The following is a 245,520-nucleotide window of genomic DNA, read 5'->3' on the forward strand; positions in this document are numbered from 1 at the left end:
TTAAATAGAAGTTAGTTAGTTATTAGCAATTCATTGATAAACTTTTAGAATACTTTGAGCACTGATACAGTCAGCATAGGCCTCTTACATTGTTTGCAAGTAGGCCTACATTGCATTCCGTTTTCGATGGCAAACGCGAAACAGCGCCAAAACAAAAAGAGTATTACACGTGTACTGTTAAGACTCGCTATAGAGAATGAATGGGGGAATTACGGAGGTTATAGTTTGACGATGTCATACTCCCATGCGGGGCAGATGCTATATACCACGGACATGTTTTGGGGGGCCACCCAAAATTAACTGAATGCTACCTCTGACTAAGAATGCATTACTTTGCACTTGTATAGTCTTTTATTTTGGAATCTTAAGAGCAATAAACATATATTCCAAATTGGTTTGTTTTCAATTGGAAAATGTTAAGGAATTCATGTTTTTTTCATTCAGATATGGAAATCAACATGTATAAGTTGCTATTAGCTAGATTAATCGCTAGATTAATCGTTTAAAAAATAATCGTTTATCCCAGCCCTAATCATGACTTAAAAAAAAAAACATGCGCACATGAGTGCACATGCATGCTGACACACACACACACACACACACACACACACACACACACACACACACACACACACAGACTCACACAAAGTTCAAAGAAAAGTCGCAACACCCTAATCAACCGAAGTCACCCGCCTGACAATAGCAGCATTCTGAAAAGTGCACCATGAATCACAACCAGACTCTGAACTGCAGCTGAGGCCTCACAATCCTTCCCTGTCCTTATCACTGCAACAGCAAATCACATCTTATCTACTTATGAAAATAGCCTACAACACAGGCCAATGGAATCTGCACTGGGAGTTTTGCATATTGAGAATAGAAAATGCAATCTGCAAACATGATTTTGGAGTGAAGGCAGGACATGTTTTGCTAACTTTACTTCAGGCCAAAGTGAAAGTGTCTGGGACGGGACTGGAATACCAGGCCACACAACAGCTCTGTATCAGCACGTTAGGCAACATACTAAAGCCTACGCACAGCCATTTCAGGGAGTTTTGAGCCACAGTTCTCTTATGTGGGAGACTTAGGAAATTCATTCAAGTGGGCAGAGAAGCAGAGGATGTTCTCATTCCAGGCAAATAAGACAGAAAATCTCAACATGGAATTAACGCTGCCGTTTAACATGAGACAAGATATCAGCATAACATGGAGGGAGGGAGGGAGAGGGAGAGAGAGAAGGAGAGAGAGAGAGAGAGAGAGAGAGATCAGCTAAATACAGTCAGAGATGAAGACAGGGTCATTTAGTGTACCCTATCCAATATCTCTTGCCACCTGGCAACACACCGAGCGCTTCAAGTGAGCCTACAGGCTGGCTGCGTCCTCAGGAGAAACAAACACTCCACAACTAGTGCTCTTTCATTAAGACTCTTTCATAACAGTCCTCTCTGCTATCTCCAGATGGCATTATTTAGTTATCCACAGCAGAAGGAAGACAAGACGACTCCATCAAGGGAAGATTTCACCACTCTCACACTAAGTAGAGCAAAGAGGAAACAGCGTGCTTTTTGGAAGGTTAAAAACACCGGAGCTCAAAGTTGCCCATTGAGCCATCCTTGATCCAAAGCTGGATGAAACTGAACTCATAACGGAACTTCATGGAGGGTAAATATTCCCAAGGCAGTCAATGTACTAAGCTAAATAAGTATGTTAAGGCGCTCCAACAGTCCCTAAACCTAGCCTACATAAATGCCATATTCTTGTTACACCCAAAGAATGTCAGAGGACAATCAAGACTGGACAAACCGGAAGAAACCTTATTAAACTTTTATTAAAACCCAGTTGTGAAACCAGACATGGCGGAAGAGTTGAAATGAAGACATTTCCTTGGGAAAACAGAAAATCATGATAGGCCACCAGAATGGACCATGTAAGGCAGATCCCCTCATAATAATAATAAGTACCTTGGGTGTGGTTAAGATGAAAGACTTCAATCGTCATGATTTTTAAGTTAAGCTGCCACATTTACAATGTGGTTAGGCTTTTTATATCACGACCACCCAACCAAGTCTTCCCATACATGGCAATTTCTAAATGCAGATTAGAAAACATAGTAAAGGATTTAAAGGTTAAGGAAGTGGTCTGTGTATTATTATCTGTAAATTATATAGGCTATCAATAAAAGCATGTTTGAAATTTGACTTCTGTATTCAGTGGGGAGCTATTCAGGGTAGACTATTCAATGTCTGGGATCTATGTTAACAGTAGTATACCAATTGAGGCAGAAAGAAATAGAAACTCTTACATACTTCAATATTTGTTTATTCATTTGTTGTTTATTTATTTATGGTCATATCCTCATTGCAATACTGAACAATGTCCCTGTACATTGCAGACTTCCCTTATAAAACAAACCTACTGCACAGTGTGCAAAGTTGTGTACATGCGCTGTGCATGTGTGTTTTCAGTCTCCCTGAACCCCTGCACACTAGACTGTATTTGCAAAACAAACTCCCTTTAGGCACTCATGCAAAGCAAAAACACTCACCTTGGTCCAACCCACCACTCAAAGAAAGTCACAAAGGCCACACTGCCATAGACATAGTCTTGAAATACCAAGGAACAAGGAAGAAAAGGCAGACACACACACACTAATAGGACACACACACACACACACACTTCATTTGGCTATCAGTGGCAGTCACATAAATGGTAAACAGACATGAACTGAAGTGCCATGATATGGTAGGATCAGCTTGTATACACAACTCTGTTCCAAAGACCAAGTAGGACTGTTCCAGAGTTAAAGTATAATTTGACTGCAAGGGGTTAAACTAGTGCTGGGCGGTATGACCATCACAGTATTTTTCTAAATTAAACGGTATTTTTTTCCATGCATAATCAGATGTTCACAGCATTTTCTACAGGTTGAGAGAGGAATTGCTGCAGTACATTGACTAAGGTTGGTCTATTTTACTGTTATGATGTAGAATAACTCTACACTAGTGGTAATGCAGTTTTGCATAGCCCCAGGAAATGATGCTGTTTAAAGAGCCACTCATGATTCTAATGAAGAATCTAATCAGAATGCAAAGACAATTGCAGTCAAAATACAGAACTTTTACTGTGCAAATTTTACATCTTGTAGCCTATAAAACCAATACAAAAAGTAGTGCAACTTTATACGTTTTTGAAAATTATACAATTTCAAATGAAACCTCTCTGCTAATATGCTTACTCTGTCAAATAGGCCTATCAGAAACATGCCTTATTGTTATTGTGTGGTTTACATGACGTTAGTGGTAGGCTAACGTTACTTCATGTGGATGTGGATGTTTTGGTGCACTGATGACAGTCAGGATCATTTCTAACTAGCCAGCTAGTATTGTCAGTGCATGCCTATAACATATTCTTAAGGTGAGATGAATGATAAGCTCATTAAACTTCACTGTGTTCGGTGGGTTGCTAACTAACAACATCACCTACTAGCCAGTTAGTTACAGCTGTTGAACAATCTCAATAGAATTTTCGTGACGGTAAATCCCTTTCAATGCAGTATCCCTTAACGTTTTTCCTTAACTAAAGAAACAATTTAAGCTATTCTGTGCAACACCCTTAAATAAACCCCTTATCTAAGGAGAAATTAAGCCTTAAAGCAACACCAAAGAACTTTTCCTCTGCACGCACGCTATTTGTTTATCCAGCACCGGCTTTGCAAATAACGATGTCCACAGACAAGGTAGGCTATATGTTGCATGATTTTATGAAAGTACGATGTATTGCGACATCGTGCAAGTCAAATTTGTAGTTTCTTATGTCTCATTCCATTGAACTACAGATCCGCTACCCGATCTGGCTAACTTACATAGTGCGGTTATAGCCGAAAGAGGGCCGCGAAGCGAATGCAGAAGTGCTGTTCACCCTATAACGAGTTGATGAACCACTGAAACAATTTTGGAAACATTATTTTAAGGTACAAAAAAACTCTTTGGTGTTGCTTTAAGGGTCATACTTCAGGAGAAAAACTTCTGGTGTTTTGTGTTTACCCTCACTATGCCTCGCAGTGGCACCATGCGTGCGTGTGATACCTGAGGCCATCCTTAAAAATATTCTTGTTTGCAGTAACAGGCAAAAAAAAAAAAAAAAATGGGTCGGTAGGTAGGTCAATATTTTTTTTTTTTCAAGACGTAAAGTAAATTTTTTTTTTACATTTTGGTCATGGTGATTACGTAGGTATAAATTTAAACAAATGTGCATATTGTGACGTAACTGACTGGGTCCTCAACCCGTGCCTTCAGGCGCATCATTGCAAACCTCAATCTGATGCAGGTTATGTAGAAAAGCCTTTCTCAAACTTCTTTGACCTGAGGCCCAGTCATGGCAGACTTTGGGGTCATAGGGCTCATCTACACATACCCAACCCCACTCCCCCCCCAATCAATTATCCCATATCATTATCACAATCATTATTATGCCTATATTGTTATACATGCACTTTCACTTAAATGTTTTGTGACATGCACATCAGAGGACTGCTTTACTAATGTAAGATATAATTTCATTGCTTTTGCATGGTTGCATGATGCTTGCATAAGATATGCTGAATAGACCACAACCAATTTCAATTCTTCAACACAGTCACCGTTAGACTAGAGGGGAGAAAGGATGGGAAAAGATCTGGGCACAGTTCTTCCAGAACTTCGTGCCAAGTAAAAGCGTTGTCGTTGTGTGAATGAAACGAAGCGTATAGGCCATAGTGTGACATGCGTAAACCAATGGTGTAGAGATGACGCCACAGGGTTTTATTTAAGAGAGCCTACGTTTGTATGTAGGCAATTTATATTCACAATACTTAGGCCTACTAAAATAAATAGTATTTTATTTGTGTTGGTTGTTTAGAGTATAAAAAAAAATAAAGGGGAAAAAAATAAATATTTGGGTCGGTTCTAAATTGACAGGGTCGGTCAGGTTACGGCAAACGAAAATATTTTTAAGGATGGCCTGAACAAGGGTAATTGCTATCTGGTCTTCTTGCTACTCTGCATCTAGGCAAATGGACCACTCTTGTCATTCACATCAAAACAACAATAGTCCACAACAATAAGCTGACCTAGGATACATAAGAACCTGTTATGGTTCATTCAAAGGCAGAATTATCTACATTTAACAATTAATATGAGAGAAATCTATCTATGACAGGGTAGCGGTGTGTAAGTGTGCTAAACCACACCGGAGGCTCCAGATAACTCGAGTTAGCTGATGGCTGTCGAATTCTGAGGCACAGGCTGATCAAACCCAGCACTGTTCCGTGAAAGCCTGGACTTAATGAGGCAGATGTCTTCCTGTTTACAGTGACATGGCAAGTACAGAAACACATCCACTCCGATAGTCCCATATACATTCCATGTGAGTTTAATGTGTCCGAAGTGCAAAGAAACATCATCGTCCATCATTAACAAAGAGCAATACGGTATAAAATATATCTTTTAGAGTAGCAGCTTGATCTCATAGCACCATTGCCAATTGATGGAAGTGGTGCCGTTTGTCCTGGTCATTCATCCTGCCGACTACTTGTGAGATTCTGGCCGGCCACATGACATGCTCTGTGGAGAAACTGAGCTCATCGGCTGAAAGGGGAGGGGAGGCTCGACATGAATAGAACTTAATTTTACAAACTATTTCCACCACGTCTCCATTCACTAGCACATTCTACACACAGCTGCAAAAGCCAACGCCACACATTCCACACACCTGCAAGGCCATTGCTGTACGCCAATTTTACAGGAATGAATCTTGGTTTACAGATCACCAACACATTCATCAATTCAAATGATTTTTTTAAAAAGAGCACTCCCAACACAACTAGAACTTACACCTGTAGGCTACATTGTATTTGGGAAAAGCAAAAGGTATCAGCATAATGTTATTTATTTATTTATTTATTTATTTATTTTTTATGTATTTTTAAACAAAAACATCTCTGTCAGTTCCATGCCATTTTCAACAGCTATCAAAAACAAAGGTCATTTTTGGATGGATGGATTTTTTGTGAATGTTTCTTCTTCTACATAAGATTTTAGTAATCTTTAGTTCATGTAATACTTTATTGTCAATGCACAAATTAAGTAACAGTAGTCTGCAAATTAAGTAACAGTAGTCTGAAACGTTATTGTTAATGCACAAATTAGGTAACAGTAGCCTAGTCTGAAACGAAATGCTGTTTTACATCTAACCAGTGGTGCAAATAACTGACATGTCCAAATGGGCCTTGATGAAATGCGTCGCTAGACTGTTCATACACATTTTAACGGGCCAAAGTTGAAGAGCTTTTGTCCGGTATTGTTAGTGCAAATATAGGCTGATTCATGTTCCCTTGCATTGTTTAACTGAGGTCCATGGCTAGTCTGGCTTTCATCAGACCAAGCTCAATCTTTTAAGAAATCAAAAAATAAATAGCGGGCAGATCAGGCTGGGTTCACCCAGCCTAGTCCATAGGCACCCGATATTGTTTAATTTTCCGATTGAGATATACACGCTCTGGCTATTCTAAATGCAAAATGCATCAGGGAGTTATGACAAACGGTAACTAACAAACTAGATCCTAATAGAAAGCTGTTAGCTTCCCTAAACTACAGGTAGGATTATAAGGTAGGCCTATTTACAACATAAATTGTCAATAGGCTATGCTGGCTACACACAAATAAAATCTCCTTGGGAAACCAATGGCTTCGCCTTACAGTATCAAGCTGACTTAAACTGTCATATCGCGGGAAAAAGTTGTAATAAAATTCACGCAGCTCCATGAGTCAAGGAAAGCGCCAATGAAGTAGCCACTTCTAAATGGGACCCACTACACAGTAACTTAAGGTGTTTTGCTAAAGCAGCCATAATGAAATGAAGGTGTCATTGTTTGGATACTTCACACACACGTGCTTTTTAATTTCACAGACTACAACTACCAAGCTGCAATCAAAGCACATCGATTCCCTCACACCCCTGCACGCACTTAAAAACAAAATAAACAGGCGCCTCAGTCTCACGCATGTATAGGCAAAACTGTATCAGACCGGTGTAACGTTGGTAAATCTTCCATTGCACAGAATGATTTTTTGTAGCACGCAATAAATGACAGTCGAAAGATACAAACAGTGCTGCTATACATTTGCTTGGTATAACCGCATTTATAGTTTTCTACAAATGCAATAAATCAAATGCCTCCATCACTCAACCAACGCTTAACGGTAACATTACCTAGGTCCTTATTGATATTACAAGATTAACGTATTCCTGCAGTAAAACCAAGCATGTCCGATAAACATCCTCAGATTTATTTCGCTTCAAGAAGAAATGGGAATTACACTTCATGTGAACATCGTCCTATCCTTATTAGATGTTCGGCTGCGGTAAATTACAGTCCTTGTATGAAGCGTCCCATTGTTTTTCCAACCCACTTTTAACTTCCAACAAAATTACGTCTCACTGCAACGATGCGCCATCTAGTGGACAAACGACTACTTCTCGCCAATACTGAAAATGCAGCCATGATGATGATGATGATGAATATTTATTTTGGCTTTCTTTTAATGCTACTGATTTTCATTTTTACCGGGGCAAATCACAAATGAGTGATTATGAGCCAGGTTGATGTGGGCCCTTGAGACCAACATACCATAAAAGATTCACAGAGAACTGTGTCTGCCCTACCCTCCTTTCGGGGTCCAGTCCAGCGGGGGCTGCAGATGAAAACGAAAAATGACGGTTCCATGCTATCCATGTGGGGTACATGCCCACCAAGTTTTGTGTACCCCGGTCTTTCAGTGTCCCGAAATCCTTGTTGGTGTATGCGCCACTAAATGTACACATAAATTATTTTATTGTAAGGCCCCCATGAACGAAAGTACACAAAACTTGGCATGCATTCAGAGGGTGTCATAATGATCCTACACTTTTAATTTCGTGCAGTTTTGACCTTGTCAGCCAGAGATATTGAGATGAAAACACCTAATTTTTTGCTTTTTAATTTTAACTAGGTGGCTATACATGAAATAAGTGGTAATGGGATGGGTTGACATGCCCCTTAAGACCAACATACAAAAAAGGTGGACCTCCTAGGCCCCACGGTTCTCGAGATATTCACAGAAAACTGTCTCCGCCACCTACAGGCCAGTTGGTGTATAGTAACATAAATTAATTTATTGTGTGGCCCCCATGAACGGAATTCCACAAAACTTGGCGTGCATACAGAGGGTGTCATAATGATCCTACACTTCCAATTTCGTGCAGTTTTGACTATGTTAGGTCACAGATACCTTCAATTACACCACCTCATTTTTACTTTTTGTGTTTAACTAGGTGGCTTATACATGAAATGAGTGGTTATGGAATGGGTTGACATGGCCCCTTGAGATCAACATACAAAAAAAAAAAATGGTCCTCCTAAACCCTACGGTTTTCGAGATATTCACAGAAAACTGTGTTCGCCCTACCCTCCTTTCGGGGTCCAATTCAGCTGGGGAGCTACAGATCAAAACGAAAACGATGGTTCCATGCTATCCATGTGGGGTTACATGTCCACCAAGTTTCGTGGTACCCCGGTCTTTCAGTGTCCCGGGAATCATTGACGGAAATTTGGGCATCTAAAAAGAAAAAGAAAAAAAAAAAAATCTGACTAAACCTATATGATCGCGCGCCAAGGGCGGTCATAATAATGTACCGTTGCTTTTACAGACAGGTATGCTTGAAATACAACAGTATTAATGATGGCATTGTCTATTCTCGTCCCCAAAACATCAGGAAATGTATACAGACACCCAAACAGCCAATTATTCTTTCTTCTCCAGAGGAAGTTTAGTCAGAAATTTTTGAGGAGAGCAGAGCCGATTACACGTTGCCTTTTGCTGTCTTATTGGAATCAAGTGCAGCACTGTGCTGTGCTGTGCTATGCTGTGCTGAAATGCCACTGCAACATAGTCAGTTGTATAAGCATTACTGTCGAAAACATGCACATTAACCGACGATGGAATCTGAAACCTACACACCTGGCCAGTGTCAAGGAAGCATGAGAGAAACCCGAGCTTGGATGACGGCAACACTGTTGGCTGAGGGAATAAAACTGCCCTTCACATTTGAGTTCTTCCACTGTTATGACAGACGAACCAGGGAGATGGCTTTATTGTCCTAAGAAAACTCTCTCAAACCCTAACAGTAAGACAGTATTAGTGGAAGGGTTGTAATTCAGTGAGCTTGACACAGGAGCACATGGCCGGCCCTTTAGTGAAGAGAAACAAAGAGCCCTCAGCACAGGCCATTCGAAAAACACTTCCAGAATGTTCTGGGAAGGAGAAACTAGAGGCTGGCTGGAGCCAATTGACCTTCTCTATTAAATTGAGGATCCATTTTCCCCTCTCTGTTCTGGCTGGGTTAATCACATGACTCCTGGACGGGTGGCTGGGCCGTGGGAAATCGCAGACACTGGGTCTTTAACAAGGGTCTGGCCAGCCTGCATAGGAGAGGAGTGCCGAAGAAATAGTGCTATAATTCAATCGCATTTCTCTCTGAGAGGGGTCAAGCTCAAGATCATATGCATTACCCAGAGCTTCATGACCAATGGACCTCAACGGTTTATATACAGATTTATAATAGTTGTGTGGCCACTGTCCAACTTGGTCAATGCTGGTGACACCATTTATATTGCTTATTACATGGATATTTTGACATAGCCCATGATATTGACAGGACGATGAATCTGAATCACATGTAAAATAGCAATTCTCATTTAATTTTCTCCCTGACCATTAAAATACATAATCTGGTCAGACGGGGTCGAGTTCCAATTTGGTCCTCATGTATTACCAATGACTGCACCTTGGTAAAAAGCAGTTGCAAAGTATCCTACTATTTGTCAACTTTTCTCGGTAGAGATCTAGTTGACTTGAATGCATTGCATGTTGTTTAGTTAGAGTTGATGTTAATTGAAAGGTGATACAGTTAATTGTAAAAAAAAACATTTTCCATTTCAAAATGTAGCACTATAAGGGAAAAATGGAGTTGAAATGGTTTTGTAAACGTCTAATCTATTGCATTTTTATTCATTTGTTGGTTCTGTAAATTGGGGGAACAATCTAGGCTATACTTGAAACTAATCTTGATCGATCTAAAACTAATTATTGGAAAATATGCATTTGTAAGAGCACCATTCTATAAAAATAACATTCTTGCCATGGGATCGTCTCTACATCAACCTCTAAACCTCTTCTGAATTTAAAACATTGGCATATCCATTTTAATTGTATAACTGAGATAATCCATGAAACAGTTAATCTCAAAATCCCTAGTTCTATACCAACATTGAAGGACAGAATATGTAGTTCTTTCGCAGTGTCCAAACAGTAAGCCACACTGGCTTAAGCACTACAGGTGAATAAAGCATTGGCTGGTTTAGAGGTGTGGTAGCGATCAAAGCTGTGGGAACAGGTCACAGGTGAGGCAGTGTAAACAAAAGCCTGAGGTTGATTTTTCAATAGTGCTCAAGATGGTGCATCAGCATGTTCTTGCACAAACAGGAATGCAGGCTTTCCATGTGTACTGAGAACATTACAGGACTTATATGTGGCATGAGATGGTGTATCTGACACCGCAACCCTTAGCAGCACCTAGAATTCAGTAGTTCTAGGGATGTACATCTTAGACCAAACATAAGTTTAAACATTATTCTACTTTATGGGTCACATTTGACCATATTTCAGCCGTGAAGGGGGCAGCCGTGGCCTACTGGTTAGCGCTTCGGACTTGTAACCAGAGGGTTGCCGGTTCGAACCCCGACCAGTAGGCACGGCTGAAGTGCCCTTGAGCAAGGCACCTAACCCCTCACTGCTCCCCGTGCACCGCTGTTGTTGCAGGCAGCTCACTGCGCCAGGATTAGTGTGTGCTTCACCTCACTGTGTGTTCACTGTGTGCCGAATGTGTTTCACTAATTCACGGATTGCGATAAATGCAGAGACCAAATTTCCCTCACGGGATCAAAAGTATACTTATTTCAATTGCAATATATTGATATTCAATTACTATTTTTGTTGTGTGTACTTTAGGTAAACAGTCAACATTCTCCCTCATGTCATGATGCGATTATGAGACAATGGCATATCAGAAGACAATGACAATATGAGAGCAAGACTCAAACAACATGCACAGTTATTAAAATGTATTAAAATATTTTTTTTTGTGGCTTAATTAATCATGTTAAATCAAGATTATTGCAAACCCAGGCCATCCTTAAAAATATTTTCGTTTGCCGTAACCCGACCGACCCTGTCAATTTAGAACCGACCCAAATATTTATTTTTTCCCCTTTTAGTCCGACCGACTTGCCGGTTGTAAACTTGCGTTAATACCGACCGATTGTTTTTTTTACTCTAAACAACCAATACAAATGCAATAAAAAAATATTTATTTTAGTAGGCCTAAGTATTGTGAATATAAATTGCCTACATGCAAACGTAGCTCACCTAAATCAAACCCTGTGGCGTCATCTCTACACCATTGGTTTTACGCATGTCACACTATGGCCCTACGTTTCGTTTCATTCACACAAACTGATAACGCTTTTACTTGGCACGAAGTTCTGGAAGAACTGTGCCCAGATCTTTTCCCATCCCTTCTCCCCGCTAGTCTAACGGTGACCGTGTCGAGGTATTGAAATTGGTTGTGGTCTATTTAGCATTTCTCAAAATATGGGTCCGCAACGTGGAGACTGCTGGTCCACGGAGTAGTGGAGTGAAATTAGGCCCGGTGCTTCATCTGATAATTTGCTGCGCAGTTGATCAAGAAACCGCTGGACCGAATTTAAAAAAAAAAACAAACGCTTCTGCTATCGATGTCATTAAACATGGAGCCCTACAATTAAGTGGTGGTATGAGCATTCATTCAATGCGCGTCTGCGCGAGAGAAACTGAAACTATTCGATAACGTTGGTATCAAAGCTCCGCTTCAACCTGTTGGAAGGTTATTTATTTATTTATTAATTTAACGAAACTTAATAGAACAACGTTGTTTTTTGGAACTTCCATAGAAACAGAGCAGAGACTGTATAATACACTGTATAGCATTGAGTATTGTATAGTCAAATTTCAATATAACGTGGCCAAAAGCTATTGTAGCCTTCTTTCTGGGTACATGTAGATGAGCCCTATGACCCCAAAGTCTGCCATGACCGGGCCTCAGGTCAAAGAAGTTTGAGAAAGGCTGGTCTATATAACCTGCATCAGAATGAGGTTTGCAGTGGTGCGCCTGAAAGCACGGGTTGACGTGCTTTCTACGTCACGATATGCACATTTGTGTAAATTCATTCCTACGTAATCACCATGACCATAATGTTACTTTTTTTTTTTTTTACTTTGAATCTTGAAAAAAAAAAAAATATTGACCTACCTACCGACCCATTTTTATTTTTATTTTTGGCTGTAACTGCAAAAAAGAATATTTTTAAGGATGGCCCCATGTTTAGGCTAAATCAACATACTGGTTAGGGGCTCAAGATACAGAGACCAACATGCCCGCATTTTGGATTAGATACTCCATCTGAATCCAAAATTATCCTGTATGCCCATCTGCATCAGGTTTCTGAAGAGATGAGATGTTCTGCGTTGAAATCCCAGTTGCTAATTTACTCATTTACAAAATTCTCTCTCCTTAGCCTACCAGTTCATTCACACTAAATCTAAATCGTAATGATTCAGTCTCTTGGTTTTTTGGATTTCTTTTTCTCTAATGGACAGCTTTCCATACCTGGTTTAAACCTAGACTAAGACAGACAACCGTTCAACAAACTAGTCATTAAAATGTAAATCAGTAACAGTCCTCAGGCAGCCTAGTATCTTACACCTTGTTTCAACTCTAGTGTGAAAACAAGCAGATTAACGTTTGAGAATGGCACACACACTACACTAATATCAGAAACTCACTATCACTAGCGACTATTTCATGTCTGTGGGTAGCCTTCCAACATAATCCACAAGTGGCTGTGATCACGTTGAACCCAAAACTGCCTTTTATTGGTGAGCTGATTTTGAGACACTAAACTTTGCCTCAGGCTATGTTGCAAACTGTTTCTTGGTTGCTGTTTAACTTATCTAAAGTTAATTGCTATACTAAGTGTGCTTTTGTTGGTTAGCATTGTATTAACAGCCTTTTGCACCGATGAAAGCTAGGTGGTTAGGCCAAATTGTGATGCATTTTAGCAATATATTTTTACACTTTGCTGTAAAACCCATTCTTACATTACTAGGTTTGCAACCAGGAACACAATAGCTTGGGAGGCAGTAGCAAACAACAGGTGCGTTCAGCTACCTACCACAGAAAACTATGATTCATGAAAACTAGGCTTAAGCTATAATAACTGGTAAAGATTGGTAAAAAGTCTTCAATATGTGGCTCAATTTGCTCTTTTTCGTTTAGTCTGTAAACTAAAACACAGAGCAGTGCCTGAATGACACATATACTTTTATTTTTCCTGTAAATTTTGCTGTAAAACACTTTTTGATGTTCTTTCTTGGGATTCTTGGACCACTGACCCAGCCTGAATCTGCTGGTTTAACCTTCTCAGGGTATACGGTAATAAGAATAACGTGATAAAGAGTCATGTGGAAAACAACACAGATATGACTGACATAACAGGAGAAAGCCTGTAGGCTAAACATGTGGCTCTCTGCCAGGACTGACATGTCCCCTTGAAAAACAATGAGCGAGGGGGAAAGAATTGACAGAGGGCCGCTTGCTTGAACATCACCTTGGCAGTGTAACAACTCGATTTAAAAGGGGGTGGGGAGAATCCACTGGGCCAACTCTAATTTAAAGCTGACTTGACATAACTTTGTCACCAGATCATGCACACTCGACAATAAGCACTGTGTTACGGCTTCCTGTTCCGCTCAGCTGCAGTCCAGGGTGAATGAGGTGCCAAACTAGAGCAGCAAAAACAAACCCAGGCCCAAGCCCAAAGCTCACATTAAAAAAACACTCACACACACACACAGAGACTACAGACATCACTAACAGAGAAACAACACCAACACCAATTTAATGACCTGAGACGATCCTTCAAAAAGACAAATTTACAGCTGTGAACCATAAAAAACACCCATAAGCTTACACAAGTCAGGGTTCTGGATGAAAAGCGATCCAGTCAGCAAGTGCGTAGGAAACAGCTTTTTGAAACAGATGCCAAGCAAGTCAGAATTGTCATCACTATCCTTAATCACACAAGAAAGTGAACCTTTAAAAATTGGTGTGGACAGACCTGATGGGTGGAGGCACACCCGAGGCTGCAGATCAGACCCCAGTCACTGTAGCCTGTGCACCTCAGGCCACCAGCAGCAGTCATGTCGAAGCCACGCTCCCCCAAACGTGCCACTTACACTGAATGGACAATCATCTCATTGGAGCAGCCACTGTAATCAGGCCCCTCTCTTCCAGACACAATTATATAATAATTTTCAAAAACAACTTTGATATGATATTATATGTCCATTAAGTAGAGCCTAGGCAATGCATTCACAGAGCGCCGGTGCAAAGACTTGGCTGATTCTCCGTTGGGTGACGGAGAGGGATGGGAACCAGTCTGCCCCGTGCCAGGGTGGACCAGGCGAAGGCCAAATCATTCAGCATACCAAACAAAAAGATGCTTCTTCGACCAAAGCAGCCAGCCGACAGTGAATGATCAGTTAGGACATCACCATACAGACCCAACCGGCCTATTGGGTTTTGACTGAAAAGAGAACAGCCCACTAAATACCATAACAGAGGGGTGTCCTGATTTGGGGAAAATTAGGTCTTCTGAATAAATCTCATTTTACAGTAGGCTCCTAAACCAAGATCCACTGAAATTAACAAGGTGTGGACTTGTGGTACATTCTATTTTCAGCATGACACTTGTTGTATCACTGTTGTATACAAAGTGAATGATATACACATAACCCTGTGACATCCTGTGTGAACATTATCCATTTCTTCATCAGAGATAAGATATTTATAACAGCAAAAGAGACAACTTGCAAGGATGCTTGTGAACTTAATTCTCATTTACTGACTTTCAAACTGAATGAGAACACATCAAACAAAACATGTTTCCTATTTCTAAAGGTAATGGTCTCCCTATTTTTTGAACACAAAACAACACACACAACAGGGGATGTAGTTTGGTTTTGGTTCAACGTAGATAGCTACAGTTCAAAGACAATAATTCAGTTCAGTTCTTTACCAGTTGAATTTCATGACAACAGATCAATATGATCGACAGCTTTTTTACAGATTGGTACTCTTGCACCCCACATTACAAGATAAAGTCTACACAGCCTTCATCCTTTGATGCCAGTTCTACACTACAGTGCTTTGGATTGTAAAACATAACTCATGCAATTCACAGGGGTCAAGTCCCAGTCATTCTTTCCATCCTTAGCCATTATGCCATCCGTTGCCAAGTCTGCCTCTCTTTTCCCAGGCTTTTTCTCTCAAAACCTCAAACATCTCTTTCCTTTGTGATGCATTAATTTACACTGTGCACCTGTTTATGACGATGGAGCAGAGAAGACATCCATCCCTCAGACGAGATTCAGCAGAGGAAGGAAAACAGGAGCCGAGAAATATATTAGATTAGAGGAGTGCAGCAGTGGTGGGGGAAGAGAAGAGAAATATGCAGACCCTATAAATAGGTGAACTTCCACCCATGGCCAATGTGGAGAGTGTAGATTTACACAAAGGTCTTCATTCAGACAGTGGACAGTCAGATGGGGGGGGGGGTGGCATAATAGACTGGGGCTATGCGTCTGTAACTGGCAAGAAGGGACAGACTTCAAGCAGTTTCACTAATATAAAAGTGAAATGTCGGGGATTGAACCTGCAACCCTTGGGTTACAAGCCTGAACCCCTAACCAGTAGGCCACGGATGTTAATTCACTGACAGTATCATTAACATGCGCACATTTTCAGTTCCGTAGGGAGAAAATGTTAATATCATGTCAGATCACTGCCAGAAATCTATAGTCATATATGGTAGGCATGCATTGATGATAGTTAACGGCAGCCTCATGTAACCAACACCAATTCATCAAAAATGACCTAGTAAAGACCTGAAAATGAACTATGGATGACAATCTCCTGCTTGCACACAGATTAAAAAATATGATTATGAACAGACAGGCTTTTGGTTTGAGCCAGTACATCACCATGCCTGAAACCATTTAGTTAGGCCTTCTTTGCTATGTGCTGCACTTTAATAGAATATCCTTCACCATCCAAGGACAATTTCATTTGGAAATACCTTTCGCTTTGTTTTGCTCCTGGTCATATTGAACGTTCTGAATACGCTGGATACATATTACCATGGGGTGAAACAAGGTATTGGCCACGCAAAACTCCTGTTCAGTTGATAATCATATCTATGAAAGATTCAGACACCATAGATATGCCAGTGTTTACATCAGCCAGTAGCCACGCATGACTTCCACTACTTCAGTCGACACATTGTTTACTGTCTCGACAGTCACCACCACTGCGTGGGAAACAAATGTGTCACTGGTCTACTTTTAGCTAAGTTATGTCTCGGTTGGTCTACGGATACGAGGGAGTACCACACAACACAAAAAAGGTTGACGTGGACTTTTTTGAGCAAGAACTTCCCGAATACTCTATTTTCTGTGGTTAGACTTCATTTACTGAGCGTAAAAGGGTTTTTACCATACAGTAAATGGTTTTACCCATTGTTGACACCATGCCAAACGAGGCAATTTGATAAAAGACTTACCTCCCCCATGGGCAGTCTGGCTGAGAGTCTTGCATCATCGTCCTCGTCGCTCGGACCCATCCAATGTGTCGCCATCATTTAACTTCGCAAAAAAGGCGATGGTTGTCTGCAGCCCACATTGAGGTGATATCCGACAGAAAACTGGAATAAATTCCAATCCCGACTCGATCAGTGGAAGACCAGTCTAATCCACTCCGTGTTCCTCCCTCATTTCTTTGTCGAACAAGCTCTGTATTGATAAACAGGTGAAAACAATCACAGAGGAGTTTACTTAGGCTATTCCCAAAGCATTGTATTGCTCCAGTGAATCAAACTAAAAAGTAACTTAACTAAGCGTGAAGCATTTTTAATCGTATGGACAGATCACGGAAGAGATAATACACTATCCAAGTCAACTTCCCAGCTTCATGTGAACGAGACTAGTTATGTTAGGTGTTTATTTGAACGTTATCTGTTTAGGCGATTAACACAATCAAGTAACTCACACTCGGCTCAACAACTTTTCTGGTCATTTTCATAATTTATCTAGTCAAACAAATATAATGTTTGGTTGCGAATATTAATTTGCTTCCACTGATTACAAAATAAAAAAACACTCGAGTTCTTTCCAAAAAAACAGAAAGTATTCCAAAGTGGCACATGCTTTCGTGTGAGATCCCCTGTTGTTCTCGGACTTAAATGAGTACCACAACCACGCACGGCGCATAACGTTAGCCAGCTAGCTGGTTAGCAAAAACAGCGACCGGTGAAAAACTTCAAAGCTACAACGTTTAATCTTGTGGTAGGCTGAAGTTCGCAAAAGTAGTTAAACAACTGCTATCGCACTCTTTGATGAGAAATGTCACACACCTGTGTGATATTACCTATGCAACTAAATGTTTTGTATATAACAGCATATTAGCTATCAATAGGTGGTGGGTGCGGGTTAAAACTCATGGACTAGTAAACCGTAGCCACAAGCTAGCCATAGTTCACTCGTTCACCGTGCTTATCGTTACTTGGATTACAGTTGATTGTTTCCCATGATGGGTATCTAATATATTGAATTACACACAAGATCAAAACAAAACTAAAGCGAGAACGATATCAACTTCAAAAACTCAAAACATGTATATTTTGAACCAATAAAACTTCGCGTAGCAGCGACCTAGCACAACAAAAATGCCTCGGTAGCTTTACAATGGTTGCTCCTACCTGTTGGGAATAAAGCACCGTGACAAAGTGGTAAACGCCCATTGAAAACTATCCAGAGTCCACTATTTTACAAAGGAGTTGGCTTAAAATGAAGTATCCCCTGGTGTTTGGTTCTGTTTAGATTTTCTAAGCAATTTTTACGACGCAAAAGTTTTTTCTAATTCCCAGATCCATCTCAAAATACACGCGCCGCGCACTGTTGGAATTGTGCAGCAGGAACACAAAATCCTTGAAAACACCACCCTCCTCTTGCCAGCGGTACGCTAAGCCAATCGGATTGTACCTAACTTTCCAAGTTTAAAATTTAGCCAATTAAATGTGTTGTTGCAAACAATAGTTTTTGTACTAAATGTATTAAGTATACTACCACATATGTTTGAATAAAAGTAACAGATTTATTATAAAATAATTTTAAAGTCTAATGGTGAATACTTGTTTTTACAGTAATAGCCTAGGCCTACTAATGATATAGGCCTATAGGTTAAAATGTTAAAATGCACGTTAAACAAAAGATTGTAGTAGGATAACAGATCCAGAAGTTTCATCAGCCTGTCAGTCAGGCATGGTGTAGCCTATGTCATCATCATAATGTGTTGTTTTTGTTATTGTTTACTAACATGTAGTCTCTCTCTCTCTCATATATATATATATATATATATATATATATATGTATGTATATATATAGTCAAAAACTCTATTGCCTCAGGGCAGGTATGTCATTATTTTCATACTGGCTAACCTCTAGTGCCTACTCTAAATCTCCACCATAGGCTACATTTCATTTTGTAGAAGTTTGATTGTTTTATAATAAGCACTTATTCCGCTTGAGAAAGGGATTCGTATAATAAATATCACGTAATGACATTATTGTTGCCATTAACTTTACCTCATTCTCTCTCACATCCAACAACTGTTTGGCTGCATTACTGCAGTCACATGCCACCTTAGTTCAAAGAGGGGTCGGGGAGAGTTTGGCATGTGGCTGGCAGTGCTGAGGAATGTCTATTTGCACAAGTTGCCCCCCGAGAGCAACCGCCCGTGGGCCGAACGCTATGCCTACAATCTCAAATAGCCAGCACAGTGCTTCCCCTGTCTGCTTTCAAGGCGTATGATGGCCTAATTAATGTTCAGTGATATTTTTTTCACTGGCTAAATGAGACATGGATAGTTTCCCTTGCAGGATCATTTGTTGTTTTGTCCTAGAATTACACTAGACAAGACCCTATTTGATCCGCTGCCTTTTCAGCTGTCCATGTGGATGACTGTCTGAGGTTCAATTTGGTAGACTTCCTAAAACCACTGAGGAACAACTGAACTGAAACATCTAATTTAGCCCCAAAACTGGGTTAAGCACAGTTGTTTTTGCCTTGTTCTATTCTGAGCACACATTTATACACACACAGATACAAAGCACACTACACACACATACACACAGATTTTTAAAAAAGTGTTCAGTTTCATCAGGGGGCCCTAACAAATGTTCCTTTCATTCGAGGGCAGAAGAGGCCACCTGTTGCTGGGATTGGGTGGCCTTTGTTCCAGGGTCATCCTGACCAGGGACTTTCACAATGCTGCCCTACCCAGGGAGTTCCTCTCTGCACCGACTCGCTGGGAATGCAACCAAGGGCACACCGGACACTCTCCTGGGAACTGCCAATGCGGAGAGCATGTCAGCTGTAGGCTTTGCTGGAAATAACAGACTTGCAAGCTCCCCATGAGTCTCAGATCCAGAGAATCCAACCTATTCTCAGTTACTGGGTTTCAGAGTTGACAAATTCCTGCCTTCATCCGAACGGTTAAAAAGAAATAATCGATTACCTAGTCCTGCTGCATGTGTAAGTTACATGTCGTAAATTCACAATATTCTCACAAACCCAAAATTTTCATTATTGAAACAGTAGTCAAATACACAATCATTTCTCATTACTCAGCTGAGTTCCCAAAAATGAGTTCCTTTTGACTCTGCATCATCTCAAACAGAGTGGCTCCTACTTTAAACATGAGCGGCAAATTTAAACAACTGATGGCGCAAACAGGCCACAGCTTGGTTTGTTTTTCTTTACACACTGAAAGCCTGTCCTGCTGTGCAAACGTTGGAGTCATGTGTCAGGTGCATGAAGATGCCCTGGTTGTTCACAACTCTTGTTTTAAATTGCAACTGGCTGCACCCCAAGGCTTAAGAAGTTATCTTGTGTCCTATCATCAAACAAAACCATACTGTTTTAATTCAAAGTGGTATGGTTTGGCCTTGCATAATATGGAATATTAAAATATAAATAATATATTATAACTCTGTGTCGCAACTCTGTTTGGATGATCTGAAATGAAATGAACAGAGGGAATTTAATTGTTAATTCATATTGATGACATAAGTCTCCAATGCATGCTATCCAATATCTCATAATATGGATGTATATCCAAGCTAAGATACAGTACATCATTAATAACCGCATTACAGTACAGGCTCTTCCTCCCTCACACAAACACCCACACAGCAGCAAATATAGATAAGGTATGCGTCAAGTCAGTATGAATGGAAGTGGAAACAGTCACATTTTTATTTTATGTATTTCTGCAATGAACATGACAACAAGTACATTTGATACAGTACATATGATAAATGTCTCCTTTAGAATAAAGAAACAAACGGCATGAGGAAATAATAGGATGAGGTGTGAGATAACACTCGCCTAAGCAAGCAAAGCTTCTGTACACAGTATGAGCTGTGGCACTGACTAACAGAGAGGCCTGTCTTGTACTCCAGGCAGAAGAGGTAGGCGTTATAGAGAATCAAATTAGTTTATATTATAGACTACAGTAGTTAATTCTTTTATTTCTTATGCCAGTGACTGACTACCTCATTTCATGTTACATGAAGGTTGTTTTTTTTTTAAGACTAAAGAACAGACTAATGTGGAAATAGAAAATGCCCACAAATGAAAAATGGCTACATAAACACATCATGTTATATGAAGTCACATGGATCAAAGTAACAGCTCAGTGGGGTAACAAAGTGGCGTTGCTAAAAATGTTCTAGCACAGTTGCGGGGTTTTACCCTGTCATGCAGCATGAATGCAACCAACCAAACTCTCAGAGAAAATAACAAGCGAGTTTGCCTTGATGGCAGCTCTCTGTGTGCGTCCTGTGGTCGGTGCATCCGACACTCTTCTGGATCTTGTTGCGTCTGGCTTTAGGGGTGGGGTCCTAGTTGGCTCAGGGAATGCTCTCAGACCTTATACTTCTGTTTCCCACTCTCACTGATCACACAAATGTGCTGCAGGCAGGGAGAGAAAAAAAGACCCATAATTCAGCTGGAATTAGAGTTGAGACACATCTGGTTCCAAGTATCAGCGGGAACTGCCCTCTTATCTGCCGAGTGACTGGACTGCAGTCTGCCACACTGCCGGTTGGTGGTGCCGGGTGGGAAAAGAGTTCCCCCCTCTCACTGGGTGACTTAATGACAGTATAATCACGAGAGAGAGAGAGACCCAGTTATGAGTGACGCAACACAAACAATAACAATAATAAAGCCAACTGCTGAGACCATGAAATTAAGCCTGAGAGAGAGAGGAGAAGGGCGGGAGTGAATGGAATGGATAAGCAGGGCCCACAGCACAGTGTATGAGGAGCCATGCATACTACACCCAAATGAACCCAAGCCCATCTGTTCAGGGCAGGCAGACCTACACAAACACAGCCAGCTCTCGACACCCTGCCGTGAAACCTGACCACAACTGGTGTCCCCGTGGTCCTGCTCCCAGAGCAAAACACCAGGAACTCAATTCGAAAACCTGACCTGATGTAATGTGTTATACTCTATAAACACCATGTTATAACCTATATATGCCTATGAACACCTCCTCCAACACTGGTGAAGTTCCCTAATTTAGAGAATCTCAACCATGTCAAAGGTGTTTGAGAGTGATAGGGATGCCAAGAGCACTAGATAATCTCATCTGGGGTCCAGAGGGGTTACAGTAGTTGTGCTAGAATATCGATTGTCTTCCTAACAGACACAGCACAGAAAAAAAGCTTTTGAGTGGTATGTCTTCACTTGAGATCTCTCTAGGTGCCTCTCTGCCCTTCTGTGCACTTAACTGCTTTAGCGTGTATGATTCACAAAACCTCTATATGAGAAATGACCACTTTCTGCCAAAATAGTCATTAAAATAAATGCCTCAAGAAAGTCAAGCACTGGTAATTGTTATGGAGCAATTTCTTGAAACATGCAAAATCAGATAGCAGGGGAGTGACTTATGCAAGACTAGAAACTTACATTGAGATCCCTGAAGTATTCATTGTAGTCCAAAGCGTATCCAACCACAAATCGATTAGGTATCTCAAAGCCAACATCTACAGAAAAACATGACAGAGAAAGAAAAAGATAGAGAATAAGATATTTTCTATAATGTTTTAAGAGGGCTATCGACACATTCACCTCAAAACAAACCACAAAACGTCTGCTTCATACATACAGTCTGGTTGACATCCAGATCCATTTGGCACTCTCTTTACCAGCAGCCTAAAACAGAGAGACACATTCATTAGAAAAGTAGACACACACACACACATACACATACACAGTCTAGACAAAATTGGCGAAGTGACTCAGTGACTTCTACATGTCGTACATCATGCAGCCTGTAATCTCTGAGTGTCGGGTGAGGACTCACCCGGCCACTTTGATCATTTTCGGCTTGAAGGCTTCAACATGGCTCAAGAGAGCCTTCATGGTTTTTCCAGTATCCACTATAGCCTACAGAGGAGGTAAAAGGCCTTAATGAATGAAAGCTATAGGACAACCAGACCAACTGGCTAAATAACACTGCTGACATTTGATACTTCACTCTCCCATATTGAGCTGGTACGTCAATGATAAAACATAAAGTATCAGTCCTAAAAGTCTCTATGGATAGATTGATGTTCAGTCTGTGTGTCTGTAGGTGTGGGTGCGCACACACGCACATGCACGTCCTTGGGTGTAAGCTATCCTGTGAATCAGCACCAGGCCAATCATCTCCACCACATGAAGGGCTGGAACTGAGTGACCTGGGTGTGACAGATCCTGGCCTGACCCCAGAGAGGTATGTGCTTCCCAGAGGTGTGGCACGCGGGGCCAGCTCACTCTTTTGTTGTCCGTGCTATCCTCTTTTGTCAGCTGCCCGGGAAAACTATTTAGTCTTAATGCCTTTACTATTCGGACAAAAAAAGAATAAATACCTAACCTTTCTGTGCCAATGTTTTCCACTGGGATTAAAATGTCGACCAGGTGACAAATATTATGTATATTCTGTATGTATGTGAGTTGAACAAATCTCTCAGAAACCTTATTGGAGTGTGTGGGCTCTATCTGATCAGATGATAGATAATATGGTGGCCTAGTTTCCTGTCTAATTGGGATGAACGGGCCCTATATGCCTTGAGGTTTTCAAACAAGGAATATAGGTTAGCTGACAGTAGGAGGGAGATGGGGTCTGGCAGCAGTCAGCTCTGTAAAAGAACTGCATGATGCAGAACTGCAGAGAGACAGAACACTAATGAGGATCAGAACGTACCTAACCAGAGAACATAAAAGAGGCCATTTCATTAGTGGGAGTTCGATTTCACAAAAGCCACAAATTTCTTCTATATACTATGCAAGTGCAGTAGCCATTTTGTTGACATATTCTTACTGACAGTACATTTCCCTTTGTGTCCATATTATCAACTTAAGCCAAAACTTCAACTGGATGCCCAAGTGCAATTACTGTGAGCACTGATATGTTATTTAGAAAAATGACTTTTGATTTTTGTTTTTTGAAATAACTAATGTGAAAATGCCTAGATGTGTGCCACTTTTCAAAACAGCACTATCATGGTGAAAGGTCTGTTTTATAGATTGCATGCCTTTCAAAGTTAAGACTTTTTCTTCTCCTCAGTTGAGGCCACTCCAACTTATGGAATGGAAAGTAATGACACATATTTTCTCAAACAAATAATTTCTTAAAAGAGGAAATCACTGACTCACCTCCACAACCAGGACATTCTTCATTGTGTGGACAAAACAGAGACGAGGGAGGGGGGAGAGAGAGAGAGTGAGAGTGAGATAGATCTGTATGCTCATACTCTAGTCTACACCAACATGCCCTCCAGTCTATCCTGCAGCTCAATCTCAACATTTCTAATAATGTCTAAAAATCTATTTAATTCACTTTGTCATCACACCATGTCTACACAATTTCAACCCAATCTCCGCCAACTGTAAGAGGACCATAGAGCATAACACATTCCATCCTGTAGCCTGGTGTGTGAGCTGTGAAATAAAGCCACCCAGACTAACTGGAATTATAACACCACTCAAACACTACCCATAATCCCTGGCAGCACAGTACTGCACACGGTGGAATGTGATCAAATGATTAGTCTTTCTGACAGGGCACTGAGTTCTTTATGATGGTGCTTATGAGCTCCCAAGTACTTCCTTCTCTATCTTTCTCTCTCCTACTCTCACTCAGCCATACACACACACACACACACACACACACACACACACACACACACACACACACACACACACACACACACACACACACACACACACACACAGTTCAACAAAACTCATATTTAGCCGTTCTACTCTTGGCTGTCTGTGTGGCTTGACTGCTGATAATGTCTCTCATCTCTAGCAGTTGTAATTCTGAAGCTATCATAATGGTGGGGCATAGAGTTGTTATTGTTACATAGGGTAATATAGAGTTATTATCGTTAAATGGAGTGATATAGAGTTATTATAGTTACATAGAATAATATAGAGCTATAATAGTTACATAGAGTAATATAGAGTTACTATTGTTACATAGAGTAATATAGTTATTATTGTTACATTGTGTAATATAGAGTTAATATTGTTACATAGAGTAATATACAGTTATTATCATTGAGAGCTTTTACATCTGTTTACTACATCTGCAGATTTACATCTGTTTACAAAGGCAGAAATAGCTAATCTCTAACATGAAGGTGATTATTGCAGAAGAAATGTGTTACAGAGTGTGAAGTACATCACAAGCCAAAAAAATCTTACTTGACTGTGAAATTCCACATGACCACTTCTGCTCTCCAACAACAACTCACTCAGAGGCAGTGGTGGGCAGAAGTTCTCAGTAGACACTAACTTAAGTCTCACTACAACTGACATAATGTACAGGAAAACAACAACCCTAACCAATGTGGTGGCATAACTGTAACTGAATCATGTTTACAGTTCACGTAGGCCTGGTGAGACCAGTTAATCTCCCTGGAACCCCAGCACAGACAGGTAAGCCTCATAAAGCCGTCAGCACAACCAATGGCGGAGCAAATGGGTTTGCATTGTTATCCTATTACTGAGGCATTACCCATAGATAAGCCCTTCCAGTGAGGGGAAACCTTTGATTTGGATGAGTACTTCTGGCTAATGTATAACTTCTCTCCAAGACCGCACACCTAATGTGCCACATCCAACCACAATGGTATTAAAGTCAATTATGAGTCTCAACACTGGCCAAACCTTTACAAAACCCTTGCACAGATGGACAATGCAGGCAGTGATGGTTAAAAAAAGTAGATGTACTTGTGTCCTAAACTGATTTGTTTAGCCAAACATCTGTCATGTAATCATTTCCTAACATTCTTATTGCAGAATGGAGTGACATTACTAATATAGAGTTGTAAAGAATCTAATCATGCGTTCCAAACATGAACACACGCACACACACAGACACATACACACACACAAAATTCAAATTTGAGCAGTATTTCACCCTTGACCTAACCTTTGCCTGAAGAAATGATAAGGAGGCGTTTAGCCTAGATAAGAAGCCTTTGAAATGTGTCATTACTCCTGTACAGAAAAGACAGGAGTCTCTTCCTCAATTCTCCCGCCCTCTTTCTTGCTCTCGTCTCTTCTCTCAACCATAACATAACAAACTCTTCCATTTTCTTTGTGTTTGAGTTGGACTTATGGTCGATACATGAGTTAAGCATTGTTCACAATAAATTTGATATTTAAAGCATTTTGTCCATGAGGATCCATAGTCCAACACCTTCGCAATTCCTGTCCACATAATCTGTTTGGCATTATGAGTTTTGCAAAGTACATGCAATCATATCATTTTTTTGGCAGAGCTTTTTTGCCAGCTTCTCCTTAAATGGCTCAGTTTTGCCTGAAGGGAGTGTGTAAAGAGACTTTAGAACACTCCCTCTTGTGATAGATTGATAGATCAATCAAACAGACAACACAACAGACGCTGTTGCTTATCACCAAGTTAAACTTCCTTTGAAACCTACATTGAAAGAATTCATGATCATAGAGCATACTTGTTTAGGTATGTAACATTACCATATTTAATTCACTAGTTCTCTGATTTCTTTTCTGTTCTGTGATGTCCTCTGTTTTTTTTGTTATGTAATCACAGCTTTTTCACTGAGGTATATTGGTCATTATGCTAATGGGAGTGGAATACAGCGATACAGCAGTCAAGTCTCTCCCTCCGCTCTTACCTTCCCACTAAGCACAGACAGATCTTCCCCTCCGACAATGTGGAGGTCTTGTGTGGACTTATCATTCTAGCAAACAGAAAAAAAGGCATTTACATGGTAACAATTAATGACTGAAGTAAGTTACTAGGGAGACATGAGACATACATCTTAGAATGTATTTGTATGGTGGCCATTTGAATTCTTAGCAATAGCAGTGTCTGAAACAGTAGTCTCCATGTATGTAAAGAACTCATAATTTGACTGGTCACATATAAGCCCATGGAAGATACAATACTGCCCCCTACTGGATATACCAAAACAGAGCGGTGAATACAGTGCCCTCTGACACCCTTGGTAAAGTTGACTAAAAACAGGTTTAAAAAAATATTTTGGTGATTTATCGTCATTCTGACAAAAAACAATATCTCATAAACACAAATATTTTTGACAAAAACATGTGCCACAATTATTGACACCCCTAGAAAATCTTATCAACAAAATATATGTTTTTTCTATTTACATTCAACTTTCCGTTAATCAGAGGATCTGTAAGTGTTCTGCAGTAATCCAAACAATAACTAAAAGGTTCCAATCAACTGGAAATGTGATAAACTTGCTAGGAGAGGCAAAAAAATCCTGTTGAAAAAGAATCGCTGTTGGAGTGTAACAGAAAAAAGTATCATCTTGGGGTCACTAAGTCTTCAAATAAATCTTCAAAAGTGACCTCCATCCTAATAGATTATGTAGGAGGCATGCAATGTAAAAGCCTTTCATTTCAGTTAATTACAAATGTAATTGGCAGGAGTTACTGAGTGCTGCGGTGACTTTGTCTAGGATTGTGCTCTATTGATAGATAGATAGATATATTTTATTGATCCCTAGGGGAAATTCAAGGTCACAGTAGCATACAGACAACACACACACACATTGTCAGATGAAATGCAAATTCTGCTCTTTGGTAAGAAACCCTCTAGGTGTATTTGGCATACATAGATGAATGGCCAAATTGAAAAGAACCCCATGCCTAAGGATAATTATAGTGGAGGGTATTTGATATTGTGGGGCTATTTTTATTCCAAAGGCCCTGGGAACCTCATTTGGGTGCATGGTATCATGAACTCCAAGAAAAAATCAACATATTCATCGAAAATCTTTCAATCTCTGCCAAGATACTAAAACACCTGTCCAAACCAATACAAAAATGGTTTAGGCTACTGAATATAAAATCAAGCTTCTGCCATTGCCATCTCAGTCCCCTGGTCTAAACTGCATGGAAAAAAGTGGGGTGAATCAAGGAAGAGAATGCACAAGGTAGGATTTATTTCATCATTGTTTTTCATTGTGAGATAGAGATAAATTGCCAAAAGATTTAAGACCTCTTTTTAGTCTAACTTTACTCTTATTACTTAAAGGTGCAGTCAGGGATTTTACACAATCTCAAGCCCATAATATTTTTTGTCACATTCAGCAATCCTCTCCTCACGACGCTACCCATTCCGTGAGTACAGTGTAAAAAAAAAAAAACGTTTCTGGAGGTAGCCCAGGCCCCGAAAACTGGAAAGAAATAAAAACGAAACCCTGTGTGGAATTTCTTTGGGAATACTGAAGGTTGGGGTGAGCTACCACTCTGTCGTGTTTCGTTTGGGAATACTGAATGTTGGGGTGAGCTACCACTCTGTCGTGTTTCGTTTGGTCTTTGGTTAAAATATAATGTAATTTTTTTTTGTTGTACAAAGGCGTCTGCTAATAATCATGAACACAAACAAACACGACTTCCTGCGCAATCCCTGACTACACCTTTAACTTTACCAGGTGTGCCAATAAATCAGTGTGTGTGTGTGTTTCGTAATTCACCAGGTAGCTCTTGAGGCGAATGAAGTCCACTCGCATGGGCAGGCTCTTGTTGGAGTTGCGGTTTAGGGCTTTGATGCACTCCACCAGGTCAGCACAGAACTGGTAGCCCCCCTTCAGCACACAAAGCACCACAATGTCGTGGTCACCCAGATCGTCCATGATGTTTCTCGCTAACCTTTCTGTCCTGTCAACATTCAACTACAGTGAGACTTGGACATAACAAATACACAGAACAACGGAATTCTGAGCCGCACACATAACACTGGGGAGGAATAGTCCTTAAAATAGAAATGAAAAACTGATCACCAAAATATCCACACCTTGGCCATCCAGTTCCATTAAGACAATATCTCACATTACAATGTCAGAAAACTGAACACATAGTGAATTCCTGGTAGTCCTGGTCCTGGCACCCTGGTAGTCTCACTCACGCCTCCAGCACCTCCACTGCCAAAACCCTCATCTGTGTACTAGAGCTGTGGAGGTATGGAACTCCAAATGTAACACTTCAGCATAACACTTAAGTGTAAGCGCAGCTTGTGGCAATAGACTCATACCAAATCAACATAGAAAACAATTCAGCTAAGCAGTCAACTTGTTATTTAACTGTTTTTAGTTATTTGTTTAGTTATTTTTTAATCTCTCTTGTCATATGGTGTGATAATATAAGCCTACAACAATTCATCACCATGTCAACGTTTTGTTTTGTGCACTGGTGCTGTTTTTCTTGCTGAGTTGGTATTGTTTTAATCTGGATTAAGTGTAGATATTAGGCGTCACATCCCATCGTGCACCATACTACTGAACAAACATGACAGACGTCAGACAGACAGATAGAGGGGGTAGTTACCGGTCCATGATAACCCCATGAGGAATGTAAACACACTCCAAGTCTCCAGAATAGTGCTCTGGGTAGGTAAATAGATCCAAACGGTAGCCTGGCCATCCATCTCTGATCTGTATAGGAGTATTGCACAACAATTGATAGCTTCAGTATGATACATAGGCTACGGAAAGAACCGTTCATCATGATGCTCGGCGGCAGATGATTTTGTTAGTCACGGTTCATCTGTTCTGAACACAAACAACAGTAGATTGTGTGTAGTTTATGTGGGTTATTCAAGCCTACACTTGGGCTTATTTCTCACAGTTAGTTTTGTCATTTGCCAGTTTAGGGAAAAGGAAAAGTTTCATGCCAGTGTAAATGTTCGTGCAACCTACATAAAGTCCATTGCTGCTAAAAGTTTGTTCAAATTCTTGCGTCCAGGCAACGCTAGGATAACGCTTTCCCGCACAGCCCAAAACGGTATTAGCCTACGAAAGCACGGTCGAGATAAGTTAATGAACACCATTCTCCTCTCATAGTTACCACGATGCCGCTGTTCTTCCCCAGTGATTTCATTTCGTCTGCCATGTTGGTTTTCTTGACATTCCTCTGCGGCGGCGAAGAATGGGGGTCCTCAAAAGAGGGTGCGAGATCATTTCAGACAGTTTCAGGGGAGGGGCGCCACAAAGGATGAATGCAAGGCTCTATTCGAACTCCAAAGCAGGCAGTTCCTGGTAGGCCTGATGCGAAAGCAAAACAAATTTTCGGAACAAATCCATTACATACTAAATGTATAAGTATAGGTTAATGTATGACACTGTCCCTACATGAACAGATGGACAGGCTTCTTATTTAACAAGACAAGGATTTAATTACACACTTAGGCCCTTCAGACCAGACCTATTTTTTAACATGGACAGTGGGCTATCAGTTTATTTTTTTAATGAGGCCTATATGAAAACGTTTGGTTTGTGAGTGTCATAGCCTATTCTTTAGATGTGGTAGGCTGTTGCAAAGTTGTCTATTCTTTTGAAATGAATGGGATATCTGTCCAGTGTAGGCTAATGCTGAAACAATGTTGTTCTGTTCACACCAAGCAGACACCACGTGCATCTGTCAGCATCAAGGCCTAGGCTACTCTCTATTTTGAGCTTTTAGATTAGGCCTAGGCTACAAACAGTTATTTTTCAGAGTAGACTACCAAGCTTAAAAAACAGTTTAAATATTACACATTTTAGACATCATTAAGCACTTAAACACAGATAGTCAAAGCACTAAAGACCTAAAGTCTGATATTTCTTTAATTTAGTCTTGTTTTATATTTATTTTTAAATGATCCAGCATTAGCCTGGTTGACACCAGACCCAGCAGAAATGTCCAAACAGTTGTCAGAACCATCTAACAGTGTGTGTGGGTGAAGAGCCCACTAGATGGCATGACAGGCTACACAGTTGTGTGTGTGTGTGGTGTGTGTGTATACAGTTTGGTGCTGCAGCTATAGACAAGCGTATTCCATTCTGCCTAACATGCATATTTACGAGACATACCGGTAAGTTAAATAAGTTAAGTTTCCTTTCAAAAACTTCACATGAGTGCACAGGCACAACATCAACAACTTTCTCAGGTTTTTCAGGGTTGTGAATCTTTATGAAGACCGATGTTATTTCTTTCCCTTTTCTTGTTGTCATGGGAACAGTTGCAGTGACAGTGGTAAGCTTGTAGTAGCCTAGTCTACTTCTTCATGTGGACATGATTTGAATTCATAAGAAGCATTAAGGAGTGATTAGCCTACAACAAATTCGATTGAAATTAGGGATGTACAATTGTATTATTTATTAATGGAATTGAGTTTTTGTTTCAATAACTTAATCTTCAACTCCAATATGCATTATTTATTAGATGTTTCTCATTGGTAACACTTACTTAAGGCCTAAGGGTCACCTGACGATCAGCTTATGTAAAGTAGGCTATTACCAACAGTCATTCCTCAAGTTTAACACAAACATATTCATTCATTCATTCAATTCACAAATTCACACACATTCACAAATACATTCATTCACCCAATCATTCATTTAGCAGTTATTTTGTTCCTCCTGGGTGTGGAGGTCATATAATAGTCCAACTTCCTCCTGGGTGTGGAGGTCATATAATAGTCCAATTCTGAATAGTGCACTGCTGATGGCAGTTTGAACTTAAACTCAGATCAACATGGTAGTTACTGAAAAAATAAATGGTTTGGGTATGGGCCCCTTGTGATGTGAGGTTGTGATGTTGTTTTCAGTGAAGTACTCCTGCTGGACTAAAAAGATCCTGAGGAGGCCAAATCACTGTTTTGGATTTTGGAACAGAATAAAAGCTTAAAAGGAGCTCTCTCTCCCTCTCTTCCTCTTTCTCTCTTACTTACACACACACACACATACACATACACATACACATACACACACACACACACACACACACACACACACACACACACACACAGAGAGAGAGAGAGAGAGATTCACACATACACACACACATACAGAGACACACACACACACACACAGTCAGTTATTTTTAGAACAGTACTATCCCACCATGCTGCAGTCCATTCATCAGAGGCTGTTTAAACTGTGTGACTGAGTGATGGCTTCCCTGCCATCCAACATTCATCCAATGAATGATGGAACAGATATTAAACATTCGCCTCGCTGACATTAAACCAGACTAATTAATGGATCCCAGAGAGACACACTCCTGCTCTCACACTTACTGAGCTGAGGTGGGAGACTATAAAATAGGAATATATGACAAATAAAGACATAGGACAGACAGAAAAACACAGAGATAAAAGGCCACAAATACAGGCCAGACTCATATTCTTTTGAAAACAAAGCTGGCTAGTGGTACAGTTTTGGGCATATTGTTCTGGTGTGATTACATTTTTTTTTTAAATATCCTGACTGTCAACTAAACAGATTACTGTAATCTCACTCATTACTGTTCACACATAATGTGCATGACACCTTGTTTGAAATACAAAATGGACCACTAGTGTAGTGTCATAAGCCAGGCATCGCGACTTATTCTACCTCAACCTCACGGCAATGCATTGGCAGAAAATAAACAAATTGTGCAATTTCTCCACAAAGCCCATTTCAATGATCTCATTTACTCCCAAGTCCTCTGTGGCATCTGATTTTGAACATGCCATTTTTCTTATAGGCTGCTGGCTTCATCCACATCCAGAGTAACACAGAGCTAAATTTGAAGTGAGCTATGTGTAACTGTGTGTGTGTGTGTGTGTGTGTGTGTGTGTGTGTGTGTGACAGAGAGAGAGAGAGAGCTTGTGCATGGTGTGTGTGTATGTGTGTGGAGAATGTGGATGTGAGTGTGTGGATGTGTCAACACTCTCAAGCCTTCAGGGAATAATTCTCCCATGCAGTTAATGCCTGTGAGTTCACACCCAGCCATCGCGACAGTCTCACAGCTGTCAGCTCCAGCAAGACTGATCCCCGCAAGCAGAAGTTCAGGGCCACCTGCTCTCCACATAGGTGCATATCCTACCACTGACACTCAAAGCCGTTGATTTCCTTTCATGAAACATTCACTAGAAAAAGGGTTTGAGGTCCAGCATGCTGTCTGCTGCTTCCTAGGCGCCCTGTGCATAAGAAGCATACTGTATGTTGATGCTCTGCCTGATTAAAAAAATGCATACAGCACTGCCATGGTAAGACTTCCATTTGTATTACATGAATGCCACTGATGGAGATGATGAGACCTGCGGAGCATTTTGTGGAGCACATACTGTACTTTTAAAATAATCCATTTATGTGCATGGTTTGGGATCATTTGGTAATCTTTTCTTGTTCAATTGGCCACATGTTTTATTACAGCTTTAAATATGGTCTTCTACTAAACATTTTAATATTAAGTATTGAAATAAACCCAAAGCAGAACAATTAGAAAAAATAGTAAATCCTCAAAAGTATAACAATATGAATTTGCGTACAGATTACACTAAACTGTAGCCTGACTTTAGTTTTGTAGGCTCTTGACTCTCTTGTCTTTTTGCACCATCTTTGGTCCAACTTTCACACCGTGACACTATAACAACACACGTTGTATTTTAACGGGATCTATGTGATCCGTGTGAGGGAAGTGGCACTTTACCTTTCTGGCAATGTGATTGAACACAGCAGGAAGCTGTCTTCTCTGGAAGAATTTCAAAGGAGGTGTAGAAAGACAGGAGGTGTTGCTTGGGTTAGTCAGGGCAGCACTCCGCATATGTGCATGGCGCAAGACGCTGAGGAAAGAGAGGCTGTACGAGGAGCACCAGAAGAAGTGTACACATGGAGGGGGTAATACACATGGTATTAACTAACAAGGAGTAACTGTTTAGTAACATAATGTAATACATCACATATAGTGTACCACTCAATACTGATCAAATCTTATTGCAGCTACCTAATGTCAAACGATTAAAAGCAGTTATCGAAACTTATAGCTTACTTGTGGTTGTATTTTAAAACATTGCATGGTTGGTTTTCCAACATTCACTATTTTGTGTGTGCAATTTTCTGTAATATGGTCCAGGATGATGAGCAAGCATCATTAGAAGAAGAATGAGCCAGCAGGATGGTTGGCATGAGACAGCAAGCCTGTAGTTGAGAGACAGCAGTGGGACGTCTCTGGGGTCGAGCTTTGGATCAAATTCTTCATCCAAGCTGTCTATGACGTTCTACCAAGCCCTTTCCTATTTCCTCTGCAGGGGGAAGGCGAAGACGTAATAATGCCTGCAGTTCCTGATCAGAGGGACCCTAGAGCACCATCCTCAGTAGCTGTTAGGGCGCCCTGGGCAAGGGGCGTTGGTGCTTGGCACTGGGGTCATGACTAAGTCCTGAAGGCCATAACAGACATCATCTGCAGTGGGATTAGCCACTGCAAGCATCTCCAACCTGTGAAAAACCATCACATTCGTCAAAGCTGGGAAGAAGCCAACAGCAGCCACTTAGACCATCTCCTCTGGCCTCCTTGCGATGGCACAAGACTGGGAGGCTGAAGTTGATCCGGGGAAGCAACTGAAGCTCCCATATGCTGCTGCTGCGTCAATGCTCAAACCAGATGTTTGAAGGCTCAAAGCATATCGTTTCTAGAACTCTTTGTTCTGTGAGAAGACTGCATCGGGGAGGCCAATAAGAGCAAGAGGGCAAACCGCACTGAGCTAAAGGAAAGCAGCAGAGCAATGGGGCAAGCAAGGGGTGAACCTGTTGTGTTGGGATGCAGAGTGTCCTCAAGCCAGCCCCTCTGTAGGGCCTTTAACACTGTGTGCATCACAGGGGCAAGCAGGTGAAGAGCCATTAAGTTGGTCACAGAGACAGCAGAAGTTACGTCAAGGTGGCTGACTGTCAATTAGTAAACCTTAACACAGTTTGTGTTTTCTGACATAGCATGAAAGTAGCCCTCACAGCTGTATGTTGGATGAAGATTAAACTGGGTAAGCACCCATCAGCTTGAAGGCAATATTAAAGCCTAATATACCTTTGACATGTGACTTACAATTCTATGCTACAGTACTTGTGTGTCTGCCTACGTGTATATGAGTGTATCTCTCTCTCTCTCGCTCTCTCTCTCTCTGTGTGTATCTTTCTCTCTCTCTCTGACTGTTCAAAGATTACATTTCCAACTCCAAATCAAACGTATTTGCATAAAAACCATATGAAAAAACATCCCAAACACAGTTCCTTTTTCATCGTATGCTTATGACTGAATAGATACAGTACAAATCTAAAATTGAAAATCCAAAATAACTCCTCCTGTATTAAATAAAGTGCTGCTTTGCAAGTCTAAGTAGGTGAGCACAAAATTGAAAAAAGAGACTTGTGGGATGCTGAAATTTTTAGTCAACCATGAAGTGCTTCAGTTATTGCCATGGTTGTAAAGAATGTTGATGAAGTTCCAAATATGAATATGTGGGAAATATTCATGAGGTCAGATGAGTCGTTGCTTCTTCAGAGTTTGCGCACACCGGAACAATCTGAAATGGAGGTAGCCTATAAATTATATCAATTTTCAATAACGACCATATGCTTTCTCGATTTCGACCGCGTAACTAATCTAACTGATATTTCTTCCTCGACCACCCTTGGCGCCGATTTCAGCACTGGACAGCTCCCCGTCCTCTCCCCACCTAACATCCACCCAGTTTCGTGATTGACAGAAATAATATCCATAGAGAAGTCTACGACTTGTGAGCTGTCCTGGCGTATACCATAAAGAAACTGGATACAAGAGCATTCTGTTCCAGCTTTCTTTGAGGTTCTGATAGGCTATATTTCATCACAATGTTTGCGAAGGTACAGTGTGAAGGCAGTGGTTTAGTCAATTGCAACGCATTTTCTTGATGGGAGCGTCTGATTGGTAACATCTGGTATCAAACGGCAGAAGAAGGAACGAGACCGCCAGTGGTAAATAATGCGACTAAACTCCAGTGGCGTTTAAAAGACGACAGCGGGCAGCATGTAAGCCACTTGATCCGTTCAACTACTGTTAATTGCATGCGAAACGCGTGGATGACTAATGTCCACCAACTGTTATCCAGAGATTAGTGAGTCAGTTGAAAAAGATCCGAAGTTCTGCTAATGTATATGGTGTACCCAACAGACTGGATGTAAACTAAACCTGAATTCCTATCCGTGAAGAAGGCGAACGGTATGGGTATTCTTCTGATATACCTGCTCCTACGAATAGGATTTGCTTTCGGCTCCAATTATGGATATGTGGAATGGTCTGATAATGACAAAGATTCGGAGACCAGGACAAGGTATCCAGTGTACAGCACACCGAACAATCGTGACCCGCAATACCACCCAACACTGTTTAACAAGCCGGTCACTGAACGCACGGTGGTCGCTCACAAAATTGAGGAGGACCTGCCCAGGGTGGTGACCGCTTTCCTTCACACGGGAGACTCTGCAACGCTGGAACATGTAAACTGCTCACGGCGGTATGAGCTGAGCAGTCTGCGTGGTGGCTCTCAGGTCGCCTCGCACTACTCTCTCCACAGTGTTTTGGATACTATGGCGCATGCCACCAACTTCCTAAACATGCTTCTACAATCAAACCGGTCGAGGGAGCAGTCGATAAGGCGCGATATTCAGTGGTACCATGCACTGGTCAGGAGCATGCTGGAGGGAGACCCCAAAATCCACCGGGCAGTGGTCACTTTTCACGCAGAGTCACCCACACCTGGCCCTCAAATCTTTCTCCAAGCGACCAGAAAAAATAAGGACATAGTGCTTCAGGACCTATCACCATCGGCCGCTCATCGCTTAAGAAACAGAGCGCCGGATTCAGAGTGGTACCATGATTTTAGGGACCGGAAAAAGCCACACGTTTCCCGTGTGGTTTCGAGCAGGGATGGCAGAACCGCTCAGGATGGCTATGTTCTTGACAAAGATCAGATCAAGTGGTCGGCTCCATACCTGGAGTGCGAGAACGGAAACTTTGTTCCTTTCTGGCTCCTTACCTTATCTGCTGGTTTCTACGGCTTGAGGGCCAACTCCGCGCCAGAGTTCAGGTATGACATGCTATGGCAGGTCTGAACACGTGTTGTTTTTATCTTTCTCTGTACATGCCATTCTTATAAATGTACCTTTCACATATTCAATTCATGTTTCATGTTCAATGAAACATAACCTAAATGTAACATAAGAGAATAATAGAAGCGGAAATGGGTGTAAAATGTACATTCCACTAGTGTTGTCGGCCCTGATCTTTTCCATATGGTGAAAGCAAGTGGTCTTGGCAGGATTGATTTATATGTCAGAAGCGGTCAGTGTTCTGAAGTTCTAAACATCCTAATTAATTAGCTTCACACATATAATTTACCCATTTGCTTTGCCAATGTGCAGGGCAGAATTAACTCAGTTATTCCAGTGTCACTGGATGGAAAGCCAAATGTGTGGCATGTAATTATCTCCGTAGAAACACCTAAACTGGTGCAGCAAAATGTTTCACCTTTGAATGTGAATATGAATAGGAACATGTAGAAACATCCTCACAGCAATTTGACTATTCAAGATAAGTATTCTTGCTGGGACAAATTCTAAAATGGCACTAGGTCTTTGAGGATCCACTGTATGTTTAATTGATGTTCCATGTACATATACGCCTCACTGAAACATCAAAGCTAAGTGTATGGCAAAGATATCAGTACCCAAGATGTGTCACTGGATGAAAACACTTTTACAACGTTAATTACTTGATGTCTTTGTTATCTTAAAATTCATTTTGTATTATCCTAGTTGCCTGCATCAGATCTTGTAATTCTTCACGATTATATCATATGGTTGCATTTTAAACATATCTACTTTTGAGTGTGTGTGTGTGGGCTTATCCGTAGATATTTCAATAATGTGTTCTGATATGGTAGGTATGTGTGTACAGTTCCTAAGTTGGTGGTGAATTCCAAGCATCTCACCTTACAGAACCCTCTCTGTGTGATTCCAAAATCAATTCGGCCATGAATAAATGATAAAAGATGTACACCACACCTGAAACCTGACACTCTCTGGAATTTACTTGAATGAGTCTGGTATGAATTTAACAGGCCAATATGACTACATACCAATGCATGAGCAGACACTTTCCATTAACATTTAGGTGTAGCCTAGATAATATAGGCATATCTGTTAATAGTAATGGCATGTTCATTTCCATCTGTCCAAATAGTCTAATATGGTACTTATAATAGCGAATCTCCTCAGATCATCAGCAGCAATTGATATTCAAATGTATATTAAATCACTTTTGGACTAAGTGAAAATTACTTCCTGAATATGACTGAAATTGTACATTAAAAGGGTACAATATGTCAAAGTGCCTTATCATCACACTGAGGTTAAAATGTGAAGTCAGGTTGCAGTTGTGTTCAATTTAAAAGTGAGAATTGCTGTGAGGCCTAGAGGAAAGCCATGCTCATGTCAAGGCCTTATAACTTCTCAGTGATATCCACTAAGACTAATCACCCCCTATATGACGTTATTAGTTTTACAGGCTGGGCACAGCCGCACAACTTGTGGGGGAGGAAAGAAAGAGAAGCCAATAGAGCCAGCAGTGACTTAATCTTCAGATGAGGCTCTGAAGAGTCTGATGAGGGATTTCCTCCCCCGAACCTTGCTGGTGACTTTTAAAGTTCACACACTTCACAGTCTGCCATTAAGGTAATGGCTCCATATTGGGGCTTTGACACTATCCGCAGACATGATGACCTTTGATTGGTTGACACTGGATGTTGACTCATGCCAGTAAAGTCAAAGTCAAAGTCAAAGTCAGCTTTATTGTCAATTTCTTCACATGTTCCAGACATACAAAGAGATCGAAATTACGTTTCTCACTATCCCACGGTGAAGACTAGACATATTTTACCAATTTAGGTCCACAGACAAACATAACATTCAAGTAAACAAAAAAGTAAGTAAATAAGTAAACAAGAGGGCACATATAATAATGAAAAAATAAGAGCAGCAAAATTTGGTTGAAATTGTGCATAGACAGTCAATAAAATACTAGTGCAAAGTCAGGCCAATAAAAGGCTTGGGTAGTTCTGTTTGACCTAAGTAAGAAAGAAAGTGGCATAGTGGTGCAAGTTATGTAAGAGCAGCAGAAGTGTTGTGTTTTCAGGACAACAACACCAAGTTGTAAAGTGTACAAGTGTGCAAGTGTGCAAGTGGAGTAGTGCAGGCGGCCATTTTGGGTCCAATGTCCAGGATGTTATGTAGCTGAGGGTGGAGGGGGGAGAGGAGGGAGAGAGTTCAGCATCCTTACAGCTTGGTGTATGAAGCTGTTGGTGAGTCTGGTAGTGTGGGAGCCGCAGGCTTCTGTACCTCTTCCCAGAGGGCAGAAGATCAAACAGATTGTGAGGGGTGACTTGAATCACTCACAATTTTGGTGGTGTTTGGCGGTGAGGTGGGTGGTGTAAATGTCCTTCAGGGAGGGAGTGAAGCACCAATAATCCTTCCAGCTGTGTTCACTATGCGCTGCAGGGCTTTCCTGTTGTATTCAGTGCAGCTTCCTCCCCCACACAGCGATACAGCTGGAGAGGATGCTCTCAATGGTGCCTCGGTAGAATGTGGTCATGATGGCTGGTGGAGCACTTGCTCGCCTGAGTTTCCACAGGAAGTACAGGCGGCGCTGAGCTCTCTTCGCCAGTGATGCAGTGTTGGTGGTCCAGGAGAGGTCTTCACTGATGTGCACCCCAGGAATTTGGTGCTGCTCGCTCTCTCCACCACAGCTCCGTCGATGGTCAGTGGCAGGTGTTGGGTGTGACCTCTCGGAAGTCAACAACAATCTCTTTGGTCTTGCTGGCGTTCAGCAGGAGGTTGTTGTCCCTGCACCACGTGGTCAGATGGTCGACCTCCAACCTGTATTGAGTCTCGTCGCCCTTAGTGATGAGATCCACCAGAGTTGTGTCGTCAGCAAATTTCACTATGTGATTGTTGCTGTAGGTTGCAGTGCAGTCATGCGTCAGCAGGGTGAAGAGCAGCGGACTGAGCACGCAGCCTTGGGGGCCCCTGTGCTCAGTGTGATGCGGCTTGAGGTATTGTTGCCAACACGCACTACTTGGGGCCTCTGACAGAGGGAAGTCCAGTAGCCAGTTGCAGAGGTAGGTACTGAGTCCCAGTTTGTCAAGTTTGCAGATGAGTTGTTGTGGTATTATGGTGTTGAATGCAGAACTGAAGTCTATAAACAGCAATCTCACATATGAGTCTCTTTTTTCCAGGTGGGTGAGGGCTGGGTGGAGGGCAGAGCAGATTGCATCCTCTGTAGACCGCTTGGCTCGGTATGCAAACTGGAAGGGGTCCAGGGTGGGGGGGAGAATGGCTTTGAAATGTGACATGACAAGCCGCTCAAAGCACTTCATGATGATGGGTGTCAGTGCCACAGGGCGGTAGTCATTGAAGCAGGATGGAGCAGTTTTCTTCGGCACAGGTATGATGGTGGCAGCTTTGAAACATGATGGGACGATGGCTTGCTTCAGGGAAGTGTTAAAGATGTCTGTGAGTGTCGCAGTCCTTCAGCGCACGACCTGGGATGTTGTCTGGACCTGTTGCCTTACGGGTGTTGATAGCAGCAAGTGTCCTCTTCACGCTGTCGGCAGAGAGGCACAGGGGCTGCTCATGTAGAGGGGGATGGGTCTTCTGTGGGCAGGTGCTGTTTTGTGCTTCAAAGCGAGCAAAGAAGCGGTTCAGGTTGTTGAGCAGAGGGATGTTGCTCTCACAGCTCTGTGGCGCGGGCTTGTAGTCCGTGAGGGCCTGAATGCCCTGCCATAGGCTTTGTGCGTTCCTGCTGTCTTTGAAGTGGGTGGTTATCTTGTGAGTGTGATGATGTCTTTTGTGTGGGTCACATCATCGATGTACTTGGTGATGTAAGAGGTTACAGTGTCTGTATACTCCTCTATGTCTGTCCGGTTGTTGTAGAGCTCAAAGTGAGAAAAAAGTTCCTATCTCATTCCATGGCTCCTCATGACTTGATTTAAAATGACACTCTCACATCTCTCAGACAAACGAGACATGGCCACCGGCTGTCATCTAGCATCCAGATAAAAGAACCCAAACCTGAGTGAAACTTGCAGCTGCATATTAGATTTACTCAGTATATGTTGAGGCTGGGAGCTGAGGAAAAATACTACAGCAGATAGAAAGGACTCCGCCGTCTGAAATGTTTCATAAATGCCACCGCTTTCCCATTGTGAATCGGCAGTTGTGTCTGATTTAGTAATCTACAGCAGATGGTCTGGTCCTTAAATGCTCATTGATGCTTATTAATTGAATTTTAGCATAACAAAGACCGCTGGGGATAGTGTTTAGACCATTATGTGGTTATAGGCCATTGCAAATCGTTTGCTGAATATTTTTAATCCGTTGCACAAGCTTCAAGCTCAGGTGTTGAGGAATCATTAACCATATGTGTAAATGGACAAACATTATACATTTGTGAATAATAAACTTGCATTTTAATGTATCACAAATCAGAAGTAATACTCATTTCCTAAAATTAGATGCATTTATAAAGCAGTCATTTATGGCATAATATACAGCATAGGGTATGCCATGGCCATGGCAGCCAGCGTTACAGTCAATGTCTTTTGATAGTATGCATTTGAATAGTGTCTTGTATTGAAGGCAACAGTGTGTAGGCATCTTGTGCTTTTTCGCCTTCAAGAACACATAGTTTGTTGTCCACAGAACAGAGCTACAGTATGTATGTGTAGAAGAATGTTGATTTCTCTCTCTTCACCTCTTTCCATCTGCCTCCTCTGTTCTTTGGCTCCCACTCCTTCTCTCTCAGGGACCTCGGCCAGTTTACCTGCCATTTAAGGTGTTTGCACCAGTTCTCTCCAGAGAGGGAGAAAGTTGACAGGCTTGCAGTCTCCCCAGACTATGCTGTTGGGTGTGCATAATAAGTATGTGTGTGTGTGTGTGTGTGTGTGCCTGGGATAAGTGTGGAGAGCGAATGGTAGGAGCGAAACAGAAGGCGTTGTGTGCTTGAGCCTGTGCTGCTGTCATATTTGGCTCCAAGTCTGTTCTTTTGGACAGCTCTGGCTTGCAACAGAGGGAGATGTCGATTTGGATGAAAATTAAAGAGATATAACCATGTTGCCAGCCTCTGAGGTTCCTTTGAGGGTCTAAACAGAGGCAGTCTCTGACTTTGTTATTGTAGGATCCAGTAAATGGAGGGTCTAAACAGAGGCAGTCACTGGACTTTTTTATTGTAGGATCCAGCAAATGGGTCCTACAATAACAATGACTCCAGCATATTCTCCAGTGCAGCCTCCATTCACCTTCATGACTGCTTTGCACACTGTAGGCATAATCATAATCAGCCGCTCATCTAGAATGCTTCTCGATTAAAGGAGAACACCAACTTTGGGAAATTAGCTTGTTTGCTGTCTACCCCAGAGCTAGATAAGAGGATACATACACACTAGTCAGCCTATAGCTAGCCCATAGCTATAGTTATAGTTAAAAGGGAGTAGGGACTACTGGTGTAACCCACTTCCTGTTAATTATGCTAAGCTATGTTAATGGTGTCAGGCAGAAGAAAGAAGTGCGTGCAATAAATATGTAATGGCCTGTCTAACTCAAATAAGTTAATTTCCCAAAAAGTTGGCATGTTCCTTTTACAGGAGTGAATGAAAAGCAGCCAGGAAGTGCTGAACATGTGTTACTCCCCTTACAAGTCTTCCTTGTCCTGATGCAACCTTGCAAGAACATTTGAACAGGAGCCCCACACAGCTGGCACATGGAAAACATGGCTGGAATACCAGCCAGCACCTTAGATTGTCATGTAGAATCCACCCAAGTGCCTGTCATTCTGCGCTAAGCCTCTTCATCCCTTTTGTTTGGATATGCCTGTTAGTCTGCTGCGCCACCGACCCTCCATGTGTCACATCAAAGAGAAAGGCGCTGCAGTCGGAAAGCTACGGGGTTGGATAGGACTTAATGCCGAGCATATGCTGTGTTCCCCCCCTAGCATACATTATGTGACACATTATCTCACACACTTAATATCACAAAACTTAGATGGAGCTGAGCTTCAAGCTATGGGGACTATATGGAAAGGATTGTCTCATTTTGAAATACAGTGAAACATACTATGAAATCCGGTGAGACACAAGCCATAGCACATTTTAGCAGTGGAGGGAAAAAGCTAAATAGAGTAACAACCCAAAGGATAAGAACACCATGGTGAGAGTGATACTGATGGGTGATGTGAATGCCATATATTTACACAAGCTAGTTGTAGTACAGTGCACATATTTACATCAGTAGAAAGCATTCACACAACACCAAGAGGAAGACCCAAATGTCATTGAGAATTAAAATATTTCAGGAAACTTCTGTTCTGCAACATTCCTTCAGAGCTGTAAGAAATTGAATAAAGCACTTGCTTCCTAACCAGTGGATGAAGAGGTTGTTTAACCTGACCACACACACACACACACACACACACACACAGAGTGAACACTGACTTTCAGGATTTCTGCTGGTAAGACATGCCTTTGAAAAGGCTGGTCTTTGGTCTCACTGCAGTTCAACCTGTCCTAATGAGCTGGTCCGTAAAGCCCACTGGTCTTTCTGACAATCGAATGGCACGCTAATGATGCCCTCATATTGCCCACTGTGTCTGGGGTCAAGTCAGTGGTGGGAAACAGGACACAAGTGACACACTAGTTACAGTAGCCCTCACTTCCCACTTCCCTTTCAGAGCCAGCCTGAGGTCAGATTTTCTTTTTATTTGATCGGGATTGTTGTGAAGAGACTGAGCAACAATTACTTCATAAGGAGACCTAGTGATGGCTTTGGCATATATTCCCGCTAATTGTAGACATGTCATTTAATAGCTGTCATTTTTCTGTAGGCCTAGTGTTCAGATATTTTAGTATGTCCTTTGACTGAATTACTTTTAAAGTTGAGTTTTGTGTTTTTTGACAAGTCTCATTAAACTAATCTCCATTAATGACTTCTGGCCTGATTATGCTTAAGCTTTCTTGCATTTATTGTACGTGTGAAAATTACAAGTTGAGTAGCCCCTTGTACAAGTATTCATTTTGAAAGCAGGGCTTCTGTTCAGGAGCCAATTTGAATCAAAAGCAATCTAAATCCTTTTCCATGCCACCCTCCTTATGCATTCTTTCTTTTACAAACAAGACCAGTCAAGCATCTCTCTCTCTCTCTCTCTCTCTCTCTCTGTTGTTCCTGCAGAGGAGTTGTGCGGGTGGATGTGAACCTGCAGGATGTGGACATTGATCAGTGCTCCAGCAGTGGTTGGTTTGCAGGCACCCATCGCTGTAACCTAACAAGCATGGAGGTGAGCGCACAAATGACTGTTTTGTAAATAATTTAACAAATGCATATTCCTGCTTATGCTCTGCTCCTTCGTTGCCACAAATCTAAACAAATATCAAGTAGTACACACACACAGCTTTGATCATGTATGAATGGTTATTATGTAGGCTATACATGTATATTATGTATACTTTGTAAGAGACATTTAAGAAAAGCATCAAAGCTTTGAGCAAATGGGTTGACATTTTTATCTCTTTGAGTAATGTTGTAATTGAATCGTAGTCCATTCTGGTGTCATAGTTTGAGTTCTTATGTTGTGCTGCATCCATCCATCCATCCATCCCTCTTAAGTGCAGCCTGTGGAGGTGTTGCCTCTCAGACTTCCAGTGCTAGTGTTTTTGGATGTGGAACTTGAGACGTCATCTTATTTAAGCTCCATCTGTCTCAAAGAGTGAGCGAGAGTATCGATTGAGTCAGACAGTGGTCTCAGGCCTCAGGCTGTGTGTGGGTATGCGTGTGTGTGGGTATGCGTGTGTGTGTGTGTGTGTGTGTGTGTGTGTGTGTGTGTGTGTGTGTGTGTGTGTGGGTGCGTGTGTGTGTGTGTGTGTGTGTGTGTGTGTGTGTGTGTGTGTGTGTGTGTGTGTGTGTGTGTGTGTGTGTGGGGTGCGTGTGGGTGTGTGTTTGTGTGTGTGTGTGTGTGTGTGTGTGTGTGTGTGTGTGTGTGTGTATGTGTGTGTGTGTGTGTGTGTATGTGTGTGTGTGTGTGTGGCTAGTGTGTTGAACTCATGATTAGAGAGGGTTCTTGTGAAGAGTAGTGCAGTAGACCTGCCTCCATGGCTTGATCTATAGTGAAAATGTAATGGATGGCACAGATGAATTATTGACCATGCTTTTTGTCTGTGTGCTGTGTCTCTTGGGATTGTGTGTAGGAGAGCCCTCGGACTTAACTTCATATTTCCTGTCTCCTCTAGATGGGGGAGAGTTTTTTTTATGCAAGTTGACTGTCAGTGTGTGTGTGTGTGTTTGTGTGTGTGTGTGTGTGTGGTGGGGGGGGGTTACAGCTTTTGTCTGCCCTGTCAAGGAAAATGTCTATTCTGTTCACATCATTGGCTTGACATGAATATTTTGGCATGGGATTTTTCAGGAGCATAACCCAGAAGCGACAGCTAAATGTTGTCCTCCCCTGACTTGGTTTCAAAAACAATTCAGCCAGATATGGCTGCACATCAGCTCCAGTTAAAGCCATGCATCCTGAATAGAAAGGCTTAAGGCTGTTCAAAACGGACTCCTACCTATATAAAATCAACTGCTACTCAATGTGGATGTTTTTCTATGGGAAAGGAAATTTGAAATGTATATAAGCACACATACATAAATCTACCCACCCACACACACAGACATGCACACACAGAGAGCAAGAGAGAGAGAGAGAGAGAGCAAGAGAGAGAGAGAGAAAGTTCTTTGTCAGGATAATAGTCGTTCATTTCATTCTGTGTTTAAAAATGTAAATTGCCCGGTGTTTTGTTGTGTTTTGACAAGGTTGTGTCTCATTTAGCAGAATCACGCTCGGCAGGGGCGGGCATCACTCTTCTCATTTCCTGATTTAATGAGTGGCTCTTTATCCAGTATTACCCAACATGCAAATGCTTTCGCTTTGTGTAGCCTGGCTAACCACTCATTTCAGTGCTTCTGCATGCATGCAAGCGTGTTTTGGAACAGGAGGATTCAGAGAGCCATGCGCTGGTTTAACAGAATATGTTTAGACTCATGGGTACTTCCCACCAGATCAGTGTACAGCCGCCACATTGGTAAACTATGTTTCATTAAATTTTCATAGGCAAATATGTTCTTATTTCACTTTATTCTTGCTTATTCTCTTAATGTATTGGTTGTCACATTACTAACCCCTATGCAATATGTCTAGTTTAATACCATGTCGCCACAAGAAAAAGTTTCAGATTCTAGTGTGGAGAAGTCCCTCTTTCATACAAATGAGTATCCTCCAATCAACCATTCTTCTTTGGGTCATTCCACTGTGCATGCAGAAAGTTACCCATTTTGTCATCTACATGTAGAATGATTAGTCAACCTCATTCTCTAAGAGACAGTCTCACACTATATTTTGCAATTTTCTATCTCCATCTCTAATGCCTAACATTGGTATCTCTGTCTCTAATGCCTAAAGTCTTTATTAATTAATAGATGTTTGCCTCTTTCCTGGCCTGCATGTCCACAGCCACCCCCCGGTTGGGTCCTAAACAGTAATTAAAACAGCTTAGTGAAGGGCCGGACACCTCCGCTGGTGACTCACCTCCCAGCTATGGCAGCCTGCCACCTTCCCTGACAAGGACAACAAGGGCATTGATTTTTGTTCTTTTTCTTCTTTTTGTTCGCCCCATGAGCTTGCTAGGCCAAGAGGATGAGTGTACCCAGAACATATGCAACCAGTGGAGCACAGAGCCCGCGGGATTAGGACTGAAGGATGACACTGATCCCGCGCCGCAAATGGCAAATATTATTCCAATCTCTATTTTCTCGCCAGGACAGCAAAAAGAAAAAGATGGTCTGACAGGAAAAAGGTGGGGGGATATCAAGTGATAGAGGGGTTTATTAGCCACAGGCGAGATGAGGAACAAAACGAGGCTAGCTCTTTTAAGGCGTTTAAGTGGGGTGGAAATGCCCAAAGCCCCCTCCCCTGCTTCTGCTTCCCCTTCCTGTCCAATGGCTGTGCATGTACATTGCTGTTTTCCACCATGAACTGAGCACAACCTCTCATGCATTTTGAATGCTCCCTGGGACGGATGTTACATAACCCTACATCTTATATAATTAAAGGGTAAGAACATATCTTAAGTATGTGCTTTAGACAGTGTTGCATGTGTTTTTTGACCGTATGTTTCTGGGGTTTTTTACGATAGGGTAATTTTATAAGAGTTGCTTATATATCTGTGCTATTTGGACACTGAAAATGTGAAATTGCCTCTGCACTAAAAATAGGGCTTTCATTCAACAAGGTACAAGATGTTGACCATGAACCCAGTGGTCCTTCTGCCCAGGTGATGAGTGTGCCATTGTAGCTGCACTGGAGTTCAGCTGATACATTACGTACATCCTAACAGACCCATACATCTTGGCTATAACCCATATGGTTTCATATGTACTGTATGGTGCATCGAGGTGGCAACTTGCCCCTGGGTCAAGTGTACTTGTGCACCGTTTGTAAATAGCTGCACAATGATGGAGCAGCAGCCTGGCGATGTGCACTGTATACCCTTCACCTATGAAAAATTAATGACAAAAATACATCGGGAGAGAGGTGCTGCTAGAGGAGGAAATGAGGGGCTGTGCCTGCCCCCCCTCCTGCCTGCCAGCCAGCTCAGCTCAGCTCAGCGCTGTGGCGATGACTGGCTGACTGAAGGCAGAATGTAAATATTTATGTTTCTACCTCACTGCCCCCCCCTGGCTTCTTTTATCGTTCGGCACATGGGATTAAAGGATCAGCGCAGAACTCCTGGATCCCGCGGGCTCTGAGACGGCTATTGACGAACCCTCCCAAATGATGTTGCCACCTCACACCCCCTCCCCCACCCCTACCCGCCGTACCCCAACAAACACACACATATAAACACACACACACAAACACACACTCCATAAGCCTGCAGTGCTTCGGTGCATCATTTTATACCAAGTAGCTTTTTTGACACGCTGTAAAGTTAGACACAACTGTGTCCCTGTCATCTTGCTGCTCTTCCTCCTCCTCTCACACCCTGCTGTGAGATTATCTCATGTCCTTTCCCTCCATTTCTTGAGGTGGCCTGCTGGAAAAGTCTAGTGTTGTGCTAATTTCACTTTGGGCTATCTAATATGGCACCAGCTTTTCTGGACTAAGCCCAAATGGTGAGTTTGGTGTGCATGAGGTGCTGTTTTTTCCCTCTATATTCACATCAGATCCTCCATGGACATAAGCAGGGGTTGCCATGCTTTTTAAGAAGAACCCGGTTTTCACCGGCCATTGGGTGAGGTCACATGGACGAGTGATGTGTCACATTTGTTTTTGTAACTGATAGATAATGATCTGCATGTTGGCTGCCGACTGTCACGGTGGGAAGATTGTAAATCCATTTGGGCGCAGCCCTTGGTTTGTGTTCCGGTAAAGCTGCTGGTTTATTTATGGGGAAGTGGAGTCGAGGCAGTGGGGCAGAAATGGAGCGGAGCAGTGGGATGTCCCTGGAGGTGTGCTGTCACTGCCATACAGCAGCAGACAAGACAAACACACGTAAACTCACACTCAGCCACACACACACACACACACACACACACACACACACACACAAAATCAATCACATACAGAGGACATTCATTTATACTTGTTCATATATTTGAATATACCCTTCTTGTCCACACAGAGACACATTCGTTAAGGCAAATGTGCCTATCTACAAACATTTGCCATCATCACCAAAAAAACACACACACACATCACACATATTACAATGCCAGGAAGACTTTGGTCAAAGTACTAAAGTCTCCTTGTGAGAGAGCATCTTAAACTCTCATTCACCTGCTCTCCTTGTACAGCTCCGTCTTTGGGGAATGCATGCAGAGCTCCAACTCCACCCTCTTTTGAAGTCCTGCAGCACTAACAAGCACATCTTCAAGCATGAGGACATCTCGACTTTCGAAATGAAGGATTTCCCACCACAGCTAGGCGACATAGCACCCACAGCGATAAAACATGCTGAAGGGAAACTCATCCATAGAAGGGCAAGCAGAGACAGTCAGAACATGTGTAACTGAAAGGATGTGAGTTTGAAATGGTTCTAGAACCCATTACAGTAAATGCATGTGACATTTCAAGTATCCTAATGTTGCTGCATGGGGTTCGATGGAGCCGTCTCAAATTGCAGGAAACTCGTACGTGCTGTACTCAATAATAATGTAGACTACACTTGACTAGACTGTTAAGGCTGTAGATTAGACTTGGCTGTGTAATCTAGCACTGAATACACTGCTTATGTCGTGGAATGGAATGACATTACTTAAAAGAAGTGGGAACCTTGAGGGGATATGACACATTCTTTAGCATGAGGGGAAATGCTTGGGCTAGAGTCTGTCTGATCTGTGAAGTACACCCCCTCTCTGAGCCAATAACAATGAATCCATAAATAATGCAGATGTAAAATAGAGCAGTGTGAACCAAGACCTGCCTATGTGTTCTCAAGGACAGGAAGATATTTGGATGGCGGGTGAGACCCATAATCTGAGTAATCAGCATTTTAGCCAGATGTTGCATAATTCTTCAGGATAATTACCCCATGAAAAAAATCACACTACCACTAGCAAAAAAGCAATTTGAGACCAAACATGTATGAGTATGATTAAAATTAGATCAGGATTACATGAAACTCTAAGGTATGAAGTTTGATAACCACATCCCTGAGTAAGCAAGCTCAAGACTGATTTATTGCCTGATAAATATCTAGGGCCCCATTTAACCTCCTGAGACCCTACGTCCTCGTATGAGGACATAACATTTAGGCTTTGCAGGACTTTCTACTTCAATATTCTGAATAAATTTCTGTTGCCCTCATTTCATGCCAGTTATTTGTACCAGTTAGTGGTAATAAAAGCACATTACACTAAATTGGGAAAAAACAAGTTGGCGTCAATATCAACCTACATGTTTTATCAGCGGGCACATGACAACTGTCGTCATGGTAGAGTGCCATTGTAATTTATGGGGTTAAAACTTGTTTATTCATGCTTATTAACAGTTCTAGTATGATATGGCATAGATTTTTCACATTTATTTTTTATTGTAACACATCAGGAAGCTTTTATCTTTTATGTCCTCATTTGAGGACATCGGGACTTAAAATGTGTGCTTCCAGATTGCTTCCACATAATAGACCTATGGTGCTAGTTCTAAAAGTTTAGCAGTTTTCAATACACACATGCACACACTCACACATTTTGCATTGTTTTTTGCATTTTGCACTGTTGTTTTCACACAGTTTTGTCAACTAAATTTAAAATTTATTATTTTTTAAATGATATGTTCCAATGAATATGCGCTCATTTTACTAAATCATGCGCTCGTTTTACTGAGTTGTGCACTCATTCTAGTGCATAGTGTGCTCATTTTACTAAATCATGCGCTCGTTTTACTGAGTTGTGCACTCATTCTAGTGCATAGTGTGCTCATTTTACTAAATCATGCGCTCGTTTTACTGAGTTGTGCACTCATTCTAGTGCATAGTGTGCTCATTTTACTGAGTTGTGCACTCATTCTAGTGCATAGTGTGCTCATTTTACTAAATCATGCGCTCATTTTACTGAGTTGTGCACTCTTTTTTTTTTAGTAAATAGTTTTATTAAACTGTGAGCCCATTTGACAAAAATAGCTAATTTTGCTAAATCATGCTCTCATTGTACTAGATTGTGCACTGAATTTAGCAAATGATGTGCTCAGTTTTGTAAATAGTGTGTTCATTTTACTAAATTGTGGGTTCGATTAGCTAAATTGTACTTCCATTTAGCTAAATTACACACATTTTAGTAAAATGAGTGCACATTATCTTGATATACACACAAAATATCTTGCAATGACACCTCCAGGGTGCCATACTATCACACACACACACATAAACACACAGTTTGCATTATTTTGCACATCCTTGAATTTAGTGTTTAATTTCATTGTTTATGTTTTTGTTACTTTTTAAAAAAACAAAAAAAAAATCTATTGAAATAAATAGGTGCACTCTCTCACATGTACCTGTGTATACACGCACGCACGCATGCGCGCGCGCACACACACACACACACACACACACACACACTTTGTACTTTTGTTTTACTCTGAACTCTGTTCTATTCTGATGAAATAAACAGAGTTACACTTTGTTACACAATGGCGATTTAGTTGTGTTTTCTGGTAAAATAGACCCAATACATCACTTTTCTCAAAAACTACCTGATGTACAGAGGTGAAATTTATTTTGTATACTCATGAAGCCCTAATAAACCAAAATAACTGAGAGAAATAAAAAATGCATTCAAATTTATACCCCGGGTCTCAGGAGGTTAAGCGATTAAGTTTCTTAATTTCTTAATTAATCATGGTTGTGTGTTACATCTGCCATTCCCTTAGGAGCAAGGAGCGCAAAATCAAACTGTGTTGTTATTTTGATGATGAGTTAGCGCATCTCTGCAGAAGGAATCTGCATCTTGCTTTTCTGAAACAAGTGTGTGTGTGACAAGCAGAGTATACACGCATCTCTGCACTCGCCTAGTAACAAAGTCTTACACTTAGTTATTATGACCGCCGCGCAGCGAAGCGGCGGTCATATAGGTTTAGTCAGAAATTTGGTGGGCATGTAACCCCATATGGATAGCATGGAACCATCGTTTTTCGTTTTGATCTGTACCCCAAAGGAGGGTAGGGCAGACACAGTTTTCTGTGAATATCTCGAGAACCGTAATGTTTAGGAGGACCATTTTTTGTATGTTGATCTCAAGGGGCCATGTCAACCCATTCCATAACCACTCATTTCATGTATAGCCACCTAGTTAAACACAAAAAGTAAAAATGAGGTGTTGTAATCGCAGGTATCTGTGACCTAACATAGTCAAAACTGCACCTAAATTGGAAGTGTAGGATCATTATGACACCCTCTGAATGCAGGCAAGTTTAAGATTGAATTCCGTTCATGGGGGGCCACACAATAAATTAATTTATGTTACTATACACCAACTGGCCTGTAGGTGGCGGAGACAGTTTTCTGTGAATATCTTGAGAACCGTTATAGGCCTAGGAGGTCCACCTTTTTTTTGTATGTTGGTCTTAAGGGGCATGTCAACCCATCCCATTACCACTTATTTCATGTATAGCACCACCTAGCTAAAAATTAAAAAAGCAAAAAAATTAGGTGTTTTCATCACAATATCTCTGGCTGACATGGTCAAAACTGCACGAAATTGAAAGTGTAGGATCATTATGACACCTTCCGAATGCATGCCAAGTTTTGTGAACTTTTCGTTCATGGGGGCCTTACAATAAAATGATTTATGTGTACATTTAGTGACCGTGCACCAACAAGGATTCCCCGACACTGAAAGACCGGGTACCGCGAAACTTGGTGGGCATGTAACCCCACATGGATTGCATGGAACCATCGTTTTTCGTTTTTGATCTGTAGCCCCCCAGCTGGACTGGACCCCCCCCCGAAGGAGGGTAGGGCAGACACAGTTTTCTGTGAATATCTTGAGAACCGTAGGGCCTAGGATGACCAATTTTTTCTGTATGTTTGCCTCCAGGGGTCATGTTAACCCATTCCATGTGCACACATGTGCATAAGCAGATATACACGCACACACATACATTCACAGTAATCATACGTATGACACATATTCAAGAATTTCTCAGAATTATGAACAGGCAAGATGGGGGTGGGGTTGTATAAAATAAATTTTACATGTGAAATCTATGAACTAATCATGTTTTGGTACTTGTTGTGTAGCAGATACCAGTGAGAATTGAGTGTGGATAATGCAATTTAGTGAGACAGTTAGAATCATATAGGCCTTTCAGCGTGATTTATTTTTGTGGAAAAAATGTGCTGGACTGGGCGGCGGTCATATTTTGTACCGCTCTGCGGTACATCTAGTTTACTTTCACTACAGACTGACAAGGGGTTACAATCGAAAACAGCCTGAAAAAAGTAACACTTAGCCCAATAATATTGAATAATGAAATAATACAAATCCTAAGGACATTCATCCAAGCACACCAGGGTTTGCAGGGACTGCGCAGTGCGCAAGGTTCATTTGACAACTTGTCAACTTGTGTGCCTGACAGAATAATGATCACGGCGTCTGGTGTAAACTAGAAACAAGACTTGCATCGCGTCTGGCACAACAGTGGGCTGGCTGTAAAATAGGGGCCCTAGCATTTAGCAATTTTGGATTATATTTAGTCAGTGTGTGACAAGGGTGAGCAGGATGTCCAGTGTCCTGACCAACCTCTTGTGGCAGCTTTGGGCCTGTGTGTGTCTCTCTCTCGTAAAAAATGTCCCTGCATTGTCATTTCTGTAAAAAATCACCAGATTCAGGGAAAGATAAAAAATATTAGATATTTTGTTTAAAGAACTGTGCAAAGCTGGATAGTAGTGATGTAATGATGCACAGTACAACCGGTTCAACCGGTTCAGATAAAAAAAAAACATTCGTGATGCAATTTTTAAACAGAATAGGGCATAATCTGCATTTGATTTCACTTGTTCGATGTCAGACATCAGTACATGTTCAGTTGTTGGTCGGTTGTTCAGAGTGATAAAACACAGACATCCCGATCATTGGCAACGATAGTAAAATTGGGAGTCAGATTGGTGAAAAGATTATTCCAAATGAAAAAAAAAACCTCATCGCTGGATAATACTGGGACACAACAAGTTCAGACTTTGTTTTCCTCTCTGCTTATATAAATAAAGGAATATTTTTCAGACATAATTTATCTGTAGTTTATTCTGTTAAAATAAAAAATAATGAGAAAATCTAACTTAAAATTGTGAATTGTACCAAATCATGAGTTGAGTGTATGGTTACATCCCTACTGAATAGTTAAGGTCTAGACCCTAAAGGCTATGTGTTATGCTCCGATATTACAGTTTTTCTCGATTGCTTTTACCTGCTTATGGAAACTGGGATCCACTTGGTCTTCATGGTCTTCACACTTTCTTTGTACAGCAGAAGTCATCTCTTGCGAATGTGTTCACACGATTTCATTGGGTTCACATAGTTCTCACATCCTTCTGCAAAACAGTTAACACAGATGTCATTTAAAGTCCCCAAACTCTATTGGTTTCCCCCGTGCTAAACAAAAGGAAAACATCTTTTCACAGATGGTACAGATTCCTTGCACAAGTCTGAAACTCTGATACGCCTGTGTGGAACTCCTTTGCACAATTCTTGAATCAGCAATCATTCATTATCTATAAGAGAGATGCCATGTCTGTTCTGTGTTGCTATTTGCAAGTGAATCTACAGTAATGCACATTTAGACAAAGTACTGTATTGCCTATTTGGCGAAGAAAACAGTACAAAAGGTGTTTACTGTAGGTGTATTTCGATAAAAAATGACAAGTTGTAGTTCAATGAAATTTGTCTTGCTTAGGTCTTTACTGTAGGTCTTACATGTCAATGACAGTTCCATCTTGGGAGGAATGAATAAATTATTTTTTATTCAGTAGCTTCTACATTCCCCCCTCCCCCCTCCACCCTCAGCTACATAACATCCTGGACTTTTAGACCCAAAATGGCTGCCTTGCACTACTCCACTTGCACTACTCCACTTGTACACTTGCACACTTGCAACTTGTTGTTGTTGTCCTGTTGTCCTGAACACTTCTGAACACACTTCTGCTGCTCTTACATAACTTGCACCACTATGCCACTTGCATACTTAGGTCAGACAAAACTACCTCAGCCATTTATTGGCCTGACTTTTGCACTATGATATTGACTGTCTACTGTATGCACAATTGCACAATTTCTACCAAATTTTGCTGCTCTTATTTCTTCATTGCATGTGCCTTCTTATTTTTACTTTTTATATTGTTTACTTGAATGTTATGTTTGTCTGTGGACCTAATTGGTAAACTATGTCTTGTCTCCACCGTGGGATAGTAGGAAACGCAATTTCGATCTCTTTGTATGTCTTGACATGTGAAGAAATTGACAATAAAGCAGACTTTGACTTTGACTTTGACTTTGATTTTGCCTTTTCACAGTTTTTTTCTGATACCAGAAAAATGAGAAAGAAATGGAACAGACATAGCAAAAATGCTCATTTTGAGAACTAGATTTTGCATTTAGTTGTCCAGTGTGTAATTATTGATTGAAATCACACAGTGATTTGACGACAGAATGTGTTGTTTGAAGGCAAGATTTGCTTTTGCTGCATGTTTTAAGTGTTTTGAGAGAGTAAAATGTGTCATTTTGGCCAGAGTGCTTTTGTTCAGACATGGGTGTTAACTGTTCTGAGAATGTGATGTCAGAGTTGACACAAGCATCAAAACGATCGTAATTGTGTGAGTATGAGATGTATGAATCTACTGTAACAGTCATATGTTCAGAAACCAATGGTCACACCACTGCAGGTCGTCTGGTTTTAACGAGAACAACACCTTGGCACTCTTGGCTCTCTGCGTAAGCCTGAGTAAACATCACTGTTCAGTGATGGTGAACTGGGGGCGGTTATCTGCTTTAATTTCTGAGAACAGCGATACAGTATATAGATCATATCCTTAAAAAAAAACATACATTTTATAAACTGACTAGGCAAATCATATGAATTGCTACCGCAAACCAATCAAAAACTCAAATTAGCGTCATCTGACTTGTAGTCTGCCAATGAAGAAGCAGACGAGAATCATTTACAAACCAACACCATCCTATGCTGTCTTTTCACACTTTTATGTTGGCATATTGTATGTAGCATTTACTGTGGTAGCCAATTATGTATGCCACATACAAAAGATTGTGGGAGATAAGATTAGGGCAATTTCCCCTAGTTGCCTTGGTTAGAAAATGAGGTTTCTCCCAGATGCTTGTATGCACTCTAGATTGAAACTTCAGACACAAATCTCTCAACTGACCTCTTTTTTACAGAGCTCTCGAGGGAGATCAATGCCCCTCTACTCCAGTGGATGGAGTGTGTACTATGGAGGTGTTTAGTGTCTACCTGAGAGCTACTATATTATTCTTAATAATCACCATGACTGAATTCAGGTCACTGTCATTAAAAATGAACCTCTTTGGCAGTTCCCATGGAAAGGTCTGCTTGAAAAAACAGCACGTTGAGCTGGATCCAACGCTATGGCCTTCCGTATTGATTTTCATTCAAGCTCACAAAGACCAGTGGAGTTATTCTCAGAGTATGCCAGTGAAAGTGTGACTGCATACAGTAGGGAACAGGGGTATAGCCTCAACAACATATTGTGGGATGTATCATATACAGCATCTACATAAATGCATACACACATACACATACACACACACACACACACATATATATACATACATATACATACATACGTGCATACATATATAATTTGAATTCCATTTGCGTCAATTCAGAATAAATATAAGGTGTACAGATGTAACAACTGCTCGGACATGATACAGTAATATGACTCTGTTGACAATAATGAAACAGATACACAACACCTCCATCTCCAAATGTGGTGACTTCCAATAATAGATGAGATTGAACAGTACAAACCCAGTTGCTTTGCTTCCACTTCCACAACTAAACTATCCTGACACACACAGAGACACACACACATACCTACACATAGACAAATACAAGATACTCTCTCTATTTCTCACACACGCACACACACATATATTCATGCATTCATACATACAGTACATACAGTAGAGATGCACGCCTTCCTTTTGCTTAATTGTTAAGCAAAAGGAAGCAAAGGTTTCATATGACATGTCTGGCTGTCAGCTGTGGCCATCTCCTTTCTTTAAAAGATGTGCTGAGTTATGTTTGCTCATAGAAAGAGCTTCAGCCATCTGTCCCATTCTGTGGCCCAAGAGATCTACCTGGAGAAATAGATCATAGAAATACTGCATGTCCTTGCCAAAGAGAGTCTGGCTCTCTCGTGAATCCATCAGGCAGGCTTCAGCCAGAAATTAATTATGTGTGGATGCACCATTCCAAATACGCCAGCAGCAACGGCAACCATTTTGATAGCTTTTAAACGGCCTCATCAGTCAGTGGAGCCTTTCCCTTCATATCACAGGGAATTCAGGGGGAGACAGTCTCCGTTCCACAGGGAGCACGCCTGATTGTACTGCTTTTAGGGTTTCTTGCTTTCAGCTTTATTTATAGATCTGTGTGTGGATCTCAGCCAGCTGGCTGGCTTTTTTCCTTGTGCATGTCCAAGCCAGGCACAGCTGAGGAACGAGAAACAGACGAGGAAAGGCCCAGTGCACAGAAGAGAGGCACCCAGCTCTCTGCCTGATTAGAATGTTCCTGAACAGTATGATACAAAGTGAATGTTGATACAGACAGTCAGCGATTATATTTCATACATAATGCTATGCTTTTTTTAGCCCAGTTAACAGAATCAATTTGAGACATGATTAGTAAGGGATAATGTATTGTCCCCCGGTAATTATCAGAAAATAAGTCCCGACAGGGTGAACAGAACCCCGACGCGCAGCGGATGTTGTTGGGTGTGTGATGGTTTTTGTGTGAAGAAGTGATTTGAGCGGAATTATATGTTTTGTCGTATCTTCAGAATGCCTGTAGAGTTTGTGATGAAACAGGTTCATGGCTGTTGTTGCTATGTGCATTCAAAGCCCCATTCAAAGGTTGTTGCATACCAGAGACTCTTCTGCGAAATGACCATACAGATCCAAACACACTGGGCATCCACAGGGGAGGCCAAGTAATGCACTTGCAGCCTTCACCCAACGGAAGTGTATTTTTAGTGTATTTGACAGTGTGGCGGGAATAGCTATCCCCAGCCCTGACCCACTCCCCCGTTTCATATGACCCCTTCTGACCGTGAGCGCATAGTGAGCAGCTTGAGGGGACCCTGGTGTGTACTTTCACTCAGTCTCCTCTCTGTGTGGTAGTCAACCTCATATCCCCACTCTCCCGTCCAGAGAGGAAAGGCCCCATGCCTTTGCAGCTGCTCTGGGTGTACTTATGCATAGATAAGGCAGCTGTAGGTAGCTGCAAGATGGTACCTTGCCGTAGGAAACAATTTTGTCTTGTTGGCTTTGAAATAAGGTATGTCGATGTGACGAGAGGATGTTCACTAGCTTTCCAAAGTAGACTGTAAGCTTCCCTGCATGTAATGGCCACAGAAATCACATAGTCATAGAGCATTGGCCAATTAGAAAAGTGCATGGTTTCTACATAGAAACTGCTCTCATGTTTCTTAGGGAATGTTCTAGAATAATTAAGAAGTGTATGGCATGACTCCTTTAACCAGTGGCACCATCATGATTTACACTTGCTTGCATCTTACAGTATTTCATTTCATTTGTTAAAGTCTTTAAACAGTTAAACGTATAGGTTTCCATATTATTACATTTGAACATGCACTGATTTGTCTGTAAACACTGATTTGAGTCCAGTCCTGCTGCTCCGTGCAGTAAATAGGTGTCATTACTTTCACAGCCGGTTTCCGCAGCACCTTTTCATTGCCTTTCCCAATCGCCTGCCAGCCAGTGCACCACTGTAAACAGATACTGAGATGTGTACACAATGCTGCGCAAGCGCAAGTGTTTGCGTCTCATCTCCCCATCTCCTCCTGACATTGTTATTGAGTTAAAACCCCTCTTAGAGCAGGACCGCTAGTGCCCTAGGAGTCCCTGAGATCTCATTAGTCCTTTCGTCTCGGATGTTTTTTCATCCTGAAATTAGGATCTGAACTCTTTAGCGAAATCAGCAAGGCACTGCTTAGACCTTCAGCCTAAGCAGAGGCAGGCCTGCCTTGATCTGGATCAATTGCTGCTCCCTCTGATCCCTGCTCTATTTATTTCAGATTGAGTGTTCCAGACTTGCAGGGCTGCTGGTGAAATGTGCAAGATGTTCTGGGCTTTCTTGCTCCTATCACAAAGGGAAGTGTTCTGCCTGTGCGAGGTTTAAATCATAGTGACTTCTGCTATACTGGCTCTGAAGACAGTGACATTTAAGTATGCATCAGCATTCCAGCATTTGCCAGTACATTGGTGTGCTAACAAACAACAGAAAGAAGAAACGATTTAATTTTGGGATATCATAATGGATTTTGGGCCCTATTTTGACGATCAGAAACGCAGCGCATAGTGTATTCTTATCACAACGCAAAGTTTATCTTATACTCAAATATTTTGCCATGCCCTTCTCTTTTATTAAACAATGCGCCCAGGGATGTGGCAATTACTGACATAAGGTGTGGTCTGGTGCATTATCTAAAAATCGCTATCTTACACCATCTAAAAAGCATTTCGACACTGACCAAGAAAAACCTAGTCTATAGTGAAGCACAGTTGAAGACGCACTGTCACTAGATGTAAGCAGCAACTCCTCTGCAGGATAAATGTCCTTCGATTTTTTATTCAGTCATTCGAACATTATTGGGGTAAGTGTTGCTTTTTTCAGGCTATGTTTTCGATGGTAACCCATTGTCAGTCAATAGTGAAAGTTTCACTTTGCCTATGAGTTCAAATAATAGACGAGTGCAGATGTGTGTAGGCTATAGGCCCTACTCTAGGTTTTAGTAAAGCAAGGTTAAGTGGATGTCAGGACCACTTGGCTCAAAGTACAGCTGTCATAGGGGAGACCACACTGAATGTACTGTTTAAAGGGACACCAGGCAACGTTTTTGTGTTAATTAATCATCTTCGTAAGTCGGTATATGGTTAAATGACTCATTACGTGGCGAATGATAGCTCTCTCGCCCGCCCCTACTGCTGTAGGAAGAATATCCCACTTGCAAGTTCGGTGTATCCTACCCGCCGACCGAAGCAGGATCAGTTTACAGCACAGAGGCAGGCTAACAAAACGCTAGAGATTGTTGCAAACGTGTGTATAATGGCAGAGCCGGCGAAGAAGCAGCGAAAACCCTTGACGGAAGACGCAAAAAAAAAGAAAAGAGCTTCAGACCAAGCGAGGGGGAGTTTCATAGAGAAAAAGCATCAGGCTTGCCTGGTGTCCCTTTAAAGAATATGCTGGTTTATTATCGAATGATTTGCAGATCTCAGTAAGTGGGAAGTCAACCAAAAGTGTTGTGCATATCAGTATGTGTAAGATTAAGGCCAAAAGGTAAACGGGCAAGGAGCGAGGACCGCAGCCAGCCTTTCGTCGTCATACCTGAGCAGCAGAAAGAGAGCGAGGAGACTGAAGGCGGTGATTTTAAACACCCTCTCATCATCCCACCAATTAGCCCTGCACGGCCCACCGCAACAGCTCCATAAAGGCGACACAGAGCAGCAGCAGCAGCAGACAATGCAGGCCAGATTACCCACGCAGGGCCAAGCCAGGGAGAGACACACCCAGCATGGCAGATTCCTTCAAATGCGCCGCTGACTATCAAAATACCGATGCGCTGTTTGAAGTGGCGCTGCTTGCTTGGTTTAAAGGACGCTACGCCCAAAACACACCCATGACTGATACATAAGATCTGCATTTTTGCACCAAGCGCCCGACATTTGATAACAACACCACCCAGAATGTGGACTAGACAAACCCAGATGTTTTAGATTGCCTTACTGCCAGAGACAGGTACTACCGCATCTGCTCCAACTATTCACTAAACCAGCTTACCGGTATTCTAATTAGCACTACTCATCAGCCAGAAAGATGAGCTAACTAGATGTACCGCATAGCGGTACAAAATATGACCGCCGCTCAGTCCTGTACATCCGTTCCGCGAAAATAAATCACACTTCAATTTGTCTCCATATTTTACTCCATCCCCCACTCTTGAAACTTTTGTGTATGCTTGTTTGGCATGCCTGAGTGTGTGTGTCTGGGCTGCACAGAAAAGTACCCTACTGGTGCTGAAAAGGTGAATAGATTGTAGAATAGCCAAAGAAGATGTAGAATTGTTCTAAAACCTTTAAAATCTCTAAACAATCACAAGTAGGGCAGTTCATCACAGTTCATCCATTGCAACTGGATTGATGAAAGGTCACTTACACCTGTAGGCTACATTGTATTTGGGAAAAGCAAAAGGTATCAGCATAATGTTATTTATTTATTTATTTTTTATGTATTTATAAACAAAAACATCTCTGTCAGTTCCATGCCGTTTTCAACAGCTATCAAAAACAAAGGTCATTTTTGGATGGATGGTTTTTTGTGAATGTTTCTTCTTCTACATAAGATTTTAGTCATCTTTAGTTCATGTAATACTTTTGTTGTCAATGCACAAATTAAGTAACAGTAGTCTGAAACGTTATTGTTAATGCACAAATTAAGTAACAGTAGCCTAGTCTGAAACGAAATGCTGTTTTACATCTAACCAGTGGTGCAAATAACTGACATGTCCAAATGGGCCTTGATGAAATGCGTCGCTAGACTGTTCATACACATTTTAACGGGCCAAAGTTGAAAAGCTTTTGTCCGTTATTGTTAGTGCAAATATAGGCTGATTCATGTTCCCTTGCATTGTTTAACTGAGGTCCATGGCTAGTCTGGCTTTCATCAGACCAAGCTCAATCTTTTAAGAAATCAAAAAAAAAAGCCGGGCAGATCAGGCTGGGTTCACCCAGCCTAGTCCATAGGCACCCGATATTGTTTAATTTTCCGATTGAGATATACACGCTCTGGCTATTCTAAATGCAAAAATGCATCAGGGAGTTATGACAAAACGGTAACTAACAAACTAGATCCTAATAGAAAGTTGTTAGCTTCCCTAAGCTACAGGTAGGATTATAAGGTAGGCCTATTGACAACATAAATTGTCAATAGGCTATGCTGGCGACACAAATAAAATCTCCTTTGGAAACCAATGGCTTACGCCTTACAGTATCAACATTCACGCAGCTCCATGAGTCAAGGAAAGCGCGAATGAAGTAGCCACTTCTAAATGGGACCCACTACACAGTAGCTTAAGGTGTTTTGCTAAAGCAGCCATAATGAAATGAAGGTGTCATTGTTTGGATACTTCACAGACTACAACTACCAAGCTGTAATCAAAGCACATCGATTCCCCTCTCACACCCTGCACGCAAAACAAAATAAACAGGCGTCTCAGTCTCACGCATGTATAGGCAAAACTGTATCAGACCGGTGTAACGTTGGTAAATCTTCCATTGCACAGAATGATTTTGTAGCACGTGCAATAAATGACAGTCGAAAGATACAAACAGTGCTGCTATCAATTTGTTTGGTATAACCGCATTTATAGTTTTCTACAAATGCAATCAATCAAATGCCTCCATCACTCAACCAACGCTTAACGGTAACATTACCTAGGTCCTTATTGATATTACAAGATTAACGTGCCTGCGGTAAAACCAAGCATGTCCGAGAAACATCCTTAGATTTATTTAGCTTCAAGAAGAAATGGGAATTACACTTCATGTGAACATCGTCCTATCCTTATTAGATGTTCGCTGGAATAAATTACAGTCCTTGTATGAAGCTCCCATTGTTTTTCCAACCCACTTTTAACTTCCAACAAAATTACGCCTCACTGCAACGATCGCCATCTAGTGGACAAATCGACTACTTCTCGCCAATACTGAAAATGCAGCCATGATGATGATGATGAATATTTATTTTGGCTTTTCTTTAATCCTACTGATTTTCATTTTTTTACCGGGGCAAATCACAAATGAGTGATTATGAGCCAGGTTGATGTGGGCCCTTGAGACCAACATACCATAAAAGATTCACAGAGAACTGTGTCTGCCCTACCCTCCTTTTCGGGGTCCAGTCCAGCGGGGGGCTGCAGATGAAAACGAAAAATGACGGTTCCATGCTATCCATGTGGGGGTACATGCTCACCAAGTTTTGTGTACCCCGGTCTTTTCAGTGTCCCGGAATCCTTGTTGGTGTATGCGCCACTAAATGTACACATAAATTATTTTATTGTAAGGCCCCCATGAACGAAAGTACACAAAACTTGGCATGCATTCAGAGGGTGTCATAATGATCCTACTATTTTAATTTCGTGCAGTTTTGACCTTGTCAGCCAGAGATATTGAGATGAAAACACCTCATTTTTGCTTTTTTTAATTTTTTTTTTTAACTAGGGTGGCGCTATACATGAAATAAGTGGTAATGGGATGGGTTGACATGCCCCCTTAAGACCAACATACAAAAAAAAGGTGGACCTCCTAGGCCCTACAGTTCTCGAGATATTCACAGAAAACTGTCTCCGGCCACCTACAGGCCAGTTGGTGTATAGTAACATAAATTAATTTATTGTGTGGCCCCCCCATGAACGGAATTCCACAAAACTTGGCGTGCATACATAGGGTGTCATAATGATCCTACACTTCCAATTTTGTGCAGTTTTGACTATGTTAGGTCACAGATACCTTCAATTACACCACCTCATTTTTACGTTTTTGTGTTTAACTAGGTGGCGCTATACATGAAATGAGTGGTTATGGAATGGGTTGACATGGCCCCTTGAGATCAACATACAAAAAAAAAATGGTCCTCCTAAACCCTACGGTTTTCGAGATATTCACAGAAAACTGTGTCTGCCCTACCCTCCTTTCGGGGTCCAATTCAGCGGAGGGGGCTACAGATCAAAACGAAAAACGATGGTTCCATGCTATCCATGTGGGGTTACATGTCCACCAAGTTTTCGTGTACCCCGGGTCTTTCAGTGTCCCGGGAATCATTGACGGAAATTTGGGCATCTGAAAAAAGAAAAAAAAAAAAAAATAAAAAAAAAAATCTGACTAAACCTATATGACCGCCGCCCACAAAGCGGGCGGTCATAATTAGTGAAAACACCTGTGTTAAGTGCACAAAATATGCATCTTATGTTAATCTACTGCAGAAAGCAGTTTTTAGGTAGTCTACCACATATTGTTCCAACCACTCATTAAATCAGCAGATAATTAGCACAACTCTTCGGCCAGGCAGATCAGCTAATTAGTCATATCATGGAATCGGATTAGACCATTAGCATCACCCCTGTTAGCACCACGTTTAAAAGTGACTAAGATTTCCGGTAATTTTCCTATTTAAAACTTCTCAAGTAGTAGTATATTTCAAAAAATAGTTTTCAAACCTATAGGTGTTTCCAAACAAATCAAAAGTTGGGTTTGTATCCAACTTTTTAATGGGGATTTGTACCATTTGAATAGGAAGTCCTGACTTAGAACTTGAAACGTTCTTCTCAGAAAATACTCAGAAATTTGATTTGCTTTGGGGATGTGGATTAACTCTAGAGTCGCATAGGCTATAACATGATTAAAGTTGATGGAATCAACTTATTCACATAAATTTGCATTTGTTTCATTTATACCTGCATATTTCCATAAACCTTGTTTTTTATCCAGAAGCTGATCAGAACTCTTCCCTAAGGAGAATTACCATATTTAACTTGCATAAATGTAGATGGAAACGCATAATGATGCGCAAATAATTGAGGCAAATTTTCATGAATGCACATAGAATGTGGAAACCCAGATGCTGATTTTGGTTTAAAGGGTCTTAAAGAACAAAAGGAAATCCACTAACATCACAGAGCAAGAAAAAACACAGAAAAAGACAGCCTGTCCTAAAAACACATGTAGGCATCTGTCGTATTTCTGCCTGTGTTGACATTTAGAGCATATTTCACCCTATTTGTGCTCTGACAGCCTCAACCCAGAGCCTGCCATTTTCAAAGCATCATCTGAGAAACTCAAATATTGGGCTAGGTTGGCTGGCTCATCGTTCATCTCCCATCTCTGTTTGTCTCATCCTGTCTTATTTACTCACACCTTTTTTTAAACACCTCTCTCTCGTTCTCGTTCTCTCTCTCTCTCTCTCTCTCTCTCTCTCTCTCTCTCTCTGCCCTGCTGTAGTGCAAGCCAATCATGGGCCATGGGTTTGTCCTGGACAAGTACAAGTGCCAGTGCAAGAGAGGGTTCTACCATCCCAGTCGAGTGGCCCTCAATGGCTTTTCAAGTAGGTGCCAATTAGATGCTCTTCTTATAATCTTATTGTTGCTCTTAGCTTCTTTCCATTTTAGATTTAGAGTGTTTTATGCAGTATGAAATATGTTACTGACAGATTGCGTGAGATTGCAATCCAGATGTGAAATAAATATATGATGTACAACTTCAAGAGAAATACACAGAGCATACAAGGTATAGTGGACATCATCTCTATGACATTGTCAGGGTTAGAGTGATGTTTTTGAATGATAGGTTGTGAAAGACGTCAATGATGTACATGTAAACTAAATAAAGCAAGTCCTTTTTGCCCTTCACAGCCATGCTCTAGTCTATACACATTCACCCAACCTCCCACACACACACCCGTACAGTCATACACACACACACACACACACACCTTCCACCACACACACCTTCCACCACCCCCAATCCCCCGCCCCACTCACAAACACATAGAATTTCCACTGCTCCTCAATCCTCACCCCACACACACACACACCACACACACACACACACACACACACACACACACACACACACACACACACGCACATGCACACCTTCCACTGCTCCCCAATCCTCACCCCACAGAAAACACACACACACACACACACACACACACACACCCTGTCAGTCCTGTGGTTCCATTGTAACAGTGGTGGTGCTGTGTTTTTCCCAGTTTGAGTCAGATTGCTCCTAGCTGTGTGTCAAAGTGTCCTTGATAAAGACACTAAATCTCCATTTCCATCCAGAGGGCAGGATTCAGGGATTTGTATGGCAGCCATTGCTGCCTTGGTATGTAATGTGAGGGATGTAGTCTGAATGCACTCAATTTAGCAGCAAAAGAATAGGCTAATGCTAACACAATGCATCTAACAGTAAGAACAAACCATAGTAAACAATAAATCAACATTTTACTGGACCATAGATACCAAGAGATCTGTTCAACCATTTAAGCCTGCTCAACCCTAAAGTGACACTGCAACACATTGCAATACATCACGCCTTCTGTGCAGTAAACCCCCCAATTGGAAATCCAATCCATTTGTGCCCATCTTTAAAATAACATTTGATTTGAGACTGCATCAGTACAGAGGATTCTAATTAGAGGGAAGTAAACTACAGTAACTTTAGGGACACTTCAAGCTCTCAGAAGGACAAGGATGGAGCAGAAGAGATTCGGGCAGCTCTACGCAGATCATTATCTTCATACAGAGTGCAATGCACATTTACTCACTAAGGCTATAGAGTAAATAAGTGCTAATGACGCCAATTGGATGCCTGTGCTTCAGCTTGATCCCCACAGGAGGCAGAAAAGTGACAGTTATGGCTGCTGATGAAATTGGAATAGTGTTAATTTTGTCACCTATTTAGTCTTAGTCTTAGTCTTGTGACGAAATGTCCTTTTTAGTCTTTGTCATATCTAGTCATTCAAATATCATTTTTGTTAGTCAAGTTTTAGTCAACTAAAAGTCTCGTCATTTTAGTCTAGTTTTAGCCATAAGAATGGTATCTTAGTCTTAGTCAGTTTTAGTCAACACATTTTAGTCTTTTTTTATAACAAATTATTTCTGATTACCATTTGAGTCAAATAGTGTTTCACACATCTCAATTTTCCAACAATATTGTGTGTCCACAGGGCTACTCGTCTGTTATAATTACTCATTCTGATTTTTTTGTCAGTCAGTATGTTTACATGCACAGGTAAGTCGAGCTACAGTTATAGCTCGGCTGGGATTTGACCATAGACAGTAAAAGATTTGACTGGATCACTGTCATATTCAGAGACCAGTGTTTCTCAAAGTGTGGTCCGGGAATCACTGGTGGTCCAAGTAGCTATCTCAAGTGGTCCGTGAGCAGACGTGGTAAAATATAATATAGATGAGTTGTTTGCAATATTGAACCAACTTGTATGTAAAAACAGTTCTGCAACACTGTCTATGTAAGATATGCCAGTTTAAATCATACAGTATGAATCCACACAATAAGCAAAGTGCAAAGACAATAAGCAAGGTGGTTCAGTGAGTAGGCCTATTGTGTAGACTAATTATAGGCTACTGTTGAAGTAGGTCTAATCTTTTTTTTTTTTTTTTTTAGCTAGGGTTAGTTAAGTGGTCCTGAAACTGAAAAAGTTTGAGAAACACTGTCGTAGACCAAAGTATTAATGTTTTACTCCGCCTCGCTAGATGGCGATATGCGCCCAAACACAACACATTCCCCAAACAGACTCTCCATCTTAGCCATAGCTAACTTGCTAGCTTAACTTTCCATATTAGCTTACTTGCTAGCAAACTTTGCATCATCAGTCTGACTAGTTAAATAGTTGACATTACATGATGAACATTTTCGTATGGACATTCTGGTGGATGTTAATTTGTATGAGAGAAGCTTCAACTTCTGGGTATGTAGCATTGTGGCATAAAGCTTAGGTAGTTAGTTGGTAACTCTGGCAGAAATCTCATCATCTTCCATGTAGTTTCGTGTTGCAGCCACAGGGTTGCAGCAACAGCACGTAGACTAGCCTACAGGAAAGCTGTTGCGTATGAACTCATTCGGAATATTTTGAAAACATAACAGCTAGATATTCTGTCTTCTCATTTTGTAGACGAAAATGAAGAGAGATTTTATCTTAGTTCTTATTTCATGCAAAACATTTTAGTCTCTTTTTTTTCGTCAACAATAATTCATCTTAAGATAGTCTTAGTCAGTGTTTCAGGACATTACTGCCGTCTCGTCATCGTCTCGTCTTAGTCATGAAAAAAAAGGTCGTTGACGAACATATTTCCTCTTGTCTCGTCTGACGAAATTAACACTAGATTGGAAGGGGAGTTATTGATCCGTTTTTAATGGTCCTTTATGGCTTAATTACAGCTTTAAAGGCTGACCGATCAGTCAACTTTATTTCTAATTCACAGTACGACACCTCACCTTTATTGTGGATTGCACTTTACTTCATCCACATTCTGCTCTGTTTCAAGTGGAACCGAGTACACCTGTAGGAAGCTGCTAACAATTAGATTAGCTCTTCTCACTGTGTAGCATTGAATGCGCTCTGTCCACACTGAATCCTTTAAATATGTCCTTCTATCGTGTCCTATTTCTCATTCAAAATAGCTTAGCAACACGAGAGACAGAAAAGAAAAAGAAAAGACAGTAGAGACTAGAGAGGTGTCTAGCAAAAGTTCTGCTCAGAAAAGCAGGATTGTTTTGCGTCGCTTACATTTAGGACACTCCAAACAGTGTCATTAAACTGATTTGATCGCTAACGATTGCTTGCATTTCATGTAGTTCATGGGATTTGGTGTCATTGTAAGGATCTTGTGTGAATGGAGAAGACGTTCTTACTGGATCCCTGCTTCACAGACTAGCCACCACCCCCCATTTACCCCACTATCAGTTCAACCCCCAAAAAAGCTGGAGCTGTGGCCTCTCCCTGGCAGACCGTCAGACTAATCCGGTCAGGGTTTGTCACCCCCTACAAGTGATATGTCCTGCAGAGGTCAGCGATGGATGCAGACGAGCAGCCGGAGGTGCCGTGTGACATGACTCATGGATTAGAGCGGCGGAGAGGCAAGGGGGTTCACACAGCGGACAGCAGGGAGTGCTGAGACACAGGGCACTCCCACTGGCCCAAGGCAAACCATGTGTGTGTGTGTGTGTGTGTGTGTGACAGCAGGGAGTGCTGAGACACAGGGCACTCCCACTGGCCCAAGGCAAACCATGTGTGTGTGTGTGTGTGTGTATGTGTGTGTGTGTGTGTGTATGTGTGTGTGTGTGTGTGTGTGTGTGTGTGTGTGTGTGTGTGTGTGTGTGTGTGAGAGAGAGAGTGAGAGAGAGGGGGGTGGGGTGGGGAGAGCTGCAGGGAGAGATATAAAAAAGCCAGAGGTAGAGAAACAGTATATGCACATGAGGAAACAGAGAATGTGAGAGGAATTTCTAAAAGCCCAGTCGTCTGTATATGTGTCTCAGCTCCTCCTCCTCCTCCTCCTCCTCTCTCATGGGGCACACAAAGCCACCGGCTCGTCCTCCTGCAGTCACTCATGTCCTCCTTCCTCTCTCTGACCACTCACTGAAGAACACGGCTCAAAACGCTCCTCTCCCCATGAAAACGATGTGACCCTCGACCAAAACGCACTTCAGACACTCAGCGCAGAGGTCTCGCTGGGTGAAAAATCGCCTCCTTGATCATTTATGGATGTTCTGGTGCTGAGCGACCAATCGTTATAATCAGAGCAAATTAACCAGGGGAGATCACAGAGATAAAAGAGTGCTCAGAATAAATGATTGAATGAAGACTGGAGTGAAGTCCGGCTCCCTCAGTGCTGAAGTGCTCGCTGTTGCCGCGGGTGTTACTCAGGCCCTGCCCACCTCGTGAGCGCACTCATAAACATGAAGAGAGCTAAAAATAGCTACTGAGTCACTCACCATTCAGACTCCGCTGCCTCTTAATGAAGAGATAGAGAAAGGGGCTTGATTTGCATGAGAGAGAGAGAGAAAGAGAGAGAGAGAGAGAGATGAGGGAAGGACTGAGGATGAGGCTTCATCTGGCAGCTTAGACTGAGCTGTCGGGAGTGCTTCCCAAATCATGCCCTCGCACTGCTGGAGTTCTTGGATGGACACTCGTGAAGTGCACAGCTGAGGAGCAGACATCAATTGTGCACGTCCCAGCGCCTCGTCAGCCAGAATGGGAGCTGCTCTGCTGTGCTGTGCCTTGCTGTGCTGTGCCGTGCCGCTGTGCCGCTGTGCTGTGCTGTGCTGTGCTGTGCCGTGCCGTGCCGTGCCGTGCCGTGCCGTGCCGTGCCGTGCCGTGCCGTGCTGTGCTGTGCCGTGCCGTGCCGTGCTGTGCGCAGAGAAATTGGAATGTGGTTACGACTGACTCTGTGGCTCCTGCTGCTGCCTTAAGAGCCCTGCATGAGGGCAGTGGCAATGCATCCTGCTGGTTTCACCCACGCCGGGTGGCACAGGGACAGAGGACAAAAATGGAGATTGACAGACACAGTAAAAAGACCATTTGGGGATTACGGGAGAATAATTGCCTCTGGCTGAGCACCCAACATGATTAAAAATGCTGTGGGGATGAAGAATACCACATATAATTATGAGCCAATTGCATCTTTGTTTTTGTTTTTCTGCGAGACCAATTACATGGTTAAGTGATTTAGTTAAATAAATCTGGTGAATCTCTGTAACATAAGGTCTAATTCTTACCCCCAAACACACACACACACACACACACAAACACACACATGATGATCACCACCCTTTTCTATGTCAGTACAATCATTTTCCAGAGTGATATGCAGAAAATACTGAACTGCATCCTGTGCATCCAGTAAAGGTACTGTATATGGTACACAGGTCACACTTAACAAAGGATTTGTTGACACTCTTAACTAAAATGTATGGTTAAGTTAAGTAAAGGTGCCATGTGTAATGTCTGCCAAAAATCATTGATCATCAATCAAAAATTCATACTCCACATTCCATAAAAGATGGGGGCAGTATACCTCCAGAAAGTGAGTTAGTCTACCCTAGAGTAACAACAGAAACGTGTATTGTAGTTTGGCTGGCGGTTATGTTGCCCGCATACCGCCTCCCATGGCCGAAACTGGTATTTGACACCTGTCGGGCTGTGGCTAGTAATTTAGCATGCTAATTCAGGTTGATATCTCTGCAGCACTATACCTTGTCATTTTTTAAATGACATCATCACCCTTATTTCTTCTCATTCTTTTGATGTGTGTAGCTCATTTTTTGGATATTCTTACCTCAATTCTTACACATGGCACCTTTAAGGCTAGGGGTTATGTTTGGTTAAGGTGATGTTTAGTAATTGTACTGAAATGTATGGTTAAGGTTAAGGCTAGGGGTTATATTGGGTTAAGCTGATGTTCAGTTATTGTTCAACAACAATTTAATTTTACATACTGAACTTGAATCTCAACAGATGGTCTCTGTAGGCAGCCAATCCAAGTAAAGTGATACTGAGTAACAGTGGAGGAAAACATGGTACCTTACTCTCTAGTGCTTTTGATCACATTGAATTTCCTCATTGTTTTTTGTATTTATGGTTTTGATTGTAATTCCACAATAAGCCATTCTACAGCGGGCCCTTCTCCAGTGGCGTCTTCCTTTTACATTATGGTCGTTATTCAACTCAGGTAAAGAGCGGGGCTCTCATCGGGATGAGTCAGAGGTGTCCGGGAAGTGTCTGCCCTGTCAGGAGGGCTGCCCTTTCTGCCGGGACGACAGCCCCTGCCTGGCCCAGGAGGACGGCTCCCTGCGGCTGGCCATCGCCTCCTTCCAGGGCCTCAGCATGCTGCTGGACTTCATCGGCATGGTGGTGGTCTACCACTTCCGCCGGAACAAGGTACAGGGCCCTCCATGGAAACAATCTAACACTGGGAAGAGAAGAAAGAACTTTCTACAGAAAAATATGTGTACTTTTGTTCATTGTTTACACTACAACTGATGTGCCTTTGTGGTAGCTTGTGATTCATACTTGCGCCATTTCTCTTTCCTCTCTCAGAGAATAAGAGCCTCTGGTTTGATTCTGCTGGAGGCCATTTTATGTGGAGCCTTGCTTCTGTACTTTCCAGTAAGTGTCAGATTTCACTCATGTCTTTTATCAATTAATCAATTATTCAGAGAATGTAACTTAAAAATACTGTGTGAGAACAGAAGACCCATGCAGGTGTATCCGCTAGCAAGTGAAGTTTTCACTTGTGTTAGTGCTGAGTCATATTGCAGTAAAAGTGCAATTGTTTTCCTTGTCATTGTATGAGGAGGCTGCTGCGAGGCTTCCTGGGGAGGCATGTATTCATATTCAGGCTTAGGCCACAGCAGGGTTTTTTATTTCCATAGCGGGTGGAGGTCTCTCAGAAACAAGGGGAGAAACTCAGATGAAGGTCCCAGACGGTCTGAAGGCTGCCGTCTATAGCTTGTAGGCTGTAACCTCCACAGGGAATCCCACTGATTTCCGTATCCTTTCCCTCCAAAAGCCTTCCTCGTCACCGCCACCCTAGCCCGGGCCAGTTTTTTCCTGAGCTCGACATGTCGCATCCGACTGGGCCTGATCCTCCCCCTGTGAGCGGCTCGGATAGCTGCAGGCCACTCGGTGACGGGGATGTGGCTCAGAGGAGCGGAGCGTGGTTGGGGGATTTAAAAGTCTGATCCGATGACTCGAAACGTCTCCGCGTCTCCCTGGCTCCGAGTTTTATCTGAGTCTGTCGGGGTGGGGTAAGATGGGGTAGACCTGCAGAGAATCTGCCACACCTCTGTCAGCTTTGCCCCTCACCAACTTCCCTGCCCTACCAGCCCTCCCCTCCGTCTACTTTTGCCCTCATCCTCCTCGTCATCGTCCCCACTTCTCTCCCTCTCTCTCTGGTGGAGCGCTACTAGAGGCCTGTCAGTGGGCTCTGATTTAGGGGCCGTTTATACTAGAACGATTGCGAAGGAAGACGACAAAATATTTTATCATAAGTGCCTTTCGTTTACACGGCGACCCCGCCATCGGGCTTGAAGACATAAAAATCTGAAGACGCCTTCCAGAGTGTAGAGTTTTGAAGATCTACCGGGTTGCGTCTCCGCCTAAACGGGCTAAACCAAAGATCCTGATTACCTCTCTGGCTAAACTGTCAAATTAGAATGTCTGCGCGTGACGTACCGGGTTCTATCACACCACCACCCAGCGGTCTGGAATGCATATCCAATCGAATATCACATACTCTTGCGTCTTCATATAAAATATATAAAGATTATATAAAGAGTATTATAAAAATATATTATAAAATATATAAAGAATATATAAAGATTTCCCCCTGAGAATGCTCGTCTAAACGCGAATAATCGTCACCGTATAAACGTAGCCTTAAATGCTTAGTCTGTGTGTCCCTGAGATACAGAATCCTTTTTACTCAGCAGCAAAGGCACCCCATGTCCTATGTCCCGTGTGTCTCCTGCTCTCACGTTCATAGGAACAAATGCCTCAGTGCTTGATACCCCCCTCTCTCTCTCCCTCTCTATTTCTTTGTCTGTCTCTCTCTCTCTCTTTGTCTATGTCTATCTTTCTCTCTTTCTCCTTCCCTGTTTCACTCTCTCCCTCCCTCTACCTTCGTCTGGTGTCTTTGGTGTCTGCAGCACTGTGTTCTGGCGTTTTTTTCCCCCTCCACCCAGCCCATCTGTGTCTGTCAACAGTTCTGCCTCTGAGAGACAGAAGCAGTGGGAAATTGTGTGTGTGTGTGTGTGTGTGTGTGTGTGTGTGTGTGTGGGGGGTTGCAGGAAGGGGGTCTTATAATGCAGAAGAAAATGCTGGAAAAATCTGCGCTATCCAAGGAAGCTGAAGTAATGACTCCCCTCTCAGTGCCATGAGTCACTTTGGATAAAAGCATTTGTTAAATCAATAGATGTGAGCACAGACGGCTTCACAGGTTACGCTCACGCTAGCACAGCTATGTGCTTGTGTAGTCTTTAATGGGGTGCCATTTTGAGTTCTTGGACGGCTTACAGGAATAACCACACAGAAGACTCTTCATGCTTTTTTCACGCAGATGCGTTTATGGCCAGTTCACCAGCTCTGAAGCACAAACTACAGTCAGGGAACTGGAAGACGAAAACGCTGAACACATGTGTGAAAGAGGTTCTAATCCTTTCCATACTCAGATTTAAACAAGGCAAACCCCACCCTGAAATGGAGGTTTCTGTCGTTTCATTTTTTTCCACCTTTTCTTTCGCAGGGCAGAAAGACAAAAATAGCAGCTCAGTCCTTACCTTGCTGCCCTATCAGAGAGCGCAGGGGGCAGGACTGCTCAGATATGTACATGCACTAAGCTGCCCTCACTGGACTGGGCTGTGCCTGAGCAGCGCTCTCCCTCCCTCTGCTCTGCTCCTGGCATGATGTGCAGCAGTCTCCGTGGTGGTGTTCTATTCATTTTTAACGAGTCCATCAAGTTCTAGTGCAACTTGTTTAAAAATAAATCCGCTGATTAATTAATGGAGGAGGGATGTGTGCATGTGCCTCTGTGAGTGAGTGTGTGTGTGTGTGTGTGTGTGTGTGTGTGTGTGTGTGTGTGTGTGTGTGTGTTTGTGTGTGTGTGTGCGTGCGCATGTGTTTGTGTGTCTATATTTGAGGATAGAGGAGGAGAAGGAGGTGATGGTAGGACAGAAGATGCTCCGATTCACTCGCTCGGTTTGAGTTCCTCACCTTGGCTGGGACCAATTGGTCACCCCATGCATCAATGCAGGGGAAACAGTGGCCTACATTCACCACAACTTATGTGAAAAGGTCTCCTTTTTTCCACCTTCTGATGTATATACAGGCAACACTCAGTGTAAATTGTCTGCCATCTCTATATTCTCATTGCTCCCTTGTGTCGTTGGGTAATGTTGCCAGCAATTTTGTTGCCTGCTGTCGTACAAAAATGTGACTAAATATGGCTTCCAATTCCAATTGCTTCGTGAAAGTGAGCGAGAACTGGCTCACACCGAATGTAAACACGGTTATGTAAGCACCGTCGTTAAATCCTTCTCTGCCGAGTTTTTTGACACCCCTTTGTTGTTTGTTTCCACTCATCCCTGTCAGCCGGATGTTCCCTTCTCTCACTCTCCATTGCACGCCGAGAGTTATATCCTGGCAACACACTTAAATGACTTTGGATAATGAGCCCTTATCTTCGTCCCCAAACGTAATGACTACTGAAAGCCTTTGCCAGTGCTTGTGCATGTGGGCCTATTAATCTGCCTGGCTACGGCTGCGAGCTAATTGAATCTTTCTGCTGGGTGTAGGAGCACGGCAGCTGGGTGTTGTGGTATAGCAGCAGCAGCAGCGGCGGCGGTGGTGGTGGCGGCGGCAGCAGTGTTTGATTACACTGACTGGGCGATTTCCCTGCTGGCACATTAAGACGCTCGCTGTGAAATCGGCAGATGTAGCAGTTGCTCTCCATTGGGGGAGAAAGAGGCACAGATGTAGCTGTCACTTCCTTCAATTATAGAGGAGTTCTCTCAGCCCGCAAATCATTTATGCATCTCTAGAAGTACAACAAAATTGGGAAGGGGACATAATGCTGGATTTATTTAGGGTTTTTGTGATGGGGAAGTGCTTACCTATGCAAGTGATCGCCAGAGTTTAATGCCCCTTGACGGAGCAGAGAATGAAGCTTTCGTTGAGTATTCGTTGGACTTTATTATGAAGACCTAGTACCGAGACAAGCAAATAATATTCTTTTTAATTGCACCCATGGTAGTTCTCTAATTGCCCTATAAATAGTGAAAGGCATAGTCGGCAGTTGTGGCACAGTGACTATTTTGAAAGTCGTTAGTCAACCATCAAGTCATACACTACTTCATATTAATGTTCCCGCTGGGTGCTTTTACTTATAGAATGCACATTGTGTGCTGTCTTGTCAGGATTCATAAACAACGTGGCATATCTTTGACCTGATTTGAACACATTTTTTAGGGACCACTTCATTTTTGCCTTAGTCAAAGGTGGTCACTGAAACCAGATTATATCCCAGTATTACAGCAGAAGTCTGTGAGGAGATTTTTCAGATACTATAGGTTGTCCTTAGAATGACTTGAATCCATCTTAAATGCAGTCACTTCAACAGTAGATGTCTCCATATCGTCTCTCCCTCAGGCGTTGATATAATTGCAATGTTAGCACTGGTAGCCTGAAGCTCTGTGGCCCAGCTATTGTAATGTTCAAATTGATTAGTTCAGTGCACTTTCTACATCTGAAATAATTGAATAGTTATTAATTACTCCTAATTTCTGCCACTTCATTAACCTCATTTATACAAGAGTCAATCAGTGGTAAGGGATATGTCCATGTGTCGCCACCACACCGTTGATGACATATGCTCTTACTGATTCAGTCACAGTTTTCAGTTTACGGTAGACCTATTGACACACACACACACGCACACACACACACACGCACACACACACACACGCACACACACACACACACACACGCACACACACACACACACACACGCACACACACACACACGCACACACACACACACGCACACACACACACACACGCACACACACACACACACGCACACACACACACACGCACACACACACACACACACACACACGCACACACACACACACACACGCACACACACACACACGCACACACACACACACACGCACACACACACACACACGCACACACACACACACGCACACACACACACACGCACACACACACACACGCACACACACACACACGCACACACACACACACGCACACACACACACACGCACACACACACACACACACACACACGCACACACACACACACGCACACACACACACACACACGCACACACACACACACGCACACACACACACACGCACACACACACACACACACGCACACACACACACACACACACGCACACACACACACACGCACACACACACACACACGCACACACACACACACGCACACACACACACACGCACACACACACACACACACACACACACGCACACACACACACACACACACACGCACACACACACACACACACACACACACACACACACACACACGCACACACACACACACGCACACACACACACACACACACGCACACACACACACACACACACACACGCACACACACACACACGCACACACACACACACGCACACACACACACACACACACACACACACACACGCACACACACACACACACACACGCACACACACACACACACACGCACACACACACACACGCACACACACACACACACACGCACACACACACACACACGCACACACACACACACACGCACACACACACACACGCACACACACACACACGCACACACACACACACGCACACACACACACACACACGCACACACACACACACACAACCGTGACTTTGAAGTTGTACAGGTAGGTCTAGGCATCTTCATCATCAACGCCCATTTGTGATTTCTGAACTGTGACGAACCCTTAGATTGTCCATTTGTACCGCTATCATTTCTATTGAAGTAAGCTAAGAGACACAGAAAGAATGAAGGAAAGAAAAAGAAAAAGTATTTTGCAGGCACACACTGTCAGCAGCTGAGCACACAATGATTTCCTCAGCCTCAGCTTGGAAGTCTCTCCAGTGTGCAGTGGTCTGCTGTAAGCTGCCTAAAACATGTCCCTAAGCCCCAGCATGGGATAACACAGCTCAGCTCTCCCCTCTCTCCACTCCCCACCCCTCCTCTCCCACCCCTCCCCTCTCCCCGCTGCAGGGTGCTCAAGGTGTTCCTGTCGCGCACAGCCCAGCGGATCCCCTACATGACCAGCTGCAGGGTGCTGCGGCTGCTGGGGGTCATCCTGCTGGTGGTCTGCTGGTTCCTGGTGGCCTGGACCTCCACGGTGACCCAGCACCCCGACTGGCACCGCGCCCTCGTCGACGTGGGCGCCACTCCCGAGGGCCTGCAGTTCAGCATGTGCCTGCTGGACCGCTGGGACTACATGATGGCTGTCGGTGAGTCTCATCTCTGTAGCACCACTGCATTTGGCATCCCAGTTTCTGATTTGGTCCTCGTTTTATTCCTGGGGCATTTGTTGTTGTTCAATATTTCTGTGGTCATGGAGGTCGATAGAGCATATGTTAGGCTGAATGATACTGTACCTGAATAGCTATGGCTGTGTTGGTTAGGCTAATAGAAGCTATAAGAGCAAATTGTAGTTGTTACACAGCCTTGATTGCTTAGTGTTTTTCCAATGCATTATTGTCAAAGAGAACACCACATTGTTTTTTTTCAGTTAGGATTATTAGCATCACCCTCCCCTACCCACCACTTCCCCACCCACCCCAACACACACACACGCACACACACACACACGCACACACACACACACACACACACACACACACACACACACACACACACACACACACCCCTCTCATAAAAGAAAATGCCGTGTGTGTGGGGGTGAGCAGTGAGTCCACTTAATGGGGAGTATGGCCCTGTGGAAGTAGAGGCTGTATAATTGGATCCGAGCTCACAGGAGGCGGAACACTGGGAGGCGCAGGCTGCACAGAGCCGGGCCAGATGCAGGCTGTGGTGCCAGCAGCAAGCTTACTGACAGGACAGGAGGGGTGGGTGTGTGTGTGTGTGGTTGTATATGTGCATGCAAGTGCATCTACAGTATGTGCACACTGTGTGTGTGTGTGTGTGGCATCTGTATGAGGTTGTTGTTGTTCTTCTGTGTGTGTGTGTGTGTGTGTGTGTGGCATCTGTGTGAGGTTGTTGTTGTTGTTCTGTGTGTGTGTGTGTGTGAGCGAGCGCGCAAGAGAGAAAAACAAGACCAACTCAGGTCAGTGCGAGAGCCGTGGGTGGTGCCAGGAGGAAGATGCATGGGCTCTCCAAGGGTGCGAGACGCTGCACCTGGAAATAGCCCCAGCGAGAGCAGGACGGGGGTGACAGCAGAGCAGAGCAGGTGTTCACCACAGACAGAGAGAGACAAAGACAGAGAGTGGAGAGAGAGCTGTAACACAAGCTCGCACTGTGGACGCTTTGAAAGAAATCAATGATCAGCCTGCACAAGCCATTCAGTATGTAAAATGAAAAATTGATTACATTACATTTAGATTGGCTACAATAGAAGTGGCTATTCCTCGACTGTGCAAGAGACGTTTTGTTGTTCAAGTGTATTTATTTCCACTCCCAAACAAGCCAATTTGTTTATCCCACTTCTCTGTCAATTACGCTAGAGTGCTTACCATGAGGCATTAAGCCATTCCACAAGATAAGACATCTGGTACAAGTGCAAGGTAGTCCTCAGCTGTCAGCCCCAGGATCCCAGACACAGGCTGCCTTATGACAACCCATTAGAGAGATAGAGAGATGCTGAGCAGACAGCGGCATTGTGTCCCTCCACTGGCTATGAATCTGGGCTCCCAAATGGACCAGTGGAAGGTGATAAGCTCTATCCCCTATTCTGCCCCTGGGCAGGGCACTTAACCTCAAGTTGCCCCAGGGGGACACTCCCTGTAATTAGTCCATCGTTAAGTGGCTCTGGATAAGATCAGCCTGCTAAATAACAAGTTAAATTCCAAAAAGTGCATCTTGATTCTGAATGATGGGTGGGTGGTGGGGTTCTTTTCTTTGCAAACACTGTGCTCTGCTGTTTGTTTTCTTGTGGTTGCGTGATCCAGGGAACTCACAGAAAATCACAGAATGGTCGCACTCCAAAAATCTTTCTTTCTTGCTTTTATTCCATTTAGCAGCAGGGGTCAACGAACAAACGTTTTGGCCTGATGGCCTTCGTCAGTGTGTTGGGTGGTGGGGTTCTAAAAGTGTTGCCTTTTGGCCTGATGGCCTTCGTCAGTGTGTTGGGTGGTGGGGTTCTAAAAGTGTTGCCTTTTGGCCTGATGGCCTTCGTCAGTGTGTTGGGTGGTGGGGTTCTAAAAGTGTTGCCTTTTGGCCTGATGGCCTTCGTTAGTGTGTTGGGTGGTGGGGTTCTAAAAGTGTTGTGCTCTGTTCTCTGTCTCCCCCGCAGCCGAGTTCCTGTTCCTGCTGTGGGGCGTGTGTCTGTGCTACACCGTGCGCACCGTCCCGTCGGCCTTCCACGAGCCGCGCTACATGGCCGTGGCCGTCTACAACGAGCTCCTCATCTCGGCAATATTCCACATCATTAGGTGAGCAATCGGCAGCGGCTGGAACCACTGGGAGAGATATCCATCAAAGTCAGCTAGTCTTATTGAGGATGTGGTGACCGCTTGTGTGTGTGTGTGTGTGTGTGTGTGTGTGCATGCGTGTATGCGTGTGTGTGTGCATGCGTGTATGCGTGTGTGTGTGCATGCGTTTATGTGTGTGTGTGTGTGCGTTAGTGTGTGTGTATGTGTGTGTGTGTGTGAGTGTGTGTGTGTGTGTCCGTATGTGTGTGTGCGCATATGCGTTTGTGTGTGTGTGTGTGTGTGTGTATGTGTGTGTGTGTGTGTGCATGCGTTTATGTGTGTGTGTGCGTTAGTGTGTGTGTATGTGTGTGTGTGTGAATGTGTGTGTGTGTGTGTGTGCGTGTGTGCGTGTGTGTGTGTGCGCATGTGCGTTTGTCGCGTGTGTGTGTGTGCATGTGTGTGTGTGTGTGTGTGTGTGTGTGTGTGCGTTAGTGTGTGTGTGTGCACATGTGCGTTTGTGCGTGCGTGTGTGCGCATGTGTGTGTGTGAATTGTATATGACGGTGGACTGGTGGGCTGAACATTTTGAAAATGTCACTTTCACACGCGCATGGAGCCTCTGCCCATACATGTTTATCTAAATTCTCCCAGACAGCCGAGGTGAGCGTCTGATGTGTCTCTCTAAAGCATGGGCTGCACTTTCATCTCCGCATTTCATCTCGGGATCCAGAAAACACCCACACAGCCACAAGCCAGAGGACTGGATGTGTCTGTGTTTTAATGTGTGGTATTTGTGGGGGCGAGGGTTTGGGTATTTTTGTGTGTTTTTGAAAGTTTGAGATAGCACAGTATCATGGACAATATCAAAACTGTGCTCCAGCCATTTGCAATATGGTCATATATACTGTACATTATCACAGCAATTAGTAATTAGCTCACAATTAGTGATGCACTAGGTTTTCTGTTTGGGAGTGTTTTGAATGCAAATTTTAAGTATAAGTATATATACTCTTTTGATCCCGTGAGGTAGTGTTAATTTAGGTCAGGCCAGAGGCGAGGGAAAAATGTTAGATCAACAACCTTTTTTCCATGACTAAGGCGAGGCGATGGCCGAGACTGCACTAATGTCCTGAAACACTGACTAAGACTATCTTAAGATGCATTATTGTTGTGAAAAAAAGACTAGACTAAAATGTTTTGCATGAAATAAAAACTAAGATAAAATTTCTCTTCCATTTTCGTCTACAAAATGAGAAGACAGAATAGCTGTTACCTTTTCAAAATATTCGAATGAGTTCATGGTTCATGCGCTTGGCAACTTTCCTGTAGGCTAGTCTACGTGCTGTTGCTGCAGCAGGAAACTACATGGAACAAGAACACCAGAGATTTCTGCCAGAGTTAGGCTTTATGCCACAATGCTACATACCCAGAAGTTGAAGCTTCTCTCATACATATACAAATTAACATCCCCAGAATGTCCATCTCGAAAATTTTCAGCAAGTAATGTCAACTACTTAACTAGTTACACTGATGATGCAAAGTTTGCTAGCAAATAAACTAATATGGAAAGTTAAGCTAGCAAGTTAGCTAAGATTGAGTTTGTGTTGCGTTTGAAGCATATAAGCCATCTAGTGTGGCGGAGTAAAACATTCATACTTGGATCCAAGACAGTGTTTCTCAAACTTTTTCAGATGAAGGACCATAACTAACCAATAAAAAAGAAACGCCGCGGACCACCTAGCTAAAAAAAAATAGACCTAGCAGTATATTAGCCTACACAATACTCACTGAACCACTTTGTTTAATTTTGTCAGAGGATTCATATGATTTAAACTGGCATATCTGACATAGACAGTGTTGTAGAACAGTTTGAATTTACATACAAGTTGGTTCAATATTGCAAATCATCTATATTATATTTTACCCGTCTGCTCGTGGACCACTTGGGATAACTTACTTGGACCACCAGTGGTCCCAGGACCACTTTGTGAAACACTGGTCTATGAAGATCATGACAGTGGTCCAGTCAAATCTTTTACTGTATATGGCCAAATACCAGCCGAGCTATAACTGTAGCTCGACTTACCTGTGCATGTACTGACTGACAAAAAAATCAGAATGAGTAATTATAACAGTCGAGTAGCCCTGTGGACACACAATATTGTTAGAAAATTGAGATGTGTGAAACACTATTTGACTGAAATGGTAATCAGAAATAATTTGTTATAAAAAAAGACTAAAATGTTTTGACTAAAACTGACTGAGACTAAGATAGCTTTAGTTTTCTTTTGACTAAAACTAGACTATAAATGACGAGACATTTAGTTGACTAAAACTTGATTAACAAAAATTATATTTGAATGACTAAATATGACAAAGACTAAAAAGGACTTTTCGTCACAAGACTAAGACTAAGACTAAATAAAAAATAGGTGACAAAATTAACACTACCGTGAGGAAATTTGGTCTCTGCATTTATCCCAATCCGTGAATTAGTGAAACACATAATGGGAACATGGGAAAGCCATAATCAGAGGCAAAATCATTTCATACTCTTCATATAACAAAAAACAGCAACAGCAATTGGAAAATACATTGGAACAAAACATCAAACATTTAACAAATGAAATATCCCACCACCCCAGTGAACCAAAACAAAAAGAATAAAAAAAAACTCAGAACACAACTTGACGATATCATACAGAAAAAAACACAATTCCAAATGCAACAACTGAAATATAATGGTTTTCAATACAGCAATAAAGTAAAGAGTAAATATTTGGCAAACTCACACAAAAAAGAGAAATCAGTCATCCCATCCATTTTGGACTCGGCAAGAAACATTAATCAAGACCCACAGGATATAAACAACATTTTTCGGAACCTTTACACCAACCTCTATTCCCCCACCCACCAACCAACACAACTGGAAATAGACACCTTTCTAGACAATGTGACTTTACCCAAATTAACTAAAGAACAAACCGACACTCTAGACGCACCTCTTAGCCTCAGTGAACTCACCGAAGCACTCAATAAAATTCCTAGCAACAAATCACCCGGGCCAGATGGACTCCCAGCCGAATTCTACAGACACTTTTGGGACATATTAGCACCACTATTCAACAGAGTAACTATGGAAATGAAATCCTCTTCCATCATACCCACACACATGAATACAGCAGCCATGAATACATCCATCTCATCCCTCTAGCTACCGATCTCTCTCACTATTGAACACTGACTTGAAAATGATCTAGAAACACTCACTCCTATACTCATTCATCCAGATCAGACAGGCTTCATAAAAAATAGACAGGCCACAGATAACCTCCGCATACTGTTCAACCGAATCAATATATCACAAGAAACACAACAGAAAACCATTATCATTTCACTTGATGCAGAAAAAGCTTTTGATAAGGTAAACTGGTCATTTTTATTCAACACTCTCCACAGGTTTGGCTTCGGAGAGTCATTCATCCACTGGATTAAAACATTATACACATCACCAAGGGCCACAATTACCACTAACGGAATCACTTCCCAGAGTTTCACACTGCACCAGGGCACCAGACAGGGATGCCCTCTCTCGCCTTCCCTCTTTGCCATCTTCATCTCTTGCAGCAGCAATACGACAAAACCGCATAATCAAAGGAATTCAGGCAGCAAACGTACAACACAAAATCAGTTCATATGCAGATGACCTCTTACTTTACATACAGAACCCACAGGTGTCACTTAAAGAAACTTTCAATATCATCTATAGATTTTCTCATGTTTCACATGACACTATCAACTGGAACAAATCAATCGTACTGCCCCTCTCCGATAATGCATGGGATTTTGGAGCTCAGGATACTTCCCCCCACTTTCAAACTGGCAACATCAAATACCTATGGATTCATATTTCCTCCAGGCTGTCAGAGCTTTTTAGCCTCAACTATACTCCTCTCCTCAGGAAAATTGAAGACGATTTCAAACGTTGGTCAAAACACCCACTCACACTCATCGGAAGAATAGCCGCTGTCAAAATGAAAACTCTCCCTCAGATTAACTACCTCTTCTCTATGATCCCCACTACTCCCACAGACAATTGGTTCAAAACTCTCAATTCATTAACAACACAGTTCACTACTTCCTGGCAAATCAGTTACAATACCTAGTTAAATGGATCAACATACAAAATCACAATTACCCATGGCTGGAACTAGAACAAAACCAATGTACAGATATCACAATAGCAGACCTCCCCTTCCACTCAGAATCAATAAAAAAAATCCAACTTCTGCCAACGCATTACCATCAATTCAACTCTGACAGCCTGGTGGAAAACAAACCAAATCACAAAATCATCACTAGCACTAAACAGGTACACCCCACTCTGGCACAAACCAGTGTTCACATTACAGAATATACCTTTCCACTTCTCCACATGGGCACAAAAAGGAATCTCACATCTTCACCACATGTTTGACAACCACCAATTCATGTCATTCAATACACTGACACAGAAATATGGGGTTGGGAGAGAACAATTCCTTCAATATTAACAGCTTAAACTTAAAATTAAAGATAAAACAAGCCTCACCAACAACACATTACAACCATCTGAACTTGTAGAAAAACTTATGAAAATTAATAACATCAAAAAATGTACCTCCCAGCTATACAAACCTTAAAACAACAATAACACTCCCAATAACCAAGTGAGAAAATGACTTGGCGTTCTCTCCCAACCCTGATTATTGGGAACAAATCTGCAATAACACATTTTCCATGACCAATAACACAAACCTACAGCTTATACAGTATAAAGTCATTCATAGATCTCACATCACTCAAAGTAAATGTTCCAAATGGGCTTAACCAACACAGATATTTGTTCACAATACACTTTAGGTAGCACAGATGACTATCTGCACGCCATGTGGCTCTGTCAACCAGTCTACTCTTTTTGGATCACAATCACTGAGGCACTCTCTACTATCCTGGACTCCAGAATCCCATCATCTCCAACACTCGGTCTTCTTAATGACATTTCTGAAATCCACATTACGCAACACTTTAAAACCCTCATCTCTCTAACTGTCGCTAAGAAAGTAGTCCTCCAAAACTGGAAATCAAAGAAATCATGCCATATCAATCACTGGAAAAACTTAATCACAGAATATATTACAATAGAAAAACATCATGCACATATAGAGAGAAGCAAATGTCAGCTTCACCTGTCACCTGGTCCCCTTTTCTATCATTTTTAAATTCAACAAAATCATAACCCAAGCCCCCCCTTCCTTGCCCCCTCTCTGTCTTTATTTATCTGTTTGTTTGTTTGATTGATTGATTGGTTGATTGTTAGATTAATTAATCAATTGATTAAACTTAATTTATTTATTTTATTTAACCTTATTTCCTCCTTTCCCCCCTACGTTCACCCCTCTACATATAGACACACACTAGCAACACCCAAACATAGCATGTTACCAAAGCCCTTTTCCATAACCCGATCATGACCACTCACAGACCTTTCTACTCAATTACAAAGAACTGAGTCCCGTCCTGTCAGTTCTGTCATCGTCCTGTCCCACTGTCTGTCTGCGTGTCTGTCTGTCTGTTTGTCTGTCTATCTGTCTGTCTCTCCGTCTCACTTGTCTATCTGTTACCTTATTGCGTTTCATGTGTTTGATGTTTCACTTCACGTGGTGCTATGTGATTCCAGGGTCACATAAATGGTTGAGGTAGGACAAATTGTATTTGCATTTGAAAAATATATTACTTAATTAAAAATAAAGTTGTCCTCCAAAGAGGGGGGGTGGTGGTGGGCCAAAAAAAAGAATAAAGAAAAAAAGAAACACATTCAGCACACAGTGAGGTGAAGCACACACTAATCCCGATGCCTGCTACAGCGGCGCTCGGGGAGCAGTGAGGTGTTGGGTGCCTTGCTCAAGGGCTCTTCAGCTGTTCCTACTGGCGGGGTTCGAACCGGCAACCCTCCAGTTACAAGTCCGAAGCCCTAACCAGTAGGCCACAGCTGCCCCTCAAATTCTTAAGATATCTGCATTGACAGACAGTTTATACAAGAAAATCCCAGTTATTGTTCATGTCTGTATACGGCTCTACAAGCTGCCATGCCTGTAGATGTAGTTAAAAACATGAAACGGGCTGGTGTTGCAAAATATGACATGATTTCCCTACTGCACCCCCAACTGACATCAGCTCTCAAATGAATAATTACATTCGCAAGCGATGCTTATTAAGACTGCCAGCCCCAGACTCACAGATGCTGGGCAGCAGGTGCAAATTTTTGCTCTGCGACTGCATGTCTATTTGTTTTGACTTGGTTCCCATTTCTGTCCATGTTGTGGAAAAAAAACACTAAATAAAAAAATAAAAATGATAGCGCACGAAATCACCAAACATCTCTGGGCACTCAGGGTATGGTTCTCATGGAAAAGTGTCGGCAAGACAGCACTGTGACAGCACTTCAAAAGAAGTGTCTGAAGTATCCAGCCTGTGCATAAATCTGCCACAGCTTCAAATAAACTCTGCTGGTCCGGGCTGCTCTGCTTGGCCCTAGTCCGGAGGTCCTTTACTCTCCTCACGGCTCGGAGGAAACATATCGTTCCAGTTCAAGTCTCTAAGGCCCATATGTTTGCAAGCTTAGATGTGTGTGTGTGTGTGTGTGTGTGTGTGCTTGTGTTGTAGGTAGTGGGTATGTATAATACATGCCTTTGGGAAAACTGTTATGAAACAAAAAAAAATTTGCCAAAACTATCCACAAATGGCTGTTCGTTTTTCTCACAACACTAAAAATAGACATTTCCTCCCATAACAAAGACCTCCTTTGCACTTAAAATGAAGACCTTATTGACGCACGTATTGATTTCTCCTCAGTCCTCGGGCAATTTTCCTCTTAGTATTGTCACTTTGTTCTCCAAAGCACTGGCGCCCCACACAAATAACTCACGGCTTGGCTCAGAATAATTACAGTACAATCCATTCCCCAGCTCTGCTGCGCCAGCCACTGAGGCTTCCTGCAGAATCCTTTCACCTATTCAGGCTGTGTTGTGTGCCCGGGAGGCTGCCGCACAGCAGGCTGCTGGAGCAGGGAGATAAGCAGCCCCGCGTGTCTGGGAGTGAGTCGTGATGCCGCTTCCCAGTGATGTGCCAAAAGTCCCGTCTTGAATGACTAATGTGATTAATGAAGTGGAATCTAATTATGCCAAGCCACCACGGAGGCGCTTCGGCGGCGACCTACGGACCACCTTGGACACCGGAATGGTCCTCGCTAGTTTGTTGGCCTGGTGGCCGGGCCTCCCTCTCTCACGTTTCGTCCGGCTCCTTTTGTTTGCGCCAGGCCATAGTTAGCCTTTCAGGGGACGTGGCAGTGGGCATTGTGTGATTGTGAGGGTGAGTGATTTGCATGCAGCTGGAGGTCTCTGGCTGGGCCGTGTAGAGAGAGATGTCAGTGTGAGCGGAAGGCACGATGTGCTGATCCACGCTGTTCTTTTTGTTTAATCGGCAGGGTTGGGGGCTTATGGGGGTTCCCTCGATTAACTCCCTTCGTTTTTGAGGGGTGTCCCAGACTTATGTACACTTTGAGTACACACACACACATGCACACACACACACACACACATGCACACACACACACACACATGCACACACACACACACACATGCACACACACACACACACACACACACACGCACACACACATGCACACACACACACACACACATGCACACACACACACACGCACACATGCACACACACACACATGCACACACACACACACACACACACACACACACACACACACACACACACACACACACACACACACACACACACACACATGGGAGGGCACACATATATGTATGTACATACACACACACACACACACACATGGGAGGGCACACATATATGTACGTGCGTACACACACACACACACACACACACATGCACACACACACACACACACACACACACACACACATGCACACACACACACACATGCACACACACACACACACACATGGGAGGGCACACATATATGTATGTGCGTACACAGACGCACACACACACATTTAACCATTTATTTATGTCCACATGAAGAAACACACAAACACACACACACACAGGAGGACACACACACACAATTTCCCTCAAATATATTTTTATCCATCCGTAGGTTCTCCCTGGCCTCCGATCTCCACCCTGACTGGATGCTGACGTTGTTCTTTGTCCACACACACCTGACCGTCACCGTGACACTGGGCCTGATGTTTATCCCAAAGGTAACCTCCATTAATACTGGCTCATGACCGACTTCAATCCAGCAACACTTTTATCTTAGTGGCCGCTCAGTATATTCATCCAGTATATTCATTGTAAGCCCTAGTACTATATGCATGAAAATGACTCAGCTACATTCGACAGTGTGTGTGAGACTTTCCAACGTTAACAGAGGACAGAGGAGTGTGAGTCACGTTGGTGCTGTTGTTTCTCCTGCAGTTCTTCTCCTCAGAGACACACACTAGAGATGACATTGCCACTGAGGCCTATGAGGATGAGCTGGACATGGGGCGCTCTGGCTCCTACTTAAACAGCAGCATCACCTCGGCGTGGAGTGAGCACAGTTTGGACCCAGAGGACATACGGGTGAGCTCCACTTACTATTCAGGAAACTTGGTATGACTCGAAGAGCAATAAAAACAATAGCATGAACATTTCCTTACATTTTACTGGATACTGCTGATTAATGTAATGAGCATGATCACTTAAAAAAAACTTACTGTAACATGCTATAACACTATTCAGGCTCTGAAATAGAAAATTGAAAAAGGGGAGAAGCACACACACACACACACACAGACTAGCTTTGCCTGTTTAGATATAGCTGTCTCCTGATCCTTCTTATTTAATGTGGCCTAATTAACTCCAAGTCCTTTTTCTTATCATTTTTCTTCTGTCCCAGGAGGAGTTGAAGAAACTCTACACCCAACTGGAGATCTACAAAAGTAAGAAGATGCTGGCCAACAACCCTCACCTGCAGAAGAAGCGCAGCTCCAAGAAGGGCCTTGGCCGCTCCCTAATGCGCCGCATTACCGAGATCCCGGAGACAATGAGCCGGCAGTGCAGCCGCGAGGACCGGGACGGCAGCGAGCACGGGAGTAACCGAAGCACGCTGCGGAGGAACCACCTGGACGCCCGGTCCAGGGAGGACTCCCTGAAGAACAAGATGTTCTCCGTGAAGAGGTCGCACAGTTACGACCACGTCTGTGACCAGAATGGAGACCCCAGTGCGAGCACCACACCTGAGAAGCTGGAGGGATCGACCACCGAAGGGTCCCTGCTGGACACGCTGATGGGCAGGAAGGCAAAGAAGGCATCCGAGCCACCAAAAGTTGAGCCGGCCGAATCGGCCGAGTCCGTGCCGCTAGTGTGCAAGTCAGTCAGCGCCCACAACCTAACGGCCGACAAGAAGCCCATTCACCTCAGAACGAGCATCATGCAGAAATCCTTGAGTGTCATTGCCAGCGCCAGGGAGCGGACCCTGGGTCTCACGGGGAAGACCCACAGCGTGGAGGACGCCAGTAAGAAGAGTCAGAAAGCCCGGGACGGCAGGCTGTCGGAGGTGGACGAGTCCCCCGAGTGCTACCCAAAGATGATCATCAGCCAGTCGGTGGAGTACAGCAAGACGCCCAGCAAGATGGGCATCATGAAACAGCAGGTGAGTGGCAGCCAACCGTCCATCTGCTCCGAGCACGGCAGGAGCAAGGAGCTGTACGACCTGTCCGAGGTCTGCCCCTGGGAGGTGGAGGAACTTCCCACCCCGTCTGAGGGGAAAGCCCAGAAGCACGTGTCCATCGCCTCGTGCGAGGCCACTGCTGTCCACGGGGGGGGCTCCAAGAGCAGCCGGTCCCAGCAGAGGCAGAAAGGCACAGGGCAGTCGCCCTCCAATCGGCGCCGCTCCAGAGATAAAGGAGGGGATCGAGATGAGATGCCCCGGAAACCTCGATCGCCTCTCAACCTCGCCCCGAATCACGAGGCCTGTCCGTGGGACGCGGACGAGCCGAGGGAGAGCGCCGGACTGTCTCCGGACAGGACCGGCCGGAAGAAGAGTGTGACGCCCACCGACGGCAAGCCCAAGGTCCTGCACTCGGACCACTCCAAGTCCACGGGCAGCCTGCTGCAGCCGCCCACCCTGATGGTGGAGATCTGCCCGTGGGATTACGACGCTCCGCCGTCTCCCAAGCAGGACAGAGCGGTGAGCCCCACCTACCACGCCAAGCCCAAGGACTCGCACTCCAAAAGAAAAGGCTCCTGCTCGTCCAAGAGCAAGGATAAGGACGATGAGAGACGGCAGTCCAAAGGCAGGGAGAGGAGGAGCTCGTCCAGCAAAGGCTCCGAGAGGCGGCGGGTCAGCCAGTCGTCCGACAGCGGCCAGGCTGCCATGACGTCGAGCGGTAGACGACGGAGCTCCACGCGGGAAGCAGGGCTAACGGAGAGTAAGAGAGCCGAGGCGTGTCCGTGGGGGGCAGGGACTGTACCTGACGGTATTACCAGGGATGGTACCAGTACCAGTCCCAGCCCCTCCACAGCAAGGGACAAACCTTCACATCCTAAACCAGCAGGGCCACTCAAGAGTGTCAACATGGAAGACGTCTGTCCATGGGACTTTTAGGACAACAGCGGCAGGCAAACAAGCGCATGATACTTGATTGTACACTTCGGAGCTGTTTCCTCCTCCCAGCTCTCCCAACCTGAACTTTGGATGTAATGAATCCAGAAGGTGACCTTGAAAAATGGACAAACTTGCAAGCATTCCAGATTGTTTTCAAGTATTTGTTAAACTATAATAGACAACGTTGTTCTTAGTGCAATTATGGAACTCCGAGTCACTTTATCTGCTGTGTACAGAGTGAATGTTTAATTCATCACTTGTACTGTGTTTGGTTGGTCATCTGGCTTTTGTTCTTAATGATTTTCTAACTGACAGCACAAATGCATGGGTGTAGGAACACAATGCTCAGATCTGCCATGGGTAAACAGTGGCTGGGATGTTGGGCTCATCGCGATAATTAGGGAAGACGTTAAGGAAGCGGGTTCTTAAAAGGTATTATAGTGACAGTGTGAGTTGTTTACTATTCAGCCAGTGCCCTTTTGGACTAAGCATTACAAATTGCTGCGTCTAGAGGCCTTTTTACCAGGCCAATTAAAATTAAACTCTTGGCATATCATACAGCTTCTTCATTATACATTTTGGGATTTAAAGTGTGAATATCACACACATATATTCACACACACAATTTACACTGGAGGCACCAATTTATCACATGCAGAGTCAATTTAAAATTCCATTTTCCGATTTTAACTTCCCTCCAACATCAAACTCAAAAGCTATAACAAATCTTTGTCTGCATTTGTCACATACTGCAAACAGTCAAATGTTATCCATTCTGATAGGTCGTTCATTGGCTACTTAAATTCACCACTTTCTTCATTTTGTACCAAAGATATAGACTCATTTTTGTTAAAAAACAAAAATGGAGGGGTTTTTTTTGGTGTCAAAACAAGAAAGTTTGTTTGCATGTCTGTGAAGAAACCAGTTTTGTGCAGTAGGTTTGGGTCTCATCATAGATATACTCAAAGTATGGCAAATGGGCATTGCATGGATAATCAGACACACAGATGCTGTTCCGTTTATATCAATTATATTTATTTATTAATCTCTTGTTTTCTTGCATTGCTGTCTTCACTCGACTGGTGCCGTGGTATAATGTAGAGCTACTCTTATCAAACATAACCAGTGATGTTGACTGATGGGGAAGTATTTCAAAGGTACAGTGCTCCAGTGGCTTCTGCATGACAGCACATGTTTCTTCACTGACCACTTAGACTCCCGCAAAAGATTTTCAAAGGATCATCCAATGGAAACTATACCTGCCTAATCCACTGTATTTTGTGCTTGTACTGATGTCCAGTGACAAGTTGTTGCATCCACATGGATGGGGGTGTTTACATTGTAGATTTATATTGTGTTCAACTGTGATAGCATGCCTATAAATACCCCTGTGTTCCATGGAATAAACATTTCTATGAAATTTAGAACCCAGATTTTAGAACACTTTTCATTTCACTTAGTCTGTTAATTGTATCCTTAATAGTCTTCCTTAATGTTTTCTTTACAGTGTTCTGCATTGTATGTACATGATTAGGTGATCCATGGGGCTGTTAATTTAAGTTTAATAAAAGGCAATACCCTCCTGTTGAGGCTTATCATCAGGGTACCATACTAAACATTCCTATAGCAGCACACCAAATGAGCTTACAATGAGACATTAGATAAATCAGCTTGTATGATATTAGTAGCACTGTCAGAATCCAAATATTGATTAGCTTATTTGTTGAAATATTTTTTCTTTTTATTTCAAGACATTGTTCCTACAGGCTTTTAGTAGTTGATCTCAGAATTTAACCCATCTCTTCCTAAATTTGATCCACAATAAGAATCTATCGCTAAGTAACACACTGCCCACCTGGAGTTTCTTTTTTTAAAGGTAACAGTAGGATCTCTATCACACTCAGCGGTACACTCCATATGGCATACCATGCAAATCCCTCAACAACATCATTCTGACCTCTTCAGAAAGCTTAATAAACCAGATGCTCACCACATATTTAGCCGTAATCATCAATCTTTAGGGCCGGTTCACCTACTGATATGCCAAGTAAACAACAGTGGGATATGAGATGTGCCATGCACATTGCAAATGCATTAATGATTCTGTTATGCCCAGCCCACACAACCTCCCTATATCTCAAGTACATCTAGACAACATTGCCTCCCTGAGGACATTGTTATCATGACATGCGTATCCATAGTGTACTGTATGTACAAGATCCAGCAAAATGTATTATTATAAATGTTTAAACTTTCAAACCTTTCAAAGACATTTTTCTTATGACAGTGTATGGATTGAGTGGGGAAAATTCAATTGTAATTTCAAAAAGTAAGATGGGCCTGATACCAATTAAGTCCAGTGCAGAATTTTTTGTAAATATCTCAGGACATGGACCACAAGCCATTTCATGTCCTGTCTCTCAGACCCTAATTCTCATCCTGCATATTAAAATGGATGAAAGTTTTGAGAAGAATCAAAAGCATTCCATTCTGAATGCGTATGCTGGTCAGTGCCTGGTCAGCTGTCAATACACAGAGAACATGTGGGTTGCTGTTTTGTTTGAGCTCAAATGACAATGTCCATTTGTTTCAGCTCCAGTACCAAGGCCACTTCACAGTTGTGCAGTTCATGATTTTGATTTAGACTGTTTGCACATACTGATCAATTTCTTTCCAAAAGGGGGTTGTATTTCATTATAGGTGGTTGTTGCTGTTTTACAAGTTACTTATTCCATAGCTTGCATGGCATATCATTGTTAGACTGAAAACTGTTTGATGTTAGTGCAATCAAATGCAAATTTGACAAGCTTATTTTTAACTTACTACAGTAAGTGCTGTGCACCATGGAGAATCCACATGCTACGCAATGTCAAGTCAAGTCAATGCTTTATTGCCAGTACGATGGAACGTCACCTGGAATTTGGAATAGTGCTTAGGCTCATACAGCACAGACAGACAGAACATAGAGTAAGCCAGTACAGACAGTACAACATACACAGCCCATGCAAGACATGACACAGATGCTGTAGAAAATGCTAATGGATAAAATAAAACATTTTTAAAATAAGATGTCTTAAAAATGGCATGCATAGCATCTCATGAGATCTTGCCCTCTTTATATTAAGTAAACACCAGCGACTTTTAGCTGCATATTGACAGAATTTCTGTGCAGTAAAATGATGTTCAGCAGATCTAAAAACACTGCCAAACAAATTTACACCTGAGCATGCAAATACCTGACTATGCAAATTAGGCTGTGCCCTCTCCACACCAACATATAAGGTATCCATGAAAACACTGAATAGTCATGGTCTATGCTATTTTATATCAAGCCCATATAATTCCCATATTGTTGATAATAACTAAAATTAGGCTACTTGATAGCCTATATATGTGGTTATAAAGTGAAATCACTGAAAGGCAATTCAAGTATTAAAATATATATATGTTGTTTGTAAATAGTCGAGCGTGAAGACATTGTGAAGAAATGTTGGAGCACATACCCATTCTGTGGTATACAGTGGGGTGTTTCCTGCAACTTCGTCTCCACCTCTAATTAGCTTGCATGACGTCAGGGATGCGGTGGTGGAGGACAGGAGTAGCCGGGGTGCAACAACAACGGGCCTGTAAGGAACTGGGAGTCAACAAGACATCACGGACATCACACGGACACGGACTTCCTGACAACGCAGTTGAAAATGGGAAACGTTCAAGTGAGTGGTGGATATACTCACTATAGCATTTTATCGTAGAAAACTATGTCCGACTTAAGTGGGAGAGACTTTGAGAGAAATAGACTCTAAACTTCATACGATATGTTGTGCTGATGACAATGAATAGTCTGCCATATAAAGGGCTTAAATGGGCATAAAGGCTCGCCTCACATTTTTAATGTGAAATACTGTGCTGTCAAAGTTTTAACTGCTTAAGCTTTAGTTTTTGCTCTAAAAGACGATTGGCCTTCACACTTTCTTATGTCTATGCGATGATATTTCTTAACAATTTGGATTGTGCCGCATGAGGCTCTCGGATCCACCCACTGCTTGGGGAATTTATATATAACCCGACTGTGATCAATAAAGTCATACAGTCAGGAATGGAATGGCGGTGGGCGAGGCGGAAGAGCGCGGACGCTATTCTAGCCAGCACACCAGCATCCCATGACTCAGCTAACATGACTGCACCAGTGCACCCCTTCTTGACTGACTGACTGCTGTGTTTCAGCAGCAGAGGCCGAAGGGACAGTGTAGAGAGGAATTAGAAGGACGTAATCTGTCCAAGAAAATGTTTGAATGAAATTCCATTCTGAAATATTATGTAAATATTTAGTAGGCCTATTGGGTGATCTTTTATTTCAGCCCACCGTTGTTCCTTATGCAGACTTTGATGTGATGTCTGATATCAAAGCCATACGCAAAGCATGCAAAGGCCTGGGTAAGTTTGTATTCCAGCAGGATATGTCAACAATTTGTAAAAGGTAGTATGGAGTTTCATGTTCTTATACTCAAACATATGAATGTATTCATTTATGTATCAAAACACGTCACACATTTAATGATGCCAATTGCCAAGGTAGGCTATTGTAAGCTATATGTCCTGAGAGAAAAAAACATTATGCTCTCTGTGCATTTATGCATATAAGTGACTGACATTCCCGTCATGGAATCCGTCTCCTTGATACTGTAACAATGTCCTGGTCACTTCACAGGGACAGATGAAGAGGCCATCATTTCAATTTTAGCCAACCGCTCTGCTGCCCAGAGGTTGGAAATCAAGCAAGCCTATTTTGAAAAATATGACGACGTAAGCATGGTGTTATTTCTGCTATGAATTCTGGGATCTCGGTGAGGTGGACTGTGCCATGCGGTATTGGATTTTTAAAAAAGGCATTCAGAACATGTTTGATGATGGTGGAGGTTATTGTCCAATAATAATACCAGTGGTATTAAATGGTTCCTGGAGTGTTGTTGAATGTGCATATTGTGAAAGTGGATAATACAGTGTGATTTTTGACTGTTAAAAGTTGCAATTGGTGAATAAACTCTGTTGAGAGGTGGATAAACTCTACTTCTGAAATTTCAGAGGTGGGTAAACTGCATTTACTTGCGTTTAGCCTCCACTACATCCCTGCCTATGTCTGAAAAAACTGACAGAAAACTTCCAAGTAACTGCTCAGCACTATAACTAAACTAAATTTTTGTCATCATTTTGGAAATATGCACATTAGGCCTATAGTGTTTGATGACTGATAACCTATGTGATCGTGCACAGGAGTATACAAGATTCAAACAGATAGTCTTGAAGAATGATTCAGTGTCATATTATATCAACATAAAGCTGTAGGATGAAGGGCTCCATCCACTGTTGTTGAGAAGGGATGTTGCTCAGCAGCTTCCAAAAGAACCTTTGTGCCCACTGTGTGCCTTCCCCTCAGGAGCTGGAGGAGGTTCTGAAGAGCGAGCTGACAGGCAGCTTTGAAAAAGCCATCATTGCCATGCTGGACCCTCCGCCTGTCTACGCCGCCAAGGAGCTCCGCAAGGCCATGAAGGGGGCGGGCACTGACGAGGACGTGCTGGTGGAGATCCTGTGCACCAGCAGCAACCAGGTCAACAGCATCACAGCCACCTTCAACAACAGCATGCAGATTCAGTAGAAACAACTCCTCTCAATTCTCCTTCAAACAATTCATTATAACATAAGTAAAGGCTTTCTTAGTGCATGGGCAGAGAGTTTGACGGAATTCATGTTTCCATGGAAATTAGAATTATTTAGAAGGCTGTACTAAATTGGACACTGAGAAAGCAGCAGCCGTGTCATGTAAAAAAAAAATGTATTTTACACTGTGAAGTTATGTGAGGCTATTAAACTTCTTGGTGATACGCTTACAGTATATAAATAGCATCATAAGAGAATAATGAGAATTCATGTGCACTCATGACACTGACATGGAAGAACATAGATGTATGACACTGAAAGCGTTGACAAATTGAACAATTTTGATCAATTCTACAACATTGTAGCCTTGCAATATTGCAGTGTCTTAATAATGATATTACTCTTATCCCTTTTAAAATAGGATATCATAAACCTGAAAGAGGCCTACGCCCAAGGTATGTGTAAGGAGTTGATAGTACAGTAATAGTTATAGTCTCTGAATTTATTCTAAATAATTTATCCCATTCATATGTCTCTGCTTCTCTAAATCCCCTAAACCAGTAAACGAGCGTGACTTGGGTTCTGACATTGAGGAGGACACGAGTGGAGATGTGAGGAACCTGCTGACCTCTCTCCTTCAGGTAAACGTATAAAGAGTTTTATATTCCTTATTTCTATTCAGCACATGTGTGGAGTTATTAGTAAAGTGTATTGTGGTCCACTGCTCTCCAGAGTGGGTATTTGTAGGTGATAAGTGTTCTGGCAGAGTCTGGGTCATTTTTGCCCAGCTTTCACGCCCATCCTGTTTCCTCCGTCTTTGAAAGATGTGTGAGTCATGTCCTGCCCTATGTTTCCCACTATGATTATTATGAAGCATTATTTCTGCTGCCTGAACATAAGCTCCTTCAGTACTGTAGGTACAGGTGTCCTGGAGAAATCTGTCAACCTATGATGCCATTTCTATTAGATCAATTCCTGACTAGAAAATTATCAGTAGTGATGTATCAATGGGTATCCATTTCACCTACCTTCTTTTTTGTTGTGGTGGCAGCTGATGAACACCGATCTGTGTTTATTAAGGTTGTTAATCTTTTCTCTTCACCGCCAGGCCAACCGGGATGAAAACTATGAGGTGGATGAGGGCTTAGCTGAACAAGATGCAGCAGAATTAATCGAGGTATGATTACTGTCTTAGTAATAGTAATGTTTACTAATTACAGTTTGTGCAAGTTAACATTTTTAAAACAACATACAGGCACAAAATGGGCCTAACGTCTCCAAAGTCTTGTCTTTTGATTTCCTGCAGGCTTGTGTTACAAATTCAATCCAAATCCTATTTGCCAGATTCACCTAAACAACCTCTTGGAGATTTGTTTTCCTCTAGAACATCATTATCTGAATCTCTCTCTCTCTTTGTTTTCTCTCTTTCTCCCCCCTCAAGGCTGGAGAGGGCCGGTTTGGGACAGAAGAGTCCACCTTCACCCACATCCTCACACACAGGAACCACCTGCAACTCCAAGCCACATTCAAGTCCTATGCATCAGTAGGTTCACAGACAGTTCATGATTTCCCAAAGGACTTTTCATAGCCTAAACAAAATCACACCATCAGTCTCTCTTGTGCCACTTAAAACTGAACAACTAAATATGAACTATAAATGAAACTAAATATTGCAAACAGGTATTACACAATAGACTAGGAAAGCCTCTTTCAAATAAAGACAATAATCTTCCATATTCGAATGCACTATTTTGGCATTCTTTATTGGCTTGATGTGATCAGATGTTTAGCCTTGGTGTTTCTATGTGTCGGTCTAGCTCTGTGGCACTGACATCCTGGACTCCATAGAGAGTGAGGCCACTGGGACGTTAAAGGACTGCTATATCACTCTGGGTGAGTCCCTCTGAAGGCTCTGTAATGTCTCTTGGTAGATGCCCTACTTACAGCCCTGCTGAAAAAAAAAACGCTAGAAACCAACAATGTAAGACCAGTAACACCAGCTAAAATGACCAGCTTGAGGTGGCACGACAAGCAAAAACAAATGGATTACCATCGTAAGCTGGGTAAACCAGCTGAAGGTATGTTTTCGCAAGAGTTTTGCGAAAACATTGTCTAGCTAGTCAACCACAGGGGCAGCCGTGGCCTACTGGTTAGCGCTTCGTACTTGTAACCAGAGGGTTGCCGGTTCGAACCCCGAAGCGGCTGAAGTGCCCTTGAGCAAGGCACCTAACCCCTCACTGCTCCCCGAGCGCCGCTGTTGTAGCAGGCAGCTCACTGCGCCGGGATTAGTGTGTGCTTCACCACACTGTGTGTTCACTGTGTGCTTCACTAATTCACGGATTGGGATAAATGCAGAGACCAAATTTCCCTCACGGGATTAAAGAGTATATATACTACTACAGTATACCATCATTGATGGTCAAACAAGCTGATTAACAAGCTGGTCAGCCAGCAATCCATCTTGAACTGGTCGGGCTGTTTTTTTCAGCAGGGAGATCATTAATGTTCAACCAGAAAGACCCAAGTGAGCCTTATTAAATATCTGTTGTACACAGCCATGTTTTGATACAAAAAGGTAAAAGTTTTTTATTAGTGAATTCTCATACTAATGTGTATGTTAGAATACACCATATAAATAGGATGAGTATGGCATAAAATAATAGAGTCTAATGGCAAAAATGGTTTATTAGATATCTGTAAAACTGACCACTCTGAAAGTACAGTTTATTGAGTTTTTTTATTTCATGACAAAACAACTTGGACCCAGACAACACACCACTCATCAATAATAAATCTTTCTATGCTGTTGTCAGCGCGCTGTGCCAAAAACCCCCAGCTGTACTTCGCTCGCCAGCTGAACGCTGCCATTAAAGGAGCTGGTACTGACGAGGACACACTCATCCGCATCATCGTGGGCCGCTCCGAGGTACGGCAGAGCTGTCCTGCAGAGCGTCTGTGCTACAGGCGACCTGGCTGATGCATATCCACCAGCAACCCTAGTCCTGGCAGTCACAGGGCTATGGAGTGCTTCCATGTGTGAGGGGGCTTTCACGCTTGAGTCTTTCGCAACTTAACTCGTCTCATGTGTATGAGTTCATGTTCGACACTGCTTGGAGAAGCAGATTACAAAAAAGACTTTCAATCATCAATCAATCAATCACTCATTACATTACATTACATGTGGGTAACGCATTTTTAGCCAAAGCGACTAACAACATGTTAAACAGTTTTTAAAGCAATTCTCTCAACAATTCTACAGTTTAAAAAGGTGGAGTATAATAAGAATAAGTGCATCAGTAAGTGCTGTTTTTAAACAGTCAGGTGTCAGTTCTAGTCAAGTGGTAAGTGCTAGGATCAGCAAGACTAGTTGTAGGTAGCGCTACGAGAGGAGATGTTGTCTGAAGAGCTTGGTCTTCAGGAGTTTTTTGAAGATGGAGAGGGATGTCCCTGCTCTAGTAGGAACTGGTAGCGCATTCCACCAACGAGGAACAACAGAGGAAAGAAGTTTGGATTGGCCTGAGCGTACCGGTGGCAGAGCTAGACGTTGTTCGTCTGAGGAGCACAGCGGTCGGGAGGTAGCATATGCCTGTATGAGGGCATTCAAGTAGGTGGGAGCAGAACCAGAGACTACTTTGTAGGCAAGCATTAGAGACTTGAATTTGATGCGGGCGGCCATAGGTAGACATTGTAGCTGGATGAGCAGCGGGGTAACGTGGCCTTTTGGGTTGGTTGTAGACCAGGCACGCTGCGCAGGCTGGAGAACGATCAGGAGGGCATAACAGTAGACAAGTTGCGATATGACTATTGCCTGTACCAGGAGTTGAGTAGCATCTTGAGTCAAGTAAGTCCTGATTTTCCGTATGTTGTAGAGTGCAAAAATTCCCACGTTTGAGAGTGTAGAGAGAAGGATGCGGTGATTCACTGTGTCAAAGGCAGCCGATAAGACAGAATGAGTACTGATAACCGAGCGGTCGCGAACACCACTAACCACTCGGTGAGTTGCACAGTTTTGAAAACAAACGTTAAGGGTTGTTTTAAGGACATGTTTGTGCATGCCCATAGCCAGCCATTCTGAAACAGTCAGAGGCAATTCAAAACGAGTCAGAAAGTCGAGAAAGGAACCATCGTTAAAACTTCGGTGTTCACCACTCCATCCAAAACAAACCAGAAAAGGGATTCAAAGGGCTAAATTCCCAGAATTATCCTTTAACACTTTGTGTGCCAAAAACACAATATTGCGTTGTTTGTTCCCATGCATAGAGTGCCAAAAACGCAATATTGAGTTTTTGCTTTTTTTATTACAAAAATAGACACTCTAACACACCTTATGTGCGATTTTGGGAACTCTATGATGAATAGAACTGAAATAGATAACGATCTAAAACTCATGAAAACGCACAATTTGGACATTTTATCTGGACATTTTATCATAACTAGGCTTTTGATGGTTGCCGCTTTGGGTCGAATCAGTGACGCATGCATGTCAGGTCAAAACCAGGCCATTTATTTTATTGGGTTTATCACTAGGCGGCAGTCTTGCCAGGTCGTGCTAGGTCACTTCCCGGAAACTTTGCAGGCAACACAACGCTATCTCCATTCCTAGAAAAAAAACAGGGATTTTGATGAAAACTAGCCACTGTTTAGCTTGGGATTTCTCAGGAACAGAGGCATGTAGAAACTAGATGTACCGCATAGCGGTACAAAATATGACCGCCGCTCAGTCCTGTACATCCGTTCCGCGAAAATAAATTACACTTCAATTTGTCTCCATATTTTACTCCATCCCCCACTCTTGAAACTTTTGTGTATGCTTGTTTGGCATGCCTGAGTGTGTGTGTGCGGCTGCACAGAAAGTACCCTACTGGTGCTGAAAAGGTGAATAGATTGTAGAATAGCCAAAGAAGATGTAGCATTGTTATAAAACCTTTAAAATCTCTAAACAATCACAAGTAGGGCAGTTAATCACAGTTCATCCATTGCAACTGGATTGATGAAAGGTCACTTACACCTGTAGGCTACATTGTATTTGGGAAAAGCAAAAGGTATCAGCCTAATGTTATTTATTTATTTATTTATTTATGTATTTTTTGTGTAACTGTCTCTGTCAGTTCCATGCCGTTTTCAACAGCTATCAAAAACAAAGGTCATTTTTGGATGGATGGATTTTTTGTGAATGTTTCTTCTTCTACATAAGATTTTAGTCATCTTTAGTTCATGTAATACTTTATTGTCAATGCACAAATTAAGTAACAGTAGTCTGAAACGTTATTGTTAATGCACAAATTAAGTAACAGTAGCCTAGTCTGAAACGAAATGCTGTTTTACATCTAACCAGTGGTGCAAATAACTGACATGTCCAAATGGGCCTTGATGAAATCGTCGCCGCTAGACTGTTCATACACATTTTAACGGGCCAAAGTTGAAGAGCTTTTGTCCGTTATTGTTCGTGCAAATATAGGCTGATTCATGTTCCCTTGCATTGTGTAACTGAGGTCCATGGCTAGTCTGGCTTTCATCAGACCAAGCTCAATCTTTTAAGAAATCAAAAATAAATAGCGGGCAGATCAGGCTGGGTTCACCCAGCCTAGTCCATAGGCACCCGATATTGTTTAATTTTCCGATTGAGATATACACGCTCTGGCTATTCTAAATGCAAAATGCATCAGGGAGTTATGACAAAAGCGGTAACTAACAAACTAGATCCTAATAGAAAGCTGTTAGCTTCCTAAGCTACAGGTAGGATTATAAGGTAGGCCTATTTACAACATAAATTGTCAATAGGCTATGCTGGCGACACTAATAAAATCTCCTTTGAAACCAATGGCTTTACGCCTTACAGTATCAAGGGACTTAAACTGCCATATCGTGGCGAAAAATTTTAATAACATTCAAGCAGCTCCATGAGTCAAGGAAAGCCTTGAGAAGTAGCCACTTCTAGATGGGACCCACTACACAGTAGCTTAAGGTGTGTTGCTAAAGCAGCCATAATGAAATGAAGGTGTCATTGTTTGGATACTTCACACACACGTGCTTTTTAATTTCACAAGACTACAACTACCAAGCTGTAATCAAAGCACATCGATTCCCCTCTCACACCATGCACGCACTTAAAACAAAATAAACAGGCGTCTCAGTCTCACGCATGTATAGGCAAAACTGTATCAGACCGGTTGTAACGTTGGTAAATCTTCCATTGCACAGAATGATTTTTGTAGCACGTGCAATAAATGACAGTCGAAAGATACAAACAGTGCTGCTATCAATTTGCTTGGTATAACCGCATTTATAGTTTTCTACAAATGCAATCAATCAAATGCCTCCATCACTCAACTAACGCTAACTGTAACATTACCTAGGTCCTTATTGATATTACAAGATTAACGTACCTGCAGTAAAAACCAAGCATGTCCGATAAACATCCTCAGATTTATTTCAACTTCAAGAAGAAATGGGAATTACACTTCATGTGAACATCGTCCTATCCTTATTAGATGTCCGCTGAGGTAAATTACAGTCCTTGTAGGAAGCGTCCATTGTTTTTTCCAACCCACTTTTAACTTCCAACAAAATTACGTCTCACTGCAACGATCGCCATCTAGTGGACAAACGACTACTTATAAGCCAATACTGAAAATGCAGCCATGATGATGATGATGAATATTTATTTTGGCTTTCTTTTAATCCTACTGAATTTGTAATTATGTATCAGCCGTTCTAATACCGATAGTATGTGGGTGCCTGTGTGTGTGCATGTGTATATGTGTGCACTGCCATTTACAGGCCAATGAGTGTACAGTCACTAAATGTACACATAACCTAATTTTTTTAGACCCCCATGGATGAAATTCTCTGAAACTTGGCATACCCCCAGAGAATGCCAGGTCAATCATACACATAAAATTTGGTGCAGTTCTGAACATCTTAACTGAAGATAGGGGCAATTAAAGCAGAATAATATTGCATTTTCATTTTTTACCGGGGGGGGTGCAAATCACAAATGAGTGATTATGAGCCAGGTTGATGTGGGCCCTTGAGACCAACATACCATAAAAGATTCTTCATCCTCAGTGCCACGGTTCAGGTAGTTATTTAGGAAAAACTGTTTGTTTTTGCAGTTCGGGGGCCAGCCAGGGCTGGTGGTGGTACCCGGGGACGAAATGAAATTTTTCCGTAAAAGTCTAGTGGGGCTACATACCCACCAAATTTTATGTACCCCGGTGGTTCGGTGTCCCGGGTATCAATGACCAAAAATTCAGGGAGTAGATGACCGTAAAAAATTCTTGAATTATGTGCATGTGTCGCGTGTACAAATTTATGTTTATGTGTGGGTGTGTGTGTGTGTGTGTGTATGTGCGTGCTTGTGTGTTTGCCTGCGTATGTGTGTTTGTGCATGTGCATGCATTAGCGTACATATGTCTACTGTGTGAGTATGTGTCATAATTATGATTACTGTAAATGTATGTGTGTGCGTGTGTATCTGTTTATGCACATGTGTGCACATGGAATGGGTTAACATGACCCCTGGAGGCAAACATACAGAAAAAATTGGTCATCCTAGGCCCTACAGTTCTCAAGATATTCACAGAGAACTGTGTCTGCCCTACCCTCCTTTCAGGGGTCCAGTCCAGCGGGGGCTACAGATCAAAACGAAGAATGACGGTTCCATGCTATCCATGTGGGGGTACATGCCCACCAAGTTTTGTGTACCCCGTCTTTCAGTGTCCCGGAATCCTTGTTGGTGTACGTCACTAAATGTACACATAAATTATTTTATTGTAAGGCCCCCATGAACGAAAGTACACAAAACTTGGCATGCATTCGGAGGGTGTCATAATGATCCTACACTTTTAATTTCGTGCAGTTTTGACCTTGTCAGCCAGAGATATTGTGATGAAAACACCTAATTTTTTGCTTTTTAATTTTTAACTAGGTGGCTTATACATGAAATAAGTGGTAATGGGATGGGTTGACATGCCCCCTTAAGACCAACATACATAAAAAAGGTGGACCTCCTAGGCCCTACGGTTATCGAGATATTCACAGAAAGCTGTCTCCGGCCACCTACAGGCCAGTTGGTGTATAGTAACATAAATTAATTTATTGTGTGGCCCCCCATGAACGGAATTCCACAAAACTTGGCGTGCATACAGAGGGTGTCATAATGATCCTACAATTCCAATTTCGTGCAGTTTTGACTATGTTAGGTCACAGATACCTTCAATTACAACACCTCATTTTTTTTTTTTTTTTTTTAACTAGGTGGCGCTATACATGAAATGAGTGGTTATGGAATGGGTTGACATGGCCCCTTGAGATCAACATACAAAAAAAAAATGGTCCTCCTAAACCCTACAGTTTTCGAGATATTCACAGAAAACTGTGTTTGCCCTACCCTCCTTTCGGGGGGTCCAGTCCAGCGGGGGGGCTACAGATCAAAACGAAAAACGATGGTTCCATGCTATCCATGTGGGGTTACATGCCCACCAAGTTTCGTGTACCCCGGTCTTTCAGTGTCCCGGGAATCATTGACGGAAATTTGGGCATGCGAAAAAGAAAAAAAAAAAAAATCTGACTAAACCTATATGACCGCCGCTTCGCTGCGCGGCGGTCATAATAAACGGTTTGTACCTACTGAGAGCTTAAAGTCTCACCTTTCAAACGAGCCATAGTATGCGTCCATAGCTATAACATAAAATACGCAAGTAAGTACAGCTTTATGTCACTGGTGATAAACTATCCCTTTCCCAAATTGTTAATTTGTTGGTTGGCTTGTTTTACCTGATTGCCCGGCAGATTGATCTGGAGACCATCAAAGACATGTACCTGGAGAAGTATGATGTGACTCTGAAGGACGCACTGAGCTCTGACTGCGGCGGCGACTTCAAGCGTCTGCTGATGGAGCTCCTCCACTGAGAGACGGCCACGCAGACGGCCAAGCTGCCACACCAGCTGGCCTACTCTCAGCTCCCGCCAACCAACAGAACTCAGCCAGCACCCCCGCGCTCTGTCTCTCTCTTTCTTTCTGTCTCTCTCTCTGTTTTGCTTTCTCTCTTTCTTTCAAATACACACTCCTTTTGTCTGTTGGGGGTGTTGACACCAAATATTCCTACCTTTCTCTGTCTGTCTGTCTCCCATAATTTTTCCACTAACTTTTTAACCTAAGTGCCGTCAGGTGACACACATCACGGTAATCACATAGTCAGACACTGCTGAGGTTTAGATGGCTCTTCCTCTGCCTCTGTTTAGGGGACCAATGCTACAGAGTGGTGGTGCAACAGGTGATAGTTGTCTCCAGGTAATAACACAGCAAACCTACTGCCATATGGGGCTTCTTAGAAACTCAACACTTAACAAGGTATTAATCATAATTTATCTTAGTAAAACCATGTGTAGTCTATTTTAACACACTACTGGAAGTAAACTCACTTTAACAACATTGGCCCTGATCTTAGACCTCAGCTTTGTATTAAATGTAGAGGTGTTCAGGTCCTTGTTTTAACTTGTGAAGAAAGGAGGAATCTGCAGTATGCCTCTGCTTAATTTATCATCAGTTATATGGTGTATGCATGTCATTAAAAAGCTCTTAAACGCTGCTGTATTGCTGTAAATCCATATACAGATGCAATTAGAAAATCACTTAGCATATAAACACTAGCCTTTCACACCATAACACCAGAATGTCAGTTCTGTAACTGTTTGAGAAATTACACAGTAGGCTATCTCCCTTCAACGGGAGTTTACTAGGGACTATTATGTTATTGCTGTGTGAAATAGGATGTGAAAATATGAATTGAATTGAATTGAAACTAAACAAAATAAACTATTAACTGTAAGATCAATCAAATCCGCCTAACTATGGTCTTTTCAGTTAACTGTTATTGTACAGTGATCTTCAAAGAATGATCTACAAAGGAAATTTACCCAATGTGCTAGAATGGCATTTTACTATAACTTTGTTGTAGTTGAGGCATTTAAGGGCAGCAAGACATTTAAGGGTGAATTGTCAGTCTCTAGATGGTGCTGTTATCCATTTTATTTCTTATACATTTATGTTTGTTCACCCACTCCATGCATTATCAACAGGGTCGGCTCTAGGTAGGGGCCAGGGTGGGCTAAGCCCACCCAAGCATTGTGTCTTGCCCACCCAAACAAAGTCAAGATTATATTTTTTTCAGTTGTGCATCTGTGCGGTGTGCACCCTCAAGCCCAGCTTGGATGTAGATGGGTTGGTGTTGAGTGTAATGGTAGCTAGCTGGTACTAGCTGTGTAGTTGGCCTATGCATGTTTGTTAGGTAAAACTCCCTCCTGATGCCTTAAAAGAAAACTCACATTTTTCACATACTGTAGATCTATGTTTCTCGAAGTCACTGAGTACTGTCTGTACAAGAAAAAACCCTGAAAACAATCTGTGTTACGTAGCTTGTTTTGCTGCAGCCATCAGCTAGAGTAGCCAGGCAGCTACAATACTACAATCTAGGGGGCTTGATTTTAAAAATGCCACCAGAGTGTAGCACTGTAGCTGCCTGCCTGCTGCTGGCAGGGACGGTGGAAAATACATCAAAATGTATTTTAAAATAAAATATCAAATACCCTAATTTTAAGTGTGTCAAAATAAACTACAAAATACATTAGCCACACCATGTATCAAAATTAAATGCTGCATTTTTTTTTTTTTAGTACTAAATGCTCTTTAAATGGAGCATGATATCACTTTCCAAACCGTCCATATCTGTATATTTAAATAATACATTCCTTCATCCGTACACTGACTCTTGCTTAAGTGGACAGTGTTTGAGAGCAACAGCTTTTCTGCCTAGGAGACATGTCATAACCTGCAAACAGTCAACAGATCAATTATGTTGACTTTCCTGTTACATCGCCTAAATACTGTCAGAGATACACTCAAAAAGTCACAACTGAACTTGTCAAGCAGTAGGCCTACAAGGTGGAGACATGTCTCTGACATCGTCAATGCATGCAGCGATTGAGCAATGTTGCAGGGCAACCACATTACCGGTTCCATGTGTGCCGATTGGATGATTAAAGGTCTGAAGAAACTGATCATTAAAGTTCTCAATTTTCCTGAATCTCAAGATTATGATCACAAGTCTGGACAAAGTCAGCACCAGTCAGAGGCTACATTCATTGTTTTGCACTTTTATCATGTCATCAGATCCCCAAAAGTAGGCTATTGGTTTTTTCCAAAAATATTTGTCAGTATTTTTAAAATACAAACTTCAAATTAAAAATACTATTTTGTATTAGACATATATATTTTAAATCAGAAAAACTGCCCATCCTTGGCTGTTGGCTGCAGCAACTCGAGCTAGGTAGTAGACCCAGAGGCAGACCTCTCTATACGTGCACTACGCTGGCCTTCCCACAAATGAAACAATCTCTCCGTATTTGAAATGATGTTGTATCAGCCCTACTCAGCCTTCTTGGTGCAGATGTGCTCTTACTCTCAACATTTTCAACTTGCTGCTGCTCACTGATTTTTGTCTTACTGCAGTACTTCGCTCTACATGATACATGATATGAAACTTTGATTTTGGAGGAAATATCATCTGTATATGGAGCCAGAGTTTTATGGACCTTCATCACCATCAAAACAAAATTCAAGTGAATATTTTAATAAAGGTGTTCCATCCCAATGTTAACCTGATTCAATTGGATCTGTGCTTCATATGAATTGTTTACTGTGACATACAGTATGAAATCATTATTAAATGTAAATATAGATCAGCACTTACCTTATGTAACTTACCTTGTAATAACAATGAATTTGTCAACATTCTCCTCACCACTGATAATGTGATTTGGACTTGGAGACTGTGTTTTGGCAGTGTTTCGTTTTCTTTCATTTTGGACACCTCATACATTGAGTGACAGAACACCCTGATTCGTCATACTATATTTACATATTTGGTATTGTTGGATTCAGAACAACCCCACCTTTCCCACAAGCCATCATATGTGTTCTATGATAATCCCTGGTAAAGCAGCCACAAAGTAAATGAAAACATTCTGCATAGATATTCATTTTTTGCATGTCCGCTTATTTTAGGTATGTGTTTACATGTCTCCATTCATTAGGGGCAGCGGTGGCCTACTGGTTAACGCTTCGGACTTGTAACCGGAGGGTTGGATTCGAATCCCGACCACGGCTGAAGTGCCCTTGAGCAAGGCATCTAACCCCTCACTGTTTCCCGAGCACCGCTGTTGTTGCAGGCAGCTCACTGCGCCAGGATTAGTGTGTGCTTCACCTCACTGTGTGTTCACTGTGATGAGTGTGTTTCACTAATTCACGGATTGGGATAAATGCAGAGACCAAATTTCCCTCACGGGATCAAAAGAGTATATATACTTAATACTACTATATTCCATACATCAAGATATTCACATCCAATCTTTAGTAGGTAAAGCAACTTCCTGACTAAACATGCCAAGTTGGTTTTGGGGTGTATACAGTAACAATTTCTGTTAATTTAACAATCTTAGCAGTAGGCCTAAAATATTTTTAGCCAAGAATCCATTTCATATATGGGAGACCTTAGAAATGAGCAGAGCCGGACAGTAACGGAGTAGGCCTACATTTACTTGAGTACAGTCCTTGAGTACAATTTGGGATCTGTAGGTTTACTCGAGTATAATTTTTGGGGACTAATCATGACTTTACTCAAGTACATTTGAGAGGCAAATATTGTACTCTTTACTCCGCTACATTTCTATCCATAACCGTGAGTACCCGTTACTTTTTTAAAAAAAAAGGAAAAAAGAAAAATCTCGGAAACCCTCAATTTGTTGTTTCCCTCTCAAACGTGATTGGATTGCGCGGGCGCCACTGATTGGGACAGCCTATCAGCAATCACTTTCAGCTTTCCGCCAGTCAACTCCATGGTCAGATTTAGATAAGAGACGAAACAATGGATGAAGACGAACAGGTTACTGGATGCCGGAATGTTTACTCAAGTACATTTGAGAGGCAAATATTGTACTCTTTACTCCGCTACATTTCTATCCATAACCGTGGAGTACCGTTACTTTTTAAAAAAAAAAAAAAAAATCTCGAAACCCTCAATTTGTTGTTTCCCTCTCAAACGTGATTGGATTGCGCGGGCGCCACTGATTGGGACAGCCTATCAGCAATCACTTTCAGCTTTCCGCCAGTCAACTCCATGGTCAGATTTAGATAAGAGACGAAACAATGGATGAAGACGCAACAGGTTACTGGATGCCGGGAATGTGCCAACCCGTGGTCCCACCTCGCCAGACTATTTCAATTTGCAAGTTAATGATAGTATTCGCTTCAAGTGTTTCAATTACAAAATAGTATTTTGCATTTGAAATATGTATTTCAATTCCTTTTACATTCTCCACATTAACATTTTTCATAACTTCATGTAGGACGTTTCTGTACATAAATGTAAGCACTGTGGCAGTAGTAATGCGATATTTAGAAAATATACTCTTGTACTCTTGATACTCAAGTACTTTTAAAAACAAGTACTTCAGTACTTTTACTTAAGTAGACATCTGACTGTTGTACTTTTACTTGTACTTGAGTAAAATTTAGCAAGGGGTATCTGTACTTTTACTCAAGTACTGTAATGGAGCTGTGTACTCTGTCCGCCTCTGGAGATGAGGAAAAACATTGTTGTGTTTAGTTCTACCTCTGGTAAGGGTATCTCAAAAATGTGGGGCCATTGTCACTATAGCCTAAATGTAGTAGGCTAGAACCGGCCCTGATTATCAAGCACATTGAATATTTTGGTTCTAGGTATGCACTTAATACAAGTAACTTCACTGACTTCACAGCACATAACGTAGGCTACTAGCTAACCAAAGCGAAAATCATTTGAATTTTTGGTAATTCAATTCAATTCAGTTTTATTTATAAAGCGCCTTTCGTGCAAACAGCAATACAAGGTGCTTAACAACAGCACTTAGAAATAAGATAAAACAAAAAGAATGATAAGAGCAATAACATAAGTGTAAAAATAAAAATAAAGGTGCAAAAGTCATGAAATACACTTTACTTGACCGTATTGACATAAGAGTGACATGACACATAAAACCTAACCCTAACCCTAGGTTCCCTGGATCCCTCATACCAGACAACATCCTACTACAGCTCATAGAACTCTGTCTTACTCACAATGACTTCGACTTTGACAATAAAACTTACCTCCAGATTCACGGAACTGCCATGGGCCAGAGATTACGCAAACATATACATGAGCGAGTAGGAGCAAGCAGCCTTAGCCAACTGTCCATTTCAACCACTTTTTTATTTCTGGTTTTTACATGATATTATAGGTGCTTGGTCACATCCTCTGCCATTATTCTATGACTTATTAGACATTCTCAATACACATCACCCTTCAATAAAACTTAAAGCCACTATTCACCCTCACTCAGTGAACTTCCTGGACACCACAGTTGTCCTCACTCCCATTTCCCCTTCACAGAAGGGAATCAACACAAAGGTCTACTTTAAACCCACAGATTCACATGCCTTACTCCATAAACATAGTTATCATCCCAAGCATACCTTCAAAGGAATAATCAAATCACATATCATCAGATTTCATAGAATATGTACTTACCTTGCAGATTTCCATGAAGCCACCTCTGTCCTCTTCTCAGCTCTCCGGTCTCGCAATTATTCCAAACGCTTTCTGCGAAAAATAAAAAATGAAACATTGGCTGGTCTTGCTCCCACTCGCACATATACTACCTCACACACATCACAGACATCCATTTTGACACCTTCCCCACCCAGTTTGTCTCTCTTGACCCACCCAATCTCTACTACTCACCTGTCACCTACTCCCAACCTGTTCCCCCTTCCTAATCCTCTCCCTCATTCTTCTACCACCTTTCCTGCCCACTTCCAATTCCCACCCCATATCCCACACCCAATTCCCTTCTTCTAATCCTACTATTAAGCCCCCTAAACCTAACTCTAGTGACACTTCTTTACTTGGGCCCCCTAACCCTAACCCACACCCTAATCCTAACCTTAACCCCAATCCTAATCCAAACCCTTTTTCTAACCCTAACCCCAATCCTGGACCCCTTAACCCAAACCTGAACCCTAATCCTAACCCTTACCCTAACCCCAACCCTAACCTTAACCCTTACCCTAACCTACCCATGCCCCCTTTGCCTGTACCCTCTCTAGCTGTCCCAGCTAAGATTATCCCTATAGTGTCCACCTACTCTACCCATACACTACACCTTCATTCACAACTCAAAAAACACTTCAATAAATTTCAAACATAATACCCTCACTTCTCACAGTACACACCCATTTCTGCCTACAGGAAGAACAAGAATCTTAAAGACCTCCTTGTTCGTTCCACCTTCACACCCACCTCCCACCCCCAGAGAAGCAGTACATTTCACTACATTTCAATTCATCACTAACATTCTCACCTTTCAGCCCCTACAACATCCTTGCACCCAGACAGCTCCAACCTGGGCCCACTTCCCCGAAAGCATCTTAAGCCTAAGAACGTCGTAAAGTCCCTCTTACGAACGTCTTAAGATTTGCCGACTGTTTCCCGAAACCATCGTAGCTTAAGAGCATCGTGAAAACACTTTCGTGATCTACGAGTGCTCCAGAGTACTCGTTACCGGCTAAGAGCTGCCTTAACAGTACTTCTCACTGAGGTCACCAACAGGACATACAGAGGAATTACAATTTAGAATACATAATCCAACTTACGTTCCCATTCTTTATTGTGTTTACCTGTGATGAATCAGATTTTAGCGTGCAAAATAGCCTACATTTAATGGTCATAATAATGTAATGAAAAGCGGACAAAAATGCAATCAAGTTATGAAACGAGACGTTGCCAGAATAGTTTGACATTATCTTTACTAAGTGAATATTTTATTAGGCCTATGAGGTAAAAAGCAGAGAAAGCAACATGTGGTTTAGTCTGTAGCCTACTGCATCAAAATCTAAGCCTACACATTTCCTCCCTTTCTTACTCGACTTCTTTCTTATCTTCAAACGTTCAAACGTGCAACAATCTAATCTTAAAATAATTACAATTATTTATGTCTCTGTGTGGTATATAACCTACTTGGGATGCTTACATGCAGATGTCAAAGTGTTTCTATATTCTCGTATTGATGTGAATTAATGTGTAGATCCGAAGTTTAAATGGTAGGCCTATAGCTGTGACGTGCAGTCACCTGACATCACCGTCAAATCAGAGGATATTTCAGAACTATTAACGTGGACAGCTCCCCTTAAGAGCATCTTAAGAGCAGTGCATCTTGCTGTTCACTTCACGAGCATGTTCGGGAAACAGTCGGAAAAACCAAACGAACGATCGTAAGATGAATCGTAGAAAACCCTCTTAAGAGCGTGTCTCCGTCGTTATCGGGGAAGTGGGCCCTGGTCTATGCTATTACATGCACACACATACATTGCCATCTCATTTACATTGGTGAAACAGGACAGACACTGCGGACAAGACTCTAACAACATCTCAACAACATCCAGAAAAACACTTCCAGTGCACCTGGTCACACACTTTCAAACACATAACACAACATACCTCACCATTGGCTCCTTGGAGGGGAATTCAGGCTGGACCTCAAAACAAAGAAAAAGGGCAGAAAGAAACTGGAGTTTAAAATTGAAAACAATTAGTCCCAACGGTTTAAATGAGAAACTAAATTAATGTTTGCTTTTGGATTATTTAATAAAGTTATTTAAATGTATGAGCCCATGGTCTTATTTTAATTGTCTCTTGTCTTTTACTTAATGTCAGGAAATAGCACTTTTAGTCTTTGGTGTCCTTGTGTTTTCTTTACAGCACTGGTATTCCTTTTGTCTTTCTCTATGTGTGTTTTATCTATATTGAGTGTATTTTATTACAATTATATATTTATTCTATTTATATTGCACATTTGCACTTTAGCACTTATTATGACCACACAATTTTAGCACTTATCTTACCTGTACTGTGGATATTACCTAGTAGGCACTTTTGGACTATTTTAGAACCTTGATATTAAGTACTTTTATGATTTTTACCTTGAATGAGTTTCTTAATAACTAAATTATTAATATTTATTAACTAGTTATTATCTATTTATTACTTATTTATTACCATCTACATCTTAGATCATTTCTTGAAATATAGTTCATTCAGGTTAAGACCATGGAACTCTACAATACATTTTAACATGCTTTTACATAAAAGAGAAGCTAAAGGGTATGGTACCAATAGGCCAGGGCACAGAAAGAACATTACACCACTTTTAAACTTCATTCTTCCCCTTACCTAACCTCTAACCCTTAACCCCTAACAACCCCTAACCCTAATCCGAACCTTAACTTGTTATGACAAAAAACGAATGTCACTTAATAAGCGTTGTCATAAACGTTTATGACTTGTTTATGACACGTTCATGACAGTGTCATGTCACTCTTATGTCGACACTGTCAAGTAAAGTGTAGCCGATTTTTTTTTTTTTATCTGTCAAAGTAGCCTATGTGGCTACAGCAGCAGCTTTTCTTAAACAACTATCTAGTCACATGGGTTAGCGTTTCCAGGGTTAAAATACCTCTAGAACACTAGGTTGGGAATTTCAGATCATCAAAAAATGTTTACACACACAGGCTAGACTCTTATAATACACATTTTCAAAGAAGAAAATATCATAATTTACTTGTTCTTGGTTCAGTGTTGCAATTTTGCGGTCCATATTGTTATTTATTGTTATTATTGTTATTTTAGGAATTCCCAAATGAACTAAGCTGGGCCACTCAAGAGTGTTAACATGGAAGACGTCTGACCATGGGACTTTTAGGACAGCAGCGGCAGGCAAAAAGCACATGATAGCCAGCCTATTTGATTGTAGCCTAGGAGCTGTTTCCTCCTCCCAGCTCTCCCTATACCTGAACTTTGGATGTAATGAATCCAGAAGGTGGCAAATGGGCATTGCATGGATAATCAGACACACAGATGCTGTTCTGTTTATATCAATTATATTTATTTATTAATCTCTTGTTTTTTTGCATTGCTGTCTTCAATCGACTGGTGCCGTGGTATAATGTAGAGCTACTCTTATCAAACATAACCAGTGATGTTGACTGATGGGGAAGTATTTCAAAGGTACAGTGCTCCAGTGGCTTCTGTATGACAGCACATGTTTCTTCACTGACCACTTAGACTCCCGCAAAAGATTTTCAAAGTATCATCCAATGGAAACTATACCTGCCTAATCCACTGTATTTTGTGCTTGTACTGATGTCCAGTGACAAGTTGTTACATCCACATGGATGGGGGTGTTTACATTGTAGATTTATATTGTGTTCAACTGTGATAGCATGTCTATAAACAATGATAGACATGACTGTGACATGATAAGGTGATACATGGGGCTGTTAATTTAAGGTTAATAAAATGTAATACCCTCTCGTGACGGTGAGGCTTATCATACACATTGGTGGTGGTTAGTGGGGTTCCTCCTTGTGCTTTGTGTGTCTATACATTTCAAGACATTGTACCTACAGGCTTAGTAGTTGACGCTGAAATTGAATCCATCTCTATGTAAACCTGATCCACAATAAGAGTCCATTGTTAAGTAACATATTGGCCACCTGGAGTTTCTTTTTTAAAGGTAACAGCAGGATCTCTGTCACACTCAGCAGTCCACTTCATATAGCATATTTGCAAATCCCTCAACAACATCATTCTGACCTCTTCAGAAAGCTTAATAAACCAGATGCTCACCACATATTTAGCCGTAATCATCAATCTTTAGGGTCAGTTCACCTACTGATATGCCAAGTATACAACAATGGGATAAGAGATGTGCCATACATATGCATTAATGATTCTGTTATGCCCAGCCCACACAACCTCCCCATATCTCAAGTACATCTAGATAACATTGCCTCCCTGAGGACATGGTTATCATGACATGCTTATCCATAGTGTATGGTACATATAAGATCCAGTAACGTTTATTATAGATGTTTAAACTTACCATTTTAAAGACATTTCTCTGATTACAATGTATGGAGGGGGCACATCTGGATTTTCAGAGTAAGATGGGTGCATTAGCCTACAACATTTTAAAGGTATGATGGGTTCATTAGCCTACAACATCCTTACAGGGTCTCCTGTGAGAATGAAGCCTAGGCAGCTGGATAGCCTGGTGGATACCAATTAAGTCCAGTGCAGACCATGTTGAAAAGGTATTAATCTCTCACAGAACATGAACAGCAAGCTATTTCAGAATATTTTGTCTCTCAGAAACTAATTTTCATCCTGTGTATTTAAATGGATGAAAGTATTGAGAAGAATCAAAAGCATTCCATTCTGCATGCGTATGCTGGTCAGTGCCTGGTCAGCTGTCAATACACAGAGAACACGTGGGTTGCTGCTGTTTTGTTTGAGCTCAAATGACAATGCCCATTTGTTTCAGCTCCAGTACCAAGGCCACTTCACAGTTGTGCAGTTCATGATTTTGATTTAGACTGTTTGCACATACTGACCATAATTTCCAAAATAATTCTTTGTACTACATTGTAGATGGCTGTAGCTGTTTTACAAGTGCTTATTTCATAGCTTCAACATCATTGTTACTCTGAAAACTGTTGGTAGTGCAATCAAATGAGCATTTGAAAAGCTTGTTACAAGCCTATTTTTATGTGCTGTGCACCATGTGTGCATTTCATGACGTCAATTTCCCTTTTTATATTAAGTAAACACCAGCAACATTTAGCTGCATATAGACAGAATTTCTGTGCAGTAAAATGATGTTCAGCAGGACTAAAAACACTGACTGCCAAACAAATTTACAAAAACCTGAGCATGCAAATACTTCACTATGCAAATTAGGCTGTACCCTCTCCACACCAACATATAAGGTGTCTAACTTTCTTTCTGATCTCTTGATTGTTCACACAAACCAATAAATAATTCTGATTCTGATTTTGATTCTGATAATGGCTGTATTACACTGATTCTTGAAATAAGAGATTTTTTAATACATAATACATTTTTTAAAATATTTCCATTGGAATTTCTTAAAATATGAGCGCTGAAAATACATGCAATTTAACCTGTCCTCAGATAAAGGGTCACAATGCGAAACTGTAAAAGAAAGTGTTTAAAAATGTTATGTTACATAATACATAGGGCCCTACTGTATAAGCGGATTATTATCCCAGCACAGCGTTTATTCTTTTCTTGCACATCTCTTTTATTGAGCAATGCGCCAAGGGGTGTGGCAGTTACCGACCTGAGGAGGGGTCTAGCGTTGTCTAAACATCGCTATCATACATACCACTACCTAAAACACACTACACCTCTGACCAAGAGGAACCTGGTCAGAAGTCCATAACGAGTTGTGATGTTATTTTAAGGGCTCACCATGCTTCTTTCATCCACGAAGGCGCACCAGTGCACATCCATGCAAAACATTACAAATTACAGTATTACAATGGGAAACATAGTTAGAATAAAGATATTACGAAAAACATCTCACAATGAGTAGTTATTCACCATCATTTGCAAATTGGTAATGATGGGATAAAAGTGATAGGCGAGGCCAGAGGCGCATATGAAGCACAGCTGCAGACGCACTGTCACGAGATGTAAGCAGCAACTCCTCTGCAGGATAAATGTCCTTCGATTTTTTATTCAGTCATTCGAACATTATTGGCGTAAGTGTTGCTTTTTTCAGGCTATGTTTTTGATGGTAACCTATTTTCAGTCAATAGTGAAAGTAACTGTGTATAACTGTTTTGTCGTTGACTATGAGACTACGGTGAAGTTAGTTTCACTTTGCCAATGAGTTCAAATTATAGACGAGTGCAATTGCGTGTAGGCTATACTCTGCTAACTTTTAGTAAAGCATGGTTTAGTGGAATAACTGTTCCATACGGTCTCATGTGCAAGCAGATTCCTTCAAATGCGCTGCTGACTTTCAAAATACCAATGCGCTGTTTGAAGTTGCGCTGCGCACTGTTAAAGAGAATGACAAATGTCATGACAGATGACATGATGTTACGCTCAAAACACACCCATGACTGATTAAGAAACATAAGGCCCACCTTCTTGCACCATGCACCGGATGTTTCATAACATTTCATAACTATTTGTTAACTAATTTGTTTAAACTATTCGCCAGTGACCATGCGTTTTAGACTGTCGTGATAGGCCCAATAAAATAATCATTAACAAAACAAAATAGATTATAATAGATTGTATTACTCTGGTAGGGAACAACATTATTTAACACTTAAGAACTTTACACTCTTGTTGAATTGATCAAATTAAAATAAAAAAACCTTTTGCTGTGTCTGATGGAGTTTACCAAATCAAATCATGAAGTGAATAAATGTCAGTTTTCATTAAAAAGTGTTCCCTATTTTTTAAATATTAAAGATATTTAAACAGTAGTTTTATCCAGAATCAGTAATTGTTGATAGCTAAAATTAGACTACTTGATTTCGGATGATATATGCGGTTATAAAGTGAAATCACTGAAAAGCAATCCCAGCAGAATAAAAAATATAGTGTATGTAAATAGTTGAGTGTTAATAGAACACATTGTGAAGAAATGTTGGAGCACATAGCCTACACATTCTGTGCTATGCAACTTGTGCAACCTGGTCTCCACCTATAATTAGCTTGCATGACGTCACTGATGCGGTGGATGACAGGAGTGGGCCAGGGTGCAACGAGCCTATTAAGATCTGGGAGTCAACAGGACATCACAGACATCACACAGACTTAATAATAAACACTGCTGAAATTGAAAATGGGAAACGTTCAAGTGAGTGAGATAATTTTAAGATAATTTTAAAATTCCTGTGTTATCTAGTGCTGACAGGTTGTTTTTGTTCAGTTGATCTTTTTAAAGTTTCTGCAGTTTTTTGCTTTCATGTCGACGGGACAGTGGAGAAACACAGGAGGCAAGTGGAGAGAGAGAGAGAGAGAGAGAGAGAGAGAGAGAGAGAGAGAGAGAGAGAGAGAGAGATGACCGTTCAGAAGATTTTTTATGTGCAATTCTGTGGTGTTAAATTTATTACCAGGCTTAAGCTATAGTTTTTGGTATCAAAGACGGCTGGCCTTCTCACTTCATTATTTCTAGGCGATGACAATTCTTGAAATGTTTAACTGTTCAGCATGATGCTCTCGGATTCACCGACTGCTGGGGGAATGTATATGCTGAATGTCCCGACTGCACCAGTCCTTCTTGACTGATGTGTTTCAGCAGCAGAGGCCGAAGGGACAGTGTATTGAGGGATTAGTAGGACGTAATCTGTACAGGGAAATGTTTGAATGAAATGCCATTTTGAAATATTGTGTAAATATTTAGTATTGGATGATCTTTTATTTCAGCCCACCGTTGTTCCTTATGCAGACTTTGATGTGATGTCTGATATCAACGGCATACGCAAAGCCTGCACAGGTTTGGGTAAGTTTGTAGCCTATTTTAGCAGGACATGTCAACACACTTCACACATTTAATGTTGCAAAGATAGACTAATATGTCCTGAAACCAAACCCACTGTGTTCCATGTTCGATAATTTGAAGTAGCCTAAATAAACTCTACTTGCAAGTGACTGACATTCCGGTCACAGAATCCATCTCCTTGACACTGTAACAATTGCCTGGTCACTTCACAGGGACAGATGAAGAGGCCATAATTTTAATTTTAGCCAACCGGTCTGCTGCCCAGAGGTTGGAAATTAAGCAAGCCTATTTTGAAAAATTTCACAATGTAAGTATGGTGTTATTTCTGCTTGGATTTGTGTGGGTGTTAATGCAGTCAGCGCAGTGCTTTATTACACGCAATACTGATTTCGAAATTCATGGTGTGTCTGAGAATAGATTGAGGGCTTAGTGGTACAAGCTGTGTTGATATGCCTAAGTCTGAGACAGGCAATTAAATAAGCTTACCAGGAACACCTACACCCTTGCAATAGAACAGAAGTTTCTAAAAGATATTAGATATGACAGATATAGATGACACCTTACAGAGAACTTCCAAGTATCTGCTCAGCACTGACTTTTGTCATCGGAATTATACACAGCATAGTGTTCGATGAGTCAGTTATAAATGAATGGATATTTCTGATGAAGTTTCACTCCAGGCCAGTGTCAAACAATCATTCAGTGTCATATTATATCAATATAAAGCTGTAGGATGAAGGGCTTCATACCACTGGTGTTGAAAGGGGATGTTGCTTGTGTGCCCTCTGTGTAATTTCCCCTCAGGAGCTGGAGAAGGTTCTGAAGGGCGAGCTAACGGGCAGCTTTGAAAAAGCCATCATTGCCATGCTGGACCCTCCGCCTGTCTACGCCGCCAAGGAGCTCCGCAAGGCCATGAAGGGGGCGGGCACTGACGAGGACGTGCTGGTGGAGATCCTGTGCACCAGCAGCAACCAGGTCAACAGCATCACAGCCACCTTGCAACAACAGCATGCAGATTCAGTAGAAACAACTCCTCTCAATTCTCCTTCAAACAATTCATTACAGCATTTAGTGAGGGCTTTCTTAGTGCAGAGAGTTTAGCAGCGTTAATTATGTAAATGGTCATTACATGGAAGGCTGAATTGGACTCAGATGTTATTAGACTGTGAGAAAGCACATGCCTTTTAATGTGAAAACTGTCTTTTTAATGTGAAAACTGCCTTTCTTAGCGCTGTAAAGTTGTGTGAGATTGACGTCTATTGAATTTCTTGGTTATAGGCTTAAATAGCATATGAAACCTGAGAATCGATGTGCAATCATGACATTGAAGAACATAGATGTACAGTATGACACTGGAAGTGTTGACAAAATGCATAATATTGATCAGTTCTACAACATTTGTAGCCGTCCAATATGTTATTATCTTATTAATGATATTACTCTTATCTATTTTAAAATAGGATATCATAAACCTGAAAAAGGCCTACACTAAAGGTATGTGTAAGGAGTTGATAGTACAGTAATAGTTATGGTCTCTGAATTCATTCTAAATAATGGAGTAATCCCATTCATATGTCTGTGCTTCTCTAAATCCCCTAAACCAGTAAACGGGCGTGACTTGGAGTCTGACATTGAGGGTGACACTAGTGGAGATGTGAAGAACCTGCTGACCTCTCTCCTTCAGGTAAACGTATAAAGAGTTTTATATTCCTTTATTTCTATTCAGCACATGTGTGGAGTTATTAGTAAAGTGTATTGTGGTCCACTGCTCTCCAGAGTGGGTATTTGTAGGTGATAAGTGTTCTGGCAGAGTCTGGGTCATTTTTGCCCAGCTTTCACGCCCATCCTGTTTCCTCCGTCTTTGAAAGATGTGTGAGTCATGTCCTGCCCTATGTTTCCCACTATGATTATTATGAAGCATTATTTCTGTCCTGGAGAAATCCATCCTGACTGGAAAATAATTTCCGGTAGCAGTGATGTATCAATGGGTGTCCATTTCAGCTACCTTCTTTTCTGTACTGTGTGGTGACAGCTGATGTTAGCGAACACCAACAGCTCTTTTCTGTCTCTATTAAGGTTGTTAATCTTTTCTCTTCACCACCAGGCCAACCGGGACGAAAACTATGAGGTGGATGAGGGCTTAGCTCAGAAAGATGCAGCAGCATTAATCGAGGTATGATTACTGTCTTTGTAAGAGTTATGTTTACTACTCTGCATGTGCAACTTAATATTTTTAAAACAAGACACTGGCACAGAATGGGCCTAACATCTCCAAAGTCTTTGATTTCCTGCAGGCTTGTTTTACAAATTCAAGCCAAGTCCTATTTGCCAGATTCACCTAAACAACCTCTTGGAGATTTGTTTTCCTAGAACATCATTATCTGAATAAGTGCCAGACCAGAATGAGGTAGTTGGGAACTGTTTAAAATGCAAATTGTAAGACATGCTCTCTCTCTCTCTTTCTCCCCCCTCAAGGCTGGAGAGGGCCGGTTTGGGACAGAAGAGTCCACCTTCACCCACATCCTCACACACAGGAACCACCTGCAACTCCAAGCCACATTCAAGTCCTATGCATCAGTAGGTTCACAGACAGTTCATGATGTCCCAAAGGACTTTTCATAGCCTAGACAAAATCACACCATCAGTCTCTCTTGTGCCACAAATGAACAACTAAATATGAACTATAAATGAAACTACATGTAAATATTGCAAACAGGTATTACACAATAGACTAGGAAAGCCTCTTTCAAATAAAGACAATAATCTTCCATATTCGAATGCACTATTTTGGCATTCTTTATTGGCTTGATGTGATCAGATGTTTAGCCCTGGTGTTTCTGTGTCGGTCCAGCTCTGTGGCACTGACATCCTGGACTCCATAGAGAGTGAGGCCACTGGGACGTTAAAGGACTGCTATATCACCCTTGGTGAGTCCCTCTGAAGGCTCTGTAATGTCTCTTGGTAGATGTCTTACTTACTGTACATCATTAATGTTCAGCCAGAAAGACCCCAGTGAGCAAAAAATATAATATATGTAAAACTAACCACTGTAAAGATTACTCGTCTAATAAAATCTAAACAAGTTATCAAGATCAAAAAATCTAGTTGGTCCTATTGTTTTCAGTGTAAATAGACTTACCTAGCACTTTCTTGTAAAAATCATTTGACTTAATTTAAGATGAGTTTGACTTTTAAGCAGTGCTCGAATTATGTGGGAGCCAGAGGGAGCCGAGCTCCCATAGAGTGAGGATTGGCTCCCATGAAAGCAACAAAGTCAAAAATCTGAGGGGGTCTCTGATATCTGAAGGTGTCTGGCATTGTAATTTAATCTTAAACAACCGCTCATTATCTATCCCTGTGCGATCTCTTACCATTACAGACGTGAAATTAAAATATAGGCTACTACGGGACGTAGACCTACGCTCTTGAACGCAGCATGATGACACTTCACCACCACACCACTAGACTACCGGTATATGAGCAAATCGCATACGATCGATTGTACGACGGAGTATTAGGGCCACACATGAAGAGAAAAAATATTTTTGCCATGGCGAGATTAAACTCGACATGTTGACTTTAAAGTCGACATGTCGACATTAAACTCGACATTTCGAGAATAAAGTTGAAATATCAATTTCGACTTTAATCTCGACGTGTCGACTTTAAAGTCGACATGCTGACATTAAACTCGCAATAGGCCCTACTGTTTAAACATAGCCTCACAGTTTAAGCTATGTAGCCTACACTAATACACAATATGTTACATGAAAAATGGGCTTCAAATAGGTGTTATTTCAGATAGATTGCAGATATTCAGATAGATTGCGTCTTGTCTGTTAACTATCATTGCCGTCATGGTGAAGTGCTGTCTCGCGGTTATGGAAATACAATGCCGTTTAGGCTAAATAGTTAGAAAAATATATGTATCCAATGATATAATGTTTCTATACAAAATGTTATTTCACTCTGTTTTACGTGGTTAAGGCTACTGCACATCCAAATAACTGCCCTTGATGACCCACGGGCGTCACTCTCCATAGGATAACATGGCAAAACTCATTTTTCTAAAACTGCTTTTCCATGTCTCACCTGCAATACGTAGCCTATAGGAGGCTAGAAACACAGGTAGGCCTATAGCTTAAGCATATATACTATTTTGATCCCGTGAGAGAATATGTGTGCATGCACTTCATTTATGCACGTTGTGTGCATATGTGTGCAAGTAGGCTACTAGCCTACATGGGGTGGTCGGGAGGACAGCTTCATTCGTCCCTCCATAGACATTCAGCAATGGGCTGTTTTGCGTCCATTACAAACAAGCAACGTGAAAGTCTAGGATTGGGGAGAGCGCCTAGTATGCCTCTAGTGCATAAGCATGAAGTTGAACATTTAGATGCAACAACTAAATGTTTATAACAACACTTTAATAATAGGCCTACAATAAATAAATAAACCGCTATGACCTTTAGGCTACTTTTGACCATCGCATTTATCGCCTGTAACTCCGTGATAAGGACCTAACAGCAAAGTATTTGGCTGAGCAACGTAGGTTAATATGTTCTATGTTTTGTCCACATGATATAGGCCTATGTCTAATCATTGTTGCACTCGAACACTCTGAATCATTGTTGCACTTGTTGCATTGTTTCATTCGTCCTCCCTTTCAATCGTCCCGAGCGGTCGTTCTCTCTCCAAACTAACTTTATTCTCAAAATGTTGAGTTTAATGTCGACACGTCGAGATTAAAGTCGACATGATATTTCAACTTTATTCTCGAAATGTTGAGTTTAATGTCGACATGGCGACATTAAAGTCGATACGTCAAGATTAAAGTCGATATTACATTTCAACTTTATTCTCGAAATGTCGAGTTTAATGTTGACATGGCGACTTTAAAGTCGACATGTTGAGTTTAATCTCGTCATGGCAAAAATATTTTTTTACTTCATGTGTGGCCCTAATACTCCGTCGTACGATTGGGCTAGCCTACATGGGTTGATACGTGCGGAAAAGTCCTGTTTGCTGTTGAACTTGCGCCTTACCTCTTCTATGTTGATTAACAAAGGCATACATTATGGCCCGTAATGCAGCTATAACTTCAATGATTCTGTGAACTGATCTGTAGCTATCCTCTGTCATTCAGAGCTCCGGAAAGTTCCCAGATATTTTGAAACACCTGTTAGCAATCTCTGATGGCGGAATAGCCTATTCAATACCCGACAACATCTCAGTGCAAATTCCAAAATTGTTCGTCTATTTATTCCCACGGTTCAACACACGAGACGACTGAACGCCCAGGTGTTGTTACTATGTGCACATTAGCCTATAATACTAGAACATAGTTTGGCTGCAATGGCTTTATTATTTTCTGCCAGTTAGTGCATTTTCCTTGTGTATAAGTTATACTACATGCATTATTGTGTTTGACACTGAGGATAGCCTATCTGAGACAGTGGTCTGGTTCAAATGAGTTAGCCTACCGTTGTGAAATTGAAAATGGCACTCAGAGTAAATCCTTTAGTCTATCTTTGTATTGTGAAATTGAAATTAAATATGGAATATTACAATCAATAATATGTTGAAATGAATTAAAAGTAATCCATTTCTAAGAAGAATCTCTATTGTGTGCGTGTGTGTAGGCCTATCGGGCGCATATAGGCTACTGCGCAAAAGCGCCACTCGCGCCTATAGCTATTTAATTGTATCGCCTTGTTAGGCTATGCACGGGGTGTGCCAACTTTTTATGAGATAGAGAGACCCCCTTAAAGACAAAAAGATAATTCGGGCCCTGCTTTTAAGGCATCTCATCCTGAAAACAAGGAAATTGGTCTGCCAGTGCATTAAGCAAATTTGTCCTAAAACAAGCAAATTTGTCTGCCAGTGCATTGAATACATTTATCTTGATAAGACTCCTTAAAATAAGTCAGTCTTCTTAAGTAAAAATGATCGGTTACACTTTACTTGACAGTATCGACATAAGAGTGACATGACACTGTCATGAATGTGTCATAAACAAGTCATAAACGTTTATGACAACGCTTTTGTCATTAAGTGTCATTCGGTTTTTATCATAACAGGTTAGGGTTAGGATTAGGGTTAGGGTTCATGTGTCATGACATTGTCATGTGTTCATGACAGTGTCATGTCACTCTTTTGTCGATACTGTCAAGTAAAGTGTTACCAAATGATCTTTCAAGAGAGTGCTAGGTAAGTCTCTTCATACTAAAAAACAATACCAAATAGATTTTTTGATCTTACTTTAAGATTAATAACACCTGGCTAGATTTTTTGCAGTGCACTCTGAAAGTACAGTTTGTTGCGTTTTTTTATTCCATGACAAAACAACTTGGACCCAGACAACACACCACTCATCAATAATAAATCTTTCTATGCTGTTGTCAGTGCGCTGTGCCAAAAACCCCCAGCTGTACTTCGCTCGCCGACTGAACGCTGCCGTGAAGGGAGCTGGTACTGACGAGAACATACTCATCCGCATTATTGTGGCCCGCTCCGAGGTACGGCAGGCTATGAGCGTCTGTGGTTCAGGTGACAGGGCTGATGTATCTCCACCAGCCACACTGGTCCTCACAACCAAGGGTTATGGAGTGCTTCCATGTGTGAGGGGGCTTTCCTGCTTGAGTCTTTCGCAACTTAACTCGTCTCATGTGTTTGAGTTCATGTTCGACACTGCTTGGAGCAGCGGTTTAAAAAAAAAAAGAGAATGGATCAATTGACGCAGGGAAATTCTGTAAAATGTTTCTCTCAGAAATTAGCTGTATACAGAATATTGCATACATAATACTATACATACACTCACTGTATAGTAAGTACAGCTGTATGTCACTGGTATTGTACTGTATTTACAGTCTGAAACCAACTTTCCTTATCTGTAAGGCCTAATAATTGTTTTTAAAGCTTTCCTTTAATTGTTTTTTTTTACTTTCCTTATGTGTAATAATTGTTTTTTGCTGGTTTGCTTGATTTACCTGATTGCCTGTTAGATTGATCTGGAGACCATCAAAGACATGTACCTGGAAAAGTATGATGTGACTCTGAAGGACGCGCTGAGCTCTGACTGCGGCGGCGACTTCAAGCGTCTGCTGATGGAGCTCCTCCACTGAGAGACGGCCACGCAGACGGCCAAGCTGCCACACCAGCTGGCCTACTCTCAGCTCCTGCCAACCAACAGAAGGCAAACCTACTGCCTTCTCTTCGACAGGACCACGTGATTGTGTACTGTTGTTTAAATGGGACTAGTTAGAAACTCAACACTTTACCAGATATTTTATTATATTTATAATAAATTGTATTATATTTATTATATTTATAATATAATTTATTAATAAAACCATGTGTAGTCTATTTTAACACACTACTGGAAATAAACTCACTTTAAGAACTTAGGCTTCGAATCTTAGGCTTCAACTTTTGTTAAATATAAAGGTATTCAGGTGCTTGTTTTAACTTGTGAAGAAATTGCAGAAGGAGGAATCTGCAGTATGCCTCTGCTTAATTTATCATTAGTTATACTGTGTATGCATGTCATTAAAAAAAAAATAAACACTGCTTTGTTGCTGTAAATCCATATACCGACGCAATTATAATATATAAACACTAGCCTTTCACACCATAACACCAGAATGTAAGTTTCAAGTTATGTAACTGTATGAGAAATTACACAGTAGGCTATCTGATTAACATGCAAACAGGCAGGCTTGACTGGGAGTTTAGGCTACTAGGTACTATTATGTTATTGCTGTGTGAAATGGGATGTGAAAATATGAATTAAAACTAAACGAAATAAACTCAACTATAAGATTAATCAAATCCACTCATCTATGCTCTTTTCAGTTAACTGTTCTTGTACAGCAATCTTCAAAGAATAATCTACAGAGGAAATGTAACCAATGTGCTAGAATGGCATTTCACTTAAAAGCATGGCATTTCACTAAAACTTTGTTGTAGTAGAGGCGACAAGACATATAAGGGTAACTTTTCAGTCTCTAGATGGCGCTGTCATCCATTTTATTTATACATTTATTTTTTTCACCCACTCCATATGCATTATCTAAACTACACTAAAAATGTATTGGTTCTAAGTACGCACTTAACACAGGTGATTTCACTAATTGAACTAGGTGATACCAGCCTCTTAAAATTGTAGGCCTACACATTTTCTAAAAAGACTCAGGAACACAAGATGTGTATAATACACAACGTATAGAGATACCTGTCGCCTTTTTATCACACTGCCAGAATAACCAGGATGATTATATTTAGTGTTCAATATTATAACCAGTCTATTATGGTATGTTTGATGTGTGGGGCAGGGTAGATGAAATCGGCCTACAATAATGTTGTTAAAGGGATTGTTTAATGTAAAGTAATGCTTATATTAAAAACAAAAAAAACTATTTAAAATACTGCATACTGCAAGTTGGACCCAACAAATGTAAACCCCATTAACATCAGACCCATTTACAGCTGCAGTCACTGTCATTGATGAGATTCCTCTCAGTGATGGTCAGGCTGGATGGAAGAAGTCCAAACCGTGAAATAGATCCATCTGGTCGTACTCCACAGTTTAGGAATGCATAGCAGTGCATCTTCATATGAAGGACTTCCAGGTGTTGGTCCTAAAAACAGAACAGTAGCGTCACCCCAGCTGCAGCCATGTCACTGAAACAACTCTTCCTGAGGGCTCCCTATCATGCTGACCTCGAAGTTGAAACATGGGTAACACAAGCAACCATGAGTCCCGTCAGCTACCCTCATCAGAGGCACATTATACTGTGGTGTCTATGAGCGTGAGTAGTTGTAACTACTGTGTTATGGACCATGCACATGTGGAGACCATACGTTACCTACACTCCACTTCACTCGACTGTCCGCCTCTAAACCCGCAGGACGTCAGGGCCTGGATAGATTCGCATGAAACGCCTGCTCTTTTCTGGAACTGTTCAAATCTGTTTTTCCCCTTTATCACTTTTTTCACTCTCTCCTCTGGGATTAGTTATCTAGCACAGAAATAGCACCACAATATTCCTCTCTGGGCAAATTCCGCTAAGAGCCCGACACATGGGGCACGGAGAGGAATTGCACAACGAACTGGATTGCACATGGTGTTCATAATGCAACTCAGGTCCTGCCTGTTGTTCACTCATCGTTTCCTCCCTGCCTTCACAGTGGGCAACCAAACAACCACATGCTCACAGCCAGCTTAACAATGTATTAACCTGAGCTTATTGACGCTAAAAGGATGGAGGGGAAACGTAGTGTGAAATTACATCTTAGTGAGGAGTCCATCAACAGAACACCCCTGACTTAATGGCTAAAGACAAACAAGTGCATTTGAATGGTTCATTGTCTTCATACTGCATCAAGTCCTCTAGTGTCGATCTTTGTCAGGGCTAAATATTTACTGCGGTGGGATCGGCATAATTTCCCTCCATGTCCATCTGCGTTGTATTATGGGATGTATTAATGTGGGCCTCAGTGCAAGGTCACCAATGGGTGAGCCGTGACCTCTTTTAGACGTTGCCATAATTTACGATCGTTTACATTTGCCTTCTGAGAAGCTTGTGCGGTTGTACGGAATACTTTGTGACCATGAAAATCTGTACCTTCCCAGTATAAACATTGGTGAGTGGTCTCTGAGTGCCCTGCTATCATGCGTGTAAGCCAAGCGGCCCATAATACTTCATATGTATCACATGTGGCTTCACTTCAGAGAGACTTTTGCATGCAGGCGTTGGGCTGCTTCACGCCTGTGCCTAAAAGCCTATTAGGTTCAACATTAAGGCCCAGTGGTCTTTTTCCTATTTCCTAGAAGATTACCAAAACCAAATGGGTATTAATCTATTCAGTTTCAGCCACAAGTTATGTAAGCCTTGTTTCCAGTGGGTGCAGGGCTACAGTGTATGGTAGGCTAAGATAGAAAGGATAGGCCTACCTGCCTATTTCTGAGATCTTGTCCTCGCAAAGACGACAGGCATGTAACACCCACCGAGGAAAAACAGAAACATCACACCACACTGTTTGAAATCCATGTTTTAAAAACTGGATCTTCAGCTTTACAATACAAAACATCTGGGCTCAAATACTTTTGTGTGACTAAATGTGAGTGTCTCTTCTAGTGTTTTTCGATTTGTGTATGTGTGTGTTTGACACCTGTGTTCAATTCAGGCACCCACAGACAGAGAGCAGTTGTGGCCACTTCTGTGTCTTCACACTGGCAGTCCTTCTATGTTGTGCCAGCATATTCAAATATCTCACTGAGAAACACAGACCAGACACCTTACTGCTAAACCCTACTGTGTTAAAGATGGGTCTCCAGACATTTCACATAAAGTTGTCTCACTTTTACACTCATACACCTTAACAAGTCAGGTAGCCTACTGAATCAGAGCTTTATGGGGAAGTACAGAGAGATTAATAAGCTTCACATCTTGTCAATTAGAATCAAAACAAAACATTCTGACAGCTGCCGTGATTCCATTAAATGTGATTAGTCATCTTTATTTGAAAACAGGAGACGCTGACACAACAGGTTGTTTTTTTAAACACATTTTACTGTCTCTGGCAGGATTAAGCCCTCTGGAAGTAGTAATTACATTTGGTATGCAGAGGCTGATAGAATTAGAAAATGGCGTCTAATACAAAACATCTGCTCTCTGCAATCCTCACATGCCCAGCCAAAATCCCATTCCACATCACCATCTCCAAATGCAAACAACACAACACAGGTATCCACTGTTTTTTAGATTAGTGCACTGATGTAAAATATACACGTATGGCATACATTCAGAGAGCATGCCATGCAATCAGACGTGCTTTATAAAGCAGCATTTTTTTTATGATAGTCATAATCTTGTTGGAAAAAATGGTTGGAAATATAAAGCCTGTAATGTAAATAAATAAACCACACAAAGCCAGTAGAATTTAAATAAAAAATCTTGTAGTGTAAAATATTTGAGTGTAAAATATTTCATACACATAGTAAATGTTTCTATCAGTCTAATTGAATACTGTCTTAATTGAGAAACCTGATTAAAATAGTACAAAACAACAGGAAAACAAAAATAAAACTCATCTCTGAAAATGACATAATAGTTTTTATTTATACACTGCCTTTAATGTTTTTGACTATGAATGGAAAACCAGCCTATAAAAGTGCCTGTGAGAGGCATGGAGAGTCAGAGCAGCCCAGCCTAGGCAGCCACCCACAGCACAGACATGCTACTGCTGCCTGACTCGTGGGCGATCTGGTTGATCCGCCCGTGCACACAGTCCACCGTCACAAACACCGCCGTGCCGTTGTGCACCTGGAAGGAGGCACGCAGTGCCACGTTGGCCCACTGACTGCCCTCAGGCATCTGGCCGGCCACCTGCTGGGCCAGCGGCTCGTTCTTGGCCCCCGCCGCACTCTCCCCGTACGCCCGGCGGTGCAGCGTGAGCCGCAACAGGCTGCAGGAGTGGATGAGCCGCAGCTCCATGGCCACGCTGGCCGAGCCGGCCCGGTGGAAGAGCAGGTCGCGCTGCGGGTGAGCGTCCTGGGCCCCGCTGACCTCCAGGGGTTCGGCGCGGGCCGACGTCTGGTGGAAGTGGAGCGCCCGGTTGCGCACGGCGCCGGACGGCAGGCCCTTGGGGGAGACACCGGCGGCCAGCGAGGCAGAGGTGGCGCGCGGCACCCACAGCAGGCTGAGCATGCTGATGCCCGAGCCGTCGCCAAAGTAGCGCACGTTGCACTGTGCCGGCGCCAGGATCTCGAAGGAGAGCGCGTCGCCGGCGTGGACAGTCGCCGCTGCCGACAGCGAGACGGAGGTGTCGCGGTAGTGCACGCCGTGGCGGGAGGCACGCGCCACCTCTGCGCTGGAGCCGTTCCGTGACACGTAAGCCAGCAGCGTGAAGCCCTCGCTCACGCACGTCTGGCCCATGGAGTAGACCGCCTGCTGGAGTACGAAGCGCAGCGAGCCGCTCTCGGCGAAGCGCACGCCCCGCTCGTCGTGCGTCAGCGCCAACACGTACGGGTCCGACACGGACGTCACACGGAACGTGGGCCGGTAGTTGGTGTGGTAGTGTGCCGAGGCTACAGCCTGCGCCGTCATGGCTACCGCGCCGGTGTCGTGCGACAGCCACAGCAGGCTGAGCGGCGGCGCCGAGCCGGCGTGGAGGTGCAGCTGTTCACCGGCCGGCGCCGCGCTGCAGTGGTGGCTGGCGGAGCGCAGCAGCAGGCCCAGCGTCTGACCGGCCTCCAGCGCGCTGGCCGCACTCACGCTGGCGCTCTGTAGGGCCCGGCCCTCGCGCTGCTCCACGCGCACACCGCTCAGGTCGCGACCCTCGTCCTGCTGAGCCCTGTCCGCCACGCCGCCGTCGGCGCCGCTGCTGTTGAGGCGCAGGCAGGCCTGCACGAAGCTACGGCAGCCATGCCTGAGGGCCAGGTTGTAGTCGGCCCACACCAGGCCGTGCTGCCGCACGCGCAGCTGCCCGCCGTCGCACGCCACCAGCTCACCGCCGCAGCCCTCGCCACGTGCCTGGATCATCAGCTGCATGCTGGGAAAGGCGTGTCCATGCGCCGACTCAGACGGGGGCAGGACAACGTTGCCGGCCCAGGACAGCGAGAGATGACCGCTGCCGCCGCTAGCACCCTCGGTGGCGGGGGATGTGGAGCAGACGGTGTCCCGTACTGCCGAGCAGGCCACGGACACGGGGCTGTGGTCACAGTCGGAGCAGGCCTGGCACTCCTGCAGGTGCGAGCTGTAGTAGTAGCCGTGGCCACAGTGGCCCGCGGCGCCCTCACGCTCCGACATGCCCTGGCACCTGAACCCACCTAGCCAACACAAACAGAGAGAGAGAGAGAGAGAGAGATCAGCTGACAGTTTTCATAAGCCCCCAGTCATTATTCTACATTAGTTTTAGAAGTTGTAGATCATGCAGAAGTCCTGCCATATCCAGCTTTTACCAGCCAAATAAATTGAAACTAATCCAAAATAAATGAACTGCTGTTGTTTGATATAGGCTTAAATACTGGGCAGAATGGTTTTACAAAGCTACACTATACTTTAAATACAACACTCAAGTGTATATCATTGAAAGAAAGGTATGACCATGTCATTACATTGTCAGTGGGGTCATATGACTTAAAGTATTAGAATGCTGTTTACCTGGAGTGTTGAGACACTGGTTTTGCTCTCCACACAGGTTTGTTATTTCCAGGCATTCATCTCTATCCTGTATAAACAGGTAACATAGTCAACATACATACAATAGCTTACCATACATACTACAGATATTATCAAGATATCCAATAATAGAACCAACCAACGTTTAGCCAGTTTTATTTGTGAGGACAAACTAGTGTAATTGTGAGGACAAACTAGGAAGAGGAGATGTACCTGGCATATGCGGTCATCATGAGTAGAGCACTGGGCCACCAGGAAGAAGCCGGGTGGACACACGGTGCATCTCTCGCAGTGCGGCCGCTCGCCGCTGAAGTCGCAGTACTCGTCCGCGGTGCATGCCGGGCACCCCAGCAGCGGCCGACCCACATCCATCACGCTGGCTTCCATGTCCACCTTGTGGACCGCGTACGACTCATGGGCAGGCGGCCGCTCCTGGCCCTTGCTGCCCAGGGTGTGGGCCCCCATCTCGGCGTGGGCGGCGCGCAGGGACAGCTGGTTGAGTGAGTCCTGCAGCAGGCCGAACTGGGCCTTGACCTGTTCCAGCAGCTGCTGCGTGCGCCGCTGCTGCTCCAGAACGTCCTGCTGCTGGGCCAGCAGCATGCTCTGCTGCTCGGAGAGGCGGCTCTGCAGGTCGGACACCTGCGTCTGCTGCGCCCGCAGCTCCTCCACCAGGCGCTCCTGGCCCTTAGCCATGTGCAGCTGTAGCACCAGCGCGTCCTCCGACGGGACCTCATTGGAGCCTGTTCAGTGGAAGAAGAAGAGCAGGGGGTTGGGTTGGGGCTAGACAGTTAATATCCCATAAGGCAGCTGTGTGGAGGAGGAGCAGTGTCGAGAAAGTATGTCGACTGTGGACAGATTTATAGTTATGAAGGAGTGGTATCAGCCAGTGTTGAAAAAGACCTCAATAAGTTAAGGAGGGACTGCATAGTGGAGAACAACAATTTGCAGTATCCTTTGTTTTTTCTAGTCGGGCTCTCAACAGACACTTAATTTCATCCATTACACTGAAATATGTCATCCTGGACATGTAATACAATATATATATATATATATATATATATATATATATATATATATATGTGTGTGTGTGTGTGTGTGTGTGTGTGCATATATATATATATATATATATATATATATATATATATATATATATATATATATATATTGATGAATAGTTGCTGATAATGGGCAATGTCATTGCATTAAAGATCAGCCATTTCTTTCTACAACAGTCGAGAAATCTTTTGCATATGTAAGCACATAATGTAATCTGAAAACTGCTGCCCTGATTTAAAAAAAACTGGTATTCTGTCTATAATGGAGTGGAACAGAAATGTCTAAATGACCCCAAACTTTTGACCGGTAGTGTATATATATTATTTGCTGTGAAACAATGTATAAAACTAGTTTCATTTTAATTACCTGCTTTGGCGTCACATGTCAACTGAATTCCAAACGAAGATCCGAGATCTGAGGTGAAATCTGAAAATTCCCCCAAGAATTGAGCAGCTCTGTCCGGTAAATGCACCACGGAGGACCTGGCTCTTCCCCCTGTGGAGCCGGCGGTAGCTGAGCACTGTTCCCCAACACATGACTGTGGTTTCGGCTTTGAACGAATTCGGGGCGGCAATTTACATTCAATACCTTTACATTCTTGAGTGTCATTTCGAGAAAGCCTTTTAGGAGTTGCACAGTCCCCCTCAGTACATTCTGGATTATACACCTTGGCAGTTATACTCCTCGGGTTTTGCCGAGGTGATCTCTCTCCTCCATTCTGTGGGGGGTATATAGTATACCGAACCGACTGTCCTCTAGATGCAGGATCGTTATAACCATGCTGATGCCTATTCTGCAGCGGTCCACCTCGCGATGCGGCGGCAAGTTGACTTGAACTTGTCCCTGTGCGACCTAAGCATTGCGCGCCCGTGCATTGTGTGTTGTGCGCGCCAATACAGTGCGCTCCTCTGCAAATTTCTGCAGTCCCACGGGAAAGACAGAGACATCCAGTAAAACAAAGCATAAATAAAAGACCAAAACTAGCCATCTTAAATCAATTTTGAAAGAAAAAAGAAAGAAAACACTCCGTTATCTTTGTCGCTCTGGATAACTCTTCATTATGGGGACATTCCAAATCGCGCCTGTTGCTTCCAACAGTGTGCAGTCAACAATCAGCTGAACAGTCTACCTGGTATCCACATGCCACGCACACGCTACAGGGCAGAGCACGCAGCCTACTCATATGACCTACAGTATTTCGCATCAGTTTGTAGGCTATTGAGCTAGCTTGCCGGAACACATCAAAACTATTAGACATTTCCAGTATTCCTTCCAGTAAGGGTTAGACTCAGTGTACTTACCCGCCCTGTCTATATGTAGTACTCCAGACACATAATTGGCACCAGGTTTGCTTCAGCTTTCAGTTAACCCATAGACTCCCCTAGACCAATGCTACTGCTCAAACAGCCATTACTGTACCCATTAGGAGCTTTACTTTCTTGGGGAAACTAAAATTAGTTGCAATACTTTCTTGGGGAATCTGATGACAAGTACAATAGACTAAGGCTATTCGCTTTGTACATATCAACATCCCAATGTCTACCAAATCCATTGAAGTACCATGATCCAATATGTCTGGGTGCTTTGTGCAAAACAAGTCTTAAAAAGTTGCTGATTGAAAAATTGTGCAAAGGTGATTCACATGGGTGTATCAGAGATTCTTATGCAAGGAAATCTCTACCACCTGTGAATAGATGTTTTCCTTTTGTTTAGCACAGGGAAACCAATAGAGTTTGGGGTCTTTGAGTGAGATCTGTGTTAACTGTTTTGCAAAAGGGTGTGAGAAATGTCTGAACCCAATGAAAACTTTCTTCAAGCAGGTCAAAGTAATCGAGAAAAACTAACGGCAAATCTTACTGCTAATTTGCATTAAGCACAATCATTAAATAAACAGTGCAAATTTCAGCCCAACCAACTTTGACATGCTTTCTTATCACCAGTCATAAAACTTTTTGGTTACATATGGGCTTCAATTTCAACATGACTGGGAGCCGCAATCAAGCCTCATAACATTTATTATTCTACTCTATGGCATTCATGACAAGCCCAAATGACTGAGTTTTCCCCTGATTCTTGACCAATCTGATACTGTACTCATCTTGTCTGCAGTAGGCCTACATACATATTTGAGCGAAATTCTCCTGCCTCTTTGCGTATTTATAAACAATTCATTACATTTGTCTTCTCCAGATGTGTACCCTTTAACTTAGTTTGTACAGTCATCAGTGGAAAGCCACAACTTGTGTTTTATGCACAGATAAGGCCTGTTGAAAAGGATGTGAGCCTCTATGGTGAGAAGTGTATGCGTAAATCATACTAACGCACAGACTTCACTTCTTTAAAACACAGGAAGCAGTGACAACTTCAGCAGACGGTCTGTCAACTACACCAGTCCACCAGTGAGCGCTGGGTTTGCAAATGAGAGGAGGTGCTCACAGGTGGTCTTCTAGTGAACGGAGAGTAGACCCTTGCCACAGATAAGGTGAGTAACTCTCTGGAATTATTTTATGAGGTCAACGTTTTACTCTGCTCCATTATTGAAGTTACAAGAAAAGGTCTCAAACACCACTTCAGGGGGGACCTCACTAAAGAATTATGTCTCTTTCATGTGTCAGAAGCATGGTATGGATATGAATGGCTTTTGTTTCTGTTATTTGTCTGAAGTGAAATGCAATAGTGGTATAACTGTCTCGCTCTGATTGAAGGGTTAATGATTTGGGTCGGGTTAGGACGGCCCTCATTTAGATGCACATGTCTGTTGTAGCAGCCAGGCAGGCAGCTCACTGCAGCAGAGTAATCAAGTAAAGACTTGCAGCCTGTAATGGAGCTGCCAAGAGCAGGCTGCCACATGTACCTACCCCATATAGCATGATGGCTCCTCAGCACCACCGCTACTCCTGCTGGTGTTGCCTCCGCCGCTGGCAGTTTGCACTATGATGAATGTGATCCCCTGGTTTTGCCAATCAGCAAGCACTTGTACATAGTGCTGTCTGATAGAAAAGTATGAATCAAGGCGCTGCAGGAGACACAGCTAAAGCAAGAGCAACTTGAAGGTCTCCTGTATATTTATAGGCACTTGTTTAGCTGCTATTATGGTCCTGTGGTATTGTGGAGGATGGAGCCCGTAGTAAATGAGTCATGACAAAATGTATTTTCTATATGGTGCTGAGTTGTTTGTGCATTCTGCATGAGGTGATCTGTCTCTTTCATCATATAAGTGTCTGTGTGTGTGTGTGTGGGCTGATCAGTCCCCTTGAGAAAACAAAAGGCGTAGCACACTACTTTGGCTGCTTCATTGAAAGGAGAAACTGGGCCAGTGTTTACATCCCCCATTTTCGCTTTCATATGGAAGCAATGCTCCCTGATCGCCCTCCCCTCAACCTCATTACAGCAGAAGGGGTTGTTTCTGCACTGTGGCCTTTTTGTTAGTAGGCTAATCAAAGAACGAACCAAGATCACGGAGTCATTAGGCCAATGAACTTTGTAGGTTTACACATCTGAGACAAACTTTAATGGAGGTGAGGTTCATGCCTTCACTTTTTACAGGTGAAAATGAATCAAATTCCATACCAAGCCCAAACGCTATAAATGATATCTGATCATGATCACCTGTTGCTGTCACTAGTTTCTCCAAAGGTGTTATTGCGTTCTTTCACATCTGTGCACTGGATATTTATACATGTGGGTTTATACACCACGGGGGGTGGTGGTGGTAGTGTAGTGGTTAAGGAGCTGGGCTAGCGTGCAGTAGCCTGAATGTTGTCGGTTCAATTCCCGGCTACCACCGTTGTGCCCTTGAGCAGGGCACTTAACCCCAAGTTGCTCCGGGGACAATGTGATCCCTTGTAATATAGCTGACATATGTAAGTCACTTTGGTCAAGAAGTGTCAGCTAAATGTTATGTAATGTAACATGTAGAGTTAATTTAATATATATGTTACATGTTCCAAATGTAAATCACTTATTATTATTACTATTATTATTATTATTGCTCTGGTTTGTAGATGGCTGAAACGGACGCGCTGTTCGGTGACCTGTTGGACGAGATGGATCTCTTGTCACAGGTGAGATATGCACTCACACCGCACACAAGACAGCACACTGACCTGCACACTGCTGCCTGATCCTTCAAACCTGGCTCGCCATGTGTTGAAATTCAGTGCTGGCTCGGTTTGGGACTAGCAAACGAAGAGCCCAGTGCATCCTCCAGGCCAAACACACTACCATCTGACTGGCCAATGCTAAATCCCCCCTTTGGCCGCATTAGCATGCAATAAATAAATACAGACATATGTTCTGAGCTCTCGGCGGCTATCTGCTTTCTATTATAGGAAGCCCAATCCACTTCCTCTGGTAGAGATGCTGGGGCTTCTTCTGAACCTAAATGAGGCCAGAAAACAGTGCAGTTGTTTGCTTTGACTTTAGAAATTCTGACTAGCTCAAGATGACGCTCAGAAGCTTACAGTATTGCTTGTGTGCTCAACTTGCTGGGCTTCTCATAGCTCTGCACAAGGCAAAGGATTTATTGTCATAGCCAATCTTATTTTATATAAAGTGCTCCATTAAGTTTACACTAAGCTGAATCAACAGCAGTCATCATTCACAGTCACTTGGTTCCCCAGCGCTTTACAAAGCATGTTTTCTCAACAGAGTATCGAAGCAGAGGCAGTTCTACATCAGAGGAGCTCTGAGACAGAAGCCATCACCTCTATTGGCTTCAACAACCTGAAGGGTGAGTTGCAAACCTACAGTGATGTACAGGGCTGCAGCTGACACTTGATAGAGTTCTGGGTACTGGACGCCCCAGCATGGCTCTAGAGAGTTAGGAGGTCTGCAAATGAACACTGTCAGCTGTGGTTGTCCTCTTAAAGGACATCCGATGTGAGCTGGACTGCATTCCATCTTTCCTTCCTTCCTCCACCTCACTCCTTCACAGAGTCTCTGCACGAGCTGGAGGAGTGTGACCTGGACGCCTTGGTGGCCGGCTTGACCACCGAGCTCACCATGGCTGAGGAGAGGCTGAGCCTGAGATGCGCCTCCCCACAGCCTGCCCAGAACCCCGGCAGCTCGGGCAGGCTCACCTCAACCCCTACCTCCCGGTTCTATCTAGAGGTTCCCTCATCGCAACTCTCCACTCAAGGACACAGACCTCCACTGTCAGAGGTGAGAACTCCATAGAGGTGGTACTTACTGCACATTAACTGTGAGCATTATGACAATGAGGATATGAAGAAGATTAATAGTACTATTGTTAAATCAGTAGTCAGTGAATGTTCTGTAAAGCCTTTTGCATTGTTTTGAGATGCAATGGCCATAGCCATATAAAATATGCAGTCTAAAGGAACTGACATGGCTCTGGCTGCAAATGGTTTTATACTATTTATACTTATATACTATACTAATTTTCCCTCTTTGGAATTATTTTATCAATGAATCAAGGAATATCACAGTACCCACATCTGTTTTCTCAAAGGGAATTCAGAACCAGCAGTTACTCCTCAGATTGTGTACATAAGTTTTACCATGGTAGACCTTTGCATATCCCTTTTCAACAAGTCATAATACATCATAATTGCATATACATGCTATGGATTGATTTAATCAAATACATCTGTTCAATCCGTCCAGATTGAAGCTATAGCACAAACAAAGGCAGAAAAGATCAAGATGGCTTTTGAGAAGCTGAAAGAAGCCAAAATTAAAAAGGTATCTCAAATTACCCCTCTCTCTCTCTTTCCCAACAAACATTCAAGGGGTCTGCTCTTTTGGAGCCAGTACAGGCCTGTAGTAACATCTTCAACATACCCATGTGTGCTTGATTATAATTAAACACTCATTTGAACATGTCATGATTTCCTTTTGTTGTCTGTTTTTTTTCCTTTCTCCTTTCTTCCTTCCCTATTTATTTATTTTATTTAAATAAATAAATAAAAAATAAATGGGGGGGATTCTGTGTGAAGCTGATTATTAAGGTGCTGTTGAGTGATGGCGGCTCCAAAACGCTGATGGTGGATGAGAGTCAGAGGACGCGCGACGTGCTGGACTGCCTGTTTGAGAAGACACACTGTGACTGCAGCGTGGACTGGAGCCTGTGGGAAACCAACCCACTCCTGCAGATCGGTGAGACAGGAAGTGTTTCTGACTAGGGGTCACACTTAACTCAACCATGAAATAATAAACACTTCTTGTGAAAAAATAATATTAGTACAGAGATAAATCTTTCTTTTTTTTAACAGAAAGAACATTTGAGGATCATGAATGCCTTGTGGAACATTTGTCTACATGGAGTAGGGACACGGAAAACCAGCTGCACTTCCTGAGGAGACCGGAGAAATATGCCGTTTTCAGGGAGCCCCAGGTGATGGCATTGGGGGAGGGAATGACACAGAGAGAATGAATAATGAGGCCCCACGTGCGCAGAATGACAGTGTAAACCTGCTTTACTCACAGTCAGGGTCTCTCGTTAACAGATGTTTTACCTCTGGAAAAAGACTGAGACTCAAGTGAACGAGAAGGAAAAGCAAATTCTAATAAAGGTACGTAAAACTCAACACAGCTAAATAAAAAACAAGATCTATCACCCTCAATTTGACTTCAAATGTTTTTTTACACTTAATGTGAAAAGGCATCAGTAGGAATTCATTACATTTTTGGAAGGAGAAGAATTTGTAGTTTATGCTTGATCCTATGATGTTTGAAAGATGGAAAAGCAATACAAAGCATCAGTGGCCTGTGTACTGCCCAAGTCTTACAACACCATAACACTGCCTCTCCTGGACTGATCCCCACCCTGCAGGAGAGCTTTCAGGGCTCCTCGGCCAGCGTTCCAGATCTCGAGGGGCCATTATTCCTCAAAGAGAGAGGGAAGAAGGCTTGGAAGCGCCGTTACTTCATACTACGAGCCTCTGGCATCTATTACGTGCAAAAGGGAAAGACTAAGGTCAGAACAACCTAGCATAGACAACAAATCCCTCTGCTGTGTGTAAAGCTGACAGTATACTGCACTCACCAGATGCATGCATTTAAATATGGCCTATCAAAACAGGGGATCTTGGACAGAAATGATAGTGTGTTTTTGAATGAATGATGAGTGTGTTTTGTGTGTGTGTGTGTGTGTGTGTGTGTGTGTGTGTGTGTGTGTGTGTGTGTGTGTTGTGTACACATGATGATGATAATCCATTGATTCAGATGATTTATTACCCCTGGTCCAGTATTGCTGGGAGTGTATGCTATAGCATGAGAATACAACTGAACCATGAAATCCAATAGCGTGGGGTAGACAAAATGTCTCAAATGCTGTAAATCTTGAAGAGAAAATATGCTCTAACACTGTGTTCTGGGGAAGATGGGGGTGGTGGTCTTCTGACTCGGTCCCCTGTGTGTACACTTTTCTCTGTGTGTATGTCCATTCCTTTGGCAGTTGTCTAGTGACCTGGCGTGCTTCGTCCAGTTCGAGCATGTGAACGTGTACTACAGCCGCGAGTACAAGCACAAGTACAGAGCCCCCACTGACTTCTGCTTCGTCCTCAAGGTGACCAGCGCAACACACATCCCAGCGCTAAAGCACACCCGACCTCAGCTCTGAGCAGAACACTTTTTACACAAGGGCCACAGTGGAGTTCACAGACAGCACAGGGGTCTGGCCTGTTCTGGCCATAATAGGATGCTGTGAGGAGAGGGGGCGGAGGTTAGAGAAACAAAGGTTATGAAACTCTACATCAGTTCCAACAATCCAGCGTTTGTTCATACAATCAAATAGTCACATTGATGTTCCTATTTCCTAGTGCAAAAGTACTTCTCAAATAAAGAAAAAAAATTCCTCAGATAGACTTCCTCAGAAGTGGAGTAAGTGCTCTTGATCCCATTAAAGCACTGACTTTCCTCAGATGTTCACTGACTCCCTCCAACCCTTCACCCATTCTGGGCTTGGGCTGGTGCCTCTCATCTGCCTCTTAAGGCCCATCTGGAGTCCAATTCGGCCTATTTGAGTTTTTACTGCAAGTTGCCACCCTGAAAGAAAAATAGGGGGTAGAGAAAGATCATCGTAAAAAGACAGTAAAGAGAGAGAGGGAATAAAAAAATTCTAGTCTGGCCCAGGGGCAACTTCAACACATCTGACACTGTGGTTTTCATTTATTAGGGAATAGGGGGTGGATGAGAAACAGCAGCTGGTTCTACTTGCAGTAAAGGGCTTCTCTGTGACAGCTCCAGTAAAACACCGCCTAGACTCACCTCTCACTCACTCGCTCTCGCTCTCTCACCTCTCTAATCTCTCTCTCTCTCTCACCTCTCTAATCTCTCTCACTCTCTCACCTCTCTAATCTCTCTCTCTCTCTCTCTCTCTCTCTAATCTCTCACCTCTCTAATCTCTCTCTCTCTCTCTCTCTCTCTCTCTCTCTCTCTCTCATCTCTCACTCTCTCTCTCTCCTCTCTAATCTCTCTCTCTCTCTCTCTCGCTCTGCTCTCTCACCTCTCTCTAATCTCTCTCTCTCTCTCTCTCACTCTCTCATCTCTCTCCTCTCTCTCTCTCTCGCTCTCTCACCTCTCTAATCTCTCTCTCTCTCTCTCTCTCTCTCTCTCACTCTCTCGCTCTCTCACCTCTCTAATCTCTCTCTCTCTCTGCTCAGACCTTTTCACTTTCACCTCCTTCATGGGGAAGTGAATCCACACCGATGGCTGCCTGTAAGCTACACACATTTGGGCTGATGCACATCAGATATGCGATCGAGATCTATCTCAGACTTAAACCACTCCAAGGCCAACATACCAAATGCTTTCAGCCGTACCAACATATATAGTATAGTATAAGCATATGTTCAAGGGTTATGGTTCTGTTCATGTCAAATGTTTCTCTTTGACTTGTAAACAGTGCTCATAGTGCCCATAGGTCATGTTGTTGAAGTACCCTATATTCAGCTACAGACTACAAAACAGTTTTCAGATGTTCAGGTATGGTAGTCTAGTCTTTCAGAGTCAGTGTATGTGCTGCAGACCAGTGTGATGCAGATGGCCTGGTTCTTCTATTTTTTTGTCCACACCTCAAATGCGCCATCTGCTGGCAATGAGCAGAGCTACACTCTCTCAGCCAGGAGCGGCAGCCTCCTGAATTCAGCACATCCCACTTGAGCGACTGTGGCCCAGCTTCATTTCTGGCATGGGCAACCAGAAAACCGTGAGAGCAATGTGTCAATGTGCCCCCTGAGAGCAATGTGTCATACTTCCCCACACCCAAACATTTAATTTTGTGTGAATTCAAGAAACATTTCAGAGATGCACGGTTTGTACTGACAGATATACTGACATAAGCTAAAATTACTTCTTTTAAATTACAGATTAAATTTCCACTGTAGTGTGCCCTGTATCTATTGTTATACTTTTCAATGAAAGATTTACACTGCAGTGCACCCTGTTTGTGTTGCAAATGAAAAATAATCCTGAAAAAGTCCAGTGGTTGCTCCTGCCCACCAACACTGTCATCCTCGATTGACCTCTGACCTGTGTTCCCTTAGCACCCTCAGATCCAGAGGGAGTCCGAGTACGTCCGCACGTTGTGCTGTGACGATGAGCACTCTCTGAGTCTCTGGGTGAGCTCCATCCGAATCGCCAAGGTCAGCTTGCAAGCCACAGCTCATTCACAGAGCCCTCCCCCACTTGCCACAGAGCGACGGTATGAAGTCTATATAAAGTGATGAAGCCTTTAAAAAAAAAACTTGTGTGATGGTGTTTCTGTCTGTGCTGTTTGTTGTGCAGTACGGTCTGCAGCTGTATAGGAACTACCAGGCTGCAGAGCAGAGGGCTTCTGGGTCCCTCCCGGGAGAAGGACAGATCCCTCCAATCAACACAGCTGGCACCGCTGTCCCTGGAGGTGAGCGTCAAAGACACACAGACACACTCACATGCAGTCTCTCTCTCATACCATAGCTACTCTTCTGAGAGTGCTTCAAATGCAGTATTGTAATGTTAAGTGATGCTTGCCAGTAGGAATTCAGTGCAATGGAAAAAACACAGTGACACCTCCTACTTCCCAGAAAAACTCCATTTTCCCAGTGACCACCCAGGTAAAGCTATGCAAACATGCAACAACTTATTATGCACTTCATATGGAGGAATCTTTTATAATGCAAAACAGATATAAACATATTTTCTATAGTGGACATGCAATAGTTGATTAAAGTTATATGAAATACAACACGGTCTGAAAAGAGAGCAGTCTATTATGCATGTGGAATTTTCACAACAAAAACACAAACATAGTGTTGTTGTTCAATCTTCCTGAACAGAGTTCCAGTCCCATTCCGCCCCTGCTGGATGATGACTTGGATGAACCACCCCCTGACTTTATTCCTCCCTCACCACCAGGACGGCACTCCAAACTCAACCTCTAAATGCACCTCCATCCACCTGATGCCATGGGGGGAATACACCATGATGACGAAGCACGTCTGAGTCAATAGACCTCTGAAGTTCGCCTACAAAAAAGCTACCATCTTTGCCCATATACGGAGATCCAGTATCTTGAGATTTGTCCTATGGGAAAATAACATGGGGATTTTGAATTATCACACCTGTTAAACTCTCACAGTGACAAAGAAGACGGAAATGCAGATGTTTTGCTCTACACACTTTTGTCGTCTGCCTTCTAGTGGATACTGTGATCTTCAGTACGTTAAGACGGCACACTTTAATTTTTGCTACCCCAGAGCTAACTAACTGCAATGAAACTTGCCATAGGTAGTTAGCTTCAAATTCTGTACCACCCAGATCTCCATATATGGCCAAAGATGGCAGTTTTTTGCACTTCATGGGTCTATACCAACCTCAGCGCTGCTGCCCCCTGCTGCTGAAAATCAGCATGGCTTCAGCTCCAGAGAGGCACAACTGGAAGACAGGATCATATCACTGCTCCATCATATAGCAACTACATTGAAGTTAAATGTAACTGCAGCACGCAATGTCTCTGAAACATAAAAGAAATGGTGAGTCTTAAAATTCCAATTGCCCTTTTATCAGTTATAACAGATAGGCCTATTTAAAAAGATGTCACATTGATGATGCGTTTTGGACAGAGAAACATGATGCGTTTTGGACAGAGTTGTAAAAGTCCAGCTTAAGAAAGAAGAAGACCTACTATGAATTGGTTCTACATGTGTGCCTAAAACAGATGATTCCTGTAATTAGCTGAGCTACCTGGCTGAGGAGTGGTGCTAATTGGGATCTGCTGCTTTAGTGAATGGTTGGAACAAATATGAGGTGTTGCTCTTACTTTCTGAAGCTGGACTTTTACAACTATGGTTTTGGAGTATCCAAAAAGTTTAGTACCTAACCACTATGCATTCCTAGGAAAATGTACTTTCATCATTAGTGATCACATTGTCCTAATTTATTATAATGAAAAAGAAAAGGCAGACAGTGGCAACAGCATGTACAGGGAAGCTATTTATTATATAAAAAAGACTGTACATTAATTGGGAAAACATATAATATATACAAATGAATAAGTAAGGAAGAGATATTCTCTTCAAGAATTACATGTCACTTTCCACATTTTTTTGTAATGTTGCAAACAACTCAAAACAAGGCCTTAAAATGTTTACCACAGTGATTAACACCCATACAATTCCACATGAGTTGCAATCTCACAGATCCCTAGCAAAAATAAATAAATACCATTTGGAAATGCAAGTGACTGCCTGTCCATGAACAGCAGTTTGTGACACACACATATTACAAAAAACTCAATCCAAGGTCAGGATTTTTTTTCTCTCACAAAAGTATACAATTACATAATAAGTCTACAAAATGTAAAGGACTGATTTAAAAGAAACATCACTCTGTTACAAAAATAAAATTAAAAACAGAGGTATGTGCAATATGACCTTGCCGTGAACAATGATTAGGAACGGCTAACAATGTTACAGAAGAATCAGTGCACATCAATAAGAAATAATATCCATGATACTTTTAAGGCCTAATTTAACACATGCATAAGTCAGAAAACAATTACTTTCCTTGGTCATGGCATCATATTTGTACATCCATCTGCATGTGCTCAAGTCCTTACACATCCTCAGCCTTTCAGCTGTCGTGAGAGCGCTGAGGAAAGGAGCAGGTATGAAATGTGATGGCATGGGTCTTCACTCTATACAAATGGCACAAAGTGGTTCATCTCTGAGTCATGACATCCATTCAGGAAATATGAAGCCCTCGTGGCACATGGCAGCCATTTTCAGAGGAAGCAAAGTGGCCTGATGGTCATGTTCAACCCCACACTGACACAGACACACACACACTGGAGTGGACTCTTATCAGTAGAAGCTGTCTGTGGATCTAGGGTTTACAATGCACCTACTTGAGACAGTACAAGCGATGGCACTCACAGCTGAGGTATCTGTATGGCATGTGTCAATTTGTACAGAGAAGTGCACGCATGGTGCACCAGTTCCACGCGACTTTCTCAAGATGGAGGTTTTAAGAGAGGTGGCGATGCCAGCAGGAGGGGCTGTCTCATGGAGCTCATTCAAATGTGTGACAACTCATTTTGTAAACAAGATGAAAGGGTTATCTGTCAGACATCCCAGGTCAGTGTTGATCCTCGCTGCCGGTTACATGCTGAGCACTACCTGTCTATGAGAACAGGGACTTTAAAGGCAGCTCTTACCACATTAGCGGGCTTCCCAGGCTACTCATGTACCTGGTTTGGTCTGCAACACCAGCATCTACTGCGGTCTCACACTAGTGGCAGAAGTATACTCTATGGCATTCAAACACATGTCAACAAAATAGAATATTACATGGGCAAACAGAAGAGGCTACAAAATCAAATCAGTAATCTTCATTTTTGTTTTGCAAGGCTAAAAAATATCAAGCAATGACATTCAAAAGACATTCTGCACAAATGTTAATGATAAGAAAATGTTTGTACAAAAACCTGAATAAAATTAATATTTTGTTGTTAAAAAAAAGACTGGATCATAATGAAAAGACATGTGGACAAATGACGTAGACTGGTCAGGACACTGACACACATACACACACACAAACACTACTGACCACCTACAAGCTGCATTTCACATTACTGTATATACAAAACATACAACAAAAAGACCTAACCAGAAATATACTGACTATTATTCATATCTTTACATGTTTACCTTCAATAACAACTTAGCAATACCTCCCCTCCCCACCCCCAAATACACATTGTCATGTTATGGTTTGCACGTTTTCATTAAAATAACAAAAAAGAAACAAACATTCTTTAATAGCCAAATGCACTTTGTAATGTTTGTTTATGATTGACAGGAGTCCCTGTGTATTCACAGACACAGACACCTACACACACACACCTACACACACACACACACACACACACACACTTCCCCTCAGTCTGCGTAGTGCATGATGGACTCCACATAGTTGCCTGGAAACAGGCCTGTGACGCCGTTGCACACACCCTCGAACCATCCATCATCGTTTTTCTTGATGATATAGATAATGGCACCCTCCATGAAAGAAAGCTCATCGTCCTTATCCTTGGAGTAATCATAAATGGCCACCACTACAGGCAAGCAGAAAAAGAGAGACAGGGTTGTCGTCAGGACCACTGCCTATGTGCTGACGCTGGAAGTGTGCTATTGCCCTTGTTATTGTGTCTGCAGATGCATCTGGTGTACCGCACAGAAGTATACTGCAGTAGAATAACAAAAAGCTGAGCAATGGTCTTAGGCTCAGGCAGGTAATGAAAGCTGCATATTCCCTTCCTGTTTAGATATAACAACTATGCCAATATGCCATGTTAAGAATAGGGCGTGTGGTGTTTGGCCAGATGGACCTTTTAAACTGAGCGTTTGCATCTGTACCTATTCCAGTGGCAAAGTCCTGCTCTGTTTAGTAAACAGTTTGCAATATATGATGATCTTTCATGCTTATTTTATTGGCGCGTGCTTAGATTCCTTGTACAAGAGATAGCAATAATGGCCACCACAGCTCTTGGCTTGACAGGCATGGTCATTAAAGAGACTCAGAGAACGACTCACCTTTCTCCAGGTAAGTCTTGGGGGCCCAGTGAGGGTCGCCGTCAGCGTAGGGGTCACTGTAGTGGACCACCGCCGCATCCTCGTCTTCGTAGTCCACTGGCGGCGGCGGGGGAGGGGGGTTGGCCTCCTCAAACAGCACCGTGTCCTCAGGCAGGGGGGGTGGGGGTGGTGAGGGACTGTCAGTTACTACAGAAACAATGAGGATGGACAGAGGAGATGGTTCACACACTACAAAGTGTTCACATTGCAGAGGCTACTGAAGAAAGAAACAACGTCCAACAAAGGATGCAGCGCAGTAAATAATGCATTAACCTCAAGTATCAATATTTAAAATATTCAAATCAGTATTCAATATTTAAAAGGAATGTAACTGAATTTATCATGAAGGAGTTACTATACACCAAGCCAGTGTACACAGCTGAGTGGTTTCCTTCATCGACTACGGGTCGTCAACATGTTCCTGTCTTAATCTGATCACTGCAACTTAAAGTCATCTGGTCATCTGCTGTGGTGAGGCATTGGGACAGGAGCGGGTGGAGATGCAAGCCTCTGCGCTGGTGGAGGAGGGGGGGGGTTTGGTGGTGGTGGTGGTGGTGGTGTGGGCATGTGAAGCCCCGAGCGCCTACTTACTGTTCTCCTGCACCCGGGCCACGAAGCCCGTGAGTGGGATCTGAGGGGTGAGTTGCACCATGGGAGGAGGTGGCGGCGGAGCTGCGGTCACTGGAGGCGGCGGCAGCAGCAGCCCAGCCCCACAGACAGGTGAGCAGACAGACAGACAGACAAGACAGGTAGGCACACAGACAGACATACAGGCAGAGAGGTGAGCAGACAGGCAGACAGCACTAGGAGACTGAGCTGAACATAAAAAAAAAGGATGGGGAACATCAACAGAGGTCAAATCAGTAGCGGTGGTCAAGACGAGAACCAGAGCGACGGCAGTGTGAGAAGGAAGGAAACCTCATTTGCCAACCATGTTACATCAGAGGGTGATGAGGTGCGACTGGGCAGAAGGCTGCTGATTCAGGAGCACTCATCACCAGTCATGGGTCGCAAATGAGTAAGCCGGGAGCTGTGCTGAAGTGGTTTCCCTACTTTACACTAAAATGTGGACCAATTAATGTGAACTCCACACCAGTGGGAATGGAGGAAATAGTACAACAGTAGGATGTTAATCACCTCAAAACTATTTATCTTTACATATTACTTACACATACAGATGGAAACGTGCATCTGATACATGGACTGTTAAGGGTTAATTATTAAATCATGTGAATAGTGATTTAATGAATTGAAAAGTACATATAAACAATCCACAGCAATGCAGAGTTCTCCTCTATACTTCTTGTTGCATTTAGACTGCCTTCATCATGGATCTTTGTGACATGCTACACTGGACAGTGCAGATGCCCATGGGCCGCAGCAGCAGCAGGGTCAGGGAGCACACCTGAGTTCTGGGTGTAGGTGGGCCCCCCGTTGACGTGGGCCGGCGGGGCGGAAGTGAACTGGGAGGAGGAGACGGAGGGCGCACGGCGGTACGTGCCCGTGGCCGACACCATGGAGGCCGAGGAAGAGGCGTGACGCGAGATCTGCCGGGAGATGGTGCCAAACTGGGACATGGGCACAGGGCCGAGGCCTGGACCCTGCGGAACCGCCGACGCTGAGAGGACAGGAGGGAGGGATTTAGGAGAAAAGCAAGAAAGAAAGAAAGAAAGAAAGAAAGAGAAAGAAAGAAAGAAAGAAAGAAAGAAAGAAAAGAGAGATAATAAAATGAGTCCAAGCTGAATGAGCAGTACTCAGCCAGTCGGATGAGTGGTGTGAGCGTGTTGAGCCGACTCCCCTGTGGAGCGTGAGTGGTGGCGTACCTGATGCCATGCTGGTGGGTGGTGAGGGTGTGGGCACAGCCAGAGGGATGCCCACACTGCTGCTGCCACTGTTCTCCCGACCACCGCTGCCCCCACTGCTGCCACTGCAGACACACACAAGACGGGTGAAACCACCACCGCACAGTCAGGGAGTAATTTAATGAATAGTGGCATCAAATATTTTCTTCATATGTGTGTGGTGCTTTTTGGAGAGAGGAAACATGAGAGGAGGAGACAGACAGAAAGAGAAGAATAGAATCACAACTTCTACCAGTGGGTGGGCAGCCGTGGCCTACTGGTTAGCACTCTGGACTTGTAACCGGAGGGTTGCCGGTTCGAGCCCCGACCAGTGGGCCGCGGCTGAATTGCCCTTGAGCAAGGCACCTAACCCCTCACTGCTCCCCGAGCGCCGCCGTTGTAGCAGGCAGCTCACTGCGCCGGGATTAGTGTGTGCTTCACCTCACTGTGTGTTCACTGTGTGCTGTTTGTGTTTCACTAATTCACCGATTGGGTTAAATTTCCCTCACGGGATCAAAAAAGTATATATACTTGAACCCTTCACACAATCTGGAGCTCCTTCTAAATATTCTCCTTGCAAATATTCGGGAGCCCTGACAAACTTCATTGAAGCTAAAGGGCTTCGTTCCTTTGAGCAAAATCCAAGATGAAACAAGATAAAAATTCAAGATGAATCAGAGATATTCTCCATCACCACAGGGCTATGAGGGAGGATCCAGCAGCACTCCAACAGACAGTCTATAATTACATTTCCCCTGTGCCACCACCCACACCTCCGTCTGACCCCACCAGTGCAAGCTGCAATCCTTTCATTATGACAGGACACATCAGCAAACAGAAGAGGCTGGTTTTTGGGAGGTTACACAACCGTAATCTCTTCCTCTAATTGACTTGCTTACGTTGGCTTGTGTGTGTGTGATTAATGCAGGATTAGTTGGATGCGTTGCAGAAGGGGGGTTTGTGTGTTCAGTGTTTCTATCTCTCCAGCTGCATGGTTGTGCATGTGTTTGTGCTTGGGATATACTGTAGCATGGGTTGGAGAGGACAAGATATTTTGTCCATGTGGCTATTTGTGTTTGCACCTACATAAGCAAATTATACTGTATTTGTGTGTGTGTGTGTGTGTGTGTGTGTGTGTGTGTGTGTGTGTGTGTGTGTGTGTGTGTGTGTGGGTGTGTGTGTGTGTGTGTGTGTGTGTGTGTACATGTGTGTGTGTACATGTGTGCGTGTGTGTGTGTGTGTGTGTGTGAGAGAGAGAGAGAGAGAGAGAGAGAGAGAGAGAGAGTATGAAAAAGTGTGTGAGTGTGTGAGATAGAGAGAGCATGTGTGAGCGTGCGTGTCGTGCGCGTTGGAGGGTTACCTGTGTGTCCTGGGCCTCTGGTTGACCGAGGCGGTGCGGCCTGGGCTGTTCTGGCTGCCCAGCCTGGCGGGGCTGGTCATGTAGTCATTAGGCACCACAGGAGGCTTCACCGGCTCCAGGGTCTTATACGGGGTGTTCCTCCTGCCCAGCACACAAACACACCGTCATGTGAGTCACATCAACTGTAGCCACCTCCGCTGGCAGACCACAGTAATCAGCCCATGTGGAATGTGTTTCAAGGGCGAGAGTGTGGCCTAAAGACATGATCCTCCATCATCATGTGTGTACATGTGCCAAAACAAACACATTCAGTTATAGTATTTATCACCATTTGTTAATTAGTAAGACTATAGTTGCCCATATGTCCACAGTAAACACTCCGCGCTGACCATGGTGCATACTGATAACCAACAACTAGTGTGGTAGACAAAGTGGGGAAGAAACACTGTTGTTTACTGACAAACACATACCCCAATGGGGGTTATAATGGTTATAATGGCTGTCCTACTACAGAATAGCAGACAATACTTTTCCTGTCTGTCTGAGTTTTCTCCACCTCTGCATGTGTTGGTGTACAATCAAATCAGACAGACTGTCGCAGCTGAAATGGCCGGTGCCTACCCAAGGGTTCCGCGGCCTGCCATTGGTGGACTCGGAGGCTTCTGCGTGGGCGGATTTGTCCTTGATAAGGTTCCTCCTCTGGCTGGTTGGTTGTTGCCATGTTGCTGCAGTAACATTCACAAACATGTAAGTTAGAGAGGATTAATGCTGTGTGCTATGCATTGATGTTGGTTGCTGTAGTTACAGATGTTGTTACAGATAATATATAGTGGAGCATAGAACAGTAAAAAGAGATATACACATCCTTAGACATAATACCATCAGAAGGCAGTTCAATGTTTATTCTGAAAGAGATCTGTTTGTCTACTACACCAACTAAGAAAAAGTTCAACTGACACTATTCAAGTGAATGTGATGGCAATATCTGAACTGCCAGACTAATAAATAGAATCTGAATTCCATGAATTCATTGAACACCAATGCATCAATAGGGATGAGCTGCACTTACCTTGGCTTTTAGCCACTGAATGACAGCAGTAAGAGAGGAGAAAGACAGCAAGTTATAGAACAAGTGGTCAGAGCCTTTGGAGCGTAGAACCATAGAGACTGTGAGGCACAATAGAAACTGTTTATTCTATATGAAATAACACTGAAGACAGCAGTCCACTATGTTCTGATTGTGAATGTGCTATTGCTAAAGCTGCTAAACAAAATCTATGGTAATTAATTAGATATCTTGTTTATATTGAGGTCCACAGTCTATTGATCCCACCACATGATAAGAGTTGGTAGTACATCAACCGGAACTGGCATTGCCCTGACAGACTGCTTTGTCAAATGTGGTAGCAAGCTGTTATGCATTTCCAAGAAAGTTGGCGCTTTTCAACACCATTGAAGGACTGATAGGAATATCATTAGCCGTGGCTTATACATTGATTTTGCAAAATTTCTTCAGCTATGAGGTTAATACACGGGGGCAGATAACATGTTATCAATTATGGATGTTTTAACTTGCATAAAACACTGTCCTGCGGCTTATACACAATGCGGATAATACACAGGAAATTACTTTAGCGCAATAGTCAACACCTGCTGTTTTGTTTCATTTTTTTTTTTTTTTTGGGGGGCGGGGGTACACAAAGCCATTTTGAATGGCATCATCTCCTGATTCTGTGGGGTGCATGTGCTTACTGCTTACCCCTCTACATGAGAGAGATTTCAGCCCCTCAGTGTGATCATGAGCAGAGGTATAGTGATAACAGGCACCGATGGGAGCTCTTTAAAAAAGACATGATCTATAAACTGGTGGGTTCAGCCCAGTGCGGTGATCTGGCCTTTAGCTATGTGGAGCATTCCACCCGCCGATGCAGATCTAGTGAGGGTAGCGGGCTGCTCCCTGAGGCGTAAACTCTGTGGGAGAGGTCCCTGTGTTAAAGAGGTCACGGACGTCTGACTGGGGCGTAGAGATGACTCATTTGATGAGCATCAAGTCCGGGACCCCGGTAACGTATTCATGGCGTGAGGGGAGGCCCCAGGGAAGCTTCACGCAACCAAGGAGAAGTGGGTCCCCAGACTCTGCCCCATGCTGGACGCCTGGAGAGCTATTCACACAGCAAACAGTGGAGCACAGAGCTGAGCTTCCACATGAGGCCCTGCCTTCATAGGCAGCAAGCAGAGAGAGAGAGAGAGTGGAAGAAAGAGGGAGGGAGGGAGGGAGAGAGAGAGGAGGAGAGAGAGAAAGTGAAGGGGAGTGAGTGATGGAGAGGGAGAGAGGGGGGGGAGAAGAAGAGAGAGAGAAAGTGAATGGGAGTGAGAGATACAGTGATAAATGGAGTGATTGAGAGTATAAGTGAGAGTGAAAGTAAAGGGGGATGAGAGAGAGTGAAAGAGAGAAAGCGCTTTTGCTCTGTATTCTAAAGACTTGATGCCCCCCAACCCCAGACTACATAATCAATAATCATCACAGGCATTGCACGTGGAAACAAACAATATGGCTCATTGCAGTGGACGATGCATTGCAGTTTTGGTCTTGCTGTGGTGGCACTGGGTTCATGTCAGTGGTCATTAATTATTCAACACCTCTTGCTGAGAGAGGTGTCAGAGGGATCTCAAATAGCAACCAAGCAACAGATCCTCATATTCATATTAAGGGCTTTATTTCCCAAATGCCTTTATTTGTGGCAGAGACACAGTCAGTAACCAGTGCTTTGTCATACAGTCAGTATTTCCTCTGAAACATAATCAGGTCTATGTTAACAGACAAGCCCCTAGCAACTAAAGGAAAACAGTAGGAAATATATAATCATGCACTGAGCTAAAGAGAATAGCAGCTAGATAGGTAGGAGAAAAGGAGAGAGAGGAGAGAGATGGGATGGAGGGATAATTTCCCACAGATCACAAGGAGAGGGGGGGGGGGTCTTGGCCCAGTTTACTCTCACTCTGTCTCTCTCTCTCTTCCCCTCTGCCTCTCTTTCGCCAGATAGCTCTCACAGCATTAGCCCCAAGTGAATGAACCATTCCCTGCTTTTTCCAGGTCAAGAATGTGGGCGTCTGAATACCTCTCCAAAACGGACCAAAAGGGCTACACATGCCGCACATCTGCTCGCTCACCAAGACAGATTTCATCATTTATCTTGTATGTCCATCAGAGCATGGCTTTGTGTATGTTGCATGTCGTTGTTCCAATGACTCTCAAACATTTCACAAAACAATTGTAGCAACAATACAATAGCAAACAGTGTAAACTGCACAGGAAGGAAGGGGGGTCTCTTACTTTGACACCATGGCCCACATCATCCAGGAGGGTGTAGTCTATGGGCTTCCTAATGTACCTCACTGGCCTCTCCATGTTCCCGGGAGCGATGATCTTGTGGGTCCGTGACGTGTTCTTGTTTGTGGTCAGTATTCCAATCTCTCGTCGGGCTACTTTCTCCTTGTGGATGTCCACAGTCTGTTTACCAGGGTGTAAAAGGAGGAGAAAGTCAGGCATTGATGACAAGCACAAACACCAAGCACAAACACCAAGCACAAACACTTAACAACTGTATCATGGTTTTTGGGACCTACAGTAAATTATGAAACCAGGTGTGTTAGACTTGGTTCACAACACCTGCATAATCCACTAGTAGCTGTGGTAGATATTAAGAAGCATTGAAATCCTGCGGATACAAACTACAGCAGTGAGTCAGCTCAAAACACCATACATTCTACATGCATGGGAAGGTACAAAAAAATCCTAGGGTTCAAGAGATCAATCGAATCAAGGGATCGGATGGTGTTATCACCCAATTATTCTGTAATAGAGACTTGGCACACCCTCATAACAGCTCAAGCTGATTAAACTAGACCAATCATGTAAGTTTGATCAGGCAATAGCCTTAATTATATCCTCAGAGTGACAGGGTTATTTTTCTGACCGGCAATTCATAAGGTAGCTGAACCCTTTCGGCACCCCTGATGCCAACTTAAACCCAGCTATCATGCAACTGACCCCTTTACCCCTGATGCCAACTTAAACCCAGCTATCATGCAACTGACCCCTTTACCCCTGATGCCAACTTAAACCCAGCTATCATGCAGCTGACTGCACAACTGGCGCAAACGCTAACAGAGGGCTTTTAACAACAGTGGCAACTGAAAAGAAGGGGGCTGAGCCACATGAAAGCACCAGAGATGATATCTGTAATACGGCTAACTTTCATTATGAATCCATATCAGTGCTTAGGGGTGGTCTACGGTTGAGCAAGTGCAGCTGCGGACGTCAAGAAATGAAATATAGCCTTGGCTTGGCTTGGCTGTTCTATTCTCTGAGTGACCGGGTTTGTCACCAGAAACAGAGCATCGGGGCAGAAAACAGCAGAGTCTCTTTTCAGACGGCCGCAAACCCTTTTAGCATCTTAAGGTTAGTGGGTGGAGCCAAACCATCAGAATGAAATACTCCCCGACGAGAAAGAATAAGAAGAGAGGAAAAGCCAGAGACAGAGGACGCAGATAAAGGGGCTGATTAACCGTCTCCGCTGATAACCACCAACATCCTATATCTGCTCCATCTGCCAGCTTTATTGAGAAACTCATAAATAGAAGTAGCTTCTCCTACTGCCTCAGCCCTGTCTAACAGATGGTCAGATGGTCAGCCCTGTCTAACAGATGCACACACTCCTACAACACAAATGTAGAATTATAAAGCTGTTGGGGTAGATTTTGGCTGTGTCTAAAATAGGAGTTTTACATTTCTCAGAGTTGCAGTGGTAAAGATTAAGGCTGGGTTAGGGTAAACCCCAGAGGTTGCTCTCACAGTTGTTACATCTCAACAGCATCTAGTGACAAGTAAAGTAAGCTGTACACAAGTGTTCTCAGAGTTAAAATGGTGACACTCAGCAGCACTATATTTAAAGAGAGGAAATATGGTGGTCACACCCAAATTCAGTACCTAAGTCTGACAAATCACAAACCATTTCCTGCATGTAGAGAAAGACTGAGTTCAGGGACACTTGACTGAGTGCTGAAAACAACACAGAAAACAAGTTCATAAGACAAAGACAACCACATAGGTGCTATGACATATTTGTCCAAAATGGCCTCTCTGACAAAGGATGAACACTATTTTACCAGCACAATTAGTGTGATGCCCTATTAGCAGTTTTGAGATGCAGCTTCAATGATATTTATAAGGATATTGACTAACCATCACCATCCAAGACCAAAAGCACAAATAAAACACTTTGTGCATATGCATAAAACAGCTTTACTGTCCACCAGTGCCCTTTAGTGACGTGACACAAGCAACAAGCTATCATCGGTCACAAACACTAACATTATTAGTATGCAGCTGGCAGTTCAATCATTCCCTCTGAGCACTGACGATATGCTGGAGCTGTGAGGAGAATGTTTAGAGGCAAAGTCTTTCGACATCAATATAACTCTTATCTCTGAGGATGTAACCAAGCAAATTTCAATATTACACCATGCAAAAAAGCATCATTGCAATCAAAAAGTTAACAAAAAATGGGCTTGGAATGCACTTACATCTATGTAATGCTAAAAAGCAAAAGACTATCGAGTAAAATGTCTCACAATAAGGCAATGAGGCAACATTTCGCAGCCATGTGACTAAGAAAGCATTTCTAGTAATATGGAGCTTCCAGGAAGATGACATAGCACAACACACTCTCTAATAACCAAAGCCATTCAAAAGGCAATGGGCAGATTGCATGGTTTAGGGCAGAAGTGAGTCAGGTTAACATGAATGGATGTGCCCTGCCAAACCAACCACTGGGACACTCTGACTCACAGCAGAAATCAGCAAGATTTGTTCTCTGTGGCAAAGACTGGCAAAACATCTACCCAATGAGCCCCAATAGGGAAAGGCTCTCAGGAAGAGATGCAAATGGAAATATTTCATTTCATGACTCAAGTCAACATAATTTAAACCTTTAAATTAAGATCATTGCTTAGTCCCAATTGTGAATGAATGGGGCACGGATTTCTCCAGGGTGTTCTATTGCACTATGTGATGTGGTGGTGGTCTAATCTAGTGTATCTGGCCATCCAAGGGGAACGCCAGAAGGTTGTGAGTTCAATCCCAGGAGGCATTACCCCTGAGATGGTATCTATCTAACCCTGAGCTGCTCCAGACTGTGTGTGTGTGTGTGCGCGTGCGTGCGTGCGTGCGTGCGTGCGTGCGTGCGTGCGTGCGTGTGTGTGTGTGTGTGTGCGTGTGTGCGTGCGTGTGTGCGTGGGTGCGTGCGTGCGTGCGTGCGACTAACCTGGGAGATGTGGTTGATGGAGGACTCCATGCGGCGCAGCTGGGACGCCTGGATGTCCAGCAGCTGCAGTACATTGTTGGCTAAGGCATTGATCTGGTAGGCTACACTGGCCAAAGACTGGGTGGTGTAGGCTTTGGTCTCCTCCAGGGCTTTCCTCTTGTCCTGTGCCTTGAAGAACAGAGGGTCAAGAGGACGAGAGATCATCATCAAGGAAGTAGAGGAAGATGAACAGATACTTACCAACAGAACAAACTTGGGACCAGTTAGGCCTTCTCATCTGGTCTATAATGGATATTGAGGACACCAGACATATCATCTCTCATTTGCACGGCATTTAAATAATATGCAGAAAGGGCTGGGTATGCACGCATATCATAAGTATATTGACCATACACATGCCACTAATAGCTTGGCCACACCAATGTAAAACTGTTATAACAACTTTGTTACAAGCCACCATGGCCATAAAAATATACCAGCATGAGAGTTGACACCATCCTTATATATTCTCCACAGTTATGCATGGTTTGGAGCACTGTGTGGGGACTGGCCTACAGCATCAAGTCTGTTTCTACAAGCATATCCTATGGCTGAAATATATTGTTGTGACCATGTAAACATAATTGGATTGGACACAAATGGACATACAGGGAAGTAGGTTGCACTACATACAACACTTTGATCTAATGCTGTCGTATACAGACACTGTTTTACTCCATTTACAGACTGCCTGCACTGATTCTAATTAAACCCTTTCACGACACACTAATCAGAGCTAAGGAAAAATATGGCCTGAATAGCAGTGTAATTAGCTAACAGCTATAGGCAGCAGACTATGCCAATAGCCCTCTGAGCAAGCTTAGCAAAGGAAACACTTTCAATGAAAAAAAAAGGATGATGTTGAATCTAGAAAAGTTGGTTTGCCAACCAAGCTACATATGGTCTCTGTAGAACCATCCAAGTCAAAACCAAAATACATGTATGACAAATGCTCACTTCAAATCACATTTTTACATAGGATGCTCATATGATTTTTTAATGCCAATCCAGATGACATGACGGATCATAGCATTCCATTAAATGTAAGCGTATAATTGAAAACACACACACCACCTAGCATGACCCAACTGGGTGGAGGCTGATGGCCTGAGGCTTTGGACTGCAGCACTGGCTGCTGGCCTGTGCCCTGACCTGCCTGTGACTTTACGAGTCCCTCCCTTCTGCCCAGCTCACTTGTCTCTGAGGCCAGGGGCCTGCAAGGCACAGAGGCCAGGGGCCTGCAAGGCACAGAGGCCAAGCTCTTGGAACTGTTTACAGTGCTATGGCACAAAACTCAGTTCCATTACTCCAAACATCACCAACGCACTGTAAATAAAAAGCACAACATAATTTTTGCCTGTAGATGTGCTCTACAATAAAATGAGTTATGGAAATTCTCCCGACATTTAAAACACAATAGTCCAGAACAATTGGGTTAACAATTTCCATCCATGACAGAACATCATGGATCCATCGATGACTTCATACCAAGAATGAGCAAATCAAAAATGAAGAGAAAACAAGCCTGCTTGGGAACGGGGTGATCTGAATTCAGTTGAGAACTCGAGGAGCACACCCTCTTAAGTCATGATTGAAATATCTATGAGACAATCTGAGACTGATATCCAGTGACTGAGTTCATGTGTGTGTGTGTGTGTGTGTGTGTGTGTGTGTGTGTGTGTGTGTGTGTGTGTGTGTGTGTGTGTAGGAGATGACACATATGTCATCCAGTACAAAGTCAAAATATTCCATTTTTATAATAGAGACTCTAATTGTGTTATAGCCATTCAACGCCATTGTCTTTCTCTTCTTACTGGCAATGTTATTAGCATCACTTCAGAATATTTTGACATATTTGCACAAGAGACACCCTCTGGATATCTTGTACATGAAATTATCTATACATCATTGATCAGTATGTAAATGGGAGGAGGTTAGTCAATGGTAATAGTAATGGTCATGTTATAGACGGTCAATAGATGATCACAGATACTAAGTTTGTCCTACTACAAAAAAAAAAAAAAAAAAAAAAAAACATTAAATGTGGCAGAGAATATTCTCAGGTTTTAATTGTAGGGAGGTTTCATTAAGGAGAGTGCACTTAACTGAGCTAAACAGAAAACCAGAATGGCAAGTTTCACAAAACTCATTTTAATATTACTTAATGATGCAAAATTGGTTTTGAAGCATGTTTATTCATAGCAGTAACTACATGTAGTTCTGTCTACATTCGGTCACTACTAGTGATGACCTGCACTCCTGATGACTTGATCTGGCATTTTTGGAGTTACTCTGCTACATAATTTCTTCATGCTCACTTAGGGCCAGTCTTTCATCATTCTTTTAGTTCAATTTGTTTTCGAGCGACTAAACTGGGACATACATTTCCTCTTTCAAATGCAATCCAGTCTTAGTCTCATAGTGTCTGTCCTGCAACATGTAAGTTTACTCTGTGTTTTCTGACAACACATCACAGTACATTTGTCTTTCTTGAGACCAGTAACATGTCTGTCATATGTCTCTTACTTTTCGGGATCATAGGAATAATAACTATAGAACAATGAATGACTGAAGCCAGTAACACAAACATGCACATTCAATGTATCATGCAAGATAATATACGATCAAGCTGGTCAGATAGATAGATAGATAGATAGATAGATATACTTTATTGATCCCTAGGGGAAATTCAGGAATTCATATGCCGGTAAGAGTTGGGCCTATGTGTCTTACAGTTACAAGCTGTTACACAACATGTCTCAAAAATATCTCAATTGAATATTTCTGTCATAGGTCACAGAGAAATACAGCCTAACCATTATACCTCACACTTCTGAAGCATGCAACTGATGTGGGACTAGGCCCATCAAATATATTCAGGTCAGGCCTTAATATGTGGGACTTTTATTGTTCTCAATATCTGTACAGTAAGACATCTGAATGTAGGCTCCAAGGCAAATTTTTAAAATTAGGCTATCCCCTAGAATAAATTAGGTACAACGGCACAGAGCCATATATCAGTTTATTTTAACACACACGGAGGAATAACGTTAAGGTCAATAGAAAATAGGCTATAGTCTAAGGCTGTCGCATCGATCGCATAGCCTACGCTGTGGCAGCAAGCTCACAAGCAAGCTCAGAAACCGGTCTGATGTTGAAACGGAATCAGTCTGCTTTGTAATTTTCCTCGATGTTATTCAATCGACACAAATGACAATCGTGTTGATAACTGCCTTTGTGTGTGGATGCTGTAAAACATCACCAGCACATTCTGCAATGTGTGAAGAACAATATAGCATGTGCTGCATGCGTTCAATCAGGCGGTGAAGCAGACTACTTTGGAAGGCACGCCTACACCGACATAGACATATAATGTAAATGTGGCCTACATTTTTTAAGCAGCCTGAACTATCAGTTCAGACTGTCAAATTGGTGGGCTAAATCCACTACATTGTAACATGCAAGGAAGAGAACGTATCCGATCCCGGAGTGATCATAGACACACCCTCCGCGCAGCTTTGTGGCTGACTGTATGAGGACTCAAACCCGTGTGCATCAGTGATGTAGCTCGGCAAGAATAAGCGAGAATAACGAACGAGAACAGAAATATGGACAAAATCCCTACCACAATAAGAAAAATACACCATAATAGGTTATCTGTCTCCGTGAAAAATCTTTTAATCCTCTAAATATTCCCCCTGATCGGTGGGATACATTTCCTGTCTCCGGCTTTCCCACAATTCAGTAATTTCCACTATCTCGACAAGGCAGCTCGCTAGAATATATGATATTTCAAAGCGTTCCTCTACCTACCTGTACATAGTTGTTCTCACAATATTCTGCGACCCTTGATAGATTCTGATAGCTCTCAACAAGAGCACTTTTACCAGCCGGAATTTCTTCCTCTAGCAGCATTTGTAGCTCTGCCATCTTACATCCCTCCGCATTACTATTCTACTTGTTCTCTCAGCTTTCATTGAACCCCGTTCAGCTCCAGTCGAAGAGGGAGCTCCCCCGCCTGGTATTGTGGGATTCCTAGCCTCGCTCTGACAGTCACCACACTATTCAGCGCGGTGAGATCAGCGCGGTGAAATGTAATTCGTTTGTAAGGGATAATGATTAATCTGTAGCCTATTGAAGATGAGAGCGGATTTTACGCGCGGTAAAAAACAATTATGTGTCCAACCTGCTAGGCTATAATACATATTTGAATTAGTGGTCAAACGTGTGATATATTATAGCCTATTGCCTAATAATATATCTTAAAGCTATTGTTAATGAGCTGGACAGTGCTTCACTTTAGAAGAATGCCAAGAATGGCAAGTAAACGCGCAAAAATATGAAATAGGCATAAGGTAGCCTATATACCCTATCGACAAGGACAGGTTATTTTGGAATGTTTTTACATATTGTAGTAGTCTACGCCTACAACCTCATACTCCAGCCAGATTACGTTGGCGATCAACTATGCGCTTTTAGCCGCACGAGAGCCCCCCCTTTGGGATGTATGCATCCATTTTAAATACCCCTCGCAAAGCATTGTGGATATCGTAGGAAAAGGTCAGCAAAGAGATATGGCAAAACGTCCATTTTTTTTACTACATTTCCCAGAGTGTCCTTTGCAACATATGTTCTTGACAGAAGTAGTGGCAGTAGTTTATCCACATAATATGCCTCAGTCGATGGTAAGTAGCCTACGCTTGATTCGAGTTGGCCTATTTTGCAGTTATTGCACTTGGTGTTAAATTGAAATAACGATGCAGTCATGTTGCGTTTCACCAGTAGCCTATCCGATCAATTAAATTGCAATACAGGTAGCCTAATCAACAGGTAATTTAGACTTGGGCAACAACCACCGTCTTTTAACTTCTTGTAATGGGCTACATTATTTTTTTTTTTGCAGTTCCACAAATCATATTCATGTAACAAGCTTCCACATGTAGTCAAGCCTACTCTCTGTTTACTCTGAACTTACTGTCGCCTCTGTAGAGTGATTTGTAAACTGTCCAAGGTAGTGACATGGCGACTGACAAATCTATCCACCATCTCCGGTTTGATGCTGCTGTAAAAGTGATAGAAAATCTACCACCTGACGGTGAGTGCACCATGGTCCACATTTTGACAGACCCGTTGTTTTTATGAGTCATGGTCATGGGTGTCACTTAAGCCTGCCACTTGAAGAGAAACACCAATTTAAATGTTGTAATTAGTCCAGTAAAAAAATAAATCCTTATAGCGCTATTGCCAATATGAACTTTGAGGAATTGTAGTGAACTTCATTACACACGTAGGCCTATATGCTGTATGTTTATTGCACTAGACCTGTATTTTATTGTATTTATAGGCTAATGCGTTTTATAATTGAATTGTCATAGCCTATACTGAAGTTCTATAAATTTTACTTACACTACGATTCTCAAATTGTGCAGCACATCAGTCTCACATCAATCTGTTAATATACACAACCCACACATTAGACCATCTCCTACTCGTTCCTCTCAACAGGCTCATATCAACCCTCACAAGATATGATGCGAGTGTTTTATAGTTACTATAAGCAGGCTACACATGGTCCTTGTGATGTCTCAAAACCTACTTCCTGGGATTCAGAGGAGAAAGCCAAATGGTAGGCTGTATTACATTGATAATTATTTCTTAATAGCATATTTACATTTAGCCACTTGATCCTTAGTACAAAATTTAATGTAGGCTAAACCATAGTTCAAATAGACTTCCTTATGTTTTTCTCTGTAAACAAATAAGCTGTCAAAATAGCGGGAAAGACATGTTACCACTTCATCAATTTGTTGTAAGAGAAGGAGTGAAACAGATGTCCTGTAAACCAAGATAGCATGTTAAGGCATTTAAAGAGGTGTTTTACAGGGTTCCCAATTATGTGCTATTATATTTAATGAAAAAAAAATATATAGTGAGATAAATATGAATATAATGAGTATAAATGCCTAAATCCCTCACTATAAAATAACCAGTTTATACTCACCTATCTACAGGGAAGCATGGAAAGCTTTAGGTAGCATGACGAAAGAGGAAGCCATGATGGAGTATGTTCAAGAAATTAAACTGGTAAGCCCCTCTTTAGTTTTCTCAGAAACATGAGCATGTTCAGTTTTCTATTCTAAATATAATGTGTCATCCATGACAGATTTTGGAGATATTTCCCGTTACTGAAGAGGTGTCAGAACTACTTGATGTTCTTGACAACTTCTATGAGTTTGTTGACAACGATGGTGTATTAGTGGGATCAGTGGAGTTCATCAGAGGTATGTTAAATACAATAGTGTGATATAGTGTTTTCCATATCAAACTAATGCTATTTATATTCTGTATTCAAAACCACAATGTGTGATATTTGCTCATATGTCGAACAACTCTAAATTTAGGGTTTTGATGTTAAATTGTTTCAGTGGTCAAAATAAGAAATAAGAGAGAAAGAAGAAATGACAAAATGCAGCCAGTTATCTGAAACTGCATCACCAACCACGCCACTGGCATCAGCAGTGGTGTTCTTAATTTAATTACCTTCTAATCCTCTCATTTGAAACAGAAGGCATGAGAGTAATTCCACGTCAATTCAACCAGGGCCTACGCACTTAGGTCTCAAAAAATTCTGAAATTACCAGGTGTACCTATTCTACCCAGGAGACACACTGTAAAATTACTTTTATGTAAGATCAATACTTTCCAAGATACAGCCAGTTTTCAAAAAAAAGAGGCTGAACAAAATCGACACCCCCCTCCCTCTGTAAAACTGGCTGTATCTTGGAAAGTATTGATCTAAAATAAAATAATTTTTTGAGACCTAAGTGCGTGGGCCCTGGTTGAATTGACGTGGAATGACCCATGACATACAGAGTGCTGATTCTTTCCATGGCAACAGGGATTTCAATTTGTATCGTTGTAAACGTAGTTTGATAGGCACTGTGTTATTTAGCAAAAAAGTTTATGACAAAAGGGTACAAATGCTTAAAAACAAAGTCCGTGCTGTTAGGAGTGTGGGATGATGCAAAATAAGGATTTGTGTATGTGTTTGTTTAGTGGAGTGTAATTTCATCATCTCATTTTGGGTATCTGAACCTCCTTCAGAAACTGATAAGAATTTGGTCAGTGGACATATTGAGTTCAACGACACTGAATGTGGAGTGAAAGCAGGTGATGAAGGTGATGATGAAGAAGAAGAGGAGGAACACAGTGGAGATGGACATGACTCTGAGAATGAGATGGAAGTGGTGCTGTTGGAGAAAGAAGGTATCCATGAATTGTAAATGTAATTTCTTTGAAAGTTATTTCAGGTCTGTGGTTGTTTGTGCCTAGCTTTCAGTATTGACTGTCTGGCACCACATTAGTTCCTCTTATGCCATGATTGATTGATTGCACTCTGTCTAGCTCTGTTCCCTGATGTTACATTCTCAAGTCTTGCTTTCAGACTACCAGTGTGTGGACCTTACTGGACCACTGGTGGATGTTACTTGGTGGAGAGGTGGGTCTCCCGTTGATAATGCCAGTGTGGAGAAAAGCAGCTCCTCACTGAGCGATGGCACTACCAGCTCCCTCAACACCCAGGAGGATGAAGAGCTGGCCTGTTCCCAGGAGTCCCCAGCTGAGAAACTCGTCTGCTGCATTGATGCACACATATCCAGTAAGGACAACCACCATGCCTGGGTTGTAGGAATAATTAAGTGAAAGAGAGTCTTTAATATATTTGTGTGTGTGTTTCTTTGGTCTCTGTTTGTGTTTGCATTGCCCTTTGGCTGAAGCCAGTAATGGATTATAAGGTTTTTATAAGTGGTGGTGGTTAAATTGAAGTGCACCTGATCCTTCTCATTGGGGATGTGCTAGTTTCCTCTCTGGACTCTAGTGTGTTTGTCTTTTGGCATGCGGATGTTGCTAGTGGCAAATGGTGGTTGTAGCAGTAGTGGTCAATTAAAATACGCTGATTCTATTAAGTACTGTAGATTTGCTAGTCTTCTTCCTGATGGATTCACTCCAGTAATATAGCATTCCAAGAACTTAATGGTAGTTCATCATTTACCATGATGCTTATGTTAGTCACTGTTGTGCTCATAGTGTCCATAGTGATGTGTCCGTTTGTGATCTGATATTCCCCTAACAGATGACAATGGGGTGGCCTCTGGACAAAGTCACCACACTCAGGCTGCAGATAATGAGGTGAACTGTGACTCCTCAGAACATCCCGCTCCAGAGGAAGTAAGCCTTTCCTGTGCTTTGCTCAGAATGATTACAGGAGGGACTGCACATGAATTACATAATTATATGTTGGGTTTACTCTTGTTCAACCAAAAATTCTAGTTCATGAAACACTTTGTTTGTGAGTTCTATTTTAATCACATGTTTAATCGTTCCTGGCATCAGCATCTGCTGTGGAAAATCTCCCCAGAGATAAATGTACTAGAATGGCATGTAGGCTACAAGGGAAAACGCTTACATATTAACTGAACCAAACAAACAGAACAGAAGAAAACGGGCTGTATTTTTGGTGCAGCTGTAAATCGAACTTCTGGCCTTTTCTTTGCTGTTCAATAAATGGCTTTTGGCTGCATCATCCTCTCAACTGTGTTGCAGTGACTGTATGATCTGACTTCATTTATCATGGTTGTCATACTCTGGCAAATGCTCCCCATTTCCTGCTCAAGGGTGCTACAGTTCCCAGGATCTCGCTGGCAACGCCTGAAGGAGGTCGGGCCAGAAGGCAGAATCCACAGGGAGGGAACAAGGCCGGTCAGTGTGGGAATCAGGAACCAAACCCACAACACAGTCCCCCCTACTTTCAGGCTCATGGAACAGTCCAGCCAGACCAGGGCTCGGTCCAGATGGAAGGTGGGTCTCAGTTACTCTACTGATTATTAGTGATAATTAGGTGAGACTCTTTAGCCATGTGTTGGAGATTATTCATTTAATGATGCATCATTAAGTCAGAGTCATCATCAAGTCAGAATTACTTAATTCTCCATGGTGAACATAGCGTGCTATGGAAAACATGTCATCTTTGATACCTAATATTGTATTTTTGTCCATTTTAAAACCTGGTCCTGTAGGCGGTAGCTCACTTGGATTAGAACCATGTTCTCACAGCGAGACAGATTGCCAGGATGCTCAGAGGAGCAAGCACATTGCCGTGGGAGATATAAACAAGGATGTTGTCATAGCGCTCACACGTCTGCAGGCAGACATGCAGGATGTGCTGCAGAGGCTGAACACACTAGAGGCCCTGAGGGACACACAGGTACGAACATTTTTAAGGATCCATTTCAGCAGTAAAACTTCATGACAATAAAACAGTAAGCACTTCATGACTATAGTTCTGTCTGGTTTCTGGCGCTGGGTAATTGTCTAAACTTGCAACACATCATAGCACACATCATAGTCTTAAAATAATAACTTGTTTTAAACATCCATCATGGTCTAAAATGACTGTCCACAAGTGTGAGTCAAGTTTAAGTCATGTTTAAATATTTAAGTCAATTTTAAATAGCCATCCATGGTCACAAAGGAAACCATAAGAAATACTGACAATCTTACAGTAGAAAAGTGTCATGATGATGTATGATCATCAACAGTGTACAACACTTTTTCTGTGCTTGAAAAGACGTTCCTTAGTTGTTCCTTAGTTGCTGTTCCTTAGTAGACATTGAGGGGAGTGTTCATTTATTTTCATTGTGTCCCCTAGCCTAGGTTATATATATGGCCTGAAATGCCTTGTATGTGAAAAAAAACTTCTTCCCGAAGCACTTTTGAATTTATTTCCTCATCATATTAGTTTATATCATAGATTATTATGGCCATTATTTGAACAGTGAAAATAATAATAAAAGAGTTTTTGAACTTTAATGTCACTAATGCTGATTGTTCAATGATTCATTTGAATTTAAATATTTAAAATACTTTCTCAGCAAAAATTACATATGTGATTAATTTAGATTAATTAATCACAGAGTATGTAATTAATTAGATTTTTTTTAATCGATTGACAGCCCTAGTTTTTCCTATCCTAACCAACATCAGATGCCTATTACACATTTGGATTGTTTTATTATTTTTCAGACAAAGTCCTTAGTACTCAGAGAGGAGCAGCTTATGAATGAAACAAAAAAGGTAACATTATATAGTATAGTATATAGTAAGTATATATACTTTTTTGATCCCGTGAGGGAAATTTGGTCTCTGCATTTTAACCCAATCGGTGAATTAGTGAAACACAAACAGCACACAGTGAACACACAGTGAGGTGAAGCACACACTAATCCCGGCGCAGTGAGCTGCCTGCTTCAACGGCGGCGCTCGGGGAGCAGTGAGGGGTTAGTTGCCTTGCTCAAGGGCACTTCAGCCGCGGCCCACTGGTCGGGGCTCGAACCGGCAACCCTCCGGTTACAAGTCCAGAGTGCTAACCAGTGGGCCACGGCTGCATGGCTGCCCAATATAAGAGTAATACTACAGGATGTGTTGTGAGTGTTTAATGAACTGATTAGGGGTGAACCTTCATTTGTTTTTTAAAGATTACATTGTTTGACCATTGTAAACATCTAGGCCTACCAGAATAAGTAACTGTTAGGCTTGCAACTTTGCAACTTTACAGTTTTGTTCTTTTACTGTAAATCTTGTAAATGAGCATGTCAGACAGAACTAAAGCGGGAGATTTATGTCTGTTTTAGAGGACGTCATGGTGGCCCTTCAGCTTGTCTCCAGCCACTATGTCTCTTGCTATAGCTTGGCCTCTCTTGGTGCATTGGATTGTTGACTTCTACTACCAGCGGAGGAGAAAGTAAGTGTCTTTCCTTACCGTGTGTGTGTGTGTGCATGCGTGAGTGTGTGTTTGTGTGTCCATGTATGCAAATAACAACCCTGTCTTTAAATTTTTTTCAATAGGCAGCTGCACTGATGATTACATGTCATATCATCAGATGATAATCCTGTCCGTTCCTGACTACTAAAAGAAGTCATCTTTGGTTGTTGCAAGCCAGCAAAAGATGGTGCCGGACGGTCATCAGTACTGTGTGTGAGAATAAAACAGGTCATATAGGTGACATCGCACTCTATGGTAGTGTAACGGTAGCCAGCCAGTAAACCTCCCTCCTGATACCTTGAGAGATGTGCTAACAACAGATGCTAGCACCCATGACTTTTAGCCTCTTGCTAACATACCTGCCTCCCAATCCGAGACACTGCAAGTTCATGGGTCCGATTGCAAGTCAGTATGGTATGGTGTGTTGAGCTTAATGGCAGAGGTGTGTTGAATTCCCAAAAGTGTCCGAAGCGCTAACCAGTAGGCCAAGGCTGCCCCAGGGCATGATAACTTCTTTATAGACAGTAATGTGATTTTTAAATATGTTTATCCCATATGTTCATTATAATTCATTGTGTATTTAGGGTCAATGGTAATGTAATGCTTAACTTAGAAACATACACAGTTTAAAAATGGATTTGTTTGTGTCTTTGTTTATCAATAAATGTTTTTTTTTTGTTTTATCCAAGGTGATTTTAAAGGATGTAGTTACAACTTGCATCCACTGCTGCCTGGTCTTTATTGTTGTACAACAATGCCAAAAAGGGTTTAAAGGAGTCATGCCACAAGATAAAAAGAATCTTCTTGGTTTTGAAGATATGTTAAAGGAGAACTATGCAGATTTTTTAGCTTAATTTACCTTACCTGAACAGCTTCAAAGTCATTGGAATGGTTATATGATTTTTTTCGGGTTGAATGGTGGCCGTCTCGTTTCCCCATAGCAACTGTGAGGGGAAAAACCACCCTTGCAACGTTGGGCCGGTGGGCCGGCGGCCTCAAAGACAGAAAGACAGAAAGTCTCGCAGCCATAGCTTGCAGCCTTGCGATGTAATGAATTGCTTTACTGCACTGCACACATACACGCCAGGCACCTGCTAGAACAAGGTAGCGATGGAGTTTCTCAGACATTCGTCATGACAGAACCAGAAAAAACAAGCAGAAAGCGAATAAACCGTTGTCTGAGGAACAGAGAAAGAGGAAAATGGCAGACAGACCGATTGAGGAGTGTCGTAAATCATATACTCTGAAGCTGTAGGGGGAGCTCTGCAGAGAAACCTGCGAGTGAAAAGCGAGAAAACAGCAAAGAAATTGACAAAACTGCATAGTTTCTCTTTAATGTGAATAATTGAAAATTACAATTTTGACTATTTCATGGGAAATATATGTTCATTTTGAATTTGATGCCAGCAACATGTCTCAAAAAAAAGTTGGGACAGGGGTATGTTTACCACTGTGCTGCTTCACTTCTTCAAAATTCTGTAAATGTTTAGGAACTGATGAGACCAGTTGCTAAAGTTTTGAAAGTGAAATGTTGTCCCATTTCTGCTCGATATAGGATTTCAGTTGCTAAACAGTATAGGGTATTCTTAATCATGTTTTTCAAGAATGTGTTAAAGAATGTGTTTGTGTTGTATGTATGCTGCTGAGACCTTGAATTTCCCCTGGGGATCAATAAAGTATCTATCTATCTATCTATCTATCTATCTATCTATCTATCATTCCATGATGCAACCAATGTGACAGGCCTGGCCTTTGGCATTGTTGGACACTCCTATCTTGAGCACATAGAAGTCTGAAGAAGTAGTGGTTTTGATATTTAATATATTTAATATTTAAAATATATATTTTAATATGTGTGTGTAAAAATGTTACTTAACTGGTAGAGAAAATATGTGCTTTATTGGTAAAATGGATTTTGTCTTACTGATCGCTTACTTTTAAGAGTTTTTTGACATAAAGTGAATTTTGGCTTAACAGTTGTATGCCATACTTCCCGTGTGTGCGTGTGTTTCACAAACTAGGAGACGACACATATGTCATCCAACACAAATTCACGAAGTCAGTGTACTTCAACACTGTGCCAGCTTCAGGGTACTGTTCCCACCTCTTTTGGCTTACCATTAAATGATTGACCTCTTTATAAAGCTGAGACCCTGTAGTTTTTAAGGATACAATCAGAATAGCTGTGTGAAGTACTGGCAGAGAGTTACATAAGCTAGAATATTGTTTTTTCTTTCTGCCAGATAACAAGCATCTCTGAACTGACCACATTTCAGCCTTCTAGGTCACTTGATATGACTTTTTGACTGTGTGCAAAAGTAGATCAATATAGATTGGAAAATGAGTACTTTAGACCATTATATGCCAAGGTACAGTATGCGCATGCGTTTTGTAAAAATGTCTTATATGGAAACTTTTGGTTACCCAGAATGCATACTGACAATAAAAGCCTTACTGTGTGGCAACCTCTTGGTGTAGAAGCATAATCCTGGTCTCAAATGAAACGTAACACTTTTCCTGTAGACTATTTGGATTGTATGTCAGATGTTCTGATATAGAATGACTACACAAAATATGGAATAATTACACAAAAGTCTATTTTTGCATTTTCTTTGTTGGTTCAATGGGTGTGTTCATTGGGATTTCTCTTTCTACCAGGTTATCAAAGCCCTTGGTTGAATTCTTTGGAATTCCTAGGTTGATGCACTTCGTATTCCAAGTAGTTTACATGTCTTAGTGACTAACCCAGATACATTGCCTCAAAGTAGTACATTTTTCATGAAAGAATTATAGCCCTTTAGCACTGTTTTGCCAAGATAATTAAGAATTTATGAGGCTTGACACATAGCCTACTCTGAATTCAGGGTTTATCACTAAAGCATACGTCTACTTTTGTAGACCTACTTTGAACAGTCAAATTTCAATAGTTGTCATTAGGCCATACCTACGTGCGGTAGGCCACAATGTATTGACGGGCCAAGTTTCCTCCGAAACTATTTCACAGTCGGACGTAAACACGGTTAATGCTGCGCCTGCGCAGAGTGCTGCATGCGAGATCGGCTGAAATGTGGCTAGACTCTCTCAGCAGCAGCAGCATCGATACAATAGTATGGCTGATGAGACAGTTAAAGAGTTGGATGAAAGACCGGTCTATCGAGACCCTCCTAATTGGATTTTGCAGCACCCTAAGGTAACCTTAAGTTCAATCAAGGTTGGTTTTGGTACACCTCTTTTTGAAAAACAAACAACTTTAGAAAATGCTTTCTCTTATCTCGCAGTATCTCGACTTCATACGACTAGACGTGGGGGATAGTGCTCAGGTACACGCTGCATTCCTTGTCTACATGGATCTCACAGAAGGTGAGGCTGAGTTTTTTTGAAATGCTACTAAAACTAAAATATCTACCTGCTCCAGAAACAACCTCTTATTGTCTTGCAGTACGTCACTGGAAGTGTGTGTCCAGCTTTACCTGTCCTAAACTGGAAGCAGTCCTTCTACAAGGCTATGAGAAAGAAGGGGATGTAGCACAAGCTGTGCTTCCGCTGCCTGCTCACAGAAAACTTAGTCACAGAGAGTAAGAAAACACAATTTTTGTTTTCCTCAGAATACCCCAGCAGATCATTTTCCTCAAAGTCAAATATATACAAGTTAAAGGAGCACCTTTTCCAATGCGTCAGAATAACCTTAGTGAATGTGTCTTGCCTAGCGTGACACATTGTCCATGAATGCGAGACAACACACAAGACTAGAGCTCTTTGCCAATGTGTAAACAGCTAAAACAGAACAGCCAGTGCGCAAAGGCAGTATTTAGCTGTGGAGTACCACTACTAACAATTAGATGATTCCCTTCCCTTTACTTTTAGCTACTTCTGGTGTGTGGTTGTAAACAGAATGTGAGGGTACTCCCTGGTGTACTGATTACCTTCTCATTGTCCCTCCGTGATGCTTTGTGAACATTGTAATTATTGGACTGTGTTTTGCTGCTGTCTCCTTTTGTCACACAGGGTGCGGTGGGTTTTGAGCAGAGGTGCTACCATGCTGCTATGTGCAGTAGCATCAGACTCCACACTAGTGTACCAGAGGCTTAGCAATGGCCTTGTGACCCCTGACCCCCCAGTTGACATCCAAGATCAGGGACGTCGACAGCACCGCAAGCGTAGGATACCTCCCTGAGTCTCAACAGAAGTCATGAACTAATTAATATGAGCTTTCTTCAGTTGCTCCAGAGACATTGGAATTAAAGAGGGTTGTTTCCCGGAGGGCCTGGTATGGACATATAAACATAATGCGGTTGGGAGAACTGCATCCAGTGAGTTGGAATATTAACCAGTGGCAGGAGTATCACGGGTGCGTCATTGTTCTCTTCCTACATTTCAAAATTAAAATTTGCCATTCAATTCTTTTCTAAACTCCTGGGAAAGTTTTGTTTTTCCTCTACGTTTCAGTTGTTAGGAAGTCTATTTTGTCACTTTTGGAAGCTAAAGGCTAATTGGTGTAACCCACTTCCAGTGAGTTATGCTGAGCTAGCCTATCGGGTTATTGCACACACAGAAAGAGAAGGGTATGTATACTCTTATCTAACTCATGAGCTAGGTTTCCCAGAAAGGTGACTCATATGACAAAAGAAAAGGCATAAGTTGTTTTTTTGTGTTCATGTACAATTGAACAGATAATATCCATTAAACACAGGACGGAAAAGATTTAATGCATGTTTTTTATTATTATTTTTAGTAGAAAAACAAAATGAATTGGATGTCAAGCAAGTCTCTTTAACAGATCTGTAGGATTGGCAAGTATAACCTAGATAGAGTATTATATCTAGAGCAGTTTAAGGATTTCACATGGCTGGATACTAAGACATATTACAATACTGTCCATGTATACTTATACATGTTAATGCCGTACTTTGTGATTTCAATACTTGAAGTAAACATTTCAGGTACATTTGGACACACTACTGTGACTTACAGGAATAAAACATACACAGGACTGTATGCAGGACTGGCTTGTATCTTGCATCAAGTAAACCAAAAGACCCCTCACAGCTGATTCTACATATATTGAGCCATTCAGATGATCCAACACTTACCATTGCCATTTACACATCATCCACTCAAATGACCCTTCAACTTCTAAACTCAATCTTGTGTTATCTGACCTTTATTGTTAGACAGCAGAGGTTCTGTAGATACAACAAAGTCATTTTAAATAGTTATTTGGTCCAACATTCTTTGCATGGCAACACATATAGATACTACTGAAGAATGGATTCTAGAACTGAAATGTCCCGATAGTAAAGTGTATTTCTACAGTAAATCGCAGTCAATACTGAACAGCACAAGTGTCCTGAGATTTGCACACATGATCCAGAGGTGGAGCATAAGTTACAAAAAAAGACTAGAAAAAATGTACATATGAAGACCACACAACTTGCAAGATAATGACCAAGTTTCCTTGGAAGGCCAGAGGAAAGAAAAATATCCGGTTAGAAATTCCAACTATCACCTAATATTTGTCTATGAATGAGTGCAGAATGGGAATTTCTTTGGAGTGACAGTAAATTTGCTGTCTTTGAGTGAAACAGAAATACAAGCCAATGATTTGAGAATGATTATTTTCATTTAGGGTGCTGTACTAAATATAAATATCTTGTAAGAATGCAACAGTGCTAAATGGAATGGCATTTATCTGAAATAAAATAACTCTAGTGCTTGGGAACAGTAACAAATATCTGGGGTGTACTCCCTTCCCCAAAAAGGCATCACTTAGTATCTCAAAACTACTAAGAAACAAAAATCCTGATCACTTGCAAAAAGTTCAAAATTAAACATGGCCAAAAAGAACGGTGTCCAGCACTGCCTTAGTGTTCAACAACTCCTCTTTCCCTCTTAAATCTTCTAGATAGGCAGCAACAGGATAAGGCAGGGGCATAGCTAGACAGTCTGAACATGGCTTTTGCCAAAGCTCCATCCCTCTACTCTTCCATAGCCAACTTTGACCCATCTCCTCTCCTGACAGACTGACGAAGCCCCTGAGAGGACACTGCTGAGAACCAGTTGCTCTCTTTGCTTTTGTGTTCTATCCCAACACTTTTGCACAACCTCCCAATAGTTTTGTGTTACCACATAATAGGGGAACATATATAACTATTGAAATGTATGTCAAAGTGTTGTTGATGGTACACAAAACCTATAAGGGCTTCGTATAAAACATGTATCAGCACAGGTGTAAAGAAGGAAGAAACATTGTATAGAATTGCCCTTGCCTCAATGCGTTGGTGGATTAGTGTTGTGTTTGCACCATATTGCTTTTGCTCATCCTGTGAGCGCTCGCAGAGGAGAGGAGACGAAAGTTGGCCATGACGAGAGACCGGGAATCTGGCCTTGAGAGGAAGTGAATAAAAATTCAGAACTGTGCTATGTGACATCCTCTTCCTCTGAGCAGTAGTCCCGCCCCTGGAAATGGAAAATAAATCATGTGGGTCTGCTCTGGAAATGGTAAATGGCTAGACAGCGTCTATAAGCTTTAATACATTGGTTCCTAGAGACAAAATCTCTCCATGTCTACATACTGTTGCAATGGGGTTAAATCAGGTCTTTCCTTACCCTCTCGATTTTCTCATCCAGCATCCTAAAAAACTCCTGCTGGCTCTCAGACGAGTGGATACTGCATGGAATGGGAACAAAATAACATAGAAATGATACACAAGTCACAACAACGGGCACCCTGCCATTACAGTGGATCGGACCACACAACCAAATAAATTATATTCAACTCCAACACGTGACTTAATACTTGAGGTCTGTCCACAGGACTATGGAATGTTTTGTAAACAACATTTTCCCTTTGAGTTTTCACAAAGTTTTACATCCATACACCACTCATCCATACACCACTCATCCTCATCCTCATCCACATTGATTAGCAAAAAAACATAACATCCCAACCTATGTGGTTTTACTCAAACACTCAAGCCACCTGCTACTTTAGCTCATTTCAAACAGTTTGCATGGCACATCTTCTGCTGTCATGTTTATTGCATTGTTTTGATTTTAAGATTAAAAAAAAAAAGAAATGCTCCACTTCCCTATCAACACTGTTGAAGATGAGGTACGCCATTTACCTTATCTTGTTGCCATTAACACCCTGGCTGTCCTTCAGTTTGCCCTTTTGCAAAAGTGTGCTTTTCTCCTACAATAAACCCACAAAACATTGTAAGTCGCTTTGGATAAAAGCATCAGCTAAATGAGTAAATGCAAAACACACAATTGCAATACAATCCACAAACTGTCTGGTAGGACACAACAGTTGGAATAAAAAACACAATATCTACATGTAGTTAGAGGAGAGGGGCTGAGGATGCAGGACTTTGACTAAAACTGTGCTTGTTTGTCATCTTACCAGGTTTTCCTGGTTGCATGCGTTCACTTGGTCCTCTTCACCATGCGCATGCTTGACTTTGTCCACTCCCTTTGCTCTGTATTCTTCTAAATGAAGCAAAAGATAGATGCATAACAAAGAACAGAAGTCATAGAATGAATAACAGCATAACTTTAAAATAGCCATAGGGGAACAGTGAGGGGTTAGGTGCCTTGCTCAAGGGCACTTCAGCCGTTCCAACTGGTCGGGGTTCGAACCGTCAACCGTTACAAGTCCAAAGCGCTAACCAGTAGGCCACGGCTGCCCCACTGCAAAACACTGGCATGTATAATGGCATGTATTAGTTTGCAAGAAAACTGCCCATGGTGAACAAACAATTGATGAAATTGTTTAACTGACCTGAAAAGGCATCTCCATTGCTGTAAGCCTTGCCCTGGCCCTCGTCCTCATTGGGTACAGCTGACAACTGCTTGGCTGAGGTGCAGCCCATCGCCTCACTCCCTGCCGTTAGCCCACTACATCGCAGTGTTAAACCTATAAGAGGCAAAACAAAGTGAAGGAAGAATAACTCAACATGTAAACGCATGTGTGCATTACCAGGTTTTTAAAAATGGACTGTGCATCTTGAATCTCTCCTAGCCTTAAACTTTGAGCAGAACACTTGAACAAGGCTGTTAAGATAGAAATTTAGCTGTCATATAATTCTAATGCAAAACAAACTGCCCTGGAGGCTAATCATACAACCAATCAAATATCCACACACCCATCACATTCAAGCTTTTCACCTTAAATTTAAACTTTGGATGTGTGTTTGTAACCACTGACTGTCATACAGTGCAGGCTCAGGGACTGGCACAGACACCTAGCTTCATCATGGGGAAGTACTAATCAGAAAAAGTGATTAACATTTTCCAATGAAGCATTGCAGACTGCTCTCTGGCAGAGGGTATTTCACAGACAACCCAGAAATGTCTTTGCCCCCAAAGCACGGTGAGAGTCTCTTCCTTTTCAAAACCAAAAACTATTTACAATTTGGACAATATAACGGCTAAACAACCAATTAGCCAATTCACTAATTCACTACTCACTAACGTTTCAGGGACTTATTTACAATTATTCTGAGCATCTTTCGTGTCAAGCTGAAGTGCAATGGGCCTTGTGTGAATCGCTAGAAGGCTGCCAGCCAACCGCACGAACGGACAATATAGCTGGTAAATAAAGGCAAATGTGCCAGGACAGTTTTGGTTTAAAACGAGCTGCATATTACAGTCTTTTTTGTTTTCTCATAACTCATATACCAGCAATGCCTTAATTCAAAAATATTGACTAGAAGCTACTGCCAGTCTGTTCACCACAGCAGCGAGGTGACATGAACCGCACAGCTGGGAGCAGCTGTGCACCCATAATAACGTACAACTTTGGCCTATGCAATTTGCTCTAGCGATTAAAAACACATACGCAGTAGCATATTTCATTGTATGGCAGCAATCAACAAAGCCAAGAATACCCAGAAAGAAAGTATGGCACAGCAGCAATTTGATAGAGATCGGCGCATTCAAGTTAACCCATTATTACTGCAAGCTGCCACACAACCAACGTCAGCTAGCTAGCTAACCCACACCTGTAATGCTTAAAATGTATCCACAAGGTGTTACTGCCTCAAATGTTACAGCAAATACCATAATACCTGAAATCTAGGTAGAAATTTAACAAGAGGCCCAAAAGAAACGAAAGGATGACAACAACAACGGGGGCACAACAAAGAAACAGAAACCGAGGTATTTCGAACACTGTGGGCGCCTCCGCACAGACTGACGTTGCTGAACCAGAAAATCACGATTCATACGCTCACAACAGCATTATTCGTACTTACTTTATAGTGTCTTATTAACAACGTTGCAGTTTTCTTATTAGAAAACCGTAAAAGAGCAGCTCTTACATGCGGGATCTACAACTCGCTCAAACTGTCGCCCGTGTCTTGCATGTGAATTCCAGCATACAGACATTAATAATCGATGGGCCACCTATTCATCTGCCACGGTCTCTGCTATGATGATGAAAGGTTAAACGATTGCCGAAACATTCAACGGCTATACGCAATAAGAATTTACCCAATGTAACTATTTTTGGTGCAATTCAAATTAATGTGTAAACCAAATTAATCCCCATGATTATGCTATATTTTGGTGCTTTCTAGGCATGAGAAACCACTCATGAAATGTCATACTGTACGAAAGATTTACAATTAAAGTACAAATAAATAAAAAAAAAAACTAAATTTCTCAGAACTGTGGACAATCTTGATGCATCATTGATGATTTTATCCATAGACTGTATAAATCCAACACCTGTACAACGATGGGTACGGAACCTTTCTTTGTAGACATTGGAGATTTCGTCGGACTGTATTTGCACAGACACATCTCACCCTGGTCAGCGGCTCCCTAGCTCAGCACATTCCCACATTCCCCGTAGCCGTAACCCACTTGTAAATCTTTGCGGTACCAGAGCCCGTCTTATTAGACATTCTCTGGCGGTACCGTCAAAGCTTTAAATTGCAATTACAGAATCTAAAGAACATACAGTAGCAGGATGGTTCTGCTTACAATGATTGTTCGAGTGGCCGACGGATTGCCCCTTGCAGCATCAATTCAAGAAGATGAACAGGTTTGAATAAACTTTTATAGCACACGTTAGCTATGTCAACTATTTACTAAGTTCAGCGATTTTACTTTGAATTGATGTGATAAACCACGTTATGTTCTTGTATGCAAATATATGCAGGCTACGTTCACTTGTGTTACTATCAGGGATGTAGTGGAGGCTAAACGCAAGTAAACGCAGTTAATTATCCACCTCTGAAATTTCAGAAATAGAGTTTATTCACCTCTTATTCGAGTTTATCCGCCTCTCAGAAGAGTTTATTCACCAATTGCAACTTTTAACATTCTAAAATCACACTGTAGGCTATTACATTCGCAATATGTACACTCATCAACCATTTAATACCACTGGTATTGCCACCATCATCAAACATGTCCTGAATGCCAAAATAAACAGCAAAATACCCTCCGGTGTACGATGTACTAGTTTTTGAAATTTCAATAGTTGTACTACATACCATCAGCACCTGGAAAAAGAAGGGTGCACAGGGATTTTGAACCTTGATGTTCTGAATGCCTTTTTAAAAAAATCGATAGCCTACTGCACGGCGCAGTCCACGTCGCTGAGATCACAGAAATCATAGTTTAGCCACCTCTTATTTTACCACTACATCCCTACTATCACAGATCAGTTTCGCTCGCAAAAAACTTATTTAGTTGATGGGCTACCAAACACTAACCGCAGTAATAAAGCTCATATACTGACGGGTCATTCCACGTCAGTTCAACCAGGGCCCACGCACTTAGGTCTCAAAAAAAATCTGAAAAAAAAAATACCAGGTGTACCTATGTTACCCAGGAGACACACTGTAAAATTACTCTTATGTAAGATCAATACTTTCCAAGATACAGCCAGTTTTACAGGGGAGGGGGGGAGGGGGTCGATTTTGTTCGGCCTCTTTTTTTGTCAAAGTTCACAAGCCCACAGCGCAAGAACTAAACCATGTAGGAGGCTCAAATGTTGCATGCTGGTACATAAATAGGAATAGTATGTAGCAAAATCGTCACGTTTGGTCTGGATAATCCTGCATGGTCATAGCTGTCCCTCAAAGTTGATACAAATTTTATTGGAGTTTTTGGCTGGGCTCTGTTTAAGCCTTCAGAAGACATATTTGTACTCAACATAGGCTCTTGATTTATTTTCCTTACTGAGATAAGTAGAAACATGGTCAAAGCTCAGGAAATGTGACATTTTTCAAAACAGTCTGAGTATCAAAGGTCATTTTAATGTTTTATGCCTATTATTTGGCCTTTCACAAATCAAATGGATCAACCTGGTCATTTTAGCAGCTACCTTACCTATATTTTTGGGGTTGCATGCACAAAAGAATGCTACACTCCATGTAACACAAATGCAACAACACTTTTTTGCAGTGAAAAATTCCACAAATTAAAACACAATAAATGTCACAATATATTGTGTGCAGGGCATTTTGTTCAGTTGTGAAGATATACCATACATAACAAATTGAATGACAAAAATCATGCTACGTGAGGTTTCAAACACAGAGGTGTAAAATGGCTTAAAATGTGAAACAGCAACATATTTGGGGACATTGCTTGTGCACTATGACATTGTGCTCCAGGCACAGAGTGCTTGGACGAGAATGCATTGTAGTTCTGCACTTGTCAGACAACAAGTGATTAGGTGACATTTTACTTGAAGCTTAACATTTGTGTTTCATTGTGGCCTGGTTCAGTATTCCATGTTTTCTGGCAGGTTTGTACTGTGGATTTTACAGTAGACTACTTGATGACGTGGACTGACTCATTCTTTCTACGTTCATCAGCTAGCTAGCTGACAAATACACCAAGCTTAGCAGCAGTTGTAATGGTTCTTCAAGAACTGAGTGAAGTGGTTCAGGTTGTATTAAATGTTATTGTGGGTGGACGGGTGAGTGATGCCTTTATATGGGGCGGGGCATGTCCCCCTCATTATGATTACAGCCTTGATTCTGTTTGAGGTAAGCTGGCTGGCAGAATAGGTCTAGTAGGAAAATGTCTGAATATTTTCCCACAGATTTTTAAGGAAGAAAAACAAACAAACAAAGAATAGGATATTTTGTCGACTGTACACAATCTGATAAAGCTCGGAATTCGACTAAGAAGTTTTCTAATATCAGCTTACTTCCTTTAAGTATTTGTACTTAGTTACTTCCCATCTCTACCAGCCTCCACGCATAGATAAATTGTAACTATTTTCTTTTTTGCAGTCGGGTCGGGACCTTCAACATTATCAGAGTCAAGCTAAGCAGCTATGCCGCAAACTCAATGGTGAAAGTCCCAGCAGATGCACTTTAGAGGCGGGGGCCATGAATTTTCAGTAAGTACTAGTTCTAGACAAGTATTCAGTAGCCTGGGAGAAAACAGACGAACATCAATTGAGATATGCGGTTTAGTGTCAACTAGGGTTGTGCAAAAATTCAGAATTGAATCAAGAATGACTCCTTAATTCCAATTCAATTCTTGAATTTGAATTGAGGTCAAAAACAGAATCTAGAATTACAGAATTAGAATTTGAATTAAAGAAAGTATAATTGAAAATGTTCAAGACTGGAATGCTCAAAAATTTACCTGTAATGGTCGGGTTTGAGGATCATGAAAACGTGCCCAAAATTAACATTCCTAACTCTATAGAACCAAGATCTTAGCATATGTGGTGAAATTCTGAGCTATGGCAATAGACTATAATGGAACAGTCGCTGCTTCTGCTCTGCATAAAGGAGCCAATTCAATTCAAATTCCAATTCATGAATTGAATGGAGGCCAATTCTAAATTTTGGAATTTTGCACAAGCCTGGTGTCAACCAGGCTAAGTATTCAGTGTTTGTAGCTGTGCAAGTTCTTCACAATGTCATCCATTTTACTAGCTTTGCCATAGAGAAAGGTATTTGCTACCTGGCCTTGTGCGAGGTTGGTTTCCCCAGAAAACTTGCGTTCGCATTCTTGGAGGACCTACAAACTGAGTTCAGTGAGCAGTATGGGAGAAAGGTACCTACAGTTTCACGGCCTTATTCCTTCATTGAGTTTGGTGAGTGGCTTTACTCTATTCAAAAATCATTTGAACCTACAACTGAATTGTTTATGACAAATGATCTCTATGTACAGACACATACATCCAGAAGGCAAAAAAATCATACATTGACAGCCGAGCACGAAGGAACTTGAGCAGCATCAACACGGAACTGCAGGATGTCCAAAGGATAATGGTAGCAAATATTGAGGAAGTACTTCAGAGAGGAGAGACTTTGTCAGGTAAGTTTGTCATATGAAGACTGAGACTAGATGTATTGTAGACTCCTTTTGTTAAAACACGCTTCTCTGCATATTGCCAAAGATCTGTTAGCAGCGTTTGAAACTTATACTAGGCTGCTGTTCAACTCTGGTTCTGTCAAAATTGCATTTCTTCAGTTATGTTGTTGCCGCAGTTAAGTCCATGCTATATGTATGCACTGGTTAATCAATATTTCTTTTCCTCCTGTAGCATTGGATTCCAAAGCCAGTAATTTGTCCAGCCTCTCCAAAAAGTACCGCAGTGATGCCAAGTACTTGAACACTCGATCCACATATGCCAAGGTGGCAGCTGTTGGTGTGTTTTTGATCACACTTATTGTGTATGTGCGTTTCTGGTGGCTCTGAGACCACCAAATTTAGGAAATCCTATTTGTACTGAAAGAACAGTAGGGTGCTGGTTCATTGGCAGCTCCAGAAAAGCTGTCATTACTAATGCTTTGGGCTGGGATGTCTTCTAGAATGTGGTTACACCGGTGTTTGGATATAAAGCAACTTTTCCTGTCTCTCTGAACATGCGCAAATAGGTGTGAGGCAATTGTAATACTCATCTAGACATTCAGTATGATAAGACATTTTCAGCAGTGTCTGAAATCTACACAGAATTTTGACATGCATTTCACTTCCAATTGTTAGTAAGCTTATTATTGACTGTTACTTAATGTGATGTTAAAAGATATTTGACAAAATGTGGTTAACTATTGTAGATGAGTAAATGGCAAAATTAATGTGTTTCAGAAAGGGTATTCAGGACACATAATGAGTATTCTTTATTGCACAGGAATATTTTTTATATAAAAAAACAAGAAAATTTTCCACAAAAGTTGTTTTCTGATGTTTTAGTTATGTATAAGATACGGAACAATCACAAAAGGGGCATATGCAGTTTTGAAGACGACATCCAAACAGAGGCCTGCTTGGATGGCTCCATTCTCTGTAGAAGTCTACACCACAAGGTCAAAGTCATCCCTCTGAAAACAACCAAAGTCATACATAATGTTAAAATATCTTGCCAGGGTAAAATTCAGAATATGACAGTAGTGTGCCATAAGTATATGGTTTTCAACAGAATTGGATTCAAAATCCAGTGTATTCCATACCTCTTCATTGTAATTCATGACATGCTGTTTAATCTTGGAAGAATCAACCCACGTTACAAAGTCCTCCATATTTCTATAATAATAGAATTAAACACAGAACTAAATTAAATAACTCCATTTATAACATGACACTCAACCACATCACACAGCAGGAAATCACTCATAGCAAAGTTCTACACAAGCTGACCTGGTGACGAGGAATGCAGGATCTGTAACAATTTCTGGTCCAACTCTGATGTCTTAGAAAGGAGTCAAGGGAAATCCGAATCATGCATACAACACACTGAGTTCGGTTTGGTTCCTCCATGGATGACTCAAGATACGAGTTAATGTGACAAAACAGAATCTTAACAGGAAAGGCTTGATGGATAAAACTCAACAAAAAGACTAATCATGCCTGCCTTGTAGGGCTGGACGATTTGGGGGAAATGTCAGATTTGTTGAACAGATATTGTGATTTGATGTCTAATTATTTTGGGAAAAGTCAACTTTCAGTTCAGTATAGCACATTTCACTAGGTTGGGCCACTTCTGATGGGTAAGCATTCCTAGTGCATGAGAAGCACAACACTAGTAGGTGAACTTCACTGTCTGTCACACCAGGAAGATGACATGAATGTAAAAAGAGATGTGACAAGATGAACCATGGGGACAGAGTTCCCAATTCTGCAGCCCTACTGCCTTGTTATTCAACAGGTTTAGTAAGGATACGTCCTTGCTCGATAAAGGTAATTGCTGTCTTCAGATTCTGTGCCATGCGTAATCGCACCATTACTGTTGGAAGGCGTCTCCTACAAAATTAAAGGCACACAAAAAGAATATTAAAGAACCAACACCTTTAACAATTAATTAATTTCAACAACTGATAAAGAAAGGACAACGGTTTGTTAACGCAGGCTTATATCTAAATCTGTAAAAACACTGAACATTTCTAATCGGCAGACCTGCTGTATTAGGTCAGATATGGTTTACAAAGAACACTTAATTTAGTTAAAGGCGCTCTTAGCGATGTCATACGTTTTTTAGGCTAAAACATTTTTTGTCACTTACAGCACACATCACCTCACCATCCGCTAGCTGCCTGTGTCTTGAATACACTAAAAAAAAACACGATCTCTGGACAACCCAGGCTCCAAAAACAGCCACAAAACAACTTGGGCAAACCTTGCCCATAAAAACATAAACTGTACCAGCAAATCACCGACGAGATGGTGCACGGGAGGAAGTAGCGAGCTAGCTTTCTGTTTTGTTTGAACGTCAACTGAAGTGACGTTTCCCAGCATCAGACAAAGGAGCACAAAAGCATTTGGCAAAGTGGCAATCCATCTTACCTGCAGAAGGAGGAGGCACTGACATTCTCAACTAAAGAGAGGTTCTGTTTGGTGGGGATCAATCCCACAGTGTACCTGTGAAGTTATTGTAAGCATTAAGTCAATGGCAACTTAGTAATGTTATAGATTTAACCAGGGGGCTATTCCAAATACGTGGTGACAAATCTGAGTTAACTCAAAGTAAGTGGTAGACCTCCTACAAGAAGAGCCCTATGGCATTGTTTTTTATTTTAGGAGAATGAAGCCATACAGCTCTTCTATTAAGAGGTTTACCACTTACTCGGAGTTAACTTAACTTAGATTTGTCACTAAACGTATTTGGACCCATAGCTCTAGTGCCCGGGTGCGTTTCCCAAAACCATAGTTGCTTACCTGTTAGCAACTTAGTTGGTTGGCAATGGGAAATTGCATTGCAACCAACAAAGTTGCTTACATAGTTAGCAACTATGGTTTTGGGAAACACGCCCCAGGTCAGTCCATTCCAAAAACATCATCAATTTTAAGTCACACTCACAGCTTTTCCAGGAGAAGCGCAGTACTGTGAGACCTGAATCCGTCCTTTTCGTCAAGGTCCCTGATTTTTCTACACAATTCTCTTATGTTACGACTTAATTTGTTGTACCTATAATAATAAAAGAAACAAAAGCACAACACACCCTTTTTCAATATGTCTACAAAACATGTAAACACGACACGGAGGTTCACATGCTAGTGAGATAGATGGCTAGCAGCATTACTTACTTTGTGTAGTCCTCTCTCTTCTCGATATGATATTTTCGTAGTATCTTAACCTCGTGCAAGTTATTGTCGACTTCCCAGTTTAAGAAATCGACCTTTTTTAAGAGCTTTTGCTCGTGAAATTTCAATTTACGCACCATTTTCAATTAAATTAGGGACTGAGAAACACTTCTACAATTTCACTTCAAGCTACAGTCATGTTTCGGAATCACACGTGAATTACTTCTACGTCCAATATCAGGCACACGTGACGATACACTGCCATCTAACGTACTGGAGGATCCGCGTCCTGGAAGAATTCTGTCATTGTAGCATAGTTTTTCCTTGTCCATAACGCAAGATGGTTAAATTACAAGTATAACATAGGCTACTAACACACATCAGCCGTAACATTGCATACAATTTGGCATGGGGCTCTTTCCAGTAGGCCTATGGTCATTCCTATGTACGCCAAAACTGTGCATGTTTGTTGGCAAAAAGCTCTTTTCATCTGACCATAGAACACAATTCCAGGCAAAGTCCCTGTAGCAGATAGCAACTCCAGCCATACCATCTCCTCATTTTGATAGGGGAAAATAGAAATGGATCCCTTTCCAGGCAAATTCCATTTGATTGTAACTTTTAAATTATTGTTTTAATTGAAACTTGGGCATTTTCAGGCCAATATACTTTTCCCCTTTTTTAATTATTATGTGTCCTCCTTGGTGCTTTGTAGGCACCTTTCTTCTGTTCACTGTATTTGTCAGAATTTGTATTTTTCTCTCTTGCTGTTGTAGGCCTATAGTACTCTGGATCATCTCCTCTGGCCTCCATTGCCACTGTTTGTTTCTGAATCAGTCATAGACATGGACGGAAGCCCATGAATCGCGCAGGTTCAACACAACGCAGGTTACACTTCATCACCCTCAGAGTTTCTCACAGTCCTAGAATAATGTAGAACTAGAGGTACAAAAGCAGGTCAAAATATGACCGCCGCTCAGTCCTGCACATTATCACCGCAAAAATAAATCATGCTTGTCAATTTGTCTCCATCCCCTACTCTTGCAACTTTTGTGTATGTAAATGAGTGTGTGCATGTGTGCGTTTGCTTTTGTGTATGCATGCTTGTGTGTGTGTTTCACTTGTGAGTGTGTGTGTGTGTGTGTGTGTGTGTGTGTGTGTGTGTGCGTGTGTGTGTGTGTCTGCTTGCCTGCATGTGTGTGTGTGTGTGTTCACTTGTGAGTGGGTGTGTGGGGGTAATAGGGCGTGTGTGTGTATGTGAGTGTCCCTGCTTGCCTGCATGCGTGTGTTTTATGTGTGTTTGCGTGTATGTAGGTGTGTTTTTGTGTGTGTGCATGTGTTTGTGGGTGTGTTTGTGCATGCGTTCCTGTGTATGTGCATGTGCCTGCCGTGTGTATGTATGCCTACATGTCTATCTATGTGTGTGTGTGTTTATGCATGAGTGTGATTATGTGTGTGTGTGTCTGCTTGTGTGTGTGTGTGTGTCAGTGTTGCGCGGTCCGCCCGAAATTAAGCGGTCACCCGTGGTTAGGAGTCATAAAAAAATATTGTAATGATTCGGGTCATTTGCGGGCGGGTCAGTTAAAATTAATTAAATATATATATATATATTTAAAAATACTTAAAAAAGGCTATCACGAGAAGGCTAGCATCAATATTTAACTCATAATTGCTTTTCAAAGATATCATTGGTTGAAGCATCTACTTGCCACATAGGTGGAGTAGTCTAGGTCAATTTTTAAAAGAAATGAACCCTGAAGGCAAATCATGTTAATTTTTGGCATACAACATTTTTAGGGGTTTTGAAGGGTGCTGAATTCAAATCTTCTGTATGCCAGGCTCAAAAATGTCCCATAATGCCTCAAAATTGAGAAATCCAATATGGCCGCCGCCGCCAGGTCAAAATCTAATTAATCACTTATCTTTTGGACTGTACAAGGTAAAAACCTGAATGTAATGTGCTTTTATAGGTTTTCACATATAGGGAATTCAATGTCATGCTCAGATTTAAGATCAAGACTAGAGAAAATGCTTGAAATTAATGTACATGGTTAAAATTGTTGTCTCGGATAATGAATAATTCATGAAAAAGAGGACCATGAAACAGGTTGATGGCTTTCTGAAGAATTTACTTGAAACATGTTTAGAAGCAAGGTTGATTACTGTATTTTAACTATCTATTTATATTATTTATCTGTATTTTAACTATTTATTTAGTATTTGAAGAAAAAGCTTGAAACTCTTAAGCTAAATGCCTATTTTAACTATCTATTTATATTATTTATCTGTATTTATCTGTATTTTAATAATGTATTTAATAATGCATATTTACCTATTTATTTAGTAATTAATCCATTCTATTTTATTTAATTCTTTAAACTTCTAGGTATGAAGAGGTAGGCTACACTAGGCGAGGATCACATTAGCCAGCGGCAAGCGGCAGCGGCAAACGTAACGCAACACTCAGACCATAATACGTTTTGTCTCATTCCTAAGCAACACAAACGGTTTGTCAGTTGAATACGCCCGCGTTGCGCTTTGAAAGTTAAACCAAGTTCAATGCTCAGCTTGTTCAACGCTAGCGTTACGTTCCGCTGCCGAACCATAGAGAACAATAGGAAACCTGCCGCTTGCCGCTGGCTAATGTGATCCCCGCCTTAGGCTATCCTAATCATCCTCATCCTCCTCCTCTCCAGCAGTGTTCTGACAGGTGCTGCTGCAGTTGCATGACTCCATGCATAACATGCCACTTTTCCTGCAACTGCAGCGCAGGCTTAGACATCCCTTGAAGCAACCACAGGAGGTGATCTCCTTACAAGCTTTTTGAATTGGTGAGAGATAGTAGCCTTTCCAACATGCGAAAGGCTGATTGGTTGTGGCTCGCTCCCCCCAGTGGATGAAGCTTTGGAGCCCCTCTTCTCCTCTCCCAACTCCCTCTTTGGTGGTCCCTCCTGCCTCAGTGCCAATGGCAGGACTATGGAGGCTGCTAGGTAAGCTGCATAGGCCCACAGCGATTCAAGCCCGCCTGTTCGACACCTCTCTGGTCTCTTGCAAAGCAGTGCCAGTGATCCCACTATTTTGAGAGAGCTCCAGTCAGCCTCTGTGTGCCTCGCTGCAGTGTCTAAGGAGCAGGTAGTGGCATCAGGCCGCTCCTTGGCTCAGTTTTGGGTAACTAGACGCCATCTCTGGCTGTCTCAATCTCAGCTCCAGCAGGCAGACAGAGAGCGTCTTTTGAGAGTTCCGGTGGAGCCTGGGTCCATGTTCGGCCCACAGGCAACCACACTGTTGTAGCAGGCGCGTGACAGCTGCCGCTGTGCAGAAGAGGTGTCAGGGTCTCTTGGCAGGCATGCCAGGGGTGCTAGGCGCCCTAGGGCATTCACGCCTCAGCCACCACACCTACCTTGGGGCATCCGTCTTGGGGGCCGACTGATTTCAGGCAGCGGCTTCAGGCATCCCCGGGGGGGCCAGCGTGCTAGTCCCCGTGGTCCCTCCAGGCGCCCTCTTCGTTCCTGACAATCTGCGGGCCAGCCAGCCTCACCTCTGAGTGCACAGGGGACCTTCATCCTAAGGGTACCTCCGGTCCCTGAGGTGCAGATTCATCACAGTTCCGAGGGTGCGGCAGGCCATCAATGCAGGGGACTGGTTTCCTACCATCAACCTGCAGGATGGTTATTTTCAGATACCCATCTGGCCGGGGCATTGGCGGTTCCTGAGGTTTGCGTTTGAGGGTCGGGTCAAAGTCCTCCCATTTGGAATCTCTCTGGCCCCCCGAACCTTCACCAGGTGCATGGATGCACTTCTTGCACCCATGAGGCAGCGGGGGCTCAGGATATTAAACTATCTAGACGACTGGCTCATCTGTGCAACCTCAGAAGTGCAATGCCGACTACACGTGGCCTTGCTGTTAAAGCACATTCAGGACTTGAGCTTGCGCCTCAATCCCAAGAAAAGCAGGCTCCAGCCTTCCCAGGTCATGGTCCTGGACTCCAGGAGGGCATCCGTGACTCTCTCACCGGCGAGACAGCAGTCTTTCGCCACATGTCTCAGTCGCTTCCGTTTGCACTCCAGGTGGGAGTGGAATCTCTGCCTTCGCCTCTTGGGCCTTATGGTGTCAATGGTGCAGGTAGTCCCCCTTGCCCTCCTTCACATGTGCCCAGTCCAGAGGTGCCTGTTGAGCCTAGGCCTGTGCCCCAAGGCCCTCCCAGGCCAAGGTGACTGTGTCCCGCAGGCTTCACAGGGCCCTACACTGGTGGAGAGATCCCGCCAACACAGAGAGGGGGAGTGCCATGGGACCGGTGATTCGTCGCCGGGTCGTATTTACAGACGCATCCCCAGTAGGCTGGGGCGCCGTTCTCGATGGTCAGGGCATCAATGGTCTCTGGACAGAACCTTGGCTATCCCAGCACATCAATATCCTGGAGCTGAGGGCCGCTCTCCTCACCCTCCGGCACTTTCTACCGTGGCTAAGAGGCCAACATGTGATGATGAGGACCGACAGCATGGTGACTGCGGCCTACATCAACAGACAGGGGGGCTTGGGGTCTCCAGGTCTTTGCAGCCTGGCGACAGACCTGTGGATCTGGGCTCATCCCCTGTTCAGCTCTTTCAGAGCAGTTCATGTGCCGGGGGCCTTGAATGCTGTGGGCAACATCTTGTCAAGAGGGGGCCCACATCCTGGAGAGTGGAGGCTCTAGTTAGCTTCTTCCTATTCACAAAGGCTAACTAGCTAACGTGTTTTCAGTTTCTTATAATATATTAATTATTCAGTTAGCCTATACATAATCCTCACATAACAATCTTTACATGCTATTACAGACGTATTACATGGTCCAAAACAAATTGTTATGATATTATGTTATAGTTTACCTGTTACTGCTGAGCATCATGTGAGGGTAGCGATATAATTCACAAGCGCCTTCTCAGTGTATAGGTAGAGGGTGTGGCCTCATTTAGGGTTACATATGGGTATTTGTGTGTGTAGGGGTAAGGGTAGGGGTGGGATGGGCAAACATGTCATCATAGCACCCTGGACATCAAAACAATAGCCTCAGGTACAATATTTCATTAGTAGGCAAATCTAGTAGTAACAGTTCGGCATTTAGCTTAGAGTTTCAAGCATTTTATTCAAATACTAAATAAATAGTTAAAATACAGATAAATAATATAAATAGATAGTTAAAATACAGTAATCAACCTTGCTTCTAAACATGTTTCAAGTAAATTCTTCAGAAAGCCATCAACCTGTTTCATGGTCCAATTTTTCATGAATTATTCATTATCCGAGACAACAATTTTAACCATGTACATTCATTTCAAGCATTTTCTCTAGTCTTGATCTTAAATCTGAGCATGGCATTGAATTCTCTATATGTGAAAACCTATAAAAGCACATTACATTCAGGTTTTTACCTTGTACAGTCCAAAAGATAAGTGATTCATTAGATTTTGACCTGGCGGCGGCGGCCATATTTGATTTCTCCATTTTGAGGCATTATGGGACATTTTTGAGCCTGGCATAAAGAAGATTTGAATTCAGCAACCTTCAAAACCCTTAAAAATGTTGTATGCCAGAAATTAACATGATTTGCCTTCGGGGCTTTAAATAAGCACATTTTCCAAAATCCTGCCTAGTCTAGAGACTGTTAAGAAGCTGAAGACACGAGAAGTTAAAATAATAAAGACACCCCTCCAGGAAAAGCGATGGGAAATATTAATTTATTTTAATATAATAATAATATTATGGGAAATATTTGGAAAGGTTCTTAAAGAAGATGACAGTAGTGCAAATTGTGTTCTATTTCTTGCGAAGCCATTTAAAAGAATGACAGCCACAAAAAAGGCACGACCGGCCTACCAGAAAGCTTAACATAACCAGATCTGCGAGGCACATTCTAGGGATAAGCTACATGTCATTAGTTATGACATTTCTTTTCCTTTTTGCCTTTTCTGATAGCAGAATGTAGGCTACAGTGTGCCACTGCCAAGTATGGTAGTTATTTGAGCTAAGCTCATCACAAACGCGGCACTGGTAGACTAAGCCCTTATTATAGTCATCATGGTTGTAAAACAGGATATTACCTTTTGCACTGTGTCTGGCCTCGCGCCACCAGATGTCGCTAGACAGGTTTTTCAACATCGAAGGTGAGCAGAAGCACCGACGAGTTGAAATATGACACATACATTTTTATTGTGGTGTGAAAACCAAGATATCCACATCACGGGCAGAGGACATTCGGTATGGACAGAATTAACAGGCTCCTGTAGATTATTCCTGTAGCGCCGTCGGTGTGACTTGAGGGGAGAGGTGCGTCACTCGTAGGCTACATTCTTCCAGTTGTTCAGGTAGGCTACACACAATACGACCTTAAAAACTTATAGTGTAACTTCTAAAAATCTGCTTGCCAGCTATTGAGAAGACCTCAGTCGAACTCTGATTTGTGTTTCTCTGAACTAGTCTGTTGCCACTCTGTCGCCGTCCATACACGTGTGTATAAATTCAAGAAGCCTCTTTAGATCTAGGCCTATATGTAAAAAGGGCGGTAGGCTATTTAAATATCATTATATGTCACAGAATGGTCTGTGGTCAGGCTTGGTTTGTTTTGTTATCCCATTGATATGAAATAGGTAGCCTACAGTATGTTCGGATGAGACTCATAGATTTGATTAGCTTAAAAGCTTATAAAATGGACACTTGGAAATTTAGAATATAATGTGACAGCTCTTCCTTTGAATGCCTATAGTCATATTGTGGTGATTACAGACACATTTTAATAGACATGTTGGTTTCAGTGTCTCTCAATCAATGTCATCTTTAGTTGCTACTACACATGCTTGCTAGTATTCAAATGTATGCAAACTGTAAAATGACAGATGATTTTGGATGTTGAAACATAGCTTTAAGGTTGTTTCTGTATGTCTGTGTGTGTGTATGCCCATGTATTTTTCTTGTGTCCCCAGTTCTTGTAGTTCCGATACTTTTGACAATAAGTCGGTGAATACTAACACTCAAGAGAAAACAACTAGCATCAGTGCTGGGACAGACTCTAAGGTGGGGAGAGCTTCCTGGCTGAGAGTGGCTTCTAGAGCACAGAGGGGGGATTGTGCGGGTGGCTCTCCCAGCAGACGTGGCTGGGGCTGGGCCACATAAGGACCATTCTATGCTCCCTTCACCTGGCTTGACTTAACTGCTCCGTATTCATTATAAATGCTATCCAGAAGTCATCCCCAAAACTCCTCTAATACTCAACTTCCCTAAAGACTTGAGAGTCTTAATTAGTCAACCTTGTTCCGCGACAGATATCCAGCCTTCTGGAGATATGTACATGACCAATTTAGGTTGTAGACAAATTTAGGTTTTAGGTTTTAAGTGTGTCAGATATTACACCTCTTTGAGCCATAACGACCACAGCCAAGTCTTTTTGATGAAAGACACCTGGCTTATTAGTCACTGCTATCACATCATCCTGAAGTCCTCTAACATATGATGAAATTAATGTGTTTTGAGAACTTTCAGAGTGTAGTTGGGGGCTTAGAGGTGAGTTCAGAGTTCAACAAGCCTCTCACAAAGCAGTTACACCTTTAAGGACCATTTTGAAATCATACAATATCCTTCTAACTATCCGGCTTCATGCACAAGGGAGTGGTTCTTACAGTAGTAGCAGCCATAAACACAGCCTAGCCTTGAACACTACACACACACACACACACACACACACACACACGCGCGTGTATATACATAAGCATACACACACCCACATAGTCACTTCAGTGAGCTCTAAGATGGAAGAGGACTGAGGGGATTTGTTCTAGATGGAAAAGCAGGGCATGCTCAGATGTAAGCTGTGGTCGTCCAGCCCCAATGATGAGGTAAAGACTCAGTATGTGTAGAGAGAGTTGTTCTTTCTTCTCTTTTTCTATTCTGAATTTCTATTCAGTGTAATTTGAATTCTAATGGCTTATAATTTCCATGTAATCAATAATCCATAGTAAAATAGTTTATTGTTGACAATCAGTATACATTTAAACTATTTTAAACTGATGAGGGAACAATGAAGAGCCTGAAACATGTTTCAAGTAAATATGACAATGTTCTGACAAGGTTTTCGGCATACAGGGTTAATCTGTGATCAGTTAATCTGAATGCTAACCCAAATATGTCCAAATATTAGCCTGACAAGCCAGACCCACATTAAAATGTAGCAAATGTAATTTGCTGCCGATAGGGTGCGTCTAGATTTATAGGCTATCCAAATATCTCAGTATCTCAGAAATACAGATACGCACAGTCTAGTGCGCACAGCCTATTGTGCTGGAGGCACTTAGATTGTGTTTGTAGAAGGTGACTCATTAAACAACGGCCATGACATGAGTATGTGGCATACACTGGCTAAACATTTGTTCCTTCTCTCTTTGCACACCTCTAGATGCTCCCTGCCCTTTGCAGAGATTTCTACTGCATTACTTGTCTTCTCTGGGTTTCGCTGTCTTCTCCATATCAAGTGATGTATGGATCTGACACCGCTCTGATCTCCTGCCCCTCATGCTGATCTTCTGGCATTTTTGTCTCTCGTGCAGCTCAGCCCACCGGAATCCAGTTCTTTGCCAGCGTATGAAAGCGAAAAGATGTCTCCCTCACCCGCGGTTACCCCGCCAACAAAGCTGAAGTACATCTCCCTGGGAGTTCTGGTGCTGCAGAACACATCGCTGGTGCTGACCATGCGCTATTCTCGCACTCTCAAGGAAGACGGCCCGCGCTACCTGGCCTCATCCGCAGTGGTGTCGGCCGAGATGTTGAAGATTGTGGCCTGCATTTTTCTCATCTTCAGGGACCATAGTAAGTGCTACCGTCCCTTGCTCTCCAGCCCCGGTGGATGTCATTCTGCCTTGTGGCCCATCATGTCTCAGAGCTTTCCCTGTAAGCCTCAGATTGCTCTTTTCATTTCAGGGATAATGCATTCAATGACCATAGCAGCTGATAACAAGGTTGTTGCGCTGTTCTGTTTGTCTCCAGGGAGGGTTCTGTTTGATTGTGGTATTTGAAATAACTTAGTGTAAATGTTGTCTCCATTAACATCATCAGACTACAACAGAGATAGATAGAGATATGACATGATATGACCGTGATGTTAGTTTTCAGGTTTTGTCAAACAGTTTCTGCTGATTACTCCAGATCTCAACTTGTTTTTGTTTGTTTGTTTGTTTATTTGGTTTTGGTTGTTCTCTAGCATTTAGCTGGAGGGCTTTGAATCATGTATTGAGGGAGGAGATTGTGAACAAGCCCAAGGAAACCCTCAAGCTCGCAATTCCATCTGGCATCTACACATTTCAGAATAACTTGCTCTACGTCGCCCTCTCCAACCTGGATGCTGCCACTTACCAGGTAGACAAACTACGGGTATATGTATGTTATTTGTCTTCATAAGTCATTATACTTGTAGGATGCTTTTCTGTGGGATACAAATTACATTTATACCAATCAGTACATTGTGAGAGTGGTACACATCTTGGAGAGTGGCACATACACACACACACACACACACACACACATTCACACACATATATTGTTTGTGTACCAGGTAACCTATCAGCTGAAGATCTTGACCACAGCGCTGTTCTCCATGTCCATGCTAGGGAAGAGACTGGGGATCTACCAATGGCTTTCTCTGCTCGTTCTAATGGCTGGGATTGCTCTTGTCCAGGTAAATGTCACTAATGTGCAACTGTTTAACCTGAATTATGAAGCATTAGTTATGATACATTTTCCCAGAGATTTCTATACGAATTGTGATTGTGGTGTGTAATTAAGGGTGTGTGTGTGTGTGTGTGTGTGTGTGTGTGTGTGTGTCTGTGTCTGTGTGTCTGTGTGTTTGTGTGTGTACATATACATCCTGTTACTTATCCAGTGGCCAGCAGAGGCACCAGGAACTCCCGAGCAAACAGAGGCCTCGTCCAGCTCCCAGCTGGTTGGTGTGCTGGCTGTTCTGGCAGCGTGTTGCTCCAGTGGCTTTGCTGGTGTTTACTTTGAGAAGATTCTCAAGGAGACCACACAAAGTGTATGGGTCCGGAACATCCAGTTAGGTTAGTCATTGACATTTACTTTTAATTAAGTGTCCTGTCTAAAGCAACTTAGTTATACTTTGAACAAAACATAGTCAACCCCCCACACACACACACACACACACACACAACACAATGTTTCTTTGAATATACTCTTTTCAGGTTGTATTCTTAATAACTTACTACAGTTATGCCAAATTTCTGCTCCTTTTAAGTACATTCATGTTGTGTTTCTCTCTCTCTCTCTCTCAACATGTTCTCAACATCCATTCATATCTGTGTCTATTCTATTATGTCTATTCAGGTTTATCCGGGCTCATCTTTGGTCTGGTGGTCATGTTTGTTCACGATGGAGAGGCTGTCAGAGAGTCCAGTATGTTCCGGGGATACAACAGACTCACTTGGACAGTTGTTTTGTTACAGGTGTGTCATTTGGCTGTTTCATTATATTTAAAGAGAATTTCATCATCATGTGTTACTGCAATGTTCGATTCTTTTTTCTCTATTGACAGGCTTTTGGCGGTTTGGTCATTGCAACTGTAATCAAATATGCAGACAACATTTTGAAGAGCTTTGCCGCACCGTTCTCAATCATTTTGTCCTGTATCATTTCTTACCTCTGGCTAGCGGACTTTGATCCTACCAGGTACAAGCACACTAGGAAATTTCAAGAGAAGCTTAGCACATCCCGTCACCTCACTACCAAAAGCCCTCTAGGACTGTTTCACAGACCGTCTGAACAGAGCTCTAATTGTACTTTACCCAGCTCACATGCGTGTCCAAGCTAAATATATTATTTCTTCTGTTACAGTTTGTTCTTCCTTGGCACGGTGCTGGTCATCGCCGCCACGGTTCTGTACGGATACGGGGAAAGAGCGAAGGCAGCTGGGAGTCCACAGAGTGTGTAAAGAGGCCAGGCACCACACAGGAGGAAGTGGAGCACAGCGAGGGTCCGCAGTAGGGAGGAAAGACCAGGTTCCAATAAAGGGTGGAGAAGAGATGAAATGAAATAGAAATGGCATCGGGTTGCACATCAGTGGGACAGGCCGTTTGGGTGAACAAAGAGATGATGGAAAAATGCACTAACAAGAGGAGACAGTTCGCCTCTGCATTGAGGTCCAATTGCCTTTTCAGGAGGATGCTCCGGTAGACCTGAAATGGTCTACAGCTGATCATTCGTATTATGCATCTGATGGCGCACACAACAAACGGCCAAGTCAGAGAGCTGAGCTCTAAAGAGCTCAAACATGTTTACTGGGACGAGGGGACACTGGGGCAGTATGCGAGTGTTCCCAGTAGAATTTTTGTTACAATAGTAGCCTGTGGACTCAATATGAGGATGGATGGATTTGTATGTACAATAGAGTCTACAGCATTTCGAGAGAGAAATTATAATCAATAAAGTTCTGCCTACAATTCTCAAGTGTTAAGCTGAAGCCTCTCCACGGAAGGTTTTAACATTAATTTTAACAAGCTTGCAACAACACACACAAGAATAGGGCAGTACACAATGCCCACCAAATTAATTGAATTTTTCATCAATTGAAACTGACAACATACAGCTGTAGGAGACAATGGAAAGTTAACAGGTTTTATTTATTTATTAGAAGTTTTCAGGTAAAGCATTTTAACCTCATTGCTCTAAGCTTGTGCATTCAGCACAAAGCATACTGAGTCAGTCACAGGTATCTTATGCAAAAAAACATGCATGCAAAGAAAGAATTGTAACAATTTAAACAATATTTTATTTACCTTGGATTCAAGTCAGCTTTTCAGTCATGCCTAAAGATTCAGCACCATAATCATTCTTACCTTGCATAGTCTTGTGTTCATTGGGTGAAAGTTATTACCAATGTTGTCTGTCTGTCTATTCATACTGATGTAAAGAGAACAGAAAGAAGGCCATGCATTTAACTCTGGTGTTAAGATATTATTTTAAGGAGAATTATCACCTTGTCATATTACATCCATCCATACTCAGTTTTGCTGCTCAAATCATACAGAAAATACAATCTTGTCTTTGTGATGTGGCATTTGAGATAATGTTACATTATGCATTTTGATTCTGGATTGAGGTAACATTGATTTAGAAGCAAAAACATCTCTAAACGTAAACTGTAATCATAGTACCCACAGAAGAAACAAGATGAGGTAAGACAGCACAACATGAACTGAATGGTTGTTGCAGTATTTGTGATGCATTTCCTGTGTGAAAAATAGGACCAGTCTGTTTTTACTGGGACACAGGGGGAAAAAATCTATAAAATAAGTAGACATACATACTGTTGAAAACAATCAGTCTGTTATATTAACAAACATTGCAATTCAAGTTTGGAACCATCTTTCTCCATACATGGAAGAGGGGCAAAGATTTTATGCACACAAAAGAGACTTTATGGACAGAGCAGAAGTGATAAAGACCTGTCTCGCTCCTTCACTGTTTGTATTGAAATTGTGTAAGCTATAGCACTGATGCTCTGCCAATAGTGAACCCCTTTTGAAGTAATGTTGAAAATATAAAAAAAATCCCTTGGGAGAAAAGAAGGTTCTGCCATCTTGGAATAAATACACCTTATGTCATCTTGGACAACTCTCTTGAAATGAAATGAAGATTGTTTTTGTCTTCAGTGTTAGCACTTGCAGTAAACTTACATTCCCGTAGTGGTTCTTTATCTGTAAATTATGTTGAAATAAAAATTGTAATTGTAATAATTTTCATCATGCAATCATGTTTTATGACTTTACTTGTACTTGTTTTTACCTGAAGTTCACTGGTTTATGGTATGATAGTATAGTGACAGATAAATGTCTTCTCAAATTAGAGAAAATCATTCTCATTGCCTTGAATACAGTCATGGTATAAAAACACTGGTATCAAATATCTCAGTCTCTTCCCTGTGTTGATGGTGCTGGTGGTCCAAATGTGATTTTAGATGGTGTACTGGGCACTCCAGTGGCTTACCCATTCACTACGAGTGTCATCATTTAGTGATGTTTTTAAAGGAAAGGTGCTGGCGACTTAAGGAGACCCTACTTCAGGCCAGACAGTGATGGGCAGACCACTTTGAAACAGAGGAGACCAGTGTGAAGTGCAGAAAAGAAACAGGTATGGAATTTAATTAATCACTGCAGAACACGCCTAGGGGCTGAAACAGGTATGGAATTTAATTAATCACTGCAGAACACGCCTAGGGGCTGCGGTGGTGACCACTTGATGGAGGGGTCACCCTGAGACTGCAATGAGCATTTCAAAAGCTCCTGGACTTGGAGAAGTCACAATACTGACTGACCTCTGACATCCATATCAGAGTCAGCAGGAGCCAGAGATCAAATGGTGAAAATCTACTGTATGTACCTGTAACTGTCCAAATTGATTCCGCATTGTACTTTCTCATTATTGTTATTTTTTGCAGCACTGGTGGAATTCAATTAGTTGATTTCTACGAATCATGACAAAAACATGATGCACTGATACACATATAATCAAAGTCCTCACTCAGTCTTTTGTTTTACAACAACACTGTGACACAATCAACCGATACAAAGACAAGAAAAGAGCATGGACCTAGCTGTAGATGACTGCTTTCCCTTACGTTTCTTGGGGAAGCTGCCATGGACACACCCTCAGCTCCCAAAGAGCTATGTCTCTGCCTTTGTGCCTGGGGTGGTGAGCCTGCAGACACTGCTGAAGTCAACAGCTATCAGCCTCAATCCTAGAACACAGAATAATCACACCAGGCCAGTCCTGGCCGTGGCGTCCAGGTCTCCACAACGTAATACACACCTACAGAGAGGAGACGGGGGGCGCGGTGAGACATGGCAAAATCAGGGGGAGGTTTGTAAAAAAGACAGATGGGAGGGGATAATGGAAGCAAGGGAGCGGCACAGATGGAGTGTGTGTGTGTGTGTGCGTGTGTGTGTGTGTGTGCGTGTGTATGTGTGTGTGTGTGTGTGTATATACAGTATGTCTGTGTGAGTGAGTGTGTGTGTGTGTGTGTGTGTGTGTGTGTGTGTGTGTATCACACGACTCACTCACAGTGCTGCACCTCTGCTTTGAACCTATTATGTTCAGACTACTATTCTCATGCAAGGCAAAGGAAGGTGTGTTCATTGAAGGTAGTGGTTTAAATGCTCATCAGTGGTGGTGGTGATGGTGGTGACGCATGCTCTCTCCTCCTCAAATAATCGGAGCTGTTTCAGTATCTAAATTAGTCAATTAAAAACAAATGGTTTAGTTCTCTGTAAACCAATTAAATTAAACTACAAATTATTGAATATATGTTTTTTTAAGTCTATGAAAGTGTTGCTCTTAATTTTTTTTTGTTTCACCACAAACTTCTTGGCTACAAGCACTGTTTCATTTGGTTTGTACTGTCCGAGTGCAGGGGCTTACAGTCCCCTCTGTCCCAGAGACCTGCAGAATCTCATGCCACCTGACACCAAATCGCCGACTTTCCTTCCAGAGCATCAGTTTTCTAACTCTCTCTCTCTCTCTCTCTCTCTCTCTCTCTCTCTCTTTTCCTCTCATGCAGTGTACAGTGTATTGGTTGCAAATGAGTGCTGTGCAGAACCATCCACTTTTCAGTTCAACCAAGCCTCTCCAAAGCCACGTTTCACCACAAATCCAGTTTGGCGGCACCGTGCTCTCCACTCTGCTGTCCGCACATCTGGATCTCCAGTAGCTCCTAGCCTCTGTTTGGGTTGGGGGTGGGGAGGGATTCTTTTTCCAACCCAGCCACTCCCACGCGTGAGTTCTTAGGTCCACTGGCGGCTACTTGGGGGGAATGACCACGAGTGGAGCGCCTCTCCTGGGACGCCACATGAGCACCTGTGCGTCGTTGGCATTCGGCCGGCCCAGCGCATTGGGCGGGATGGGCTCCGGGTTGTTGAGGATGTGGGGCTGCTCTTGGTGCGGCCGTCCCACCAGGGAGGCGCGCGAGCCAAGCGGCATGCCGGGCTCCACGGCGATGTCCACGCGCATGCGCCAGCGGATGGTCTGCAGCACGATGCGCTCTTTTGTGACGGCGTTGAGTGCCACCAGCCAGGTGATGAAGCTCTGGTCGCGGGTGATATGCGTCAGCATGGGCGTGTTACTGTTGCTGATGGGCACTGCCCAGGTCACACTGGGGTAGAAGTTGTCGTTCATGCTGACGGTCAAGCGCGAGGGTTTGTACGTGGGTCCCACCAGCGTGACTGTCTCAGTGGTGTTGCCGTACCAGGGGTAGCTGACGCCGTCGGAGTCGCTGATGGCCTTGACACGGCCCTCGCGCAACTCTGGAAGCTCCCAGCTGGACCTGGGAGAAGACCACAGTGGTGGGAGGGAGAGAAAGAGAGATAGTGAGAGGAAAAATGAGAGAAGAGCTAAGATGGGTTAAGATGGCGCAAGGGATCAGTTCATGCTCTTTGCTGAGGCAAAGGTTGATACTCTGGAGGTGAGAAAGAGGAGCTTAAGACTTAATCTCGTGCAAATATTATGTGTGATTCAGGAGATGGGAGAGAGGGGATGGGGAAGGAAAGGAAGTCTATCCTTGATATATTAATTAAACAAAATCATTTTAAAACAGCCAAACAATTTTCAGAAATTGACAGAACTGCATTTGTTGATGTCTGTCAACCCACCATGCAATTGAACAAAAGTGTGCCATCACTGCATATTCTGCAATTAGTGGCATTTAGAAAAAGAAGTTTATATAGCCTATACTTACATTCCAATATCCCCATATGTATTATAGAATTCCATCTGAGTGCAAGCTTGAATCCAGCCTACAGTCCAGGTCTCATTTCGTGGCACAGGAGGCATCACAATACCCGCAGAAGCCCTGAAATAGGGCGTCTTGTAGCGCAGCACAATAGGTGAGTTCTCCTCAATCACGGTAGGGCACTGGTCAATGGAGGCCGAGACCTCATACACAACAATATTCTCCCGTCTGATTCGCGGCTTGCAGGCGATGCTCTGAATGCAACCCATGGTGCTAGTTAGAAGCAGTGCCAGAACGACCACCGACGGTAGAATGAGTTCTGATTTAACCAGTTTATTCATCGGTGCCTTTGCTTTTCCATAATCAGCCTCGAATTGCAGAGTATGATCATCTTCAGTGGGCACTGGACCGAACTATCAAATCGGGCAAATGTGGAAAAACACAAACACAGGTGATAGAAATATCCACATTTTGTTACATAAAAATCATGCTATCCTCAGAATCAGGGACATACTAAGCAGTTATAGAAAAAGATGCAACCTTATCAGGGTAAGGAGGGTACGACACACCGATACCTCTCCCAGTCTCTTCCCGGCGCGTTAGAGTTCCGCACTGCCCTTGGTGCTTGTCCCCAACAGATGCGTTTCGGCCTCCTCCAGTTTGATAACCTGGCGTGAGACCCCTTCTTTCCCCATTCACACGTCCAGCTATAGGTCTGAGCCCTTTGATCTTTGTTTTCCTGCCACGCGTTGTCATGTCAGTGGCGTGCAGGCAGCTGGTGAGGCAGGGAGGGAGTCCGGGTTTCTCTACCCGCGGCGGCTGACAGTCCCAACATCATCATGATGCGGCGCCCTAAAAAATCTGGGATCAGGAGGGACGCCGTTGACTAGCCTAAATTGAACATAAGCTCAAGGAAGCACATCCAAAATCTGGAAACATCGGCAAGGAATCATGAACAGGCAGCTTAGGCCTATACACTGCCCAAGGGTCGGTCTCATTTCATTGCTCTTTGTGCGTTGCCATCATCCACATCAGATACCCTGCACAACTGAGGAAAGAAACAAAAGCACCGATGAAGGCTTCACAAACACAAACGTGGTCTTTACACGCTCATTTCAAATTTCCCGTGGTTTGAAATGTTCCATGATTGGCTTAGCAATTGGCAGGCCTGGTCGACTGTTGTCGCTGTCAGTTCAGCACGCTTGATATCACATCTTCGAGGACGGTCGCTGTTCAGCGGGGGTAAGGTGCTGATGCTAGAGAATACAAGCGCAGGGAGGGGGAAACGGGGGTGGGGTGCTACAGTTGCATTGCCCTCTGCATTGAGAGAGTCGCTGTCAATGAGGGGGCGCGGTCTGTACCACATGAACACTCCCTCTCTCTTCTCATTGGATGAACACGTGTACAGCGGATATAGTACCATTGCTGCTACTTCCCCGGTGACACGACACAGCCGGTTTTTCAGCTTGCTATCCGACTCTTTTGGGGTTGGTTGTCATTCATATGTTTGAACACATCACCACTGGCATCAGTTAATGATTTTCAGACTACTACGTAGGCTCGCTGAGAAAGTTCCAAATACAGTGCATCGAGTCGTTTCATCCATGAAGCCTCAAGTTGTATTTGTGTTGGGCGGGCCTGGCGCGGGGAAAGGGACACAATGCGCTAAAATCGTGGAGGTAAGAAACCTCGAATGGAGAGCAATAATTAAAGGGTCATGGTTAAAGTGCTTGGGACTGTAAGTTAACCAAATTATTTTTACCGTTTAAACTTGCATACCCATAGAGTGGATGTGTCTGGTTTTCTTGCCGTGTCATTGGCGTTTGGCTTCCAGTCGCTAGCACATCATTCATTAGCTAACCCAACTTCCGGGTGTCCTCTTAAAAAAATAAAGAGAAAAGTTACAAAATGACTATTAGGGATACATATTTTCAAAACTGTTACATTGTTGCACATTGTTTCCTGTCAGGTTTAATTTCAATGTGGCCTGTTATTAACAGGGTTAACGGGGCCCAGGTGACGTGTCATTTCATTTCAATAATAGCCTAGCATGATGACAGGATTTCAAGGATGTTTGAAGCCACAGTGCAAGTGTCAAATCTTGGAGGTTATGTTAGAACTATTGGGTCATAAATGTATAGGTTATGTATTATGACTTCTGAGCATGCCATAATCCTTCACTGTTACTTAAATGATTTATATTGAGTCTCTTCTGAGTAGCAGCACAGAAAATAGGCTACATTTCAACATTATATGATGGTATTATATACAATTTGAAGCAAAGGTTAAATCTCCACCCTGTTAGGACCTTTGCTCCTTCTTCACAGGTGTAAGTAGCAACAAATAACAGCTCCATATATACAATAGGACAATAGAAATGTTAAGGGATTATTATTAGATTCTCTTGAAACGTGTGTTTGCCTTTTTGGCTAACCTTTTGTCCTCTCTGTAGAATTACAGCTACACCCATCTATCTGCAGGAGACCTGCTCAGGGAGGAACGCAGCCGAACTGGTTCAGAGTTTGGTCAGCTTATCGACAACTACATCAAAGAGGGAAAAATTGTGCCTGTTGAGATCACCATCAACTTGCTTAAAAAGGTTTGGACTCATTGCTGCAAATGCTGACAGTTATAAAATGGGAACTAATAATGATTGATTGGCTGACATGATATTTTACTCAGTCTGAGCTAACTATTTGCAGCTGAATTTGAATATCAGATTAGAATCATGTGTTGGCTCTATTACTGTAAATAATTTAAAGTTAACATTTACTTTTTTAAATAAACTTGTAGACTTCTTTCATGGCTAAATTGATGCCATTTTACTATTTACAAACTTTACTAACATATTTGTTTGTCAGGAAAATATGCCTTACTTTTTATCTTGTGTATTTTATCTAGGCCATGGAATCCACCATGCAGGCAGATGAACAGAAGTTCAGGTTCTTAATCGATGGATTTCCTCGTAACCAAGACAACCTGCAGGGCTGGAACACGGTCATGGATGGCAAAGCTGATGTCAAATTCGTCCTCTTCTTTGACTGTAGCAATGAGGTGAGCCATCATAAGAAAATAAGGCCAAATGTGTGTGTTTTTGTATAAGCTGATAGCAGAGCTGATAATTGTAGGGGATACACCAATGCAGAGCAATGACACACTGCAAAAACATTATATTAATTCACATTTTGATATATTCTCTGCACAATCTTTTTTATACTGTACAGATACAGTTTGCTTGTACATAAATAAATATAATGTGTGGAGATTCCTCTGTGTCTTGTCTCAAATATTTGTTTCTTCTTTCTTCTGTTGAAGATAGTGGCTTCAACTGAAAGGGTCTGTCACAGATGAACAGTGCCAACAAAGATTCAAATTGTGTAATGAACTGTGTGGTTATGCTCTGCTCTCGGCTGATGTGGTGTATCCTTGCAATAGGTGTGTATTGACCGCTGTCTAGAGAGGGGAAAGAGCAGTGGCCGTACCGATGACAACAGAGAGAGCATGGAGAAGAGGTAAGGACTGCTGCCGAAACTGACAGCTCCCCTCACATACAGGTGTTAGGTCCTTTGGTTCTTACAGTCTGAGAACACAGATTGGTTATTGTTCATTTCGGAGACAAAACCTTCTAATCTGCCACTAGCAATAGAAAAGCACTAGCAATAGCTACAGACACTGCCAAATTATGAACTTGTCTTCAGGAGGTGTGGTTGAATGATCAGAGAAATGTAACCCTTTTCTATTAGGATCCAGACGTACTTGCAGTCCACACGCCCCATCATTGACCTGTTTGAGAAGCAGGGGAAAGTGCGCACCATTGATGCCTCTCGCGGTGTGGATGAGGTGAGCTTGACCTCTCTGGGTGTGCTGGCTTGGCTCAGTATAAAATGCCATCTTGGTATTTCTGAATGGATCTTACCGCCGTGTGTGTGTTTTCTGCATTCTGCATCATCCTTTTCTGTGCTGGTTCCCTCTGATTATCTGTCCTGTTTCCTTTCGGTACAGGTGTTTGGGGATGTGAAGAGCGTCTTCGAAAAGGAGGGCTGACAAGTGTCTCGCATGCAGGCTGCCAAGGACTGTGTCCCACTGTGTCACAATGACTCAACATGTTATTTTTTATCAGTGTCAGCAAATACTCTGTTTTGTTCACATGTCCACATTTTTGTTGACTTTTTACTCATGTAATTATAAATATATTTTTGGTAGGTTAGTCTAGAGAAGTAGAAAATTGGTTTGTGTGTGTATGTGTATGTGAATGTGAATGTGTGAGAGGGTGCATGTATGTGAATGGAAGGCACTCTAAATCTAGGCATAAGATCCATTCTGAGAAAGGCTGCAGAGCAGTGTTTTGAGTGATACAATAAGTTGTTCCTATGCTTGTTCATGATACATTTACAATTACATAGTGTCTGTGGAGGGCAGGATACAACCCCTCCATGTCAAATTGGGAAGATGTATAGTGATGAATGTGCATTTCAGGGATGTCTCCTCGCCAGGCCTTGTGCAGTGTCTTACGAGTAAAAATGGCCACAGTTTGATTCCAACCATGGAGCTTCCTTAATTTACTGACTTTGACTCCAGATTTACACTAAACCAACTGTTTTTGTGAAGGGTCCAGCTCTTCTTCTTTACAGCGAACACTACCCTTGAAGTAAATTACTGATTCATGGATAATGTAGCTCTCATTAACCCTCATTGATTTATTGCCACTTTGACATAATTGACTGAAAGACATTTCACATTTCCGTTCCTTCGACTATGGTGGCCGATAGTTAGTCAGACCAGACGTTTTTTTTATTTTTTATTATTCACCCAGTGATTCCAATTGCCAAGTAAATTTGGTTAATCTGAAAGTCTTGTGGAAACCTGGAGAGAAGGGACTTAGGCTGCTTGTGAAAGGCTGTACCCAGTTCAATACTTAAAACCTTATCATGATGATTTGGACTAAAAGTAGCATTTTTCCTCTAACAGTAAACTGGTATTCAGTTCAAATACATTTCTTTATACTTAATCACTGCTACTTTCATGTTATAAAGATCAGGAGTCCTGTGTTAGATTGAGTATGTTTCTGAGAACAAAATGTTTAATATCTGTCAATGTAAGAAAATAAAACACCTGCTTATTCGTAGGCTTATTCTGACAAGAGTACATCTCTCAGAGGAGATATCTGATTGCGAGAAGACCACAGGGTCAGAGAAACAGCTTGTTAAGGAGCAACCATAAACACCGGATTAAAGCTAGCATCACTGCCGGCATTTTGTTAGATGAAGTTGCAATAATAGTTCTTTGTTTAGCTAGGGCCAGTAATCATGCTTTTTTTCCCTACCCTTCCAACATCGGTTTGCTGTATGCCAAGTCTTGAAAGTCAGTGACAGGTGCACAAATGGCTTTTTCCAAATGTATTTGTTTGTGCTGTAACAACACCTGTTGTTGACAATTAGTAAAGAAAAAGGACCATTGCATTGTCTGATTCTTTCAGTGTCCTTGGTCAAGTCATTACTACAGAAAATATGATCTCTACTCAAGTGAGTTTTCAGTGTAAAGATTTTCTCATTCTCCCTCTCACATAGCCTGGAAAATCCAGACCCTGATTATCTAGAAAGATTAAGGGTCTGGCCAAGAACAATGTAATGGCCCAACTTGAGGGGCGGCAACAAGCATGCATTTAAAAATCTGCACTAGACCATGTTTACTCTGAATGATTTCGGACTTCAACGCAATCGGAGAACACTATGACCAATGTGTACTGTTCTCCAACGTTGCAGCGCTGTCTTCATCAGTTTAGCTGGTTCCCCGGAATGTAAAAGTAAAAGGTAAAAGTAACGTGCATCATTGCTCCTTACCAGAGTGTCTCGCAGAGACAATTCCATTGTGCTCTCGCAAGAACTCTGGATTTCCAGGGTACCTCTCACACATACATACACAACATTTCTCTTATGTATATTTATATGATTGAACACTGAAAAAAACAGATTTTTTAATTGCACACTGTATGCATAGTTAGTTCCTCAGAAGAAATTCTTGCGTCCGCAGTATTGCATAAATCCATGCAGACCAAACTGAATATCATGCATTTTAATGACTTGCACTACAGGAAATTGTATTAGTAATGCTGAAGTTGAAGAAGAGGAAGCTCAGTTGTCAAAGCACCTCACAACTATTTTCTGTGTAACTGTTCATTTGTTTAACACTAAATGAATAGAGATGCATTCCAAATATTTGTCATAAAAAACACACAGAGCTGGAAGATAGTGGTGCTGCTGATTCAGTAACTGAAACTCATGGATAGCACACTGAAGAGGAAATTACACTATAAACAAAGCCAGAAGACTTCAAAAGTGAAGTGATACTGCACACAGAAGTAATGCAGTACGGCAGTAACCACACTTGCATGGGTGTTGCATTTTGTTACGTCATACTGACTCCCAGTGGTGCCTGTCAATCAGCTCCACTACCTAAGGCAAATTTTGCAACCACTGATACCCCCCTCATGGATTAGTCTGCGCAGAAATGCTAGGGATCTTTGGATGCTGGACCAATATCTCAGTGAAGCTGAATTCACTATGGTCGACTTACTCATACAATCTGATGTATACCAATACGGCACCCTTGCCTGATGTTATAACAGGCATAATCCTAGTACAAAGAAAAAATGACATACCTTAATTTTGGATTTTTTTTAATACAAACCTTTACACTTAAATATTTACAAATATTTACACTTTTTTCCGCACAAATTAAAAACAAGCCATGGAACAAAGCTAGACATTTTTTAACATCTCTTCAGCATCACTGATGAACTGATGAACACTAAATTGGACCTTGTAACCCTGAGTAGAAGTAGTCGCCCAGTTCCCTCTCCCCTAAGGCAGACCCCTCTCTGCTCAGTGGGTGTGGACGGCAGGATTGTGAGGGGCAGTGGCCGGCCTGAGGTGCGGAGTCCTGGAACTGGACTCGGTGCCATGCTTCTGCCGCAGGTGAAGCCTCAGCTGGCTCTTGTGGCGGAAGTGCAACTTGCAGTGGTCACACTGAGAAAAGGAAAATGAAGGGAAAGGACAGCTTTACATGTCAGACTGACACCTGGCATTAAAACAATGCAGTTTCCCTAGATGCCCCATTAATTTGTAATAACACAGCATACTGTACAGAATTTATGCCCCAGAAATGTTGGTGAACCTATTGTGTCTTTTCAAGTAGGGTTCATAAAGCCTTAGCTGAGGAATGCTGAGCTGGGTTACATTGTGTACTCAAGTGTGTACAAGTGTTATCAACGAGGATGTGCTAAACTACTGAGACTGGCAGTTCTTGTGATATTCATTTTGTTTTTTGATTTGTGTTGCAGTTAAGGCAACCGACGACAGCTCACCTGATAAGGCTTCTCCCCAGTGTGTATGCGTGTGTGACTCTTCAGAGTCTGCAGGTGACGGAAGCGCGAGCCGCACACGTCACAGGGGTAAGGCTTCTCTCCTGTGTGGATGAGGACGTGGGCCCTGAGGTGAGCCACCTGCAGAGAGAGAGAAGGGACTGAGATATAGGGTTGGGACACCACAGGGCAGTGATCTCCTGTGACCTTTATAAGAGTACTACATTAATGTGGTTTATTTGTTCCCAAAAGTGTTCTAGGAATTAACATGCTATTGTTTTTTTGTGTGTTTTTTTTTTTAAAACAACAATATGCAGAAATATGAGTTACAGTATAAATATATATACTCTTTTGATCCTGTGAGGGAAATTTGGTCTCTGCATTTATCCCAATCCGTGAATTAGTGAAACACACTCAGCACACAGTGAACACACAGTGAGGAAGAGGTCCCAGCGCAGTGAGCTGCCTGCTACAATAGCGGCGCTTGGGAAGCAGTGAGGGGTTAGGTGCACTTCAGCCATTCCTACTGGTCGGGGTTCGAACTGGCAACCCTCCGGTTACAAGTCCGAGGTGCTAACCAGTAGGCCACGGCTGCCCCAGTTGGCTACATCCAACTTCACTGAGTCCAACTCCACTCCACCGTGACTGTATGGTAAAACGACTTATTGCATTAGCCATAATAGTTGCAAGGCTAACCTGTACAAAGCGAGCACCACATGTTTCACATTTGTATGGCTTTTCTCCAGAATGGATACGGCTATGGGTCTTGAGGTTGGCTGGTCTGTTAAACTGAGCTCCGCACACGGAACAGCGGTAAGGTTTTTCTCCTGTAAAACATCAGATTGAGCAAGGATATTTATCAACAATTTGTGATTTTACGTCTAGGCAGAATTAATAGTGAACAAGTATAATTTCTAGCTCAAAAGTAGTAAGAGCCAATGTTGAAATCACATATAATCTTTCCTTCAATTTTACTATTAAACTACTGCACTACTATTTATAGTTCTGCCTATTGGTTTTAAAAGTGGCTCTTTACCTGTGTGAACAGACTTATGACCGGCAAGATTTCCTTTGCACCGAAAAGTTGCAGGGCAATAGTCACATTTGTATGGTTTGATGCAGTGGGCTTGAAGGGAGTGTTCTCCATCTGTGATTTGGGACTCACATTTCTTGCAGAAGTCGGCTACGTTTTCAGAGAAACAAACAAAGAACAAAGCAGCTTAGGTGAGAAACTCCTTGATGAGAATATATTTTGCATAAGACATATTTTCTGATAAATGAAGAACTCTGTTGTTCTCATTTGTAATTACATCAAAGAAACCTTCTGGCAAAAGGTAACCGGGTATGTCTGAGGACCAACCTGAAGCAGTGCAATCTGATTCTGAAGATTCTGCCTGAGGTTTTGCTGAGTCAAATCTCTGATGACCCTCTTCAGATATCCTAGCAGCAGAAATAAAAACATTAACCCCTTGCTCTCGCTGATACACACACACACACACAGCTTAAGAGTGCATGGAATGTCCTGTCCTCACCTGCTGATGTTACTAAGCTGGTTGACTTGTTGGACTTGATGTTCCTGTTCCTCCTGTTCTCTTTGGCCAATCTGTGAGGTAGATTCTTCGCTACGCTGTTCATCTTCTTGACAGGCATTCAAGACAATGAACTTGTACTTCTTCCAGTTGTGCACCTTCTCATTCTGACTGTGACTGTTGTGAGGACCAAGAGGAGGTGAGGAGGAAGATAAGGAGGAGGAGGTCTCCTTGTTGCAGCTGCTGGACTCCATGGGGGAGCTGGGCCGGCAGTCTGATCTATCCCCCTGCTCCCCCTCCTCTTCCTCATCACCCCTCTTCACCTCCTGGAGCTCATGGCAGCCAGTGTCTGGTGCCCGCGATTGCTTCTGCTCCAGCCTGGCCCCGGGCCGAGGTAGTTGCTTCTGGTAGTCCATGGGGGACAGAGAGGGGGCGGGGTGCCTACCAAGGTTGCTTTGAAATGTGGAGTGGAGGCGCCTCATTGCAGATAAATTCACCACGTTGGACGGAGAGGCTGGGCGCTGTTTAGGTGCACTGCTGCGGTTGGGGATGTGCCAGTATGGAGCCGCTGGCACAAGGGGAATGGGGGCTTGGCCATAGATGTGACTGAGGGGATTGCTGTGACTAGAGAAGGGGGCATCACTGCTGGCACGGCGTATAGAAGGAGGTAGGTCCTGCGTCCGCCAAATGACTCGTGCCAAGTCCTCCTGTCGTTTATGCAGGCCTCTTTGATTGGAAGGATGAGAGGAGGGGGGATTATTTTAAAGAGCAAGTGTACCTCATGTTAGAGAGTGAAATAGATTAATCTGTAGAACAAAGTTACATCACTTCTTCACCACCTCCACACACATGTGTGCGCGCAACACATTTTACACCAGGTTAAAAGCGTGTTTTAATTCAACTCCCTCTTTGTTCTAACTGGCTGCTCACCTGGCCTTAACAACTCTTTGACATGTGTCCACCACATGGTCCATCTGGAGGTGTATGGCTGTGGTCAGGATGGAGAAGATATCACTGTCCTTCAGGGCCAAACAGGAGGTGTACATGAAGTCCAGCAGTGCTGAGAAACCAACAGCGTCCACGGAGGGGTCCAGACTGATGGTGCTCACGTTGCCTTTGTCAGCGCTGGTGAAAATGGAGTAGAAGAGCCCACTAAGAGAAGTAAAGAGAGAAGGCAGAGTGGATGAGATAGATAAGTATGTGGAGAAGAGAACAAGTACTCATGCTGTGATTTGGATTTAATGCAACTGAATAAAGGGCAGAGAGACAATTACCGGTACCTAGCCTCGCGTTTCAATATAATGGCAGTAGCATTTGTGTGGAAGAAATTATTCAAAAATGTAGGAGAACTTTCATGGCATCAAAGGCATAATGCCCTGAACTCACATCATAAAAGCTCAATGCGTTCCCCCTGTATGTGTGAACATGCTCGGTGAATAGAGCCAGATTCTGATTCTGATATATCTGTTTGACTAAGTCCTCAGTCTGGTTATGACCTGGCAAAATTCACATGACATGTGACACTTTTCAGAGTTCCATCACACTACCACTCATTCAAACACACCACTAACCTGCAGGCCATGAGAATGGTCTTGTGTGCCTGAAACTGCTGTCCGTTGACCATTACGGTGACATCCGTCATGATATTTCGACTGCGTAAACGGTTGAAGTTGAGAAGGACATATCCAGCATGTCGCGTAAACTGAATACAGCCATCAGGTGTGTTTGCCATAGTATGGGACCTGCAACCACAACACAACATCCAAATCAATTAACTAAAGTGAGCTACATTGTCCTGTTTTTTTATGCCAGAGGATTCTACCTTATTCATATACTGTACAACACTGATCAAAATAATTTAATAAATAATGAAATGCTGTGTGCTATGTACTGGTACTGTAGTTCAGCATCTTATAAAATGTGGTACACAGACAAACATACAGCACATTATGACATTTCTTTGTATGTCAAGTTCAGACTGGGTATCAATATGTACACATAAAAGACCAAGTAGCAATGTGTGTACTCTCACCAGAATAACAACCAGGAAGGTAGAGCTACAAATGTACATAAAACTGACTTTGGCACACCATAGCATGTTGAGAATATTAACAGTCTGCACTTTCATTTCATCTTTGTCCATTTAGGAAGTCTGAATCAGAGGAAACTGAAAGGCACTACAGTCAAACGGAACTGTTATGAGGGCTTCCAGATAGTTACGATTTAGTAACAATCTGGGCAATCTCATTAATTAAATCCTATAGTCAAGTCAAATCAAGTCAGTTTTATTTTTAAAGCGCATTTAAACATGCACAGAGTGCAACCCAAAGCGCTCCACAAACAAGACACATAACAAGACAAAAGATGCCGGCGTAGTCGCCAGCGTGCCCATGACATCAAGACATGACAAATACATTAAAAAAATAACAAATACAAAAAATGCCGGACGGAGCGGCGTAGTCGCCAGCGTACCCGTGACAAGACATACAAGACAGACAACAAAACAAATAAACAAATAAAAAGTAAAACATATATATTTATATATTTAAAAAGTGGGAAAAGTGATGTTAAAATTAGTCCAATTTCCAAACCAGCTGAAAAATGTCCAAGGGCAATGATGATCCGTGAAAACTGCGCACAGAGCTGTCTTCACATGCAACGCCAACAAAGTTCTTTAGCAACTGACCAACCCGGTGAATTCACTGGCAGTCTGGAGATAACGTTAACGTTAGGCCTTGTAGACTGCAGTCTGAGATCACTGGAAGCACAGTCTGAAGTAGTGGGCGATCGTGTATATGGACTTTTAACAGCGACCGTTTGTTGCTCCGTGAGATTGTAGCTCTTCACCGTTAACGTTAGTCTGCAGTTGGCATGGCAGCTCGCAGGTCAGCAACAGCTCGGCGGCCACGGCAGATCTTTCGCAGAGTAGCCTAGCCTAGGTCCAGCTGTCCCGAGAGATCCCCTCGACCAGACAGTGAAGTGCACCGCTCGTATAGGACAACAGTACATAACAGACGGCACATAACTTTCCACTGATGCTGGACGTTGTTAAACATTTTAGTTGACTCATCAGACCTCAACATACTGGTAGTTTTATTTATTTATTTATCGAAAAGAGAAACAAACAAAACAAACGCTATCGCTCTACCTGACCACTCATGACCACACAGTAGCCTACTGAAGACAATGGAAGGTGATGATGAAGAAAGATGATTCCGGTAAATTTTGGCACTTCAAATATGGTAAAAAATCAAGCTCATTACCCACCAGTCAATAGGCAATATGGCATGAGTGAGAGTGGGGTTGGTAAAGGATATACCAATAGCTGTGAAGCTGTGATTTGGCCATAGGCACAGGGCCAGAGGTCCCAGAGTTCATCACCCAGACTTTCCGAATAAAGTTCCTCTTTACCAGTACAGGAATGACATTTTATATATATATATATATATATATGTGTGTGTGTGTGTGTGTGTGTGAAAGATTTCTTAACTCAATGCATACATACCTTATGTCTTACATGACCTTGCCAACATTGTAACTCTACATTTAAATCTATAGCCTATTCTATCACATTGACACTAGGTGGCATGCAGTCCTGCAGAATGTGCCTTTTCCCCAGGACCGGCTCAGCAATAAACCCATAGCCATGCTTAGAACTATTCATCCCTATCACCTGCCTTCTTCATTACAAGGAAAGGCTTATAAATTACTGTTAAATGACCTTCCGTGATCATGACCCAGCAAAGTTATTATGACCTTGTTCTATGACGACAATCATAGCAGCAGCCATGCCATACCAAACATGAAATCAAATGTCAAATCAGCACAGAAGGCTGTCAACTTCGTAGACAACTGGATTAAGCCTAATCTGATAAAACACCAGGCTTTGTATGTAGCCTACGCTTAAAACCCCATTCACATGTTCACATAAACTTTACTCAATTTAACAATCTTCGATAATTCAACCTATCCAAAGTGCCAAGCAAACACTATGACATAGGCAAAGACTAGTATTAAAAACATAAAAATGGATTGGTGGAAAATGAATACTGTGATATACTTTACAAATCAACAAACATTGGCAACTTCTTAAATGTTAATGTGTATGTATATGTATAGTCTATCCATACAGTAAAATTCTTAAAAATCCACCTGTTGTGTTTCCTCGAAGTGTCCTCCAGCAATTTCTCGGAAAGTCCGTTCATAGAATCTCGACAGCATAATTCTCGGAATTAGCCCGAGAGACAGTACCATGTCTACCGGATAGGGGAAGTATTTAATTTCAACTTTGGGTCTATTGTTGTCATGGCTAAATCTACTCATTTCAATGACTTTGATAACCATCTATTTTCCAACAACCGTAATTTAAATGTAGTATATCATCATTTTATCAAATGTTTCATTCTGTGAGTCTATTTTAACACCCCCCTTTGTGGTATGATCTGAGGTGACGTATGAACTCGAGTTTCAGACAGTGGGTCAGAAACGTTTCATAGAATGACACAGTCATAGGTAGGTTAGATAGATAGATAGATAGATAGATAGATAGATAGATAGATAGATAGATAGATACTTTATTGATCCCCAGGGGAAATTCAAGGTCTCAGCAGCAGCATACATACAACACAAACACATTCTTTAACAGCAGAAAGAGTAATTAAAGTATATAATATAAAAACACAACTAAGCAGTAAGGACAGTAGAAGATAAAGAATATGCTAAATATACTAAAATACAAATTATACTAACACTTAATACAATATATAAAAATATACTAAAATACAAATTACAAAAATACAAATTATACTAACACTTAATCTAAATCAATTCTAAAAACAGTATCCACATAGTGGTGATTAATAAATCAGAGGCGCTTGCAATGACTGAGGCAGGGACTGAGCCTGTGATTCTCTGTGCATAGTAATATGGTAAGGTGCTCTGTCACATTTGCAAGTCAACAGTGCAACAATGCAGAAATAAAGTAAAGTAAAGTCTATATATCTATATATTTAACTATTTAAGAAAATGTATAAGTGTGGCCACAGTTCGGCTGTGGCATGGAGGGGGGGGGTTATGCATATGTGCTAATGTGCTAATATAGCACGCAAACAGTGAGGCATAAAGACAGTGGTACAAGTGGCTAGTGGACAGACAGTACCAAACATGGAGGGGGTGAAGAGGCAGACAGACTATGCAGAGAAGTCTATCTCTCCTCTTCCCTTAAGTGAGGCATTAAATAGTTCAATGGCCCTGGGGACAAATGACTTTCTCAGTCTGTCAGTTGTGCAAGGCAGTGAGCGAAGTCTCCAGCTGATCAGGCTCTTCTGCTTAACAATAGTGCTGTGGAGTGGGTGACGCTCATTGTCCAAGATGTTGATCAGTTTGTTCAGGGTCCTTTTGTCAGATAGTGAAGTGATGCACTCCAGTTCAGCTCCCACCACAGAGCCAGCTTTCCTTACTAGCCTGTCAATTCGCCCCACATCCTTCTTCCTTGTGCTTCCTCCCCAGCATACTACTGCATAGAAGAGGACGCTGGCAACAACAGACTGGTAGAACATCCTGAGGAGCTTACTGCACACATTGAAGGACCGCAGCCTCCTCAGGAAGTACAGCCTGCTCTGCCCTTTCTTGTAGAGTGCATCAGTGTTGGCTGACCAGTCCAGTTTATTGTCCAGGTGGAGACCCAGATACTTGTAGGTGTTAACCACCTCCACATTGACCCCATCAATGTGGACTGGTAGCAGAGTGGGCTTAGACCTGCGGAAATCCACCACAATCTCCTTGGTCTTTGAAGTGTTAAGTTGAAGATGATTGAGTTTGCACCATTGCACAAAGTCCTCCACCAGGCTCCAGTACTCCTCCTCCTGCCCGTTCCTGATACACCCCACAATTGCAGTATCATCAGAAAACTTCTGCATGTGGCATGACTCGGTGTTATTACTGATCAGGGCATTCATTGTAAGCCTTCCTTCAGTCCTTCCATTTGTTAGATTCTGAAAACTGTTTCGTGAGAAAAACCTAAAACACACACACACACACACAGTCTCTCTCTCTCTCTGTTCATTGTTATTTGAATCACTAGTGTTGGACCATGCAACCAGACCAGTGGATGTTATATGTATAATAAAAAGTATTTTCTGAGACAAGGCTCATCTGACTGATGTGAAATGCAGCCCAATACCCTGCAGTAAGATGTAGGCTAACCAATACCAACATTAACACTGCTAAAGTGATATTACATGTGCTAAAGCAAGTTTGGATGGTTAAACTCTATGGGTCCAATAGAACAGAAAAAATCAGGTTCAGTTGGTAGGAAGACATGTAAATGACAGGAAGCAGGTCAGTAGGCTATGCACAGGCTGTCCTAAAGCGTGGTGATGGGGCAGGTACAGTAGGCCTACATACAGAAAAGACTGGGTTTGGTTCTGGTTATAGTACAGCGGCTAAGCACCGGAATCGTTCAGTTTTTGCAGAAAGCATGAAACTTGGCACAGTTATACTACCACCCCTAGTGATCAAAAATTGAAATGGACCCCAACATATAGCACCCCCTAGTGGCCTCCATCTTGAATTCAAATATGCCTACCATTCTTAATAGAATTGTTGATACAACTTCAAAATTAAACAAGATAAAAAAAAAGTCTTTTAAGTTCTAACACTCAATTTTTAGGGTCAAGGAAGCTATTGACATGATTTCCAAACAAATTTGATGTTGGCCATTTTGAAATCCAATATGGCGGATACCAAATGTGAAAATATAGACCATCTCTATTGTCATTGATGATAGAAATCAATATCAAAAACAATTTCAAAGTTTGAACAGTAATTTTATCACATGACAACCTCAATAATATACGAGGCATCAAGTATAATCTGGTAATATTCCAATATGGCCACTATGTGTAAGAAAATAAACCAATTATTCTATATCTTGGTTAATTGAAGTAACTACCTACATCATCAATAAATTCTTATTCTACCTTCTTCTCTTTCTGAGCAAACCTTAACTTTGACTATACACTGCTCAAAAAAAGTATACACTTTCAAAAATAAAACACATCAGATCTCAATGGGGAAAAAACATCATGCTGGATTTCTACATTACATTACATTTGGCTGACGCATTTTTAGCCAAAGGAACTTTTTCAACAACAATTTAAACAACAATTTTTCTCAACAATTCTAGAACAATTTAAAACAATTCAAAAAGGTAGAGTACAATAGGGAAAAGTGCACCAGTGAGTGCTGTTTTTATACAGTCAAGTCAGGTGGTAAGTGCTAGAATTAGCTAGTTGTAAGTAGTGCTACGAGAGGAGATATTCTCTGAAGAGCTGGGTCTTCAGGAGTTTTTTGAAGATGGAGAGGGATGTCCCTGCTCTAGTAGGAACTGGTAGCGTGTTCTACCAACGAGGAACAACAGATGAAAAAAGTTTGGATTGACCTGAGCGTACCGGAGGCAGAGCTACAGTAGACGATGTTTGTCTGAAGAGCGCAACGGTCGGGGGGTAGCATATATGCCTGTATGAGGGCATTCGAGTAGGTGGGAGCAGTAGGTTTAGCTGGGAGGACCAGCAGTTTGGTTTTTGAGAGGTTTAGCTGGAGGTGGTGTGCCTTCATGTAGATATGTCTGAGAGGCAATCCGAGGTCCGTGCCGAGACCAAGGGGTCATCAGGTGGAAAGAAAAGATAAAGCTGTGTGTCATCTGCATAGCAGTGGTATGAGAAGGTGTTCGAATGGATAATCTGTCCCAAAGAAGTAGTGTGGATAGCAAAGAGAAGGGGGCCCAGTACTGAGCCCTGGGGGACCCCTGTGGTGGGATGGTGAGGTGCGGACAGCTGTCCAAGCCATGATACGTTAAACGAGCATCCTGTGAGGTAGGATTCAAACTGATATGGACTGGGTAATATGTTAGGAACAAAAGGATGCCACTTCGTTATTTGGGATGGCCATCACTGAGCTCCTTGACAGTCTGTGGTGCAACCTGGCGGTGTTGGATGGACCAAAATATAATGTCCCAGAGGTGTTCAATCGGATTTAAGTCAGGGGAGTGTGGGGGACAGTCAATGGTATCAATGCCTTCTGCCACATTCTGGAGGAGTTGGACTACCTGTGCAACGTTTGTAGGCTCCAGGTACTGGCTTATGCTACCAGTAGTGACACTGACCCTAGCCAAATGTAAAACTAGTGAAAAACCAGTCAAGGAGGATAAAGATGGAAAATGTATCATTTGCCACCACCTCTAAAACCATTCCTGTTTTTACAGACCTATCTCCCTTCTTCCTTTCTTGTCAAAGTTTTTGGAGAAAGTGGTCTTTAAGCAAGTCTTGGACTTACTATATCAGAACAACCTGCTAGACCCTATGCAGTCTGTTTTCAAGAATCATTCTACTGAAACTGCTTTTCTGTCTGTGACCGAAGTATTGAGAGTAGCTAAGTCCTCATCTAAGTTGCTAAGTCATTAGTATTCATTCTACGAGACTTATCTGCCGCCTTCGATACTGTTAACAATGACATTCTCCTTTCTACACTATCTGAACTGGGATGTCTAGGAAAGCCCTTGACTGGTTTAAATCCTACCTTAAAGGGCACATGACCTCACCACAGGTGTGCCTCAGGGATCAGTAATAGGGCCCCTACTTTTCTCTATTTACACACTTCCTTGGGTGAGACTATTCGCTCCCATGAATTTGATTATCACTGCTATGCGGACGATACTCAACTTTACCTGTCTTCAGCTTTTGGTGTTTCCACCACAAAGCACACCCAATGACTGGGCGCTGAACGCCCTAGCAAGTGTCCTAAAAGTGCTGGTTCACTGACTAGCATGAGCCCTAATGTGTCAGGAGGGAGCTAAACCCATAAGGTATTACGTATTTAAATTAGCTTCATTAACAAGCATAATAGTTTTATGGGATGCAAAATGTTAAACTACAATAAAACAAAATAGACCTTTTCAAACAATCACTATAAGCCTTAAAAAAAACTTTAGCATATGGGAATTAGACCCTCCCACCTCAATTGAATTAGGCTAACAGTAGGATGTGTTGGACTGGGTTATGTACTAATTTATCTAACTATGACTGGGTGTATGTACTAATTTATCGAACTCTAGGATAGAATACAAAATAGCTAATTTCCCAAAAGGCAGCATATGTTTCTTTAAGAGACTTGACAGACGCTAGCATCCATGGGTTTTAGCCTCCTTGCTAGCATGCCAGCCTCTAGGGGGCAAATTAGAAGGATTGAGCCCAGACAAGTGCAGGGTTTAGTCACACAGTCGAAAGTTTAGTTCAGTTTAGTCACACTGGTTACTACCACAAGGAACTTAACATTATTTTCCTCTGTGTAAATAGAATATAGAGCTGTCTGATTTCTTAAGATCATAGGCACAATACAGTGTTTCAAGATTTTTTTTATTGGTTCATTTTCAGTTGCCTAGAAATCTAGACGCGCCCCTAGCGGCAGCAAATTACATACTGTGGGTCTGGCTCGTCAGGATACATTTTCCGTTCAGTGCTTCAATTGAATATTCGTTCTATGTGCTATGTAAGGTCTCTGTCTGGCATTCAAAACAGAGAGCCTTCTTGTCCTCTATGCTGTGTAGCTATAGTATGTCCTTGATCAGAACACAGCATGATGCCATGAACAGATAAAGGACAAAGTACACCATATATGTGTGCATGAAAATCTGCGGTAACAAGGAAAGCTGTAGATTCCATTTCTGTATTTGGAACATAGTCTGAGTGCAGAAATAATCTTACGCTCTCATGCGATTCATGAAACTTTCGTATCACTCCAATTCCAGCGTAAGAATAAACGTGTGATAAATGTGGCGGCTGGAAACAAGCTGGTTTCATTGGTCTCACTCAACTAATTTACAAACAACAGTGGAGGAACTTGAAAGTGTGGTGTAGCTATAGGCTACTTATCTGGAAGGCTGTATGGTTGCAGGACAGAGTTATTTAGAAGTTATGTAAGAATTGAGGCAAGAATATCCAAAAAATGAGCTAAACACATCAAAAGAATGATAAGAAATAAGGGTGATGATGTCATAAAAAAAATGACAAGGTATAGTGCTGCAGAGATATCAACTTGAATTAGCATGCTAAATTACTAGCCACAGCCCAACAGGTGTCATAATACCAGTTTCAGCCATGGGAGGCGGTATGCGGGCAACATAACCGTCAGCAATACACGTTTCTTGGTTGTTACTCTAGGGTAGACCAACTCACTTTCTGGAGGTATACTGCCCCCATCTTTTATGGAATGTGGAATTGATTTTTGGTGGACATTACACATGGCGCCTTTAAACACACTATACCATTGTGCTGGTTTATATTGTCTCATAGAAAAAGTGGTTAATTTTCGCATAATGGAAGGCACAAGTGTTGTGAGGTATGGCAATATTTTTTTTAACTGAGCGAGCTTCTAGCACCAATTTATCGCACTTACACCTCTAATAAACTGAGCAAGCCTTTAGCACCAATTTATAACACATGCAGTTATTTTAAATTGAGCAAGCTTAGCACAACTTTATAGCACCTACATTATTTGGTGATGAGATTGGCCATGGAAAAACTAAGTCAAGACGAGAAGGTGTGTACTGCTGAAGGATGTCTGATTTAGGTCCTGCTCCATTTACTGATTTATAAACAATCAGTAGTGCTTTAAAGCCTTAAAGTAAGCATTTAGCACCAATGTATAACACATATGCCAGTTATTTTAAATTAAGCAAACTTCTAGCAGCACAACCTTGTATCACCTATTTTGGTATGGTGAGATTTGCAATGGAAAAACAAACAACGCCTATGAGCATGGTTTTGAAAGTGTGAAGAAAACACAATACACAATTAAAAGGGCATTTGGAATATTGCCAGCAGGAGGAGCCTGTCTACCATTGAGACGGGTGTTCTCTGATCCCTGGATGTGGCTTTACACACACACACACACACACACACACACACACACACACTCTCTCTCTCTCTCTCTCTCACACACACACACACACACACATACAACATTCTACAATACGTATATTTAGCTATAAGTGAAAAACACCAATACAAGTAAGTATTGCCATTATGGCAACCCAATCACAGTGTGGTCTTGGATTCCACACCATCAGCATGAACTATTCAGCAATTTTCACAGCAAGTAACAGCAAGTTCTTTTTGTTGTAACAAGCTGCAATAAATACATCATGTGCAGGGGCAAACTTTCACCCAGCACAATATAAGTGTTGAATGTCCCAGTGCAACTGGTCTCAGATAAGAGTGATGTGGAAAGCAACATTTTGGGTGGCACAATTAGAGCTGAGGGCATGAAGTCCCTGGTCCTTTACCAGGATAAAAAGTAACCGTTATCTTAAATTGGGCATACTCAAAGACTATTGACCCTGTAGTAAAGCACTGAATATGTCCAAATAAAACTTAAATATGCCATAATTATAAATCTGGATGTCTACTATTTCATAGCACAACTCTGTGTGTGACACAGAGGGTTGCAGAAGTATAAGGAAAAGCCAGTCCATACTTGTTAGTTAGTCACAGTTAGTGGTGAAATAGAGCAAAGCTTTACTAGCCTACACACTAGATTTAAGAGGGAATGGCTCATGGGAGGGAAAGGTCAAACTGTATCAAGGCTGTGTCAAAAACCTACATCAGTTGTAGACCAAACAAACTGAAACAGTTAGAAGCAAACGTGAATGAAACAAAATGTATCATTATGTGAACAAAACCAAACCAAATGTATTCAAACCAGAAATGGACAAGTCATAATACCAAAATATTCAGCCTGAGACCATTACTTCATCAATCAGTGTTGGGTGTGCTTTTCATACAAACACCAAGACTTAGTTTGATCAATACTGCTGTAGAGCCTCCAGTTGTTAGTGGGGTCAGTCTTGTCCTTTTAGCACTTGACAGACACCAGTCATCAGCAAGGGTGGGGGCAGGAATACTTTTTCAGGTACTTTTTTGCTTTTGAAGTCAAAACCACCAGAAAGTTTGCAGCAAAGTTTGATTAAACTGCACTAAACCTGAGACATGTAATCCACAGGTAGAACATAATCATATTGAGGACAGCCAGTGTGTATGAAAAGAGGATATTATAGAGGTTTCACCATAGAGGTCAGTATCCTTCTTCAAAAGCTGTCTCTTTTGACCTACATTAAAGGACACCTGTTTTTCCTAGCACAGCGTATTATATGTCAGTAAACACCTTCAAACTGGGGGTAGCTTGCTTGGTGGATGTTTTGTATCATAGACTGAGAGTGATGATACACATGATCTGATCTCATGATCCTGTGTCATGTGTCCGTTCTCTTTAATGTGGGATTCTCGCTAGCCTGGAGACAGGCAACAGCAGTTCAAATCTAGACGGCCCTTATTTTCATTTCTGTTGATCCTCTTGGTTCACGTAGAGGACACCTATCCCTCCACAGCTCTAAAGAGATCCTGTATGGCAAGCCATTGTGCTGACCTGCTGACCTTTATGGGGGTGGAAACAAAAGGAAGTGGAACTCATTGTTATGACTGTGAGAGTCTTAATAGAAGAATTTATGCAAGACCCTCCATGTGGAACTAATAGCATGAATTCTGTGACTTTGTCCACTTCTGGTCATCTAGGGTCAGATTCATAGCGGTCAAGCAATTAAGTAAGGAAAGATGGGTTTTGTTTATACTGTTTATAAAGCTAATGTTTTGTATGAAGGTGAGTTTTAACTCACTGGCAAAATGGATCAATCGAATCTAATAAGCAATAGTTTGAAGGCAGTGTAGCATTGGTATAGCAAAGTTATTGAAAACAAATAGGGTGAAGGAACATAGACATGATATAGTAACTATACAGTTACTATGTCTATGTGCCTATTTTGAATCCTTATTCCCTTTTACAAAAACCTGTGTCAAGCACGTCCATGATTCCAGTACAGTAGCACAATTCATATGCTGACATCTAATGGGCACAGAAATAACTACACATGCCCATACCAGTTTTGTGAAGCAGAGCAGACCATTAGAGTACTTATAACAGCTTACTTGCTAACTAAAGTATATTTCTGTTTTAAATTAAATTCAAATCAATCTAAAAACAAAACTAAATAAGATATAGCCATGTATGATGTTTTAGCATTTACATTTAATGTTCTTCTTATAGAGTATGTTCACAGCCGACAGACTTTTGCCATTCCCAGTCAAAGGGACTACAACATACTTGTGTCCTCTGAGGTAGGACAAAGGTCTGGAGGTTGTGAGTTAGTGCTACAACCACAGAGACAGTTGGCCTCATCAGAGCCGGGAATCTCCTTGTTTATGGGTGGACAGGTCACTATGTGTCAAGGAGGGCCTGACCATTAAGGCACACTTTACCTGAGCAGCACCATTAAACCTCTGCATTAGGGATATGCCTGTCATTAAAGCATTGACTCGACTCCCATGGAAGCCCGTGACATTTCAGAGGATGGCAATAATTGCCTTTTCTTGTGATTCCACAAACAAAATTGTGACGCCATCCCAAGCCTCATCAAATGTGAGTAAGAGGAAAGCTCACTCGATACAATCAGAATGGGCCCATTAGGAAAGAAGATGGAAAGATGACACACACACGTCGGCTTTTGGATGCTATAAGGAAGCCAGTATCACCAAAAAGCACACAGAACAGGGCAGGTATAAATTGGGCATTCAGGTTCTCTAACAGGAATCAACAGATTTGAGAAGAGAGCTGACCACAGAGCCAGTCAAGAGTGTTCTTGTCCAAGTGAGTCAGTAACTGTCAGCGTCAAATACTCAGAGAGAACTATCAAAAAGTCAGCCTTTGTCTCAACTGCACAAAACAAAGAAGAGATGGGATCGTTCCTGCTTCCAGTCATGGTGCTGAGTATGCTGCTGTTGACCACGACTGTCCAAGCTCAAAGCAACGGAAGTACGGGTCTGAAGCTGTGTGGACGGGAGTTCTTACGCTCCGTGGTCTACATGTGTGGGGGTTCCAGGTGGAGACGGGAACTTACTGGGCCATCATCTGAAGGTCAGTGCCACTGTATCCACTTCACAGGGCAGAATCAGGAGGATTAATGTCGATTAAATTATACATAATGCATGTCTATGGGAATATATATGAAATGTGTTACAACTTTCAGAATACTTGGTCTCTGTATGCTGTGCTCACAGCTATTATAAGCATAGAATGTTGGGAATAAGCTTCTGTGTAATTACTGTAAAGTTTCTAAAAATACTTTACAGAGAAGACAATCTTTCTTTGCATTTGAATAATCTCTTGCATTATACAGTTTTGTGTAAATATCGAGCAACTACCAGTATTTCCACTACATAGTTTTAGTTAATGATGAGAAAGTGCACAACAGTGCACCAAGAGGCCCCATATCTTGATCCTGATTGGTTTTCTCCCGGCCACAGGTTACTACAGTGACCCGACTGGCCTGGAATCCACCGAGAGCCCTCTTGAGACACAACGACAGAGGCGAGATATGACCCAGCTCCTCAGCGTCATCTGCTGTCAGGTGGGCTGCCGCAAGAGCGACATTATCAAACTATGCTAACATACCGCATACGGACTAACTCTAAAAATGGGGATCTTGCCAGCACAGGCCAGACATGGAAAGGTGACACATCTCTTTGATGGCCAAAGTCACACCCTACCTTCTGTACCAGCATAGTGCGTCTGCTGCAATAAAACCCATTCATACAGTAGATGGTGTTGATATTTTTTCTCATATGATCTAAAATACAGAACAGTACTTACTATATTATTGGAGTACAAGATGAGTGTGTTGCAATGAAAAAACTTGGGGAAAACACAGGAAACTGCAATAACTGCAATACATTTTTTATTATTCATCTTCACAAACAGTGAAGTTGTGTCAGTGTCAGTGAAGTAGGTAGTGCAGTCTTTCTTGTTATGTTGAATTTTATCAGTAATAGCAGCAAAACAGAAAAAACTGAAAACTAGTGCTTTGGTGAACAGCTAGAAGTCCATTGACTGTCCATCTGTCACAACTATTCATGTGCAATCAAGTCATAAAAGTCAGTCTTATACAACCATTGTTTAAAAATTGCACTACAACATACATAGATCCAACTCATCTGAACACACACCCATCCACCTGCACATAGAGTACATGTTGTATCCAGAGGTAACATATAGAGTATAACATCGGTAATATATTCCAATATATGTCTCTGTGTAACAGCTTTAGTATTGGTAAAATGGATTCCATAAAAATATTTCAATATTTAAAATATCTATTATGACTAATCCAGCAGTGTTATGTATGGGACATTTTCCATAATGAAATAAATAATAGGAAAAAGCATGAATAACACTACATTTGTTTCATATTACTGTGACATACTGTTAAAAAGCCATAATACAGTTCATTCAAACAAAATGTATGGCCAGTCCTGGACATTAGTACAGATCTGAAAACAACTAGTGGGCAATGTCCTCAAGACTTATTTTTTACACCTTACACACATGATGCATTGGTGCTATTATGATCTATCTAGAAACAAGGTGACAAGGACTCATGATCTATATGATCTATCTAGAAAAGTGACAAGGACTCACTCCGAGTAAACCCCATAGACGTTGGCAATGGCAAATAGTGAGCTGTTCTTGAAGGTATGCGAGGAGAATGTGTCGTTGGCCACGTCCCACAGGCAGCGGCTCCCCATGCGCATGTTCTGGTCACTCAGCTGCCCGATGCTGATCAGGACGATGATCTTGTAGCGCGGGATCATCAGGTCCTTTACCCTTGCCTTCACCACCTGCGATTCAGAACACAGCTGTTCACTGCGGGGGTTCATCACCAGATTATGACTGAAAGCATGGACATATTCACACCGATTTATAGATAGAAATCTGTCAAGTTTACCTCGGATATTGTTTTGGTCATTTGCCGACACAGCTCTGCCTCATACTTCTCCTCCTGGAGGTAACTGGCCAGAACATCCTTTAAAATGTCATTGACTGTCATCACAGGGAAGCGTCTGGTGGGGCCTATTCAGGTGAGTTGGAGGAAAGTGGGCAGAGAGGATCTTTCATCATGCATTCAATCTATTCCAGCAAATGACCATTTTACTTCAGGACCACAAAAGGGAGAGGTGAAATTTCAATTGTCTATTGGGCTGACATATCAACAATGTCTCACCAGAGCTGTGGATTATATTTTTAATGTGTTAGTATACTGAGGGGTCTTACTGAGCTGATAGGTGTTCTCCATCTGCACTGCTGGTCGTGGGTTATCGTCATGGTGACCAGGGTCATCTATGTAGGACACTGTGCTAATGGAGCTGTCATAAGCAAAGAAAATGCATGGACCATTTACATTTATTTGGACTTTTATAGCTGACAAGACCAGTTATTGTATAGCAGTCCCAACTTGTAGTTACTATTCAGGTACTATTTAGCAATGGTTGCAGAAATGAAGCATGGAGCTGTATATCAGAAGTGCATAGTAAGAGGCCATCCATAAGCCTACTTTGTGATTCAACCACACATTACAGGGTACACCATAGTGACGTGTGTCACTCACGAAATAAGAAGGAAATTGCTGTTGCGTGCGCGCCCGAACATTTTTCTACACACCAGCAACTCAAAGCCACTAAGACATGCGCAAAAAAGGTTTCTGGTGCGCATCTGTCTGAATTAGTAAATATTCCAGAAGTAACTGAATAACTCAGACGTACTCTTTTGTTTTCCCAGTAGTCTCCTTGGCTTTAATTTCGTGACTTCCAAGAGAAGACAAACTGCCTCTCTTCTTCAGCAGCCGAGCAGCTTTCTCTTTGGCAAGATCAGACATCTTCCCAAAGTCCTAGGTAGCCTAGATCTGACGCAAACACAACTCATTATTTTTCTCAGAACAGGCTACTTCATGTATATTTCATGTCCTATAGGCTACTAAGTAGGGCTATAAGCTCTAACGTTATCGTGTAGCCTACCAGATCTATTTAACTTTAGGCAGACTTGGGAATTGCTCTGCTAGGTCTGTCTGGCCAAGAGGCCATTATGTAGCCTAACCATAGTGGTCGAACTGGCAAACTGATTATTCTCTGAATGCACTGACAAGGCAGAAGAACAGCCTACCCAACCATAAACAGAGCGCATTTCTATCAGCCAAAGTTAAGCAAGCATACATTTAAAGTTTACAAAAACGTGAGCTCAACTTCCATTGTTTGACGTAACATGACCGGCGGAAGTGAAGGTAAAACATGAAACATAATTTTTGCAATGCCATGGGACATTAAAAAGTGTAATGATGAGAACTCACAGAGAACCGGAAACTCACGAGGCAGCTTGAGCATTGTGTTGTCTTGACAACGATGGGAGGGATTTCAATTGTATTCATCGACTTCCTCCTAGTGAAACTGGAGGAGTAGGCCTAGTCATCATCTATTCTCAGGCCCACCTTCAGTGAAGGTCTAATGGCTAAGAACTTAGTTCAACGAATGCATGGGTCAAAGTCATGTTAATCCTCTAGGGGAGAAGGATCTTGCTTAACATTGGAGACTGATGATGACAGACAGAAATAATAGTTCTTAGGCCTAGTTCTTGTGAGAACAGACCTTCAGGGCCATGCATTCTGATCTCTGTTCTTCTTTAGTGGCCAGTGGCCATGCACTTTCCTGCTACACAAGTAGCTATATGCGTGCGCGAATGAGTCACTGGCTTTTCATGCTAACTTAAAATGATTATTAGGTAGCCCTATAAATGTCACACCATGATATAACAGTCTTTTGCAACATGGGTCATAATCAAGAATCATATCAGTTATTTGTTGGATTTGTTTTATTTGTAAGGAAAAGGGACCCAGGTTAATGTATTTATGAGGTGCATGGTTGTTTGATGACATTTATTTTTTTCCACTTAAATATATATCCAGGAGAGTTTCTCTGAATCTGAGTCATGCCAGGTATGATGACATTAAGTTCTCTGAGCAGAGTTTAAACAAGTTGGACATGGAGAAACTGTGATAAAATATGTACACACAGTTAGACTATTACTGCTCTAAATTGCAAAGTGCCAATACGAAGAGGAACAAAACCATTTTCTTGAGACTCAAACAAACGTGTGCAAATCAACTTGATCAACAATGAATCCATACAGAGCTACTGTGGCTTCAGGTGATACATGGGGACACAAACACTGTCTAATGATAATGACAGAAACTCCATTTAAATCCATTACATATATTACATGAAGTCAATGATATATATTAAGAAATTGACAAAGAAAACAAAATATAAATCATAAAGTGCTGTCATGTGTTGTAAAGGCTAAGACATCTTGTTTAGCAACATAGAACATTTCTATGATCACACATAGAAACCTTATATCCATGTGGATATAGCAATAGTTATTCTTATTTTACATTTTTACATATCATTTCTTGAAATATTGCTACAGGAAAATGGTAAACAAAATACTCCACATTGTGGAAAACAAATTAACATACAGTATGAGATCAAATTGTATTTCAGTCACCAAATCTTTCTCATATACACGGTTAAGGTCTTCTTGTGTGCAAAATTTCAAGAGCAAGTTGACTGAAAAACAGCCACTACACATCATCTGGATTTTAGAGTGCCATGGAAAGAAACACGAAAACAAATTATGCCCCCCCCCCCAAGGTCATGCATTTCAAACCTTAACACAGAATGTTGAAAGACTGAAAATTCACCTAGTTTGTGTCTACTGATTTAGACTACGAAGCTGTCAACAGTCCATGAGGATTTTTTTTTCCTCACAAAAATACTGCAGGAAAAATAAAAAAACTCTACACAAAGTCAATATAGCCGGTCAGCAAGGCACCCTGCCCTTATATTTCCAATAATTTAAATGGTCAGTGTAACTGTCTTTGAAGCCTAACTAGACCTTTAAATCATTCCAAGTTAACTCAAGGCCTCTCTTATCTAAACTCTCATTATATCACGCCACATTCAGGATTACATACCTAGGAAAAAAGTGCTATCACACATTACAAATATATTTCTAAAAGATTATGGGATGTGTTGTATAGTGACTTTGGGGGGGGGTTGTCATTTCCCTTCAGCTGCATGCTAGTTTAGAATTGTCCCTCTCCTACAGTTGTGTTGTCAGACTATAGTCTCATACTGTCATATGACATATTGCTCACCATTGTTAATATTGAACACTCCTAGTCAAGACATGTACTGTGATATTCCTATTACATAATGGGCCCATACAAATAGTTGGGTTATCATAATCACAGGCAGTTAGTCCTAGTTATTTTTTCCTCAGCGTGTTTCAAACAGGGCTTGAGCAGCACTGGAGACAAGGAGTGCCCCATTTGAATTAGCGTTTTTGTTACACTAACAGATCTGGGTGGAAAAGTGACAGAGAGGAATGTATATAAATTTGACAGAATATGAAAAAAATAGGATAAGGTAGTGTCAACTTGCATAAACTCAATTGTGGAGTTGTGATATTGCACATTTTTTTGTAATAAATGTATGCATACAAGGTTCACATAACTCCCTTTCTCTCTTTCTCACATACACTCACACACACACATTATTCTCTAAATACATATCATTTTGTTGAGATAAAGGATCTCAGATGATTTTTTTCAATTAAAAATGTTCTTCTCATTTCCGTCTCAGTTTGTCGCATGAATGAAAGACAGATATCCTTCCTTCTGCAGAGCAGTCTAAAGCCATTGTAGATATGGTCATATTTTCAGCAGCATCAGTTATCAGCCATATATTTCCCTGTGAAGAAAAATAGAACATTGTTTCCCTAGACTGACATTATATGAATCACGTCTAGGTTTACAGTAAAATAAAAAATAATTTAAAAAAGTACTGCTGATGCATCTTAACATTAAACATCATATAGATGGGTTTTCTTTTAGTTATAGAACTAAAGGTAGAATCTATGACTAATCCAAAACCATTTTTGTCAAGTTCAACAAACTGCTCCTTATGGGACTCTAGCTGCCCACTGTGTGTGTGTGTGTGTGTGTGTGTAGTCAAAACACTGTGGTATTTGTACACAGTCCTGGGGGGGGGGGGGGGGTACAGTGTAAAGATACCTGCACAGAATCTCTTTTTGACCAGGGAGAGTCGATATCCAGTCCCTGCTAACTGGAAGTTGGCGCCTGAAAGAGTGGCTCCCTCGCTGGAGAACTGCACAGCTAGCCTGGACGGCTTACTGGGGCCATTCGTCAGGGCAAAGCGCCCCAGCAGAGCACCCACTCCTGGGGGAAGAGAGAGAGAAAGAGAGAGAGAAAGAGAGAGAGAGAGGGAGAGGGAGAGGGAGAGAGAGAGAGAGAGAGGTAGAGGGAGAGAGAGAGAGAGAGAGAGAGGTGAAATTAGTCAATTGGCTGCACTCAGTCTCCTACAGTACATACTGATACTCAGATGCTAATTGAGAACATTTATTTGGTTTATGGTCGAACTCTGGTCTTTGTATGTGGCTATGCAATTAATGGGAAGGAAGAAGACTGCTTTTAAGTTCTGTTCCTGAGTCAGAGTACATGAGGAATAAGCAGCAACATTCAGACACGAATGTGTACAAGCTAAACACCACAAATACACGGCTACATTACTGACCTCCATTTTCAGATTTCTGAGAAAGTTCCGGAATCTTCCAAAGCATTTCCTGCTGTTCTGGATTCCTTCAAAGGTAAAATAGCTTATTATTACAACCCTGCAAATATTTCAGATGTTGTTCTATACAAAATCATACAATAATTGCTTGACTAAGAAAACAGCTTGGACTTACAGCTTGCCAATACATGAGCCTTTCTTTGCAGAAGATCTCGATCAAAATTTCAAGAGGCATAAAATGGAACAAGGCTAGACTTTAGAACCATTGTTTAGCTTGCCTCTACACATGGACCCCACAGCAAGCATTTTACAGTAATTTCAGAGAACTACTATGTAGCCGCAACTGGTGATTTGTGAGAAAAAGGGACCATTTACAGCTTTTGTGTTTCCCTTAGTTTAGGAAACAATGTACTGTAGATTCTGAGGTACTGAGGCATTACCAAGTAGCAGGTGGGAGCATGGCTTGGAGTTTGGCGACGCCACCATCCACAGGCACCATGAAGTTGATGTTAGTAAGGGGCACGGGATCAGGCATAGCCTCCAAGTTGTACTTGTAGTCTATCCTGAGGTCAGTGCTGGTGGCATCACCACGCCAGCTAACTGCCAGGTTAAGTGGGGTGGACTGGATGCCATCTGCTGCCACCTGGAGGTGGAAGATGCACACTTAGACATTAGAGGCTTTCAGGGATTTGACAGCTTCTGTTGGTGAACAGGTGAAGGGCACATCTTGAAATCAGTGTTTTAAAAAACATGTATGTGAGGGCAATATGTCCTTTCAACACAATGCAAATGTGAAATAAATGTCAGTAAAGCCTTATAACTTGACTATACCATCAAATTACAGTACAATATAGGACTTATTGCACTATTAATAACCACACAACAACAAAAACTAAAACAGTACTTTAGTAAACAGCTTTTTTGTACAGTATTACACAAACAACCAATATACAGACAGTAGTGTTACATACAGGGCATTAGTAACGAATGAGGGCCAATGCTATGGGAGTATGGCCAAACTCTCACCTGGTATTTGAGCATATCCACATTATAGTATGTTGCTTGAGGCCTCTGATCAGCCACTTTCTTTAGGTGGCTCATCAGGTTTGGCATGTTCACCCAGAACTCCTTTGTGTCAGAGCTGGGCTCTGTTGTTTCACTGTGAATCAGAATGCAACATCACAACACCAGTATTTACACACGGCTCTAATTAAATGGTTTACAGTGACACCAGATATGGACTTCCTGAAGGGGTGTCAGCAAATGCCATGAAAGGAAGGCCCGTGGCTCAGCGAAAGTAATGCATACTGGCATGGATCCTGTTACACACACTGGGGCTGATGAGACAAATTGCTGTCTATAATTGCTGAAGAGTTTGCAATAATTAGGCTTTCACCACATTTATTAGGCTACAGAGGCACAGGTCAGCATCTGTTGTGTAAGAAGACACTGGTATGTGCATTTTAGGGTTAGTGAACAGTGGTCTGTGTTGCTGTGAAGAGCTGTCATGATTATGACTTTTAACCTTTTAAAAAAGAAAATTATTATGCCAGTATGTTTCAGGGATTATTGGAGTGAAAAATGCTTGCCACCTATGGAATGTTTTTGTTTTTAATGAGGATCTCAGGACAAAAATACAGCACTGTGCCAGCGTTGCCTTTTCCTTCATACCACAATGCTGAACAGATGTCTTACCCTTATCCAATAGTTGAATTTGTATAATCTATGTGTATGTGTGTGTGTGTGTGTGTGTGTGTGTGTTTCTGTGCACAGCAGTATCCAACATGGCAGCAGTGAACAAACACACCCCTTGAAACTGCCACCGTTTATGCAGGGAAGAAAGCTTTGATACTTTGATAGCTTTGAACTTTTAGCTTAAGGCCACTACTGTTAAGTGTGTATGTTTGTGTGTGCACGTGTGTCAGGTAGGTTACCAGCAGAGCAGCTGAGGGTTAGGCAGGACCTGCTCCAGACGGGAGTAGTGTGTGATGCTGAAGGTGAGCACGGGGGGAGAGGGATGAGAAGCGAAGTGCCGGGTGATTCCAGCAGGGAAGGAGAGCACCATCTCCCCAGTGACCTTCACCACACACCTGAGCAAAAACAACACCGTTCCCCCTGAACATCAGCCTGAGCTACAGCACAGCAGCACACACAGCAACACCTGCCCAACCTCCACAAACCTCGCCATTATTTATTTTACAGCAAAGTGTCGTGAAACATTACATGGAGAATGAAACATTGTTTAATGAATGAAACACTTCAAAAACTGCCTAGACAAATAGAGCAAAGCGCTAACAAAACAGAGGTGATGGGCTCAATTACTGTTTACAGTATACATGCACAATATATTGCACGAATGCAAAATGACAATGCACATTAAATCATGATGATAACTATGATTGGTATCCTTAACTAACAACTAACATATTTAAAATTATATACCTCTAGTCAAAGTCTGGCAAACAGTGCTTTGTGTTTTCCTTTATTTATGTATTTGCCCATAATTACACTAATCAGCATGGGAAGGCCTGCAAGCCAAGTCAGCACCGAACTAAAGCAGCAGAATCACAGCCTGCTTGTGTGTGTGTTTGTGTGTGTGTGTGTGTGTGTGTGTGTGTGTGTGTGTGTGTGTGCATATGATTTAAGTTGGTGTTTGTGAGGGGCAAACATACTTGCTGGGGTCAGCGCCTTTGAAGTAAGCACTGATGGTCTCTGTGAAGGCAGCGGCCACAGGCAGGGTGTCCTGCGAGCCCATGGTGAGGGGACTGGGCCCTCTAGAGCATGCTGGGAGAGAGAGAGAGAGAGAGCACACAAAATAACATTAATAATAATATACAGATTATGTCATTCCCTACATATAGATGCCACACTGTCTGTATACATTAAATGAATTCATTTCTTTCTATATATGCCAAATATATTTCTATGGTTTAAAAAAAAAAAACTCTAAAAAGGCCATTCCACAGTGAACACAAAGCTACTGGACGAGCACAGTTCACTAGTTTATTAGTAATGACGACAGACTGCAGAGGATCCCTACTGGAGACGGGCAGGCAGAGGGTGGGGGTGGAGGCGGCGCTCAGAGAGGTGACCGACGAGATGGACGAGGTGCTCTCCGCTCGGGCCAGCGGCGCAAAGGGAGGAGGGCTCCAGGAGTGCACCGGAGGGCTGAACGACCTGGACTACAACACGAGAGAGAGAGAGAGAGAGAGAGGGGGCTTACATCTACATTTATTCATTTAGCAGACACTGTTGTCCAAAGTGACTTATGTATGTCAACTATTAAAGTATAGTATATACACTTTTTTTTTTAATCCCGTGAGGGAAATTACAAAGGATTACATTGTCCCCGGAGCAACTTGGGGTTCAGTGCCTTGTTCAAGGGAACAACAGTGAAAGCTGGGAATTGAACCCACAACTTTCAGGCTACTGCACGCTAGCCCAGCTCCTTAACCACTACACTACCATCGGCCTTAGGAGAGACAGGCTGACGGGTGTCTCTCTGTGTCAGTGAGGTGGATGTGGAGCTCACTGTGTCTTTTGGAACAGTTTGGAAGAACTGAGGAGTCAGGGTGAGAGCCATGTGAGTGGCAATCAGTTCTGCTAGTAAAATACGTACTGTATACCTTATATTCATGTGGTACATGGGGTAAGCTCTGTATTTACAATAATGTAAACTAGAAATATTTCAAAATACTTTTTTCGCTAAGTTTCACAACATTTCACAAGTTTCACAACATATAGTACATATAATACCTTATAAGTATATAGTACCTTATGGTATAAGGCTTATAACACCTCGGATATTGTTTCAGATACCACAAGTAGTCTTAATACATGATGACCATGTTACATACCAGGTCGCTGACGCTGGACTTCCCAGGCTGTAGTTTGGGTCGTGACGAAGGCCGAGGCGGGAGTGGGGGCACGGGGCTTCCCGCGGACAGGGGTGTGGCAGGCCGGGCAGGGGAGGATGGCCCTGAGGAGAACAGCGTGTTAAGGCCTATTCACACCAAGAACGATAACGATAACTATAACCATAACGATAAAAGCGTTCACACTGAACAACGATAAACAAAGTCTCTCCTTGTGTTAATAAATGTGACTGATTGGCTATTAGCATTTTATCGCTAGAAAATCGCCTGAAAGTGATCCCCAACGATATCGTTCTTCATGTCGTTATCGTTATAGTTTATGTGTGAACGTCGTCATTCATATTAACGAGAACGATATTTATTTATAGTTATCGTTATTGGTGTGAATGGGCCTTTACCCTTCACTTTCACTCATCTGCAATAGGGACACTTCCTGGGTGCGTTTATTAAAAGTTTGTTTCTGGACTTTTTTGCCTGTATTCAGACAGGACAGTGAGGAGTAACAGGAAGCGAGTGGGAGAGAGAGATGGGGTAGGATTGGGAAATGACCACGAGTTGGATTTGAACCCGGGTCCCCATGGACACTTGGACCCTATATGTAGAACAAATGTTGCAGCTGCTTGCACCACAGTCACCCTCCAGCTTATCAATGTTAAGGTGTTGTGTCTTTGTCAGCGTGTCAGGGTAAAGTGTGTGTCTGATTGTGTGTGTGTGTGTGTGTGTGTGTGTCAGCACACTTACCACTCCCTGGTCCTGGGGAGGACACCACACTCCTGTAGGTGAGTGGTGGCAGAGGGGGTGGTGTTCCACGCAAGCCCGGACTAAACTCTTTGGGCGAAGCCGTGAAAGCTTCCCTCAGGGAGCCCACCACTGGCTCCGGGGTCCACCTGACGCCCAGTGGAGGGGGCGCACAGGTGAGTGGGGAGCGCTCCGCTGGTAGAGGGGGAGGGAGGTACGAAGAGGAGCAGGCCAGTGAGAGCTCTTTCACCTCCTCCTCCACTTCCTCGTCCTCATCCTCTAACTCCTCCTCCTGCTGTTGAGGTGGTGGAAGTGGTGGTGACGGTGGTGGTGACGGTGGTGGTGGTGGTGTTGGGGAGTCGGGAAAGGACTCCGACGGGATGAAGGCAGTGGGCAGGGGAGGCACGGGCACCATGGGAGGGGGGCCCAGGGGGCTGGTGGGGGTCGAGTCCGGCGCAGGCGAAGCGGACGGAGGAGGCGGCGGCGGCGAGTCCGGTGGAGGAATGGGCACGTGGAGCGGCAGCGGAGGGGAGTCCAGTGGAGGAATGGAAATGTGGAGCGGGAGCGGAGGAGAATCTGGAGGAGAGGAGCAGAGAGGAGGCGGAGGCGCCGGCTCATCGGGAGGTGGGGGTCTCGTGGGGGAGCCCCGCCTCTCGCTGAAGCTGGCCCAGCCCAACTGGAATGTGTCGTCGGCAGATATGGGGGGGTCAGGGGGGCCAAAGACGTTGTCCAGGTCGGGCATGGGAGACGACTCTGACAGTAGGCCATCTGCATACGCACAGCTGTCTGCTCTTACACTGGGCACCACACTGTAGTAACCTGCGGAGGAACATCAAAGCCTTATGAAAAGACATTACACAACAATTTAGAATACTTTTCCTAATTTCCCTAACGTGACGGAAGCTATTGGGATATATTTAAATATTTACACAAAATTGTTTTGGCTGCTGAATTCTGATTGGCCATTGGTGGCCATGCAGCGGCATAATTATTATGGGCTGCAAATGTTCACTGGTACCTGAGGACCCCACTGAGCTGGAAGTACGACAGGGAGGTGTAGCTGGAACGTTCTTTGGAGGGAGAGGAGGAGGAGCTGCAAAACAAGCGACCAAACATGTACAAACACATTAAAGGAGCTCTAAGCGATGCTGGGTTACGTCACTTCTGTTGACTTTCAAACAAAAAAAGAGAGCTAGTTCGCTACTTCCTCCCCCTCCCTCCCATGCTGCTCCTGTGCAATTGAAACTCTCCTAAACGCGCATCTCTTCTGTGATTTGCTGGAACAGTTTGTTATGTTTTTATGGGCTAAGTTTGCCCAGGTTGTTTTTGTTGCCGTTTTTGGAGCCTGGGCTGTCCACTGACATCGCGTTTTTTACAGTGTATTCAGGACACAGACAGCTAGCGGTTGGTTAGGTGATGTTTGCAGTAAGTGACAAAAACGTTTTAGCCTAAAAAACGCGTGGCATCGCTTAGAGCACCTTTAATCAATGCACAGTATTTATTTCTGTGAATCTGTCAGAGGACGTTCAGTTTGAGTCTCTCTCCAGCCTGGGTCAACCTCAGTACAGATGAACATAGTAATCAGGAGTTACCTCCAGAGGGAAAGGGTCTGGCCAAAGGTGAAGGTGGTTGAATTTTCGTTTCACACCAGAAGTCTGGCTCCACAATGAACACTGAAATATGAACATTTAAATTCAGTTCACTGTCTGCAACATGAAAACTTTTGTCCAAATGTGTACCGGTACCTCAAAGTTCATTGTGGGAACCACAAATAACAGTAAATGTAAAGTTAAATAGTCTAATTCAACAACACACCTTCTGAATGCTGTGCTTGAAACGTTTCAAAGCTGGATTCAAATGGTGGACCAAAGAAAGTATTGGCATTCTCTGATGATCTTTTGCTGCAATGCAAGACCACACAGTATACAGATACCATCTTGCAAATGTGATTAAGAGCACGACTAGCACACCATACAAGTATGATACAGTGCAAACATACAGCACTAGCCAATCTTCCCATTCGTTAGAGTAAGAGATGGGGCTTTCGCTTTCCCATTTGGGTGAGCACTATGACCAAGAGCTGTGAGCTGTGATTGGCTGACCTGGGAGTGTCAGGCTCAGGCCCTGGTGTAGGGGTGGAACGTCTGGGCCTGGCGATCTCTTCGCCTGCGGGAGAAGATCTTTACCTCAGCACTTCAAAGTCATTACCACTGTTATTACTACCACAATCTATTTTGGCTCTGTCCTTCTCTGCATTTACAAATGTTGTGGTACATCTGAATGCGGTCATAAAAATGCTGTTATTAGTGTTAATGATCTGTTTCCACTAGTTTTACACACTATAAGGAAACTATAGGCACAGGGTGTATGCCATTTCTATTACACTGTCCACTGAACAAGTGAAATAATGAAATATGCACTCACTTGAGAGATTTCTTCTCATTTGACACTGTAGCGAGAAAGAATAGATCATTTCTTACACATGTTTCCAATGGATGAGTGCAAATCTCAAGACAGAAATGTCACCAACAAAAGACTTCAATCATCCAAACACCGCAGGCCAAGAACTCATACCCAACCATCTACACTACACAGACTTTTAATGTGGGCATCAGGATTGAGGTGAAATTTAATGCAACAGTACGACTAGCCACTAGCCATATGCTAACACTATGCAAGGATGAACTGCAGGAACCATTGTTCACAGTATATGCACATGTGTTATAGGACACAGTTCTGCTATTCAGGTAAAAGGGGGTTGGACTTACTGGACTTCGTCTCTGAGGTCAGCAAAAAGGAAGAAAGAATAGGCCTGGTCAGAGAGTGAGTAGTGAATCAAATGAAGAAAAAAAAAAGATTAAATCAGTTGAAAAAAAAATGAAGCTAGTTAAGCCATGCATTAGACTAGGCGCAAGTTGAAAATACGATTAGCATTTTAGACGCTGTAATCAACATTTACAGAAACTGAAAATCAAAGTCAGTACAAAGACAAGCAGTAGATGACACCCATCCGTGACAATACTGCTGTGAATAAATACTTCCTGTACTGAAGCATTGGGTTGATTAAATCCATCAATTAATAGGGGCATGCCAAATAATTAAATGTAGCGGGTGCCTCATGAAATCCCAGCACAAAATGTAGAGAGATGGAGTGCTGCCATATTCTTATGGACTAGCTCCATCTTGGCCAGAGTAATGAGAGCAAGAGGACGAATGACAAAGCCAGAAGATGTGTGAAGATATTAGCTAAGCTTACCGGACTTTTTCTCTGTCAGAAATCAACACAAGTATGGGGGAGGGGCGGTAGAGAGATGAAGACAGAGCGACACATGTTAAAAGCTAGATCTTTACAACGTCATGCTTACAAAAAAATAACTTCAAAACACATGAAACCATTTGAAAAAATATGGCCAGCATTGTGATGTGTATGCTGTATGTTTGTTGTGTATGTGTGTGTCCTGACTACTGACACTTACCAGGGGTGAGGGAGAAAGGGCCAAGGTGCCCACTGAAGCCTTCAGTTCATCCATAGTGGGGACAGAGCAATTGGAGCTATCAGAGGCCAGGGGCTTGATCCTGATCTTAAACTTCTTCAGGTGGTCCTCCTCGCCCTCCGACTCACTGGATGAGAAGGCCTTGGCTCTGAGGGCACGTATGGATTTGTCAAGGAGCTTACTGGGATCTGTGTGTTTGTCAAACACAGCTGGTGTGGTATGTACAGAAGTTATGAATGACATGATGATTAAAACTGATCAGAGAAACTGAGTTTGGGGGTAGAGAGAGAGAGAGAGAGAGAGAGAGAGAGAGAGAGAGAGAGACTTTCTGGAAACCAACACACAATCCTTTCAACCTAGATTTTAAACATTTATCCCAGTTCCCTAATCATAGTAAAGCACACGGTCACGGAATTATAATATCTATATAACAAATCGTAGGACATGTGCTGTGAATGATTTCCAAACAAATCCCACATCCACTGTATAGGTTTAAATAAAGATCAAAATAGTTCATATTCATGTCACAGCCTCCTCACCAGAACCATCCCCTTTCCCTCTCATGGGGCCTGGTCTCTTGATTGACCCATGCACTGTCCACTTTAACCTCCTGCTGTCCTCTCCCAGGCCTCATAAGGGAAATATATGTCCATTGATTTCAGCTGGAAAAGCCATTAGCCAAGCAAAAACAACACAAAAACAGTTTGTTGACATAGAATCCAGCATAGCAAAAACACAATTGAAAGGATATCTTCGGATTGGTCCCCTGGTCTGATGCTGAATCCTTCATCATCCACATCAGGGGAGTTCTGAGAAAACATAAAACGTCAATGGTCAATACTTAGGTAGAGTGCATGTGTGTGTGTTTGTGTGTGTGTGTGTGTGTGTGTGTGCGCGTGTCCGTGTATGTGTGTGTGTTTGTGTCTGAGAGTGTATAAACAACTGTTGCAATTTCTAAGAGAATTGCAGACACCTGCTAATAAAGAAGTTTGTATTGAGTGCTGAGGGTTTAATAGTGAAAAACTGGATATTGAATACACTAACAGAAATATTGATATAATGATGTTGCAGTCGGAAGATTTAGTTTCACCAGTTGTGTCTGTAGTTAGTGTGCCCATCTAAAAAAATCTCTACACTGAGACATGTAAGACTCCACCACTGCATTCTCCTTCTGACAAATATGATAGATATTCTTTAATCTTTTAGCAAAAAGGGGATACAGGAATTCTTGGCCAGGCTTTGTTTTTAAAACATGCCAGTTCGAGATGTGTTTGTGCACTTAACACACAAGCACAGCTGAAAGTCAGTTTTGGCCAGCGATTGATGATAGGGTAACCAGTATATGACGGGCTAATCTCTTGTATTAAAACAACCACAGGAATCATTCAAATCATGCCGAGTCCAAATGGAACAGGAGACATGAACGCACGGCAAGACCTGAACACTTCATTCAGAGCTTGATTCTAATACAGGCCTTTTAATGATTAGATTGCAGCAGCAATAGAATAAATAGCTTCCGTCTGCCATATTGCATTATATCTGAGCAGTTTACACTTACGATGCTCAACATAAACAGCTTGGTAACCAGGCGACTCTCAAACTGGAGACCATTGGGATGTTTCCAGACCATAATAGAAAATTCCAAATAGAAAATTTACTCACATATCGATCCCAATCAATCTCCCCATAGAATCCGTTTGGAGCGCCATTAGTCTTTTTCTAAGAATACAAAAAAAAGACTGCAGGTCATGAATGTGAAAGTGCCAGTACACACATTGTGAATATGACACACAATGGCCTTTACTGGGACTGCTATGCATCAAAAGCGTATGGGAGCATACAATCATTTGGGGATAGGGTTGGCCCCTGCTGGTATACGTACAGATCTGTCTTTGTCAGGTGATCCCCTGTAAGAGAAAGGCAGAGGTGAAGTGAGTTGTTCTCTGACTGTGTTGACATGTTCTCAGCATGTTCCTTGCATTCAAACGGTACTCAAGAGATGCACTATGAAGGCCATACTTGCTGGATTGTTTGCATGGTTGTTGTGTTTGCATCAGATGGTTGTTGTGCTGCTATGCAATTACGGTACATAAGAAAAGAGTGAACCTGCCAGTAGCTACACTTACGTTGAGTCATTGTCTTTCTCTTTCTTCCTGAAAGTACCAAACGCCTTCCTGGTACGTTTTTTCCAACCTGATTGTAATACAGAAACAGACAGAGAGAGAGAAATAATGAATGAAGGAATGAGAGAAAGATAGAGAGAGAGAGAGAAAGGGTGAGAGAAAGAGATTTCATAATGTTAAATATACAATTCAAAATGGTAATTCACAGGGTGAGAAACTAAAGTGTACTGACTCCTCTGAACTAACACATTCCAAGAAAAGACAATTCCGTGTAATAACGCAAGTTACAAAGTTTAAACGAAGTTCAATCAATACAAACCCTTAATACCTAGGGCAATATTTTCCTAATTAACACCCCATCTCATGTTGTTTACATACCCATATGAATGCCCCCAAGTGCTGGCCATATTCTTAATCATGAAATAATGCCCCAAAACACATAAAAGCGCACCAGATGGGAAAACAGGCCCTTAAGTCAAGATTTCACTATCCCAGCAGTCATTCTGGACCAACAGTTATAGCAGCAGACAGTAACAGATTCAGTGCTTTATGCATAAATATAAATGTTAAAAATGTTAAAATATAAATGTTAAATGTAAAAGCAGAAACCCAAACTCATATGACCTCATACACAATCAGTCAATGAGCAAGTATATAGTACTACTAACCCATGAAAACACATAGAGAAGGCAGGGTTGCCTATGTTGTTTCTTTCTGTATACATCGCATTTCAGTGGAACAAGTCAGACAGTAATACCCTCTTATAGTGTCATGTGGGGCAAAATCACTTGCTATAAAGTGTTATCAATGCTACCAAGTCACCTTAAAGGTGCACTAGTCAGCCCAATTTTTTTTGTATAAATTGGACTATGTCAAAAGCATCATATTCATCCCATACATGGAGCATCCACACAGACACACCTGTCATCTACCATACTAAAGATACTGCTAGATGTTCCAATATAAAACAAAGTAATAACCAACCAACCAGGCAATACTTGTTTACACAATGCAGGTAGAACTTGTTATCAAAGTCACTTGTGCTAAATAGATTTTGATTGATCATGTTCAGAAACACTTGCGAGGCTTACTACAAAGGAACTCAACCTCGAATACAAAAGGATGTGACGTGAGTCAGTTTGTTTTTATGGCTGTACGAACACAGTATTCTGAATAGGCTGAAACATTGTACAATGTCATTCTAAGTCTAGATTTTCAAAAGACAACAACCTTAACACTATCTTGCCGGACCTTCACTGAATTTTGGAGACAGCGCACTTGGTATAATTAGTGGTGGAAGGTACAATTTCCATATGACATTCCTATGTCGCCCACGCATGTAATATTTAGTGTAACGTTTTATCAGTCATGAAACCTTTAAGTTAAATGCTGCATTTAACTACGAAAGGGCGTGCAGAGGACGCCTCATCATGTTTGTCAGGAATGAAACAAGCTCCTCACAACGCCCTTAATTGCCATCAAGGGGCAACCTTGAGGGATACAATCGCACATCTCTAACACCGCCGACGTCCTTTACACTATACAACATCTCCTTCCTTAATTTTGCCCAGAGTCAAAACAAGCGAGTAATTGGGAGAGCTATTGCTGTGTTGACGTTGTATTGCAGGTATACCGCTAATCAGGGACGAGCACTTTTCGCTACGATGCGAGATTAATACGTCTCCAAACTGTTGGCGGAATAAGAACATAATACGAGGATGGTACATCAGTTTTGCATACCTTCCATCATGGTTGCAGATTTTCATTCCTCAGTCTCACGAGAGCTGAAATGAGCTGGACGTGCAAATGCGAGCAAGAGAGGATGCTGAACAGCTCATAATTCTAAACAGCAGCCAGGGAGTAGGCAGGCTTTCTCGTGCAGACCTCGCGCCAACCCTCAGGGTTCGTATTAATATCGCTACTAGGCGCCGGCTGTGATAGGCAGGGGCAAGGCCGTCGGCTAGGCCCCGGTCGCCGCTGCAGCAGTAGAGACGCACGCCATCACACAGGGGGGGGACTCTGAGGACAGGAGAGGAAAGACACGAGCAAAAGAGCGAGTATGGGAGACAGCCAGAAGGAGAGATGGAAAGGAGAGGGAGGGAGAGAAGGAGGGAGATGTGCTGATGTCACATTCCCACAGAGCCAATGGAGTGGTGAGGTACTTCTGTCACATGGCATTTGCTTCTTGATGTCTTGCGTAGGGCAAATCGTTTTACAGGTGCACAACAGAAGGCAGCCACACTCTATCCCACCAGCACAAGCATTTTCCCCTCTCTGACAATTTCTGTCCCACAAACCCCTACACGCGCGCGCGCACACAGTAAAATTGTGCAAAAGCATGATTGTTCCAGATGAGAAATCGGAAATAGTTTTGAGTATGATCTGATCTGAAACGTATTTTCGAAAATAGACTTAAACGCAGATATATCAAGCAAATAGTAAGAGGGGAGTTCAAAAGGGCAAGGTGGAATGTACACCTTTTTAATCCCGCGAGAAAGAGAGAGTGCGCATGGGCTGTCTGGTTTAGTGAGATTTCTTGTTTGTGGAGCGTGTGTGGAGTCTCTCTCTCTCTCTCTCTCTGTAGCATCTTATCCCTTCACCCCATAGCCCATGGGGACATGCTGGCCTTATATAACACAGGGTTAAGAAGAGAGCGCTACTCTGTCTGTGCTGAACTACTGCCAAGTGTGGGACAGTAATCACCTTAAGCTGAGACAACAGTGATTCTAACCTCTACACTGTTTACTCCTAAGGCTCTGAAGATGCTCAAGCAATTAGTATGTGTAGGCCTAGTAGGCTATGGTAAAGTGAGTGTTATGGTGAATCTCAATTCTATGTCACAATAGTAAAGCTCATAGTGAAAACTAAGGGGACAGAGGTATGACAGAGATAGCCTGGTTGGAAGGTAGCCTATATGTGAGGCCTTTGGATGCGATGTTATCCAGAGAGGTTCAAACCTGTGGGTATTAGAAACATTTGCATTAAGATAACTTATTAGATAGCATATTATCGTAGCATAAGATTACATAATATGAACATCATAATGTTCATAGGCCTATGTATAATGGAAATTCCAGAAATTATTTCATCAAAGGCCAAACATATTTGAAAACTAATCATTGTTTGGCAATTTTGTAACTAAAGGGAACACTTGCGTTTCGAAATATTTATGTTAATATTATATGTATATTAGGTTTTTTTTTGCATTTACTGAAATGTGTCAGGGTTGATTAGATTTTAACAGCATTCAAAAGGTCAGAGGAATGTACAGGATTCAGGAACGACATCCCTATACAAAACATACTAACTACAAACTAACTTAACTAACACAGGGAAAGTATATTGAATAGCGTATATTGAATATATGATATATGAAAAATGTATTGTAAAATGAATGCATTAAGCCAAGGTGTATGTCTGTGTTCTGACTTTAACTGTTGTAACTGAACTGAAAACTGTAATAACTGAACAGAGATCTGAGCTCCTCTACTACATTATTTTTGCCACTAGAGGGAGGCAAAGCTGTTCCCCACAGTCCCATTCCCCACATCTTTTGGAACTTACTATTTTATCAGATACCAAGGATTGGGTTTGTTCCTTGTTGAAGACATGTTCTTTTCAATATGTGGCCAGTTCTATTTATTTAAAAGAGGCTTTTAGCCTCTTAGCAAGAAATTTAGCATTTAGCAAGAACATGAGTAAGAGAATTTCAGTTTCATTAATTTGGTCTAGTGTATTCTTGCATAAACATTCATATGGCTACATTTATGTATATGGGTTGATAATAACCATGACGTTAGCAGAGTTGGATTCCCGTGGTGAGAGGGATTAGTCATCAAAAGAGTGCCTAATCAACCAACATCATCTCCCCTCTAGATGCAACGTGCACCGAGTGGCACACTCCATCTCCCCAGTCCACCTCACTTAATCTGACACAGGGTCAGTGGTGCCTCCTTGGCTGAGATTAAATCAGGTAGTTTTTCAGTAGAGTTGAGAGCCAACTGGTTTCAGATCAGCCTGAGAGTCCCAGGAATGTGTACGTGCAGATTTGTGTTTACTACATGCACCCATCCCATGGGCCGGACGAAAATGGAATGTAGATAGTGGAGGAAATGCTGTTTTTACCATCAGAGCAGTGCAAGCAGACTTCTCGAGACCCATTATCACAGATGTTTATCTTTTAGTTTACGGATTATGTCTCTGCGAGTGAAGACTGAAAGTGTAATTTATGAGCCAAAGATACAGGCTACAAAACAAACCAGATTTTGCTTACTGTATTCTCTCTAAAGTCTGAACTATAGCGAGCAATTCATTAGTCTTATGAATATTTGAGCACGGGCACACACACACACACACAAACACACACACACACACACACACACACACACACACACACACATACACACACATAAATATGCAGTATCTGAACACAGATGTGCATACAATGAAATATGCTCTTCCCCAAACCCTGCCTCATGTCAAGTCAAGTAATTTTATTTGTGTAGCACATTTAAAAACAGCATAGTTGACCCAAAGTGCTACACAATTTGTGAGGTTAGACATGACAATAAAAACATAGACCAAACATTTGAGCAACAAGTAGTTCATATTTGCAGAGCGAGGAAAGGGAAACAATGTAACAAAAACAGAGTATGGATAAAAGTGTGATCCATACAAAATAAGGTAAAATAGTAATAAGTAGGATACAAAAATAAAAACAAACAATAAAATATAAAAAAGTTTAAAAATAAATCAATTCAAGTAAAAGTCAAAATCAGGTTAAGAAAGAATTAAAACAGCTGGATAAAAGCCAAAGGTAAAAAACATAAAAGAAAATAAGTTAAAAGTAAAAATAAAGTAAAATAAATAAATAAATCTCAAATAAAACCTCAGACTGAACTAAAAGCAAGAGAAAAAATGTGAGTCTTTAAATTTGATTTTAAACAACCTATGGTGGGACAGGATCTGATATGCAATGGGGAAACTATTCCAGAGCTTCGGAGCAGCAACAGAAAAGGTCACAGTCACCTTTGGATTTCGGGCGTTAAAACGGCACAGAGAAGACACACTCATGACACACATGGACAGATTATGAACTTTCGGGCCCTTGGGCCCAGATGTATTAAGGGGCCCCCCACTAATTGTCGCATATGTGGGAGGGTCCTCCCCCAGATTTGTTTTAAATTTGTTTGATGTGATTTCCTGTATTCTGGTGCATTTTGGGGACTTAAAAGTGAGATAAATGTCACTGGAGGAACATTTCAATGTGTCCATAAATGACCCTTGCTTCTCTATGTTTGCTCACAACTATAAACAACAATTTAGTCCTCCGTAAACACACACACACACACACACACACACACACACACAAACAAGGAAGGAAACAGTTGAACTGTTTTCACAGGAAGGCATTTGCTGATAAATGGTTGTTATGAATTCCAATGAAGAAAGGTGAGAAGGCTACTTCCTTGTAACCCTACCATGGAATACTTACAGTTACAGTTTTTTTTTTGCAATTACTAAAGCACCATTTTGAAAACAGGGTCCCCGAAAATAGGGCAAAACACTACACACAATTAACACAACACCACACCTACAGAATAGAGAATCCCTTAGCTCATTTGCAAAATGAAACTTCAGTCAAAATTATACAATTATGACCGCTGTTAGTGTAAAGTCATATAGGCATTGTCAATTTTTTTTTTCCTGTCATTAACTTCCTACATTTTTGGTCAGCGATTCCGGGGACACCGAAAACACTGGGGCACATGAAACTTGGTGGGCATGTTGCCCCACAAGACTTTTACAGTCTTAAATAACTACCTGAACCGTGGCACCAAGGATGACACATTTTTTTTATAGTATGTTGGTCTCAAGGGCCCGCATCAACCTAGCCCATAACCACTTATTTGTGAGTTGCACCCACTCGGTAAAAAATGAAAATGCAATATTATACTGCTTTAATCTGTTGAGATGCAATCTGTTGAGATGTAAACTTTGTCAAATGTCATGTGTACCCAAAGTTTTGTGGAATTTCATCCATGGGGGGCATACAATAAATTAAAGGAAAATTCCAGTATTTAGCACTTTGAGTCCCTTTTCTGGTTTGTTTTGGATGAACTAGAGTGGTGGACACCGAAATTTTGACGATTGGTCCTGTCTTGACTTTTCTGACTCGTTTTGAATCGCCTTTGACTACTCAGAGTGGCTGCCAACAAGCATACTCAAACATGTCCTAAAACAATGTGGACACCACTAACCACTTAGTTTTACCACTCAATTTTAGTTTGAAAAGGCAAGGCTTACATGTTGTTTGTTACTTGTTACAAGGATTTAAAATGTAATCCCTTATATTTAAAGGTCTAACTGTATTTAAATACAGTTACTCAGATTTTTGTATTTTTTGTATTTTTAATATTTAAATACAGTTACTCAGATTTATGTATTTTGAATACATGTATTCAGTTACTTACCAACACTGCCGATATTTGTGTTTAAACAATGGGTTTGTATTTTGGATGGTAGTGTTTTGCAAAAAGTGAGGCTAATAATGTGGTCATACTTGTTCAGATGTGTTTTCATTGTAAACTAAACTTTCCATATATTCCAAGAATGGCAAACTGATTGCCAGTATCTGTAACTAAACAAACAGACAACTGCATTCCAATTCTCTGAATGGAACTGTGGTAAGGCAGAGATCAAAAGCACAGCTCTTTGTTCTAGTATACTACTACACCATAAAATGCTAGCTGATGCGCA

General features: G+C 42.2%; 19 protein-coding genes across 30 annotated transcripts in view; 10 read left to right on the forward strand and 9 right to left on the reverse strand.

Annotated features, from left to right (window-relative positions):
• Positions 1-18,187, reverse strand: part of arhgap21b (Rho GTPase activating protein 21b) — a 69,327-nt gene extending 51,140 nt beyond the window's left edge. The window contains 2 exon segments of the mRNA XM_048259226.1: positions 16,793-17,021; positions 17,987-18,187. Of these exon segments, the coding sequence (XP_048115183.1) occupies positions 16,793-16,870 (78 nt within the window). The 5' untranslated portion in view covers positions 16,871-17,021; positions 17,987-18,187.
• A 2,329-nt stretch (positions 18,188-20,516) lies between these two features.
• On the reverse strand, positions 20,517-29,840 carry prtfdc1b (phosphoribosyl transferase domain containing 1b). The gene is made up of 9 exons (XM_048238177.1): positions 29,710-29,840; positions 29,191-29,297; positions 28,341-28,524; positions 26,508-26,573; positions 23,995-24,012; positions 22,661-22,743; positions 22,463-22,509; positions 22,264-22,340; positions 20,517-21,261 (listed from the first exon to the last, which is right to left on the reverse strand). Exons 1-9 carry the CDS (start codon positions 29,752-29,754, stop codon positions 21,214-21,216), a joined length of 675 nt encoding a protein of 224 aa, XP_048094134.1. The 5' UTR covers positions 29,755-29,840; the 3' UTR covers positions 20,517-21,213.
• Positions 29,841-35,408: 5,568 nt separating this feature from the next.
• On the forward strand, positions 35,409-92,239 carry gpr158b (G protein-coupled receptor 158b). Its single transcript, XM_048259275.1, has 11 exons — positions 35,409-36,727; positions 43,917-44,022; positions 64,551-64,653; positions 70,805-71,013; positions 71,173-71,241; positions 76,541-76,566; positions 76,914-77,152; positions 79,174-79,312; positions 87,485-87,590; positions 87,808-87,954; positions 88,271-92,239. The coding sequence occupies exons 1-11, from the start codon at positions 35,862-35,864 to the stop codon at positions 89,978-89,980; spliced, it is 3,720 nt and encodes a 1,239-aa protein (XP_048115232.1). The 5' UTR covers positions 35,409-35,861; the 3' UTR covers positions 89,981-92,239.
• Positions 92,240-93,556: 1,317 nt separating this feature from the next.
• Positions 93,557-105,479, forward strand: LOC125295979 (annexin A13-like). Its single transcript, XM_048245577.1, has 11 exons — positions 93,557-93,693; positions 94,339-94,414; positions 94,689-94,783; positions 95,415-95,585; positions 96,057-96,090; positions 96,197-96,276; positions 96,744-96,812; positions 97,077-97,178; positions 97,453-97,528; positions 98,449-98,561; positions 104,429-105,479. Exons 1-11 carry the CDS (start codon positions 93,679-93,681, stop codon positions 104,546-104,548), a joined length of 951 nt encoding a protein of 316 aa, XP_048101534.1. The 5' UTR covers positions 93,557-93,678; the 3' UTR covers positions 104,549-105,479.
• An 11,960-nt stretch (positions 105,480-117,439) lies between these two features.
• LOC125304831 (annexin A13-like) lies at positions 117,440-125,366 on the forward strand. Its single transcript, XM_048259342.1, has 11 exons — positions 117,440-117,454; positions 118,024-118,099; positions 118,312-118,406; positions 118,904-119,074; positions 119,560-119,593; positions 119,704-119,783; positions 120,204-120,272; positions 120,575-120,676; positions 120,951-121,026; positions 124,505-124,617; positions 125,104-125,366. The coding sequence occupies exons 1-11, from the start codon at positions 117,440-117,442 to the stop codon at positions 125,221-125,223; spliced, it is 951 nt and encodes a 316-aa protein (XP_048115299.1). The 3' UTR covers positions 125,224-125,366.
• A 9,385-nt stretch (positions 125,367-134,751) lies between these two features.
• LOC125290989 (amyloid beta A4 precursor protein-binding family B member 1-interacting protein-like) lies at positions 134,752-143,426 on the forward strand. Its single transcript, XM_048237485.1, has 14 exons — positions 134,752-134,821; positions 136,344-136,403; positions 136,990-137,071; positions 137,276-137,502; positions 137,968-138,045; positions 138,300-138,459; positions 138,576-138,697; positions 138,810-138,875; positions 139,136-139,279; positions 139,760-139,870; positions 141,849-141,947; positions 142,090-142,204; positions 142,321-142,397; positions 142,620-143,426. Exons 2-14 carry the CDS (start codon positions 136,344-136,346, stop codon positions 142,722-142,724), a joined length of 1,446 nt encoding a protein of 481 aa, XP_048093442.1. The 5' UTR covers positions 134,752-134,821; the 3' UTR covers positions 142,725-143,426.
• A 336-nt stretch (positions 143,427-143,762) lies between these two features.
• abi1b (abl-interactor 1b) lies at positions 143,763-160,010 on the reverse strand. 2 transcript variants are annotated; one of them, XM_048237470.1, is made up of 11 exons: positions 159,794-160,010; positions 155,942-156,109; positions 152,950-153,126; positions 150,685-150,699; positions 150,237-150,340; positions 149,616-149,756; positions 148,238-148,341; positions 147,820-148,032; positions 147,006-147,095; positions 146,376-146,561; positions 143,763-145,897 (listed from the first exon to the last, which is right to left on the reverse strand). In XM_048237470.1, the coding sequence occupies exons 1-11, from the start codon at positions 159,908-159,910 to the stop codon at positions 145,722-145,724; spliced, it is 1,491 nt and encodes a 496-aa protein (XP_048093427.1). In that variant the 5' UTR covers positions 159,911-160,010; the 3' UTR covers positions 143,763-145,721. The 2 variants fall into 2 exon arrangements, with proteins under 2 accessions (XP_048093427.1, XP_048093432.1); XM_048237475.1 differs by lacking the exon at positions 150,685-150,699.
• A 596-nt stretch (positions 160,011-160,606) lies between these two features.
• On the forward strand, positions 160,607-168,801 carry acbd5b (acyl-CoA binding domain containing 5b). 4 transcript variants are annotated; one of them, XM_048237495.1, is made up of 13 exons: positions 160,607-160,665; positions 160,970-161,075; positions 161,486-161,606; positions 161,992-162,064; positions 162,144-162,261; positions 163,085-163,246; positions 163,413-163,637; positions 164,112-164,206; positions 164,653-164,836; positions 165,055-165,242; positions 166,061-166,111; positions 166,669-166,778; positions 166,883-168,801. In XM_048237495.1, exons 2-13 carry the CDS (start codon positions 161,000-161,002, stop codon positions 166,893-166,895), a joined length of 1,416 nt encoding a protein of 471 aa, XP_048093452.1. In that variant the 5' UTR covers positions 160,607-160,665; positions 160,970-160,999; the 3' UTR covers positions 166,896-168,801. The 4 variants fall into 4 exon arrangements, with proteins under 4 accessions (XP_048093452.1, XP_048093470.1, XP_048093478.1 ...); XM_048237513.1 differs by having other exon boundaries at positions 163,425-163,637; positions 166,883-168,800; XM_048237504.1 differs by lacking the exon at positions 160,607-160,665 and adding an exon at positions 160,679-160,810.
• Positions 168,802-169,822: 1,021 nt separating this feature from the next.
• tsen15 (TSEN15 tRNA splicing endonuclease subunit) lies at positions 169,823-171,500 on the forward strand. The gene is made up of 4 exons (XM_048237607.1): positions 169,823-169,989; positions 170,078-170,159; positions 170,239-170,374; positions 170,805-171,500. The coding sequence occupies exons 1-4, from the start codon at positions 169,909-169,911 to the stop codon at positions 170,971-170,973; spliced, it is 468 nt and encodes a 155-aa protein (XP_048093564.1). The 5' UTR covers positions 169,823-169,908; the 3' UTR covers positions 170,974-171,500.
• On the reverse strand, positions 171,501-176,176 carry zgc:55943 (uncharacterized protein LOC406337 homolog). Its single transcript, XM_048237619.1, has 6 exons — positions 176,054-176,176; positions 174,580-174,714; positions 174,202-174,287; positions 173,924-173,991; positions 173,406-173,466; positions 171,501-173,255 (listed from the first exon to the last, which is right to left on the reverse strand). The coding sequence occupies exons 2-6, from the start codon at positions 174,668-174,670 to the stop codon at positions 173,217-173,219; spliced, it is 345 nt and encodes a 114-aa protein (XP_048093576.1). The 5' UTR covers positions 174,671-174,714; positions 176,054-176,176; the 3' UTR covers positions 171,501-173,216.
• A 428-nt stretch (positions 176,177-176,604) lies between these two features.
• sec22ba (SEC22 homolog B, vesicle trafficking protein a) lies at positions 176,605-180,912 on the forward strand. Its single transcript, XM_048237568.1, has 5 exons — positions 176,605-176,847; positions 179,057-179,166; positions 179,714-179,874; positions 179,952-180,098; positions 180,328-180,912. The coding sequence occupies exons 1-5, from the start codon at positions 176,773-176,775 to the stop codon at positions 180,480-180,482; spliced, it is 648 nt and encodes a 215-aa protein (XP_048093525.1). The 5' UTR covers positions 176,605-176,772; the 3' UTR covers positions 180,483-180,912.
• imp3 (IMP U3 small nucleolar ribonucleoprotein 3) lies at positions 180,881-183,576 on the reverse strand. Its single transcript, XM_048237577.1, has 7 exons — positions 183,306-183,576; positions 183,079-183,186; positions 182,565-182,639; positions 181,945-182,024; positions 181,422-181,473; positions 181,235-181,307; positions 180,881-181,105 (listed from the first exon to the last, which is right to left on the reverse strand). Exons 1-7 carry the CDS (start codon positions 183,440-183,442, stop codon positions 181,079-181,081), a joined length of 552 nt encoding a protein of 183 aa, XP_048093534.1. The 5' UTR covers positions 183,443-183,576; the 3' UTR covers positions 180,881-181,078.
• Positions 183,577-190,727: 7,151 nt separating this feature from the next.
• slc35a3b (solute carrier family 35 member A3b) lies at positions 190,728-194,776 on the forward strand. Its single transcript, XM_048237546.1, has 8 exons — positions 190,728-191,168; positions 191,877-192,135; positions 192,527-192,681; positions 192,878-193,000; positions 193,205-193,379; positions 193,663-193,781; positions 193,871-194,004; positions 194,170-194,776. Exons 1-8 carry the CDS (start codon positions 191,112-191,114, stop codon positions 194,264-194,266), a joined length of 1,119 nt encoding a protein of 372 aa, XP_048093503.1. The 5' UTR covers positions 190,728-191,111; the 3' UTR covers positions 194,267-194,776.
• Positions 194,777-194,935: 159 nt separating this feature from the next.
• fam78ba (family with sequence similarity 78 member Ba) lies at positions 194,936-200,362 on the reverse strand. The gene is made up of 3 exons (XM_048237533.1): positions 199,598-200,362; positions 199,064-199,470; positions 194,936-198,652 (listed from the first exon to the last, which is right to left on the reverse strand). Exons 1-3 carry the CDS (start codon positions 199,811-199,813, stop codon positions 198,130-198,132), a joined length of 1,146 nt encoding a protein of 381 aa, XP_048093490.1. The 5' UTR covers positions 199,814-200,362; the 3' UTR covers positions 194,936-198,129.
• Positions 200,363-200,472: 110 nt separating this feature from the next.
• On the forward strand, positions 200,473-204,514 carry cmpk (cytidylate kinase). Its single transcript, XM_048237558.1, has 6 exons — positions 200,473-200,736; positions 201,510-201,656; positions 201,959-202,111; positions 202,493-202,569; positions 202,801-202,897; positions 203,060-204,514. The coding sequence occupies exons 1-6, from the start codon at positions 200,593-200,595 to the stop codon at positions 203,099-203,101; spliced, it is 660 nt and encodes a 219-aa protein (XP_048093515.1). The 5' UTR covers positions 200,473-200,592; the 3' UTR covers positions 203,102-204,514.
• A 1,202-nt stretch (positions 204,515-205,716) lies between these two features.
• On the reverse strand, positions 205,717-212,140 carry bcl6ab (BCL6A transcription repressor b). Of its 5 annotated transcripts, none has more exons than XM_048237443.1 (9): positions 212,099-212,140; positions 209,518-209,688; positions 208,877-209,098; positions 207,950-208,672; positions 207,778-207,857; positions 207,454-207,600; positions 207,114-207,244; positions 206,421-206,558; positions 205,717-206,082 (listed from the first exon to the last, which is right to left on the reverse strand). In XM_048237443.1, the coding sequence occupies exons 2-9, from the start codon at positions 209,676-209,678 to the stop codon at positions 205,939-205,941; spliced, it is 1,746 nt and encodes a 581-aa protein (XP_048093400.1). In that variant the 5' UTR covers positions 209,679-209,688; positions 212,099-212,140; the 3' UTR covers positions 205,717-205,938. The 5 variants fall into 5 exon arrangements, with proteins under 5 accessions (XP_048093400.1, XP_048093415.1, XP_048093407.1 ...); XM_048237458.1 differs by lacking the exon at positions 212,099-212,140 and adding an exon at positions 210,633-210,825; XM_048237450.1 differs by lacking the exon at positions 212,099-212,140 and adding an exon at positions 210,538-210,572.
• Positions 212,141-221,629: 9,489 nt separating this feature from the next.
• On the forward strand, positions 221,630-222,617 carry insl5b (insulin-like 5b). The gene is made up of 2 exons (XM_048237634.1): positions 221,630-221,968; positions 222,358-222,617. Exons 1-2 carry the CDS (start codon positions 221,788-221,790, stop codon positions 222,498-222,500), a joined length of 324 nt encoding a protein of 107 aa, XP_048093591.1. The 5' UTR covers positions 221,630-221,787; the 3' UTR covers positions 222,501-222,617.
• A 214-nt stretch (positions 222,618-222,831) lies between these two features.
• On the reverse strand, positions 222,832-225,270 carry dynlt5 (dynein light chain Tctex-type family member 5). 2 transcript variants are annotated; one of them, XM_048237597.1, is made up of 5 exons: positions 225,231-225,270; positions 224,650-224,789; positions 224,162-224,253; positions 223,836-223,960; positions 222,832-223,728 (listed from the first exon to the last, which is right to left on the reverse strand). In XM_048237597.1, the coding sequence occupies exons 2-5, from the start codon at positions 224,760-224,762 to the stop codon at positions 223,525-223,527; spliced, it is 534 nt and encodes a 177-aa protein (XP_048093554.1). In that variant the 5' UTR covers positions 224,763-224,789; positions 225,231-225,270; the 3' UTR covers positions 222,832-223,524. The 2 variants fall into 2 exon arrangements, with proteins under 2 accessions (XP_048093554.1, XP_048093546.1); XM_048237589.1 differs by lacking the exon at positions 225,231-225,270 and adding an exon at positions 224,902-224,937.
• Positions 225,271-225,730: 460 nt separating this feature from the next.
• Positions 225,731-240,836, reverse strand: sgip1b (SH3GL interacting endocytic adaptor 1b). 3 transcript variants are annotated; one of them, XM_048237361.1, is made up of 23 exons: positions 240,502-240,836; positions 238,765-238,831; positions 238,521-238,545; positions 238,301-238,357; positions 237,390-237,447; positions 236,621-236,796; positions 236,401-236,412; positions 235,913-235,924; positions 235,569-235,593; positions 235,247-235,310; positions 234,960-235,045; positions 234,737-234,817; positions 234,163-234,237; positions 233,148-233,963; positions 232,389-232,510; positions 231,572-231,713; positions 231,204-231,315; positions 230,466-230,621; positions 229,558-229,690; positions 228,972-229,174; positions 228,535-228,599; positions 228,015-228,179; positions 225,731-227,691 (listed from the first exon to the last, which is right to left on the reverse strand). In XM_048237361.1, the coding sequence occupies exons 1-23, from the start codon at positions 240,509-240,511 to the stop codon at positions 227,669-227,671; spliced, it is 2,685 nt and encodes an 894-aa protein (XP_048093318.1). In that variant the 5' UTR covers positions 240,512-240,836; the 3' UTR covers positions 225,731-227,668. The 3 variants fall into 3 exon arrangements, with proteins under 3 accessions (XP_048093318.1, XP_048093323.1, XP_048093332.1); XM_048237366.1 differs by lacking the exon at positions 236,401-236,412; XM_048237375.1 differs by lacking the exons at positions 237,390-237,447; positions 238,301-238,357; positions 238,521-238,545; positions 238,765-238,831; positions 240,502-240,836 and adding an exon at positions 237,178-237,277 and having other exon boundaries at positions 236,621-236,786.
• Between the last annotated feature and the right edge of the window lie 4,684 nt (positions 240,837-245,520).

The sequence above is a fragment of the Alosa alosa genome, chromosome 1 (assembly GCF_017589495.1).
Source record: "Alosa alosa isolate M-15738 ecotype Scorff River chromosome 1, AALO_Geno_1.1, whole genome shotgun sequence".
NCBI lineage: Eukaryota > Metazoa > Chordata > Actinopteri > Clupeiformes > Clupeidae > Alosa > Alosa alosa.

Coding starts and splice junctions, on each gene's coding strand:
- prtfdc1b (XM_048238177.1), bottom strand. CDS start 29,754: ATGGCAGACGAAATGAAATCACTGGGGAAGAACAGCGGCATCGTG. Junction 29,298..29,709: donor GGAAGAACAGCGGCATCGTG/GTAACTATGAGA, acceptor ACTCCTATACAG/ATCAGAGATGGATGGCCAGG. Junction 22,341..22,462: donor ATCTGGATGTCAACCAGACT/GTATGTATGAAG, acceptor GTTTTTCTGTAG/ATGTTGGCTTTGAGATACCT.
- gpr158b (XM_048259275.1), top strand. CDS start 35,862: ATGGGTATTCTTCTGATATACCTGCTCCTACGAATAGGATTTGCTTTC. Junction 44,023..64,550: donor GTAACCTAACAAGCATGGAG/GTGAGCGCACAA, acceptor GCCCTGCTGTAG/TGCAAGCCAATCATGGGCCA. Junction 64,654..70,804: donor GGCCCTCAATGGCTTTTCAA/GTAGGTGCCAAT, acceptor TATTCAACTCAG/GTAAAGAGCGGGGCTCTCAT.
- LOC125295979 (XM_048245577.1), top strand. Junction 95,586..96,056: donor TGTGCACCAGCAGCAACCAG/GTCAACAGCATC, acceptor CTTTTAAAATAG/GATATCATAAACCTGAAAGA. Junction 97,529..98,448: donor GGACTGCTATATCACTCTGG/GTGAGTCCCTCT, acceptor TGCTGTTGTCAG/CGCGCTGTGCCAAAAACCCC.
- LOC125304831 (XM_048259342.1), top strand. Junction 120,273..120,574: donor ATGCAGCAGCATTAATCGAG/GTATGATTACTG, acceptor TCCCCCCTCAAG/GCTGGAGAGGGCCGGTTTGG. Junction 124,618..125,103: donor TTATTGTGGCCCGCTCCGAG/GTACGGCAGGCT, acceptor ATTGCCTGTTAG/ATTGATCTGGAGACCATCAA.
- LOC125290989 (XM_048237485.1), top strand. CDS start 136,344: ATGGCTGAAACGGACGCGCTGTTCGGTGACCTGTTGGACGAGATGGAT. Junction 138,460..138,575: donor CAACCCACTCCTGCAGATCG/GTGAGACAGGAA, acceptor TTTTTTTAACAG/AAAGAACATTTGAGGATCAT. Junction 138,876..139,135: donor AAAAGCAAATTCTAATAAAG/GTACGTAAAACT, acceptor CCCACCCTGCAG/GAGAGCTTTCAGGGCTCCTC.
- abi1b (XM_048237470.1), bottom strand. CDS start 159,910: ATGGCAGAGCTACAAATGCTGCTAGAGGAAGAAATTCCGGCTGGTAAA. Junction 149,757..150,236: donor GCAGGCCGCGGAACCCTTGG/GTAGGCACCGGC, acceptor TGTGCTGGGCAG/GAGGAACACCCCGTATAAGA. Junction 147,096..147,819: donor CACCTACACCCAGAACTCAG/GTGTGCTCCCTG, acceptor CGCCGCCTCCAG/TGACCGCAGCTCCGCCGCCA.
- acbd5b (XM_048237495.1), top strand. CDS start 161,000: ATGGCGACTGACAAATCTATCCACCATCTCCGGTTTGATGCTGCTGTA. Junction 163,247..163,412: donor GGTGCTGTTGGAGAAAGAAG/GTATCCATGAAT, acceptor TACATTCTCAAG/TCTTGCTTTCAGACTACCAG. Junction 166,112..166,668: donor TTATGAATGAAACAAAAAAG/GTAACATTATAT, acceptor TGTCTGTTTTAG/AGGACGTCATGGTGGCCCTT.
- tsen15 (XM_048237607.1), top strand. CDS start 169,909: ATGGCTGATGAGACAGTTAAAGAGTTGGATGAAAGACCGGTCTATCGA. Junction 169,990..170,077: donor GGATTTTGCAGCACCCTAAG/GTAACCTTAAGT, acceptor CTTATCTCGCAG/TATCTCGACTTCATACGACT. Junction 170,375..170,804: donor AGAAAACTTAGTCACAGAGA/GTAAGAAAACAC, acceptor TTTGTCACACAG/GGTGCGGTGGGTTTTGAGCA.
- zgc:55943 (XM_048237619.1), bottom strand. CDS start 174,670: ATGGGCTGCACCTCAGCCAAGCAGTTGTCAGCTGTACCCAATGAGGAC. Junction 173,992..174,201: donor CATGCAACCAGGAAAACCTG/GTAAGATGACAA, acceptor GGTTTATTGTAG/GAGAAAAGCACACTTTTGCA. Junction 173,467..173,923: donor GTTAATGGCAACAAGATAAG/GTAAATGGCGTA, acceptor CATTCCATGCAG/TATCCACTCGTCTGAGAGCC.
- sec22ba (XM_048237568.1), top strand. CDS start 176,773: ATGGTTCTGCTTACAATGATTGTTCGAGTGGCCGACGGATTGCCCCTT. Junction 179,167..179,713: donor GCGGGGGCCATGAATTTTCA/GTAAGTACTAGT, acceptor CCATTTTACTAG/CTTTGCCATAGAGAAAGGTA. Junction 180,099..180,327: donor GAGAGGAGAGACTTTGTCAG/GTAAGTTTGTCA, acceptor TTCCTCCTGTAG/CATTGGATTCCAAAGCCAGT.
- imp3 (XM_048237577.1), bottom strand. CDS start 183,442: ATGGTGCGTAAATTGAAATTTCACGAGCAAAAGCTCTTAAAAAAGGTC. Junction 183,187..183,305: donor AAGAGAGAGGACTACACAAA/GTAAGTAATGCT, acceptor TTATTATTATAG/GTACAACAAATTAAGTCGTA. Junction 182,640..183,078: donor GCGCTTCTCCTGGAAAAGCT/GTGAGTGTGACT, acceptor ATAACTTCACAG/GTACACTGTGGGATTGATCC.
- slc35a3b (XM_048237546.1), top strand. CDS start 191,112: ATGGAAAAGCAGGGCATGCTCAGATGTAAGCTGTGGTCGTCCAGCCCC. Junction 192,136..192,526: donor TCTCATCTTCAGGGACCATA/GTAAGTGCTACC, acceptor GTTGTTCTCTAG/CATTTAGCTGGAGGGCTTTG. Junction 192,682..192,877: donor TGGATGCTGCCACTTACCAG/GTAGACAAACTA, acceptor TTTGTGTACCAG/GTAACCTATCAGCTGAAGAT.
- fam78ba (XM_048237533.1), bottom strand. CDS start 199,813: ATGACAACGCGTGGCAGGAAAACAAAGATCAAAGGGCTCAGACCTATA. Junction 199,471..199,597: donor ACCCTCCTTACCCTGATAAG/GTTGCATCTTTT, acceptor CCGATTTGATAG/TTCGGTCCAGTGCCCACTGA. Junction 198,653..199,063: donor ACATATGGGGATATTGGAAT/GTAAGTATAGGC, acceptor GTCTTCTCCCAG/GTCCAGCTGGGAGCTTCCAG.
- cmpk (XM_048237558.1), top strand. CDS start 200,593: ATGATTTTCAGACTACTACGTAGGCTCGCTGAGAAAGTTCCAAATACA. Junction 202,112..202,492: donor TCTTTGACTGTAGCAATGAG/GTGAGCCATCAT, acceptor TCCTTGCAATAG/GTGTGTATTGACCGCTGTCT. Junction 202,898..203,059: donor CCTCTCGCGGTGTGGATGAG/GTGAGCTTGACC, acceptor CTTTCGGTACAG/GTGTTTGGGGATGTGAAGAG.
- bcl6ab (XM_048237427.1), bottom strand. CDS start 209,708: ATGTTGTGTTGTGGTTGCAGGTCCCATACTATGGCAAACACACCTGAT. Junction 208,673..208,876: donor CAAAGAGTTGTTAAGGCCAG/GTGAGCAGCCAG, acceptor TTCCAATCAAAG/AGGCCTGCATAAACGACAGG. Junction 206,083..206,420: donor CTGGGGAGAAGCCTTATCAG/GTGAGCTGTCGT, acceptor TCCTTTTCTCAG/TGTGACCACTGCAAGTTGCA.
- insl5b (XM_048237634.1), top strand. CDS start 221,788: ATGGGATCGTTCCTGCTTCCAGTCATGGTGCTGAGTATGCTGCTGTTG. Junction 221,969..222,357: donor TACTGGGCCATCATCTGAAG/GTCAGTGCCACT, acceptor TCCCGGCCACAG/GTTACTACAGTGACCCGACT.
- dynlt5 (XM_048237597.1), bottom strand. CDS start 224,762: ATGTCTGATCTTGCCAAAGAGAAAGCTGCTCGGCTGCTGAAGAAGAGA. Junction 223,961..224,161: donor GGAGAACACCTATCAGCTCA/GTAAGACCCCTC, acceptor TCACCTGAATAG/GCCCCACCAGACGCTTCCCT. Junction 223,729..223,835: donor TGACCAAAACAATATCCGAG/GTAAACTTGACA, acceptor TCTGAATCGCAG/GTGGTGAAGGCAAGGGTAAA.
- sgip1b (XM_048237361.1), bottom strand. Junction 234,818..234,959: donor TCAAGCACAGCATTCAGAAG/GTGTGTTGTTGA, acceptor TTCATATTTCAG/TGTTCATTGTGGAGCCAGAC. Junction 229,175..229,557: donor TGGATATGCTCAAATACCAG/GTGAGAGTTTGG, acceptor TTCCACCTCCAG/GTGGCAGCAGATGGCATCCA.